Here is a 241153-nt window from a genome sequence, read left to right on the forward strand (position 1 = left end):
CTCCTCCCCTACTTGATTCCTATGTATGATGTACAGTGAAACAACGTGTCTTCAGCCATCAAATAAAAAAGGAACAGTTTATTTACTTCAGTTGTAGCTATTCTTTTATGCTATAAAATAATTTCTGGAACACTCCTGAGCAAATTACATCACTTCACACACAGTCATTTCATTGTACGTATGTGCTGCACAGGATATGCTAAGCCTCCCTCAGCTCTTCAACTCAATTGGGAGGCTGTTCTTACGAAAACCTGCCACCCCTGACAGCTTTTATGCTGTAAATCTCTGTAAAGGCATGATGGCTGGATTCTCATGAATAAGCCATGTGGAATAACCTTTTCCTTTTCCACTCCAATTTGTGCTGCATTCATAATTTTGTATGAAGTCTATTCCAGCTCGCCTCCTTCCATGTGAAATTAAAATAACAGGCTAGAAGCCACTGTCAAGGGAATTTTAAGTCCCAGAAATATAAAAGTTTTATAGTAGAGAGTACAGATTTTGAAGTAACATAGGTGGTTGTAAAAAAAGCAAATAAATAATGTTTTAACCCCCCTATATGTTGTACAAAACCAAATAAATAATGTTTTAACCCCCCTATATGTTTTTGTATGTATGGTTACGTTCAATACCAACGGACTGAATAGCTAGAAGAGTGCCATTAGACATCCCAAGTTGCCTTTTTTAGATAAACCCAGGTTTTAGAGGAAAACGTTCAATGTGGATATTTTCTTTCTCTTTACAAATTAAAGTATTTGTGGTTTTGACTTTACCTTCTCTGAAGTGCATTCTCTCTCACAGACAACAATGAAACCATCCTATGACGCTTCATTTCGCTATTAGTCATCCAAATTTTCAAATACAAACTTTGGCACACTTGTTTTAACCATTGATTTTTTTCCCTAGCCCTTCATTGTCTGTTTACATTTCTGTTCAAAATAAATAGTTGATTTGTATGTCGTGAGAATATAAAGAAATAACACCATCAATTGAGCTATGCATTTTGCAGGTAACATACAACACTGAAGGGAAAGGTACTGGTATACTACGTACTCTAAAAGGAATTATTGAAAAAAACAATAGCTAAGCCTTCCCCAAACCAAACTCCATGCTCTACCTGCATCTAAGAGCCACTTCTCTGACACCTGATGTGTTGACAGAAAATGCCGAAATAGAGATCACTTGGGAGAAAAATGTCTGATAAAGCTGCCTACTAAAATAAAGTACATTTGCAGAGATTTTGAGAACAAGTTAAATGGGATTAATTTTGATAATCTCTTAATGTCCCTTGCACAGCCCAGTATTTTACATGATAAAATATAAAAGAGGTTGAATCTTTCCAAGTAAGTCTTATCGACGAGTGTCTACTGCTCTCTGTTCAGTTCCACAGAAGCAGCACAGGGTGAGGTTTCAGGGAAAAGAGGGGGGAAGAAAATAGGCATGAAGAAATGTGCCATCCTTCCCCGAGACTCTGGGCAAAGCTTGAGACAGAACCGTTTCCCTGCACCTCCAGTTTGGCCAAACTCATAACTGACATCTCCTACGTTAATCCTACAAGAAGTCATCAGAGTAGATGATGTAAAGAATTTAATTCTTAAGAAACAAATCCAGGCAATTGCACACAAGGTGATTGTTCGCACATAAAGGTGTTTTCTAAAGTTTTAGAATCAGGTCAGTTTTTTTCTCATTTAGGGCACAGTTCTCAAAAGCACTCTTTACGTAGCGCGACAAATAAAGCGTTCATTAGGAATGACAAAGTGTAGTTTCACCAGCAAACTTTTATTTTGACTATAAAGGGTGTAAAACTGTTAAAAAGAAAAAAAAAGCCAATAACTGATAACAGAATGAAAATATTATTTTCCATATGCAATGCATAAACATAATGAATCAAAAGAAGCAAACTCCCCCAACATTTAAATACAAATGTGAAGTGCTTTAAAAAATATAGTCTGAAAAAAAATGCGTAAAATTCCACAATGGAAAGAAATTCATGTAGGAGAGAAAAACCAAACAGGAACTCTGACAATCAAGCAAATTCAACACGGAGGGTCAATTCAATGCGGAATCCATGTAAGCGGATAGCTTCAGATTGCGACAGGTCTGCTGCCTTCAAGCTGACTCTGAGTTTTAACCGAAAACGCAGAACTGAAGAGTAAATCCTCAGCCCCATTGTAAGTCAGTACAGCACACACTGGTTAATCGAAGTGTTTGCCAACTCCAAAGCTTGCGCAAGAGTGGAAAAAATTTTATCTAAAGTATGGTAGACCCTACACCGAAAAATTTTAGTAACAGTACATTCCAGTAAATAAAGATTTGGAAAGCAAAGACAGAATGATGAATTTTTAAAAGAAAGGCCCTTCAATCAGCTATGGTGACACTGACGAAAAGAGGGCTGGTTTAAATATTCAGAGAGCACAAAGCAAAGAGATTGAGAGGTTTCCCAAGCCCCTGGCAGCGGCTGCCCCTTCTAACCGGGTGCTGCTTGAGATCTTGGTGAAGCCCCGAGTAAATCTTGTCCTTGTCTCTTTCTGGTTCATCATCTTAAAACACTATGAGATTTTTTTTTTGAACTGAAGACTAGTGAAAATCACTTTTACCCACCAGGATCTCTGTCGCCACTCCTAATTCTAAAGGTTTAATTGCACTGTGATAAATATACATTTTAGCTCCTCAGTTACTTAAGTGTAGGCAGGGACCCAGAGAAAAAAATGTTTAGCAGCTGTCCTCAAAACGATAACCAATTCTTCACAATCCATTCTGGTCTTTCAAAATGCTGACTGCAAGGCTTTCCCTACTAGACTACCAGTAAGTACCAGTAGCACTGCTGCTGAATACTGTTACACATCTATAGTTTTTACACACAGAGACAGTTTATAGAGAAGTAAGTTTTCTGTCACAGCCATCACTGGGTCCAAGCGACTGAGTACAAACTGCTACCAAAAAACTCCTGTGAAGGTTTCACAAAGGCCAAAGTGTCTCTCACCAAAGGAGCTCAAGAACATGAGTTGGAGCTCCTAAACGAGGCAAGAAAGCAAGGCTGGGGAGGATGACTCTAGATTTTGCTTCCCTGAATACCCTAGCCGGGATCTGAGTTTACCCAGAGCCAAACATGGACCTACAACCAAAGCTGCTCTTCCTTCAAAAAAGGAAAGTGTCAACAGATGGTACTTTCAAGGTAACTTGAAGGACAGAGGGAACAAGAAACCGAGTCCCTTGGTTCCTCCTGGTAGAGCCCAGCAGTTGTGCTCCGTGTACAAACACATGCTGCGTCTCTGCGAGTGTTTTACAATTGCTGAGACCACTGGGTGCCATGTGTTTGCCTGACCTGCTCACCGCTGCATCCCTGTTTGCCCCTGTAGCCTCTGCTTCCTTTACATGCAAAACGCAGTCACGGCATCTCCCTGCTCACGGATCACAGGTAAAGAAGAAAAGTCTTTAACTGGTAGGGCACGTTAATCCCATCTGATCTGTTACAGTTTCAGTTTTATCCCCCTCGACTCAACCTTGTGCAATTTTACTGTTCCCGTTTGCTTGCTGTGTGAGCATTCCAAAGGACGAGTAAAAACCGCGGCAGCTTTAGACAGCGTATGAAGTAAGCTTGCTGAAGCCACTATAAATTTGAAGAAAGAAAATCAAGTCAGTGGTCAAAGTATTACCTAGCATCCTTTAAAACATTGTTGGTCTGGGAGTTCTCTTTTTCCCTCCTGGGAGAGTTAGGCAGCAAGAGAGCAAGGAAAATACCTAAACAGTTCAGTGAATCAGCTTCTTGAATAAAAGTGATTAGCTCATATTCAGACAGGAAAGTTATCTGCATCTGATTCAGAGACTGTATTAACTTCCACAAATTATAAGGCCAAGGTTTTTCACTTTTTCTTTCCCTCCAGTCTGTGGAGCCCTAAGTTTCACCAACCTGTAGGAAGCACAAGCCTGGCCCCGGTGTGGTCAAAAGCAACTCCCCCTCTGCCGAACTCAGCCAGCCCACGCTTGCAGCCCCGGTCCCTGGTGCTGCACGGGGCTCCCTGTGGTGGCTTTGTGCCTCTCCTCTCTCTCCTTGGCAGCTGCATCCTCCCTCTCGTGATTTGACACGGAAGGAAAGGTTGTCATTTCTGACAGAACCACATAGAGAAAGTATGTGAGACATTTTCAATTCCATCCAGAATCCTATTTCAGATGCAGATGGTCACATAAAAATGTAAAAAGCAATTTTCTATCCACTTCATACATTCCGATTGATCTGAACCTTAAATGTTGCAAACCAGAAATATAATGAAGGAAAGTAGCAACTAGTCGGCACGCACTGTGACGCGTTCAGTGACAGCTGCATATCATTCAGAAATGAAACAAAATAATAAAATAAGGTATGTCATTGAAAATCCTTCTAATGTATTGACTGGAGACAGAATATATTTACACTGAAACTTCGGTAAATAATTAAACGCATTCGTGTTTGTTGAAGACCAGACTTGGAGATAAAACTGCCAAAAGACACGTAGACTACATTCTTTTTAGCTACAAACTTATTTTGGTCTAGAATCTGTAATGTTTGTTAGCAATTAATATTTGAAAACCGCATTTCCTTAAGGTATCGTGAAGCTTGAGTTTTCCACTTAAACACCAACCAGGGCGAGGTCACGGTAAAACTTGTTCTCCACGGCCTACACCCACCTACGCGTATGGAGATGGACTTCAACATCCATCCAGCACAATCTCGTTGTAGTGGACACAACAGATTTCAAGGAAAATTTATATGATTCGGTACATCCAGAATCTAACAAACACACAATAAAAAAACCCAAACAAACCAACATTCGTTTGACTCCTGAGATACTTCTTGTGTCCTGACATGTCAAGTCAGAGCAGCGGTACTACTGAATTGGTAAAATGCGAGGTCAGGGGCTGGCTTTATGTAGTGTATTTGGAGAAACAAGTTTATAAAATGTTAGTTTAGCCCGTGGGGTTTTTACAAGACTTTATATAAACATTACAGAAAAAGAAGAACAAAATTGAGTGTGCACTGACAAGAAAAAATAGTGTTTCACCCTCGTGAAAAAAAAATGAAGCGCCAAAATGTTTTGTGCGATTATCCATTAATTTAAAAAATACACTTATTTAACAAAGCTGTGCATATCTAACACCTGTCATAATCCACACTCACAAACCATAAAGGGAGGATGGATAATACAATCAATCCTGTTTCCGTACCACAGTGCTCTTTTAGCATTGAAACCAAATCCAGTTGAAGACAAGAACATTGGTTTTTAAAACATTATTACGTAGGCTGCACTGCGACTTGATTGCAGGAAGTTTGCTGCTGTAGTTTTGTTTTTAACCTTAGCAGACTCCCTGCTCCCTTAGAGACAAACAGCATCACAGCTGACATGGATGATGCCTGAAAGCAGGATGTCCTGCTACTGCATGTTCTTCTAGAATGTGTATATATACAAAAGACAAATAAAATCTAAGCAAAAATAATTAATTACCCCCAAAAAATAATTACCCAAAAAAGGCAGTACTTCTGCAAATACCACCACGCAAAAATAAATGTATTTTAGGAAAAAAAGAAAAAGGTCAGGCTCAAGAACAAAACCAGAAGCAAAACCTCTTGCGCTGTGAGTCTTCGCGGCGCTGGGTCATTTCTCGCGCTGCTGAGCGAGTTCAGCCTGGGCCGGATCCTTTGTCCTGACAAGACGGCTTCAACCCCACCGTGTGGACAAAAGGAGAGATGCTGCGGCCTCGGAAAAGTGCTCCTCTTACCAAGTTTACTACTTTCCTTAGGCAAACTGAGTAGTTCTGTACATAGCTATTTGAAGAAAATCCCGACACTTTCTTACGTAGGTGATAAAGCATCTTGCCATAAAATATAACGGTCTGACCCTGACCTAGAACAAAGCTTGGAGAGCTTTTAAGAAAGGTTCAAAATGTTTTGTCAAAGATATTGCAGTTCAAAGGTCTGTTGAGCATAAGCATTCCCAAATTAGAAAAATATCTCGTACTAACTGGAAAAATAATCCTCCGTGTTTAGTTCCTTGCAAAGCTTTCTGCGGCACAGATGGCTCAAAAGAGACATGGAATTGATAAAGCAAATTGCAAGACAGATGAGCACCCCTCTGCCCTCCCTGGCCCCCTTCCCAAAAACTAAGACAACATCAGTCTGAAACCGTAAAGAAATTTCAGGGGCCAAACCTGAAAACCGTGCAGAACCATGTTTCCAGCTACATTCTGCTTTCGATTCTAAAAATACAGAAGCAGGAGCAAGCCAGTGTGAAGTAAAGTTAAGCTGGAATTAACTCTGCTCTACCCCAGTGAAGAACGCGGCATCTTAAAAAAGGTATCGAGTTTGCCCATATCAAAAAATACCCGTTTTCTCAAGAGAGAAAATTAAAGCGGGCTTTCAGGAAAATGAAAACTAATGCGACAAGGTAATTACCAAAGTCACTTGCAAATCAATTGAAAGTGTTCAAATTCATTTCAAAAAGACCTTTAAATTTGAGCCTATAAAAAGAAAAAGGCATCTGTAGGAAACCTAGATGAAAAAATAAAACTTCTTCAAATATAAAAAGTGTTCTGCTTTCCGATAAATTCAAGTAAATTAACATACAGCAATTGCATCCAGCAAACAACAGATGCTCGGTTTCAGCTACCTAAAAGCCCCAAAATATACAGACACCACAAACGCGGCGCAACAGTCTATGTACAGCCTTCCAGGACGGGGGCTGCCTGGAAACCTCGCAGTCACGCGGATATCCTTTACAAGACAGCACCCTTTTTGATATTATCACAGAAAACGAAGTTTAAAATTAACTTAGGAAGTAAAAAAATATTTAGATTTGTACATATATTGGAATTACTAGAGAAGTAAAAAGAAAGCGATGAAGAAACATTCATGCAAGGTAACCTGACCAGCAGTTCTGGACTGAACGGAGAACAGCACGTGGGGCCGGCTCCTCCGTTGGCATATACATACCGATGTATACGTCCGTGCGAGGTCCCGGGGGTGAGCGGCTGGGCTGGCAGAACCGCGTCCCGGCCAGCAGCCCGTGCCTCGGGACAAACACGCGCTCAGCGTCGCACCGCTGTGCCCGTTCCCAGCTTTCCCATAGCTATGGCGCTCTGAGCACCGGAGCTGGGAAGGCGGCCAACGCTGCGGAGCAGCCCAACATGCAACCACGGGCATGGCGAGGCTGGAACGAGAGTGGCGCGTTGTGAGCTAAGTGCAGGTGGGACCACTTGTTCCGACTGCGTCCTTGGCCCGGCAGGACGGCACCCACCACCCGTGGGACGCGCTGGCTGAGGGAAGCGGCACTTACGGCCTCCGAGGGAGGAGCGGAAAAGGAGAAGTGAGGACTGTGGTTCATCCGCGGGCTTTGACCCGTCTGTCCCCATGGTGAGGAGGGGCAGGCGAAGTGCCCTGACCCCCCCCGGGGGTCCCCGGCTGCGGGGTGCGTTATAGCTCCCAGATTCTCTGCAGGGGATGGTTTCCGGCTACACCACAGGTTTCTGTGCTGCGCTCTCCTCTTCCAGGTGTTTACTCTCAGCCTCTGTGTTTACTTCGACATCGCTCTTGTGCCAAGCACCTTCTTCCCGCAGAACGCCGGATGGACTGGCACACGCGGCGGCACTCCGGGGTTGCTCTCGGGGTGCACCTCCTCTCTTGGAGCGCGTGGCTACGGCTCGCCTGTGCTCCCCGGGCTAACCCTGCTACCTCTTGCTACGGTCCGGGTACAAGTGCCAGGAACTCCATTGAGAACAAATGCCAATGTGTTGTGTTTTGTTTTGTTTTGGTTTTTAAAGACTTCTACCATTCATTCCTCACTGTTTTTAAGGAAAAACCAGAAGTCAGCCAGATGAATGTCTCACAATAGCTTCTCTGGAGTCCAGCACTTCCAACTTGGGAATGCTTCCGTGGCGTCTCAGTACTGCTCCAGCACGGGGATCACCAAAACCGCTTCCCTCCCAGACGTGGGAGGGAACTACTGGCTTCCTAATGGTGGGGCAAGAGCCCTCACTGCTGCTTTTGTACTACAGATTTATTTTGAGGTTGGGGGTTACAGCTGTTCATGTTCTCCACTTTCTATTGCACTGTAGCAAATTCCTCAGGACTAATCTAGGATCATCTGTTTCCTAATGATCAGGAGTAAAACTCCAGCCAACTCTCTTCCCCTTCTTTTCACAATCAGCCTCTGTATGATTGATTTTCTCCATCTTTTCTTCTGCTCAACCGTTTGAGCTCTACAGGATTTACACACGGTTGTGTTTTGTTCTTTATTGGCAATGTCTGGTCCTGTAGGATTTGCCCAATGCCTGCAAACTGCATGCAGCTGTACTCTTTGTAGTAAACCTTTCCAAAGAGGCTTTTGTAATTTTTCTGAATTTCTCTTGAGCTCAATTTTTTGCAACCAGTTATTAGGACCTGTGAGTTTTGCATTCTGCTGTTTCCATGTTCTTCTCAAGTTTATTTTGTCACACCATTATGGCAGGAGGAAGAGGAAAACCATGCAATCCATAAGATTCGAGGCTTGCGAGGTTCCTTCTTTGACTGTATCTCTGTGTACCACCACCTCTGCTCTAAAGCAAGAGGTCGTCTTTGCTGTAAGCAGACATAACGGCCGAGTAGCTTGGTTACAGGCAGTGGTACCACACTTACTAAGTTCACATAAAGGTTAGAAGATGTGCCAGTTCTCAGCTAGGATCATCACCACCAGCCCCTAATGGTTTAATATCTGGAGTATACATAATCATGACTAAACAAACATAAAAGTCCTCTGCTGGGACAACATCCAGCCAGGAGAGATGCTTCTCAGGGCTACACCTGGCAAACTCCCAGTCAGTCTGAAGTTAAATGTTGGATGGGGTTAGGGAGATCATAACCACACCTTCGATTCCTTCTTCAACATCTAGGAAGTGACTGGAACGGTGGGCAGTGTTCGTGGTGCACGACACAGACTCGGTTCAGAAGGTGTGCTGGAGCCTCCTCGAGGGACGTGAAGGTTTAGTCTAAACAAAGTTCCCAGCGCTGCAGCTCAGGCCCTGCATTCACCATGAACAGCTACGCTTTAAAACTTCAGAACCCATCTTCTCCACTTCAACTTCACCACCAGCAAGAAAAATAAAGTCATCTTACATACTGAGGCATACATACTGTCTCAAGTTATAATAAAACATTTTTTGTTTAAAGAAAGAAGCTTATGAAAATTATTTGGGCCTATTTTCTCCTCTAAGCAAAATAAATATCAGAAACATAACACATGGAATGCACTCTGGAAAATATACGTCATCATTTCACAATTACGACACTGCAAATAACACAGAAAAAGGCTCAATTCTGTGCCTTATAAATTATCTGTATACCATACAGTGTCGAGGGGAAAAAAAAATGCACCAAGTATTTCAAAGATTAAATTAACTTATTGAGAGGAGTGAAAAGTGACTGTGAACCCAAGTGTCTACAGCAGAGGGCTTTTATTTCCCGCTGGTGCGTGACCGAGTCTGTGATATGTGGTAATCGCAGTCAGCCGGATTGCATCTTCCGTTGGGTCCAGGTGGCCCCTGCGGTCCAGGTGAGCCTGGCATTCCCGGTGGACCCGGCGGGCCAGTAGCTGGTAAAACAAAGCTAGAATTAGCGGAGTCCTTGCCAGAGTGCACGCGGTGCCCGCGCTTCATCACTGGCAGTCAGCTGCATGCCAGCTCATCCGTGAGAAGGCACGTGGGTCTGACCTCATGCCACCACCCGGCTCGGGAGGAAAGGCACAGGTGTAAAACTGGCGTGAAAACCAGGAGAAAGGCCTGTGAGTTCATAAACAACAACAGCAGAAATAAATCTGGAGATTTGTACCTGCAGGGCCGGGTGGTCCAGGGTTACCGGGCAGTCCAATTCCAGGCTCGCCTCTTTCCCCTTTCTGTCCTCTATAACCTACACAGAATAAAGATACGAAAATAAGAGCGTCTCTTATTACAAACAGTGATCTTCCATATAGCTTGTTGTCAGGAAGTTATCAAGACAAATGCAATTGGGAAAACACATGTCCACTTCTCTTTCTGAGACTGGTATTTTTTTTCTGAGACAGCTCTTACAAGTTCCTTCTGGAAAACATGAGCATTTCTAGTAGTAACCATTACATCCTCTCCCTGAGGACTCTATGTTCACTAGCTGGACCTCTCCCCAAGATTTTAAGTTACCTTCCTGAAGTTCCTCTGATAAAGAGCCAGATGCGTATTCTGCTCCAGTGTTACCTGGTCGATGAAGTGATGTAAAGCACCAGCCCAAAAGGCCATCTGGAGTCTGACCAGCCCTTCTCTGATAGCTCCCAAACTGAGTGAGACTTCGCCTTCTTGGCTCTACATAAATCTTTATGTCTACACGTTTTAGACTGTAAACTGGTAGTTGTATGCCTAGATATTCCTCTGCATGTGAGAAGACCCACTCCCTCTCCAGCATTACAGAGCTGCCCTCACGTGGAATGAGGCATCTTTAAGGCTTGTGCAGACTTCAGGTTCTAGCATGCCAGGTCAACTTTGACCCATGTGGCTGTATATTGTTAACAAGGTGTGATTAGTGATTGTACTTGGAATATCTGTGGCCATTTTCTTCACAGGCCGTAGCTTTGTATTTATCTAAATAGCTTCCATCTTCTCAGGTGCTGCAACTTAAGTACACCACCTACTTCTCTTTCCTTAACATGTTTGTAAAATGTTTTATTAGCCGGAAACACTCTGGCTGCTTTGGAGCAGAGGACTTGTGGCTATTGGTACAACATTTTGCTTAATATTTCAACTTGAGAATCCATCTACAAATGTACCTTTTCTGTTCACACCATGTAATTTAGGTAGGACAGGGGATGAAGGTGTTTTCAAAGGAACAAGAGTGACACCTGCCACAATCCCTTACTTGAAGGGATTATGAGGAAACCGTCTTCCCTCCCCAACACCTCAGACATTGGCATGTAAGGTGATAGATGTTGAAGATTAATTTGCCAATTTCTGGTCATGTTTGGAATGAAATTTGTTCTACTTCAGGGACCAGTATAATTCCAGTGTTGTGTACGCCATAAAATAAACGTCCTCTTGTGAAGAGCTGTAACTTAATTTGAATTAAAAGAGAAGAGTCTCGTCTGACGAGTCAGCATAGTGGTATCAATCCACCTGATGTCTCATGAGGATTAATGGCCACTGGCAGATGGACGGCAAAGGTTGTCTTGTCAGTGTACTGCAGTCTATGACAACTCTGGTACTTTACAGGAAAATCCAGAAGGAAACCTTCGTAAGTGCTGTGGGTACCAATTCAGGGCTGTTACGACAGGCACAACGCCGTAGGAACGGTACACAGAGTATTCAAGTTTTCTGTTACACACAAGCTCATTATGCACTTCGGTAAAAAGTCTATTATCTGTTGCAATCGTTCTAGGTTTCAAAACAGAGCATTAATTATTTTACTCTTCTCTCAGCACCCCCATAAGGAGATTACAGTGAGGCAAAAACATTAGAAAACGCATGCAGAGTGACATGCATAACATAACGAAAGGAAATGAACTGTTTAAAAGCTCACAGAGAAACAAACTTAATATTAATCATGCATTCTGGTCACTGAGTTGTGTTAAGCAGAATTGTACAAGGCATATAAGCATACAAGCTATAAAGACTCAGAAAAGGGAACATGCAGGTGTTTGTATCCAACTGTGAATCTTGATTTTGCTCTTTAATGACCATAGTATTATTTGCAACTACATCAAGTTGGTTGGCTCTGGAAAATCTTGTGTAACGCACAGTAGTTGCTACCGTTTGAGAAGCTTAATCACACAACCACAGAATCTACAACATTTCCTATTTATTATTTATCTCTCTATGTTTTTTAATTTACAATAGATACAGTACATTTCTCACTACAAACCCAGTTAATTGTAATTTTACAAAGTAGTGCTGCCACTAATAATTTGTTTTGCATTTCTTTAGTTATGGAGAAAAGAGAGAAATCACAGTTACAATATATCACATTTACAAGCTCCATGATAACCATTACCACAGGTGTCTGAGACATCATAGTTGAAAAGGGACTGAGACAGACTGAAAGATTCTGTAAACATCACTGGAATTAAAAACAATAAGGAAAAAAACCCCACAATAAGACAAAGAGCAGCCTGCCAATGCAAATATATGATCCAAGGTAGCGTAAACCATTTCTGGCTGTATCTGAATCCACATGCAGAGGTGTAGTTTGTACGCAGTGGCAGGTAAGTTCTGGTGACACTGAAGTTTAATATAAAAATTCCCAGGTATCTTTTCTAAAAACGAGGCTGTATTTAACAGGGTGCAAGTATAGTAGTAAACAGGTCTATATGTAAACAATCTGAACAACATAATGCGTAATTCTGGCAGAAAAATACTTGACTTTTAATGAGGTATCTTTTGCTCAGGAGTAGGGCTGTGTTTACATTGCTAGAGGATAATCTCACCTTCTCTCTGAGCTTAAAGTGACAAGCTCACACACGGTCAAAGGAAAATGTTACCATACACTTAAATCAGATTTCAATTTATTGTTTTTAACGTAAAGGCACATATAAGATGCTGTCTATTTTCCCTGTTACGATTACAATTCCAGTAAGAGGTACCTGCTTAATTCCAAAGGTGACTGCTTTAGCAAAGCCTTTCACTCAGGTTCCAGGAGTTTTGTTGTGATTTCTGCAACCCAAGAGTTGTGGTACGTAAACACATACGTGTGTTTACGTACCACGATGTGCGTAGTACAGTAAACACTTGGTAGCAGTATGTAGCAAGCACGTGTTCAAATGGATAAGCATTCTTCTCCTCATAGATGAGAGGTGATTGATAGCTAAAATAGAGCTCCTGGCTTGGCGTTCTGCACAGGCATCGTGGTCAGAAGCATCGCTACTGCAACACCCTCAGCTCTACTTGGAAATGACACAAGTCCATCTCTATGAACTCGGTAAAAATTTCTCTCATTTAAACAGCTCCAAACGGTTTTCCACCTCTGTCATGGAGACCCTCTGCCATGCACATGGATAATGCAGCACCTGAAACTAACATGTCAATATCCAGAGAAGTTGGCGATTCTTTAATACATACGTGAGGCAAACACATTACCACGACAGGGAACGATGAGACCGAAGTATCCTCTGTGATTTACTGCGCAAATACTCTGCGTTCTTAAAAACAAACAACTGCGAAGCAACAGGAAGGGTGCTAAGAGCAAGCCACCTCATCCAGTCTCCAGTGCGGATTCTGAATTCCTTCTGTGTGTTGCTACCTCTCAGCTGAGAGGGCTACAACTGAGTTTCAAATCAAAGTAAGACAGGTTCACTTCACCCTCCACAGCAAAGAACAGTTTACAGGAGGTGACGCTTGAAATCAGTGCAGCTATTTCAGAAGAGTGACTGTGTCTGGACAATATCCACTACAACAGGTTCCTGATGTCAGCCAAGGTTTCTACACGCTCCCACCATACAAATTAATAATTAAAATAAGAGACACAAATTTCACAATAGAGATTAGCAATAGAGATAAGGAACTTTCACTGGTCATCACATGGTATTTTTCTTTCCTGAGCTGTGATGTTTGATTCCTGGAGGCTACTATGAGTTGTGAGGATCTATAAAAAACTCGTGTTTCCTTAATTTGATAGGAACAGTGAAATTTAACTAAGATGAGATATTATTTTCTTTACTGAGAAAAAAACAATAGTCATATTAACATAAATGATCTCTGGATTGCATAATTATCCCAAGGTGCATTTGGTTTAATGGACCAAAACTCACTACTGTAGTTTTAAAAGTCCGATTAAGTCAGTGGAGTTAATTGATCTGGATCCTCTAACACATGACAAGCTGATTGACTGTTTGCAAATGGATGACATCACTATCGCTTGTCTATAAAGTCTTGAAATAAACTTGCTGTTTCTCTACGAGACATTAACATCCTTTAAAAGACACACAGAGGAAACAAGCTCCCCTGCTCCCCCTTAAGCAGATGCTGTACACTTCACTGGTTACACTGCCTCACAGTATCAGATTGCTGATGCACGTGCTGTAGGTTACTATTTGAAAATGAAGGAAAAAATACATATCTAAATCTTCCAATCGCTATTATATATATATATATATATTATTATATATAAGTCTGTTTAAATACCAATTGTATGTTTCATAATTTAAGATGCAATTATTTGTTTTTTTGTTTGCATGCTATATTTTTATTGAGACCATCCTATAAAATCAAAACTATTTGCACCTGAACTGCAGGGAACTACCTGAGTTACACTATGAACAATTTTTCTGAAGGCCAGCAGGTAACAATTCTGGACTTCATTAAGGAGTGACTGTATGTCCAAGAGTCCAGCAATTCCTTAAATACACTTTTTGAAGATCATGCCTACATTTCCAAAATCTATTATCTGTTTTTTCTGCTTTTGAGACTAACTCCTACCTATTGGTTTGCTGTGCAGGAAGAGGCTCTGGTGGAATCTGGCCAGCTCATACCAGGTCAGTTCCTGGTGGAACCAGCACCACACTCAAGGAGTATTGGAGGGACCCCTGAGAAGCTGCAAGTTCAGTTAAGCACCTCCTCAGACACACAGTGACATCTGCCCTTCCTGCTGGCTGCCTCCAGCAAGTTCTCTGCTCAGCATGCAGCATCACAGGCTCTGGAGGTGTTCGTAGAGGTCCTGTTAATTGTTCTCCAAAAGTATCTACTTCTTTTCACTGACTGTATAGGACAAGTGGTTGTTTCAATCTGCCAGCCCAGACGTGTATTACTGCACGCAGCAAAACCCTGGAATTGGCAATGTGGGCTACATCCAAGTGAGAAATACAATCAGGAATATCTGTCAGTCAATACCAAATGCGTATTACGACTTGGACGTATGTGCACACAGCATGCTACCTTGATGGTCTCAGCCACACGTGCACATAACTTGCTTCTCCAAGTCGTCTTGTCTGCTATGTCTTTTGTGGCTGAATGTAAACTGGAATATGGAAGGATCCTTCTCAGTCTGGTCAGAGATTTGACTTTCTGTTTACTGTTGGCACAGAACAATAACATGCACAGGCACAACTGGGAAAGGCACAAAGGGTATTTGTAAGTGTGCTTCTCTCACAGGACTCTCTCTTACTCAGAGTGTAAAAGGGAAGCAAGACAAATTTTTGTTTTTCTTTCCTTCAAGTGTAATTTCATATGTCTTTTGATGTATCAGAGAAGTAAATCCTTCTCACTTAGCTTACCTTTTACTAATCAAAAAAGAGTATTGATATTGAGCGTATCAGTAAAATAAATGGAAAGCCTGCGTACAAGGGGCACTACTTTTGCTTAAGCATAAGGCATGAAAAAGCAGCTTTTTTTTTTTTTTTCCAAGCATAGCTATCATCTTTACTCTTGATGCTCAGTGGCTGGAAATAAACCCTCGTACAACGTCCCACTTTCCAGAAGCATCTGAGACTATCCACCACACACATCATCATCGAACAATCTGGCACTGACATTGAAGTTGACTGTTTACAGTGATCTGAATGTTTAGGTAATGATGAACTCAGTGTTGTAAGATTCTAAGCCTTTTATTGTTTTCCTTGATCCTTTATTCTTGTTCTTCTCATTCTGAGCTCATCCCATTTTTCAAGCTTCTGTCAGGGGTTTGCGCTTATCAATGTTAGTAAGTCTTTATTCTTCTGATAGCTTTAGGATCCACACATCTTCAGTTTTGCTCTCATGTTCTTCATTCCAGTCTGACTTGCTCTGACTCCAGAGCAGTCCAAACTAACAAAAGATAATAAAGAACTACCTACAGATAAACTGCAAATTACATATTACCCACCCACAAAATATTATTCATCGATAAATTCTTTTTTCTTTCTATTCTGTTCTCCTCTTCCTTTCAATCTCAGAGGCTCTGTAGAGCACAGGTACAATGAGCCTGGATCATTTGAAGCTAATTTTGCAGTGAAAGACAGTTCAGTGAAACAAGAGTCCTATACTGCCCAAATCCATTGCAATGTACAAATTACTATTTGGGGTTTAGTGAAAAGCTGATTACTCCGAAACTGACTTGTGAAAATAGACTACTTCACTGTAAGAAGATTTCATGTGGTAATATTTCAGTTTTCACTGCTTCATAAAAAACAATATTTGCCTTCAGTTTTCCCTCCCCTGTGTTGTCTCAGGATCAGAGCTGAGAGCATTCAGACTCGGAGATCAAATTTTGTTTCTTAAATAAGATTGTCCTTCAATATGGAACAGGATCTAAATAGTTACACTAGAGTGTTGGCACAGTTTTTCTTCCTTGTTAAAGTATTTTGAAGAAAAAAACCCTGCTACAGTAGTCTAGATACCTGTCAGCTTTAGATATCTGTCAGTAATTAACTTTATCACTTAGTAGAATAAAATGCACTGATTAGGAGTTTTTAATCAGTAAAATCCACACATTTACTATGGGTTAATATTTAGATCTAGTCTGGAAAAACATAAGTACAGTTTTAAAAGTTAATCATTAGGAAGGTTGATAGGTAATCCTGGCTTATTTAATAATCATTAGCAAGTGTATAAAGATTTCAAGATACAATTCATGGGAACGTTTTTTTAAATTCCTACCTTGAATTCCACGTTCTCCTGGTGGCCCTGGCAGACCATCCTTTCCTGGTGGCCCTGGTAACCCATCTTTTCCTGGGGGCCCTGGTTTTCCGTGAGCTTGGGATGCAAGCATGGCAGCAGGCAGCTTCAGCTGGGATACAAACTGAGCCATCCTTTCTTCATTAACAAAGGACACAAGAAAATTGGGTTGAAAATATGCTAACAAAACATAGGAAAATCAATAATCCCAAAGCCCAGCTAAAGTAACTTTCTGGAAGTAAGATGCTTAATCCTTCTAAATGTCAAGGTATTAAATTCTCCTATAAGTACTGAGGCCTTCAGTTCCAACTCAGACTCATGTCTGAGTCTTTACCCTTCGAAATAATCTGACTACTCTCTTCTACTAATGTAATCCAATATTTCAAATGACTTCCGACTCCTGTTCATGGAAGCACTTAAAATACATGAACACAGAATAATCAGTACTTAACACTCCTGTGAAGGGCTACCTTATATGTTTGTAACTCATATTAAGTTGCAAAGTAGAGCTTAAATACCATGAATAGTTCTTGGAATGCGCTGAAATCCTGAAAACCGTTTTGAAAAAAAACCTGCAAGTGCTCAGCAAACATTATTAATTGCAGAGATTTCAGCATGAACTGTTCATGCTGGTGGAATAAAGTGCACTTGGTAACATTTCAGAGTGCCTTAGAGGTAGACAAAATAGATAACGAACTTCGAATCTGCCTCGTTTATATCGGATTAAAAAAATTAACTAAGCATTTCACAATTTAGCAGCTATTTACTGTGATGACGTTTTAAGATTTAAGAAAAAAAGTGGAGTAAAGAGAAGAGTGGGCATAAACAAAAAACAAGCAAGGTGACAGAAAATAGGCAAAGTGAAACAAAGCCAAAAATAGAAGATCTGTGGGAACACTAGTGAGCTGTAGAAAACAGAATAGCTATGAAGACAAAAACCAATATTCCCTGTAGGCAGGACACCTTTTAATACTTTCTTTTTATGAATAGACTAAATACTTGTCACCATTCCATCTGAATGGGAAAAGAAGGTAACTTCAGCAAACAAACTGCTCTTTAAATACATACTAGGTTGAACTCCGAAGAGGTAGCAGTCTGGGGAAAGGTGAAAATACACAAAATGATAGCCTTTTTATAAAGTGAAAAGCTGCTTGAACAGTTTAAAAAGTGTCAGGCTTTATATTATTTCTTTTATCCCTAAAAGATAAAAGGTTTTGTACCCACAAATATTAATTACAAAACAGCTAAGCACATTGCAGACATAAGAAATGCATTTTGCAATGGAAGAGAAGGTACTGTTAAGAGGTGATTGAGTAGAAGCTTGTTTCAGACACCTACCCGAGTCAGAGCTTTTCAACCCTGACTAAGAAAACGCTGGGGAAGAAAAATATTTCCTTTTCAGAGTAAGGACACACCTAAGAAAGCTTACATAGTACAAAGGTCTCGGCTGAATCTGGTACTTTCCTAAAACCGTGCCAGAAGTTGGTAGTCTGCAAGGGAGCTTTGGAGCTCAGCGAGGATTTTTGCTGAAAATGCACAGCAATTTAGACCTGCAGGACTGAGAGCTGTCAAGCCTTTCTCTCATTTAGATAGTCATCCACTAAGGGGCCAAAATAATCAGATATTTCTGTTGTCTCCACGTCAATAGATCTTCAATGTCACAAGGATATGTTGTAGATAGGTAGGTATGTATGTGCAATAATACATGATACATAAATGTACCTACAATGATACACACATATGTTTGCTATTATGATTTGGAGCAAACTACCTTTTAATACTAATCTTTTACATAAGAAAATACTCTGGTTAATAGACACTGTAATTTATAATAGTTTGAACATAATTATATGTTTAAGTAGCCTTAAACAGTCAACACAGCTACAGCAACAAGGCAGCTACTAAGTCCAATGTAAGTTAGATGACATGTAAAGAAATGTATATAAAGGCTGTAGGCATGTAAAACATTTAGAAAAGAATTTAAGATTTAGGTTTAGTTGTATAATACTTATTTTCTTACCTTCAAAAACCTTAAGAACCTCTTGTTTGATGTATTTTTTTATTTCTTCAAGTGAAACTGTATCAGCCTGATGAGGGGAAAAAAAAAGGTGATATGTATCAGAACAAACATACAGAGGGCACTTTATGATGCTACAAAAACAAAAAAAATGCTGAAATTAGCATTAAAAATGTAAATCTTCCACCAAAACTTCAATATTTTAATATATTTGTGCTATTTAATTAACTGCAAAGGCTACTTTATTGCAAATATATCGTAATATTATAAAGACCACTAATAAAATGAAGCAGAAGAGGTAGCCCCAACTGGCAAGACGATCAGCATGTTATGTGTATGGAAATTAATTTGCCTGAGACAGAAAGGACGTCCGGTGACACCGCTACGCTTTCCTTGCCTTTTGCATAGCGTTTGCCAACTTCTCACCCCTGGGTGAGACTGGGGTCTCTGGGACTAACTGCTTTGATGCACAGCCGACTAACTAACAATTCATCACAGGACGAATAACTTCACTGAAAAAGTTTTTTTTAGAGCTTTACCCTACCTGATCAAGAGTAAAAAGAACCCATAACATGGATGTGTGCCCGTGCGCACACGGGGACAAACCAAGGTGTCTACAACTGACAGACAGTATTTCATTGTCTTTTTTAAATGCTGATTTTCCTTTTATTGAGAATCGTTATTTGTCTGCCTCCTTTTTTTCTTTCTCAGTTGCAAAGACTTACACTTTAGTTGTTAAGCTTAAGAAAAACTTGAATATTAACAGTATTGAGAAGCCATATTGATTTGGTAGGAGCCAAGTCAATAATAAAATTATTTTTTTATAATAAATATACACAAATAAATAATTCAAGCTTATCCATAGCACGTGTTTTAAAAAAAATAAATTAAAAATAACTGCTTGATCACCTGGGTATATTTTTTCCGCTTCTTAACTGAACACTGAAATTATCTCAGAGGTACCTCAGTTTTTCTGATACTGCGGTATTGCTTGGTTGAATTTCCACTGCTCAGCACATGCTACTTTCACATCGTCTGAATTCACAAGCAATCAAGAAAACTTGTATTTTTTTACCGGAAACCCTGGGGGTCCTGGTGAACCCGGGGGACCCTGATGACCTGGTGAGCCTGGATAGCCTCTGTCTCCTGGTGGCCCGATAGGACCCACATCTCCCTTTTCTCCTGATGGGCCAGGTTTCCCTCTTTCACCTTGTGGACCTTTGTCCCCTGGAATACCCTGATCTCCCTGTGTGAAATAAAAGCAGAAAGAAAAACATTGCACACAGTGGAACAAACTAGGAAAAGTCATCCAAGAATGTGAAAGAGAAAATTCTTCCCTGTTCAGAAATAGATTTTGTGAGTCATGCAGAGAAGCTGATTTTACAGGCTGACCCTTGTCCCTGAAAACACAGCAAGTAACATTTTGTTTTCTTACACTTTTAATGTTGAAGTCAATGACACACACACAAAAAAAGCTTGACTCTGTAACCCACTTTTCAAGGACAGAACTTGGGCGCAGAAAGATTATAGCCCTTCCACAAGGATCTAGAAATGTCAAATACGACACAGGTAGAATTTAGATGCTCAGATTGCCCCAGGCACAAGGCATCACGCTTTTTTCTGTAACTTTCCCTAGAAGCCCAATATTTTATTTCTGCATGTAAATTTCAGTTAATCAAAGAAACAACAAATACACAAATCTGTTTATAACGAGTGAATTCCTTGCAAACAAAATATATTAAAGGTCAATGTTCTGGCCAGCAACAGCTTCCATCATGGCTGAGGTAGCATTTAAACTTATTTGTGAGGAACTAAAACTTTTAGAGTGACTTAATGTAGTAGCTATTAGTTCACTGAACTACAGCTGTGGAGCAGAGTGCCACAAGTCACACTTTCAGATTGTTAATGAACAGCTGGCAGTTCTTCAGGGTCACTGACTGCCCTTGCTGCATCATTTACAATAATGCTGGCCTCCACCATAGGCAGCAAACAGCACCAAGAACTGACTACATCATTACTAAATAAATCCACAATCTACATTTATGAGGAGTGAATGAATGGAATTAATTGCATTCTTAATCTATAGCAAGAATTGTATTCAGATCTGAAACATCATTCACTGATAAACCAATAAAAGTGTATTTATATTCTTAAGTCATATTCACATGACATGTGAAGACTGAAAAAGAAAGAAGGGAAGGTAAGGATGCAAGTAGGAGGTTGTATAACATTTTGTCACCTATCTGTCCTCCAATCTGTATGACTTCCAGTGAGTTAGAGCTTACTACTGACTATAAGCCTCTCTACAAAGACCACTGTAACTCACGATGTTTTATTGCATTAATTGAATCCATAACGATTCCTAATTGGAGTTTAAATTGCCCTTGGTAAGACTGCAGAGGCTCTGATCTCTGAAAGTCTTCTACAAGAATAAAAAACAAGTGTCAAAATCGGAGACCTCATCATCTCACACCTATAATTTTAACCTCTGTGCTGGGTTGACCTTGGCTGTCTGCCAGGTATCCACCCAGCCGCTCTCTCACTCCCCCTCCTCAACAAAGTAGAGGGAGAAAATGAGACAAAAAGCTTATGAGTCAAGATAAGGACAGGGAGATCACTCACCAATTACCATTCGGGGAAAACAGACTGAACTTGGGCAAGATTAATTTAATTTATTTTGAATTAACAACAGAGCAGGATAGCGAGACCTTCCCTTTGACCCAATCCCTTTCTTCCCAGGCTCAACTTCACTCCACACTCTCCCCCTGAGCAGTGCAGGGGGATAGAGAATGGGGGTTGCAGTCAGTCCTTAACACTTCATCTCTGCCACTCCTTCCTTCTCACATTCTTCTCCTGCTCCAGTGTGGGGGTCCTCCTATGGGACACAGTCCTTCATGAACTGCTCCAGTGTGGGTCCTTCCCATGGGCGTAGTTCTTCAGGAATGGATTTCTCCAGCATGGGTCCTACATAGAAAGCAATTCCTGCATGAAAACCTGTTCCCGTGTGGGCTTCTCTCCATGGGCTGCAGGTTGTCAGGAGCCTGCTCCAGTGCAGGATCTCCATGGGCTGCAGCTTCCTTTAGGGCACACCCATCTGCTCCAGCATAGGGTCCTTCACAAGCTGCAGGATGGACATCTGCTCCACTGGACTGCAGGGGGACAGCCTGCTTCACCATGATCTTGGCCACAGGCTGCAAAGGAACCTCTGCTCTGGCACCAGGATCACTTCCTCCCCTCCTTCTTCACTGACCTTGGTGACTGCATAGCTGTTTCTCTCACATTTTCTTACTCCCCTCTCCTACCTATGGCAGAGCATTTCTTTACCTTTTCTATCACACAGGCAGTATCAACGTCACTCATGGGCCCAGCTTTGGCCAGTGGCAGGTCCGTCTTGGAGTGGACTGGAACCATCTCTGTTTAACATGGGGGCAGCTCCTGGTGTCTTCTCACAGAGGCCACCCCTGCAGCCCCGCTGTCACCAAAACCTTACCACGGAAACCAAGTACAACCTGTCAGACTGCAGACAGGGAAGTCCGTGCGACATGGAAACATCTCAGTGTGAATACGTTTATTGTGTTTCTCTTAAAAGACTTATCCTGTGAATACTGCAGATGCCTGATTTCCCGTTCTAGTTTCTGGGCATTAATACCTTGGGCAAAACTCGAAAGATGGAGCATTTGATTGATTCCTACAAACACACAGCTAATTTAGCTATTCAGTAGGAAAAAGACAAGATATGATGCGATACCCAAAAGACACCTGCAACCTTTGTTTAAGACTCAAATTTTCAAGAGTTGATGGGAGCAGGAAAGGGAGCGTATGTGCACTGGGGGGACTGGGAGAGTAATGTTCTGATGGGAGCAGCATACCTTTTCAGATTTCCATAAATTTTAAGATTTATAGGAAAAAGTGTCTGTCCTGCATACAGCCATTGTATCAGGAAGTGTATTGCAACACTTCGAGAAATTCAGGGCAGAGGAAGAATTCTGACTGAGAAGCAGGACTTTTGTAGTCTGGAGGGAAGAGATTCTTTCCTGGCCTTAACAAAGTTTATGCGTCCAGTGTCCATCTGCTACTTCACTCATAGCAACCTGAAACATTGTAAAATTGAAGAACAACTCCTGTTCTACCACGTTATTGCAAAACTTGAAAGAGGTATATATAGCCTTTAATATCATTTTTAGTTTACTCACTTTTTTAGAGACTGGAGTCCAGTATAGGGAGCCACTGAACACATCATTTTGTCTGACAGTACTGTCAAAGGGAGACCACACACACATGCATGCACTCGCATATATAAAAAAAGCTGTCTAAAGATTACCATACTTACAAGAGGCCTTCATTAAAAATGTATTTAAAGCATAAATATACATATATAATTTCTCAGGTTTATAACCCTGCAGAATACGTATGGATAGCTACTATACTAGAAATAAAGAAAAAGGCAGGTTTCTCTAAAACCACGGTGCTTCGGCAGTGTGAAGCTGATCCTGGAATTGCTTTTCTTCTAAACAATCCCCATTTTACAGGCTGCCAATGTGTAGGAGGCAGATCAAATACTACAGTCACTTTTCAAACAAGCATTTTTTTAACTGCTTCCAGTGTTTTCTTTGTGTTTGGAAGAAGTATCTCGCAAAAATTCATAAAACTAGGTCACATCTTCTTCCAGATTCCTTTTTAAACTCTCCTTCACTGTGAATTGTACAAAAACCAGGGCAGGACATTGGCGTTTTGCAATCTCTGCCTACAGTGCTGATTTATTCAGTCCTCCTCCTTTCTAGTGTTCTCCCATCTCTTGCATTTAATCCTGTACTAAATTCTGTGCAGAATGAACTATTGTTTCGCCTGGTTTCTACATGCTCTAGTCCAGCTGGCTCCCGGTCTGTGATCGAGGTAGGCAGATAACAACAATTAATGAGCCAGCCACCAGTACTTTCATCTGTTGTAGAAATGACTTGAAAGGCATATTTCTGATTGGTATAAACCACATATTTGCAACTGGTTTGTCAGTCAGTTTATAAAGTAGTAGTAATAGTAGTGCTTAGTCACTCAAAGGATGTAGAAGATTATTTCAGCCCAGGTGACTTCTTCCTTCTTAGAACAGATTCTAAAGGATATACTAGTATTAGAAATGAAAAACTCAAGAGTTTTCTTCTGTCCTTCCAATTTTGAGGCTTCGCTTTTCTATAATTACAACAGCTGGTCTCAAACTGAAGGAATACACTGTACAGTAGAAATAATAATGGCTGCAAGAAAAGGTTGACTTTGTGTTATTTTCTGTAATCATTGCAATCTCTCTCACAGACGCAGGGCTGTTAAACCTGATCCGAAGGAAAAAAAAATAAAAATCAACTCCAACTCTCCCACTAATCTCGTATCTGAGATGCAGACTTCTGCTGTGTATTTCACTGTTATTTCTTAGGCAGATCTCCCCTTGTTATCAACAAATGTTTTATTTTCTTGCAGAATAGTAAGAACAACTGACAGCTTTCTGAAACTGAATTCAGACACTGCATTAGGCATCCTTAAAATCTTCCTGACATAAAAGGTTGAGAGAGATTTTGATTATCACTTGAGACAAAAATACTTCTGGAAATGGATTTATTTTTTTCAACATGTATAGATATATTTCTTTTACATACACACACATATATATATATTTTTTTTTTTTACTCTGTACAGAGAGAACTAGATCGTGACATGTTTGCCAGTGATTCCAGAAGTGAGAGCAGATTCAGGCATCTGTGATCTCTGCTGCATAGTCTGGCCAGTTGCAAACAGCTGGTAAGCTCTTTCAAGGATGTAGCTTTAGGTGGGGTCAGTGTGTTTCAAGGCCATGCACTTACAGGTCAAGCCTCTTCCTCTGGTTGTATGTGCACAGTACTATTTGCAGGGTATTCAAACAGGTTGTCACTGAGAAGGTCAAGGCTGAGCAATGTAATTGCTGTACAATATAACTGTACTACTCCTACTACTAGTAATAATAATGTAATAACTGTACACAGTAGGTGGTACAATAAGAAGGTTCTTATATTTTATTTGTGCCCTTAAAGGCAGGAACAGAACATTGCAAACTGCCAATTCCTGTGAGGGACAATTATTATAATAATGGTGAAAACCTCGTGTCTCCTCAGTGTCATAAAGCAGCATTTCCTTTTCCAGATTACACAGGGAGGTGCTTTTCTGATTCATCAAATAAATGTGGTATCAATTGTCTTAGAATATCAGGGCTTTAATAAAGTTATAACAGAAGCAGAGTATGTGCTAGGATTTTCTTTGCTCTAGCAAAATAAAGATCACCTCTCACCTCCCCTAATGATTCCTGTCCACCATGATCTTATTACCATGAAGAGAACTCTCTAAACATTTTGGTAAGCAGCAAGGTGTTGTATTGGTATTCCTCCTGCATAAGCGTAACAAGCTTGTTTTACATATTGTGACCTACAAAGCTCCCAGGGATGATGACAGGAAAAGCTTTATAGCTCTTGCAAAGTCTGACAGCATCACAATGAGATCAGATACTTTCTAATTTTCATCCTATTGATCAATTTACACTGTCCAGGACAACTGTGTTAGAAAGTCTATAAAATGTGTTTTTCCTCTAAACGCAGAAGTCAATTCAATTCTAACTCCTTATAGTGGTGTCTAGGACTAAACATCTTAGTTGTCTAAGAGATTGCTTGAAGTTCACAGAAAATTAATTTATTGGTTTTTGCCTGCAAAATACGTGCGAATGAGCTGCTTAGATGCTCAGTAAAAGGAAAAAAGTTACTAAAACAAGGGACTTACACGTTCTCCTTTGGGCCCTCTGTCTCCTGGTCTCCCCACAGCACCCTGAAAAATCGTTTTTGAAAAACGATAAACATATCACTTAAAAGTTTTGAGTAAATCCATCTCTTAGCAGAATTCAAAGCAACTGAGCTATGGTATCTGTGAAGAATAAAACACACTAGTATGCAAAAGTATGTGTTCTTACCGGAGGACCTGGCAATCCATCTTTTCCATTGATTCCCTACAAGAAAAACAAACATCTTTTAAATAATTATGGTTATGTATAAGCATTTTAAAAATATAAAGGGTAAAGCTCAAAGTTAAGTGCTGGTATCAGTACATATTCTGAAGCTGCGGAGGCAGCAGTTTGTGTGGTTAAGATACTGAAATATTTGCAAATAGTTTTGAAGCATGTGAAACGGAACTTGGGGCCATACTGAACTGCAAGCACATTACATCTGAGCTGAGAGCAGTACAAAAATATTAATAATTGAAAAATGTCTGTGGCATCAAGATTTGCATCAACTTTAACGAGCACGTAACTTTAAATGGGAATTCAAACAGGTGGAATATGGACCGGTACACGCATTTTTCCAGTCCCAGCTAGTCATTATACAGCTAGAGAGGAGATTTCTCTTATTCTAGATATTAGTCCTTATGCCCTATTAGCCCACTGCTATTACAGAGATTACACCCTAATAGTGAATGGCCAGATCCATTCCTTGGTCCTTAGGACCTGTGGCACAGCATGGCTTCAGCCTTCTGGGCTAAACATTTTTCCTTCCCAAAAGAGACTGGACTCATTCATGCCACCTACTGGAAACAGTCCCAGGCCCACGTTATCCCTCAAACAAACACGGCATTGTCTCGAGAGTGCTAGTCAGCATGGGCCAAAATAACGTCAGAGAGTACATTAGCAATCGCACAACACCAGGTACGTGCAAGATAAATGCTCTGGCACTGTTCAGCTGACTAGGAGATACGTGAACCTGCACATGCAGCAAACTCACTGCTATTTCGCTGAGTGGGAAAGAAGGACTTGCACGAGCAAAGACAGCAGGAATATTTCCTTCCCTTTCACACTGCAGAGTGAGGTTTCGCAGAGATTAGGCACCTTGGGCCAATTTGCCGCTGAAGTTATAGAAATTGTCTCTTCTTTCAAGACAGAAGCGTAATGTGCAGGTGTGCTGACAAACTGAAATGGTCTGCTGTCCCCAAAACACCAAGCCTAGGGGTAGATAATGAGTTCTGTGCTACCCTAGCTAAACCACTTCTGAAACATAAACTAGGTCATTTGAAATCAGCTCAGACAGTGCTGACTACGCTGCTGTCACGCTTTTATTAAATAAAGAGGTCAGATCAGACATATCCTGAGTGATCAGTAAATGCTTCAGCTGCAGTGTTGCATCACCTGTATACAGAAGAGTTATAAGTTTATTCATTCACGAAGCACAAGCTTCTCTATTTAAACTAAAACCAAGAAAGCATTTTGTCACCCCATCCTTTACAGACTGTGTTGAGTGTCGAGGTTAACATTCTCCTTCCGGAAAATATGAGAGGATCCTTTATGTTAACAGGATCCAAAGGACCCTCATAGACCTTTAAAGGTAACATCTCAGTAACATTAACTACTAAACCATCACAATACCAGGAATTCTTGACTGGATGGTTAACATTGAGTATTGCAGCTCTAGGTGTTTTTCAGATGCTACCTATCCTAAAGCAAAGCAGGATGTAATCTCATTTCTTTTGTAACTTCTGATAAACTAAGACGCACCCCTTTGTAATGAAAATATATATATTCAGTATAAAATTGCTTACTGGTTTTCCTTGTGGCCCTTCTGGCCCGGGGAAGCCTATATCTCCTATAGGTCCTCTTTCACCCTAAGAAAGAAGAAAACACACATATAAATCTGCATGTAAAATCTTGCATTCAGTATTTGAAATATTTGTGTATTATTGTAAGAGTTCAGAACCCAAACCTGTACTTACAGGTTCCCCTGGCATCCCTGGGGAACCGGGAGATCCTGGCTTCCCCTGCAAAAAGAGAACATTACAAATTCAAATTACTAGGAAGAAAAACATCAATTTCTATTAGGTCAAAAATAAGAGAGCATATAAATTAGAGTGAAATATTCATGTCACTGCTCAATGAACACTTTAAGAGAGAAAAAGAAATATTTTACCAGATTTTTTTAATATTTGTGCCATGTTAATCTGGCTCTTCTGTACAACATAACTCAATCATTTGGTCTTCTTTACCCTTTCTGAATATTGAGATAATGTTTTCATGGAACTTTCTTTTACAACATCATGATTTCCTTCTTGAGCACTTCTAGTCAGATCACAGTATATCACTGTACACACAAAGTCAAGATTTCTTTTTTCCCCGTCAGGTACTTCCTAGTCCTGATTTTTTTTAAAGTGGGTTTATTAATGACTCAACTTTTGCAATTTTTTTTCATGCTCTTTTTCAGCCACTTTTATTGTCATTTTACGTTCAGCCTGCTAGAATTCACACTCTTTTCTCATCTCATCATTTAGATGGTGATTTTAAATGTCTTTAGTTTTTTTTTTTTAATGGATGTCTTGCTTTTAACAACCTAATTGGTTCAGTCCCAGACAAGAATCTATAATCCTGAACCTATATTCCTTGGAAATATCCTTAGACCAGATCCTCAGTTGACTTGTACAAGCCAGGAATCTAACACATCATTGCCAGCGACAATTTCAAGACCAACAGGACTGAGGATTTGCGGTGAGGAAATAGGCACTGATGGCAATTCTTGCAGAATCTCAGTCCAAACTTCCCTGACAATCCCACTCAGCAAAAAGCCAAAGCTAAAATGAGATGTTTATATCCCCAAATGAGAAAAAAGGTTCACTATTCAATCTAGGGTATAATGCCAGCCAAGGAGGACAAACTCTCTTCCAGCAAGATACGTGAATCTATTTAAAAACTGTTCCTAGACTACTAAAAAATATTGTCTCTCATAAGTCTATTAATTTGTTGATTAAAACTGCTTAGCATAAAATGTTACAGCAACAAATTTATTTCAGTGGATTTTGTTAAGATTAAATGTAACCAACAGAACGCAACACCATCAGTGAAGAAGGGAACTCATTAAATAATTCATATCCAGCTAGAATAGAGAGCAACAGTAAGATCTGGAACATATCCGGTGGGAAACACACAGGGAACGAACAGTTGAGATCATCCTAACTGGCTACTGTGTTACTGATTCACAGTGTGAAATATATTTCAGAGCAACAAACTTTGAAACTCTTACATGGGCTATAAAACTCAGAGAAATACTTCTCTTTTTCCCTTAAATGTGCAATTTTACCTTGTTTTAGGAGAACATAACTAAATTAAGCTATTTAAGCTGATGTACTCTCTCGGAACTCACAGTAAAGAGACTAAATCAGTGGTTAATGGAAATGGGAGTGCATAGACACAGACTTCTCTTTATTTCATGAAACGCATATTTATAATTTAAAAACATCTCCTGAATGGATTGGTAGCTGCCCAAATTTAATAATAAATGTATTTGCATATAAATAACTCCATATTGCCTCCTGAAATATGGATAAACTTTTTCATTAAACTGTGAATGCAATCTAAAGAAAAGTTGTCTTCATTTCCTTTAGGAACACAAATGAATAATTATAATTTCAATTTATCATTAGTTACATTTACTTTCACCTACAACAAAGTTTCTGGATGACTTTCAGAAATGTCTCTGAACACCACATGCGAATAGCTGACAAAGCATTCCCCTAAGGCAAATGTTTGATTGACTCGATATGCAGATCCTCGTGGATTGCAATAACTAACATTCACAATTTTTCTTTGTGATAGAAAGATGCTCAGAAATTTGTGCATGCCCAGGAACACAAAAAATGTATTTATATTAAACTGAAGCAATGACAAGTATCTCATATGCTTTCTTAACTAAGCATATGCAGCTTCAAATTCCAGCTTTATCATGTATTCACACCATTCCTTCCTGTCATTTTAATAATAATAAGAGCCCTCGGTGGTATTAAAACTCTAATCTCTTTAGGAAAAACACATCATTTTCATACCTGCCTATGAAGCACTAGCCAAGCGCTGGCATTCCACAAACAGTGATCGACATTACAGCTCAGCACCTTGCTTGACCTGTTTTTTCAGCTTCTAACAAACTGAGTTTTCTTTAACGAATATACCTACCGGTGTCCCTGCTACTCCTGGTGTGCCAGCTGGTCCACGGTCACCCTGAAGAAAAGATAAATCTATACTTAAATGGTAACACTCAAACCAGAAGTTCTTTTATGGATTCCCAATAAAACCTGAGGAAGGATTATTCAGTGAACTGAAAATAAGGACAAAAGCCAGGCTCTGCTAAATGCTAATATTTAGCTCTGGCATTGACTCATTTTACAGACTTGACAAGTAACTTAAATCCTTTGTTTAGGTTCTCTTGTATAATGTCATAATTTCCACTCTATCCTTTGTAATCTGTTTGAGGCCTTCCTTGAAAAAGGGATGGAAAGTCCCAGACTTATCTGTAGTTTTCCAAATAATTATCATTTGTGGTCATGATAATGACCGAAATTCACATAGGGTAATTCACTATCATACCAACATCCCCATGTTTAAGATGTCCCTTTCGAAGAAGTTTTTGCCTTCCTGCTACCCAGTCATCCATTTGCTGTAAGTCAGCATGCTCGATTTGCCTATGCCATGGTCTTTTCAGGGTAAAGTTTCTCCCTTTATAGGGAGATTTGCCCTAACCCACTGCTGACATGTATCAGTCTGTAACACTAGAGTCTCCTAGTGTAATGTTGGCTAAAAACGTAGGAAAAAAAAATCAAGTTCCTAGTTTCTATAATCATGTCAGGAAAGCCCTGACACAGTTAAACTCATGCTAACAGGTGAGTATCTTTGTGAGACGAGTTTATGTTACCTGGGGCTGTTTCGCAAAAACTCTACCAGCATAGCTACAGCCATGTTCTGTTGTGCTGAAGAGCCTCAGGAGATGTTGGGATTTCTGGCTTCTGTTCTTATAGCTAATGCTGATTTGTCTCATTCTCATAATTTTGTTCAGGTAGGGCAACGATAATGCCAATAACTAGAAACACTTAACTCCATTACCCAAAGTGCAGACAGGTGACAAATCAAAGGTCTGACCTTGTGTCTGGAGGGGGAAGCTTGCTTATAGGCCCCAGCAGTTCAACCTCTCTTTCTCTGAAGGCTAAGAGAAGCCACTAATTGCAAGTTCACCCCTCAGCGAGGAACACAAAGTGCTCCTTGGGAACACTCGAGCACCGAGGATCTGCAGCGGGGCATATTGGCTGGAGCGCTGCACTCTGTCCCTATCGTTATTCTGCACCCAGAACTTGTAGCATGGTGTTCTCCTCATACACCAGCTACGACAGTGAAGCTAGAAATTCCCAATACTTCCCTTGAAGCTTTTTTTTTTATTTTGAGGATTATCCTGGTCCTTTTATCCATGTGATTCGCAGCATGGCTGCACAAACCACTATGTCAGCACAGCTGAGGGAAGGTGTATTTTACCCCGAGGACACAAAGTTCTTAAGCCAGTTCATGAAATCACCATGAAACTACAGGTAACATTGTCCGTGGAAGACGGCGTTCTGCTACATGGATGTACCCAATAGCTTTAAATTAAAAACCAGCATGCACTATAATTTTGGGAATGGCAGGCAGACTCTGGGATTCTGTTCATTTATTTGCAACCAGAAGGGTGGAATTTTTGTCCAAATTTCATTAAGAAAAGGGTATTTTTATTTGGGAAAGGGCTAAGCACTCAGCTTGTTTATACAATCTGCTCCATTGCTTATTCCCTTTATTTAATTCTTGTCCCCACTTTGTCTGTTAGACCTGTAATATCTCCCCGTGTTTGTTCATTTTGAAATCAGGCTAGTCCTTAACTGCTTTTAAATTGTAGTCTACCAGAGTAAGAATCATGTAATTTAAACATCTAGTGTAGAGACTTACCTTAGATCATGTCACTCCCCACTCTCTGCACAAGTAGGAGTAATGCATAGTGATACATAGAAACTTTTCATTTACATTGCTTTTTGATGAAAAATAAATGTCAGTAAACTATTTTTTGCCTAAACTAATTGAATAACATGTAATTCAAAAAAGCTGAATAAATATTCAATTTTGCAAAAAAATATTTTTTCTCCTTAAATTTAAAAGATATGGGCAAAATGAAAGCGTTTCCACTGACAGTAAATTTTCAGATTTTTTTAATTTCCCTGCTCAATTTTTTGTGCTTTGCCATATTTAGAAATGAATACCAAAATCTCGAAATTTTTAGCATTTCATTACAATCTTTTTTCTAAATTCATTTCAGCTTCCACAACTAGGAAGAGAAAGGTTGAAACATGCAGGATCAGCTGAGGGAAAGGATCATTTCCTAGCACTGGAAGGCAGATTTGAACTACAGCTCAGGATGTGCCATCATACAGGCAGCATGGAGTGCAAAAAAAGCACAACAGAACAAGGGGACTTGAATAAAGAGCAACAGTCCAAGCAGTGAGCTTTTCGTCTTGGCCCTCAGATGGAGCAGGCTGTAATACAACAGGAACTGCAGGAAATCAGTCTCTCCCTCTATTTCTACCCTTTCCTGTGTTTTTACACTCATCTGAAATAGTCTTTTTTTTGTAAGAGAGTCTGGCATGCACTAGGTCTAGACTAGTTCAGGTACAAACTTCTTTTCGGATCTGTAGCTATGCCCTAAATCCTAGAACGAGACAGAGAGACTGTGAGGCATAAGACGGTGTTCAATAGAGAGCAAGAACTAGTGGCCATACTTAGAAACATGTAATTATGTCACTATCAAGTAATATATATAGTATATACTATACATAATATACTATATAGCAGTATTACATCAACTTAAGAAAATGAAATACTATGAGACCTCCGACATTCAATTTTCCATTTGCGGAAAATGAAATTTTATGCTGGATGAGTATGCGCTTCAGATCCACAGTAAAGCAAAAAAAGGAAACACAGATAAATATGCAAATACAGAAACATTAACTTTCACCAAAAAAAATCAAACACGGTTTCAGAAAACATTTAACTGCAGATAGTTGCCAATAAGAAGCTGTGACTTCTTTTTAAGAGCCTACCTTTTCCCCTGGGAGTCCTTCCAGTCCTGGTAATCCCATTGGTCCTGGGTCTCCCTGTTTTGGTGTGGTTTTTTTTTTAATTAAAAAGGATTGCACAGATTAGAATTTCTGTACTCTACATGAGAAACATTTAACAGTAAGCAACAGCAGATGATTTAATTTGAGATTAGTAAAACAGCTAACTAGGTGAACAGATTTTGTATGCTCCGTTTTAACGATCTGCAAATTAAGTTTTTCCCAGAGGCACTGCATGAATATTTGGATTAACAGCTTTAATTTTGACGAAGACTGCAATCTAGAAGACTTCTATGAAGTGTTCCTGCAAGCCAAGGTCAGCTCTAAAGCAACTGCAGGCGTTGGAGCCCCGGAATATGAGCATACACTGTCAACCAGAGAACCAACCTCCGAGCAATTCTGTGCAACAATTCTGACGCGCCACTGTTTCAAAAGAGAGCTCTGTTCCCTAACAAAGCTTGCTCTGCAGCAAGGGACACACTGACTAGGTCCCTGCGTAGGTCTTTGAGTTTTGGAAAAAAATCAGAAAACACTGCTCCACTGGAGAAATCAGTTCAACATGTAGAGTGGGGAGACCCTTTCAATTCTTTTTGTTATTTTAAAGAAAATCAACAGATAATTTACTACAGAGATTTGAACTACAGTATGCCCTCTGGATTTTATGTCTCTGGCAGATCCCACTTTCCACATCTAAACTCCGTTTGGGAGATGGTGCTTCCTGAGTAGAAAGTGGATGCTGGTACAGAAAGACATAGTCAGCTCCTGGACATTATGGTGAAGAGACTACCCTCCTCCCCTCAAAAAAATAAAAAAGAGGCTTTGTGACTTTTTTTCTTTTAAATATATTAATCAACTGTTTTAGGAAACTATCTCACAACTGCATGTTTTGCTAAGTGCTAAGGGGTTCTATTTTGGGTTTCTTATTGTCCTTGATGAACACAGGTTCATAAATCAAAGTTTAGCTTTTCATGTAGCTGGCTCTCCTTTAACACTTGGCAACGAATCAAACATCATCCTGGGCCCTGCACAAGTTGGTTGCGTGGAGATTATGCATCTTCATGATAGATGAAATCCTATCCCAGTCCTCATAATAGATATAAGGAAGAAATTTTTTATGATGAGGGTGGTGAAACACTGGAACAGGTTCCCCAGAGAGGTGGTAGATGCCCCATCCCTGGAAACATTCAAGGTTGGACGGGGCTCTGAGCAACCTGATCTAGTTGAAGATGTCCCTGCTTATAGCAGGGAGGCTGGACTAGGTGACTTTTAAAGGTTCCTTCAAACCCAAACTATTCAATGGTTCTATGAAACCACTTTGGTCTTGGCTGGGTTATTCTCAGCTAGCTGCACTTAATTCTGCTGCTAGTTTTGTGTAGATACTGTGCCTGCACTGGTAGAAAAAAAAGATACAACTAAATGGAACTTGCATGCTGCTTTTATGAGTAGAGACATTTCTCAGTAGTCTCATACTGATACTGAAGAGTAAGACTCCATGATATGGACCAAGTCAGAAGACAAGAACCTTTCAACAGAAGACATTCATCATCACCTTCTAAACACTGTGGCCTGATGTATTCAGACAAGGCCAGTCTCTAGTGACATTTAAATAGTCTGTGTTGTGCTCTGACCTGGTTCTTTACAACCAGGCATTCGAGATGTTGGCCAAACTATCTCCTTATTTATTCTGCCAAAGACTAACAACTCAAAGACAGGACAGCGGCTGAAGAGGTTATGTGTCAGCTTCTTAGTGGTTGAATGAACTACTGAATGTGTTAAGGAACTGTGCTTCTCTGAAGTGGTAATTTGTTTCATTAGTAGGAGGCATAGCTGTTCTTTACTTTGCGTGCTGGAAGGGATGTTATTTTGCTTCAAAAATGATCTCTTCAATATTTTTCAGAGTCTCCTGATCTTTATCAAGTAGACAAATCACCAGCAGATCATGAGGAGCGCAGTCCAACTGGGCACAATTTTCTTCTCTAACTAGCTCAGCTTCTACTGCTTTTATCAGCAAATTCTCCTCATCAATTTTCATTAGCTGACACACGGTACTCATCTTGATTCAGTCATACTGTCTGAAGTTCGAAAGAGGTCTGCTGGACACAGTTCTACCACACTAACCACGAAGAAGCAGTATCTGATTTGCTGTCTTGCAGTGTTATACTGCTACAACTATCATTATGCAGTTATGTGATGTTCCTTAGACTTGAAAAAGAAGTACAAAAATGCAGTGAAATTTTAATTGCTGTGAAAGCACCTACCAATTTATAAAACAATATCATTTTGAAATGACAATTGATACTATCATACTTTTAGGCCAAAACGACCAGTACTCAAATTTTACTATTATCTTTTGGGTATTTTCACTGACATCCAGTCATCAAGATGCAATACCTGTAAGTTTCAACTTTGCCACCTTCAAGGCTAGGAACTGTAGCGACAAATTGCAAGCTAATGACGAATACAGTTTCTCTCTTATAAAGGCAAGATACATCATATTGGGAAAAAAGTATTCCCAGGCAGGATTTGTATCTACATTCTGCTAGGGGCTAGTCCTATGCTAGCCTATGCGACAGCTCAAGATTCTTCCACTAGTTGTCCTTTCTCTTCCCACAATTTTGGAAGAAAGATCACGTGAAAAGGACGTAACACGATGCTTAAAGGCAAAAATATCAAAAAGTTAAAAAGATCTGCTTTTGAATGTCAAACTGAATAGTTGAATGGTGTAAGTGCCTCCCATGATCATCGTCTTGCTCACTAGAAGCAATGAGATCATACTGTAACTACCCATCATGCCGTTTCCAATGAAAATACCAACTCGTAGTTGCTACTATCTGGCATGATGTAGCATATTGTCCTCTTTCCTTGATCAGTTTCAAATTTGTTGTTGAGAACAATCTCATAGCTCTTAAGGTATTTTCTACCTTTATTTCTTATAAGCCTGTTACAAGTGAGGGCTTTATCCCTTGCCGTACACATTCTCTATCCTTAAATATATACAGGGACAGCTCAGGAGACATGAATCCACAAGCAGTTAATACTATGCGCAATCATTCATTATATCACTTAAAACTGTTTACCAGAAATTGCAAAATTTGCAAGCCTGGCAATTAAAAATGCTTTTTTATATGTACTGATTCTGCAGGAGGCAAGCTACTGCTAAAGAATATTAATGGACTCTGCCACCCTTGTGACTAGGATCATGTGTTGAACTACTTGGGGAATTCTCTATCACCAAAAAATACATACATACCACTGTGCCAGGATCTCCTTTTGGACCCTGAAAAGAAATGAAGAAGCAGAAATGCATTTAAAAAAGAAAAGTTACACAGTAATATGATATTTTTTTGGATTACTGTATTAATACATTAAAATAAACACATTAGTAATCATTACTAAATTTATCAGCAATAAATACATTAGTAATGCATTTAGAATCAGTATTAAGCCCATCCCTCTCAGCTGATTAATTCAGTGTAAAATCTTAGTAATATCTGGTTTTTGTTTTGCTGTTCCAGAATACAGAGAAAGACAGCTCTCTGGTCTGGTGCGAGTCCATGACTACAAACAGCACATAATGTAAAGACAAAGTCCTCACTGATGGCTACAACCTTTTTACGTGGTTAGCAAAATGACAGTCATCTTAAAACAGTAGAAATTGCCCATGATGCTAACAAGGAGGACCTAAATAAGTGCACAGCATCTTTGGCTCCACAGAACCAAAGCAACAGTGTCCACCTGCAAGGAGGTGCACCTGCACTGTGTGATGTGGGAAGACACCAGCCCTGTATTACTGCCACAATATAATTCTTGGTTTTACACATTTTTGTGCACTGTAGCTACACGCAGTGAATCAGTGACAGAACTGAGATCAGAACTCAGGAGCTTCTCATTTCCAGTACCAAATTCAATCCATTACAAAACTATGCCATCACTAACTATAAACATTATATTACACATTTTAAGATATTAGGATACTTTCACCGAAGAGTCCCATACCAAATTATGTACCATTTTTGCAGCCTTTATTTGCTAGTGTGCAATACTTAAATCAAAAGAAACTACGTTCCAAAATGGGGCAAAAAGCTTGATAAACACATTAACATTTACTACATACCATTCATATCCTTATTTTTTCTATCTTTCACACATATAAACAAATTCCTTAACAAAAACTGCATGCAACTAACCAAGCCCTCTGTTACTATGATAATGAACTATTAGAAATTATGTTTCTGTTAATACTCACTGGAGGTCCTGGTGGACCCGGATAACTAGCAACACTCACACCTCCCTGTAAAAGCAAGTTTAAAAGTTGAGTTGGGCCAAAATTAGGTGTTGATTGGAAAAAAAAAATCAAAACATTAAAGAAAAATACCTGGAGCTTATATAAGCTGCTCATTCCATTTCTTTCATTGTAAGGCATACCCTTTAAAACATAAAAAATGAGTAATTACACAACTATGAATTATAAAGGCAGAACTCTTGCCCTGTTCAAGCCCTGTAGCTCAGCAAAGCTGTGGTATCATTTTTGTTCTGGATCAATTTTTCAAATATTCCAGCCATTTCAGTAAGAATATAAGATACATAGCAATGCAGCTTAGGAATTTTTTTGAATTACGAAGCCAGAAACCTGTAAATCTCAGTGTACGTTTTGATATTTATTATTATTCTCCAGAAATAATTTTGTGTTAGGTACTATGCCAGTTAATTTGGAGTCTAGTGAGCTCTACGGACTTTCCCTAGGTAGTCTGAGTTCGCTGATGTCAGGTACACCTAATCTGTCTAAATTAACCTTGGTGTCCAATGTTATTAGAGTAACTCATTTGACCAAGTTTCTAGGATGGCTTTAGTGACCTGAACTTACTCAGCGATGAATCACCAGAAAAAAGAGGAATACAGAAACCTTTTGCAAAAAGACACTGTTGTCATCCTGCACTATTAATATATATTAGATTGACAGTCAATTCTTTATATTACATTACATTTTACTCATAGGTATATTGTTCCTAATACAACACTCAAAATATAAACCAAAATGTCTCACCGGAGGCCCAGGTGGTCCAGGTTTCCCAGGAGAACCTTCACTACCCTAGTATAGCAAGAGATTCATGTAACTTATTTACTGTAACTGATGTCCAGGTCTATTCCATACCCAAGCAATGATGACCATAATCGTAATAAACAAGAGATACAGGCAATATGAGTAGGTAACATGAAGAATAAATTCTCCTGCCCAGCTCCTGCTTAAGCTTTAGGCAAGTTATTAATCATTACTTTATACTATTTTTCTTTTTTAATTTTGTTAGTTACTTGATGCTTTACGTAGTAACTTCCTTGTGGCAAAATGGTAGTGGTAATCTGAGTTGTGAAACACTTTATATATACTAGGAGGGAGAGAAAGTAAAAAAAAAAATTGTTAATATCAATTTTTAAGCAACTGGCTGATAAAAGATAGCATTTATTTTACGCTTTGTGCATTACTTTGCAAAAGTTGATCACTCACATGTAAATAAAGAAGAGCTACAGTTTTAGAAGTTCAGTTAGTTTAGAAATCAATTGAATAAAGATCGTATTTATTAAGAGATATAATGTATATATATTTTTGTTTTGTTTTTTTCCCCGTAAAATATTCATCTCTGGTTACCTGTATCTGTAGTCTGTTCTGCTATGTGCTTATATTAAAAAATGCAAGTTTCTTGAGTTTTCGAATGGTGGGGTCTCTGAATAGTACAGAGTTACAAAGGTTTCAACATCAAATTTCCCAAACAAGATATTTTCAAAATCTCATCATTATGATTCAGTTAAAAACACTGTATAATTTGGAACAAGTCTGCCAGAATTTTTCACTGACTTCATTAGATCTTATTAAACATATGGCAATGAGATATTTAGGCTACATATTTAAAATTAATAAGGTGGCAAAAGTCAAGATAAGTGCTCAACAGCAATAATTAGCCCATCAGAAATGTAGAAACATTTAATGACAATTATACTAGGATAATTTCCAAATGGCCCTGCTAATTGATAGAAGCTGTCAGCCTCCATAGAGTGATTTGGAGTACTTAATGGGGAGACAAAATACTGTACTTTGGAAAGCATATTATATCATCACTTCTCAAATGTTCCCCAGATGAAGGAATGAGAAGGAAATTACTCTGGCTATATTTTACTTTACTTCATCACTCTTCAGCCATCTGACTTTTGCTCTTTTTGATTGATGAGACACCAGTTATAGAGGAGTGGCTTTTCATTCCCACCTGTGTGTGAACTGTAAACAAGTAACTAACAAAGATTTGTGTTGTGCATTCAGTTACATAAAAAGGAAATAAGTGTGGTAAATTTTTGCTATTACGGTCTGCAAGGAGACAACTCTCAACCAATTTTTATACTGAAATAATTTCAGAGCTTTATAAAGTAACGTTTCCTTTCTTACTTATACCAGAGCCAAAGTTTTGTAGAGTATCTATTTGAAGAGTATTTAGTAGGATCACATACACTGATGTGGCAGCGCTATGCCTGGAAAACCCCAGGCTAAAGCTGAAAAAAACTTCAAAAAAGTGTATTCATATACAAAATGCAGAACTTCTCCTAGAAAGTATTTTGCAGCAAACTAAGTTTGCGTCTGCTGTATTTCACTGATCTGTGGTGCCCAAGAAATGAATTTGACCTCCTAGTTATAACGGATAATATCGAGTGTCTGATAAAAGAGCACATAAAACACTGATAAAAAGCAGTGCTATAACAGTATAAATTAAGTATAAAGGAAGCTTATATAGTTTTGTAGAATAACCTACTCAATAACTTTCAGTGTTTGTGAAGCACTTTTAAGGTACGCAATTACTTTTGACTAAAGTACTGGTAAAAGCATGAGAAGCAGAGTAAGTAGTAACTAGTCACACACTATTTCACTAAAGTATTTCCACTTTCCTAAATTTTATATAATATTTCATACTTAGAGAACATTCTCTGCAACTTATACATACCACAAGGACTACACTTCAAAATATAAATCCATATGTATGGCATTGTTTGGGGAAAGTACACGGGTGTGTAATGGGATTGCAAAGCCTTCACAGATTTTTACTAAGAATAAAAAGAAGGAATACCTTTTCGCCTTTTGATCCTGCTGGACCAGGATGTCCAGGTCTTCCTGTGACTCCCTGCACAACACAGTATTGGTTTATATTAGTCAAGAAACAATGATAACACATTATTTTTGCATTGCAGCTTAGTTTTTAAAATTTGTACTTTCTGAAGGTCGTTTAAACCTAATTATGCTTTTCCTCCAGGTTTAAATATTTCTCTTCTGTTTGATAAAACAGCTGTGTCCTTCTGATAAGCCCTTTGAAGGGCAAAACTTGTGTTTGCAGTTGCATTTTCACCTTGGCAGACCAAACACACTGACTTTAACTGGCACCTCTTGATACTGCTAAGAATCATGCTCTACTGCTAAAATGCCAATTTACATCTTCTACATTAAACTTCCAAAATGTGTTAAAATTTTTGAAAGAAGGAGAGCATTAGTACTGTCAGCAACCTAGGAATGCATTATGATCATACTAGGATAGGATCATCCAGTATGCAGAAAGTAAAATATAAAAAATTTCCAAGAGGAGTTTTCCCAGAAATACCAACATTTTTAGTGATATTTTTCAGTGACTTTAAATATTGTCAGCTTTTTCACATACTTTTTTTTTTATTGTGAAACCAAGTGAGTACTTGGTTTCAGCATTAAACTTTTTCAGAATGCCTAGCTGGAATGATTTTTAGATTTTTATTACTAACATTGTTACTGTAACTTGGCTACAAATGCATAATTAACAGCAAGTTTACACATCATAGGTCATAGAATCATAGAATGGGTAGGGTTGGAAGGGACCTTAAAGATCATCTAGTTTCAACCCCCCTGCCATGGGCAGGGAAATACTCCACTACACCAGCTTGCCCAAAGCCTCATCCAGCCTGGCCTTGAACACCTCCAGGGATGAGGCATCCACAACTTCTCTGGGCAACCTGTTCCAGTACCTCACCACCCTCAATGTAAAGAATTTCTTTCTTATATCTAACCTAAATCTTCCCTCTTTCAGTTTAAATCCATTGCCCCTTGTCCTATCACTACACACCCTTGTGAAAAGTCCCTCTCCAGCTTTCCTGTAGGCCCCCTTTAGGTACTGGAAAGCTGCTATAAGGTCATGTGATCTCACAGCATCTCTGGTAATTCTAAAACTCCAAACTCATTTAAGTTACATAAACTTTCAGCCCAATGACAGAATTTTCAGTAACATCAACTCATAAGGTAGTTTCTTTCATTAGAGCCACGGTGGGTAAAGATTTTATTATTACTCTCCTAAGAGGCAAAAGAGAAGACAAGAAGCTAAGAATATGAAGTTTTACTAGATAGTTGCAGCAACCTCTGCAGAGACAGATTTGATCACAGGTGATACCACATACTTACAGATGGTCCACTGGGTCCTGGTATACCAGGCAGTCCAGGAGCACCTTGAAGGCCCTGGAAAATAAAAGAGCATAAGTCTATTTCCTCTCTCACTTATACCTCAACAACTACTTATAGTCAGCTTATCCAGCAGTATTATAACTATATTAAAGCCCATTTTCATCTAAAAGGTTGGCCCTATTTTTAGGAATGAAAAAAAAAACCCACTATGCGGATAAGAGATTATCCTTGAACAGGGTTAGAGACAACTTCTTACTTGACTGATAAACAATGCTCATCCTTCAACCTTTTACACTGTTAGCTGATGTCCTTTATATCTCTTTTAGTTGTTCAGGTAAGAGCATAGATTAATTTTCTGTCACTAAAAGGACTTTTTGCTGGTGAGAAGACATCTACTAAGACTTGATACCTGATGCTATCTAAATGCAATGAAGCTTTCTGCCTGGTTTATAGATTTTGCTTTTTTGATAATGGAACATGACATTTTTCATAATATTTAATGACCTACTTTCCTGCTCTTATTCTACTCAGTTGCCTAGGAACCCATGGATTCTTGTATCCACTTATTAAATGCACAGGTGCGCAACTTACTACAGAGGATACAGGTAGGATTTGAGACAAGCCTGCACATTGCTGAAGTCTTTCTTTCCTCTTGCACACCAGGCTTAGGTGGGTGCAATTTTAGACATGTAAGAGCCATGCATGTATCTCTAAGCTAATCATTCTACTTTCATCTATAATCCATAAAGGGAAAGAGGTCCCTCCCAGCTGTGATTCATTTTATGTGCGCTGGGTGCCTGCACTCTGTCAAGAGGAATCACCTCAGAAAAGGTGTGTTTCTCATGTCAAATGTGGTGTTTAAGAAGGTGTTGCTAAGGGGTAATCTAGAAAACCAAAGAGGTCAGGAGCCCTGAAATAGGGGCTCTGAGGGATAGTCTGAGGGAAAAACTTCAGCCAGGAATAAATCAGGAAAGATGTAGGGATAGAGAGAACATTGATTTCCCTTTCTTGCTCCTGCACACAGAGGACATCGATCCAGCTCTGTAGCTTTTCAGAGTGGCAATCCAACTGCTAATGTGTTCTCTGCTCATTTTCAATTACTTTACTCTGACAGTAGTCACCTGGAAAATGACTATGAAGCCAAAGGAACATTCTTTGCAATTCTTACAACTGACATTAGAAAAACCCTCCCTTGAAAAAAGGAATGTTTTAAAAGGGAAGAAAATTAAGCTTCGACAAAGATTTAATGTTATTTGAAAGCACATGGAAATTAATGAGTGTATTTCAAAGAGCTTCAGGTAGGTGGGCTTCTCAATCTCTCTTCCATGCTAATCAAATCATAAAAATGAAAGTAAACGCATTCTTTTAAAATTCGTAAATTTGTAAAAAAAGTTACTTTTAAACTTTGTCAAATCTTTCATATGTGTTCCTGAAAATAATTCACTTGCATCTTCATAATGTAATCAAAAGCTGCTGCTAAACACTGAAAATATCAGAGCTAAGGCAGCTAATCAGCTGTCAAACAGTGAAGAAGCACCTGAATAGCAAACTTATTAACACAGCACAGCACCCTATTGAATCAATAAAATAATTTAAAATTAATTTACTCTAGAGTCCTTTAAAAAAACCTTAACTGCCAGTTATAATCGTGCCTTTCCCTTACTACTTCTTAATTGCCTCTAATATCTCACTTGATTCTCCGCAGTTAAATAGCATCTGAATTGTTGAATTGTTGAATTGTGAATTGTTCACAATTGTGAATTGTTTTGCTAATGCTTTAGACTGCTAGGGTTGGATTGCAGAGGTACCCTATAGAGCACACGAAGGATGTGTTATTTTCCCATTTATTTCTTAAGTAAAAGTCTGCTTGGCCTTCGCTTATGGATGCCCCATCAGTTTAAGGTATATGCTCTAAATCCAACCTCAGGAGGCACCTGCTTTTAAGAAGCAAAGACACAGTGAACTCTATAGATCATCTAAAACCAAGAGGAAGAATTATGCGTGATACTTTAGCCTGACGATTTGCTAAATTCTGGGGCAAAGCAGTGGTGGGAATATAGATCTAACTCTTCGTCTGCCTCTTTTTTTTTCCTCATATAACTGTTTACTTTTGGAAGCCAAGGATCTTGATGGATACATATTTACAGATTTTTTTTGAAAATTATTCTCATTCTACTACTGTTTGTAAATTCCTATTATATTATGGTCTTAGCGCCAAAGAAATGTAAAATGCTCATTCATAAAGAATTACAAACCCCCCAATCAATAAGCTCTAAATTCCTTTCATATTTTCCAGGTGCTTTCTCTTGTAGCCAGCACTCCTAAATTACAAGAGCATAGTACGTATTTTAGTGCCAGTTAAGTATTTTGGAATTTTGGAGAGTTCACCAAGTATTTTGTAACAGACTACTTCTTTAAACTCCTTCAGTTGGCTAAAGTCACTAGGAAATTCATTTATCTACTCAGATTAATTTGCTTAATAGCTTCTGCTTTGGTGAATTTTAATGTTTATTTTTTGATAGAGATTGCTCTTGAACGGTTAACTGCAAATATTTCAATTTAAAATGCAAGCTATAGCAGCTATTTTGGATTCGGCACCACAGGTCACATGGCTTTTTTGCCTTCTCCATAATGACATAAAATAATGCTAAGAATGCAGTATATGATGCAAATACTGTAAATATTTTAAATTCAGTCTCTTCAAACATTTTCCAGTTTCCACTTAATAGTAATTGCTGCTATGACCCTTCCCATCAGAGCATTTGCCTAATGGAATGTTTTTGAAAGTGAATTCTAAAGAGGAACAAACACAATGAAAGCATTTATGTTAAAAATCATGAAGCATTTTCTGAAAGTATTTGGCATTTGCCTATTTATTGCTCTATTCTATACTCTTAAAAATTAGCATTTAAATGTATGTGAGGCTTTAAAATATATAAACGAGCAAAAATCCTCAGACAAAAATCCAAATATTATTTATTTGAATAATAGCATTTAATCTTGTTGAAAACTCAGAATTGAGAGCTATTTATAGCAACACATGACTATCTCAGCAGTTTTAAAGACCTGAGTAACATTCTGTGCCTTTCACTCTCGGTCTAGATCTTTATTCAGGTTCAGATAAGAATGTAACTGCTACAGAAATGAAATAATTTTACCTCATCACCCTTCTCTCCAGCAAGCCCAGGAAATCCACGTTCACCTTTGCTTCCCTATGAAAACATAACATTTAAACAAATACTTTCTATTAGAGAACAATGAATTTCACACTCTGTAGGGCCTTTTATGACCTACATTTAATATATGCTAGCACAAAGCCCTAAAAAAAAAAAACAGAAAAAAAAGGCTCAGTACTACCTGAAAGCTTTAAAATGTGCCTCCAGTTGAGGTGAAAGGAAATGAATGTTTTTCACCTTGTAGGCAAACTTGCAAAAGGCCTGATGGAGACATCTTACAAATACCACAGAGCTTAAATGATTGTTCAAATGAAGAAAGTACACTTTCATGGAATTAGGCTCAACTATAGGAGGCATCAATATGCCAAATCATGTGGCATTTGATTCGATTACAGTGAAGAAGTTTGATGGAAGTCAGTGAAACTTCAAGTCCCAGTGAAAGACCTGCGTTACTCCCACGGGAACAGAGCGGTCCAGCTGTTGCACACTTGAGGGGGATACGGGAAGTTTCCTTTTTCACAACGGGATTCTTGCATGACTGACTCACTTAAAATAAGCCTATAGATGGCAATGCACTACTAGACAGGCAAATCTGAGCTAGCTTTAAAGGACACAAGACAGGGAAGAGCTATCCTGACTTGGGACTCAACTGGGGCTATTCGCCCACTTTCCTGAGAGAAAAGGCAAACTGACACAGGAAGAGGGCTGAACCGTAAAAATTGTTTGAAGCTTTAAGCTTCTCAGATGCTACAGAGATAGGGATCAGACAAAATAAGTGAAAACTGTCAGAGGTAAGAGTCTGGCCTTTTAACAAGCAACAAAGCAACATTAAGTACTCTCTTCAAAACTTACCTTTGGCCCTTCTCTACCAGGGATGCCTGGAGGACCTCTTATGCCAGGATCACCCTGAGGAACAGATACAAAGCAAAGTGATTAATAACCATTTTGTGGCACAGGCAGAAGGTCTAACCTATGCAGACCACTCATTCCTGCCTTTGAGACCATCCCTTCATTTTACCCCAAAGCCTTCTCTTCAGTCCCTTCTCTCATCTACACAAAACATTTCTTCAGATATTCTTCCTTGTTTCCTTACCATCTCTCACACATTCTATTCCATCCATACTAACAAATATTTAGCTTCTTTTTGAGAGGATTCAGAAATGCCTTCATTTTGGATAGTCCTAGACAAACCTGTGTTTATGTTTGAGCAGATCATCTTCCTTTTAAGGATTAAGTATAGATGGAGGCTACTTGTTACTCTCACCAGCTTCAAACAAAACTACAGTTTAAAGTTTAAAGTTACAGTTTAGAGTAAATGATTCCTGCTTTGTTGAAAGAAGCATTTTCCAGCTAAATTATAATCTTATAGAAGTGCTAACCACAAAACAGAGAGAAATGAAGAATGACGCACAAAGAATCAGAAAGAGAGTGAATTGACAAAGAGGTAGAAAGGCACGTAAAGGAGAAAGAAAACACAATTACAAACAGAAAGAATCAGGGAAAAGCCCAAAGACAGATCTAAAAGAAATAAAATTTGGGAATGAGAAAGTCAATAAACCTTAAGTACATGTATTAATAAAAGACAGTAGAATAGGATAATCTCTCTCCCCAGAAATGATGCGTGCTTTTCATTTAGAAATCATCCTGAGTATACTTTTCATTTTGGAATATGGCAGATCACTTCAAATTTTATTATTTTTCAAAATAATACCTTAGAAATTCTAGACTATTTTCCCCATTTGCTATACTACCAATATCATGGTATACTACCAATATCAAAGCTACAAAGTAAAGTAGAGGATGGGGTATACTTGTAGCAATTCATACTGTGGACTGGATGTACTGACCCAGCACTTGCTGGCTACTACCTCACATACTGTTCAAACGTTATTTTGCAAAATTCCTATAAAATACATCTCTTCAGTATTGTGTTTTTTTTAAAAAAAAAACCAACTCAACAAAAATATCAAAATTATTTTAGGCTAGCCAAGTAGGTCAGAATTGAACCTATAGAAACTTCCAAGTTCATATTTCGGTTGAAAAAGCATGGCTATAGTAAACAAAGATATTTATTCTCTGAAAGTTTTTACCTTCAGTATAGCACCCATGTCTCCCAGAAGTGGCAGTGCAATCTGAAATTAAAAAAAGCAGCTGCAGTTGATGTTTTACACAACACTATCGCTTCTACGGGTTCTCATTTGCTTCTAAAGTTTATATTGTTATACACGTAGCTGATTACATTATATATTGATTGAAGCTATTTTTTAATGAAAACTCAAAAGAAAAATCAGGGTTTCGAATATAGCTTTCAAGTATTAAATATTGCTGTCTATCCAACCTAACAATGTAACTCTGTTACAATTTCAATGAAGTTTCTTAAACCATGGCACCAGCATAACTGCAGGACATAGTGGATTTTGCTTTAAAGTAACAATAATAATAATAATAATAATAATAATAATAATAATAATAATAATAATAATAATAATATAAATTGTTTGTTTTGTAGCATCCTAGCAACCACTTGTCACTATTGGAAATTCTCACAGACTATTCTCACCTGATTATCTTCATCTTTTCTCCTTCTGCTTTCTCCTAGGCAGTTCACTGTACTGTGAACTGCACCATGAATTGTGGAGATGTCAAAGCTAACTTCAATAAACTAGCTTGCATACTGGAAATAATCCAGTTACTGCAACATAAACAACATATATAGTATTTTTTCCTGCCTTTAAACATTAAAAATTAGTGCAAAATGCTGTGATGCTAAATTGCTACCAGTACTAAAGCTAACCCATTTAAAGCTCAATCAATAGATTTACACTATATTGCAATATATCTCAGATTTCCAAGTGCTGCCATTAAAGTTATAGGTAAAGACTCTCTGTAAAAAAAAAATGAACTAGTTATCATCAGCTTCACTCACAAACTTCAGTTACCAACACTCATTTCTTCTTCTTGCAATTGGTAAAGCAAAAATAGCCCTGGGCATACTATGAAATCAGACACATTCAAAATTTGTTACGTTTTTGTTCAGTCTGTTTCAATCAGTTCCATCTTTAAGAAGAAAAATAAAATGTGAGCACTTTTGTAGCATATTCTAAAACCTGTCTGTCAGTAGCAATGGGTGTCAAACACCAGCTCAAGAGAAGCACTGCTGAACATCCTTAACTGTAAGTATAATCAGGAGTATAGCATTTACAGTATAGCCTCACCACCTTTGAAAGCACACTGAAAAGTTTTCCAGGGTGAGACACAGCCACCTAACACAACTGAAGGACACAGCTATGTAAGGTATGAAGTCCATCCTCTGCACAAAGGTAAACTGTACATAGACACTGTCACATGCTCTTAAAAACCTACAGCAAGCCATAAAAACAACCGCCACATCCCTACATGGCCTGACTCTTCATCCTTCTCCTTGTGATAGCATTTTACAGATAGACAGGCTATTATCATGTCACCTGTTGGTCTTTCTGCTGGACTACACAAGCGTGATTTCCTCAGTCTCTCCTCTTTTCTAATGTTCTTATTTTAGCTGCAGTATCATTTACGGCACAGGCCCCCCAAATCCTCAGTGTGAAATGGTCCTCACATCCTGGTGCAAGGGCACATCAGCTACGAGAGCAACTCTACTGCGTTTGTGCCACACAGTTCATCTGCTCTGTACCTACAGCAAGTCCAGCCTAACTGCACGCGTACTGTAGAGTCATAGCTGCGTATGCTGAACTCTAAATAAAGTGCATGATACATGCTGGGCTTTTGAAAATGTTAAAATTGCCTTAATTCTCTATATTTTCTGCAAAGAGTATTTCAAAACAGCAAAAGGCAATAATTATCCTGTTAGTAAGCTTTACCATTTAGACTTGTCTAACAGTGGCACCAGATTTTCTACTTACATGTAGTTTACAGTGCACTGTGCCTTCCAGACCTATTCTACTTATGGATTTTGGTTTTTTTTCTTATTAAGCACTTTATGCTCATCTGTCTGGAGTTTAATCTTGTTGACTTCAGATTATATCTGAATTTTAAGTTTTGATTACATCTTCAAAAAGCTAGCAATCTTTCCAGTCCAATTGCAGAGTTTATATCTACTTATTCTAATCAAATTAAATCACTAACAAGAACTGGGCATGGGAGAGACCCCTTTTTCCAAGTTTGGCAGTAATGTGCTGATAGACACTCATATCCACAGTTTTTGATAAGCTTTAACTACATGGCAATTACTTCAAGAGCATTTTTTGTGTGCTTATAAAAATATCATGAGGACAGTCTCAAAGTTTCACTGAAGACAAAATATATAACATGACTATTTCCCTGCCTTTCCCAAGAAAGATAATCTTCAAAAGCTGGAAATCTGATTTTTTCCATGACTTGTCTTAACAAAGTTATTCCATCTTGTGTTTCCCCTTTACCATTCATATCACTGGTACTTAGAATTAATTCTTTAAAAAAATATTTAATATCTTTCTTACAATCAAACTTTTTTCAGTTGACCAATTATACCCTGATTCCTCTTCTGTTCAGCTTTTATGAAGATACGTTTTCTGTTAGCATCTCTTCCTTTCTCAAAAGCCTCACCTTTCTCAAAGTACTCAAAGCTAATCATTCAGACACTATTTTGGTTCATTCTTTGGGTGAATTACACTAGACCTTCACATCGCATGTAAAACCTCTTCAACTCAATCTTTTTTCTATTAAATTAATTAAAATTCATTTTATGTCTTCTTTGAAATGCAATTTTTGTTTCAGTGGACAGTGAAAATCCACTGAACTATTCAATCTTTCTCTGCAGAGTCTATGATCTGATCTCCTTGATTATTAAATAATAGCCTTTCCAATAACTGTATTCACAATGCCTTCTTCTTGTTGTTCTTATATCCATTCCTAACTGAAGCTCATTTAATAGCTCAATCTTTCTGACTTGAGTTCTACCTTCATACTAAATGCCAGTGATAGACTTGCTTTTATATTTACACTGATTTTAGGCCTTTGAGGAGCTACTGATACGCGTCTCTTGAAGCACTGGATCAGTTCGCTACTGCAGGAACCAAGGAACCAACCCATCACAATCACCACCCTGAATCCTGACAATCAACAGCGCATACGTGCTAGCTAGTTCCCAGGCTCTTCTCTGAAGAAAGCTGACTGTTCTCTCTGAGATTAATCTTTATGTGATTGTGGAGCTAGTTCAACCCTTGAAAAATCCTTCCTGTTAATCCTCAGGTTTGCGTGTGCATTGCTGTGCATCTGTACCATTCAAATGTGTAATTGAAAGCATGATATATTTTACTGCCTAATGCATTCTTGCAGTGGCTTTGGAGCATTTCTGGTATCTTCACAGGCTACCAGCAGTCTGCAGACTGTTTTGGGAAACGCTGCCTTAGATTTGCATTGCTGGACACCTGGAGATGGACCTCAGCCATAAGACAAGAAGCAAGTTTCTGCATGAGAAGTTTGTATGGTGGCCAGGTATGTGAAGGATTGCTGGTTTAAGAGATGAACAGACTGAGATCACTGAGATACTCCATTCAAAGAAAAGGCCGAATTCATGCATTAGCAAGGAACAGAGATTTTGCTAAAAGACATAACACAGTTCAAATGTTGGGTTCTGTAATTTTTATTTCCTTTGTTTTGATATGTCTTAAACAAACACTACTATCACAGTACCTCACTGTTTTAAAAACTGCCTTTGACTAAAATCTCTTGGGAAATATCAAATCCTATTAAACCAATAGGATCACCGGTGAGTTTAACAATCTTTTTTTTTTTTTTAAGTTCTGGTTTTGGTTTGTTTCTTCCAACCATCCACATTATAGATGGAATTTTTGTTGATGGAATATGGAATACTTTCTAACAACTGCTCAGGGATTTCAGAAAGCTTCATTTGCTGTCATAAAAGCCTCTGTAAGCATCTGTGTCTAAAGAGAAATTTACACTTTGAAAGTTGTGAGGTAGTTGTTGGGACTCCAGACAGAAGCAGGAATAACAACTGATGTTTTGCCATTCTGGAAATTTTGCAGATACACACTCTCTGCTCTCCTGACTCTCGTGTAAAATACTCAATTATCTTTAAGGGTACAGTTTGGTCTGAGGCATGTGCAGGCTTTTTTGATCTTGCAGTGCTGCACTTCACAGAATCTGTAAAGCTATACAGCATTGTTAAATACAAATCATTCCTGTAATACCCAAGAGGAGACGATAACTCCTAAACCATGGTGAAGGATCAGTTTTATTTAGTGCTTCTGTCTTCAAAGTCAGTCACTTAACTTTTCATTAATGCTATAGGGGAATTTATAGCATTAGAGACTAACAATTCTCAGAATTTCATTAAAAATTAATGTCTTCTTTCTATGCCATAGCAAAATTATCTTCAGAATCCCCAAACGTTTTCTTCTATCTTTTAACAGGAATAATCAACGTATGCTCCTGAAAATTTCCATTATACAGACTGCTTCTGAGACTAAGGAACACTGTGCCAAGTTGGAACCTGGCAGAAGCTCTAGTATAGAAACTGTAACACCTGAAAACAGGGTATTTATCCTGTAACAGAAGTTTCATTTATACTGTAATATAAAAAAAAAAAAAAAACCAACAAAAGATATAATAGTAGAAAAATCAAATAAATTTAATCAAGTGGACTTCTAGATGTGGTGGTGCAACCCTCACTCCCACCTCAGGGCTGCTCAGTGCGATTCTCCACCTTTTTTCCGGACCACACGCCAACCTAGGATGAGTCGGGTGTGGATTGCAAAAGGCAGCGAACCAGAGTGTTAGGGCACCCCCTTACTGCACCAGGTCCCCACTTCCCCTATCACTTGACCTGGTACATCAGTATCTGGATAGCGGTCCAGAAAGGGTGATGCCAGAAATCCCAGAATCAGCAAGTTTGGGGTCTGCGCAACTGGTGGAAAACACCAGAATATTCCACCGTCAGAGCTGGGCCTAAATGGGAAAGTACTTGACAGAAGTCAATCATCTTGGAAACAGCGATTCCAAGTGAGACCCTCTGAGCTCTCCTGGACTGCAGATGGGCTGTGACCAGCATCTCCTCTGAGCTGGGATGCCTCTCAGGTACCAACTCCACGGATCATCTGCTGACAAAGCTGACGGAAGGGCGAGACGAAGTACCCTCCTCGAGTCTCAGTTATTGCTCACTGAGGAACGCTGATGGATTGTGAGCATTTCCTCTAAACTTGAGAGGGAAATTTTACCTACAGGCTTGCCTCTTCCATCCACCTCTCTACCTACCTACGTGTTTGAATATACACATTTGCCTTCACGAGTGTGGGTGCCTATATTTCAATGGATTCAAATATTTCTATCTGTCTGGGTGCTTTATGTTTTTTACATATGTACACACATATACATATAAATTTAGGATACCTTGTAGTCAGTTAGTGCAAATCTTGTCATTTTTGAATCTGTAATTAAGTCGCTGTTTTAATTATAAAGTATCTTACTGAACCGTCTTGCTAATCTTTAAATCGGTCAATCAAGCGCTACTAAAAATTTAACCTTTACCATTAACAAAACTTGAATTTCTGCTAAATCATAACCATGTTAAAACATTCCATCAGCAACACTAGGCTTGCTAGGTTATCTCATCTCCTTTACATTTAAAATATTTCCACCAAAGCAAATATACAAACTTTCTGTGTGTACGTACAGGATCACCTGGAGGGCCTGGTAGTCCTGGCTTTCCATCTCTTCCTGGAGTGCCCTAGAAACAAAAGAAAAATTTGATGGCCTCAAATCATTGACAAAGGACACATTACTTTTTGTTGCATATATAGAGAACTGTCACTTACATTAATACCGGGGGTACCTGGAGTTCCTGGCAATCCTGGGGGTCCCCTAGGGCCCTAAGAACAGGAGAGGTCATTTAGTATTTAAGATTATTTTCTATTTATTATTTATTAAAATGCATAAAACCAAATTAATGTTATTATATTAAAGAGAAAACATATCCTACCTGCACACCTGCTGATCCAGTTGGACCTATAGGACCCTGCAAGAAAACTCAAGAATAACTCAAGAATAAAAACTCAAGAAAAAATCACGAAAAACTAAAGAATAATCAGTAGTTACACTTTTTGAGATAAGGGGAATGAACTTCATCAAAAAATACTGAATGTGGGATATCAGTGCAGTTTGCATTGCAAGAAATACTTGCTCTATGGTTTGGTTTTAAATCCAAATATAATTTTGCCAAAATTAAAGAATTCAAGAATTTGCTGAGGTGTACTTTTAAGGGCAAGTAATGCCAAAGAATAATCATCTGTGGCGAAACTTGCTATTTAGCTAGGAGATTCATAAGAAAAGCTGATATTCAGTTGAATAAAAACAAGTTAGATGATTTAAACATAAATGGGTCATTTTTAAAATTCAGATTTGAAAATATTTTAACTGAATAAATTATTTTTAAGGATTATTATCTTAGATTAAGATCTTAATGTGAATCTCTAGGAACCTTTCTCAAACATTTTCTATCTGAGTGCTGTCGATAAACTGAAATGTATCAGCCAACTGTATTGGTCTGGATTGAAGAGAGATTGCCCTATTCACCACAGTAAGGCTCCTGTAATAACATGTACCATCTACATGATCAACACCATCAATTTTTTACTGAGCACTCTGAAGACACTGCAGATGGATTACTTTAAAAGCAATAGAAAGAAAGAAAACAGGGAAACAAGCTGAATAACTGAAACAGTTATTGCTATACACCAGCTATTTAGTATGAATGCTCTAGATACACTGCATCAACTTGCTTCACGTTTGAATTTTAAACTGCACAGAAATGCATGAGAAAAGTTGTCCAAAATCAGAACTTGACTATTTTCTGGCATAGTATCTGGCACTGCAAGGTTCTCATTTATAAGGAGTAGACCTAAGCTTGTAATTAGCAGTCATCACAAATGCAAAAGCTAGGAGCTGATGTGAAGCCTTCCACGTCTCTTCCATGTGTCTTTGCCTTTTCCAGTACTAGCATGGATTTCAAAATGCCATCATCTACAATGTCAAGTATGCCACTTCTCTTGTACCAGTACTCAGGCTGGATTTTGCTGACAACTGCAAACAACTATTGCTTAGAGACAGATAGAGTCTGACCATGTCTCAACACCATTACTAGGAAGTACATCTGTAAAGTAGTCATTGATTGACTCTTTCAGTTCTCCAAGGCTTCCATTTCTCACTTGGAGCTAGATCTTTGTGGGCCTGGATAAAGGGAAAAGACGCTGAGTCGGGAGTCAAATCAGAAGGGAATTCATGGCATGGCTTTTTACTATTCTTTGTTTACTTGTTGCAGTTTCACAGTGATGCACAGTAAGAAGCCCAGATTTTGGGCATTGGTATACTTACTGGTGATCCTTGGATGCCTATTCCAGGAGGCCCCATCTCCCCAGGTGCTCCTTGTACACCAGGTAGTCCTCTTTCTCCCTGAGAAGGGTATAAGGCTTTCGGTCACAACATGCCTGAAAATGTAAACTAGTCTACCTGCCTGTTTTTTTAGAAACAGAATATTATTTTTTTATACCTTTGGTCCCCGTGGACCTGGGTTTCCAGGAATACCAGTAGGACCCTAAAAACCAAACAAACAAACAAAAAAAAAGGAAAAAAAAAAACAAATTAAGTTTTGAAATTAAAGCGATTAAGTGAATTTCATTGTCAAAATTAATCAGTCTTTATAAATAAAGTATGAGAGCCTTACATATGTCTTCCTTTTTAACAGCACCATCACTAGGATTATGTGAGAGCCTTGCATTAACAATACAGATTTCTAGACTATATTTTAATGCAGTTACAATATCACTGTAACATATATCTGAACTTTGAAATTACATCTGAAAAAATACTTTTTCTCTTTTCTTTCATTGCACAATTAGGGTTCTTTAACAGTTTTCCCTACAAGAAATAAAGTCATAAAAGGCTTTTCAGATTATGGATTTACCGGTGTTCCAGGCAGACTTGGTCCAGGAGGCCCCACATCACCTTTTGGACCTGGATGTCCAGGTGGTCCCATAATCCCACCAGGGTCCCCCTACAAGATAAATTTGAATCACTAACTGAAATGTGAGAATTTTCTCTTATTTGTCACGTAGCTTACAGTATACCTGTATATCCTCTTTACTCCCCTTCTCTACGTTCAACATATATACACATACCATTTTTAACTCTTGCTGATGTAGCTGAATGCTAACTAAGGAATTCCTACACAGCAAAATACAATGCCATAAAGAGATCCCAACCTTGGCTTACATCTGAGACAGTACAGCTGCCAAGATGAGTATGTCTGACTGTGACGAGGGATTTTACACATTAGTCTGGTTTGGACACTATACTGAAAAGGCTGTTCTGTGGTCAGGACCTGAACTGACATTTCTGCACTACAGAGATTTAATGTACGAGCCCAATACAACCTCCTTGAATTATCGCTTAAATTATTAATGTAAAGAGCAATTGGGTTGCCAAATTGGCCTGCAGCATCTCTGAGGAGAAGACAGGGCGTTGTTGCATGTACGTTTTAAACTCAATTCATAAAGCAGCCACACAGATGCACTACAGAAAGACAGAAGGTTACATTGAGGGTGGTGAGGTACTGGAACAGGTTGCCCAGAGAAGTTGTGGATGCCCCATCCCTGGAGGTGTTCAAGGCCAGGCTGGATGAGGCTTTGGGCAACCTGGTGTAGTGGAGGATTTCCCTGCCCGTGGCAGGGGGGTTGGAACTAGATGATCTTTGAGGTCCCTTCCAACCCAAACCATTCTATGATTCTATGATTCTATAAGGTTACTTCAGAGGTAACAGTCTAATATGCTCTTAAACATACTTAAAACATACCTTGTCTCCTTTAACGCCTGGGTTTCCTGGTACCCCATGCTCTCCTGGTAAGCCCTGGAATTAATAAAATGTAATGGTTCATTTTTATAGCTATTCCTTTAAAGATTATCTAAAATTACAGATGCAAATGAGTTTACACTGGATTATTTACTGTGCATCAGTATTGACCCAAAACGTTAAAGAGTACAAGTTAATGAATGTTTCTTTAATCAAATATACGAATCTTTTTTTTTTAAGCTGAAATATAATAATCATGATTATTTTCTGGACCCTATTAGGGCACAATAGCAGAGACTGACGCCTTTATTTCTTCAATTTCAATATAATTCCAAGTCTTGAAAATCAATCATTTTTTCAAGGAAAGCGGTAGCAGGTACAAACTTGAGTTTTAAATGTCTCATCTTTTTTGCCTTTGAAGGGCTGTGCGATCTCCTACACAAGTTTATTATTCAAATTCATATCTTAAAAGGTCTCAATGAATTCCTACTGCTTCACATTACTTAATCCAACAAATTCTTTAAAATGTTTTATGTATTTAATGGTCAGTCAAATATATTCAGCAAAATAAATATATTCCATCCTTTCTTTTGTCTGAATCTTCTCATCTTTCATACTTTGATTTTAGCTTCAGTATTTTCCCTTGTCCTTTTAATGAAGGATTTATTATAAATGCAGAGAAATGGAATAGAATAAAATCCAAATAGAAGCTATTTAAATAAGAGGGAAGGTTAAACTGTGTTCTTTTACTACGCTGTAACAAGCACAGAAAACTTTTTCCATAACTCTTCAATGCTATTCGACCAACTATTGCATCAATCATTTTACTAAGAAAATCAGTAATTTCCACACTAAATAACAAAATTGTTACTTGATCAAAGATCCAGCAGAATAGCAGTTTCAAGAGCGGCAATTATGAACTCAAGTGGGATGATGACAACACAAGCAAAACAGAAATGCAGTATTTTGTTATCTTTCACAATAAGATTGGGGATCTATAAATAAATAGAAGCACAGCAGAAAAGGCTTACAAACTATTGTTATAGCAGACAGGTAAATTAGACACAATTGAAAAAATGTGCGCCTCAACTGAGTAGGAAGGTGAAGTATAAAGAAATGGTCAATAAGTAACACAGTAAAAAATGACTACATGCAGATTTGAATACTATTTTTTTTCCCCTGCCAGGAGCTGAAGATGCTGTACTCCAGCTGACACTTTGCTCATATCCCTATGACTTTTAACAGATCAACAGTAAAAAGTCTGCCAGCTGGGTACCACTCAGAACTGTATTTTAATATTAATAAAGTATATGACTTGAAAGTCTGTTCAAATTAAGAGTTGTCTCAGAGTGAGCATGTAAAGGTCTAAGATAAAATGCAGCAACATCGGCTCCTAGACACTTCTGTTTGCAGAAATAAGATAAAACCCAAAACCAACCCGCAGCACCAAGATCAAAATCCCAGTTCTTTTCAGGTGAATGGCTGAAGTGCTAGGCTAAAGCCAAGCTCTCCATTGTCTGCTTTTCTCGGTCCACTTCTTGGATCTAACCACTCACACCTCCAAAACAGTACTTAAAAACTATTTTACGGTTTATGGAGGAAGGGAGGGAAGAGAACCAGGGAGAGGGAGTAGGTGTCACTTGTTAGGTTATGTGACACCATAACTCTTGTGGACCGAAACCTAATTCTGGTTTACACAGGGTATTAGCATATATAGTTGCCTGCACATCTAACAAGGGATCGTGCCATAATTTGGAAGGGAGACAGGCAGCCAGCTCCTCCAAATAGGCATTCTGCTGTATTAGGGAGTAAAGTCAAACGCCCAGGGAACTTTCAAGCTTAGTATAATGGTGTCTAATAGTTTAAGATGTTTCCTAGAGTAGTCAGACTGGATTGAAGCTTCATCTGTGTTCTTCCTGCCCGGCAGCACAAGGGTTACAGGTGTGTTGGATTTCTGGGGAGGCCCCCACCAGTTTGAAGGATCACGACCAGGACCAGCCAGCAGATCCATCAGTCTGTTGCCCAGCAGCATAATGGATACAGACATCCTAAAACCCTCGTGAAGGAGGCTCCCATCACCTTGACAAACCCCAACCAGTTGGCAGACCTGAATGTGGGGCACCCAAAAGCGTAATAATTACAGGCACATTAAAACTCTGCTGAGACCCCTCACTGCCTTCACAATCCCAATCCACCAGTTTCACACTCACTGGCATAAAGGTTACAGGCACACTGTATCTCTGGTGAAGTGTTCTGTCCTCCCCACTCCTCCTGTAGGGCCTCCCTCAACAGGCCATGATCTTGAGGTTCAATCAACCATCTGTATCCTGCTTCTGACACCATCTGACAGTCTATAGTGGATCTGGATATTGGGGTTTAAGAACCACTGAGATAAGAGCTTTTACCCTTCTTGATTATTTCACACTCTCACTTGTTTCCTTGTTAGCGTTATGTTCACTGGGTCCTGACTTCCCTTTCCAGAAGGGAGAGTGTTGCTTGATCAGGATGGCTGGGCAGCAAGTTGTCTTGGTTTGTGTTTTGCAGCTGCCCACAGTCACCAGTCTCGGGTGTTAGTGGTTAAGGTCCCTTGCGACTGTTTCCATGCATCTCCCTGATCTCCATGATCTTCCTCTACTTCCAGGACCTTTCCTCCTGCCAAGGTCTTTCCCTTCTTCCTTGAGACAACACCTCTTTCCTTTCAGGAATCCTTCTATTTTGGCACCACTTCTTACAAGGGCAAGTAGTGAAAGGAAAAAAGGTAATGGCTTTAAACTGAAAGAGGGTAGGTTTAGATTAGATGTAACGAAGAAATTCTTCACTATGAGGGTGCTGAGGCACTAGAACAGATTGCCCAGAGAAGCTGTGGATGCTCCATCCCTGGAAGTGTACAAGGCCAGGTTGGATGGCTTTGAGCAAGCTGGACTAGTGGAAGGTGTCCCTGCCCATAGCAGGGGAGTTGGAACTAGATGATCTTTGATGTCCCTTCCAACCCTAACCATTCTATGATTCTACGAATCTTGTGAGTACCCTCAACCCTTGGTTCTTGCCATCTAAATAGTGAAAGTGCACAAGCACAACAGGTGATCAGCCTCCAAATCGGTGAGTCTGTCTCACATCTCTTTGTTAACTGGAGACTCCAGGATGTGCCACTTTCATTTAGGCCAGGTGCTATCAAAATTTAAAAGTTGCCCTTACTGTTGCATCTAACAAGTAGCAGGCTTCTGCTTGAGAGTTCAACAGTTCAGGTTTTAACGTTCTTGCATGGACACACAAACACACACATAAATATCATCTGCCATTTGTCAGTGTTCACAAATTAAGCTATTTTCCACCTACCGCAGCCATATAATGGCTTTAGGTACTTTTGACTGTCAGTAAACCATTGCACAATTAAATTGAAGTATTAACCAAAAATCATAAGAATAATCTCTCATTCCACTTTCTGCAGAAGTATTTTAGTAATTTGATCTATTGAACAGTAATTAAAAAACAGGTTTTCTATTGAATTCTTTCCAACTAATACTTCTACACTGGCTAAAGATTTTATTATTGTTCCTAGTTTTGACAGAACTCCGCCTTGCTTTGAATGAGTTTTACTCATAAATCTGACCTAAACGCTAAGATAATAAACCTAATTGTTTATTCTGTTCACCTTATTAATCTTTACCCCTTTTACAGGAAGGAAAACAATTCAGAATAATACAAAACCATAGATGGAAATAGGGAAGGCCATATGTTTAAATCCTTGGTGTACTCTTACTTTCCTTGTTTCTTCTCATTTTGCTCTACGCACACTGTCCTTTCCATCTCACAACTTATCATTATTAAAACTTTCCTAGAGATTCTTTCAATTTTCACCTACTCTTGTGAGATAAGAGTGATTTCTGCAGAGCTAATTATCTGTACAAATTAGTATTATCATTCTTCCTTACTTATGCAGATGGTAACACAAGGACAAAAAGAACATAAGCGAACAGCAGAATTCTATCCTGAGGCATTCCATACTTCTGTGCTCCTATGGCCCATCGCTATAGTACCACCCACAAAAGGAGCACCTATGACAACTGTGGTACTGCTTCAGTGGCTAACTGTTCACAGTCAACACTTCTACAGCTTGGTGAAATTGTACAATACTTACAACTTCTCCTGGCAGTCCCCTGGGTCCGACAGGTCCTGGAGGTCCTTGCAGTCCCTGTGAAATGATAATGTACATGCTTGAGGTAAAAGACAATATACCTGTTGTAATTCAGTGTAAAGCATTCCTATACATAAATAAATTTAAAATATCTGGCATTAAGAATTATGTTCTACATGGAGTAAGAAGGACAAAGTTTGCTTACTCTCCCTTAATCTAACATTTAGTCCAATAAATCTTTGTGACTAATACATACAAAATACAAAGCATCTATACAAAGCAAATACAAGTAAATACAAAGTCATTGCCTATAGAGAAAGGCAAAGTGAAAAGGGTAAACCAAGATTTCCTTCTTCAACATACAGATCTAGAAGTGATTTGTGCACTACATGGTAAGTGCTCCTTCAATTTTTGGAATAGATCTCATCAGGAGGAGTCCAGAGCACTGAAAGAAGATGAGATTGCCATGTACAGATAAAAGGATGACTTGGTGCAAACCCTAACGATCCTTTGGATCTCCATGAACCTCTTCTGAAAGGTATACAGAGTGAAGGTGACCTAGATTTCCATTGCACTGACAACAATTACTTCAGCAGCTCCTACCAAGGAAGGACATTAGCCTCTAAAGAGCAGTCTAAGGAGTCAGGGCGGAGAATAATTTTTAAGATCACAGTTTCGTGGACCCTACAGCGGCATCTGTCCCCCCTAGGACTTCTTTTGATGATCTAAGGAACCTGGGTACTATCATATCCAACATGAATAGTGTTGAGTAGAGGTTTCATTTTCACAATTTGCAATTATACTTTTATTTGACACAATTCAAAGCATCATGACAGATCCTCAAGAACAAATGATGCTTCAGTTACTTTCTGCAAAGGAAGGTAATGACTACCTTAACATTACCTGCAGTCTCATAGATTCAAACATAGGAACAGCCAATGTACTGGCAGTGGTTACTCCTTGCCTCATTGATGGATAAAGAGAGTACACCCAGTTATTGGTGGATTTGTAGTCACAAAATGGGTGCTCATATCCTGGAGTAACCAAATAATATTTATGCTTTGCATTAATATTCCTTGCTGAGTGATGCTGAGATCAACAAGGATTTTATGAACTAAAATAGCCATGATCCATGCACAAACTTTTCGTATGATTTATTTGCATTTTCTGTCCTTTCATACAAGCTAAACAGTTGATGGCATTCAGAGTCATCTTACATAACAGCATACAATGTAATGGCTGTTAATACCACAAAAGTACCTTTCACATACCTTTGATCCTGGATTTCCAACGAGACCAGGAGGTCCAGGGTCTCCTGTTTCACCCTAATGATATTATTTGAGAAAAAAAAATCCAACATTACCATTACATTTCCCAATACCATCTATGTACATCATCAATGTATATTGTGCGTACGAGCCAAAAAATACCTTATTTCCTTTTGATCCCTCCCTTCCAGTTTCTCCCTGAAAACAGCAGGTACAACAATAAGAAGTTAATAACTAAGATATATTAAAAGTTTAATTTGCTACCTTAAAATACTTTAGTATAGCTTGCAAACATAACAAATACTGAGAAAGCATTAAAGAATTTCTGATGCTTTGCGGAAACTCTGAAAGGCATTTCTCTTTCAAACTAGTTCTGTTTGCAGGTTTTCCTAGTGTTTCAAAGAAAAATTGTTTGAAAATATCACATTTGCTTAAGAGCTCTTCCAGTCTAAAGCCTATTCTTCACCACTGAATCATTACTGGTGACATAGCATTCATCTCCAAACCTACACATTATTACAGTATGTCTTTTTTTTTGTTATTTTAATATGTTAATCACAAATATCTGAGCAACCTTCAGTTGTGAATTAAACATAACTAGTTTTTGTCAAATGTCACAAGAGAGGACAACAGTTAATTATAAACAAGCAATACATGCAAACAGACTCTTAAAGAGTGTTCTGAAAATATCCCTCAAAATAACAAAAAACTATGCACACATAAGAAAACTGCCAGATGTTAAATGTCACACTGGAAACCAGTAAAACAATTAAAATAATACAGTTCAGCCCACATGTAATTTTGTGAAACAACTGAAAGACCGAAGAACCTTCAGGGAAGAAAAAAAAAGTATGTACTTTACACGCAGTTCATGGGCTGTACCAACTACAGAAATGGTGAATAGGGCATCTCTGTTTTTTATTAATAACCCGTGTGAACTTGGTGCACATGTAAGAAGGAGACAATAAACATCATATCCTACATAATTACTGAATCTAATGAAAGTGTAAAAAGACAAGAATTACAGCATGAATACTATAGGAAAATTATATCAAATATAAATTATTCACATCGCCGGCTCAAAACATAACTGTACTTACTGGATCTCCCTTGTCCCCTTTTTCAGAAGGCTCTCCCTATGGAAACGTAGAAAAGAAGTTAACATAAATTTATTTCAAATGGTAAGTAGCACACATGTCAGGTTTTGGTGAAGAACCCTTGAGAGTGGTTTTTCTTTTCCCTAACCATATAGGTTAAGCAAATATATGGACTACAAAACATTACTTGAGGAATGACGTTGATTTAATAAGACCAGAGAGAACAGAATTCGACCATACATGATCCTCTCAAGCAGGAGAACAAGGGAGGGTCAGGAAAAGACAGTGACAATGCGCTTAAGCAGTGTACAAATCCGACAACTTCTCAAACACGAGTGCCTTATAACACAGAAAATCACAAATCTGTCATATCGACAAAGTAAAAAAATTCTGCTGTATGAAAATTGTTTATGCACAAGAATATGACCCAGGAAACCAGCTGGAAGACTAACAGCTGAATAGCAAAATTCATGTTTTTAAGTGGATGAGGAACTGGGTCCATCATGCATTCCTAGAAAACATAATATACACTTACTACTCAGTAACATCCCTTCCTCTCAGATCTTTCTGGAAAAATTTAAGCTTAAACTAAAAGATATTAAATTAGGAAGTTTATTATAAATTTTAATAATTTAAAGACTCCTGCTTTTTCATATTCAAGATCACATTTGTAACTTGAAAAAGTATGAAAGACGTCTAATTTGTGAGGCAATCATTGGTCACAGACTTATATAAATATAATTTTAAATGGCATTCAGTAAAGTCTGAATGAATTTTTAAATTAAGGAGTTTGTGAGCTGTTGGAACAGTGAAATTTACTTGCATACGTAAATACTCTCTCAAGAAGAGATCTGAGTAAATTACTAAGGACATTTAGATACTGACAGCTTTTCCTATGCCTCAAATATATTTTTTTTGATTCTGAGCATATTTTCCAAGATTGATTCATAATCAATATCTTCAGTCACCTTCTAGTATCACAACTAAGCACAGAAGGAATTAATTTACCTTTTCTCCTTTTGCACCGGTCATTCCCAATTCTCCTTTTTGACCCTTTTAACAAAATAAATTCTATTTAAAACCTCTTATATTCTAACAAATGCAAATAAACACTAAACACCTTCTCTCCTATAACTGTGCTTTGTTCTGTGTAAGACACAACAACCTTAACTTTTATGCAACAGAAATTTGAGATTTAATCATCTCCAAATTAACTGAAATCAGTTTTCTTTAGAAGATCTGCAGCTTCTCAATAAAAAAAACCCCTGTTGTTAATCCTGTGACATATCCAGAGCATTTGCCTCTTTTCTTCCAAGCTTAATAGGCATCCAATTGTCAAAAATCCATTCCGCTGTTTAAACAAGACAGATGCTTATAAACAATATACTGTCACATGTTGTGAATTCCGAATCTGATCTCCACATAACTATCATAGGCTGCCTGTAAGTATTTTCGGTACAGTAAGTCCCTTAGTTACAGAGAACCTGCTTTAAATATTCATGATTTACTATTAAAAGTATTTTCTGAATTTTTACTTCTTTTTTGTTTTCCCCCTAACTGGCAGGCCATCTCATTTGACTTCTCCTTAGACAGTGTTATAGAAACCATACACAATTCTTCCCTCATTTTCCCTTTCTGGCTATCATAGATTAGAGAAGAAGGGCTCACATGCTGCACCTGCAGGATGGCATGATGAGTTGGATATTGGACTACACAGATCAACGTCATATCTCAGATCTATTCCTTCAAAGACCATTGTGATAAATCAAATAAAAGATATTGTGTTAAGGGTGGCAGAGATAAGTTAGAAAGGAGCTTTGAAATTTCTTCAAATTTCATCCAAAATGCTTACAATGTCTCCTTTCTGGCCTTTAGGTCCAGGGGTTCCAAGTAATCCTAGTAGTCTTGTATCATTCTGGGAAGAAACATCACCACAAAGATCAAAGAACAGAACATGTCACTGTTTATTTACAATAACAATTTATTTACCATAATAATTTAATGCAATTTACTGGTATGTAAAATCAGAAGTCCTAATTTACTACTAGAAAGGGATACTAAATGCCTATGCAATACATCTAAGTAATGTATTGCAGCAACACATCCTTTGTCACGCATTCGTACTCCAGTCAGATGAGCAGAAGATGAACAAAAGCATGAAGGGAAATGTCTGTTTTGAATATTGCTATGCAAATCTGTGATTTTTTTTTTCTTAACTCAAGGCGAAGAACATATTTTTATCCTCATTATTACAGTACATTTCTAAAGTATGTCAGAAAAGAACAATAAAAATCACTTCAATGATAAAAACACAAGCTTTTTACTTTTGAGCAGCATTAAATGCAAATAGAACTAATTTAAGTCTATTACAGTAGTGAGAGAGAAGGAGAGGGAATGAATATGATCAACAGGCTCCTCACATTGCTCCTCACAGAAAAAAGACGGATTTAAGGACCAGGGGTTCAGGTAGTATACTTGCTCAGGTATTATTGCATTGCATCTATTTACTCTTCCAGACAAGGTAAAGGCACAATAAAATACAAAGCAAATGGTTTCCTCTGCACAAAGCCAGGCTCAGTCTACCTAAGGGGAACATGTTTTCTTTTAATGACAATGGAAAACGCAACAAAACCAATGACCCTGAAAAATGAGCTCCAGTCTGGACCCAAGGAGTCCAAGTCCTTGAACATCTGCCACTGGGCTGAATGAAAACCCTGAGCAAGCCAACTCCAGTTTCCCTATCTCTAAAACGGGAAAAACATCATGATATTAACGATAATTTTTTATTCAAAAGTGCCATTTACACTCTTTTAATGTTTTCATAAATTGATAACTGAATATAACCTGAATAAAACTCATAATTATTTTATAAATGTTAATGTCCTCAAGGATCTTCTTCAGCGTTTACTGTTGGTAACACTAAAAAATTATCTAATTACCAAAATCAACTCCACAGCAAGAGGCAGATACCCAAAGAAAGGAACCTGAATATTTTCAAGAAGTAGTTGACTACCACATGATTGAGAACAATTTAGGTGTCCGTTGTGAGTATACTGTAAGTTATGATTTATTCTGAGTTACGTATTTCTTTTGCATACATGGAGAAAAAAAGAATATTAGAGCAAATAAACCATTTTTATGCTCTTCGCATATTTATTGGTCATTTGCTTTTTACAACAGAATGTAAGTAAAATATGTCAAAGAAAAAATCTTAGAAAAGTAATAATGAATTATTCAAGGATGAGCTATAATTATTATGAACTATAATGATTTTGAAACATTTCCTGAGCAGATTGTGATGTAGCTTCAACTGCTATGTGTCGTGGCTTCATTTTTATTTTTACGTGTTGGAGAACATTTTAGATTAAACTGATCTGTGTGCCCTTTTTAGAAGCAGGTTTGACTGAAGTGACCTTTTGCGTATGTGCGGAAAACTGGTAAGTAGAAAAGACGGCAAGTAGAGGCCGTGAAAGCCCAGGCAAAGGATGATAACAGAGTGCATAAACACAAATCACGAGGTATCATTTACCAATCACTGAAGGAATGTAACCTACAGAGCAGGGCAGAACCAGTTTCCTGGCATAGCGAGGAGAACAAAATGCATGTATCGAACGCACGCAAAGCATCTCATTTACGCTGAAAGCGCAAAAGACATAACAAGAAGGAATGTAAAAATAGCCACACGCCTTGCAAGAACAGGCACAAACGAAGAACAACGAGGGAAGAAATGCTCCAGTGCTGTCTCCCATCTGATTAAGGACCAATGCTCTACTTATCCTCAGCAGGTTCTCCTCACCTTCATTAAAGAAAGACGGCTGATCGTGGTTTGCCATTCAGCCCAATTTGCTGCTGCAATCAGCAATTGCATTTATAGTGCTCTCTTTCACTGTATACATGGATCGAGTAACTGATGTTTTTAAAGACTTGCACTCCAGCATCCTTACACAATAAAGTGATTGATACTGAGCCAGAAAAAGCTTGGTTGCAACCAATGATATAAATACATTGTGTAATTAGATACTTATCGATACCATACAGAAATCAGAAGAATTGCAAATAATCTGCTAAAAAACAAACTATAGGAAAAAAAAAGACATTATTAATTATGATGGGTCTTAAGATCTCTCTCACTGATCCCCTACATTTCTTGGTAGCAGTTTCTCGTGATTCCTAGAAACACCAGTGCAAAGAAGCCATACTAATATCCTCAGAAAAAAAAGATATTAAAATCTCTACAGCAATGAAAATGTGGTCACAAGTTAAACACTTTAAAAAAATCAAACTGAAAGAAGACCTTGTGAGATCCTTAAGAACATGCATTTCATTGTTGGAAAATGATAAGACCGTTTCCTATGGTGTAAGGAATCTCAAAAATCTCAGAATATCACTGAAATATCATCCTACAAATGCAAATACAAGGCACACTACAAATTATATACTGGAATGTTAAAGATTGTGTGGTAACTCCAAGATGCACTGAACAAAATCAGCACTCATCATGCTATGGAATAATGTGGGGATAAAAGGAGAGTTACTGATGTCTAAATGAATAATCAACAGCAAAGCAGACAAGCTATCCTTGTCTTTGATGACATCTTTGATGTCTTTGTCTTGTCCTTGATGGGAATATACTATTCCCATCACAAAATGTATAGAAACTAATACGTTTGCTGTAGCAGTTGGAGACTTAAGTTGACTCTAGGAAGATGTGAACATGTAGTTACACAAAGTTTGCATATTTAGAACCTGCTACTTGAATCAGAAAGCCATCTCCTCTCTCATCTAAAACCAAACAGCATTTCCTTGTTGAACAGTTAATTGCTCATGACAGAGTCATTAAAATCTTTAAACTAGACAGCTGAAGGAAGAAAAAAGTTGGTAAGCTGTACAGGATTTAAAAGATGATTAATTTCTAGACACAGAGCAGCTGGTCTACGTTTTTCCAGAACATTGTTAATTAGGAAATATAAGACACCTTAGAACTCTTAGAGCCTTACGATGATAAGAAATGTGATTTTTGGAGACAGATGCTTGCCAGTTCCTGAAGATCACCATTGTTTGTATTTTCCTCCTGCATAATTAAGGGACCATCAAGGTAAAAGAGAATAGTCCAGAGACAGGGAATGAGATACAGTAAGCATGGTACTGACAGAGGAAACAGCGCCGGTATCAGTGAAAGCTGTCTTTGGCAGGAAAAAGAAACTGGCAAGAAAACGAAAGGTATAAAACTAAAATATAGAAAACTTCAAAGCATACATATAAAATGGCAGATCAAAACCAGAAACTAAGCCGCCAGGTATGAAAATGCCCGTCCAGGACAGTATATAAAACTATGCTGAATTCCTAATTCATATGCTACAGTGATACACTAATTTGGAATGGATTTAATATTAAAAATGTCAGAGAAATCACTTCAGTGATAAAAGCAACTGGAAAGATATGTTTGACATGAATTTCACTCCAGAATCTCTACTCAAAAAGAGAATTTATACTCAACTGTGTATGTTACGTAAGAAAAATATCCTGAATTCGCCTGTTGTTTATAGTCATGCATTTCAATATTACAAGAGGTTTGACCTGCATGACTTAAGGCATGAACCACAGAGTAACCTTTGTATTAAGCAATACTTCTGTAATAGAGCTTCATCAGTTTTTGAATGAAATACAATTTCTATTCACATCAGTTACGTACTCACACTGGCATCAATTAAGAAAACTTGTGTGACCTTGGAATCACAATGCCTTACAATGGCAGATACTAACACCACTTAAATGACTTGAAATATCTGTGGTAAGAATTTAAAAGCTCTGTCACATGGAATGTTGTCCTATGCAATTCTGCTTTTTTTTCTAAGAAGTTTTTGTAGCTGCAGGAGATTCTATGATTGAGATAATACTTTTATCAGTCTGAAAAACATACATAAGGACAGTTCTCACGGATTGCTAGTAGATCTTTTAAATTTATGCCTCCTTGTCTTTCTATTCTAAGGATCATGACAGAGTAGGTCAAGAGAGAAGAAATGTCAAGTATAGTTTAGAGCAATATGGTTTAGAAATGAGGAGCTGATGTTTTATGCTAAATGCCAGGTGGTCGACCCACCTCCTTTTTGAATTATACCAGGCAAAAATACTTGAGAAAAGATGGATGGGAGGTAAGACACATGGCAGCACGATAGACGACACAGTTGGTACATGACTGGAGTATGGACTGAACCTATACAGGGATGTATCTACCTTATTAGCCATAAACACACACACACACAGAGACTATATCAAATCTCCATACCTCATTATAAGGCTTGTTCCATGAATCCAGAATTCCTTTTAGTCCAGAAGGACCCTATATGGAAAAACATACATCAGAATGCCATTTTAATTTAACTAATGTTTTGTTTACATACCTGTATTCAAAGAACAGTGGTCATGTAAAAGGGTTTAGATTTTTATTTGATTATACAGTAATTTTTTTTCTGTAATTTCATTACATCTTTTTTCACGCACAGAGGAGAAGCAGAGTCAGTTTGTAAATCCCTGAGCTTTGGAAACTGGCAACTTCTTTTGGAGTGAATTGGTCTGTTAGAGAACACAGAAGTGACATCCATATCAATTTTAATACTAAACCCTTCTGGTATGAGCAGCATCTTTGTTCTGCAGCATTTTAAAGCTCTTTCCACCAACTCGCAGCACAAGTTTTGATGTAGAAGTATTTCCTAGTGAGAGTAAAGAGCTAGATTTTTAACTTAGAGTACAGAAAGTGAAATTGAGGAATGCCAGAATTCTCCAAAAGACTAACTTCCTAGCTTTATTAGCATTGCAAGCTTATACTTATACACACCTCTTTCACAAAGAATTTCAATAAGGAGAAGGAACTTCCTACTCAGATGCAGGCTTAGGATGGATAGATTAAAACCATGTGCTTGGAAACTTAAAATATTTTAAGATATACTCTGCCAGAAACTAGGCCCTCAATGAGATTTTTAAGTTTTGTAAATCAAGGTAGAATACAAAAAGTTGAGTAAAGACCTTATGAACTAAAACTTGGGTAAATCTACAAATTAGCACAGTATCTCTCTTTAAGCTGAAATTTTTGTCCTGCAATATGAACTACAGCCATTCATGATGGCTCTAAGAAATGTCTGACTACATTAATAAGATAATAATATACTCAGTCAAGCCACCTGGTCTGAATGACTTGCATTTAACAGAGACAGGGCACAAATGCAATGCTTCTCCTCAGGGGCTTTTTATAATCACAGATAATTTACTGTCCGCAGCTTTTGTGTCAGTGGGGAAAATGTAGTTGACATATATGCACCCTAAAGACTGCCTTAGGAAACTGAATTCTCTTTAGCTTTGAAAAGGGTCATTCCTCAAGAAAATGGAGGTTGTTTATCAATCAAGAGATGCTATGTCAGAGATTAGTCAGAGTTTTTATCGCACGTTTTAGTTTTGTATTAGACCTTTGTTAATTGTTTTTTCTGCACTGTCATTATATGTTCATCACACGACAGAAATATTCTGGTGTCATCCATCATAACAAGAAAACCGCTTTCTACACTTTCAGAATAAGAATCTATTGAAAATTTCTCCCATTTTCATGTTAAGGGACCTGTAAAATTATTACAGGAAGTCAGGGATCGAAATAATTTTTACCCAAGAAGCAAACTGGTCAAGACGAAAATACTATTGTTTTCAACTGGTTAAGACTTTTGTAACAAGAACTGCTGTCAAATCCATAGCAGTACAGCAGTAAGACTCCAAAGTATTTCTAGAAAATTGAAAAAACCTTCTAAACACTGATTTCAGCTAGAGATCCAAGGAAAATACTGAAATGCTCTGTATTCTGAGTCAATATAAGCTAAATAAGCAGTTACTGTACTTTTCTAAGCAGGACCTCAACTGTTTACTAATTCAGAGTTGCTGCTGTATAAACCATCAGGCAATTCAGCGAAAAAGACGATGAGAGGAGCAGCAATGATTTTGTCACAGGTGGCATTCCTTGCATCTGATAATTTCACATATGTAGGTGCTGCTTGTGAACTGAACGTGACAGACAATCCTTGGTATCTGATACCTTTGCATCAAGTTACCAGTTGTAAGGATCACTAGGACATAGTAAATGGATTTGTGGAAGCAGTGCAGTTCAACTTCTAGAAAATAACAGCTCTCATGAGTAAGGGAACTCTGACTAGGACTGATACTGTCAGGTCAACTGATACTGTTACAAAGCAGAAACCCAGAAGCATTTCTGTTTTCAGAAGAGCGCCATTCTCACAGTGGTATAGATTAGCATTGGTTTACAAATAGACAGCTTTATGAAAAGAATTTTAGTCTTCACAGATATTACAATTGTCAAACGAGTTTAATGCATTTTTGGGTGGATGACTAGTAATAAGAAGGAAAATCACTGCACAGGAGGCATGCTCCTGTCCCATCACCAGAAGATGGTAAGAACATGGAGCCTCACAGCAGTGACTCATGAAGACTGAAGGCGGCTTTCTTTCACTAATGCAACCATTCTGCATAACTTCTCTTAGTACCTTTGGAGAGGGGCAGGAGAGTCTGTAGACAATTTCAAACAAGAGACTTGTGACTCGTTCTCCTCCAGAAGGCTTACTCTTCAGGAATTTCACTTTTTTCAACATGTACAATTCCTACATCTCTAACTGGGACTAACAAGTCACAAGGGGGCTTCCTAAGTCCCAGTGGAAGGCTACACTGATGAACGATTACTAAAGCTTGAGGAATTACCAGAATGTACCTGCATAAGAAGTAGGCACCAGTTTGGTTGATACAGATTATGCGCTAGCTACTTTGAGGATGCACATCCTGAGGCTGGATCACTTGGCTCCTATGTAATCACATTTTGAAGTGTTCTGAAAAAGCATTTAAATGAGGTAGGTCATGATTTGCATTCTGACAGCAAAGCCTTCTCGGGCAAGATGCATCTGTTCTGTAGGAGTGCACAGAATGGGAAACACACAAAGTTTTCCCACATGCAAAGATCATTCTGCAAAACCCTGATGGCTTGCCTTACCAGGAAGGTACTTCCCTTGAGGTACTGAACTTCATAAAGATGAGAAAAAGAACTATGATTTTGATGAACCAAACAGACTGCTACTTTCCTGGGGAAAAAAATGTTAATCCGATGGAAACTAACTAATAAAATAGAGTTCCCATGGAGTCTGAAGGTATATAAAACTAGGAAGATGGTAAAGCCAAATTAAAGTCAAATAGGCAAAAGTTATTAAAACTGAAGGGTAAGTCAGTAAAACCTGGCAGAAGATTATTGCAGCACACCAGAATAAGACAGGTGTGTCCTGAGACATCATTGCTAATTATGAAATATGATCCTAGTATTTACTGTGATTACATTGTTACAGAAAGATAGTGGTACTTAAATGTTAGCAGAAATTAGGAAGATTTGGAAGCCATAAGAAACATCACAGGTGCCTTACTCTCTTTCTTCCCCTAAAACATTGGCAGAGATAGAAGGCTATACATTTTCCATTCATTGTATTTCAGAATGAATTGTCACTTGAAATTTATGTTGAAAAATTAGATAAATATAGTCATGATGTTTTGACTGAGATGCTCACTCAACTCTGATTTCTAAAGTTAATGGCAGAATATTACTTTGATATCCATGTTAAAGACAGCAATCCAGAATTGGGACTGAACTGTGATGACACTGTCTACTTATTAGATGTCTCAGCTTCAACACTGTAACCCTGCAATGTCAATCCTTGAATCAAGAATCCTTGCAGGATTCTGTAATCCTGCAGCAGTCAAAGACAAGAATTTATTATCCCTTCTCGTTTGCCACCATGTTGTCTCTTATATTGTTTTTCCACAAACAAAACTGCTGCAACCACACAGCCCAGAAAGGATTGAATGCTGTATCTGCCACAAACCCCCACCCTTAGATATTGTTTGTACATCAAAAAAAACATTTTTTGACAAAATAGTAAGCCTTTGTACATGACATGGTTTTGAAAGCCAAACAAATAACCTCAAAAAATCCCAGAACCATCATGACTATGCAGCTGAGGGGAAATTACAGCATGTGTGTTGAATTCTTGACTACGCCACAGCCTTGCGTTACCAGAGGTAAACCATCTGTTCCAGACTTTCCATTTTCAAAAATTGACATAAATGTATAATATTATCTTTCCATCATTCTTTCTAAAATAAATTAATAAACCAAGTGTATAACAACAGAAAATACTTTTATTCAAGGGTGTCTTCCTAAACTCTAGTCTGTTTCTTCCCTTCCATGCTTTTTCTCTCCAGTAACATAGCTGCATAATACACTCTGAAGTCTCTCCAGACCAAAAAAAAGAACCAGTAGCATTGGTTTGCAAGTGGAGAAGCAATGAAATTAACAGGAATTGAAGAATTATTGTACAGGCAATTTCTAGCTTTTGAATGAGAATTTTGCACATCTGCCACTTTGGATGCTTTTCAGACTTGCTGCTTTCCAAATACCAGTAAAAAGCTCACTTGAGTGGGATTTCCTTTTTCTTTTTTAATATCAAGTTGTGTAATTGAGACAACTGAAGCACACGGAGAGTACAGTTGTATGAATAAGAAAAGAACTGAAAATGTGTCTTGATTGTTTTCAAAAATTACAAACAGGTTTCAGATGTTATTTCTATAGACAAGGCAGGAATAGAAACACAGGTGCTTAAAAGGAAATAGCTTCAAATTGTGAAATTACTGGGGTTTATAATATATTTTCCTCCCTTAACTTTTATAGTTTGCCTGCATTTCTGTAAAGATGAGACTGCTAAAGAAGCCTACCCAATCTCACAGTCCATGCAGTAAAAACTGTAACAAGTAAATTGCACGGGTTGCATCTCAAGAACAGGCCATTTTGGAGAACACAGCACTGCAACTGACTCAGCGTAATCACTTTATCTGTCTATTTCAGATCTAGGCCTGCCCATTAGAGTAAATACTGGTTTTTTTTGATTACTATAATGTAAAACCACTAAACTGGTCATTGCAGATGTGTGATATTGCATAACTATTCCAAAGAGCAAATGGAAAGAATGAGGAAGGCATGACGCCTGCCACAATAGAATGTATTAAATAAATTACATTTTTATATGGATTTAAAAAACTTAAATGCATAGAAAGGACACAATATGACCAACCCTTGCCAGCCGTTCCCATCCTGCCACGTAATATTTCCAATATTGTTCTAAAAAGCAGCTGAAAGCCCAGGAATACTGGCAATTTTCACCTATCATTGCTTTAATTTTCTGTTTATTGTAATTAACTGATAACATTCATTCACTTTCAAAATACTGGTAGAGGAATGACAGTATTTCCTGAGGCAGAGGAAATGAGATTTCCAAGGCAAAACTGCTGGCTACTTAAGATAACTCGTTTGGTGGCACTGACATACATACTGAGTAACAAGAGACTAAAAGTGTATGGAATTAATGAAGAAATTCAAGTAACCTGTGAACTTCTCCACTGCCTCACATGCAATGCAAACGAACATGAAGCTCTCTTTTCATTTGAGACTTCAAGGAGTAACACAAAGCTAATCTTTCAAGCAAGAATAGTTGTGAAGATAAAAGATATGAATTTCAGCCCCTTGCGAAGATAAATGATGACTGAAAGATAAACTTCAAGGCTATAGCAATTGTGAAATGAATCTATTCTGGCTGCAAACAATAACTTGGGACATGTTGGTAGAAAACAGCAGGTTTAACAGGATGAATAATTGTGATTGCGGTTCACTAACCCGTGATTTAGCAGACCCAAAGTTTACCTCCCTGCTCTGCCACAGACAGCTGCTTGGACAAGATGGCACTTGGCCAAATTAGGTAGTCCTCCTGTTTCCTACCTTTAAAATATAGTGCTGATAGCAATTGCTTTCTGCCAAATAGCAACACTGGGCAGAGGTCATATTCAGACTCACCTTAAAGAATGCTGTAATACTGGTGGAAGTCTGTAGCACAACTCTAGCTTGGTGGTTTTTATTTTAAAAACAATCTGATGTGCCACTAAAATGGGAACTACTGAGAAATGGAATTCCTCCAGTCATAACAGTTCCAGTAGAGACAGAGAAAATTGGGACAAAAAAGATAAAGTTGACCCTTAATGGAGAAACCAACACTTTTTTTTTGTCCTTAGCCTACTTGTAAATAGAAAAATCCAGCTGCTGATTCGTGTAAAAGTAAAAAAAAAACAAAAACACAACACCACCCCCCTCCCACCCCCAACCCGAAAACCTCCGGCAAATGACCCTAATAGGTAAACCAGTGCCAGACATGATGCTACTATTTTCTAAGCAGGACAAACAGAAAAATAAATGACCTTCTCTTAGAACTCTAAACAAAAACAGGCAGGTAGCAGTTCTGCAGTCAGATCAAAATGCTGTACTTACAACCTCATGGCATCCTACCGTGATAGTATTATTTTGTTTCATAAAATCGCATTTCAGTTTCAGTGAAGAGTCATGCTGAGCAGGATAACAGCATTTGAAAGAGACAGTATCTCTTTTAGAAGACTTTAGAAGAAAATTCATTTGAAGGGTACAGAGATTTTGATTTCACAATCCTAATATTCAGAACACTTCTGAGAATGAAATGAATAGCGTATTTAACAGAAGCTTTAAACTCGCCTTTAAAAGGTAGGAAAGGCTCAAAAAGCACTAGAGGGAGCTGCTGTTCTACTTAACCCATTTGGATTCCTTGTTTGTAGCATAAATTGTTATCTGCTGGAGAGAGACAAGTGTGAGCTCACATCTCAGCTCTCCAGTATTGCAACAACAGAACAGTACCCAAAAACCACGACAATAAGGATGCAAACCACGAATTCTTAACTAGAAGGAAATAACAGAACACTTTTAAAGTCTATAATACTTAATAAACCTTAAAAAAATACTCAAAGGAAGATCATCATCTGGGTAGGCTTACAGAAATGTTTTTAATAACCCATTAATAAAAATCCTCATTGCCTCCTTGCTTTTTTTACAGGCACAGGACTTGCTCTAAGGGAAAAAAGACACAAAAGAAAGGATATGTGGAATAAATTGCATAGAGTGTCCCATGTTAACTGAGTAGTTTCATCATCACTTGCCAATAGATCTAAATTTCTGACACTGATACATGTTTTTAGCTAAAGATGTGCAGATGATGTTTAAAAACTAGAAACTCACTACAAACATCAATTTTACTGAAAAAAAAAATGCCCAGAAATTAGGTTGGGAATAAAAAAAAAAAAGATGAGGTATTGAGAGAGGGTTAGAAAAGTCAGATTAAAGGCAGATAAGAATATCAAGAAAATCTTAAATGTTGCCATGTGACAAGTAGGTAAAAATTTATTATTTTAATTAATTAAAACTCACACTGCTTAGTACTATCAAATTTATAGCCCTATTGACTGTTCAGAAAGTGGTCTCGTAATCCATCCCTGCACACACTTTTTTTAGGACAGTTCTTTATACCAAATCCCCTGAGCATTGTATCCTGCTCACCAACTTCTTCCTCACGGAGGCAGAATTCTCCTTCTCACAGTTTGGTTTTTTTTTTTTTGTTATTCCTGAACACCTGGCTATTCTCCTAATATCTAAATTAAGCACTTAACATCGTGGCATAAACTGACACATAAAGTAGGTAAATTTACTAATTTCAGACAATCATTGTGTACTGTAGCTACCCTAACAATTAATGACTGAATCTTCTTTTCTCAAACGCAAATTTTGTATTCTTCCAAAACATCAACCAAACACTCAACTTACTTTTTCTGGAGAGTCTAATTTTTACATGTTCAGTCAACCTGTTAAGCATTTTGTACTCTGTACATGCCAAACTTATGACAGCAACCACCCTGCAGGTGTGATAGTTCAACTGCACTTTGGAAAGGCCAAAGTAAAGGCTGAAAATATACCCATGTTCATGAGGAAGCTGCCACTACTTACTAGTAGAAGAGGAGAGGTAACTGGAAGCACAAAATAGGAAAATTTAATATGGTTTGAGCCTTGAAAAAGAGAGGAGGAATGATGGATCATGTTAAAATCTTTTTGGTACGTACAAGCTGTAGCACTTTAAACATGGGGATACTGCCAATGCACATTAGCAGGCATTACTGCTTTCAGAGTATGCTTTTTCTCATGGGTTATATTCAGTTTGGAAGAGGAACACAAGATACTGAGGTAGCTGTATCCAAAATAAGGAGACCGCGCCAAGATAGCTGTACCAGAAAAAAACACTTTTGACCAATATTTAGACCATGACTGCTTGAGGAATGGTTGCCTGATATGCAGTGCTAGGCTACAGTACCCCTATAGAGCTCCTCATACGGATGCTGCCGTGCTGACAAAGTTGAGCTTTCCGTTTGCTCTAAGAAAATCTGAAATAGGTCTCAGTAACAAAAGTGCAATTTAGCTTCCACTCAAGACTTCTGGTATGTCTGTCAAGGATCATAAATCTTCACAAGCCTGACCTGCCAGCAAATCTATGATGGCAGAAATCTGTAATGGAGAAACAGCTTTTCACTGGCTCACAAAAAGCTAAGTAGATTAGGTCTAACATTGACCTCTGCTATGGTTTGCTTTTTTTTTTCTTTTAAAGGTTATTTTTGTCATTTGTATTAAGAAAGATTCTGCATCACTCCTTTCCTCTGTCCAGACTTCCACACTTTGCAGTACCATCTAAGCATTAGGAAGCCCAAACCATAAATAAGCAAGCCTTCCATATGACTATATGTAGGGGAGAAGAGGGAGAGGAAGGGATTTTTAACTAGTTTTATGCAAGATGAATAAACTCCATCATCAACTCCTCTTTCCGAACACATTTTGCAAGGAAAAAAGGGAAAAAATATTTATAAAATTTATGTGGTTTTGTTTTTAGATGTGTGTAAATGACATCTATTCCATTTTAGCCATTGTATTTCATGCAGCAGTGCATTATTATCTTCTCTACAAATAAGATGAGCTTTCCCTTGCAGTGAGGTTGAAGCATATGAATCAAATGTTCTGATGTATAAACTACTAGCCTTTAACTATTTCAGGTAAGCAGAAAAAGGAATTATGAAATCCTTGTTTGATATTAACAATGAAAAGCAGCAGAAGTTTACTTAATCCACAAACAGCTGTTCTGTATTTGTGCACAACAGCATTTTTACAATACAATATATGGGGAATTTTACAAATATGACCAAGTCTTCCTTTACCAAAGGAAGGCTGCGTTCATTCTAGACTAATATACATCCATGCCTGACTTCAAATTTGAAATCATGTATCTCTCAAAAAAAAACAAAGAAAAAAAAAAGAAAATCCCAAACCTCTTAGATCTGAGCTAAACCCTTTAGTTCTTCATATTACAAATCCCTTCACAGAGTCATGTATTTCTTAATCTTTTTAATTCTTCAGTAAACTCATTTGAACTACAGCTGAGTGCTCATTCCAGTGCTGAGTATAATCCTCCCCACCATTCAGACAGTTGGCACATGCTTCACACAGTCCTTCATCTTTCAAATTACCCCTCTGAGACAGAAATTATCCCATCTTCCACAGAGCATCACACATTTTGCAAAGTGAATGAATGCACAGCATTCACGTTTAGCATACATGGCCGGTCTTTCTTTGAAACGCCAGACAATTTCTGCTTCCTCCACCGAAGTTTGCACCTTGTTCATTTCCTCCTGTGTAATCCCTCGTATTTGTGGACCCAGACCTTTCATCTTTGCTGTAGCAATAGTAGCTGTTTGATACAGCAAAGTACACGCAGATCAATTATCTTCAACTGTAATTATGATCAGGTAACCTGCTACAAAATGCTAACAGAGCTCCAGGATAGAGTGAAAATTTCCCATCTCCCTCGCTAGTTACTCACAGGAGGTCCTGGTGGCCCTGGTTTTCCTGGGAGGCCCGGTTTGCCTCGTCTTCCCTGGAAACAAAAAAGAACAGAGATGTATAAAAGTTACAGCTAGTGACTGATCTGAAGTAAGAATTTTGTTTAAGAAAATATTTATCACCTTGCTTATTAGGAAAAAACTCAAAAACTATTCAAAATGAATACTCTGTATCAGTCACTGCACCACTATCTAATTCGAGTACTTTTAGGATTGTTTTTAATAATTATGACAAACTATATTTGCATCACTGCAACATTTACTGTCACATTTTAAAGCTGTGTCTCAAATGTGAGTGCACATTGATAGGGCTATAAACAGAGCATCTTGATGAGGTGTAAAATATATTTTATCTGAATATATCGGAGCTTGGGATGTTAAACAGTGATGCAGTAGTCACCCTGACTTGCACAGTAAGTACACAGGTGCAATATAACCCAAGTAACAAACACCCATACCATTCTTCTCCAGGATGTGATAACAAGCAGAAAAAACAGAGATTTATTTGCTGAAACTATTCACCTTCCTTGCGCAATTACTAACATCTGTGTATATAATGCACATGCAAAATCATTTGCATTAAAACTTAAGGCCCATAAAAGTCTATTTACGTTAACGGGAGACTTTCCACTCAGATTCTAAAAAACACGCACATGTAACTACTATAATTTTTTAGTACAGAGCTCAATTGAACAACTGCTGTTTTCACACGTGCTTTTTTTTTTTTTTAGGAAGGTGAACATAAAAATGGAAGTAATTTTACAGTAATTTACATCTTTATTGCCAAGCTGAAATCTGATACACATTTTTTAGAAACAACAGCTGAGAACAACTAATGTCTAGGTGCGATGGGGAAAAAAAAAAGTATTATATCCATTAAGACTAAATTTTTCCCTTGCATATGGCAAATATAAATTAACAAAAAGCATTAGGGGGATGTCTGGGTTAAAACATGGCTTAAGAAGTTAAAAAATGAAAATGCTTGCTGACAGTTCACAGGTAACACACAGGGATATTTCTGTAAGCTATGGTCCCGTTTCCAAGCCTGCCTCTGTGTTACATTAAATGATGATCTCACACAAACCACAGAAGTAATCTAAGGAACAGTGAGTGAAATCTCAGCTTCACTCTCTGCAGGTGAGAGCCCTGATCCGTAAGAGACCACTCACTCTTTGCCTCTCATTAATCTTGAGCTATGGTGAGGGAAAACAAGATGATGACAGTAAGGGTGGAAAGTCTCCCTTCCTCACGCTCTGTAGCTCTTGCAAGGGTAACCTCTTGCCTAGATGCCAGGGACCCTCCTGAGAAGCAGGAGGTAGGGATTTGGAGCCCTTCAAGTTGAAGTAAGAATTGAACAAGGATTGTGGGGACGTGTTTTATCCACCGGGCTGCGCCATGTAACATGTACGCTGTCACCACCGTTTTATGAAGGTCCCAGTCAGTCAGTGTGTTTTAAGGGCAGCATGAAAAAAAAAAACAAACCACCTCAGCATACTTGGAGTGCCAAATTCCTGAGTCTTAACTAGCTGAGACATATGTTATGTGCTGAGCTGTTTAATCCCGCCAGTACTCGCACATGCAGGGCTGTAACTGGGGCAGCTCAGGGTGAATCTTTAGAACCAAAATACAGTACTAGGTGCCTATATCGGGCACAAGGCTGTACTGCCCCTTACCACCCACTCCCAGCATGTCCTCAACCCACAAAAAAGGTGGAGTTGTTTTTAACTGTGATCAGTTCATTGATTCAGTTCACTGGGCAACCGAGTAGCTTGCCTGGCCTGACAGAGGCACATCAGTGGAAAAGGCACACAGGCAGAAGAAAAGAGCAGCTGTTGTTAGCTAGATGTAGACTTTTGTACTGATCTCTACTTCAGAAATACAGAAAGAAACTAGTATTTCCTGACTTTTATGGAAAACAGTACACTTTCCTTGGAAAGTATGAAAAAACATACTGAGAGGTAATGATGTAAGTAATAAATATAAATTGCTTCATACTTTTAAAATAGTCCCTCTGAGTTATAATGATCTATACCGTTGACTTCTTGAAGCACCTTCCTTTTCCTGTTTGGATTTAAAGTATCCTGAGGATGACACTTAAAATCACAGCAGTCTAAACAAAGTATCAAGGAAGTGTCGGGGGAAGAAGGCAGGGCTTTGACTGGCAGACACAACTGTGAATGAGGTGTTAATTACACAGGAAAACATGGAATATGTTGGGAAGGCAATTTTATCTTTATTTACAACATGAGCTACAATGTGATTTATGACATACTGCAAAGTCAAAACTTGACAAACTTTCTGAAAAATCAGTTATTAAAAAAAAAAAATAATTGGGGGTAGCTATTTTTCACTATCATTTTTTAATTCCCAGAACACTTACCAAGTGAAAAACAGAAGAACCACTTGTCCTACCTTTTATCCAATCATTATATTATTAGTCATTATACTATGTGCCATGTGTACAAAAAACCTGTAGAACAATCACACAGACCGTATGAAGCATCGGCTTTTTCTAGAGGAATAAAAGTCATTTTTCTTCCTAAAAGTACCCTTCTAAACAGTCTGATATTTTAACACAGAAATTTATAAAAGGCTACTACCTTTCAGCAATGCCTTTCAGACAGAGATTTAAACATTCAGGATACACACAGCTCTACCTACTTTGCCAGCACTCCTGCTTCTCTACGACTTCCAACCATCAATATGGAAAAAAAAAAAAATAGTATATTAAGAGTGTGAGTGAAGTAGTTTATGTTTTTGTTTAGGATAATTTAAAAAATTAGACGAATGCTTTTGATGAGCCCATTATGGCCTTGCCTAGAGCATACCATGAACCAGACTGTGACTAAATATTTACAGTTTGATTCTGAGTCTTCCTTCTGGCAAGAAAGAAGAAATGAAAAACATCTTGGTGCCCTCTCTGGTTTGTAGAGTGGGCTCAGCAGAGAGCCACAGTTCCCATCTCCCGCTCAGAAGTGGGTCTTGGCAGCCCCTTGAGAGCTGTACTCGTTGCCATACCGCTGTGCATCGGGCAGGCGGCTGGCACAGGAAGCCCATTACCTTTATTTAGTTGAGTTCACTGAGCAAATATTGAGGTTATAAAACCACTCAGAATATCAATAAATGCTCCAGGCATCACACAGTTCCTTTAGCTAAACAAAAAATGCAATACCACCCACATTAACTTAAAAAAGGTAAGCGGTATCAACAAGTTACCTAATGCAGCTCAGAATAATATCTAAAGAAAAGAAAATCAAAACAGTTGCTGGTTATTTCCTTTGTGCTGCATGTATTTTTGTTGGCAATCAGCGTGATAAGAAGTTGTCTAAATGTTACTGATACTGTAACCTGTCCCCTTGACTCATGAAACGCCTGCCCTCAACTAATTTGGACAGTTGGCTACTTTCCTCTTTTCCATAGGACAAACTTTATCTACAATACACACACAAATCATTCAAATAACTGCTTGGTCAGGGGCAAAAAGAGATAAAATATTAAAAATAAAATAAATAAGAAATTATATGCTTCAGCAAACCCCAGATGAGTGTCTAGCTGAAGTACGCGGTCAACCGCACTCTTTATCCCTCTCTTCCTTTGCCTTTTCTGTTAATCAAAATGACTTGACAAACTTTGCCTTACACTAAATGGAAAACTGTTTGGAAGAGAGGAACTGCGCATCCTTCCATAAGCTTGTGCTCTGATTCCGGCTGCCACCCCTGGGCACTGCTTCAGGTCCGACACACAACACAAGAATTCAAAATCTATATTGTAACCCCCTGCTGTACTATGCCGCATCCAACTATTCACATCTCTCAAACTACAGAAGAATAAGATCACTAATCGTACTGCCTAAAAATAAGCTGTGGATTACTTTAGGATAAAATCGAGCAGAGTTATGTAGGAACGCTGACATGATTTACGAAATGGAGTTAAGAATTTAAAGAACCCACACTTCAGTACAAAGGGAGAAGTTCTTAGAATAAGCCTATGTGAATTTTCAAGGGAAACTGCTAATTAGCAGCTCCTGAAAGACATTATCACATTTCAAAACAGGAACTAGTTCTAGTGAAAGTAGGAAGCCAGGCTTTAAAGTATTAAGTACTGTAGTTATGCAAGATTAATGAAGCTTATGTAACCCGTCTGCCAAGCTAAACTAAGATTCTCTTGAATAAACCTCAAAACCAGACTGACAAAGGGACAGATACACCCGAAGCAGGAGGCAGGTGGAAAGTCGAGACCCCTGTCTCAGACTGTCCAACCCACAGACACCTTGTCAGACCCCTCGGCACCTAAACACAGTGAGCTGAGTTTGTGTGGTGGGGTTTGGGTAGCAGGGGAGGAGAGGCTGCAGAGACGGCCTCTGTAAGGAGATGCGAGAAGCTTCCCGCGCTTCAAAACTGGCCAGACTTGGTCTCTGGGCAAGTCAGACCCCCGTCCCCTTGTGCCAGGGCCGAGACACTCAGCTCCTCTGCAAATGCCCTATTTAAGACGGGGACGAAGGAGCCCAAATCAGACAGGACTTGCAGTGAACAGAGGGAGCAGGTGAGGGGCTGTCCCCCCGGCCTCCTGGGCAGGTGGCTGCCTGCACTGGGTCACCACCACTCGACGGGAGATGGCCGCAGTGCTGCAGCTTGGAGAGCTCTGAAGTACCCCTCTCCCAGGGCACCCACTGGGCAGAGTTCATCCTGCCGGCACTGCCAAGGTTCGTCATGTTGGTTGGGCCCAGCACAGCTGCAGCAGAGACCTGAGAGAAACGGCCATGCAGACACCAGGTCAGTGAAGATGGATGGGAGGAGCTGTGCCAGAGCTGGGATTCCCCTGCAGCCCGTGGTGAGACGGCAGCGGCCCCCCTGCAGCCCATGAGAGACACGGTGGAGCAGAGATGCCTGTGCCTAAAAGAATTCATAGAGGATTGCCTCCATGGGAAGGACCCTCACATTCTGGAGAATGACACTGAAGCAGAGATGCATCTGCAGTTCAACGTATCTGCACACCGGAGCAGGTGGCTGAAGCCTAAGCAGCCGTGACTCCATGGGAAAAGCCCGCGCTGTAGCAATCTGATGGGTAAGGATTGTATCCTGCTGGAAGGACTCATGTTGGAGAAGACTGTGGACTACTTTTCCAGTGAAGAGGGACTGCACATTGGAGCAGGGGAAGAGTGTATGGAGTCTTCCCCTTGAAGAGGAAGTAGTGGCAGAAACAGCATATGATGAACTGACCTGCAACCCCCATTCCCCATCACCCTGCATCACTGGAGGGGAGGAGGTAGAGCTGGGAAGAAGAAAGAAGTGGGAGAAGTTTTTAAGATCTAGCTTTGTTTCTGGTTATGCTCTCTGAAGTAACTGGTAACAAATTAAATTGATTTTTCCCCAAGTCAAGTCTATTTTACCTGGGGCCGTTGCTGGTGGGTGCTCCCTCTCTGTTCTTATCTTGACCCTCAGACCTTTTGTTACATTTTCTCCTTTCCACCTCACCAAGGGGAGGAGTGAGTCAGCAACTTCATGGTAGCTCAGCTGCTGGATGGGCTAAAACACGACATTCAGCCATGTAAGTGGAGCTCTGGGCAGTTAAATGACTGTTTCTTCAGATGCCCAAAGTTGCCACCAAGCAGCCAGGCAAGTCCCAGTACCTACGCAAATTCAGAGTACAGAAAAGAAGCTTTCCTTCGCCTCAGTCCTCTAAGTTGATACGTCTAGCCCATATAAACATCCCACTTGTCCCTTTCTGTCTGTAGTCACAACCTGGTGCTCCTGGCAGCTCACCTGGAGCTTGCAGAGCTCCAGACAACACTAACTCAGGGGAAACCCGGGCCAGCCCAAAGCTGGTGACAGTCCTCTGCTCCACGGTTTACCAGAAAAAGCTTGTCAGACTGACATTTCAGGGGAATGAAGGCAGACGTCACATGGCAGTATCAGTAAGAAAGTCAATTCAAGAGCTAAATGGAAATGGAAGATAAGAATTCATCGCACGGATCAGCACAATCGCCCACCCAACCCTATATGCTTTTTCCAACTGTAACACGGAGTTAAGAGGAAGCTGTAGTTGCACAACAGTGTGCACCTACTGATTGGCTGAGGGACAGGAGAAGGTTCTCCAGGATCCCAATGAATTACCTGACAGCTGACAGACTGAAAATTACAAATCTACAACAAATGCACAGTCCGAATACAGTCATTATTTTCCATCATGCATTTAGCCAAAAATTTGGTTGTATTTAAAGAGGGCTTTGATATTTAACGACCTGACTCTGCACAACTGCTGTTAACAGTTTTGTCATTACCTTTGGTAGCACCACAATTGCACAAGTTTTTCTTTTAATCTTTAGAAATCTTATGATTTGGCTATTTTATTTCCTAAATTGGAAATCTACGTTGCAGTCAATGAAACCTTCTTAACTTCACTAATACAGCATTAGGACTTGGATGTACAATGCCTTCTTCAATCCTATTAACCTTGGCCTTGAGAATGTATTATGGTAACCAGTATATTACAATTTAACCTCTGTATTAAATGTTAAACCTGAATAAACCCACAGGCAATAAGGCCAGAAGGCAAGAAATTCAGCCATTTGCAGAAAATAAGTGGAAGTTGGCCCCTCATATCCCACTAAAGCCTTTCATAGAAACAGGACTCACAGAAGAATCGAGCACGCAGACCCTAATCCCCTGTTTTGGAAGAGAAGTCACTAGGGAAGCTCCTCGCTAATGTAGCAGCATTCCTGCACTGAACCTTGGCTTTCTAATTTTAGGAATGATTTCAAATAAACTTTAGTTTCTTCATTTGTATATTAATAAAACTCTAAAAGAGATCACCTAGCCAGACTATGTAATATTATTCAAATGCATTTAACAAACATCAAAACCAGTCCTTAAACAGGCATAGCAGTGCCAAGAAGTGAAATGCCACAACCTATTTTGCGAACAAATCCCTACACAAAATCCATCACAATTTTTCAAGTGTATCCACAAAAGTGCACTTTAATTCAAAATCACTTGTAGAAAAATTTTTCAACTTCTTTTAGATATTTTATAATGAACATCTTAATTTTTAGTTATGAGAAATTTCCTATTCTTTCATATTGCTATAGTTTTTGCTAAGAGACATTAAAAGAAATCTTGATAATAGAGTATTTGAAAGGGCACCTGAAAATTCTAAATAAGATCTTAAAAGTGAAATAATTTCTGCTATTCCATTACAAGTTAGATTTTAATTTCTTCAATGGAAAATAATAAAGAAATTAAAAAATGATAGATGTATTTTCTAATTGAGAAATCTATCTTCAACACTCAAAATTACAACCTTTTCAATCCCATTTTTAAATGCCAAAGTGGGGAAAAAAATTTTTTTTTAAATCTGTATCCTACCTTACTGTTTATTTACTTTGCTTTTAAGGTAGAGACATTCTGGTAGAAAAACTGAAATTATCTCCCTCTTTCACATTAACCATTTTTAGACTATTAAACACGCGAGTGAAAGAACGTAAGGCACTCCAACTCAAAGATAAAATCAGACTGGAGATCTGCGTACTTAAAAACAACTCACATCAAAGTCAGGAAGGACTGAGAAGATTAAAAGAGATTCCAAAACTCCAGAGCTGTAGCTGGGAAAAATATTGTTTGCACTGTGCCAGGAGCCTGACCTACTACGCACTAATTATCATTGCTCTGTAAAGCTTGTTTTACAATTGGTTGAGTACAACATTTACTCACTGAACTAGAAAGCAAATTATGTCAAAGAAATATTTAAGTTCTATAAACCAGATAAATGCAATCCGAATTTAAATTAATTTTGATGTCACTCTAAACAATTATGTCAAGAAAACCTAACAGCTCTCCACCCATTTATTTACGTAGGAAGATTTTCCACCATGCCATAATGATTTATATGTGCTTGATTAGAAATTGTAATCTCAGAGAGTAAATTGGTTATTAACGTAAGGCAACTATTGCCGTTTCACAAGGTCTCTCCAAACACGTGGGGTGAGACCCCACCTCGAATACTGCGTCCAGTTCTTGTGTCCCCACCATAAGAAAGACATAGATTTGATGGAGCGTGTTCAGAGGAGGGCCACAAAGATGATCCGGGGCTGGAGCACCTCTGCTACGAGGACAGGTTGTGGGAGCTGGGATTGTTCAGCCTTGAAAAGAGAAGACTTCGGGGGGACCTAATAGCTGCCTTCCAATACCTGAAGGGAACTTACAGGAAGGCTGGGGAGGGACTTTTTACAAGAGTGTCCACTGATAGGACAAGGGGAAATGGGTTTAAGTTGAAGGAGAACAGATTTAGATTAGATTTTAGGAAGAAATTCTTCAGTACGAAGGTGGTAAGACTTTGGAATAAATTGCCCAGAGAAGTTGTGGATGCCCCCTCCCTGGAGGTGTTCAAGGCCAGGTTGGACGGAGCCTTGAGTAGCCTGATCTAGTTGAGAGGTGTCCCTGCCCATGACAGGGAGGTTGGATTAGATGATCTCTGAGGTCCCTTCCAGCCTATGCCATTCTACGATTCTATGTAATTTCAGTGAAACCAATGCTGATACACTAGATAGAACAACCCAAAGGACTCATAGCTTTATCAGGTGCTTAATTTATTACTAAGATAATGTTGAAATAACCTCCTCTTAAGTGAAGTATTTGGCATTATAAACACAACAGCTGGAAATAAGGAAGTTTTTTTCAAAAATATTTACTTCAAGACACCTGCAACTTCCCAAGGAATACAGAGTCAAGAATACAGCTGTGGTATCATAGAAAGACTTGTAACTGTTTGAACTGAATTCATCAGTGGAACCAGCCAAACCATCACAGAGGAGAATCAGTTTGTTTAAATACATACGAAACATTTCCAAAAATCCTGTTAATCCATAAAAATGAAGTTGTTGGCAGCTACGTTGAGAATAAGCTAGAGCAAGTTAAATAAAAATCATAGAATTGTCTGGGTTGGAAGGGATCTCTTGAGATCATCTAGTACAATGCCCCTCCTGAAGCAGAATTAATTGTGCAGGACTGTGTCTACTTGACTTTTGAGTATGTCCACAGATGGAGACTCCACAACCTCTCTGGGCAACCTGTATCAGTATTTGACCACCCTCACAAAAAAAAAGTGTTTCCTTGTGTTCAGATGGAATTTCCTGGTTTTTAATTTGTATTCATTGCCTCTTGTCCTGTCACTGGCTACTACTGAGGGGAATCTGACTCCATCATCTTCATTCCCTCACATCATGTATTTATACACACCGATAAGATGCCCCCTGAACCTTCTCTTCTCCAGGCTGAAAAGCCCCAGCTCTCTCAGCTTCTCCTCTTATGAAGAATGCTCCAGTTCCTTTAATATGTTTTGCGGCCCTGTGCTAGACCCACCTCAGTAAGTCTAGTCTTCCTTGAGGTGGTCTCACCAGTGCTGAGCAAAGGGGAAGGATATCTCCCCGACCTGCTGGCAATGCTCTTTGAAATGCAGCCCAGGATATTGTTGGCCTTTTTTTGCCACAAGGGTGCATTGCTGACTCCTGGTCTGCTTGTTGTCCAGGAGGTTCTTCTCCCACAAACGTTCTTCCCAGACAGTTTGCTTACAGAGTATACTGATACCTGGGATTACTCTTCCCTAGATGCAGGATTTTGCATTTCCCCTTGTTGAACTTCATGTGATTCCTCTTGCCTCAGTTCTGTGCTATATTCTGCCCCATGGTCCAGGTCGTTAATGAAGATGCTGGACAGGACTGGCTCCAGTATTGAGCCCTGGGATACACCACTAATGACTCGTCTCCAACTGGACTTCATGCCACTGGTCACAACCCTCTGGATCCAGTTGTTCAGCTGGTTTTCAATCCACCTCACTGTCCACTTATATAACCTGTACTTTGTCAGCTTGTCTATGAAGTCGACAAGATGAAGTTATGGGAGATAGTGTCAAAGGCTTTGCTAAAGTTGAGGTCAAAAACATCCACTGCTCACCTCTCATCCACCAAGCTAGTCATCTCATTGTAGAAGGCAATGCAGTTGGTCAAGCATGATTTCCCCTTCATAAATCCATGTCGACTATCCCAATCACTTTCTTGTCCTTCATGTACTTGGAAATGGTTTCCAGGAGGACATCCTCTATCACATTCTCATGGCTTGAGGTGAGGCTCATTGGTCTGTAGCTCACTGGATTCTCCTTCTTGAAGATGGAAATGATATTTGCTCTCTTCCAGTCTTCGGGAACATCTCCCAGTTACCATGACCATTCAAGGACAGGCCTTGCAATGACATCAGCCAGCTCCCTCTGCATTTGTGGATAAAACCTACCAGGTCCCATGGACATACAAAGTTGTGTCCTCCATTTGAAGCTACCCGAGTGCAAGAGTCCGACAGCAAACAGTTGCTTCAGCAGCACCTGGGTCCTGTGCCTTGTGACCATCATCTTTAAGGATGTGTATGCTGGACAGAGGAAGTTTGCTGGCCTCTTCTGTGTGCCGTTCTGCACGAACTGCTGTGCAAACTGCTGCACATCTACCGACTGTTTCTGTTATTGCTGTACAAACCGCTACATTGCCTGGCTGTTATACAGTCCTCTTCCTGGCATGGACTAAAAGGGTGTTTGACCCTCTCTAATCAGAGGTCAGCTTGAGCAAAGGCTGCAGGAACCCATTGATCAAGGACAGCTGATGGAGCTCACCAGAAGCTGCTACAGCTACCCTTACCTCAGCCACACCTAGCAGCAGCAGGCACTCTTATTTTCCTCAGAGGTTTCCCAGAAGTGCCCAAATCCCAGAAAAAGTGCCCAGAAGCTCAAGAAGATATCAAGAAGATCTCAAAGAAGTGGAAACTGCTGCACAAACTGACTGTGTATGTCAGTAGCATGTTGGGCCTGGCTCTTCCACCGGCCAACTGAGAATGAAAAATGACCATTTCCAGATTTCACAGTATAGCTGTCTAACAAAGGTGCTTTGGCAATTTGCATTGAGAGAATTTTTGGCATTCACTAAAATAGAATATTAAAAACTAAATAATTTTGAGAAAAAAATAGTATTTATAAAAAAATTCATCAAGTTCAAGGGAAATCTCTGCTACAAAGATATCCAATGGAAATTAACCATTCATTTCCAAAACCTTTGGAATTATATTTTTTAAATATAAATTTCACCTCACTTCATTTAACGTAGTAGGGAGTCTGGAAAACTCCATGCAGTCTGTAATCAGGAGAATTTTTTAAGAAAGTACAGCAACATGACAAAATTATTTGAAGACTTTAGAAAATTCTCTACATGGGGAGCTGAAGGACCTTAGTTGAATTTTCTCAAAAATAAAGTGAATGGTGATTTGATGATAGAGAAAAAACTTTAAATATCTCTTTAATGTAAAGCAGACTTTATAAAATAACAGTTGTTGGAAGCTTAAGCTACATGCCCAAGTGTAAAATAAAATGCACATTTTGAAATGTGGGATTGACAAGAAACACTGGAACACAGAAATCAAGGAGACTCTTGAAGTCACTGTTGTTGATGTCTCTCAGGTGCAAACTATGAAAGATATACCTTACTAAATTCAGGCATATTGAGAAAAATAACAAAGTCTTGCATAACACAGGAAGCCAGAAAGATGGTGCAGTTGTCCACTGTGGTTTAAATTCCATGCAATGCTAGGTTAGCACCCTGTCTTTCTATTTTTTGTTGGTCAGTAATATTGGACCAGGGACTTTTCTGAGTAACATCTAACTGCCTTCTCAAGCTCCTAATGTCATTCTGAGCACTGTTGTAATAGTATCAAGTTGCCGCAGCAGTAACATGCTGCTCTGGATGCCTGAAGCCAACAAGAGCTTGGACATTGAAAAATTACATACGAATGTAATGCTCACAGTATGGTCAAATGTTTCTCATTCAGGAATGAGGAAAGTGAGTGAGCAGCTGTTTCTACTGGCCTGCTTCTCCTAGTGACCAGAACTGAAAACAAAGACTTTAAAGATAACAAAATTAAAAAATTATACAAAGTCAATAGTGGTAGAGCAAGGAGAAATACTGGCTTGTAAGAAAAGCAAAGGTTTGAGGACTCCTTGCACCCACAGGAAAACACAACGCTGGCTAACGTACGTGAAAGGAAGTGGGTACCAAGGCAACAAGAGAAACATAAGGGCAGTACAAGCTCATACAAAATTTAACTGAGTCCACTCAAGACATTGTCACAACATAGACGACTTTTAAATGAGTATGGTATGTGTCTCAGGTTGGTTGAAGAATCAGAAATAAGTTCACTGTGTGGCCTCTGGATATGGCCAGATTATCATGTAGCTACTATTTTTTCTGCCTCAATCATTACTTTTCTCTTCTAAGTAACACCCTAAATAAGGATGCACCATGTATGATGGATCATTGAATATCTTTTTTTTTAGTAGAGCTACAGTAAATGCTAAGTAGTTTCTTTAGTGTAGATACTACTACAGTGCAGTTGGTAGTATCTAGTATCTACTACACTAGTAGTATCAGAAAGCCTAGTAGTAAACAGAAAGCCAATTGCTTCCCTTTAGCTCACAACTATGTTCCTCCTTTTTCATTGCTGTGCAAAGAAAACAATTTAAGTCTGAAGATCGTTATTTGTCCTACGTCATTGCTCATGAAAGTTGCCCTCGTCTGCATAAGCCAGCTATACGCAGAATGAGAAGACATAACAAAGGAGATGAGAGGAAAAGGTGTCACAATAAGTGGAGAAAGAACAGGAACTAACGAACTTACTCTTATGAAGATAACCAATACACTTACTAGATGCTAGACTATTAATTTGTTTATTCAGAAAATAAATACTTATGCATTTTGCTACTACAGCAGTATGAAAGAATTAATATGCGTAAGAATCCAGTTTTTATTTATCATCACACTAGTTCTTCTCCATGACTGCACTACTTCCAATTTTTAGTCAGTTTGGAGTTTTCTCTTAAGCAAAGCCAAAAAACAGAGCATGCATCCTGATAGAGGATCCTTTAATGCTGTATAGATTTAGTCAAAGAGCTTTCTGGGCTTCACCTCTCTCACTCTGAATCATCTCCCTACAGTACATTGCTGTAAACATATCACATTAGTGTACGTTGTTTTCTGCAGACTCTTTTGTCCTTTGGGATATCTGGGAAGCATCCAGGGAGACCAACTCGGACAGAAGACATTTCACACACTTCTGTCATCAATTTCCATGGCTGATTTATTTGTGTAATCATCATCACGTAAATGTGTGAGAACCTAAACTGCTCTTTAACATGTGAGCAAGATCATATCCCAGCATGATCATACAGTAGCAATACATTAGAACATCAAGCCACAAAAAGTGACATATTTAGGATTTTAATAATCACATGTTAGTTCAAATGATACCACATAACTCTACCTATAGAGTATCTACTGGACAAAAGCTGTTAACGCTTTAATTCAAATAATGTATTGATCCCCCTCTGCTCTTGAAATAAATAACCTGCAGTCATCATCTAATTCAGTGATGTTGTAAATTTGTGCTTGTAAGCCAATATCACACATATGTCAACAAGTATTTTAAAGTTGGCATAACTTTGACCTCAAAATCTACAATTCGGTTAATCTTCATGTTTATTATATTTAATTATACTTATTCTATTTCCATAATAATTGTTATATGTATATTTACTATGTAATTTTTCATGCAGATTATTCCTGTGAGATGAAAGAAATACTACTACTCCGACTTATTCCTTTATATAGGGGTATATTTGTCCTAGTTCCCCCTATAGTGAATGCAGGAGATAGGTCCCCACCATGGGACAGGGTCTCACCTTTGGTATTTCTTAGTAGTTCTAATATTAAACTCTGATCTTGGATGATATAGTGAAATCCCACTTAAAACACTGTGAAAATTAAAATGCATGGCTTGGGCCAGTTCAAAGAGGGAAGAAATCCATGGCATTTTTTCTTCCCTTTCTGTCTCATTTTGCACTGTCGCTTACCTACACCAATAGCTCTAACACGAGCCTTTTACATGCTTCTTTGAGTTTTTGACAATATCACCATTAACACTAATAATTTTCCTCAGTTCCTTATATATTGCTTTAATGTGTGTTGTGAGGTCTCTAACTTACACACTTAATGATTCTCCTCGCAACTCCTTATTAATCTAATCCTAATTTTAAAATTTACAAATGCTCCTGAGGTAAATGGGAATTAAAACTTTGAATAAAAGAAGTACAACGCAAATGGAAAGTTTAAAATGAGCACAATGTCACATTTAGGTCTGAACAATTTGTTGAAGAAAAATTATCAGTTAGTTACACACTCAATACTGTGCTTTAATCTTCAAAAGACAGCCCACAACAAAACCAATAGCTTCATATAATGTGAAAGATTTTGAGGATCTGATGCAAGTAGAACAGAGGAACATGACATCTATAATTAAATAAAAAGGAATATTTAATAGCCATTAGACATGCCCTGTCCTGTTTGGCATTAACCAGAGCAGAGATCTTGTTACAAACAGTATGTTATTGTGTAATTAAATGTATTGGAAATGCAAACGCACATGGGAGTTGAATTAAGATTGCAAACCATGTTGTTAATGCTTGGGCAGTGGTGGCCAGCAGAAGGAGTATTGTTGTGAGCATCTCACTGGTACAAAGATAAAGACAGATGTTGAGGCTCTATAGTCTGCTGTTCCCATTGTTTGGCTGAAGGCAACTGTGTGCGTGGCCAAGATTATAAAACAGTCAGTGCTCCTGTTTTTATAGATATCGGAGTGAGACAGCAGTTCCATTTTATGTGTGTATAGGAAATGTCCATGACGAATGTACCAACCCCCTAATTCCCACCGCGAAATGAAAAAAAAAAATAGTTTCTCCAAATTAATTTATGCATCTGTTAACTCTGAATCTTTGCCTCAAAAAATTAACAAGTTCAAAGAGTGATGTGTGTCTAAAACACAGCTATATTTATAACTGTTCCTAACGAACTAACAAACTGTGTATTTCTGCAGATTTAATACTTCACAGAAAAAAACCCCTAAAATATGCTAAAACTAGATATCCATAGCTTTTCAGTGTCCTGGACGTCTAACTGCATAACAGTAAGAGTCACAGTAATTATAAAATCCTTAATAGCATGTTAATATACTATTAAATATGCTTTAACAGCATATCCACCGCATAACTTTTGATTCTCCCTTACTACATTTTTTCTGAACGAGTTTTCAATCCTTACTGTGAAACTTAAATAACCCCAGCTTTCAAATTTTCATGTTCAACTTAAGTGAAATTTAGTACTATTTTTATAACTTAAAAACCAATATAAAACATAGCTTTGGGATCTACATGCCATTACTCATTTTGTTCAACAACTGGTCTTCTGTTATTATTATTACTATTACTGGAGTTAGTAAACTGGCCTTTAATAATTCACTGTAGTTGACTTAAGATCAATGATGAGTAATACTAAATTTTTCCACTTCAGGTAATTCAACTGAGATACTAAATATCAAGATGACTAAAGAAACCAAGAATTATTGAGAGATCCAAATTCAAAACAAAAAACTGGGCACAATTTAATTCATAAAAATATAGAAATGTTTGAGTCTGAGTATTTTCCCAAACTTTTAGGAGCAGACTAGACTATAAACTCTCAAAACTGAATTGTTTCTTGAGATACCACAATCATATATATTTGTTATCTGTTCTACTGAACTACCAAATTCAATAAGCCAGGGAAAACAAAAACATAACATAGAGAAACCAGTTAGTCAATTACTTCATTATATTAAAATTCTGAATAATAAAGGTTTATTTCATATCCTGAGCACAATCATTTCCTCCTCCCACCCCCTTAGGGTATCTCTCTTCTTTGTATATGTATGTTAGGCTTTGACACTTGCATAATGGCATCTACAACAAAACTTAGGCCACTAGTACTGGTTTCTGTTAATATTTTAGATACTGATCCTAAATTCATATTTTTATATATCCTAGCTGTAGTAAGGTATGGCCTGCAATAAAATGAAAACTTATGAGCAACTTTAATATTCTTTCACCTAAAATTACTGCAGAAACATGTTGCACAAATGACAATATCTGCATCTGTGCTGCCAGTCATTAAAACACTTTAGATGGTTGAAATTGTTAAATCTCCTTCAACCGAAGAGAAACCTCAAATGTCAAAGCTCAGTTTGTTGTCAGCATGCTTCATACTCAGCTGCTACCTTTCCATTTTTTATTGGTGCTTAGAAAGAAGTCACACATCAAGGTCAGTTAGCACACTCACCAGTTGTTCACCAAGTTTACTCACCCTTTGACCTTCTTTGCCAGGTGGACCTTGGGGACCCTCCAGCCCTGGCAAACCCTGAAAATACAAACATTAAACAAATATAACATTCAGTTTATTTTCATCCTCTACTATTGTATACACGTAAGACTAAGCCAAAAAGTCAGATGTCAAGACAAAGCATTTATTTCTAGTAATAAAAATAGGTTACTCATAATGACCTCTTTCAAGATAATATTATATTCAGGCGTGAGAAAAAATGCAAACAATTGTTACTAATCACATTCCTTCATATAAAGGGTGAATCATTTGGAAAAGAAGAGGTAAGTCATCACTACTTAAGCAGAGTTATATTTAACTACAGTTTTATATGAGAAGTGATTTATCTTATTAAGGTGCCACAAGAAAAAAGCTGTATTAAATGAATGACAACTCACTCTACAACTCAAATTCAAATATAGGCACTGAAGGGGGAGGGCAAGGGAAGGGAGGGGAGGGAAAGGGGACTAAATATAGCAGAAGGCCTTACGCTCACTGTATTGTAAGAACCAGCCCTGTGCAGTTTCCTCTGTGTGCCTGGCTCAGCTTTTCAAAACCCTCCAGAGCTTCTTTCACCCTCTCCCCTGACCAGGCACAGGAGCGTTGGGTGTTTTGAATATACTCTCGACTTCTGAGCCTTCCTTCTGAACTTAGTGCAAGGATCTGCCTTTGCAGTCGCAGACAGACTTGCAGACGCTTTGGGGCTTTAATTTTATATCTGATTAATGTACGACATAATCATAAAGCCTTCAAATAACAACTCCGTACTTAGAACAGTGCTCCACCCCCCCACTCCCCCTTTACTTTATGAATCACCTTGGATCACAATTTATAAAAAAAAATTGCTTTGAGGAAGCTATCCAGTTTTGATTACATCAACAAGAAATACGAAATGAGTTTCAATGTAATCAGAAAAGCATGTATAATTTAAAAAAAATAAAATGTAATATTGCATACTTACAGGACATCACAAAATTAAAGAACTTGTGTTTCGTTTATTGAAGAGTTTAAAATATTAAATTCTTCACCACTTAAATTACTCAGACTCAGATATTGCTTCAGTTTGAGCTACATCTTTGGTCAAATTCTGAACTCCTTATTTAGAATCAATTAAACATATTTATTGTCCCAATAAGGGTAAACTGAGGCCTCCCTAAGAATCACGTTTTTAAAAACTGCCGAGATTTCCAGAAATGAATTTTAAAAGTTCATTTATGATCTCTAATTCCCAAGACAAAGTTGAGAAAGTAAGTGGGCACACCAAAGCTGCTAGCTCATAGATCTTCAAGTGATGTTTTAAGCTGATTAGAACAAAGTCTGACTTCAATTTAAATAAAAGTTACCAATTCTAGATTTTTTCTATTCCTATCATTTCTCTACTTTCAAACACTGAAGCTAGAAGAGTACTTCAGACATTATTTCACTGTAGGGTATTTCTCCTTTCACTTCAGTTTGCAACATAAACAAGGTAAGGTTTAGGAGCTTTTACAAAACTGATGCGCACCATTTCCATCTTTCCCAAAAAGTTTATGGAACTAGATTATGCATGACAATGTTGTGTCCAACAAATACATCACAGGAAGTTAATCACAGAGCGCAGTCATGTAGCTTATACATGCACAAACCCATAAAGCAGCACGCGAATGTGACCTCTGTAAATTTTCTCTACTTTTTCCTCAAACTTGGAAAAAATCCTGTGTGTCTGACTGTTAGCAATATTCTACCTTTGTAGACAAATCCTGGGAATTCAGGAAGAGGTGGAGTTTTGTTTTGTTAATATGTCATTTCTAGTGACAACATTATGCAGGGCAATGAGAAGAAAACCTGTAACGTCTGTTTTATGGAGGAGGAAATACTTAGCCTCACATATCTGTACAATAAGGCTCCAAGGGGACACGAATTACACAAGAATGTAACTGCACAATAATGATAATTAATAGCCAACATTTTTGTCCAAGACCTACTTTTATTCTTTTTCTTCTCTCTACAATATTATTGTCAAGAAAAAGGAACCAGATAAGGAGGTTTATCTTCGAGGAAAGGGAGGAGAGCAGCTTACAATTGGTAACCAGGCAGGGAGGACTACCCTGTACAAGGAGCCACATCCTGACATTGAAACTGAGGTAAAAGTTCACACCAACTTCAGTGGGATCTTCGGTTTAAAAAGTGATAGGACAATATGGGCCGTGTTAACTAACACAGCTGTAAAATTGTAATAACTTGGCAACGGCAATGACTTAGCAATGCTATCCCTGTTCAGCACTCACTGAAGGACATCCTGGAAAAACAACTGAAGAAGAAACCTGCAGGAAGAACGAAAAAGGAAACTTCTCAACAGTGAAATCTCTCTAAAGGGACGAATAAAACACCCTCTGTTGAACTCTTTTAAAATTTGGCAATGAACATAACAGTTTAGCTCAGAAAAGAAGCATGTATTTGTAGGAAGGCAGACCAAAGTATTTACTTAGATCTTATTCCAATTTACCTTCTGGAGATCTCCCTTTGGAGATCAAAGGTCAGATTCTCCACTCGGTCAAATCACGGAAGGCACAGTGGGTAGACAAACCCTACCAAAGGAGCCCACCACTGCGGACAGAAAGGGACAGAATATACAGAAAGGGATAGAATATAGACTAAGTACACAGATGTGGCCTCACAGGATATGCCGTTGATTGGGTTGAAAACATTTATGTCAGAAGACAATCTATTTTATATGTGCCATTTCCCGAGGTAAACAACATCCAAAGCAATTAAAATGATTCACTGTGTGCCACCCTGACAGTCTTGCACCGGCAAGAGGATGGGTATGGCGATGAGCAAAAGGAGGTGCAGGAATAGCACAAGGCAAAGTGGGATATAAGAATAGCCTATTCCTGCAGCATCAGACTGGCAGGAAAATATAATGCATCCTTAGAGGTGGCCTAATATGCATGAGATTTTCCTGACTCTTCCAGGCCATCTTTGAGGTTGGAAGGTGGTACTCTTCTACCTACTTCATGGAAAAGAGAACTAAACCAACATATGAAGTCACTAAGGCTTGTACTCGTCACAGACCAGGCAAGTGCCTTGGAGTTAAGTGCCTGAAGGAGCTTGAGGAACATGAAGTTAAGTGCCTGAAGGAGCTTGAGGAACATGAAGTTGAAATGTCTCAAACGTTACCATGTAGCTTGGGGGAAAAAAGGCAGTAAGCTGGAGATGGGCTCAGATGCATCTGAAACTTAGAAAATCTATTACTATGAGTGAGGAAGGCTACAAAAAGCGATAAAACATGATGCATAGGCAGGAACAAGTGCGTTGTACAAAATCATAAAGTCACAAGTGGAAACTTTGTGAATTCCTTTATAAAAAGTAAACCACAAAGGGAAGTATTGACAAGAGGAAAGACATTAGTTGTGAAGCTAGATAAAGAAAAAGCAAGCATGCTATGAAGCGCAAAAGCTCACACATATTTAAACAAAATAACATCAACACTTAGACTTAGTGAATGGAATACAGGAAAAATTACAGGTTTAAAAAATGCTATTGTAGAATAAGCAAGCTTTTAAAAGAACTTGCATCTCATTGAAAATACCTGTAGGAATTAACATTTTAATACTTAACAGTTAATATCTTTTGCAAGTATCAGAAAAGAAAAGCTAATAAGAATTATTAAACTTGAGATGGTAGAAGAAAAACGTGTTTGGAAGTGATAGAAAAATCAGCTAACAGTTCAGCCAGTTAAGCTGTTTTAAATTTCATAAACTATCAATTTAAGTGTATTAGTTGGCATGTAGCTATCAGAAGCCACTTATTACAGATGGGCTACAATCCTGTCGTATGATCATGTGGGTACAAAACCATGTTAAAACGCCTGATGCATCACGACAAGCATCGCAGAGACACAGAGGAGACCTTGTTGATAAATTAATAGCTTAAAGTAACTGCTTAAGAGCACACTCTGAATAAAAAGTAAAACATTTAATGTGACGTCTTAGTGAAATAAAACAAAACCAAACCAAACCAAAACCAAACCAAAAAAATGCCAGCTGAAGTGAGAAAGTGAAGTTACTTAAAGTTATTATCTGTATTACTTCCTCTGGAAGCAGCCAAAAGTGTATTTAACAAACATTAGACAAGTAAGTATATTTTTAGTATTCTGAAAATTCTAGCAAAACCTAGTTGATAGTTTTTGAAGCAGAAGGCCAGACGGCTGCCTTATGCACTCATAGGTAGTGTTGCTGAAATAAACTCTGAGCACAGCTATGGCTATCACTCAGCTGGCTTGAATTGGTAATTACCTAATTAAGGTTTAGGCCCTGCTTACAAAAGGCGAGCCATTTCCTCCTGGCTGTAGGAGATGCAATGGCATCCTTGGTAGCCACAGCCTGGGCTGGTGAGCAACACACGGCAACCTTTCCTTCTCAACATAAGATAGATAAGAGAAATGCTAACCATAATAAGGCAGATCCAATTAAGTCACAAAACCTATTTCATTACAGACCCACATGGAAACCCACAGAGCCTGTAGATACATCTTACTGTTATAAAATTTCACTAAAATGGGAAAAATGGCACAGGAAAATCACAGATTCTTATTGTATTGCTGTTTTAGTGAGGGAAATTAGACTACCACTTATTTCAAATACCTGCATCTTTGGGCATTTCCAAACATGACTGTCCTGGTTTCAGCTGGGATGGAGTTAGTTTTCCTCTTAGTTGCTAGAACAGTGCCGTGTTTTGGATTTAGTATGGGATTTGGCAGGAGAAGAATGTTGATAACATACTGATGTTTTTAGTTGTTGCTAAGAAATCAAGGACTTTTCAACTTTTCACGCTTTGCTAGTGTTCAGGTGCACAAGAAGCTGGGAGGGAACATAGCTGGAGCAACTGACCCAAATTGGCCAAAGGGATATTCCATACCATATGACATCATGCTCAGCGTATAAAGCTGGGAAAGAAGGAAGAAGGGAGGGACGTTTGGAGTGATGGTGTTTGTCTTCCCATGTCACCGTTACGTGTGATGGAGCCCTCCTTTCTTGGAGGTGGCTGAACACCTGCCTGCTGATGAGAAGTAGTGAATGAATTCCTTGTTTTGCTTTACCTATTAAACTGTCTTTATCTCGACCTATGAGTTATCTCACTTCTCTTCTTACAGTTCTCTCCCCCATCCCACTGGGGGGAGAGAGTGAGTGGCTGTGTGGGGCTTAGTTGCTGGCTGGGGTTAAAACCACAACAATGATCAGGCCTCATTCACATCCTTACTGAAGTAAGCTGAGATGGCAAGTTGAAAGATTTGGACCTCGTGTTTGGCCTGTTATTGCTACTGCAGTAATCATACTGTTTTGCTTGGGAGCACAAAGTGGAAAATGCCACGATTTTGCTTTCCAAATTGCTGCCAACCCACTTACTTCTGTGGGAAAGGAGACAGCATTTAGCAGAAGTATTTCAATCTGCCAGAAAATATGATCAGCTACATTTTCATGATAATTTATTACTGAAGCAAACAGAAAATATGTTCCTCACTGATCTCATTATGCTTTGGGTTTGGTCATTTCTGTAGCTCTCTCTGGTAACATAACTTGAAATCTACTTTGCTTCAGCAGCAATCATTTCAAAGGGAAATTGGAAGAGTAATTTCACAGAAGTTCACACCTTATGAACCTAGTACTTTTAATAGACATGAGTTTATTTTCTTAGCAAAAAAAGTATCACTTAAAATCCCAAGGAGTAATTTGAAATTATTCTTCACACTGATGTCTACTGCATATGGGACTATTCTCAAATCATTCTTCTAATGAAGGACATATAAATCATGTTCATGCCAATTTAGCAGACTGCAAATTTTTTAAAAAACAAATTTTCTGTAAGGCTAAGACATCAGTCTTCACTTGTGCCTTCAGTATCAATATTACCACATAAAGAAGATAAAAAACAGACTGAAACTGCTAAAACATCTTCTTTCACTAAAAGAGTAATCTTAATAGTATCTGCTTCCATATTTAAAAAGCATTTTTTAAAGAAGAGAATATTTGCAAGTTATACTGTGAGTTAAAGACCACTATACCTGATGCAAAACAACTGAACAGTTCAGTATTTTCAGTGAATTAATACATCTCCACTAAAAATCTCAGGTAGATTAGTTCAGATTTTTCTTAGAGGGATGTATATGAAAAGAAGAGACTTAGAATGAAAATAGACTTTTTTGTCCATACTTTCTTAACTAGAATTGCTCTCCTTTAGTTCATATCATTACATGAAAAGAAAAAGAGGAATGTTGAGATGCTTACTAATGGGGGTGTGTGTCCCCTCCTCAGGTAATACAAGTTATTCAGATGACTTATTTTTTCAGTGTGAGACAAGAAAGGAATCGTCTGCAGGAATCAAGATAAGCAAAATCCGGCACACGATTTTTCAGGAAGAATCATCTGAAATCCTGCTGCCCATTACAACAGCAAGAATGCAGGATGCTGTATGCCTCTTCTTCGGAGTGCCCTATAAATGCCAAATAATTACACTATGACTGAAGTACTGCAATGAAATTCATAGGCAACATTGCCCAAAGTGAGCTGCAATTTTAGCTTTCCACGAATAACTGCTGAAGCTCCAAGGGGAGAGCTGCGTAATGTGTTGCTGATGTTTGTTTACGGAGGGGAGAGCCAAAAGGGACGGCGCAGCTTGCCCGGGCCTGAATCCGCGGTTTCCTCCCGCCGCCGCCTCCACGCCGCACTTGTGCGCCAGCTTCCTTCGGCTCGATTTAACCACACCTAGGAGCCAACATTCCAACTATCTGTTTAGTAAGCAAGTCTTGGGGACTTCTGTCTGTGACCAGCTTAAGGCTCAGCTTCTGCATAAACACTTGGTGCCATCTGGATGACTATTTTATAACTCCTGTAAGGGATAGGTTCGCAGGAACGTACGGACGGACACTCGTTTTCCTCAGGAACTAAAAGCAGCATATCGAGTGTCAGGAGGAATAGTTATCATATATTTGACAAGAGATGGCTGCACTACCTTCCCTCACCTGTCACTCTTCTGACACGGCATGCACAGGCTTAAGCTGGGGATACCAGAGGGGGCGAGCTGCAGAGCCAGCTGTGTCCCTGCAGAAAACAGTCCCCAGCTTCTGCCACTAAATTCCACATTTTGACAAAACCATAAGACAGACCAGTAAAATCTCTCTCGCCTATTCTCTGAAGGGTCCTCAGCTACAGTACAATTCATCAGGGAACTTAAACTTTTAAAGACTAAACATATCCCTGCATAAAATAGGCATAATTAGGGAGAAAAGTTCAAAATATATTCCCAGCATGCATTATAAGACACTTGAAAAGTACTAAAGAAAAGAGACATCTTCCAGAGCAATTCAGAAAGTTAACATACCACAGAAACTACAGACATCATAATGAAAGGATGAGAATCAATCACAACTTTGGACTACTCCCATAAAACTACCACCATAACTGAGGAGACAAAATAAATACATATATATTGACTTGTGTAGTGTTAATTGACCCCATGGAAACATATAAAAACTTTAAATCTTTACTAAAAGTGCTTAGACATGCACATATATGCCAAAGTTAGTGATCCGAGCCGCTAAAATGTATTTGCAAGAATATTGCAAGAATCAAACAAATATACTTAGAACTACTGAAATTACTAATTTCAATAGAATTCCATGTAGAGCTTATAATTTTTTCTTTTTTTTCAGCTTAGTGTATTTTTCACTATGATACTATTTCTTTTTTCCCTTTAATTCATTGTGCAGAATGATGAAATTGTATTAAAAAGACTTTCTGTGCCTGCTTTAAAGAAACGTGCAGAAACACATGGGCTGCAATTCTAATCCTAACTATGAACTGCAAAAACACATAGTCAGGCATGCACTTAATTTCTTTCTGAATTCTCTGATATTGCTGCAACTGAGAAGTTTTGTTAGGTGTGCATTCTCCAGGATTTTGGCAGAGATTTTCTGTTAATGGACATCAAACAGGAGTATTGAGAGCTTTATGGTTTTTTTTTCCAGGATCTTTTTGCTGTAGCTCTTCGCTGAGATTTTTCTGTAGATCACCAATGGATAACTCTCCTTGGACCAAAGGACCAGCCATCTGGGAATGACAGCAGTGAAGCAGCCTCAGCCTTTTGCCACCTTCACACTCCCCGTGCTGAGTACAGGACCGTGGCACAGGCCTGCATGGTGGGAGAACACTCTGGGTCTGCACGACACCGCTGATGCTCTAGTTTATACTGAGACCAGCCTATATGGTAGATATTCTCCAGTTTAATACACTGCTGTATGATTTCTACGGCAACATATAGGAACGGAAAAGCTGCACAGGGCAGCAGAGCTTCGTAATGCCATAATAACCTGTCTCTATGCAATTGCACCGTGGCAGAAGGTCGATGACCCATGCCCAGCCTTCCAGTTTGTGCAAAACCAAGTCCCTTTAATATTCCCTCCCTGTCCAAATGAATTTTGGATTTAGCTCTAACAGTGTCTCATTACTTTCACTCCTCTTCCTTCTCCACCCCCTAGAATAATAATTCGTTTTGCATTTTGACAAAAAGAAATAAATCACTTTCACATTAGGAAAAACTAAAAATTATTTTAAGTAGAGGATAAATTTATGACATTATGCATGAGTCCCAAATGAATGGAACATTTTGAAACTCTTTTAACAGGGTTCATAAGTGAAACACTGATGTCACATTTTGGCTGTAACAGCATGGTTACAGAATGGTCCTGACACAGTAAGTTCTCATTCAGTGACACATGAACCTTGATATTATCTGACCTACTACTTACTCTCAGCAAGATACGACATCTTCCTTTCATGATTATATATTGTAAGAGTCACGGCCACACAGAAGTCATACAAACAAAACAACTCTGAAGACTGGATTTTCCCTGAGCCACCACCATTCACATCATTCATCTTCTTTTAGTCTTTGCCAACAGAAACGCATGACTGTTTACAGTGGCGGAGAGAGAAAGACTTCCTGCTGGGCCATATATTCCTGCAGTGTTGTAATCTGTCTTCAAGCTGCTAAACCAATCCGCACTCACTCTTGCCTCTCCTCTCAGTTAGCAGCTACACAAAAAAGCGTTTTGGTATGTCAGTTAGTAACATCCCTCTGAAGACTCTTGTCTGTTTCCCTAAAATTTAAATGTTTCCTTTTAAAAAGTGTGAAGACGACCATCAGTAGATGTGCCAACGCAGAGACATCTTGCTACGCATGAATCAACTGAACTGAAGCATTTGCACAGCATTTTATAATCAAATAAATGTAACGCTTTGACAGTCTATTTTATCAAAGCGAATCCTTTAAGGTACAGAAGGAGTAAGTTCAGTCAATTCGAAAGCAGCTTCTGATTTTTGATATCATACTACTAACTTCTGAGCATAACTCTTAGGAAAGCTAAGCGTCCACAACTGCAACTGAAGACAATGAATGCATTCAAAATAGGCCAGGTGCTGCTGTCAGAACAGATGTAGTCATTTTTCCATTATTTACACAAGAAATGCTCAAAAGGTCCACTCTACAGTCCTATAGCACACAAAAAAGAGGCAACCTTAATTCTTTTTCCTGTGTGTTATCTTCGGAAGTATCCTATTTCTATTTCAGCGACCCCTTTAAGGCCTGTAAGAATCTATTTGAAGCAAGATCTACTCCAGTCCATCTACTGCAGTAACAACCCTAGAATCAAAGTTGTTTAATAAAAATATGTCACTGTTAACTCTTCCAAGTAGTTATTTCTAGCAAGTTATTTTCCACCATTACCTTTGTTACATTTCGTCTTCCTTTCCAGTCTGTTTGTTATGCATATCTGGTCATTATGTAGCATAAAAAGATTGTATAGATGTCAAGACCACGACACATAACTCTGCAAGTGTTTGAAAGGACAAACTCTAAGCAATTTTTTATTCTGTGGGTGGGGAAAGAACTTTTCAATCTCCTTTTCTGGAGAGAGAATGCTTCATACTGAAGCATATGTTATTCTCAAATATTATTAGACATGTCCAAGCACTGAAATTTAAATGGACGATAATTAAGCCAATACTGAAATTATCTTAATTATTTTTATTATTGGCAGCAGCATTATTGTGTAATGCAAGGAACCAGAAGCATATGACATGTTTCAGAAAAGACAATGGTCTATGCCTTTGTGGTACCAACAAATGGAGTGAGCGCAGGCATGTGAGTGTGATTGACAGAGAACTTCAAGTTGGACTGGCTGTCAAGTAGGTGAAATGATCTGGGGAGTGTGTGTGTGTATGTATATATGTGGTTTTTTGTGTGGTTGTCCATGAGTGAGCAGGTCTGTACCAGTAATGAGTGGGGCTGTGAGCCTCAAGGGGTTAAACATCCAGATGTCAGTAACTGGAGAGACGCAGGGAATCTACTGGTTAGGCTGTGTGTCAGCTCAGCTACTAGAGAGATGCACATTTTATATATGAATACACTTCCCAGTACCAGATCATCATCATGATCAGACAGAGAGGGTAACAGGACGAGGCCGTTGGTGCTGTTTGCGTTTGTGGAGCGCTGAGTTCGTCCATCTGTGTTGAGCTGTGTGGCCAGATCTGTCTATACGTGTTGTATGTGTGTTTGCGTGCCTATTGGAAATGCATACTCAGCCCCACTACCAGTCAGACCCGAGGGCAAAGAGCTGTGGCAGCCTCACATCTATCTGGCTGCTGGATGTGTCCCCACATCCTTAACTTTCTGAAAACAGCATCCTGTGTGCCAAATTTGAACATATGCATGCTATATATATATATACACACACACACGCAAAATACTGTGTCCTACATATGGCATTACACTCCTAACTAAGTACTGAATAAAATAACCTGACAACAGAATACTTAGAATATCTTAAAAAGCATTAATTAGTTTTGCAAGCTTTTACTGGAAAACATTTGTCACTAAAAATAACAGGAGAATTCTTTCACTTTAACCAGCCTATACTATCCACACAGAGAATAAAAAAATACATATGTATATACTTGTTAGTATATCCTGGGAAACAAGATACTTGAAATATGCTTGTTTTCGTTATATTTATAAAATTCCTTTTTCTCTGCTTCACAATTTATACAGAAAATATAGAGGCATTCTATAGAGAGGGACTTGACTATTAAATTTAATAATGAAAGTATTTACATTGCAAATAAGCTAAAAACTGCAACATTTCTTGGTGATTTCCCTTCATCTGTTCTTGTTTTACGTGTACTTACGTTCAAGGCAGTTGGTCCTGGAGGTCCTGCATCTCCCTAGTTAAAACAAGAGAGTAAATAAAACAGCAATCTCTTTAGTTATACATTTTCAACCTCTAGGCATTTTAGAGGATACGCACTGCTGCGGAACTAAATTGAGTACAATCATCACAAATGCCCTAATTATGAAAATATATGAGTAAAGCAATATTCTTTTTCAGTAATAGCGTAGATGTACACAGTTCACCATAGGTTAAATGGAAAAAAAATGGCAGGCCTCTGCATAAATGAATCACAGCTCTAAAAAAAGCAATCCTTCAAAACACATTTGCATATGTTAAATTACGAGCTGCAGCTTACGTGAACAAGGTGGCCACTAAAATCGGTGCGGCAGCTCACAAATGTAAAGACGTCTGACTGTGTAAAATGTTCACAGGATCAGGTCGCTGAGGGACGCACCGTGCTGTGAGACCTTCCAGTTCACTCCACGGGAGCAAATCAGAACACCCAGAGAGCAATTCAGAACACCGAATTTAGGCTCCTGCTCTGAATTCCTTTCAAAATTTGTTGTGATAAAGAATACTTGTCTTCCATATTTAGAGTTACTCTGTATTCACATTCTTCAACCCTTAAGCTACACAGAAGGCAGCAGCGGGTGTTCGTCACACGTAGTTAAGGCGACGTATTCAATATCGAATATCATGCACGTTCACATACATATACAACTTTACAGACAAAAAAGTACCTTTTCTCCTTTAGGACCAGCCACACCAGGACTACCAGGGTCACCTTTTAGTCCCTTGGCAAAGAAGAAAAATGCACATTTATTGTCATCTGTGGAAAGCGTTGGACAAAATAATGTGGTGCTGTGAATTAGTATATACTCACCAACTGAGCTTTAAAATATTATCACATTATTAGTACTACTATCTCATAATTCTTTATTTCCATTATTCTGTGAACAGAGAAATATCTATTGGAGACTGCATGTGTCTTCAACACATAATTAAACATACATAGCCAAACTACTTGATTGTGCCCCATTACGGCAAGTAGTGTGTAGAAATGCAAAGCTCCTTTGCAGTCCCAGTAGGTCTGTGTTTTGCATGGCCAATAAAGATAAAATAGAATACTAGAGGAAGTACTAGTACATTGACTTTAACATCTGCTAAAACTGGCAAAGAGGCAGGGGCGGACAGAGAGTTGTGGATCCTATGTTTCAAGTAGCAATGCTGAGCTGGTGAGCAGCAGCAGGGCAGAGCTCAGAGCTGCTGCTCATCCTCTGACTCTCCAAACGTCATCAGAATTTGAAAAGGCAATTAGAGAAATAACTGAGTCTTTCATATCTTCCTCCTTAGTTCTGCCTTCAGCTGAAGAAACAGATAATGCTACCTAGTCTTACACATAACATATGCAGCAATTTCACCATTGTAGAATCATAGAACGGTTTAGGTTGGAAGGAACTTTTAAAGATCATCTAGTCCAAACCCACTGCAATGAGCAGGGACATCTTCAACTAGATCAGGTTGCTCAGAGCCCCGTCCAATCTGACCTTGAATGTTTCCAGGGATGGGGCATCTACCACCTCTCTGGGCAACCTGTTTCAGTGTTTCACCATCCTCATTGTAAAAAACATCCTCCTTTTATGTAGTCTGAATCTACCCTCTACAATATCTACAATACAGTTCTTCCACTAACAAGTCTCACAAGAAGCACCCCAAGAAAAGTCCCTAGCACCCAGCACATAATCTTTGTCATCTTCTCCTTACTGCAAAACACATGGAAAAGTGAAAGGCTTTGAAATATGCCCAGTAAATTCACGCCCTTCTGCAGTTACAAGAATTAAGAAAGAACTTAATTCTGATGCTGGACCAACCTACCAGGAACTCCTTTTTATTTAAGCCAAGAGATTTGTCTTGTGCCTTCCCTCCGATCACTGCTTTAGAAGCATGTGACAGGAGAGCATGTACATTTTAAGTCAGAGACAGCTCTACAGGTTCAAAGATTTTATGTCGAAACCAAATAGCAATAATGTAGGCAACACCGCACCGAATCATAATGAGATATTCCACAAGTAGGCTACCATCGTTATTATTGTGGAGGTTAAATAGGTCGAGGACAGAAGAGATTCACCTACATCTGAATTAGAGTTTACTAACTTCAGTTCTTCCCAGCCTGCTTTTTGCCCTTGTATACTCTTTTCCTCAGTTTGCAATAACTGGAAAGATAGAGACAACTGGCATGAAAATGATAAGCAACATCTGTGCCTTGGTGGGTACAGAAAGATTAAATCAGTGAGTGTTCTAAATACTGCATATTTGTGCAACTTCACTTCCTGCTAAAATTACATTAATTCACCATCTGGAAGGAACAGCATTTAGAACTATATGAGCATTTAAGTACCCACTTTGGATTAAATTTGTGGTTGTTGTAAATACCCCTGATTTAGCTTTGATTTGTCCTTTATTAAGCTTGCCAAATATGTAATAGTTAAATCAGAAGTAGTTTTTCTGTTTGAACTTAAAAAATGTAATAGGCAGATGGATTCAAACACCAAGCCAAAAAATTGCTTTCTTTTTACAGTCTGCATATTTATGACATAGTTTTAATATTGCCTCCATTTACTACATTTTACTTTTCACCTCCTCCTGAAAGACTGCATAAAACACGACCTCTCCGTTTTCTAAAAAGCCATTTTAGGGATTTTTCAGGTATACAAACGGTATGGATCTGGTTCAAAATCAATATTAGCGGATTAGCAGTGGAACAACAGGTTTGAGTTTAACAATTAGCTATTAGGCTGTATATTTACAGAAGAGAAAAGATAAAAATAAGAAAAACCTGCAACTCACAGACGATGATGTATCTGTGGGTGTCTCTACTGAATAGAAACGACAACTGCAGATGAAAGATAGTGAACTCAAGCCATGCAGTAGTCAAACTACCAACCTCATTTTTTTCCTAATTGGTGTGTTTAAAGCTTTTAGCAGTGTTCCAGCAGTGCACCTCAGTGAGGTATGCAGCTTGACAGCTACTGCAGAGATGATGACCACAGAGGTCAACCTCACATAAAAAGGACAAGGCAAAACTACATACTTGACAAGCCTTGTAGTGTGGGAAGTAGGATTTCTGAGTAACCAGGAAAGTTTTTATAATGTATTTATTTTAAAATACTTGAATTAGTTTTTCTTTGCAGTTTATAACCCCAAGAAAGAAAAATATTATCAGAAAAAAATGCTTAAAAGCTTATCCCATTATAAGTACTTCTTGTACACATTATATATCTTAAAAAAAAATTATCTTAATAAGTTCCAGACATAGTGAATGCTTGCAAAAACATATTTGATAATGCACCATGTCTATTCTTCCTTACAGTCACCCTTTTAAAGCTGCTGAGAGGTTTAGCTGCTGCTAATTGTCTCTGAAATGACATGAGTAAGAATTCCTGTGCTAAGTCAAATCTGTAGCCTCTGGTACAGGACAGTACAGTATCCTGTCTCTGGCAGAGAACAGAACAGGATGCTTAAGTTAAATGGATGTGGTTATATAAACAGATACAATTTGGATTATTTTAGATTAAGTTTTAAATTAGAAAAGCCCATTTTCTGCAATAGTTTAGGAGAACGAGGTCAGCTTTGAAAACAACAAACTAATTTCTATTGATCTAAGAAGTCTGTTATCAGATTTGCCAGGAATTAAGAACTGAATAAAAATTCCAGCAGCTTTCATAACAGAGGGTAAATGAATTACTGAATTCTATCCCAATCTAATTCTTGCTTTTTGGGAGCAATATAATAACACATTTGTGAGTTCATGAACAGTCTTCAGCTGGTACTTTTTCTCCTCTGTGAGGACTACAGCTTGGTCTTCTTACAGGTCAGAATAAACTGAGTATGGTTCCTCTGTGGATGCCAAAATGTAAAGTAAGTGCGAAGACAGACACACAGAAGGCCAACTCAAGGTTAACAAGATAACAACATGAGAAAGGGCAGAAAGGAGAAATGTTATATATATATATATATATATAACAAGGCAGGCATTACTGTAACACAATTGCTGAGGAAGGGAGAAATTACTGGAACAAGTACATCACAAATACCAATAAGGGTGTAAAGTCAGCAAAATTGGGGCCAATAGGGAAAAGATTAAACTAGAGGCAGGCTTTGCTTGGAAGGGGATGTTGATGGTATTTCTTCTGGCGGAAGGAATTTAAAGGAGACGTTAACATATTGGTTGACACTATCTTTGACAAATATTTAACCAGGCTTTTATCTGATATTTGCTGGAGTCTTAGCTGGCCTACAAAATGAAGTGGATTAGGAGAAGAAAACAATGAAAGAACAGTAACTGTGGTTTTAAAATCTAAAAAGAACCTAGGTTTCACAAATTCTTCAAAGGATGGGATTTTATTAACAGTGTCCCAACATTGGTAGCATAAAAGGTGACAATTTTTCTATTTGAAGTTTCCTTTTAAACCAGTGACAATCTCATACAATATTTGCTGTGCTCTGGAGTTCCACGACAAAGAATAACTCACTTTACTTAGTGATGTGATAAATATGTTCCTTACCAAGTCTGAGAACATTTTATACATTCAAAAGAATCATAGAATGGTTTGGGTTGGAAGGGACCTCAAAGATCATCTAGTTCCAACCCCCCTGCCATGGGCAGAGAAAACCCTCCACTACACCAGGTTGCCCAAAGCCTCATCCAACCTGGCCTTCAACACTTCCAGGGATGGGGCATCTACAACTTCTCTGGGCAACCTGTTCCAGTGCCTCACCACCCTCAGAGGGAAAAGTTTCTTCCTTATATTCAATCTAAATCTCCCCTCTTTCAGTTTAAAGCCATTGCCCCTTGTCTTATCACTACAGTCCCTCTCCAGCTTTCCTGTAGGCCCCCTTTAAGTCCCGGAAGGCTGCAATAAGATCACCCCGGAGCCTTCTCTTCTCCAGGCTGAACAGCTCCAACTCTCTCAGCCTCTTTTCATAGGAGATGTGCCCCAGTCCTCGGATCATCTTCGTGGCCCTCCTCTGGACTCGCTCCAGCAGCTCCATGTCCTTCTTATGAATATAAGAATATAATACTGCTGAATGCAGTATTCCAGGTGGGGTCTCACAAGAGCAGAGTAGAGGGGCAGAATCACCTCCCTCAACCTGCTGGCCATGCTTCTTTGGATGCAGCCCAGGATATGGTTGGCTTTCTGGGCTGCAACCACACATTGCCGGCTCCTGTTGAGCTTCTCATCCACCAGCACTCCCAAGTCCTTTTCCTCAGGGCTGCTCTCAATCCATTCTCCGCCCAGCCTGTACTTGTGCTTGGGATTGCCCCGAACCACGTGCAGGACCTTGCACTTGGCCTTGTTGAACTTCATGAGGTTCTCACAGGCCCACCTCTCCAGCCTGTCAAGGTCCCTCTGGATGGCATCCCTTCCCTCCAGCGTGTCCACAACACCACACAGTTTGGTGTCATCTGCAATCTTGCTGAGGGTGCACTCAATCCCACTGTCCATGTCACCAACAAAGATGTTAAATAGCACTGGCCCCAGTACTGACCCCTGAGGAACACCACTCGTCACAGGCCTCCACTTGGACATTGAACCGTTGACCACAACTATTTGAGTGTGACCATCCAGTCAATTCCTTATCCACTGAGTGGTCCACCCGTCAAATCCATGTCTCTCCAGTTTAGAGACAAGGATGTCGTGTTGGACAGAAGTGCCAGGTATAACCAGAACTAGAAGGCTAAACACCACCCATGGTTTCAGTCATTTGGATAAGATAAGAACAGTCAAAGATTTTGCAAGAAAAGGGAACCGAACAACATTCTCCCCTAAGCCAATTCTTTTGGGTCAACTTGATGATCTGCAAACTGGTACTACTACCACCATTAGCAAAATCGACAGAAGACAAAGAGAACAGAGGATTCATAGCTTGCTGCCTGTGCTGGGAAATCAGATCCCATATGCCTGTAGTGTCTGAGGAACTACGCTAACGAAGGAGTCCTAGCCTGTGGGGGGATCATCTAACCTGCCCATCAAACAATAGCAACACTTGTACCAAGTGCGTACCTTTTGTGAGTATTCCCATATAACCTACGGGCATTATATAAGAAGGGAAAAGTGGGTAGGTGCTCACACAGATTGACGAAAAGCATCCTGTAATTTAACGGAGTCTGCTTCTGTAAATTAGATTTTCTTGCAGACTCATCTGTTGCTTTTAATCTTGACACTGTGATGTTCGGCTGGGTTTGAAAGCCACACAAGGGATTTGTACGGGTTTACTGAGCAGACACCTCTCCAGCTGAGAATGACTATCTGGCAATCCCCATGATAAAAACTCTGCAGCCCAAACAGGGGGATTTGAATGATAGGTCAGGGAGGTTTGAGGAAGACTTTCAGCTGTAGACTGACAATAAGCTGGTCTGGGAGCAAATGCAGAAGCCTCAGGAAATCTAGGGTAAGGAGAGGAAGCTTATTGGTAAGTTCTTACAGAGCTGTCAGAGTTTCTAAGGCTTAAGCTGCCTGGCAGCAGACAACTGGACTGAAGGTTTTGAAGAGGGACCAAAGGCATCAAGAGCCAGGATCCTGTTTAAGATCTCCTTGAAGACAAACTACTAAGATGAAGAGACAGATATCAGCCACAATTCTAACACTACTGGTGAGGTTTGTGGACAGGACCCACGGTCTTTTCTCAACTGCCATCAGTTACTTACTTATCCACAGCTGAGTAAAATCTGAGAAGTGCATTAACCTCTGACCCTGAGACAAAATGTTTACCATATATTTGACATGAATTTGATCGGAGAAGTCTGAAAAAGTCTATGAAAATAACTGAATTGTTAGCTTCGCATGAAATCATATGAAAACTCTTCCTAAAGAATTCAGGAACGTCAGGAAAATTGTTAAGTGTTGTCTCTAAGTAAAACATGCTTTTTGTGTCCTAATGCTTTACTTGACAAATTTGGACTTAACATGCTCTAGCAAGTTCAACAAGGCCTGAGAAAACTGTATTATACTCTGAAAAAAAACATGCTGAGAGAGAGCAGCAGCCTGTGCTTATACATCATCACAGAAAAGGGATGAAACAGATAAAAAGTACCAGTAGCGGACAACAGGTGCTCTTCCCAATGAAAAACCAGAAAGATCAGCAGGACTCCAACCAGAGGACTCCAGCAGCTCCTGCAGCAGCCAAGTGTTGCCCACTAGAAATGTACTTTTTTGTGCAGCATACACTACACTGCATGCATGTGGCAATGAAAAATACTGTAAGACTGGCATAATCTTTTCGGGAGAATAGGTTTTCCACCCTAAAAGGGAACTGTTTGTAAAAACATTATTATTTACAATTCCCTGGTCTGTTAATCTGGTTCAATCTCACATCAGGCTAAAATCTCCTAGAACAACACACATCATCTAAAGTACTGGAAATACAGTAAATGATCCAACACAGTAACCAACAACATGCAACCAAATTACTATAGATCAAATGAACAATCTCTATCAAGTAATAAAACTTGGAAACATTCTAACGAGTAAGACAATAGAACTACATTTTCTCCATAAAACAGTCTTAAAATTGAAATGAAAACAACAGCTTCAGAGTCAGCTGTACATTAAGCTGTATATGTTGGGATAACTTTTTTAATTTAGAAAAGTATATTCCAGCCTCCAAAGAACATACTAGTTTTCAATTTATGTCTCATATACTTCTAGATCTTGCCATTGCTCTTTTCTCATTATAGTCATTCAAAAACTTCAAATTGCTACACTACTAGAATTTACTGGATTGTGAGCAATGCCTATCTCCTTCTACTTTTGTTCCTAATAAAATCCCAAACTCTAGATATAATTAAATATCATTACCAACTTCATACTCTCCTAGCAGTAGGATTCTTCCCTTCCTATCCAAATATTTCCTTACAATGCTAATGTTAAGAAAGTTCAAGACTAGAGGCCATGAGAGTGTGAAGGTAAATGACTGTTACTATCATATCAAGACAAAAGATCCCTTTAAAAATGTTCATACTTCTGTTCATCTTTTCCCACAAGCATCAAAATAAAAAGGTCTGACATATTTTCTGATTTCCATTGAAAACCTGGGATTTTTTCATTGCTCACTGTACTTTAGAGGCCCATCTTCTATGTAAAGAGACCCATCAGGTATGTAAAGAGTAACAATATCTTATGTAGAAAAGTTTTTAAAAAGTCACTTAGGGTATCACCTTTCCCAGCAGGACAAAAAAACCCCAACAATTAGTGAATCACTTTGTTTAATGCTGTAGAGATTATACACTAGATTTTAATTTCAGAGTTGTTTTGTTTTTTTTTTTTGGTTTTTTTTATTGCAATTTACAAGAAAGATTCTATTCTTCCCCTAGCTATGCATGACACAGGCTGATAGATACAATAAAACTTTCTGTTTTCACTTGTTTTTGCTGAAGGATTTCATTTAAGTCAGCAAAACATTAATTGGTAGCATCCCATGGTATTCATTTCCTACCTGCATCACTGATCAAGAAAATGACATGACTCCAAAAAGAGTCTAAAAGTTTCAACGACAAAGATTTTCTTTCTATTTCAGTTCAACTGACAAGCATATGAATATAATATAGATCTTATTCCATAGATAGTTTCATGGATATTTGTATTGCAAATTTATCCATATTCCATATGGGACATGAGTGTGATGGAGAAGAAACTGTGTTTATGGGGATTTGTTTCAGACAGTGTCTCTATGCAGCTCCATTTATTACAGTGATACAAATGATAGCATTATTGATGTCAAGGGGCTAAAAAGTCTCAAGGGATAAAACAGGGATACTACTGTTCCGATTGTACAGGCAAATACCTGTGTACAGATGTAATGTAAACACACACCACAGGAGGACTACGTTAGTAATATAAAGTTATTTGCAACTACTCCTTAAGAAGCTAAAAACAATGGCAACCACATTGCTAGTATTTATAGTAAACATTCATGTTGTCAGATGGATTTTGAAAAATGTCCCAGGCTGAGACACGGCATTGTAGATCTTGGCTCAGATTCCTGGAGTGATAAACTGGGAGATGTGCACAGCAGTTAAATATACTCACAGTTCCTGCATCCAAACCTGGTTCTCAATGAGATTAACTGACCCAGCTAGCACAATCAGTGAGGGATGAGAGAATTAAACTTTTTAGGTATCTCATCATCATTTTAGAAAGCCTAGTCTGCAAATCAGGCCTGGCTTCCCCTCTATCATGCTACTTCATTCTAGCTAGAACTTTTTGTACAGCTAAGAAAACGCAAGCAGTAACAGCAAGCAAAACTGTTCTGTGACACTTACTTTCCTGATTTTGATTAAAATAAATTCAAACATGTTTCTACCATTTGTGCAAGATAAAATGTTCAGTCATCCTTTTCAAGTTCTTCACTTGCAAGTACAGAAACCCTCACTCCCTCAGGCAGAGACAACAGCTGTCAGCAGCTGGTACCGCTAGCTTTAAGTGTTTTCAGGTTTTCTTTACACAGCACTGCAGATTATACCCATGTAAGCAGAGTAACTTGATTATTTCAGAAATATCAGATGTTACACTTCTGCACGTGGAATGAGTTTGAGAGACACTGACAGCAAACAACAGTCAATGATACACAGTCCTTTAAATTTAAACTTAATGACTGGCATCTCCATGCACAGCAAAAATTGAACCCAAAGCATTTTATATAAGTGGTGTTAAAAAGGAATTATGTGTGGATTCAAACAATGTAATGTTATATTGCCTTGTGCAATTTTACTTCCAAAATGTTTGAATGACAGTTCCCATGATGATAAGCTACTATTTCTTGACACGTTAGAACAGTTCAGTAAATATTGAAAAATAGAAAGGTTCGCCTGGACGCGTTCTTGTGTGATCTGATCTAGGTGGTCCTGCTCGGGCAGGAGGAATGGACTAGATGATCCTTTGAGGTCCCTTCCAATCCCTAACATTCTGTGATTCTGTGATTCTGTGATACTTTACACTTTCACAGTGTCACTATGTCAAATATGTTCTAAAGTTCACCAGATACTTGGTATACCTTACTCTTCCTAAAAGGTTTATGGAACTAGATCCCATGTAGTAAAGGAGATCGTGTAAGACCAACAGAGAAATGTCCACAGAGCTATGGAAAGAAACACAGATGTGTTTTTCCATGCTGTCATCATATATGTATGCCTGACAGAAGGATATGGTTCACCTTTACAGACAGGCAGGCTACAAGAGAATACCTCTTCGAATACCTAAACGTAGATTCAGCTCAGTACATCGCATATGTTTTCATATGGAGGACATCCGCTATTAGTCAAAAATAGCCTGATTTATCTAGCATTGAATTATAATAACCTAAGATAGGAAAAATATTTTACGGTTACAGTGTGCGTAGAAAGCCAGATGACATAAAAAGTGTCATAATTATGTAGTTTGGTTTACTGCATTTTCAGCAGACCCAGCCAGACTGTCATCGCATTTCTGTGTCAAATGCTGACCCTTTTACTCTTTTGGTAAAGTTGCTTAAAAAAATCTTTGCTGAGTGTTTTTTTCCAAATCCTGTATCTGGATTCCAGTCCTAATGCCAGTCACTCCCCACAGAATTTAGACAGTTACATTCATATCCCTCTGTGAGAGGCTCTCTGCCTTCAACTGTGATGCTTTGCAACTGGAGAGCCAACAATACCCTGCCATAAAACCTAAATGCAGGAATGCAGGCTGACCCTCAGCTAGGTCAAGGAGGAGACAAGAGGTGAAGAGGGGGATAAAGAAAACTGCTAGCTTGATTTTTTTTTTTTTTTCAGAAAAATCTTACTGTTCAAATTTTCTGCCCTCTCATCTTGGTTTAATATATACAAAAATAAATTTAAATTTAAAAATAGATTAGGCAAAAGTAAAGTTTATTACTGGGTGTGTCTACAGTGTTAGCTTAGGTTCAAGCTTGAATGTGAACTCAATGACCAGGGTTATCTAGTACTTTTAGATGCAGATTCATGCTCTACCTTAAATATGGACCAGACAAACTAATTAAGTAGGCAGTGAAAACTGGCAGAGGCAAAAAAAAATGAAATTTTAACTCTGATTTTCCATCACATGAGCCATATGGCACAGTGAGTGACCCATAGCTCTCACCAAGGAACGGCTAACAGGCTGTGTATTTTCCTTTTCAGAAACCAAGGCTCCAGGCCTAGCTTTATCTTGCCTCCAGAAATGCCCTCTTTTCCAGCAGATTATCCACCCAGGAATGACTTTCGTCTATACTGGTTCCTTTAATCGCCACGCTTGTTTCAGTTTATCTCATGAGCCCTCAGCAGAAATATGGAACCTACCATGTCGTTACCCACAGCTCTCCTGTCCAACCTGAAGCTCTAATAACTCATATCTCACTTGAATGCATTCCTTTTTCTTGCCCCATTATCTTGTGGATGTTAACTCTCCAGGCATACATGTTTTCAAAATCCATCATTCTCCTTACATAAATGCTGAATTTAATTGCTTAATCACCCCCCAAAAGTTTGTAACTTGACTGTTTCATTATCATTCAGTTTACCTCTCTTCCATGAATGCCTTCTGGTCCTGGTTCTCCTTTATCTCCTTTTTCACCCTAAAAGAATTCATATTTATTTTATTATATATACAAGACAAATACTAACCCATGACACTTTTTAACAAGAAAAATATGTTAAGATTCTGGTCTGTTCTACATGAAGTGCTATATATACATTGCTGGCTGCACAAGGAAAATTATTTCTTACAGTCCAACTGAAATTCTTTCCAAATAAACGCCTGTGAAAACGTCTAGTGCTCTGAGAGCTATAGCTCTCTGTACTTAACAGTGCCACTGAACATCCATAAAGGCTCACCACAGAAAAATATTCTTGGTTCTCACAGTGCTCTGAGGACATGACAGTGAAACAGAAATTTACACTGGGCAACAGTTCCCCTTTTGAAAATCTTAACATTGACATTAAATTAGTTGCTTTCATTCTGAGATTGTTTTTAAATAAACAATTCTTCTTTTAAACATCTGATAACAGAACTGTCCTCAATATTATCATTTGTCTTTGACTCATACTGGTATATGGTTCATTGATTGCATTTGAAAAATGGAAACAATTTTTGTTCTGAAAATTTTCTCACAAGTATGAATATGAACAACATTATGAATCAAAAGAATAAAATGGTGGGAAGGATCCTTCAGAATGGACTATACAGGCTGGTTCTTGTGTTTGCTCATGAAACACTGACTACAAAACACAATATTCTTTGTAGGATACATGAAAGGATTCCGTTCTGTGTTATCTCTAACTACCATGCTATTCTAGTTAACATGTTTCATCAAAGAGAATAAAATATACCTGCTTAAGAAGCATAATTTAAGGGAGAATGTCTTCCAGAACCAACAAGTCTAAGCTGCTCTATAATTGCATCTCTGTCACTAGACTGAATTTTGTCAAATCATAAAAGTAACATAACTCTGATAAAAGCACAAGGACTGACTTTACTAAAGCCCAAGCTCTTCGTATCAACCAAAGAAAGGGAACAGCCCTGCACTGAATTTCAATTATCTCCAGGGGACTACATTTGTCTGAACAGAACCTATTCATTATGTCAGCATCATCTTCATAATTCTGTTAGGTAAATGGTATTGAACTGAGATCATTCAGCTAACTCCATTTGTGACACAGCCCTGTTTCAGAACTATTCCTCCAGTGGCGATGACAGAGGGCATTTCATCTAATAATTGGTTTTGCAAAATGAGTTTGCATGAGCCTTCTCAAACAACTGAAGCCTACTAACAAATTAGCAACAGCAAACTGCGAATTTAATAATTTCATGCATAGGATGGCTTTGCTAGTTCATTGCTTCCATTTTAATACATCTTGTTGATAACAAACCTAACGGTAGGCATTAGCCTGAAGCATATTAAGCTTCAAATCTATGCATTTATTGTAAAAGTTCAAATGACATGAAACAGTTATAGGGATTTAACACTGGATATTTTAGTATATTTAATATATAAAGTTGTCTTCATTCTATGGATTAAGGCATTGGTTGAGATAGTAATTTTCTTTCAGTGACAGTTTAAAAAAATAACATTTGAAGTCCCAAATTTATTATTCTTCTTTAAATACCTCACTTAAAACTTTCAGAACAAATTGCAAAAATTTTATTTTTCATCACTGTGACACACTGGACACCTTAATACTGCTTTTAGGATCTTTCAACTAGTATCAGTTACACTGGTACAACCTTGCAACAGCTACGAAGGTATAGTTTGACATGATATCTCCTTATCAGAATACATTTCTAGAAGATTTAAAAATCATTACAATTTATGGAGCTATTTTTTCTTCTATGATTTGTCTATCTGCTTTCATACTTCAAGAGAAAATAATATAAACACGTGCAGATTTGCTTCAGAAGTAGTAGTATCTTGTGAATTCCTTGACGTATAGGTGGAAACCTAAGGTAAAAGTATCTTGTCATAATTCATTATGCAATATCTACATTTACATAAAAACCTAAACAGAGAGCTTAAAACAAAAGATGACCCTCTCCTCACTCTTGCTTATCATTTGCCTTGATGTTAGATGAGCAGCATAAGTCAGAGACCATGCCTTCTTCTTGTATAGCAGGCAAATGGTTAACTTTAAAATGCCAGTGGGCAGTTCTAGACACATACAAGCGTGATTGGTGAATACAGGGAAGAAAGAAAAACTCCCTTACAATTTACAAGACATTTGGACTTAAAATGTTTGTCGGTTTCTTAGACTAAACGATGAAAAGCATCCCTTATTAATGAGCCTGAACCTCTGCAGAGTCCCGAGACCATGGGCTTTCTGCCAGGTATGTGATTTTACTATGAACCTACTCTGATTTTTTAACGGAGTAAATGATTTGTCCTCGCCAAGCCTGTCGTACGGAACGTCCATGTCCTCTGTGAAGCCAGAATTCAAATCAGAGGTCCAACTTTTACAATTTATTCTCATGAGAACTGAGCCAAGTCATGCTCATTTCTGCCTTTATGGAGCACACTATACTGCATAATTAACAGCTTCAAATCTAGCCAATTCAATCGCTGAAGTCACTCTGCAGTGTAGCGGAGGCTGCTAATAATCAACATCGTGGCTTACCTCATAGATTAACAAAAAAGAGAGAAAAATGTGTTAATGCTATTTTATAGCTAATGTTCCTGCCTGCTTATACTATATTCAGACGAGACAATTAAAGACTATTTATTGCAAAAACAAGATGACAAAACTCTGGAAGCGCCATGCCTTGTTTATTAGTTAACTAAAACTAATCCAATATAACACTGAATTATTTGTATTTCTTTGGGTGCATTCTGCTTTCAATTACCCCAATGGAACAAGCTGATGGGGTTGCTCCAACATAAGCGCTGGGAGGGATTCAGTCTGCTGTGTGTTAATAGCGGACACACTGAACTCAGTGGTAACATTCTTGAATTAGAGCCAGGGGCTCAGGCATAGCCTCTGCAAGACTGGAGTACCAGCCTTCAACTCACTTGTCGACTTCAAGGCTGCCTCGTTTTCCTTGCATACTATTTCCTCCTTATTATAATGGCAGAGTAATGCCTTTGGAAATAAAATACATTCATATTCATATCTAAAAGTTTACCTAAAAAGGGAAAGTTTCTTTCGCAGTGCTGCCCTGTTAATAATACTAATCAGGAATTCCTGATATCCTTTGTTCCAAGCATTTTCAAGTACCATTGTTAACAATAGCTGAAAGGCTCTTCAAAGTACACAAGTTATACAGTATCACTAACTCAGTACAGATATCTTAGAATTTTCAACCTCTGAAACTCTGTGACTTCACCCTACATATCTTTTAAGATAGTTACGGCTTAGTTGGTTTGGGTTTTTTTTTGTAATATTCTCTCGCATTTTGCTGCAGCTGTATCTCAGTAGAATGCTCTCTGTGAATTTTCTTTTCTTGCGACCATTTCTCCATAGCTTCTTATAAACTGAACCCAGCTTAGAGTAAGGTTTATCGATTTTTCGTAAATAAGTTATGAATTTAAAAAATCAGCATCTTCAGTTAAAAAAAAATCCCTGTGGCTCTTTCTATCTGGAGAGCTGGAGTTACAAAGGGCTCCATCCCGATAACCTTCTTACTGACTCACCTGTAACCTTTCTGCAGAAAGTGGGATAGTACACTTCAAGAAAGTGGCAATACTCAGGTTGAAGCACCTCAAGACTGCTGAAACACTACACCATTTAAAAGGAGTGGAAATGAAGGCAGACTAATGAACTTTTCTCAGTTCAGACTGGGAAAAACTATACAAGGAAATGAAAGAGTGAAACAAGAAGCTGCTTTCCAAACAGGCTGTAATCCTGTACTGCATAAGACCACTACCTAAGTAGAGTCAGAAAGAGATAGTATAAAACACTGCAGAAATACACTTCTAATTCTAGTAAACCAAAATCAACAGCGATGACCTGGAAGGATGTAAGATGAAGCTTGTGTCTTCCCAAACCCACCTACTTAGGCAAGAAAGCAGGCAATCACAAAGCTTCATAGGCATCAGCAATTCAGAGAGCACAGAAGACACACTTATCAAGGAACCGTGACCAAAAAACTTTTGATTCCCAATTGTGCCATCACTGTCTTGTGAAAGAGCCCCAAATAACAGGTGTCACTGCCTGATCAAGCTGGATAACATGTCAGGAGAAAGATCTTTCCTTCCTGCTTCGCTTATACAGACTGAGCAATACTGAAGACGTTCATACCAGCTAATTACCGCTTAGTGTCACACATCACATTTCTAAGCAAGCTCTAAGCATTTCTAAGCCAGAGAGGCTATATAAAGGAAAACTACCACAATTGAATCCAAAATCTTAGGCACAGAATGATCTGAAGCCGGGCCAATCCGCAGCTCCAAAATTGCACTGATGAATTGCCTCTTCCTGTCAGCAGGAATGAGGCAGCCATCCATTTTTATTTGTTGTAGAAAAACCTTAAAATGCAAAATGACTTCAATCAATCAGATCAGTGATCAAAAAAAAAAAAACCCAAGTCTAATAAATGTTACAGTGTAGTGCTCTCCAAATGGAGAAATCAAACACACAAATAACAAGTAAAGAATAATCCCCGTAGCACTACTGCAGAAAAGGATCTGGGGATTATTGTGGATCACATAGCGAGCAGGAGTCTGTAAGACAAAGCTATTTTTAAAAGGCTAATCTCTGTTCTCCGTTTGCCAAATGCAAATTGAAAAAACCCAATTATTCTGGTTTACTTGCCACTAATGAGAACAGTGAAAAACAGCATCTAGTTCAAGGCATCGTATTTTTCATGGAACTTTGTCAACTTTTAGGTATCTGCTCTCCTCCGAAATAGAGTGATAGAAAGTTTGAAAAAAAAATTAGGACAAAAGAGTGAATATAGGACATGCTGATGAATCTCAAATATGGGAAAGAATGCTAGAAAGGGGACAATAAGTTTTCCATAGTAATAATACAAACAATGGGCTTAATTTGTAGCCAAAAGGATTCAGGGAGGGAACTGAGGTTAAAAAGGCAGAGAAGTACTGTAATAATCTGTCTATGAATAGAGTGACATTGCCTTAACTGTAGATTTTGCTTGAGAGTGCTCTAGACAGACCTGATGACACCTCATTGTATGTGTGTCTCTATGGGGGTGAGGTAGATAGAACCTTGTACAGTCTTCCAGGGTAACATTTCCTCTAGGTTGCTCCTTGGTTCTGCTATGATTGCTCTCTCTTGAAAACGTGACAAAGTCATATGCTAAAAGAGTTTTAGATTTTCTTAGGATGATGTCCTTGCTGAGTAATGATTACAGTGCAGAAGGCACATGTCTTAAGGAGTCAAAATTCTCTCATTTAATAAATAAATTCTCTTTTTTCCTGAAGGTATTGAAAGACAAACATTAATTCAAATGCCAGCAATATAGAGGATAACAATATGACCGAGCTGTTTGCACTGTCACCATGATATTATCATAGAATCATAGAATGGTTTGGGTTGGAAGGGATCTCAAAGATCATCTAGTTCCAACCCCCCTGCCAGGGGCAGGGGAACCCTCCACTACACCAGGTTGCCCAAACCCTCATCCAATCTGGCTTTGAACACCTCCAAGGATGGGGTATCTACAACTTCTCTGGGCAAATTATCACCAAGTACAACTATCTCTGGGCATATTATCACCAAGTACAGTGATTGAATAGTATCAGTTCAGAGATGAAGAACAGAAAAATTGAAATCAAATCATATAACACAGATGAAACAGCAGTGCACAGATAAACATATTCCGAAGAGTCAGCAACCTCTTAGATTGAAGGACTGTATCCACATTCGATCAAGTCATGTAGTTTAGGCGTACTTTTACACTCTTCACGAGAGTTAAACTCTCACACTGTAACATTCACAAACACCAATTTATAAAATAGTTTACCAATTCCATGGCAGCCTGGCAGGCAATAAAGTATCCTCAGTTATTGCCTTACTGCAATCTTCTCTTACATAACCTACATAACTATGATATACTTGAGAACTAAGCCTTCAGAAAACTCAAATTCTATTCTTTCACATCTAGAAAATGCCACAGCAAGGTCACCAGCAACAGCTTATTGAAAACATAAGTGAACAATCCTTTGGTCTCTTAATGTGCTCCTTACAGATCTCTGAATCTCACCGTGGTCCTTATCTTTAATGTAATCGTATCTTGTGGAAATCTAAAAGACTGTCTAACGTTTCCTGATGCCAACCAGAGCTAGTAGTTAAGATTATTAATGACATATTAAAAGGCATTAAACAATACTGTGATAAGTAGAAAAAATAATCTATGTAGAATAGTACATAACATACATTTTAATCTAAGAGACTTCTTAGGGTAAAATAAACATAAAGAAACAACTTTGTCCTTTTGGGTGACAGATGTTAGCCAGCACAAGAAGCGAAAATACTAAGATTCTGGATGAGTCCTGCTTGCTACAATTTATACAAGACTAACCATAACCTAATATTTTGCTTTGTTATGCAATAATAAATGCCCCAAACAAATGTACTCAGGGTTAAGATGCTCATACTGGCTTTGGTTTTTTTGCCACGTGAAATTTAGATGTTGCAAACTTTGCTCTGTATGCTATCCTGCTGCAGCTCATCCTATCATCACCATTTCATTTTTTTTTTTTTCTTCAAACATTTCAATGTTAAGGGGAAAATCAAACAAAATCAACACTCAAAACACCTCTCTTTTTGGTAATTATTTGATCATATATTCCCAGACTTAACTTGAAAGAAAAATTCTTAACCCAAGTTTTATTCATAAAAATAAGAAAAATAATATAACCTAAAGCATGACTAATTTGAAAGCAGAGTTTTAGTCTGCTAGATAATATGTATTCTCAATGTCCAATCAAATACACTAATACTTTCTCCAAAGATAGTACGACCAGTCAGGTAAAATATGTTTACAAGGAAAAGTCATTAAGCTTTTTCATGGTGATCTTCATTTGCAAATGCTACTTGGTATTTACGTGCAGAGGTTTTAGTGGATGTAAACAGCTTTCTAAAAATAACTCAAAGCTTCCAAACAAAATCGGTACAATATTTATTTCAAGAATTTGCATCTACAGAAAGAAATTACGGAATATATTTTAAAGACTCTAAAAACCCCAGCATGAATAGTAATGGATATTCTATTCTTTACTCACTCCATCTGGCTGAGTTCTACAACACATTCTATACAGAGAATATTGCTTCAGTTTAAAAATTGCTGTATTGTACATCATTTATTGTGCTATAACTTTCCTCATAATCCAAAAGCAAAAGGCTTTCCAAACTTTAAACGTTTAGAAACTCATGAATTCAGTCAGACAACTCATACATGCAACTTTCCACGAAAAAGCTATACAGAGTACATTCGTGGTTCAGTTTTCCTCTCCTTCTACAGTGTCTCTGGCTAATCTCATCCACAAGTACAAAATCAACAATCATTTCTATGGGTCATCATTTACACTTCTACTCCAGATTTGCCTCCTGTCCAAGGAAACGTCTTAATTTTACAGTACCTTCTTGTTGATATCTAACCATTTGAATTTGTTTTAAATGTTTCTTTCAACATTTTTTTCCTTGAGAAAGCTTCCTCTTTTGTCCCTGAAAAAACACTGATTCTATCAGTCACTAAGAACTGGAATAATCCTGAAATGAGTCTCTCAGATACAGATCACATCCAGACCACAGACATAACCTTTTTCAGCTATCTACAAAGCTACCACTTTCACCCAGATTCGGTCACGCTATTTTCACAAATGCTCCCTCATCCTGCTCTTACCTACCCATTAGGAACACCATCACTAAAACTCTGTTCATCATTTATCTTCTCTTTTGCTGGTTCTCATGCACACATACTTATATATCGGGAAACCTAAGTACTAAACTCGGTGCACAACTTGGCATTGCAAAGCTTACACAAAATCATACCATTTATCCCCATTCAATAACCTCTCCCTTCAGCCCACTACTTCTCCGGTGTGATGAGCACAAAATTATGGAACAGGTGAAGCATCATCTTTCATATTATTTATTTTTAACTAACCAATCAAGTCATTTGGTAGGTATCCATCTTCTGTCTTAAATCTTATATTTTAATTATACTATCTTTGGGATGAGATAAATGATCTGCTCTGTCTTTGTACTGTGCCTAACAAAAGGGAATCATAGTAAATGTTTTGACTTGCAAAAATATTCAAGCTTTTACAGAATTTTGCTCTTGCATCACTCAAGAACAAAACTAATAGTTGTATTTGGCTCCAAGTTTCAAGTGCCAAACTCCACAATAATTTTCAAATTAATTATCTTGCGTACCTATCAATAGATTAAAACCTAGAAGGAAAAGAGCAGCCTCATTTGATGAGCACATTATTTTTTCCCCTTTTGTAAGTAAATACTACAAACGGATTTGACTTTCAGCCACAATTGTTTAAAATTCTATCTGTCTTTTAGTGGTGAGTTTTCTGCTTATACTGGCTTAGCGTTAACACTAGTGTTAAATAAAGATTTTTCCGTAGGAGGAATAAAGTAGTTTATTTTCAAGGCTGGTCTCCTAAGGCAACCTAAAGCCTATCTGTTCTTGTCAGCAGTTGACAAATAGTATTGCTTTCACAGAACGCAGTATTTTTTAGACACTCATGCTTTCGTGGTTTTGGCAGGCTATTGCTATTGTTATCTAGACTCTAAAAGATGTTCTGCAGATGGTTAAAGCAATGTCAAGTGTTTGCAAAAGGTGATGGACTGCTACGTCTTTTCTGCAAAGGCTGCACCTCCAGCTTTATTTCTGTCACATGACAACAGAAATAACAGAATTTTCTGGAGCTGTGACTATTAACGGTGTTCCTCAGGCCCACAGAGACAGCAGTATCGGTTACCTCTATTTTCCTAGACTAGAGTAAGTCGTTTATTAAGGTCACAGAAATGCAGACTTTAGACCAGGAAACTGTGGTTTCCATAAAGCTCTCATGGACCCTGGTAAAATCTAAAGGTGTGACGTGTTCAGTCTTCTGATGGTATTTATCTGCGGAGGAGGCCGTGTTCAAAATAAGCACACCTTGTCCAGCTAGACTTCACTATGGCCAGTTCAAAACACAGCTAGAAAAGTAGGAAATGGCTGCCTTCTGCATAGAACTTAGTAATTATAGATTTAATGCAGGAAGTTTTCTCTCTTTTTGAGAGGATCAAAATCCACTGCTCCCACTTCCCTGGCAACTGTCCATATCCTATCAGCCCATAGGATACTGTGTATAAAAACAATTGTCATATTTCTGTTCTAGCTGGACCACTGTGCAGTGAAATATGAAAAATCAATGGGTCTAGAAAACACAGATGAAAAACAGTCTGCAGTTCACTGAAGGGAAGGAAGCATCTATAGAAAGGATATCCTGGGAAATTTGAGCTGTATCTACTGGCTGGCTATTGACAACAGAAGTAAGATGAAGTTAACACCAGCCTTTTATGTACCTAATAGGTACATAAAAGTCATAAAAGGCTACAGAGCAAAACTTTATCTGTGCACATTATATATTTGCCTCACCATATGAGGAAGATAACAATATGCTCCCTGTAGAAATCTAAGACAACTCAGTCTCCACTTACCGTCACAGGAACTCTGAACTTCTGTCGTAAATTAGCTGCTCTTCTAAGCTAGATTCTTTGGTTTCTTAAACTAAAATTCAAGAATACACAAAGATGGCAAATGAGTGTATTGTACAAAGTATCAGCATAAAGCTGCTGATTGGGTTGGCTACATTAGGCATACTTCTGTACAATTTACCATTCTTTGACTTTTGTGCAGATCAAGCCTTAATACCCTTGACTTGTGGGCCCGCTACGTCACATCTTCTTTAAAGTATTTTCTAGATATGTAACAGTGCAGCATAACAGAAGAGGATCTACAGACCAAATGATGAAGAGTACTAGATGTTCACACTATATGTTATTTTGTTGGAGCTATTCCAAACCTACCTTGGAGTAACTTTAGTCTGTTTTCACAAATTCAAGAGCCAGTTGCAATTGCAGCACCTTAGGCTTGTTTCTGGAGTACATCTTTCAGTTTAGCTACATCCAAAAGGAATCGTACTGTTCTTCTCCAGCCCAAAAAGTCATCTATACAGGACTGCAGACCCTTCTGGTCATTACAATAGGCTAATTCCTCTGGTATACTTTGGTTGCTGAAGAAAAGCCAGACAGCAGTCTGGAGAAACAGAATCTGCTGGGATATAACCCAGTAAACAGAGGCTTTTTTTGGTCAAAACAGTCTCCTGATTTGTTTACTTTACTAGGCATCACACAAACAGTCACAATAACAGCACACTGGGACACCAGGGATAGGAAGAAGCAGCTGGAAATGAGGAGACGAGAGAGGAAGACTGTTTTTATCATTGACAGTATTACCTTAACAAAACATCAGCTACCAAGTGGAGGAAAAAAAAGTGCTTTGGAGACTTAAATACACTTAAACACCTATGTTGCTGACTTTTCAGTAGTAACATCCACATCTGTCTTTGCAGGTTGTGGAAGGCTTCCCCCACTCACACATCAAGTTTTATTTTTGGTATATTAATGAACAAAGGTTCTGTCATCTTCTGTTCTGCAGTGACCAGTGTGAGTAGCCATTTTGTGTTTTGTCTTTCATCACTGTTCATGAATTCTGACCCTAATTGCAAACAACTTTCATTCAAAATTGCATGAGCCCATTTAAGGACATATTGACTGAAACATCTGCAGATTTGCTTCCTTGCATTCATGTCTATTTTAGAAATATCATATAAAATAATGTTTAAAACGGTCTCACAATACAAGGCTAAACTACATGAACTACAAGGCTGCATAAACATATATGTAATTTATGCTAAATGATGTTTCCTAATGTTGCAGCATCAATACTGTTTCACTAGATTATCCTATTGCCTCTTCTCATTAGATACCTGTCAGTGCTCTCTTTTTCATGAAGAGTAACTCTCTGCAACAGTGCATACAACATAATCTCATTGATAGTAGCAGCTGCAGGGTACTGATGGCCTCCTTCCTGTGGAGCCCTGCCAGCTCAGCCTTACAGCGTATCTCTGCTCAGCAACTCCTAAGAACTGCCTCTCATTTGAAAGAAAGGAGACTCACATGTTAGGAGCTCTACTCACTTCGTTATGTTAAAGTAATACACTGCACCTGCCAGTAAGGATTCAGTTGTGCTTACTCTCTGTTGCTGTAATGCCTTCTTCCTCCAGAGCCTCCTTTCTGGCTTAAAGTTCTTTAAAAGAAAGCTTTCCTTTGGTAACTGCACTGCAGTTAACCAAAAGAATTAAATTAAAAGTGATTCAATGTAGAAATCTATTACTTGGCATGTTACACTAAAGATTTTTGTGCTTGTATTGTATTTCCTAGAAGAGGATGACTTATTCTAGTACACACAAATATGTACGTAAGCATACAAGCATATTAGTGTAAATGTGCACTTTCAACCAAAAATTGAGGAAACATACTCAAAGTTAAACCTATCACCAGATACGGGATCAAGAAAAATTATTCCCCCTAGACGACAGTTAGAAAATACTGGGAATTACAACCATATGAAACTACTTTAATTTTGAGTCCTGGCAAACTGTAAGACCAGACCAATGGCACTACCTGAAGTTATTCAGAACCCATGAGAACTGCGAGGAGCTGAAGAACTCATGTTATGGTACACTGTACCACCAATGCTTCTCATAGCATTTCTAGTTAAAGGCAATTCTTTCCTCAAAGATATTACGCAAAGGCATTAGTGAAATGTAAACAGCTTTTGGGAAAGTAAAATAGGAAAGAGAATGGACAAAGAAGCATATGGGTGGGTGTCTGCACAGCAGGAAAGGTAAGTTAGGAGCCAGAAAAAAGGGCTGGGAAAAGGCACAGATAATCAAGAACAAGTAACAAAAAAGCAACCAGAGAAAAAAAATATCCAGAAACAGTGATAAGAAAACAAGTTTGAACAAAAATGACTGGATGTTGAACTTCAGTCAGACCTATTTCTCTGAGACTACATTGTGGGAACACTCATATGATGGGCTATTTCCAAGCCTCTCACTAATCCAATCGAGGTCACATTTAGTTTGCAAATTAATTCTATTCTGGCATTTCTTATCTTTTGTCTCAGCAATCCTCTTTTTAAAATTGAGTCTGTTCAGATTAATAAATTGCAAACAACAAAAATGATCTGTCATAATGAATCATACAGCTTTTCACCAAAGATCATCTGTGGAATCAGAAGACAGAATATTTAATTCACATCAGCATGCTTTATCACTTGAGCTAGAAGACTAGGTAGCTGTAGCAGAGGATGATCCCTCTCTTCTGGTGAATCAAAAGCACAGGCTGAGCATGGGACACCTTCCATTCATCACAGAATACAAACAATTCACTAGGCAAGCTGATGAAAAGTGAGGAAACCAGAAATTCTGTGTTCAACTTTCGACTCTGAAAAGGTGTAAGATTTACAACTTAGGTAGACATCCAGACCACATACCTTCCAGAAGGCAGCACAGTCACATGGAAGAGCTAGGACACACTATAAATCTTGGTCTTATTCCCACATTAGTACTGATGTACCCCACTGGCTTCTGAATTACTCTCAGTCTCTTCCATCTCTCTCAGAAATACACATACATACACCACCCATTCTTCTTGTTTTCCCCTAGTAGCCCACTCAAGGTCCATGCCCATCTCTGCCCTCTCTCCTGTGCACAGGTGCCCTGACCCAAGCCCCAGGATTCACCTCACTGGTACTACACAACCCTCAGAACTGTTAAATGGAAACTGGGACTCAAGATGTCTATGCAGAGAGAGGATGACGTTGTGGTCTCTACCACTGCCAGCAGATATTCCTTTGCTCCTCCAGAATATCTTCTCAGATGCTAAACATGCAGCACTCCTTACAGATAAAAAATGTTACATTAATTTTAAATTAATTACCATTTATCAAAACTACCATTCAAAAGATTTACAGCTATAGCTGTTTCCAAACTTGTACACATTTTCTAAGCATCCGTAGCTGTAATGGTACCCAGTTACCGATCTCTGGATATGTCTTCACAGAAAACTCCAAGGTGGCACAGAAGTAACCATTACTGGAAGCAGTACATCCAAATGACTTGGCACTCTGCTCATGCTATTCAATCTTACATCTGAACAGAGTGCCTACTAATGAAGCTGCAATGCTTCCGATACCCCAGATAGCTCATTCAGAACAGGCTTGGCTGTTTCTGCAGAGCACTGCATGTAGTTTCCTTCCCAGAGCTCCACATCTGGGCCTACTATGAAATAGGCTTCCTAAGCTGTGGAGCAATAGGAATTCAACCATCTTTGTGGACTGAAGTAAACAGTACTCAACATGTGCAAACTTCTATTTTAAGACCCTAAGATCACACTAAATCTTGGTGGGGAGAAGTCAGACTTAAAAAGATACCTTTCCAGTGACAAGCAAACATGCACCTGTCAAATATTATATTTCTAATCCAAGGCAGAAAGAGCTTGAGAGTTCACACCAGCATTTAGGTATTGGCAATGTCAGTTCTCTTCTCCACTAATCTTGTTCTCAGCAAGACATGAATTGTTTATACTCAAACCTCAAAGTAAACCATTTTTAGGTACATGACCAAATCTGGTGATGATACCAAATTATTCAGGACAAACCAGATGAAGATGACCTGTGACAAACTCAATACGGGCATGATGAGATGAAATGACATAGCACAAGAAGGACAAATGATGTTTGGTGTAGGTGTATTTAAAATGATGAAGATGGTAAAATCCTTATGTTCCATACGTAGCCAGAACGTTTGTGAATGCAAACATAGCTTGAGAAACAGAATGATTGGCGATGGTCAGTTCAAAAGGACAAAGAGTGAGATCTTGAGGCCACACTCAAACCTAAAGAGAGGGTGAAAAAGGAAGTTCCATATGGGGAGCTATTAGGAAGGCACAGACAACAAAACAAAGAATTTCACTGTGATACTACATACACTGAAGTTCTTGCCTCTACCATCTTTAAACACTGCAAAAGAACTCAGAAACATCCAAAGGCAGTTAGTAAGGATGATCACATACAAAACAGTTTTCATATTAGGAAACACCAAGTAAGCTGGTATTCATAGAATGGCATAGGCTGGAAGGGACCTTAGAGATCATCTAATCCAACCTCCCTGTCATGGGCAGGGACGCCTCTCAACTAGATCAGGCTACTCAAGGCTCCGTTCAACCTGACCTTGAACACCTCCAGGGAGGGGGCATCCACAACTTCTCTGGGCAATCTATTCCAAAGTCTTACCACCCTTGTACTGAATATTCTTCAATTTGGAAGAGACATCTCAGGAACGCATGATAGATGCTTATTGATTCTTGATTGATACTGAAAAGGAGAACACGAATCTCCCAACAGAAATAGTAGGAGACACCAAATTAAATTAAGAGGAAGCAGGTTCCAAATAAACAAAAGGAAGTGGTTCTTCAAACACAAAGATAAACGACATAATTCCTCACCACAGGATACTGCAGATGCTTAAAGTTTACACGAATTCAAGGGAAAATTGAATTGAAATGGGAATGCACTCACTAACGGGAGAGAAGTCCATCGAAGGCTACTAAATTCACTGAAAACACATCTGGCTGAGATTGCAGTCCCAAACAATTGGAGGCTAGAAGAGTACATAGGGAGAAGCACTGTACTTGCTTACTTTGTCCTTATGCTTCTCCCTGGGCACCACTTCTGGCTATCATTAGAAGCAGGATGCTGAGCCTGATGAACCTTTAATCTGACCAAATGGGTACGTGTAAGTAAATTAAACAGTGATACAGCTTGGGACCTGGAACTTGGTCATCTATATCATTAAATTGATAGACCCCTGCTGTGAAGGTCTCTTGCAGACAATTCAGTGAGTCTAATTAGCATTTCCCCATATAATTCCCAGGCACAGTTCAAAATTTAGCATAGGCTAGGGACTATTCCCAACGGACAGTTTTGATTAAGCCTGTTTCAATGGGCAAGAGAATTAAACATTAAGAAGGTGGCCAGATCATGCCAAATACCACAGAACTACAGGATAAGCCCTGGTAATGTTTACCTTACTAGGATAAATGCCAGCGTGACTGCATTTGTTACAGGTAGAGACTTCCTGTAGAATTAACAATATGCTTTTCCTTTTCCTCTAGAGTATCTGTGTACAGATCTCTCTTTGTTATCATATATGATCTGCTTTGTAATTAAAAAAAAAAAAATGTCAAATAAAACCACTTGTATGCCTACTCATTGAGATGACTATCTTGTAAACATTTAACCTCATACGACTTCATGAAAAAGATTCTGAAACACTACCCACAATATCAGAACAGACAATAGTACAAGCAAAGCAAAGAAAAACATTCCACTCCAACCACAAAGTTTAAAAGGCGCAAAGGGTGACTAAATAGTTACAAGATGAGAAAGAGAAAACTCTAATACCTCCCTATATAGCATCAGGAGAAAAAAGTATGAAAAAATTCAGTTCACATTTACATCCAGCTGGTAAAGCACCTCGTCTTGACTGCATGGAACAGGACATAAAGTACCTCCAGAAAATCTTCCCCCAGCCCCAATAAGTCATCTGTATTGATGGTTAGCAAAGGTAGGGGAGCCACATTTTCAGCACAGTGGCACTGACTCCATCACCATCCAAACAAAGCAGGGAATTGGACCCTTAGTCTATAATGCAAAATGCATGTTCTACCATTACTCAAAAAAACATTCAGACTAACAGGTCTGTATACGCAGTGGCTACAGTTACATCAAGATTTGCAGCTTAATGAATTTACTCTTCTAATCTTTTGTTCAGACTGAAGCATTTCAAGTAGAATCTACAGCTGACAAACAGAAGCACTGTACTAATACACAGGAGGGTTACTAGCTGCTTCTGGGACTTTTTACAGGGGCATGTAGTGATAAGACAAGGGACAATGGCTTTAAACTGAAAGAGGGGAGATATTGATCAGATATAAGGAAGAAATTTTTCACACTGAGGGTAGTGAGGCACTGGAACAGGTTGCCCAGAGAAGCTGTGGATGCCCCATCCCTGGAGGTGTTCAAGGCCAAGGTGGATGAGGCTTTGACAAAACTGGTCTAGTGGAAGGTGTCCCTGCCCATGGCAGGGGGCTTGGAACTAGATGATCTTTGAGGTCCCTTCCAACTCTAATCATTCTATGATTCTCTTAATTGTAATTTTTCAGTATTTTTAATTACAGACCTTTGAGGGTCTATAGACTGTCTTCTATCGATGAGTAATAGCTACTATTTTTCAAGGAGACTGGAAGCTTCCCCAGTACTTGACCTGTCTTATGTGGACCAGTTTCACCACAGATTTATGGTACAGACATCAAAACATTAGAAGGACTAAATAATGACTAACTTGAACCAGCATCTTAGAAAGGAAAGGTGATTCCTTCTTCATTTATTTATGCTTATTTAGGAAAAGCACATTGAAGACTGTGAAATAAAAGACTACACCTGGGGACACGCTGGAAGTTTATAGCTTTGCATGTTCTGAATGGATGGAAGACAGACAGAGCAGTATTTTATTAGGTGTGATAGGATGAAGTAGAAAATGTTGAACCTCCAGGAAATCTTCTTGACACTAAGATCTATTAGGAATTTTCTTCTAAAGGAAATAGAGGAAGCCCTATTTCCTGGGATAATTCAAATTGTACTTCACAAAATAGTAAATATATACAAAGAACATCCTGCGTTTAGAAGAAAATGAAGCAGATGACAATTTTTTCTACATTTAGGCTGGACAAGCCCCAGACTCCTTCTCCCTTCTCACATGTATACACAGAGAAAAGCACAATCAAAACATAGAAAAAGTAAAGATGAAAGCACGGAACTTTGGAAGTAATGAATGACTATCATTATGGTTTTACTCTCAAAGCTTCCCTTAGTCAAACACATGTAACTTTTTTAATCTACATCATTTTACTGAGAAATAGCAATCAAAGAATTCTACATATCACAGCACACATACTGCTACATAGCTCTGCTCCAATGACATCCAGTTTTAAAATCCTCTATTACAAGTGTGAGATGGGAGGGAAATATGCTCTATAAAGGGAAGAAACCAGTCAAGCAAAACTGCAATTGAAGAGTCCCTTCTCCAGCACACAGCCACCCTTCTACTCTATCACTCACAACTTCTGAGATCCTGTGATTTGGTCTATGTAGCAGCATACCTTATTTGCCTCTCTGAGTTAAAACAGAAACAGAGATTTTATACTAGTATTTTGAAGCAGCTAAGCAAGGCAAGGAACTTAGGTTGCTCAGCTCTCTGAAATCACTATTATCACTATTAGTGACAATCCAGTCATGTTTGCTCAGTTATAATTAACAGGTAAACATGTTGGATTTCTATCACCACTATTTCAACTAAAATATATATTTGCCACACACATACTGTCGAATTATAATGAAGTTTATATGGTGTTCAGGTTCCATGTGTCCCACAAAACTGAATTCTCAGTGTCTAGCTCAGTTACAGAAAGAACTGTATCTGTGAAGCACACTACAGCAAACACGTATTCTAACCAAGAAGGTAGACAAGATGAGAGAAAAATGAGGGACCCAGTTAAAGAGTACTAGCTGGAGTGACCAAAGGAAGAAAGAGTCAGGAGATAAAATAGAATTAATTAAAGATTTAGCATAGGAAAAAGGCATCTTAGAGGTTATTTGTCTTATTAACTAACAGGCTTTGGGCCAGTTCCAACTCCCAAGTGATGCACATACTTCAAGTATCAAAATAGATAATAACAAATAAGATTTCAACTTCTGTAGGTTTCAAGATCTCAGACCTAGCTAAGAGTTCATTTCTTGGTTAAGCTCATAACAGCTGCCAAGCTCAAAACATTGTATGAAAACTCATCTGAACCAAAGCACTTAAACATCTTGCCTCAGCAAAGTAAAAAGCTACAAATTACAGTATAGAAGATGACTGCTTGAGAGGCAAGGGTTAACTGAGATACAAAAAAAAATTTATAATTAGGTATTGAGATTTCCAAAATTATTTTTTTCTTTTTTTTTAAACTGCTAGTGACAACATATAACTAGGTAACTTATCTCCTCCCTGACAGCTGCATTTAAGCAACTCAAACCATCCCTGGAGGTGTTCAAGGCCAGGTTGGATGAGGCTTTGGGAAACCTGGTATAGTGGAGGGTTTCCCTGCCCATGGCAGGGGGCTTGGAACGAGATGATCTTTGAGGTCCCTTCCAACCCAAACCATTCTATGATTTTATGATACCAACTGGTGTTTGAGCTAAGACTCTGCCCTTTGTTTTTGTTTGGAGGATTTTGGTTTTCTCCACTTAGAGTAAACTGACAGTCATTAAATGATGCACCAAATTTTGTGACATAGCTTTAAGCATACATTTTAAGAAAACCTGGTGCTTCTAACTTTCTTGTTAGAATGGAGGTCCATTTTGTAGACCTTTCTGTTATCAGTGTTTCCCCTGGCTTTAAAGTCTGTTATTTTGGGTGTTCTGTGCTTTTTTGTTCCAATTTGGAGGCTTGTGACATGTTCGAAGCAGGAACATATGTAACTTCACTGCACTGCAATTTCTATATGGCTCAAGTTCTCGGTGCATTATAAAGCAACTCTCTGCACGTAATTCTCTGTATCTATTCCATATTTTATTCCTTTTTTACCATTTTTTATTTATATTATTTCCTAGAGGCATCAAAACCAGGTTCAGAGATCTCTGCTTGTTAGAACTCTGTCCCAGAAACTCTGTCTACAAGCTGATTGGAAAGACAGGTTTTATTTTACGTGTCACTGGTTTCAGAGCCTGGCTCTCCTTCATACTCTGAATTGTCAAAGACTGAGATTGATTTTATTTTTTAAAAAATAATTACTGGAAGAAAGCAGTCAAAAAAAAAAAAAGCACAAACCAGAGAAAATAGCAATACAGAGAAGGCTGTAAAAATGAAAAAAAAAGATTCACCTTGTAAATAAAACTGTATTTAGAAGATGCAGGGACAGAACTTCAACTATGGGAACTGCCACAGCTCAGGTGAATAGAGCTGTGATCAGACAACTCAACAGCTTCTTGGCAATTTTCATGCTAATTAATTTTAAGAATTCCCTTTTCTTCGTATTTAACAAATTTTGACCATGCCTTAATATTTCATTTATATTGAACAATTTATTTTGTAACTACTTGTACTGGAAAATAAAATAAAAAAAATAAACTGTTTCGTATGGTTTCAGCAAACCTAAGCTAAAAACATCCCAGAGAATGCATGCACACCCATCATCCAAGGAACATGGACAATGCTACCCAAACAAGCGTTCCATGAGAGCTTCTATGAGGAAGATGGCATCAGTTGACAGGTGACAGGACATTTAAGGAAGGGCACTGGTCACCTCTAGATGTGATGCTACAAAACAAGTGTGCGTGAATGTATATATACATCATAAAAAAATTGCCTATAACACATTCTGGTGAACAATATTAGTCCATACGGTAAATTAAATGTACATTCACATCCCATCCCCACCAATATTTGGGAAAAAATCCCAATAACTCCAAACCATTATCATTTTATATCGTTCTCCTCTTTTACAAGGATTTATAACGTGAACATGTGCCAAATTAAATATATGTTCATTATACATAAAACTATAGGATAATTGAGGCTGCACGTGACCTCAGGAGGTCTCTTGTCCAACCTCCTACTCAAAGCAGGGTTCAGCTGTGAGGTAAGGACAGGTTGCTCAGGGCTGGTCTTGAAAACCTCAATGAGAAGAGGCTGCACAACCACTTTGGGCAACCTGTTCCAGAGCTTTACTGTGCTATCAGAGAAAAGTATTAACTGGGTATTAAAAACAAACACGGATATATGTTGAAAAATAAACTGTCCTGCTGTTCTCTGTGCTTATCCAATTAGAAATCTGTGTGATACCTTGCACAATTTTGATGCTATTAACAGAAAATGGTGAAGTCATTTAAGATAATCTGATCTCCTATATTTTCATGAAGCAAGCCTTTCTTTGGTTTATCCCCTGTTCTGTAACCAGGATAAAAAGTGCAGACCACTGGAAGAGGAAATGACTTCTATAATGAAAAATAGTTTTAAAATTAGAACCCCTTTCCTAATGGCTACCCAGCATCTTCCTTGCTGCACTTTCAGCCCACTGCTTTGCATGCACTACAGACTCAGCAATATACCATTCCCTTCCTATTTGCAGCAGTGTTATGTATTTGAAGACTGTTTACACGGCTGGCTCTACACTAAGCAATCCTCATTCAGGCCATCCTTCCTCAAAGGTTACATGTTCCTGAGCACCATTCTCAGTGCTCTCCTTTCAAAATCGTTTAAGTTGAAGTCTTACCAATACCAAAATAGCACAGGACTATTTAATTAGTGTTGCAGATGATATTCCACTTTAAAACACCTTAGTAAGAGTCTTTCATTTGCAGCTGACTTAATTTACTTGTATTCAGCTTCTGATCCAAATAATCCTTAGATTTTAATTTCTGAGTAGATACTATTTGATTTGGTTTTTCACAACTCAGATTTTTTTCTCCCCTACAGGTAGTTTGTTGCACTTGTTCCTTATGTGTTGGATCCTAATTTTTTCAAGCTTCATCTCTGATTTGCCAAGAACATTCTGGATTTTAAAGCTTTCTTCCAGTTATTGTCAGTCCCTCCTGTCTTCCTATCATCATGAAGTGTAATATTCATACTTTCTATGCCATATCGTAAAATTACAATTCTGAACAGTATTAGAATGAGGACACATCCACATGATATAGTCTGTCTATCTGGCAGCAAACCAATTAAAACTGCTCTCAGCATATACTTTTCCAGCCATGCTATAGAAGGATAGACCAATGTTTTTGTTGCAGCTGTAAGACTATCATATAAGACAATGTCATTATTTAAGTATCACAAAGAAAACAGAATACAAAGGATAATTAAAAATATTTACAGTAAGAGTATATTTCCCATGGGGGGAACACTTGCAGCATAACATCTGCACACAGAGTCTGTAGCTTCGCTTACCACTACTGGCTTCTGTAAGAGAGAAACAAGTTCTACCAAGATCAAAAAAAAGGAGGAAGGTGGAACAAGACTTCTGGATTCCTCAAGGAGAGCCAAGCGTGGCAAAGAAACCTTTAAACAGCCTAAAAAAATTCCCTCAATAGTTTAAATTATAGATGCCTCCTGTATCTTTAATGTTCATACGACCTCTCACTTTTGCCTCAGTTGCCCACATCTCCCTGATGTCCCCAGAGATTGCTCTGCCAAAGCAGAACGTACTACAACGAAAGCCGAAGTCAGCTGGATTGATTTGGTGAACTGAGAGATGTAAGGCTGAGTTGGTTTCAAGTATTCAATCCTATGAAATGATATGGTCACCAAATAAAAAATATAGGATGGCTCATTTTATATGTACTTCTGCAGAGAGATTGGAATGGCAAATATTCCATGTTTAGGCAGCTGTGTCCCACTCTAGGTGATACACAAAACGGAGTGTCCAAACGCTACCTTGTTCCTTAATACGCAAGACGCAGAGTTTTTTACATTAGGAAAAAGCAAGTTTTAAGTTGCACACAAATTAGTAAAATTATTTTATTTTGTGATGCTGTGTTAAAATGCAAAAGTGTTGATACATTTTTAATTCTGGAGTTCAGTAACTGGTAACTCAACACTGTTTTTCTTCAATAATTATTTGAATTAAGTCTAAATTGAGTTAAAGTCCAGGTTGAGACCCGCTGCTCATAATCTTTTAACATACTCTTTCCTCACAAACCACAACGTGTAGCTTCTGATGAGACTGTCCCAAATTATTTTTGAGTAATTACTGGTAAATAAAGATCCTTTCACTTGTGTATTTCCTTTTATTTGAAGGATAGTTGAATACATTGTTAATAGTTACACTGGAAATACTTTTAAATGGGATCTTCTAATTAACTTCTGAATTTACAAGACAAAAAGAAAATAAAAATTGTCTAAATGTGCTGACTCAGCTTCCACATAAGAAAAAATGTGACTACCAGTGGTTGGGTCATTTTATCTCTGCCTTATAACACGGAAAATCAAGCAAAGAGAGTGGCAGCGACAGCTGGAATCACGTGCCTATGTCCAAACACAATTTATTCATAAAACTCGAGGAAAGCACAGCACAGCTGCAGAGCAATTATGGAAAAAAAAAATCCACAAGCCCTTCAGAACTGATGAATAACGATGCCACCAAGGAAATAAGATCTGGCAGTGCAGTTAGAAATATTCAAGCTTAACAAGTGCTTTTTTTTAGAGGCTGAATCTTCACATTGTAAAAGTTAGTTGTTACGGATGCTGGTTTTTAATTCTGATACTTCTTCCTTCCTGGTTACTAGAATACTTCCTCTTAAAGAAACCTCCACAATTTTAAATCTGCTTAAATCCTGTTAATCCACAACGTGCTTTATTTAAAATATGAACAACGGAAAGCTCGCTGACACTTCTGAAGAGGTATGGTGAGTGAATATACCTATGTCTAAAGCAGCCTAACTCACAAAAATACTGCACTTTCTTCATTCACTCTGAGTCAGATGTGTGAAGGTGACAAAACTGACGTCAACTACTCCGTAGGTACGCAGAAGTATATAAATGAAAATCAATCTTTCTAAATCAGTGGTCAGTTATGCTGTAGCAAATGCTGAATTTTGTTTTTGCATTAAAAAAAAATTTAGTAGTTACAATCAACACAATAAGTGTAATGTATAAAGGCAGTAATTAAGCACTATAAGTACCTACACATCATCTCATCGTACATTTCATACTGTATTTCTATGATAACTAGTAAATGTTTATTTATAAGATAGCAGTAAACACTACTGGAGTCCAGTGGTTAAGGTTCTGTTACACTTAATTATTAAACCTTTTCTTACGGAAAAAGAAGCGTTTCTAAAAGAAGCACTGATGACACTGATTAACATGCATAAAAACCTCCTTGTTCTTATCCATCTCAGGAATCATTTACATAGCAAAACCACCAGAATTTTATTAATGAAAGAGTTAAGGAAGACCTTCAGAACAAAGCTCTACTTGGTTGACCATATATTGATTTGTTAAACTGAAAAAGTAAATAACATTTATACAGAATAATTTACCTTTTCGCCTTCTTGGCCTTTACTACCCGCAAAGCCACGTTCACCCTGGAACACAAAACAGTAATATAAAAATCTCAAACATAAACATTCTTCAAATTATTGCATTCTTTAAAATGGTTTTATTGCGCTGATTTGTTATTATGAGATTAAAACAGAAAAAAATAATTTGGATACTGATTATCTCTTATTCAAAAAGGTGTGAAACCTCTACAAAAAATGACATGGCCTTCCACAGTTTAGTCAATTAACAGTAGTCAATCATTTTTCTATTCTTTTAAATATGACCAGTCATCTGTGAAGGCCTCCAAAACCCAGAACAATTGAGAAAAATATACAGATACAATTTACTGAAACAAAACTCATTCCTTTCCCTTTGAAAACATCCAATTACCCAAGTAAAAAAACCCCACAACTAACAAATAGAAGAGGTGAGTTTTGAAGTATTAATTCAAGCTGAGTTTATTTCAGCAGATTGAATTCATTATTTGATGATCTTACAATAAAAAGACCTGTTATAATGCTCTTCCAGCTCCAATTTGATAACTTTTAGCTCAGAAAAAGATCTTAATGTACAATCTTACTATGTTAATATCTTTGTCAAATAGTCTGAATCTGGCTATATTATAACAAGAGTAACACCTGCTTTAGATCTTTATTAATGTATTGTGAGACATACAGCCAAAATTACATACTCGCAGGACAAAAACTACCTAATAAAAAAACCCCAAACATTATCTTTCTCCATCAAATCCTCTGGCAGGATATGGTTTGCATGTCTTTGCCAGTCTCTAGAACTCAGTCTCACCGTCTCAGTACAATGCACATGATTTTTACAGATCTGAAGATGAAAAAACTGGAAAATTTCCGAAGCAAAGCATTTGGCGTTTTCTAAATTACTTTCAAAAAATTAGAACGAGCAATGTCAAAACATTCTTTCACCCTTCGGAGAGTGTAATTTCCTTACATAGAAGTCTAAGGTTTCAGTGAGGTTAACTAGACCAGCAGGCTACAACTTGTGAAATTTCTAGCAGCATTTTGTCAAAACTTTGAACTGATACAGCATCACGTACTATACATCAGGGAATTAATTTCAAAGCTTTGGAGATGTGCAGATGTATAGATTATCACATAGTTCCGGATTTTTCATCAGCTACCTACAGTGGCTGCTTTTTTGCTTGTTTCTTTTGGCTGAGGGCGGCTTATGCAATCAACAGCCTAAGGGTCAATTTTAGAAGCATGCCGAAGACAAAGCATGCAAACCAGGATCTACTGAAATAACCTTCCACATGTCCTCACCTAAAAATCAGTGTTTAATTATTGAAATAATTTGTGAATGTATGCTACATCTGTTCTACTTGTTTCCCCTTCTCACAAAAGGTTGGACCAGATGATCTTTCAAGGTCCCTTCCAACCTGGGTTGTTCTACAATTTCCATTCTTCTCCAACTGTTGGACATGTAATACAGTTTATTCGCTTTTGACAAATTCCTAGAAGTGTTTTCTTCATCTAGCTTTCCCTTTTGTGAGACTGCATATCCTGTTTTTACTCAATTCTCCATTCATTATATAAAAATTATTCTGAGATTCAGCGAAAATTTCTCTGGTTGTAGCCTGTGTCCATTGCCTCTTGTCGTTTCACTGTATACCTCTGACAGGAGTCTGGCTCTGGTTTCTCTGCACCCTCCCAGTACTCACAGACAGCAATGAGTCTGCACATCACCCCCCACCCTCCCCCTTTCCAAATCATCTCATCTTAAGGCTGAACAAGCCCAGGTCCCTCAGCCTCCCCTTGCACACCACGGGCTCCAAGCCCCTGGCCGTCATGGTGGGCCTCTACTGGGCTCGCCCCAATGAGCTGCTCTTTATCTTCTGGGGAGCTCCAAACTGGACACAGGACTCCAGATGTAGTCTCATAAGCACCAACCACTCCTCCTCTTGTGCTGGCCATACTCTTGCTAAGGGAGACCAAGATGCAGTTGGCCTTCACTGCAAGGGCACCCAGCAGGACCTCCTCCAACTCCTTTTCTGTAGAGCTGCTTTCTAGCAATTTGGCACCTAGCCTGTACTGTTGCATGAGGCTAATCCTTCCCAGCGGCAGGACCTCATGTTTGCTTTTGCTTCACTTCACAAGTTCTGCATTAGCTCATTTCTCCGGCATGTTGAGATTCCACTGAATATCATTCTTGCTCTATCTTCCAGCGTACTGACTACTTCCCCATATTTGATAACATCCATGAACTTGCTGAGAATTTCATCACTCAGGTTATTAGTAAGACGCTAAATAATACTCACCCCAGGATCACCCTATGAGGGATGACACTAGTTACTAGGTAGCAGCTGGACTGCATGGCAGGCAGTTATTCCACCTTTGAGCCCAACAATCCAATCAATCTTCCACTCCCCTTACTGTCCATTTATCTAGTCCATATCTCACAGATTTGTCTACACTGGTATCACTGGAGACTGTGCCAAAAGCCTGGCTGAAGTCAAGGTATACAGCATCTACCATTCTCCCCCAGTTCACATAGACAGTCATCTTATCAGAGTAGGCAATCAGGTTGGTCAGGCACGGTTTGTCCTCAGTGAAGGCATACTGGATGTTCCCAGTCACCTTCTAGTCCTTCATGTGTTTAGAAATGCCTTCCAGGATTTGCTATACAATTTTTCCAGGGATAGAGGTGTGGCTGACTGGCCTGCAGTTCCCTGGATCTTTCTTGAATACGAATGTGATGTTTGCTGTTTTCAGTCATCGCAGACCTCCCCTAGTCATCATGATCTTTTGATAATGACAGAGGGCAGCCTTGCAGGGACATCAGCCAGCTCCCTCAGCACCCCTAGATGCATACCGTTTGGTATCCTGCAAATGTCCAAGTAGCTTAAGTGCTCCTTAATAGTCTCTTCCCCTCCAGTGGGCAATGGTTCATTCTAACACACTCTGCTCAAGGCTTAAGTAACCTGGGAGGCCTGAGGGAAAACTTTATTAGTGAAAACCAAGGCAAAAAAGGCATCAGGTACTCTCAGCCTTTTCCATGTCCCATGGGTCAACATTTTCTTCAGCCTTATTTTTGCTGTGGATTCAGTTAACAGAAGCCCTTCACACCCCTCATTAGTTTCAATTCTGGATGACGTTTTGGTTTCCTAACTCCATCACGTGCTCTGGCAATATTTATATATTTCTAATGGGTAGCTCACCCTGTTTCCACTGTTTACTTTCTTTTTGTGTCTGAGCTCAGTCAGGGGCTCTTTGTTCATCCATGCTGACCTTCTGCCATACTCGTTCAACTCCCTGCACATCAGCATGGACTGTTCTTGAGATTTCGGGAAGCTGTCCTTGAAGATCAACCAGCTAGGCTCCTTAGGCCTGCAGGATGGTCTTGATCACCCTTTGGTCTCTTTGCCAGACTCAGCAAACTTAGCTTCTTGAAACTCTCCTCAAAGGTCTTGTTTTCTAGGTCCCTGAACATACACTAGCTCCCTGCTAGACCCCTTCTGGTTTCTCCACACCTCTTGAAGAAGTGAGGGTAGAAGACCCTCCAAACATGACACAGCATACCAGATGCAGTAGCTCCAAGCAAAGGGAGGAAAATACCTTCCCATGATCCGCCAGCTGTAGTTTTACTAATGTAGTCCAATACACGGTTCACTTTATTCCCAATAGGAGAACACTGTCAGCTCATAATTTAGTCTCATGTCTACCTCTATGTCCTTTTCAGCAGTGCTGCTGCTCAACTGGTCAGTTCTCACCCTGTACCAATGTACAGGGTGATTAACTAATTCCTTCTTTTTCAGAAATACAGTCTAAGTGTCCAGATTTTTTTTGCATATATTTGAAATGAAAAAAATTATTTCCAGTTAGAGAAAATAAGAAATACAGTAACAGAAAGCATAGAGAAATAAGTTTAGGTAAATTTCACTTAAAAGCATTAAAAATATAACAATATTAGCCACTGGTAGCTACTTCAAAGAATCTGAATGCTGCAGAAATAAAAAAAATGAAAGTTGCAAAATAACACATTTATGACTGACTTAAATTCTCCTTTCTGTGGCAGAATTCTCATATTAAGTTAGGCAAAACATTTCACACAAGCTTTTTCATGGACAATCACCGATTACTCGTCTTGATGTGATCACTGCAGGATCACTGATCAGGTTTTCAGTGTTTTAAATGTGCCTGCAGTACAAGTCAATGGCTTTGAACGCGTAATTGATAGATAGGGGTAAGCACGCTGCAGAACTCAATGCTGGCTACCTCATCTGCAGAAAATAAGTTCCTTCCTTCCCTTCATGCTATATTACAGGAAGTATCTGCCCTAAAGATACACGAGTCAGTCCTTTGCATCAAAGTCACGCTGCAGAACATTTTCTTGAAATTTCAAGATGAACGAAATAATGGGTTATTTTATGTAGTCCCTTAATTTGTGGAAGCAGCAGAACTATTTCTCCTACAATTTCCTAAACGGAATTAGCTGGACAGATGCATGCAACATTAAGATTTCATTCCAAATACTTACAGTTAAACACAGCTGCAATCAACAGAAAACAAAATCTGACCATGAAAAGAGTCAGGCAGCTTTAACAAATATTACCAGCAAGGTCTAGAATATAGAGTTCTCTTTTTTGCAAGTTCTGGGCTTTCTACATTATTCCACCTCCGGAAAGAAGCAAAAGAGTAAAATGGAAGAGTGCAAGAAGCAGCAGCGTCCCTCATCTCATTTTGCTGAGATCGCAAGACTCTCAGATTCCAAATTTTTGAATCTGCTGTCTTGTGGCTGGAAAGACCTGCACAGCTCTGAGACTTGGACGGCTGCTGTTAATGCAAAATAATACCGACAGGTAGGTTGTGCCACCGCACCACATGCTCTCTCTCTTCTGAAAGAGAAGCTGATAGTAAAAGTTCTTCTGTCACATTATACCACTCAGAAACTGGATATGGAGTTCAAATACAATTTCTGTAGATACTGGTTAGCTGGCAAAAAGAATGTCGAGAGTGAAAATGCATAAAATGAGACTTTTTTTTTTTTTTTGAGGGTTTTTTGGTGTTTTTGTTTTACCTTGGAACCAGTAAGACCCAGTATGCCAGGAGCACCTACTAAGCCAGCTTCCCCCTGAAACAAAATGTATATAACCATCATTTTACAGACCTAATGTATCACTGAACTAAATTAGGAGAAAAAGATACGTGGACATGTATTGCTTGTCACTCCTTTTCTACACAACAGTTGAATTGATTTATAGGGTTGTTTATGTCTGTTGACTTGTATTTGGTTAAAACACATTTCATTTTCAAAATATTAGGCAATTAACAATTACAGGTCATCTAATTATGTAGCAGATACAACTGTAGATTGCTTCAGACAACTGGACAACAAAAGAGATTAGAGTTTGGATCACAGGAAAATCTTTCCTAAGTTTTATTTCAGTCCCTGATTCCAAAAAAAAAAATACTTCGAAAGACACTTGCATACTACTCAAGTACCTAAAATCCCGACAAGGCTGCCACAGCTTCCACTCTCTCCTTAATACCTATTAGGTGCTTGAGCCCAGAGGGATCTACGCTTAAACCGTTAGGTCCCACAGGGAGTTGTGCATGTAAAGCTGACTGCTGGTTTCTAGGCTCCGCTCCAAGGGCAGTTTCAGATCTTGCTCCCATCTCTACAGGAGTGCCCAACCTACTCAGCAAGAGGAAACGCAAATCCTGATCCTGTGCAACCAGGCAGGCAAAAATATGTTTCTCCTGCTTCGTAAGCGAATGTTCTGTATATGTTGTTAAATCACTGCTTCTGCTACCCCATGTTTTAAAAAAGTGAAGTCAGTCAGCTGCACAGTTGACTATTAGTCACCCCCTGCCTCCTGAATGACTTTCTCCTTGCACTGCCCATGAAAATTAAGAATCTGATTTGGGTTTGCAAATTCCATTCAAGAAACCAGATGCTTAAAAGTTATGCTCAGCAACTGACCGTAAGTACAAACAAGCACTTTGTTAATCAAAAATGCTTTTAAAAGGTAACTATCCAAGCTGAGTAGCATGGTAAACTTCATCTTTGATATCTGAATAAGGACTAGTTGAGCAAAATAAAACAAAAAACTAAATCAATAGCTCTGAGTTGAAAGCTACAGTCAATTCAGTTCTGCATATAAGATAGGGCTTTCCAAAGAAAAGGTATAGCTAAAAACCTAGTAACATCTCATTTAGAATTAAAACATAAAATATTGCAGCAGTTTCCTTTGCCATTTCTTCTTAGCAAAGTGCGTTAAACAATTACAGACCTAGTGAGAACCAAGCTCTGCCACTCAAAGCTAAGAACCACCCTCCATTTACAGATTCATGAAATATGCCACCGCGAAGTACAGTAATTTTGGTCTCAATAAATCTAAAGTTACTGAGCTAAGTTCTGTTAGAAGAATTCATCCATGCTCATATGACTTCAAGTGGGAGCTTAGAACATTTATTAAAGGAATCTAAAATCAAATGCTTTCTCCATTCTATTCATGGGTCTTAATTCCTTGACAGAAGTTTGCCCCAGTAACTTGCACACCATTCAATCCAGTTTTCTAGCAAAGCCAGAATTCAGCAACAAAAGAAAGTTTTGGAAGTTCACTTGTTTGATTCCAAGCCAAGCAGAAGACAAATGCCTCAGACACAAAAAAAGAACAGAGACAAAGAAAAAACTCCAATCTCTCTTAACAGAAAGAGCCAACAAAAGAACAATTACTCATCAAAATGATACAAGTAATTAAGCAAATAAATACAAATCACTCACAATACATAACAATTAAAATATAGCTTAAAATAGCTTGTTAAAATGGTATTTTTCTAACTCCACTTATGGTACAGTTTCCAACATCTTCCTTTCAGTTCCCCTCTGTAAAAATAGATGCTAGAGTGCTAGGGAAAAATTCTAATTAATCATTACAAATCATCTTCAGTCCTTCGTTCTCTCCAGATTTACAGCGTGAATTCAGAAAAATTCTTCATAGTCTAATAGTTACCAGATAATAATTCTTCATCTTCCCTGCCTGGATCACTGTAAACTTGAAAAACAATCACATTCAGTGTTTTTTTGTGGAGACAAGCCATAGATGTTTTGCCTTGCACTGTTTAATCAGTGTTCTACAAATGATTATCCCTTCAACACAACGACGCAAAAATAACCTCCTACATCAATACTGACTCCTACTAAATCTAAAATGATTGAAGTTGTGGCTGCTTTAACTATTTTGGAAATGTGCAGTGTATTTATAAACATGGTTCTTAAAGTATTTATCATTTATTGATTTTGCAGTTTGTAATTGTACTGCAACACTCTATAAAATTAGAGATTCAGGTTATACCTAGAAGTTTTCAAAGACAGAACAAGATGTTTCATATCTTGTACGTAGCAACTTTCTTAAAATGCATTTACATCAGTTTTTATACCTCGACTTTCACATTTAGCTATTTTTTCCCCCTAATGAGAGACTTTCACACTAAAAAAAAACCAAAAAAGGGAGTTCATCTTAACATACAAGTATGTGAACTTTATTAAGTGCATTGGTTACTTGTACTACCAAACAATATGGTGCCAAAAATGAATTAGGCACCATACTATCTTTTTTTTTTTTTTTTTTTAAAAAAAAAGAGTTGAGAGAAACTTGTATCAATCACTCGGAATGCATTTTGCTATTTGGAGCATTTTAGGCATTAGCATGATTTATAATAGCAAACATGCTGGAACTTCGTGAGATTTTCTTCAAGGCTGGGAAAAAGAAACAATTACTGTAAAACGCTTTAACCATTTTTCAGATATGATTCTGCAAAACTTAAAAACCAAACTCAAAACCACCAAGAAACAGAAAGAGTCAGATGCTTCTCCATGCTCAATATGAAAACCAAACATTTTTCCCTTTATTTTTAAATTTACTGGGGCACTGCCAGGAGCTTGATTTACAGAATAGGCTTGGTACTCCAGGGTTACTAGCGAGGAAACTCATCTTAATAGAAGTAAAATCAGCACGGTCAAACACTACTTACTGTTTTGATAATTCATGGATATGTGCCTTCCATTACCCTGAGTATGCCAGACCCTTGGAATAATCTAATAGCCCGGTGTTTTAAAATGAGGACAACTATTTTTAGCATCGCAGAAACGGAGCGGAATGTTCAACAACGTACTGTCAGAGGGCTCAAGCAGCATCCTCCCGTGTGGAGCACGTACCAAGCCAGTCCAGAGCCACCAGCGAGGGCAGAGCTTTGCCTTTAACGAATAAAAATCCCACACCAATTACACTTCATTATATGACACCTCCTTTAGCCTACTATTTCCTTGTTTCTTTAAACAGGCTCCTGTTAATGGTTAGGATCACCTGACAGAATATTAATTACATAAAAATATATTCAGCTGATAGTTACTAAGATTTGCCCCATGAGTCTCCTGGATTAGTCATGTCAGGAAGTTTCTGCTAAATATTATGACATTTTGGTTTCACTGCATCTACTGATCCTTTTCTTCCCACTTGGTTACTGCTGAACTACCAGTACTATCCTGGATGCAAACTTGACCCATGTGATCCATCATAAGATCCTTCCTTAAAATAACTGGATGAAGAACGGCTTGTGACGTGTAAATAGTTTGTTTCCTTCACTCTGTCCTGCTTCCACAGCAGCCCCAGCAGAGCAGGTACTCTGCGATTTGGCCCAGGGAGTGAGCACTAGTCAGGGGATCTTGGGTCCTTGGGTCCTAGTGATCAGGGCTCCTGTGGCTTTCTTATGTAGCTGCCCAAGAGAAAGGCAAATGATAATAGCCTACTGCTCTCATTTGCACCTCATAACATAATCTGAGTGCAGGAGGCATCAATTTTCGTCATTCCAAATCCTTCCTGATACCAATCTTTTGGGCAAGTCTGACTTGCCTATCCATTCAGGCAACTAGACATCAATACACTCCAAATTAAATAACACTTGAAAATTCAGGTTTCGGTGCTTTGCCAGCAAACTAATGAAACAGCAGCCAGAGGCAGCTTCAGAGAACATGGCCACAGGGCTCCTTACTCCAGACTGCACTCTCTTTTGTTGGCACTGTTTCCTCTTTCACAAATTACCATGTCTTAAAAAGCACACAACTTGCACCATTTCTATATTCAAATACATAAAGCACACAAACAAATAAAGTGCGTAAGTTAAAAAGGTTGTTTCTGTATTTCGCTCTCACAAATTATTTTCACACAACATGAGAAGTCAGAGAAGTCGTTCTGTAAAACCTGAGATGAAAGGATCACTCCACTTACTTTCATACATAACTACAGGCCAGCATATTGCGCTTTTTTTTTTCTTCCAAAAATTGATAATGAATTGACTGAAGCCTTTATGATAGATGTCAAGGAGTGGTGTTTATACCATCACAAGAAGTACGAGCAGAAGCAGACCCTCTGCTGTCAGTAGGCGTTCTTTCTGTGTTTGGCAAATACAAGTGGTATTCACCGCTATCACATGTCCTTAAAGAAGTGACAACTGCTGCCTTCTCGACCTTCTTCATCAAGAAGTGACTCCTCAATCCAGAAGGCACATCTCCAGTCATCACTCTTAAATGCCACTGATTTCAAACAGGACAGACCTGGGCTGCAAGTAACTAAACAGCAAGTAGAGGAGAAAAATGAAGGCAGAACATATTATCAGCACATAACCAGGACCTTGGGTAGATTGCGTTTAGTTCCTCAGTTGTGAGGGGAAACTCATTAGCCTCTGTGGAGCCCTCAGGGGCTGTAAGGATGGAGCTTTACAAGCAAGAGGAAAGTGCTAGGCAATGTGGAAGAGCAGTGGAACAGGACAGCTTTTCCTCATTTTGTCTCACTGTGTCCTAGAGCCTGAAGGGCATTCACAATTTTTATCTCTACTAAATCAAATGACTCGACTAACAGCTTTTTTTAATGGCCCACCACCCAGTTACATTCCTTAGGTAAGAAGCACACTATACTTTACTACATAGAAGTGGATAATGTTAATTTATTTCTTTTTATATTTTTACTTAAAAATGCAGTGAAGACACGAATTGAACATGGGCTTGAAAACAACCTGGTTCACTTGACCTACACCACCATACACAGAGCATAAAGCAAATGCAAATGAAAACCACGAGAACACTTCCTGTAGAGTACTGCGAATAGGCAAATAGGCTTCTGGCTGCAAAAAGGTTCTCAAAGATTCATAATGTCTCATGGATGAACAGTTTAGAAAACCAACTCTAGCCAGTTGGATAGTTCTATGATCTGAAGCAACACAGTAGAAGAAAAATCTGAAGTAATCTTATACTCATGGACAACTGATAGATTTTTTTTAACTATGTTTTTTCCCTTACAGTAGATATGTCAAAAGAAAAATTGCCTGACTTACACATCATCTATTGATTTACTGTTAACCCAGGTACAACGTGGCATTAAAGCAAATCTAAATCCTATTAGAGTTTCAACAGAACTGGCAATTAATCTAATTTGCCTTGCTAAAATAATATTTAAAATGCAATAATGTTAAATATAAGTTAAAAAGCATTATCCAACAATAATGAATTGTCAAGGTCTTTTCAAAATAATAAAATATATTATAACGATAATATTCATCATGATAATTGGTTAATAAATTCACCAAGTTTATATTAGGAAGGTAAACAGCATTGGTCAACCTCTTAGATGTCAGAGGCTAATCTTTACCATAGGAATTACCACCACCATCATCATCATCATCCGCATCCATAATCTGAACATTCAGGAGGCAGATTCTCAGCTGGTACAAATGTCAGTTTATATTAACAAAGATCTGTCCCTCAGACCACTAAACATTATTAAGTCTAATGTCTAACCACACAGATATGAAATGCAAAAGAGCAGAAGCAAAACCAAGGATTTAAGGCAAACCAAAAATAAATAGACCCCATATAGAATGGAATTTATAAACTAGGAACTAACTCAGATGAGTACTTTTTCTGAAATATCATATTGCTGGTTTGCTTGTGTAGCTGCAAACCTCCTACCAAGTCCTGATAAATAAAGCACTTCAAGATACAGTTTCCGTGTCTCCATTTACACTTGGAAGTTTAAGACTTTCCCAAGAAATATATCTCCTCACTTCAAAAACAATGTCTTTTGACATTTGATATATTTTGGAGACAGGCTAGTATTTAGATGAAGAGGATATACTGACCAGGTATCTAGGACTCCAACAGACAGTTCCCCACCTGTGAATCTGAGGTCAGTGGATCTACTGTCAGCACAGGAACCGTAGGAACTGCTCCCTAAAGGTAAGTCTCCAGGTGTTCCCCATTGCTATCAATTCTGAGCAGCTTTGTGGGGAACAGCAACATCTCAGCCTAGTAGGGTTGTAACTTCTCCTTTCAGGCCCTTTTCTTAACCTCTTTGAGGCTTATTAGCCTACTCCATATCCCACATCTGAGATGCCTGACAGAAAGAAGTTAGTCCACTATCTGAGGCATACAGGCTCTCTGCATGAGTTTTTAATCATCACTAAAACCCAATGTTTATTTATATAATCAACACTACTCTGACAGCCATTTCTCCAGCTGCATTCCTTTCTCATTCTTCCGAGGTTCAGCGCAAGTAGTGCCAGTACACTATATTCTACAGGGTGGTATTTCTCCTGGCTATTTCACAACACTGGCATTATAACCCTGTCACTGTAAAGAGCCATGAATTCTTGTTTACAGTTCCTGAAGTCCCACCTTCTTCCACCTCATGGAATTGATACCAGAAAAGAAAAATGCTCACACTGAAGTATGAAGAAATGGGGCAGGTGGGAGAAGACAAACTGGCCATAATCACTGTTACATTATACATCCTACTGGCTAAGGCTCTGAGAGCTCACATTAATCAAAGATGATTTGTAAGACCATCCTGATACTCTACTATTTTCACTCTTGGTTTTGCCAGCAGAGTTGCTATCATGGCACTGACTAACAAATGCCACAAAGATCATAATTTCTTCCACTCACAGTTATTAAAACAAAACAAAAAAACCCAAAGTGTAATTAAACAGGCCTGTCTCCAATTACACAGCATGCTGTTATGTAGCTTACAACAAAACCAATAAGGAATAGCATTGTACACTATTTATTCTCATCTGTTTAGTAGTTTCCCACCTTTGCTCTTCCCTCGCAGCCTTGGGTGCATCTCTATCAATAGTATATGCTCCCCTGCACAAGGAATGTCTTTTACTCCAGGCTTGTGCTACACTGTACAAGGAAGTCCCAAGACCTTCTCACATTAAGGAAACACACATAAACAGAGTGTAAAAGCTATACCCCAGAAGTCTGGCGTTCTCCTTCCATGCATACTCTTTAACAGAATTTTCATTCTAGATGTGGATAGCTAAATAAACATCTTTTGAGATCTTATTGTCAATAGCTATGAATAAATTGTTGTGCATCTTCCACATGTAAAGATAACAGGTTACAACTTAAAGTCAACTATGGATTAATTTCTCCTATTTAGTGTCTTTCTTATTACAAACTAAAATGACGTTATCTTCATTTGTAAGCGAGTATCAGAAGAACTGCCATTCAGAACAAAAAGAGAACATAGTGAAAGGGGTGTTAATTCTGAAGAAAAAGCATCAGCTGATTAGCTTCTCAGTATCTGGAAAAAAAAAATTAAAAAAATCTGGCTTGTGTGAGGTACTTGTTAAATACAAATCAAACACCTGTCAACCAGCTGGGCCGCGTGTGTCACTGCTGAGCCATCTGCAGAAACACACTGCGTGCCAGTTGCTTTACTCAGTGTGGCCTGGGAACAAGAATCCATTAGACAGAAAGTCAACAGTGGAATTAGCAGCACTTTTTCTTTTAGTGCCCTTCCACTTACTTGTTTGACTTCTTGTGTTTCTATTTTTGGGAGCCTCACGCCAGAGCAACAGTGCTGACTGCTGATTAGACAAGACTTGGCCCAGCCTCAGCATGTCACGTTGATTTAACTGATTCAGACTTGAAACATGCAGTATGAATCTTAGGTGTTGATAAACACTGGCTAGCAGTGGGAACTAAAAAAAAAACAAACCCACAAAACACCATTATGTTTTGCAATACCTATGAATGATTTTAATATATGAATAAAAAGCAGTTCTCACGTCCCACAACTCAGTATCTATGAACTAAAAAAAGCAATTTACATGGAATTTGGAATATAAAACCTATGTCGGAATTTTTAAGGTTTTTTGGAGGAAGAAGTATATCCATTGACATTAAAGATGCACATCTGAGCTGGATTTATTTAAATAATTATATAACTAATACAACTCACCCACCAAAAAACAGATGAAGGAGATTTAATAGTTAATAGGTCAAAAGTCACAACAGACAACAATATTATCTATAACCTCCATACAATTTGTACTATGTATAAATTTTCTACTGCATGAAGCTAACAATTTTTTTCTAAATCTCATGTACTGCTTGTAATAGAAGTTGTTAGCCACAGAGAAAATACTGTTATATATAAATTAAATGAAATACAGTAACATAAGTTATGCATAATTATCGTAATATAGATCAATGATTCATCAGATCCAAAATCTAGTATTTGGTGAAGTCCAATATCTAATTACTCAAAAGAAGACAAACAAAAGTAACCAAAAGATGTCAGACAAGCTGTGCAGTGCTGCAGTACAGTGAGAAAGTTCCTTCTTCCCCAATTACTCCATCTCCTGCAACACGCTGCTGCCAACTTTTACAACACCAGTCTTGCAACGATGGGTATTTTTCTTAAAGCCCCACTTCCTGATGAGATGTGAAAAGCTCAGAATATTAGTTTCAAAACCTACAGTCTCTAGCCCTCACAAATGAAAGAGAAAAAATAAAAGGAAAAAAAAAAAAAAATCTGTGTGCCACAGAAACCTCACAGAAAGAGCCCAATAAATGTAATTGACGAACAATTGAAGAAGAATCCACCAGCCTCCCCCCGCCCTTTCGAAGTTCGAAAGGTCCCGACTGAGGCTTTCAAACACAGCTAATGATCCCCGAGCCAGGCAGGCTCACAGCTCGAGTATTCATGAATCTCTGATTAAGGAACAAAGAGCTGCATTTAATGACTGCATTATTTAACGACCGCATTATGTTTTACTTCCACGTTACATAACGCGCTGAACAAAAGCTCGTCCTGCGTGGCAGCGTGCCACCCTCAGATCTGCTCCCAGCAGCCCAGACCCCTATGAAACGGAGGGTGACCTCTGGTTTCTTTGGCCACACCTCACGTCACAACAGCGGCCGGGGCACGCTGAGCCCCTGTGACTGGCCACAGTTCCGCTGGTTGTCACCGTTTTGTGGGAATACCAGAGGGTACACAAACCCTCCCACCCCCACTCCTATCTCACCAGGGCCACTCGCCTGAAAGAGCCCGTGGCTCTGATGCTGAGCAATCCAAGCATTAGGGTCTGGCTCCCAAAACACATCTGCACTTTTGTTTTACTGAGATGTACTAATCTGATTTAGAGGGAAACCACAAGAGGACAGAAGACAATGCCACGACTTTCCTCAAATGGGTTAGCTGACAGACTGAAGCATAATTTTGTTTTTTTCCTCAGAAAGCAACAATTCTTTAATTAAAAATGAAGTCTTTGCTCACCAAAAGCACACCACCCACAGTGGTCACTAGCACCGTTCCCTCCAGAATGGAAATAACACCCAGGCGCTGTCACTGCACGCAAGGTAATTTGATTCCACGGAGCTTTCTATCAAGAACCAAACTGAACTGCTGTCGTTTAGCTTTAGGAATTGAAAAACCAGGGAGCTCAACAGTTCCTGGAGTTGTGAACTGCAAAAATCACCTAATAAGGCAAAAATAAGTCAGCACAGCAGACAGCTCTCTGGAATCAAATTTATGATCAAAGGCTATTCAAAACACTTCCTTGTAACGCTAAGGAGAGAGCAAGAGCAAGCAAGCAAGCACTATACATGCTGAAGGAATGAAACAAGTTTCAGGAAACATCATGGTCTAAACTGTATTTGCCCAGAAAGATTTTTAGAAAGCGTATCTATGCATCAGAAAGCTATCGAGAGCTACTGTTTTCATACTCGACCGTCTCTTGAAATCAGATGTGTGTCAATTATACACAAAGAATACACTGAAAACACAAAACGAATACAAAACTTGTACCAATTCTGTTGCTGTAATAGATTGTGTCCAACTGCCTGATTTCCAATAGCCAGCAATTCTCAAACTCAAAGTTTTAAACTTAGTGGTAGTAAAGTTTCCAATTGAAAAAATCACTGTCTTTTTTAAGGCTACTTGTTTGGTTTTTTTACTTGTTTACCCATAAAAACTTGATTTTTAAAAATTTGCACTGCATTTCCTATTAAAATACTGTTTCGGCTTTACATTCTTACAGCTCACAATTCTCCTATTTTTAAAAACTTTCTGATGTCAAGTACTTTTTCCTGTATTAGTGATTATACGCTTTTTATTTCTGTCGGAGACTCCAGAGTAAAGCAGTACAAGGATTTTTCAAAAGCTGCACAACTTGCACAATTTATGTCCACACCTGATCTAAAAATATTAAAATATAAGTATTACCAATGAAAAGAGCTCAGAAATCGGATGGCACTAAAAGAAAGACAGACAAACTGAGTAAGATGGCTTTAAGCAGTACCTATCCAGTGCTTCACGTGCATTTTTGGAAGCTTTCTCAAGATGCTGATGAGCTACTTCGGAAACATCCTGACCTCTGTCAAGGATCTGTACAGCACATGAAACGTGGAAGGCACTGTGTCCAGAGATCTTTCAAGACAGCTGCAAGGAAAAGACTGCATTACCGTAAGCTCAACACCAATGTCTCCTCAGATTTGTACATTTGCATGAGTGATTGATGATCCAAGAGCATATGCTGCACTGGCATAGTAGTCCACAGATCCATGGCTCTTTTGCAAAGTCAAATATGCCTTGGAAAATTCTAGATAGAGTTTCCGTGGTGTAGCTGGAGCAATGGGGAAAGCAGGTCAATGGCCAAGGATCTTCATGATGACACGATTTGAATTGGATGTACATTTAACAAGTTTCCGGTTGTGGATTTTATGACATAGCTGGCCCTGAAGACCTGACCCTGGAGTAACTCAGTATGGAGATGGGTATTAAAAGCATCTCTGAAAGTAATTTGAAGTCACATGCTATATTAGCATGTTATTTATATTTTTTTTTCCAAAATTTTAATGCAGATATATTTAAATCAAGTTGGAAAACAAAGCACTGGACGTTTCTAAGCCATGTTTTATACTGAGATTCTGAATTCAATTTCTTCTTAAGAAAAAATGATGTTATAATGCAACAGTTTTCAAACTCATTTTCTCAGGTACCACTAAGGGAAAGAGGAGCTCTTCCCACCAGGCAAGGCAAAGGAGGCTGTTCAGGGAGTGTTAACATGCTGGTTTGATGCAGCACACATACCCACAAATGGTATCTATATCATGTTTTCGGAACGTACAAACCGTTTCCTTAACTGTTACAAATATAAAAAGAACTCTATTACAAAAGGGTAATTCAAATCTAGCAAGAATAAAATCAGTGTTAGGTTTCAGAGTCAGTTAAAACTGAAGACAGCACACTGATAACAGGACTTGAGAAAACTGAAGTTACAGATAACCATCTCATACATTTAAATGAGACAGACATCACCACAAACAGCATTCTACGGTCTAGTCCTGTTATCTTCCAGCTCACAAAACATGTGAGTTGACCTACACTTTGTTGGGCCAATGTCACAAATAGGTGCAAGTGAACAAAAGAAGAAACAACCCTTTTACAGATACCTAGGCACGGTTTCATGTAAACCCAATCTCATTTTCATGACTCTTGAAGTACAAATAGCACTGGTACAGTTGGTAGAGCTCTTGAAAAGTACACTCAGTTTTTTTCTCTAGTCTGACTTTGAATATAAATCTAAGTTGTGTAGCGATAAACATTGTTTTTATTCACACAAGCATTTTTTCTCCTTTCAGTCTGTCTAAACTGTTTATTTTATTAATACACTGTGGGAGCACCCAAACAGTGCAGTAGCAAATGCACAGCATACTGAATATTTCACTGCTTCTTCAGGCTTACTGTGCAAAACCAGCTATTTTAAAAGGCTAACTCAATAGATGTAATATTTTAGGATGTCTGTTCATAATCTAGACTGCAAAAAATTAGTGCAAAATACTCAAATGTAAAGTTAAGCCATTTGAAAGTCAAGTATTAAAAGTTAATGGTGTCACCAGTACTTCATAAAATGTAGTTTAAGAAACTTAGATGCATCATCTCCACTGTTATGAATTGTATATCATGAACTGGAGGTTTGGATAAAGGGAAACAGAGAAAAACAGTTTAGTTTGGTAAGTCTTCTGAATTTTCTGAATTTCATTTCTGGCTACATCAGTTTTATTTCTCAGAATGTAGTGGCTGAGGAAGAAGAAAAAGTATTTTCATAAGAGAAAAAAATAGATAAATATGGAATGGACAAGAACAGAGCCAACTACTCACCTTCATTAGCTTGTCTTTTGAGCCTTGCTGCCATTAGCATGTTCTCCGAAGCTTAAGAGCTTTTTTGGCTAGCAGGACCCATAACACACATAAGCCATAATTCCCTAAGAGGCTTCGTACTTTGTATCAAACCACATGCCACAGCAGCAACCTATCTCTTAGAATCAGGAACTCTCTCGCTATACTTTTCAAGTACACAGAGATCATCCACCCCCTAAAATGTGATATGCCAAAACAGTTGTGAGGTTCATCTTGACTGTCAAGGCATCACAGACCAGCAAAAAAGAAAAACCAAAACCCCAAACAGGACTACATCACTTAGCATCCAGGACATAAATAAACCTCTAGTTTGGAGCTTAATTGTCATGGCATTATAGACCCAGAAGCAAAGAGAAGGAAAGGATTTGAGTTATTCAGCTGAATGACGCAAGAAGCGCGGGAAACGCAAAAATCTCAACTATACAGAGGCAAATCAAATCCAGCTTGTTTGAGCTTACAAAAAGCTCAGGAAAGGAAAGGGATAGAACAAACATGTTGTAAATGAGACCAAAAAGATCTGGTGGCTTTTTTTGGTTTGTTTTCCCCTCCTCAAAAAGAGTTAAAGAACACATTGTAAAGGCTGGAGTACTTGATCTTCTAGCAGCAGTTCAAAGTGAACATCTCCTTAAGTTGTCAGACTATTTGGAAGGCCTGCCTAGAGTATACTACAAAAGGAGGATCCAACACATGATATGCTTTGTGCAAAGTTAATTGTCTCCTGGGCTGGAAGAGCGGAGAGACTAACCCTGTTCTCTCACGATACAAAATGCATAGCAGTGAACTTCACCATCCTTATCCGTATCAATCCCCCAGTAGGTTCTACAAAAAAGAACATGCACACATGCAGCCTGTATGGAAGTAATAAGACACGATGACTTCACTAAAGGAGAAGCCTGTGGGCCTCACCAACAGGAGAGTCCTCTCACCATTTCAGTGTGACAGGAACACTAGGAAAATAATCAAACATTTTTAATAGGAATACTTTCCAGCAGTGTATCAACCTTGATTAGATTACACCAGTGGTATGACCCTGCACACAGCAATGGTGTGTGAAGACCACCCCTCATGGCACAGTGACCAGTTCTTGTTGTCACAAAGAGGTTGGTCTAACTGCTAGATCAGGGTTCCTTAACTTGTGGAGTCTGATTTGCAGCACAGGCGACTGTCATCCTACACCTTAGAGCACTCGAGTCACCTCAAACCTCTGCGTCAGGGACAGATATAATTTCTCAGGCCGTACACTTGCGAATCACCTAAAAGTAGGCTAACACAGTCCTTCCCTTGACATGTGTTTCTTCTGTCCTCACAAACTTTGCCGAACGCCTCCAGGAGGCCAAGGGATAAGGTCTCACACACATCGTGGTTCTGCTTTACCACAACATTCCAGTTCTCTTGTATCATTATTTGACAGACACCTTGAAGAGGTGTCCCAGAAGGCTGAGCTACAAATCAGTCCTGATTGCAGGAAGGGGATCATGGTAATGTATTCCATCTCTTCTGGTAGTTTACAAATGAAGTGAGTTTCTTTCCAAGGGAAGACTACCACTCTCTTGGTTTTTAGAACTATAAACTAACACCACAGAACTCTCATCTGATACTGTTAAGAATTTTTTCTGTTGCACAATCTATTTTCACACTCTAGGTCCCTGAAAGTCAAGGCCACAAGTGAAGCCTTACAGACTTCTCACCATTTACATGTATCTTGAAAATTAAGTATACAACCATGGAGCATTTTCCTGGGAGATTCTCCTGGTAAGATTCTCTCAAGAAATAAACTATATTGGACAACATTATTCTAATTTTAGTTTTTCACTACAATGTCAAGTACATTTGAGCTAAGCAATTCTACAGAAACAGGTCTTCTAATAGCCAAGTTGATCTCATTCTAAGGTAAACTTCTAAAATAGGTCAAATGAATAGATATTGTTGCTTACTCATATCAACATGAGTAAGGTCTGCCACGCATTTTTTCTCTGAACCTTTCCCCAGGGAAAGAAGTATGAACAATGGAGTATTGCAGTGGACAGTTTTTGGCTTTATCAGAAAGAGCCTCTCTGCTCTCTGGAGCCTCAAACTGCATTTACATGAAAAATAGTTATATTGTCTCTTTTTTCTTTTTCCTATTTCTAACTAGTAACTCAGGGGTCACATCTGTACAAAGCTCAGAAAAACACAGTGCAGAAAAACAAAAATAGCTGTACCAGTCAAACAAATATAACACCTCCAACAAAAGATGTGTATGGAAAGGTTTAAGAAGATAAACAAACAGCAGCAGCTCCTGAGAATGTTTTCCCAGAACTGCAGTCTGCACCTCAACTTCCTGAAATGTAGGAGACGCCTTGGTACATAACAGCGCTTAGACTATTTTTATTTCTTTACTTCATTCAGTTGTCTTTGAATCTATATAGATTTTTAGCATCCAGAATATCTCAGAAAAAGACTCACGAAAATAAGAGACATGTACAAATTCCCATAGCTCTTGATGCATCGACTGAGAGACAGAACATGTTAACACCATTCACAACACAAGGAAAATAAACTGATTCTACCTCCAGAACGGAGCTTGTCATTCCACACAGCACTGTACTACTCTGCATAGACATGACAACTCCAGCACGCAGAAGCTGGGTGGCTGGATCTCAGTTTCTTCATCTAGCTATGCATGTACAAAATATTTTGTTTGCTGTTGTTTTTTTTTTTTCTTAAACAGCTTTTGGTTTTGACAGTTTCAGATTCCACAGTAGCTCATTTTTAATTTGCAACAATGGTGTGGCTTTTATGTATTCTGAATTAAGAGTTATAATGTTCAGGAAAAGTACATTGCTCAATAATAACTGTGATCTGACTGTTGAGCCTTATGTAAACTAACAGGAGCTTTGGGATTTGGCCTGACAGTGAATCTGCAAGGCGCTAAGCAAAAAAACTCCAAACAGTATTAACCATGGAAACTGTAGTAATAACTTGTACTGGAAAAGCAATGTAGCCTGGTAATTTTAAATAAAGATAATATCAGAGAGGGAGCTACAGAAAGAGCCAAGGGAAAACACAGTTACATTCTAGATCAATCTCATTCAGTCTACAACATTTTACAGTAACTCTTTCCATTAATTCACAGCTGGGAACACAGTAAGGTAGAAACTGTCTAGCTGAATCAAATCAAAGATTATTCTAGTCAAGTATATGACTACAACTGTGGCAACAGCAGATGCCTACAGAAAAGTATAACAATAGGGCAACCGTAAAGACTCCTCCAGTGGTGTTTCGAGACTTCAGCATCTTGGAGCTCCAGAACTTTCAGACAAGCAGCAGTGTCTGTTTGACACACTCCATGGATTTTTATTCCATCAACTTTCTAATAAATTTTCAGACCGTTTAAATCCTGTGGCAAGAGTGTTCAAATTGTAATCATGTAATAGGAAGAATGAGCCCTTTCTATCCTTTTTGAACTTTCTATCAGATAGGTTTGATGCTCTACTTCGCGCACTGAAAAGGAGAGTAAAATAAATAAATAAATCCCTATTAATCTTCTCTGTTCCACTCATGATTGTATACAGCACAGAGCAGGACATACTCCCTCCCAGTTGTGCCTTTTTCAAATTGAAGTCCACACTGTCAGCCCTTAACTGGAAGATGCCCAATGCTCTTAATCACTCCTGACACTTCCTCTGAAACTTTTCCAGTACTACTAGATCCACTAGATGCGGGAGCCGGAAACGTATACGTAATTCAAGATGTAGCACAATATGGTTTCATTAACAATAGTAGCACTAAGATGCTTTTGCTTTGTTCCCTGTTCTCTTCCTAGTCATTCCTAAATTCCATTTGTTTATTCAACTAGTACTTAAGAGTAAGTGTATGTTTTCATTGACCTGTAATTCCAAGATCACTTACCTGAACAGTAATAGCTACTTTAGGGTCCATGAAATCATAGAATGGTTTGGGTTGGAAGGGACCTCAAAGATCATCTAGTTCCAACCCCCCTGCTATGGGCAGGGAAACCCTCCACTACACCAGGTTGCTCAACACCTCATCCAACTTGGCCTTGAACACTTCCAGGGATGGGGCATCTACAACTTCTCTGGGCAACCTGTTCCAGTGCGTCACCACCCTCTGAGTGAAAAATTTCTTCCTTATATCTAATCTAAATCTACCCTCAACATAACATTTGCTTTGTTTTTCCTCTTCATCTGCATGACTTTACTAATTTCTCTAAATTTTACATGCCACTTTATGATTCAGTCCCTCAACATTGCAAAGTCCTTTGAACACTTTTGTAGCCTGCTCTCCATCTTCTACCACAAATAACTTAGCATCATCAGCAAATATTGTTATTTTAACTCCTCTCTTTTGTTATATATCTACCTCCCATTTTTAACAAAACAAAATTTGAGACAGAAACAGTAAGTAAAGTAAAAGTTTCATAATTCTATATCCTGTTACTTACACATTTTAAATGTGACAGTTGAAGTGAAACTCTACTTCTTTCAGTACTTAGAAAGCTGGATAATTACAAAATAAACCAAACCCTCTGCCACGACTAAAATGTTACATACATGTGAGAGCAACATGTCAACCAATAAAGCACAATATTGAAATTCTGAGCCTCTCACAGCAACAGCTGCCTTTAAAAGCCGTACTTGTTTATGGCACTGAAAGAACAGAAACTTGAAGTACACAATGAAAAAGAACCTAAACTGACAGAATTGAGGGTTGAGGACTGAAATAGTGATGCGAAAGATACCACTGGGGAAAAAAAAAAAACAAACCACAAAACAAACAAACAGTGAAATGCACATCTATCTGGAGAGTTTAATTCATTTATTTATTAACTGGCTTCCACGCATACACTGAAAATCTGCTATTTCTTTCAACTGTTACTATGGAAGAGAAAAAAAACAAGAGGCTAAATGATTAGAAGCTCCAGCGACACGCTGTTTCCTCAACATTATGAGGGCTGTGTTCTAGACTGAAGGTATTGGATTTTAGACTGGTGAACTTTCTCTAATGCAGGTAACTAGCTCTGAATGCAATAAACATGTACAACTGCCTTCATTTGCACACTAACGTTCTGAAATAAAGTTAAACATCCTCTGGTAAATCAGGTAGGCTGACACACCTTCTTGGCCATGACTATTCCCAAATCTTTGCTTATAGGTCAGTGGTATTTACCTCAAAGCTCTACTAAGCGGCCTGCTGAGAGCATAAGAGCTCTTTTCTAGGTTTGCAGACCACAAACTGCACACTGGAACAAGTGGCTTCGAAAAAAAAAACAACCCAAACAAGCACAACAGCAGAGAATTCTACTGGTCTGAGTGGCTTTTCCAGCGTGCTACAAAAACATGGCAGTGCGGCTAAGAGAAGTTCATTTTCTAACAGAAGTGTTGTATGCTCCCCTTTCTGTACATAATTACAGACAAGCCACTGACATAATGAACACTTCTCGTGAGTCAAATTAAATTATCAATATATGTGAACGTACCTTTTCACCAGGAAGACCAGCAACACCCTCTTGTCCTTTCGCACCCATTTCACCCTACAAAACAAATTGTTCAGTTAGAAGTTCTAAAGACTTCTGAGGTTAACAAGAACTCAGGTCATATCTGATTCAACAGAAAAAGCATCTTCTACCCTGTTTTTGCCTTGCTTAGTAATGTAACTACTGTGGAGGAGGATGCCTTAAACGTAACACTAAAATCAGACAAAATAAATACATTTTAGAACACCTATAACATCAGTTAAGACCCTCATCTGAAACACTTCCACATGCATGTTTCCATAAAAAGCAGGTCTGCTGATTTTAAGAGAATTAACTGCAACAGCAGAGGGAAGCCAAGCGGGTCCTTTTCACAGGCTGTGTGTGTTCCACGCTGAAAAAAGCTCAACATGTACTACAAGTATCTTTGGTTTAAAAGTCATGTGTCCACAATATTTTTAAAAGACACTTTTAAACTCAGTTCCTTTCTCCATCCCTAAGCCATAAGCAATCTATAAGAAAATTTTAGTTTTAAGAGACAAATGACTGACTGATCAAGAGCGGTATGGAAGATCTCAGCAGCTGCAAATTGGACCAAGAGTCTTAAAAATAATTGAAGAAAACATCAAACACATAAATTTTGCTTAATAATGTCAAGTATAAGGGTTACAAAGTCTTAAAAAAAAAATGAGTGGACACTAGAGGAATATAATGAAAGCACTGAAACCATATTACAGTCTTCATATAAAACCAAAACAAAACATTAGGTTTGTCTACTTGTACCAAGAAGAGAACACTAACAAACAGAAATATCACAGTCCTTCTTGGAGTAAACCATTTTTTTTGAAGAAAATGTCACTGGTTTGAAAAGAATTAACTATTAAATTGTTTTTCAAGAGAAAGGGTTGCACAAGGAAGCAGAAGAGCCACATTTACATAAATAATTGGTTTCTAAAATAGGTTGTAAACCTAAGTTTTGAGCCTAAATCTAAAATTGCAAACCCAAAAGCCACTGCTGAGGAATTAGTGACCAAGAGTTCTAAACTCACAAAGTGCATAACTTTTTAAATAGCAGGATCTTGGAAACTCATAATTCTGATATTCAGCACATCCAGAAACTTCTCAGCATTAGGCGAAGTTCATCAGATTAGTCAATAAACCACTCTGCAGTAACAAATGCCAGTTCCTCATGATCTGTCCAAATGGGAAACACACACAGTACTGCAGTGACTTCTTTTTCTTCTGTTACATATAGGACAGGAGATGCTTAACTCAACAGGGTAGCTCAAAGGTTTTGTCTAGGCTACAGAATGTACACGTTCTGTGCCCTCTGTAGCCTACGAGTGCTTCCAGCCTGTATCCCAGCTTGCCTGGACTGCTGATGCCTGCCAGCACACTGTTGGTCATGGGATCTAAAATCGTTTCAAAGTTCACAAGAGGAACAGTAGGAACCGCACATGTGAACTGCATCCCAGCAGCTTGATCTCCCTCCTGAGAGCAAGGAGACCAGGTTCCTATCCTGAGCATCGTTCCAATGTTTCATGTGATACTGTCCCTGTGTCAGGTGCACGACCATTTCTTAAATTACAATCTAAGTCTCTCCATCAGCTTTAAACTGATTTTAATTAATGCAGTTATGGTACAGAACTCCTTTGTTTACAACACGTGAGCCAAGCAAACCAATCAAAATGAGCAACTCCTGGGTGCAGAGCACCATTCCAGCCGTAAGTTTAAATCGCTGCTCAGAAGCAGCAATGTTCTGGAGGAGTGTATGAGCCATCTCCTACGTTCTTTCTATTCAAATATTGGCATGGTCCTGTTAGCTATGTTTCAAAAGCAGACCAAAATCCTGCGTGTGTGAATAGCATGAATCCATTGCCACTATGCGAGAGAAAGCAGCAGGCTGGCCCTTGGTTACCTTATCTAATCACCACAGAATGACTCTCTTATCTACGCACACTCTGTTCCCTTATGCCACTTGCCAGTATTTTAATAGACCAGAACGACATTGTTACATTCAGGAGTGTATTTTTATATACTGTACAGTCTAAAATTACACTGTCTTCTACATGCCAGGAAGCCTTTAGCATGTATGACACAGTAGCCAGTTAACCGAGGTATGTTTACACTTCTGTTCCACTAACCACAGACAGACTCCCCACCTTGAAGATGTCTACTGCAAATCATATCATGAAGTTATGCTTCATGATTTGTAATTGTGATTTTATTAACCACAGTCTGAAAGATTCTAGCTTTTCATGCTTTTATTCAATGAGTTTAGAGATCAGATATTATATATTGTACAACCCGTAGTAGTATTCACATGGGTAGTATGACAGAATAAAAAGGGAAAAACAATTTGCAAATGCATTTTTAAAAGGGGTTTTGCCAACTTTTTTGTCATAATGATATTTTCCTTTGCTTCTGCAGAACTCAAAGTCCTTTACAAAACTGAACACACATCCTCTTCTCTTTCTTACACAGTAGATGCCAAAAGTATATAATGAGATGAAGACAGACCATCAGGCCTGTATCTGCCCCATCTCTTTCACACGTTTACAAGAGTATTCTAATTCCCAACACACACTGCAATTGAGCTTTTTAAGTTTATGGAACTAAATTAATAAGAATGAGAATAAAGAATCGCATTTGCTTAGAACTACCAAAGCCAACAGAAATATATGCTGCCAGAAGAACAGTTTTGTAAGCTGGTGAACACTAGTAGAACAATGCTGGCATTTATAAGTTATGAGGTACACTCAGTGTAACAACATTTAAAGGTAGTACTGTGAGCTTTAAGTCTACTGTTAGGATTTTCTGCTAAGGATATCAGTGAAAATCCTTTTCTACTGAGCACAAGATACTTACTGAATAAAATATTTAAGTCATAGCACATTTTTCAGAAGGAGATGTCTTGCAAGCAATAGGATGGCTACTATATTTTTGACAATGTTTATTTTGGTAAAGACATAATCAGACAGGGTGAAAATTCACCAGGATGAAATTTTTTTCGGAAAAAAAAAAGCTTTTGCAACCTTCTGTAAAGCCAAGTGTCCTGGTTTCAGCTGAGACAGAATTAATTCTTCTTTTTAGCTCTGCCTCAGCTGAAACCGGGACACCAAGCCAAAATAAATTCTTAAAAAGAGACTGCAGACAGCAAACATGCTTCTTTTGAATGATACCAATCAGCCTTCTATCTGAAGTGGAAACAATTTTGCACATCTGAGACCACGTGCAGTATTACACTTGTAATCTTTTTTTTACATTAATGATTCAGAGAGTTCCAAAAGCACTTGACCTTTACCTCTTTGCACCACTTAGCCTTTATTCGATGCACTTGTAGAAGTAGAAATTATATGCTAGTAGCAAACATGAAATACAGTGCTTTGATTCCTCCACCACATATTACTATTGAAAAATCTTGTACAGCAAGGATAACCTAAAACCAAATGTGGTGATAGAATGACAAAGCAGTAATTATTGAATTTAACAAATTACAGTTCTTTCTCATATAAAACTAAAAAACTTTCTTTTAAGAAAGTATTTTAAACACATTATTTTGTCAAATTGCAAATTTATTTAAAATATTTACATATGGAGTGTGATTAACTTGACACATTAATCTAGAAAACAAAGCCTACAAGAAATATTGAGAGGAGGAAAATATTCTCAGCAGGCTTCTGTACTAACCAGGTACAGTGATGCTTTTAATACCAAAATAAAAGCAAGTGCTCTTAATAAATAGAAAAAATGACATTAACGTGGCCTAGAGCATGCATGGCTAGAGTATGACAACATTGCTCTTGTCTACAATGGGGACTTACTAGTTCAGCTAAAATGAGTAACCTACATCAATTTTCAAAACAATCCTTAACAAAATCAATTTCGGTTTTGTAAGATTTCAGGAAGTAAATTAGCTTTCTTAGTTTTCACCTCTGCATAATTATGTGTGCCACTAGCATCAGAAACATCCAGGTGAGAAAGACGTGTATTATTATCAAGAATGAAATAGCAGCACACTGCATTGAGCTGCTCTCAGCAGGCAGGGCACTGCCAGGGTTTCCAAAAGGGATAAAGTGGAAGGTGAAACAGATAACGTAGAAAACGCACCCTCCATATTAGATCTGTCATCTGTATGACTAATGTCAGAGGCAGCCCCTGTAAGAAATTACGTAAGCTAAAATTTAAAACTTAGATGTACAGACAGGTAAACAGTTCTTATGATTATAAAATGGTGACAGAAGTATTTAGACCTTTGAAAAAGAAACCCAACTGATGAGGAACTGTTAGCTGATGAATACAATAAACTCAAATGCGGAGAATTTGCCAAGAGTGAGAAAGAAAACTCATCCTAAAGGTATCACCACTCCAGGGTGTCCTTGGCATTGGGGGAGAAGCAAGGAGTATATAGCTTGGAAAGTATCATCCCTGTTATTGCCAGTAGAAGCCCTCAGGCTGACAAAGTGCAGGAGATCAGCTGTGGCCCGAGCTGAGTGTTGCTGGTTTAACCCCTGTGCTGGGGTCAGTGGCTGCCTCCTCCGCTGCTCCAGTTTCAGCTCTGGGGTGGCCCCACTGGAGAGGGGGTGACATCCCCAAACCTCTGAGCACCTCAGAGTGCTGAGGACTCTGACACCCTCTCCATTCCCTCTTGAGGAAACACACAAACTGCCATCCTTAGGACTGAGATGAATACTAGATGGTGAATATGGTAAAATAGAAAAGATGCATATATTTTAGATGTTTTTTTTAAGAAAAACAATTATTACTAATGATGTTTTTCCTTATTAATTTGATAATTTGGACTATCAGGTGGTTAAAACATTAAGTCAGACTACCAATAAATTCTTAGCTCCACAGGTGTGGAGCCTTTTGCCCATTGTAAGATTTTAGTTTACCAAGTACATTGGCAATTCCTGACTTTGTCATCACCGACAGCCAGCCGTATTTTGCCCCAAATTTTTTCTTTTTCATGCGTTCCAGATTCTAGGTCCCTATCAATAACCTCTGCAACAAAAAACGGACCAGAAAGCAACCACTCTCAAGGCTGCATAACATAGTAGATACACTTTAGGGGGAATCAGGTGGACCTGGGTTATAGGAGGAATGAGAGACAAGAAAGAAAGACTAACAAGGAAAATAGCCAGAAACAGCAGTCAAACACCTCATTTGTTCTCCATGAGTTCTTTTTTCTTGTCATTCCATTACAAATATTTTCCTAGTGCAACAATATATTGCATAAATCTATCTCTACCAACCCTAAAATAGTCTTTTGTCTTTTTCCATAAATAAAATTTAAATTAATGAAGCTTACTTGAACGGCAGTAAGTTTCTCCATGGTGTGCACCAATAGATGCTTTAATGTTTGAAAGCACTCTGCCTCTGGCTTTTTGCTCCTTGCTGCACTTATAGCATTAACCAATGACCTACTAACATAGCTTGGCATGGTTTAATATTATATCAAAATATATAATTCTCTTTGGATTTAAACTTAAAATCTTCATGAGCACTAAGTTTGCTTAAAAGAAATAAAAATTAAAAATACAATTACTTTTTCAGCTTCTTTGATAGAGAAAATTATTTGTTTATTCAATATATATGTAATCATTCAATTACTGTGATCCATATTCTGTCCTTCTGAAGAATCTCTACATCTCGAGGACAAAACAGGACCTTCATATCGTGAAGGCATTTGCCAACAATGAATATATTTGTCAGAGTCTGAGTAGCTATATACCACGCTGAAGTAGCAGAAATTGCTTCCAACACGCCAAATTTCTCACTCAGCTCAGCAGAAGAGGAAACCTAGCTCTCCAGAACAGTATCTTCAGACCACTTGAAGCTTGTGAAATATACTGTGCTAAGAATCAAGCTCTGTGAGAGTAACACAGTGTATTATTCAAGGATAACATATGTTGGACACCTGACTGCTGCTGCCTCTCAACTTTCATCCAATGGGAAAAAGCTATCAGGCAGTCCACAAAGTGTGTTTCAAGGGTAGAGATCAGTAAGCCATAAAGTTGCTCCTGGTGACTTTTTGAGTCTTAATTATTGAGACACTAAAGAACAGGAGGTTGTCCCTTCCTGCAGATAGCTGCAAAAGCTCATCTCCCAGCAAATAAAACCCTGCAGAGCAAACATGCATGGATACAAGCTTGCACAGGAAACAAAAAGTACAGAGACTACAGCCCCTGAGGCAGTTTTTGCTACACAGTAAGGGGTGTATGGTACCAAATGGAACAGTCTGGTTATTCAGGAAGGGAGATGGTCTTGAAATTGAGCAGCTTCTTCACCCCCAAAGCACCAGAGATAATACTTCTATTGTTGAGTGAAGAACTGTCCTCATAATGTCCTCACAAAGGCATAATGGAAGGCAGGCATACAAATAGGAAGGCCATTCACACAAATGGAATAACTTTGATCAGTGATGCTCCTGTACATTCAGATGGACAGCTTGCCAGAGATGCATCAGTATCTGCATGGATGCCCGTTCCAGTGAAAATATGGCACTTAAGTCATGTGGGCCCACAATATACTTTGGCTCAGACCCATTCAGAGGTACTAAGACGAGCCAAGAGTATAGGACTGCCAAGAGTACTGCCAAGTGTAACAGGAATGAAGTGGAAACAGGCTAATAACTAAATTCAAAATGCCTAAAAAGGGTTATCAGGTATCATGCTTTGTACTGGTGACAGCTTAGATTTTCCTGAACAGGCAAAACAGAATCTGATCTTAGGGAACAACTATGTGTCCTGGTTTTGACTGGGACAGAGTTAGTTCTTCTTTTTAGCAGCTAGAAGAGCTCTGTGTTTTGGATTCAGTGTGGGATTTGAGAAGAATGTTGATAGCACACTGATGTTTATAGTTGGCACTGAGACCTCAAGGACTTTTCAGCTTCCCCTGTTTTTTCCAGCATGCAGGAGCACAACAGGCTGGGGGGGAGCACAGCCAGGACAAAGGGCCCGCAACTCCCTCTATGATTTGAACTTAGACTTAGGATTGAGGGCTAAATTGGCCAATGGAGTATTCCATATCATGCAACATCATGTCCCATATATAGATGAGGGTTGACTGGGAATAAGGGCTCTTGCTCTTCTGAGGGCTCTCACTCACAGAGTGCTCTCTCGCTCGTTCTCTTTTGTTTTCAGGCCTCTCACTTGTCTGAGATTGCGATGCCAGGATTTTTCTGTTTCAGGATCATTTTCTGGGACGGGACAGGCATCGGTTGACGGGTGGTGAGCAATTACACTGGGCTTCACTTGTTTGTATATATCATTATACATATATATTTTCATATATTATTATTATTATTAAATTGTTCTTATCTCAACCCACAAATCTTCTTCCCTTTTCCCCTTTAATTCTCTTCCCCATTCCGCTGGAGTGGGGGAAGGTGAGCGAGCAGCTGCGTGACGCTTAGTTGCCAGCTTGGCTAAAACACAACACTATATTAGACTGAAAAGAAAGGCAATTTTGGGGGGTCTTGAATATAGCTTAATATCAATTTTTATATGTAGAGACTTTCTTGTCAATCCCACAGCAACAAAAAGACACGTAAATTCACTCATACACTTAACTACAGTGGATGGGAAACTGGAATGAAACAACATAAAATAAAAGGATAAGGAATGTTGTGCTCAACAAGAGATCATATCAATGGATACAGAAATTTCCTAGGAAAGAAGCTAAAAAATTAACATTAACTTGTTTTTACCTGGATGGTACCATGGCAAGGACATTAAATATAGCTGGCTGGATGCTAACAATAATATGATTTGGAAGCAAAAGAAAACAATAAAATGAGGAGCTGAGCACAAGCAAAGTGGGAAACATAGGCTGAAATATCATCAGACTTATAGAAATCCTGGTTTTTTGTAAATGGCCAGCAGTCATCAAGAAGCTGCCTATGTCATGTATAACATATTACAAAACATTCAACCACAGTCTGTTACTCTCCTTTACTTAATTTGGCAATACATCATGCATCCTGCATGTCTGGAATGGTTTGAGGTCTTGCTGCCTCTCCACCTCTAATTATTGATAAAACAAGGCCATCATTGAGAGCAAGTGTTACTGAAAACTTGCATAAATGCAGAGGCAAAGAAAAAAATGGTACTAAAGCCTCAAAGAACGTGGCATTCAACTCCATCATGACAGGCACTATTCAAGGCAGTATTTGTTTGCTCAAAGCTCAACAGTGAGACTATCCTTTTAACTACAGCATTAATGTGCCCTTCACCCATCCCCAAACAAAAACAACAAAAAAAGCCACCACAAAGCTAGGAAGTAGCAAGTACTGGTCAATTATAAGGAAGGTTCAAATCAAGCAGCTTTCTAGCTGTTTGCTGTATCACCTCTGACTTTAACCTGCTGATTCACTGAATTTTGTGAATCAACATTCACAAATGTCAATCTACTATCATTAGGCTAAGCTGCTGGATGCACATAATCCTGCTCAGGCTCTAAATATTCAGTGAAGTATCAGAGTGGCTGGTGATAAACAGATCAAATTTAGACATATAGGTAGTAGGTCACTAGAAAAAAAAAACAATCTATTTGTATAAATCTTGACATTTCTATTTCCTGAATCTCAAGCTTAAGAATTTTCAGTTTTACATCTAAATCAAAAATTCTGTACTTTGTAATTACCAACAGAGAGACAAATATCAGAGACAGCCTCATGCAATTTGCTATCAGTGATGCACAAAAGCTGAAAGGGCTCATTGACTGCTGGATGTTTTTTTAATCAATGCGATGAGGGTTTCTTTGTAAAAAGAACAGGTGACTAGAACTGCAGGTGACCACAGGCACCCACATGCTTTATTTAGAGATACTGTGCTTAGCATGGTAAATACTGCTAATTGGCTGTGAGACTGAATGGTAAAAAATTAGACTTCTGAAGTCTCCTTTCTCATCTTAGTAGCAGTAATAGTCTAAATGATGATGTAAGGAGCGGAAGAGCAATTTCCCACCTAAATGCTAGAAAACTCCCTGTGTTGGTAACATAGGCTAACCCTAGCATAGACAATTGTTCTATATACTCAGACCTAGGATCGGTAAAAACTCAAAATTACATTTGGAAACTGCCAGCAATCCCTTTAGGTTCAGCTGAGCTATAGAAATTAACATGCTTGAACTTTTTTCCACCTAGGAAAAAGACACAGCTAGTATCAAAAGTGAAATAAATATATGTCAGAGGGGAGGAGCTGGGGGGGATGCGGAAGACACTATCAAGGAATTTACTTAATTTCAACCAATTGTGAATAAACCTTCTTAGAACTGGACTCATTTCAGTCAGGTACTGCAGTCCTAGGAACAGTGCTGGTTCCTCCCATCAAATTTAGGGAATGGAGCATGAAGGGAAAACATCTGATACACTGACTTTCATTACATCAAGAAACTTCCAAGCTAAGTAACACAGCAATGTCATGGTAAGCATTACAGGATAAGTCCAAGGAAAGAAGCTTGGTCCTAGGACTGGTCCGTCCTAGGGGCTTGCCAATATCTTGCCCTCTCTCTTCACAATTCAGAAAGTTTCAGGTAAGAGCAATGTCAAAGAATATACAGTGCTGAGGTCATACGAGTGAATTCATACCCTCCTGCTGATGACTGCAAGGATGAATCCACCACACAGGATTCTGTCCATCAGCAGTGACCTACACACACGATATGGTAAAATCCTTGTCACGGCCAACATACATGACTTCTCTTTTTTTGGAGAAGGGGAACAGGCAATAGGACATGCTGACAGGGTTGGGTAGGCATGGGCTTCCCAGGCAGGTAAACTGTGTCCCATGGAGTTGATGGGGGGACCTCAAAGCAAGACAGCTGTAGGCTGCCTGGCAGGAAGACCATGCGCGGAACCTGAGATTGACTGATAAAGGATTTAAACTGTGTATAGAGAGATTCCTTTACGGAATAACAGAATCCATGAAGTATCTAAGAAAGATAAGCCAAAGACAGAGATCTGAAAGAGAGAATTCAATTGATATTTTACCTTTTCACCTTTATCTCCTTTCTGGCCTGGCAAACCAGCTACTCCTGGTAATCCTGCTTCTCCCTGATTTTAAAAGAAATCAAAAATCAACAAAGCAGCACATCCAAAATATGTATTTGGTTTAGTTTTCTTGTCTTTATCACAAAAGCCTAACAAAGTAAATGACTCAGAATAAATACAGCGCAACACCTAGGAGAAAGATTTTTTAAAAAGCATTATGTAGAAAATAATTTATTCTTAAGTAAAAACTTTTACACTAAATATAATGTCTAAATATAATTCTAATTTTACCATGGATCTTTTATTTTGGTGTGTATCCAAACAATAAAACCTTACACACCTCTGCAACTCTAACTTGAAATTAACTAAATCTAAACCATACTGTTTCTTACCTGGGAAATACAATCAATGTAAGTACATAACAACACTACAAACTTTTAAGATATTTTTCATGCATACAAAAAAGAACCTAACAACATTTTTCTGTTTTAATAACTAGCAGGATTAAACAGCATGATGCACTAAAAAGTAATACAAAACCCTCATACTTTATTTGGAAAGCAGTGGCATCTCTCTCTAGATTCTTGCTGCATTCCTGGAAGCGCGTATATTTTGCTGGCATGAACAGTTGCTGGTGATGAAGTCGTAGCAAGCAACCTCTCCTCACGTGGACACTGAAATAAAAAGATTTTCTGATTTTTGGTCCACTTTGATTAACAGATAAATACCATACAAACACTACTTTTAAGTTACTTTCTGTTTTAATACTCCTGGAAACACCATATTGCAGAGAAGTCACAATTGCCTAAGGAAGCAACAAGCTGCAGTAAAATTAAGTCTATACATTGTGATACTTCTGTACTAAAAATTAATGCCACTTAAAACTGATCTGACTGTCCCACTTGTTTCTTCCAAAAGAGCCCAGACAGAGGAATGAGATCTCCCAAAATTGGAAGTAGTGAAGCAGAAAATCCCCATGGGAAAAACAGGAGGGTATTTCTCAGTCTCATCCTGTCCTCCATCCCCTGCCCTGAAATGCAAATGTCAGAGTGCGTGTGGTGGAAAAATCTGTCTTTTTTTTTGTAATGAAATACTTTGGGCATGCACAGGTTGGAGACAAACAAAAAGCCCTGAAGTCAGTATTCACCTGTCCGTAACTCGTGCGAGCTGAGCCAACCTGAAGATATACTACAGGACAAGTCAACAGAACCTGATAAATTTCAGAAGCTCTCACTAAGACGTAATGAGGTCTCCTGCAAGCCTTCTGTCAAAGAAATTCCCACAGGATTTACAGCTTAGTGTAGAAATTTGTATCCAAGGATAAATTCCTTTTCTTAAATTACTGAAAACATAGCCCTTATTGGTAAGGAAGTCATGAAAAAATACATCAGAAAATGTAATGCTGGTTTCAATATGAAAGTCATTAAGAAGCAGCCAATTTTTTACATCTTGAACATAAGGCATACAAAGGAAACTGATGGTGCTTTCAGCCATATCGCTGAATGATGTTTAAAAATGCTATTAATAAAGCATATCCTTGATCTTTTTGTGTTCACATACAATTAAGGTTTGTTTTGGTTTTACTTTTTTGCTAGTGTGTCGTAACTCCTAAATAAATTGTATTTCCATGCACAAAGTGGAACCTACAGAAAAAAATCAATTCATTTCACTTATCCATGAGTTCACACATTCAAGAGAAGGCCTGAACCATTATCAAGAATATATTTTGAAATAGATTTGAACAATAAATTATTATTTACATTTAAAAATTCCCTTTATAAATTAGATCCAACCTCTCCCACACACCTATCTGTTGTCAGTTCCCACAAAGTCTTCTGCTCCTCTGTTCTTGTGCAGTTTTATCCCGCCATTCCAGGTAATCTTTTCTCCCATCTCTTTGTAGATGGATCAATCAGTCCTGCATGCTCCCGAGTGTTTTTGCTAACTGCAAGCTGGGCAGTGATGGTACTGCCTGCTATCTCAGAGGAGACTGCTCTTACAGACTATTCCCAACTGGCAGACCAATATTTTAACATATTTTCTTTCTCAGGATTTTTGTTTATTTATGTTTTTATTTATTTATTCTCCAAATGGGCTTGACTCAGAAAAACAATCACATCTGCAACTTCTAGCATTTCTATGGGTCTAGTTCTTCCAGACACTTCCACTGTCATGCAGACTCTTTCATGGGCTTTGTTTATCATCTGTAATGCTTCACTAAATGCAACTGTTATCAAAATGGCCTCTGTTATTTGAAGCCATCCTCAAGTCATTGCAGTGATTTGCTTCCTACTCTCTGAGACCTGTTCAGTTACTAATTAGATATTAATTAATGTTAAAAAATGCATTTTAAAAGCACTAGCAGCACCTAGTGCCTTTTACTGAAGTTCCACTGTGTCATTTAGTTAGGCAGCAAGACAAAATGTACTGTGACATTTTATAGGCTGCCCAGGGAGGTGTTTGAGTCCCCATCCCTGGATGTGTTTAAGAAAAGGGTGGATGAACTGCTTAGGGATATGGTTTAATGGCGGATTAGGGATGGTTGGACTGGATGATCTCTAAGGTCTTTTCCAACCTAGAAATTCTATGAAATTCTATGTGACTCCAGATACAGGATTCATTTTAGGAGGTAATTATCACTTCTACAGAAATTTCTTTACAATTTTTTAGTAAAAAAAAAAATGAAGCAATTTCTTTTGTATTAACATATGCATTTTAACAAATAACTTACCAAGTCTGCAGATATTTCACAACACGTATCTTCTGTTGCAAGTTTTGGATTACAATAAACTGTTATGCGGTGAAGTTCGATCTATTAAGAAATACAAAAGAGACTAATATAAGATGCAAAAAATAATGTGTTACAGTATGCATTTTCTTGTCTTGGCATAATAAACTTTCTCCCTGAAACACTGCATATTTCTGAAATCCTGGAAAAAGAGACAAATCCAAAACAATTACACAGCTCTTTACTTAAGGAACAAATTATGCAGTCTATTACTTTGATGTAAATCACATTTTAGATTTAATTTACCTTCATGTAAGTTGCATCCCTCTGTACTGCTCTTGCTATACTACACAGGCATTTCAGCCCTCTAGACATGCTTTGTAAACCTTCTTTTCAGGAATGTAATTTTCTCCTGCAGCGAACTGGAGTAAAGATTTGATAAGCTCTATCTCACATACATCTTCTGTCACTTTGGACAGATCTTTGCCTGGACCTTGCCACTAAATCACCTGAAAAGCAAAAATCACAAATTCTGTACATAAAGCTTCTGTTTCAGAGATTTTGGGTGGACTGATGAGATGAACAGCATCTAATTTTAACTAGCTAATATTGCCCTTGTATGTCTCTTTCTGCACGTGTTTTGTGTCTTCTTATTCTCTCCCTCGCACTTGGTACTGAGAAGAGCGACTGCTGGTACAGGATCCATTCTGCTGCCTTCATCAGCTTTATGCCCATAATGTTTTCCTGCACATGTGGAAATCTCAGTTGACCACTTCAGAATTATCCAGTCCGTGCCATGTAACCAACACAAGATAAAAAGAACCTGTTCCTTCTGCTGCGTGCTAATTGGAAATGAGGAGAATGTATATACATTTAAAATAAAGTTGAGCTCAGTCTTAGAAAATAAAATGAAACATAAGCTTGGCCCCATGAAATAAGAGCTCTGATTTCAGGCCAAAGTGTTTCACGCCTCACAAGACTGATTCCTCCCACAACACTAGCTTGCCATTACAACGTGCTATTTTCATCTGGAACTGCACAGTGTACTTAATAAAGCTGAAACTTTCAGATGGTCACTGTAAACACCAAGCCAGATGCTTTAAACCTGGTAACTGGATGTCAGTTTACTTAAAACAAACTAACATTTCCTGGAGCTTTCAAATGACTAGGTGTGAGGTCTCTGCGCGACGGAACAGAGGAGGAGCAACTCTGGGACAGAACACAGCCCAGAATATTACAGGGTTGCCTTGGGTAATTCTTGCACCAAAGGCTGCAGGAAACACACCTCCAGCCGCTTCCTAATCCCTCCCGCTTGGAGAAGGGAGCAACAACTATGAACAATGTCTGCCCCTATTTCTGCATAGCTAAATTACCCTGGAATGGGATACAATCTTGCTATAGAGGTAATCCTGAATTTTCTGTCTCCCCTTTATCACAGAGAAACAAACTGTAACAGATAACTGATACAAATTATAAATAAATCTCATAAAAATTCAAAGAAAAAGATTATCACTGGAAGTTATCTCTAAATATAATAATAATATGTCTACTGTAACTATGTGGATCTTACTCCAAAGCAAATACAGAAAAATAGACTCCTGAAACCACAGCCGTTTTTGTAGTTACTTTGGTAACAGAAGGTTTGCCTTTGCAGAGGCTACAGCGCTGAATATTGTTTAAAGAAAAAGACTTAAGGATTTCAAATTAAGAATACACACTCAAAATCAATATCCAGTTTTGAACCTTTTATCTACGTAATTCTTTACAATGGTGTTAGTAAAAGCGTGGCTAAAACACGATTTCAAGTTATCTGGTTCTCCTTTCACACTACTCACATCTACAGGCTTATCATCCGCAGCACGAGAAGCAATCAGAGTCCTTCCCTGCAAGTCAATGGTGAATCTTTCATCAGTCTGCTTTCTCTCAATTAAATTACAATCCAAATAGAGGGAAATTATCCTCGACTGCACGCTAATACCAAGCTTATGCCACTGCCGATCAAACAATGGATAAATTTCTTGACTCTTAAAAATGTAGTGCAGTATATTTCCCTGAGCAGATTTGGTCATATACTCCACAACCTTTTTTGTACCATCCAGAAGGACAGAGATCTGAAAGCAAAACAAAATAGAATAAGTGGTCATTTAAAAGTCAGAGTATAAGAATTAAACACATATATAAACTACATATAATAAAATTACTTTACATAGATTGGGCAAGAATTATGTCATGAAGCATTCTTCTATGCAACTTTGTAAACATATGTCAGCTATAAATCATAACACGCCTTCTTATCCTAGTTTGCAGTCTTAATTCAATATATTTTGTTAAATTTCTGTCATTCCTATGATAAATCACCAATTGTTTCAGAGAAGTTGTTGTAGTAGTCATTTTCTAGCTCAAATGGAATCCATTCCTTAACATTAGTAGCGAGACTTGTCAAAGCCTTAGGCCGCAAGCTGTGAACGTTCACCTAGACATGCTTTTGGCTGGGATAGAGTTAATTTTTCTCTTAGTAGCTGGTACAGTGCTGTGTTTTGGATTTAGTTTGAAAATAATGTTGATAACATGATGATGTTTTAGTTGTTGCTAAGTAGTGTTTATCATAAGTCTAGGACTTCGCAGTTTCCCATGCGAAGATAAGGAGGCTACAACTGTCAGCAGAAGCTACAACTCAGCAAGATAAGAACAGTTAATGGCCTGCCTGGAGGCAGAGAAAGAATTCAATAAGGTGCTTGAAGACCCCAGACCAGAAATCACCATTGGACCAAAAGGGCGTGTGAACAGTGTGTGAAAGGACCAAAAAGGGCGGGTGTATAAATTGTAAGGGTACAACTGTCCAGGGATTTCTGCGCCTGGGGTCCCTCTCTGGAGGCACCCAGCTAGAGCTGTTGGGTTTTTTTCTTGGCTATACCATCTGAATTTTTTTTTTTTTTTTTTTTTTTTTAAGATTTAATGCCTGAGACTTTGCTGCAGGAAACCAAATTCTAGCCTGAAGGAAGAGGAGAGCAAGAGCGTGTGTGAGCGAGCAGCCGCTCGCTGAGAAGAGACTCTGGCCCTAGCACTTAAAGTCTTGGGTGGCGTGTGTGCAATTCGTTGAATGGTGTGTGAATGCTCAGGCAGCAGTCTCTCCTCTGACACAGTCTGTCTATTCCAGATAAACTGTAGCTAAATCCAGTGGTGAAACATCCACTAAGTTCTACTGTACGGGGGGGGAAAAAAGGAAACTTAATGAAAAAAATAAATCAAAGACAACTCTAACCTCAGGTGTGTCATATTGATTTAAAACTTGCCATATATACCAACGCTCTTTCTTGGTATTTCGCCGTAGACGGAACGTAGCAACTAGAGAGTATTCTTCAGGAAGCCCATTTGGAAATACTTGCCTACAATAGTACAGAGGAAAAGAAGATTTCATGTTATTCTTATGCACACAAACACTGCTTAAAAGGAATTAATAGAAATAATACTCGGGGAAAACAAGGAGCCAAATGCTCGCTCACATTCATACAAATTCATGGACTTAAACAGTCAGAAGTGCCTCTTCTCAAAAGTACAATTCAGTCCACTTATAAGAATAAAAGGCTGAAGATTTTGCTAATTAATTTTTTGTTCTAACTTTTAAAAAATGTTTGATTACTATAAATATGAGTCTTAAAAGAACTGCTGCAAGTTGAATGCCACACATAAACATATTTTAAAATACTGCTTTTCCCAATATACTGCTTAGGATACTGGAACAAGTTTCCCAGAGGATTTGTGGAATTATCCTCATCCTTGGAGACTTTCAAAACACAGCTGGACAGGGCTCATAATAACCTGATCTAACTTTCAAGTTGGTCTTGCTTTGAGCAGGGGCTTTGATCCAGTGACCTCCATGGGCAACGACTTGGACATCTTGAGTATCAGAACAGCTGGACTTCAGCAGCCTTGAACAAAAATAAGGAATGAATTTCTGAATGAATGACTTTATGGTGTTTGATTTTGTTACTCCTTTCTTATCAAAGATATGTCAACATCTCTAAAAAAAAAGCCTGACTTGCTACCTGTATCATAGAATGCAGTACACTGAAAAGTTTGTATTTCAGAAAAAATTAAATTAGCCTGTAACTCAACTCTACAGACCTTGGTAATCATTAAATATATACTATTTCTGTACTAAACAAATTAGGACTGCGCAACCAACTTTTTCTTTTGAAATTTCTTCATTTCAAATTATTTCTTTTCTGAGACAGAGGTGAGATAAACGAAAACCACAAGTGCACACACTACACAACACATGAGTAGTGAAAGTGTTAATGTTGCTGTTTGCTGAAAACTGTCAGGATTGCCCAACTAACCAGGCTGCAAAAGGCATTCCCTGGATCACAGCAGAGGAAACCTGAGGGCCCCACGCAGCAGAAAAATTTCCTCTGTTTTATTTCCCACGATCATGTGAAGTAAACGGTTTAGTTCTAAAAAACTGCAAATGGCATTATAATTACACAGTAATGTGCTATAAAGGCTTTATTAAAAAAACTAGCCAAAACAAAACAAAGTGGGGAAAAAAGACAAGAGGAAAGCACCAGCTGGCAAGACAATAACCCCACAGACCCTCCTAGAAATCAGTGCACTTCACCTAACTTCGGACCTGAGTGAAAATGCTTTCTGTGTAGGGAAGCCTGTTCTAAAACCTGCCAAAGAGTTTCTTTACGGACTAACACCTACTTAAGTCCCTTATGTGGGAATCACACTTCTTTGGCTTATTTCCCACAGCTGATTCTTTTTTTAATCCCAGGACCAAATTGGCTGCTCTCCCACATTGTTACTGGACCCATACGCTCTGTTGTGCAGCTATAGATGTTTCAATGTCAAAAGGCAAGACAAAAGTGAATAGGCTTTACAGGACTTGGATCTAGATTTCATTCTACTCTGTATTTTAATTACAGCATAGAATCATAGAATCATAGATTGGTTTGGGTTGGAAGGGACCTCAAAGATCATCTAGTTCCAACCCCCCTGCCATGGGCAGGGAAATCCTCCACTACACCAGGTTGCCCAAAGCCTCATCCAACCTGGCCTTGAACACCTCCAGGGATGGGGCATCCACAACTTCTCTGGGCAAAGAATATGTTTATGATTTATAAGGAATATAACTTCATCAGGCATCAGTAATAATACACGAGTGTGTCTCTGCAGAACAGTAAACTATGTGGACATGGGATAAGCTCTGTGGTTTTCAGCACTCCAGGCAAGCTAAGGACATGGCATCTCAGGTTTACAGCTGTAACCTAGACAGGACATCTGGCTGTGGGAGCCTCTGATTAGGTCTCCAAAATCAATTAACTTTCCCAGTTAAGTTCCATATTGGGAGACACGGGGGAGTTTACATTAACAGACAAAGAGCAGACAACTGTGGAAGGGAGATATCAGAACTCTTCATCAAATGAAAGGAGGGGAAACCATGATTGGTATGATAAGTCTGTAAAACAAACGGAAGTAGTTTCTGAACAGAGTAGGTATTCTAGTAAATATGGAGCAATTTTTTCTTTTTTTTTTCCTGCAACATCACTGCTTTTTACTGTAAGCCTCCCTGACACGTTAAGAGCTGTTTAAATGAATGAAAGTATTAGTCTTTGAACATTTTAAGTGTTTCTTTCAGAGTTTTCTCAAAAAAATTCAGTTGTGTGTGAGTGCACATCATAAAAAAAAAATATCTTCCTCAAGATAATTATCAAACCCATGTTTATAATTATCAAACACTGTTCCTGTTTATCAAACCACTTGGGAAACAGGACAAGAGTTAAGGTATGGACCAGCATTATGAAATAGGACAGGAGTTCACTCTAGCTTCTCTTACCTTTGAGCTGACAGAGAAAACTGTATTGGGTGAAACGAGAAAAGCAGACCAAGTCAAATTAATTCCTATGGGCACCACACTGATTTCAGTGAAGTCAACTAAAGAGGTAAGATTTAAGTAGAATTGGATCAAGGATAAATTCAGTTAGATTCACAAAATAATTTAGGAAGGAAGGTATCTCTGAAGGCCAATGGATCTAACCCCTTGCTCAAAGCACGGCCAACCTGAAAATTTTATCAAATGACTGTAAGTTCTGTCCAGCTGACCTTTGAAAGCCTCCAAGAACGGTGATTATTCCACAACCCTGTGAGAAAGCACTTTCAGTGTTTGGCCAACAAACAGCATAAATTTGATATACAACTACTGTATAACCAAGGCATAACTTAACAGAAGCAATGTCTTTATTCTGAGAAGAGTTCTCATTGTGTAACTATATGAACACTCCTGGGTGACTAAAAAGTCATTAACAGATCACAGAAGTATGAAGTATGCACTTAACACTCAACCCCTTCCAGACAGACAGTGAATGCTAAAAGGAAAAAAATGAAGGGATAAAACACTCAGAAAACCAGCATACTGTCTGCTACTATACACATTTCCCATATGCTCTTGCACCCTGAATGGCTTCAAGTGAACATAAAAGAATAAAAAACATGTATCTAGCATTGAAGTGACTTAGGTATGGACAACCAGTAAGATACTATGCCAAAAATTAAGTAATATTACTACCGTGGTATCTTCTACTCCATAAAGTTCTTTAAAACTCCTCAGAAATAGGTAAAGTATTAGTTTTAAACAATCAATATATAGTGACACTTGATGGAGGAAAAAAAAAAGGCTAAACAGAAATGTGAACATAAAACCTCATATTGGAACATGAGAAAAGCCAAAACAAAATTTTTACACAAATTGAATTTGAAATTCAAAAGTTGTTTGAACATTCAATATACTGTTTCGTCTGGTCTTATCTACTAACATTTAAAAACTAATGAGAAAACTAATGAGAAGTCATGTGCAGGGTGAAAACAGTGATGAAGTGGCATTAAATGTTAATGAAAAACACAAAAGCAAGTTGTTTCACATGTCCACAGCTCAACAAGTACTTCCTCACAGAATATTTACCCTTTCCGTACGGCACAGGGAAAGAACAATAGGAAAATCAGAGAGAACAAGGATGAAGGAAACCTGTACCAAGCTCACCTCAAAGCCTACAGACGTAAAGGACAAACACGGAGAACATAAACTTAGAGTAGTGCATCATGGTGTCTAAGACAAAAGCAGTAAGAGAAAAGACAGGTTTTAAGAAAGCCCTAACATAACAGAAATATAGGTAGGAAGTAACAGGTGTGCAAATTCACCTATAAAGACATCAAGAAAGAACTTGCAAGTTAAAACAGACAGGCAAATGAGGGTATATTTGACACTGGATCTCTGACACAGGGGATGCTCTTTTTTTTTTTTTTTTTGACAAAAGTATCTGAACCAAAATACATAATCCGACTTGAGAGCAAAGATACGAATTTGAGATTTTCCTCTCCCAGGAAATATCCTTAACGGTGGGGTAACAGTCAAGTTCTCCCATTCCTGTTGAGCTTCCTTAGGTTAGGACAATCCAAAGCAGATATCCTTCCTGGATGACTACTCTAACCTTTAAGGCTATTTAAATGTCCTCTCTCCCTCTTCTACACTGAAAGTGCTCATGACTGCTGTGGTTTGTGTTGAATTCAATGCTGTCCAATCTTATGATGTGCAATTTAAGCACAGTCAACAGCTTTGGCATCTCTGGGGACATAGGCAGAGTTCAGGCACCTCTATACACATCTTTGAGTCACAATGAAACTTGGGTGGGAGTTACATGCCTGGCTGCTTTAGCCATGGTGCTTCTGAGCTTCCCTGGAACTTATGCCCAGACGCCGGAGGAAATGTGTTGTCCAAAATTATTCATTTGAGGTGCCACCAGGGGTTAGGTGGTGCTTGAGAGTAAGCAATTTGAATCATTCTCTGAGACTCAGGCACCTAAAGTCTGACTAAATTATATTTTAGGTGGAATTTAGACAGTTTGATTTTCTCCCTCTGTCCATATTGTCAGTAGTATACAATAAAAAACGAAAGTTGATGAATGGAGCACTGTGTTCTCAACGCGAAGCACACCCTTGGTGGAAACTGCTGAAAACAATACCAGGAATTGAGGCACATGAACTGAATGCACAGGCTTGAATTTACAGCACCCTAGCCTGCTGGATTGAGGAGCACTGTAAATTACAGAGGCCCCAGCTGGCAGATTGAAGAGACCAAAGATAACATGCAGGACAATCCCTAACAATACAAGGTTTTAGATTGTACATATTATATGTTACAAATCCAGACATTCGAGTATGTCTTAATGTGCCACAGGTTGAAGCATCAGGCAGATGTGTCCAGAATGTCAATAAATATACACTGATATTCCTGCAACAACTGTGTGCCACTCGATCAAAACATGTATACTCAAGAGTTGCAAAGGCTTTTGTTGCATTTTTCTCTTTTTTACTGGATTAATGTAGCCATATTTTCTCCTAAAAACAAGTCCTGTGGCCCCAGCACAACACAGACTGTACATTATGCGGTTACTACAAGAGCAGTTACAGGGATTTCCCATGAATTTTATACCTGTTTTTGTACATACCTTCCACTGTTTGTAATGATGAAGTATTGACTGATTTTTGGCAAAATATTTGCCAAGTCATTTGTTTCCTCAAAAGTTCTGAAAATTTCTGAAATGCAGATACCAGCTGGTTCTCCTAGTGCTACCATGCTAAAATAATTATGAATGAATTAACTGTGTATTCACTGTGCTATAAACAGCTTTAGTTCTATCTTTGTAAAGCAGCATTGAGTTACCCATATCAAATTTAGTAAGGCAATCCTTTATTTACCTTTTGTTTTTATTTTTAAAAAATCACTAATGGAAAAGCAGCATCTATTTTTAAATCTTATGAACTCTAATTGTTCCATATCGAATGAGAATATACTACAGTGCATGATAAACTTCCGTATTTACAAGTATCAATGAAGCCTCCAGCTTGCTGAATATCTTCCAAGAAGAGAAAGATGAGCCAACTTACATTTCCTGAGAGTGAAGTGAGAGATGTTTAGAGTTTATGGCAAGACATATCTTTTCCAGCTGACATATACCATTACCTGGTATATGTCACTTGTAATATGACAATGTTACAATAATTTTGTGACCAGAGCTCAAGAAGTTAGTTTAAACAACTTTCCTGTGGTGGGTAATGATTTATTTAGGACTATGTTGGCAGAGACACTGAAATCTTAACCTTTTCGTGTTTGCTAAGGGATTTAAACTGAGATCCATTATGAATAAAAAAGTAAAGCTCAGGTGACCAAATACAAAAAAATCTACATGTTATTCTCAATATTTCTACATCAAATTACTAAATTTTTGAGACTTAGCTTTTGCCTACCTTGACTGGTACAATGGGAGAAGGGAAAGTAACTAACTAGAACAATATACCAATCTCTGTCTAAAAAGGCTATTTTACATTCTTTTCAAATAAAAGTTAAGAACAGCTGTTTGTTACCCAGAATAAGAAATTATTTCCTTCCCATCCGTCTTTCTCAAATCACATTAAGATGCACTATACAGTTTCATGTTACATTAGGCCTCAAGTTGTTTTCATATGACACATTATATGATGCAACTCAAGGGAAACTATTCAGACAGCTTAAGAGTTATTAATTACTTAGGGAGAGCTCAACCCACTCAGAAAATGTACCACTGAAAGCAAAGCTGCAAATTATTTTAACATTGAGGAAAGGGATTTGCCTGATATTTCATATACTTCAGCATGCCTCTGCTTTCCTTTACTGAAGAAGTACAGATTAGCTGTTACTTTTAATATACAGGTGGTTTATAAATATTTTTTTGTGAAAGTCCATGTTATTGCTATTAAAATTTTAAAGAGCATTTAAAAAAAGATTGGTTTGAAAGAGAAACAGAAATACCAAAACAGTTATGTCTGCTCAGAGTACTTTTCCCCAACTGTTTCCAGCAGTATTTCATATCCTTATTTATAGGAATTATTGGTGAACTCCTGGCCCTAATGAAGTCAAAGGCCAGTCTTCCATTGATTTTAAAGAGGTCAGGCTAACAAAACCACATGTGCTTTTAAGTTTGGCCAATTTCTGTGTGTTTTAACTTTTCTGGAAAAAAAAAAAAAAAGAAATCCGTCAGCAGCAATGAGAACAGACTTAAAAGTAGTAACATACAATAACGCACATTGGGAATGTAACAATTTTTCTTTTCGTTTTCCTAAGTAGAATTCTGCATCCTGATCAAGTTTTGAGAAAACTGAGGTCAATATTTAAGCTTTTTGAGTCTTATCTTGTGGAAGACAACTTTCAGCGCTTCTGATACAATTACACACTTGCCTTGCTCAACTTGGTTTATGAATCAATTAGGTCTCAGAGCAACCAGGGAACTTTCCTTGTACCTGGAAAATAAAAAATAACCCTAGCAAAGACCAAAAGCTATCAAAAGCAAAAATGTGTGATTTGGCCACAGTGTCATTCACTCTTCCACTCCCCTTTTTAATAATGAAGATATTTTAAAATGTCAAAAGATGACAAAATGGGTTCAGAAATTACCAAGAGTATCACATTATAAAATACCATATTCAAACAGCATCTTTCCCCTTCCAAAATATCACATCTTACCCTGAATGTTGTACAGTAAGTTAAACTGCTCTCATCAATAGTGAGCATCTTTACACACAGAGGCACAGAGGGTGACAAAGAATGGCAGGCATAGCACCAGTGAACACTGAAGGAAGACGAGTCAGGGAAGGGGAGAAAGCCAGAGCCTGACTACAAGCTAGCTAAAATTTTACTTAAATATCATACTCTAAAGAATCTTCCCACATCTGCACTGGTATAGACTCAAGAAAACAATGCAACAGAGTGAATTCAGACAATGGATATACTACAGTAAATTGCCTTTTTATGTACAAAGCAAGTAAAGGAAATGTATAGAGTACTAGGAAGACTGGGGTGGCTTTTGCAGTATACAGGCATTGAGATGTTCCTCCAGACACTTTTCAGCTCAACGTCCAATGCATGGTTACCTGTGATTCAAAAAGACTGAAGTCAATCTATATGAGTCACCCAGGCCTTACACTAAGCACAGGTCTTGCATTCAGATTGTTTCTTTTCCTTAGGAGATGAACAGAGAACAAGCAAACGTACTGCTCTCGGTGTCCAAGAGATGGAGAACACAGATGAGAAAAATGTGGAACTCTAGCTTTTTTCACAAAGGGGAAAAACATTTCCTCTGCATTTGCTTTCTCCTAATCATGCAATTGCATGACACTTTCTGGTGTCCCTCTGCCTCATGTTCCTCGAACCAGATTGGTTTTCCATGTGTTGGCATCACTTACTGAGAAACATGCAAAGACTTTCTAACATTGGTGGCAGAAAGTGACCAAAACCAGTCTTTGTTGCCCAAGTCTGTTTTTCAACCTGATTCTTCTCATATATATATTTTCAGCAGCTGTGGCAGTCAGGTAATACCTCTGTAGCAGATACTGATATATCAGTAATTGATGCATTCAGTTCCATCTGCCCCTCCTCACACGGATGTTACAATAAGAAGTTGCATTCAGTCTGCTGGTTTTAGCCTTGTGTGACTACAGAGATGTTTCTCATAGCAAGTGCCACTTCACTGAGCATTTCTCCACATTCCACGGATGCTAAATCTGCTCGTGTATCAAAATTAAAAAGCATCAGTTAGGAAGAGCTCCTCCCATTACTAGCATCCATCTCCCTATCATAGCTACACTGAAAACATAAAAGAAAACCATCTCTTTTGAATTCTCATCATCTCCTGTCAGGAATCATGCTCTTACTGGAGGTACACCTCATTCTCCTTCCCCTTCCATAGCTAATGTAAAACATTACACACATGTGTATCCCTCCCCACCCCTCATTTTTCTAACAGGTTTCTACTCCCATGATTCACCATAGGGAATGAAACCTCCCTGCACTCATGCAAACATAGTCTTACTGCCCAGCTTGAATGTCCCAGAATCTTCAGTTCTTTCCTTACTCAGAACCACACTAGTAAATTGATTGCCTTTATGAGGAAACTACTCAGTGAGGTCTGACACATTTCCAACAAGTAATCCACGAACACTGAACAAAACTTTCTCTTTGGAGATTAGTGGAAGAATCCAGAGAAGTGTAATGATCTGTTCATTTCTTCAGTGGGTTTGTAGTTGTCTCCTAAGATACAGTCTTTCTTCAAAATTGAAAGCTAAGATATGGTAAAAGAATGTCAGAGATTTAAGTTTTCTTTGTCATTAAAGAATTGTATCAAGCTTTTCAGCACTTTTACATAATCTCTCAAGGTCATTTTGCTGTGCTAAGTGTCCTAAAATCCAATTGTGGAACTCTTTTTCTTTCAAGTGTAGCAACCATCAAGAGAAGAGGATGTGAACTTAAATGCTTTTAAAGGAACTTTATATACTACTTTTAACATCTACTTGTGTCTTTATTTAGATGTTTTATGAGCAGCTCTATAACTCAGGTGGTCCTTCCAGTTTGCTCACAGAAATGGAAAACAGACAACAGAGCTAGTTATTAGAGCAGTCTATTATTTGGCAGTCCCTGAAGTCAATGAGACATTAAATTCTTATGCTAAATATGATTAAATTGTTTGTAGATCTCAGTGGTTGCTGTTGTCTGAAAAACCCAAGAAAATGCAGACTACAATAGAGGATTTGTATATTGCAGGCCACGATCATTTCAGTCTGGAGACAGATAATGCACTTCAATACTTTGGAAAGGAGGAAGAAAATCAGGAATGATGTTTCTTTCTTCCTTGGCCTATATGTCCATATAATCTTTTCTAGAGGAGGAAGAAATGTAAGCAACCTCTCTGCTTGGAGGTTTTAACAGCCAATTTACCAACACTGTACAGATATTTGTACAGGTATCTAGCAACACTAGCTGATTCCAGAAACAGAATGGTTTTTTCGTCTGGCACACAGGAGGGCTAGTCAGCTCCAGCAGGGCTGCATGCTGAGAGACTCGTGCCCTCCTACTTCTCACGCTGGTCTTGTGAGAGCTACCTTGCGTGTTTCTGCAGGACTCCGTGCTACCCAACTGTTGTGGTTTAACCCCACCCGGCAACTAAGCCCCACCAGCTGCTTGCTCAGTCCCCCCAGTGGGATGGGGGAGAGAATCAGAAAAGTAAAAGTGAGAAAACTCATGGGTTGAGATAAAGACAGTTTAATAGGTAAAGCAAAAGCCGCGCACGCAAGCAAAGCAAAACAAGGAATTCATCCACTGCTTCCCATTGGCAGGCAGGTGTTCAGCCATCTCCAGGAAAGCAGGGCTCCATCCCACATAACAGTGGCTTGGAAAGACAAACGCCATCACTTCGAACATCTCCGCATTCCTCCTCCTTCCCCCAGCTTGATGTTGCTGAACATGACAGCATATGATACGGAATATCTCTTTGGTCAATTTGGGCCAGCTGTCTCCCCTCCAACTTCTTGTGCACCCCCAGCCTACTCGCTGATGGGGTGGGGTGAGAAGCAGAAAAGGCCTTGGCTCTGTGTAAGCACTGCTCAGCAGTAACAAAAACATCCCTTTGTTACCAGCACTGTTTTCAGCACAAATCCAAAACATAGCCCCATACCAGCTACTGTGAAGAAAAGTAACTCTATTCTAGTCAAAATCAGCCCACCAACCTAAACATGCTGTTTCCTTAGAACCCTCCATTTCTTCCTATTTAGTCTCTCCCCATCCCCATCTCAAACTTTTGGTAACTTTTTAAAATGAATCAATGGAACAAGGCCTAGCAAAGCCAACTGTTGGTTAAACTTGGAACAGGCTCTCCCCACTTCCTTCCCTGGTTCGTTCCACCAGGTCAGAGACAACCCTGGCTGACGGTACAAGGCAAACTATCTCGCAGGCCAGCATCCCTTTTACGAAAACGCTGAGTGCTCACAGAGACCATAATGTCATGGCTGGTAGTGGAAAGGGAGAGGCAGAATGACTGCTGGATGGAGTGCAGCTGAACCAAACTAAGGGATGCTTTTTTCCTAGCCTCCTCAAATAATTGCTTGGGTAACTAGCCTCCCTCTCTTCAGTATGCAGGACTGCCTACAAATAAATTCATTCCAGGCTAAAGTCACTAGCAGGCCATAATAAGAAGTGCTTGAGAAAAAAGGCACAGGCAACACTGAAGGTACTACAGCCTACGACACTGTTACAGATGGATATATCCACCCATCTTGGTTCCAGCTGATCTCCCAAAAAAAAAGAATATGTAAGAGGTGAAGATTAAGTTACCAGCAGAAGAGATCGGAGTAGGAAAGAAGGTTAATGATACCAGATACCAGGGTCTGACCTGAAATAAGTAGCTCTGTCAGCTGCAAGAGTGAAGCTACGGAGAGAGAACATGCTCTTGCTTTAACACCCCCTACACACAGCACGACTAGCTTATGACTATTTAAGCCTTGTGTTCTGCTTACAGTTTGAAGGATAACTAGATAAATAATGTGCTCTTTTACAGTTTGTAAAAACTGTTAACACTCACGGATTCTAAGTGAATTAACACAGAAAATAAAATATCAAAAAATTCATTGGCATCCCATACGAAGACTTAATAGCATTTTCAGAAATGAGAAATTACCACTTTTCTGAAGTCTCAGGACTTAGAAATGAGTTGTCTAATTAAAATCAAGTTAAAAAAAAAGTACATACACCTTAGCCTGCATCTCTCACTTTCTATAATGATGAGATTTTTGGTAAGTTACAGATTAAATGGGGTTAAAATATATCAAGCTAAAAAGTATCAACATTGCATTTCTATCTGCTGAGTCATAACTATGTTTAACAAGACAGGCCCATGACCTGTGACTTGCTAACCCTGTTACTATCAGACCCAGCTGGGAAATGGCCAGGTATTCCTTTTAAAGGGATAGGAGAGAAACCAAAAAAAGCTTGTAGATAGAGTCTTGCATAAGGCCCAAAACAGAGGTGTTTAAGGGAGGCTTAACACTTACCTACTTACTTAACTACTTACCAATCAGTGGTAGCTTGGGTAAGTTAATAAAAGTTTTGTTTGGATTTTTGCTAAGCCTCACGTTGGAAGAACCCACCAAACCAACCTAAAAGAACCAGGAGCCCTTCTCAGGCTGAGTTAACAGGCCAGATGCCTTATATCCTAACAAGGAAGCTTGATATGCTGGGAATTTACAAACTTTTCTCAAAACAGTAAAGACTCCACAGTACAAAAACTTTGCATTAAAATAATGCACGCTTATCCATTAACTGTAACTTAACTTGAAGTCGAACCATCTATGTAACATCTATGTGCAAGTAACAACTAGAATGAATAATGATCTTATTTTTCAATATTAAGGCTGAGACTGAAACCTTTACTGCTGACAAAAATTCTAAGAACATCATACTACCTACTACAAATATAAGGCTAGTAGATGAAGCATGGAAGTGCTAGGACAGTAAAGAAAATATCACTAATATCACTAGCATTTTGCATTGTACAAAACTAAGTAACATTTAAGCACGCAATGAGACGCAAGAAACATTTTGGGAGGTTTTAAAAAGGAAATACTTTGTTCCCTCACGGTCCAATGACAAAACCAGCACTGCTGAATTCAGTCTTACCCTATAAATTACTCAGCTGAGAACGGAATTAAGTACTCAATATTATGGAATCTGTATTCTTAAGGAAGAAAACCCATTAACAGCATGGTCAAGAATAGAATCTCAGAATGGCTGAGGTTGGAAGGGACCTCTGGAGGTCACCTGGTCCAACCACCCCCCTGCTCAGGCAGGGGCAGCTAGAGCCAGTTAGACAGGAGTACACATTTACTTCCGTATCAGAACAAAACAAATCCAACACAAGCTCTTTAAAGAGATGATGATTGAGATATGATAGAGAGATACGATTCTATGACATTTAATTGCAATAACAAAAGTTGGGATGCCATAAAAAAGGTAATCTTAGGCATAATACAGATTCGTATTAGTAGAGCTAAGTGGTCCTTACAGAGAGCAATGAAGCAAGGCTGTGTTACAACTCTTCAGTCTTTCAAGGACTCCAACCAGGTAATGAGTCATGACTTTCCCTTTCCATGAAATCATATCAGCTATCTTGAATCACAAAGTGTTTTTTTAGTGCTCCTAACACTTTCACAACAAACCAATCTTAAGCTTATGTAATTTCCTGGTAGCATAGTGTATCTGCCTCCACACACTAAACAGTAATACAATCATTTATCACTTCCTAAATTAAGTCCTGTAGAAAGGAAAGTAACTTACAAAAAAAAAAAATCATTTCAGTCTATGCTCTTTTTTGAGTAAACACAGAAGTCTGACAGCATTTCTTTCATCTAACCTTTTCAGACCATCAAGTCATCATATACAGTTTCATTACCGAACTACTGCTACAACTCATCTTCTATGTTTGATTCTATTGTTGTCCATTTTCTTCCATTGTCTCTGTCCATATGATTATTCTTACAAGTTACTGTCTTTATCATATATGGTCCACAGTTCATATAGGAACGAAACATCCTATGTTACACATTCTCAATTCTCAGCGACTTAATTTCACAGGAGATATTTAAAAAAAAAAAACCAAACTACTGCACTAGATACGCCTCTCCCAAAACACTGTTTCCAGATAACACCTTTACCTAAAAAATGAGTGAACATTACCTACTAATCCTGTACAAGTCAGATGCTAAATGTCAATCCTGAGCAACAGCAATAATTTCATGCTGCAATTCTATGCGCTGTACTTCAAAGTCAGCACATCCAGTACGGAAGGTCCTGAGTGCAAGAATTGGACTGGAAGTGCACATCTTTCCCCTAAGTCTTGGCAAACAGTTCCCACTATTGTATGCATTCCTGGTGAATACTGTTATCTTTTTTGTTTAGTTTCATAGATTAATATGACCTGGCAGTCATCTAGCATTCTGAACAGCTCAACTAAAGACAGATCCAGTAAGATAAAAAATAAAGTGCGTGGAGTCTCAGCACCTTAATGCTGCTATCTGTGGGACTACCTCTCAGGAGTGGTCCAAAGCAAACCTCACGTTAGCAATGGGATATGCATTCAACAGTATTTGAGTAATCAACACTGCTCACCGTAGATTATGAGCATACACTTTTCTCACTAAACTCTCAGCAGAGTTCACAAAGAAAATTGAGTAAAAGGGATAAACTGAAGACTTCAACATTAACACTGCTATTACGGGTACAGCATAAGCAGCAGCTTAATCCCTAAAATAAGAGATTCATGCATTTTCATATGACAATTAAAAGACTAATGCCATATTAGGCACTACCAACGAGGCCTGTATTGTCATGCTTAATCCCCGAGTATTTTTAGGATTTATTTTTTGAACAGAATTCTGAGATTCTGCAACTAGTCACATTGACTAAATCCAAAAATAACATGATCTCTTGCACATGGTTCTGTTAATACACTCATATCTGTACATCAGGACTTAGTTTCCATAGATTACAGACTGTTCTTCATGTTGAAGTGCATTAAATCATTCCAAGCTTTGAAATGAGTTTGTGACATGACAAATACTTACTTGAGACAAGGCTGCAATCGGCAAACTCTGTACGCTTATGAGTGAAATCAAGTTCATAACCAGACCTCCAAGTGAGTAATCCAGGGCATAGACTGTACTGTTCATGTGAAATTAAAGCATTTTTTAAAATTTGGCAATTTATCTCCATAAATATAAAATGTTTCATGGAATGATGATAAAAACTGCAAAGAGCTAACTACAGAGAAATGCTAGAGGCCAAAAATCTTTCACAACCAACTGAAAAAAAATGAAAATCAGTGTAATGAAAAAAGCACCAGGCAGTTTCACTCTGAGAGCACCCATCAACTATTTTTAGAAAGAAAACCTAAAAACTCAAACCCCGCAAGGTGCGGGGAAGGAACAATATTTCTATAACATGTTTAAACAACAAAGCCCCAAGGTTACACACAGATATATCAGTGCAAAAATCTTTTTTGTGGGTACAACTTTAGTTAAAGAGAAGGAATGTCTGACAGCATAGATAATGTAAACTACATTTCACAAAGTGTTAAACCACGAAAGCCAGGGGGTGGGGTGGGGGAGTGTGGAACAAAATCAAATCTGATTTATTACAGTGATTTTTTTCCAGTCTGCTGATAAATGACTTCTGAAGCACGACACCACTGCTTCAGCTGGAGAAATTATACGCGCTTCACAAAGATGATTGAATCCTCTCAGTCCAATCAGCAAAACTGATAAACGATTTCTCAATCTCTAATTTTATACTACAACATATGGGGGCTACAGTCTATCTTCAGCTGCATGCATTATATTCAGTACATTTCACTGAATTCTGACTGGTTGCATATAGCATTGCTGTATATACCCATATTTACTCTGGATTTCTAAAAAACTTCAACTATATTAATTTTGCAACCGTAGTTTTTTTCTAAGACTATTCTGACTAGTGTTCTTATCAAGCACAGGATTTCTGCAGACTTATATCTGCATCCTCCCTATTGATTTATGGTATTATCTCTTTCTCACTTTTGGTGGACTTTTTTCTTCAAAAAAGATGGCCAAGAAAAACCAAGACAACATTACAAAGATTTTAAAAGTCAGCATGTTTGGCAGTGAGTAAGAGACATGCAAGCTCTTGTGAAAGTTCCCCACAGTCCAGCATCACTTCACACTCTCTTCAGCTAACATCCTGGCAAACTGAAAACCCAATAGCAGAATCTGTGTCCCATGTTTCGAACAAGGGCCATAGGGAAGCATCTAGGTAAATCGCTTGTGCTGAATTTAGAAATCTAATAACACAATAACTTTGTCTAGCAACTGCAATATCTATGACAGTATGTATTTTAAGTTTTTCTATCTTATCCAATATGAAAACTGAAAAATAGTTTTGGCATCCATATCAGATGAAAATAAAAAGGAATTCTGTGCAGGAGTATATAGCAAAAGTGAAATTGCTTAGATACTGCATATGCCTTTGTTTTAATCAGAACAACAAAATTGTTCTCCACAGGGCAGGTTCAACCATTAAACTGAAGGTGCAATTCCAGGGTTTGCTGAAGTTAACAGCAGGCTGCCCCCAGCCCCTGCAGCACCGTCTTGCTCCTTCCCCACTCTGATTGCTGGAGCTCACACAGCCATGGGGATTAGCCACCAGCCCCGCTGACCAGAGAGGCTGATGCTGATGTGACCAGATGAGGTTGAGAGCTGGAGAGAAGTGCTGTGAAGGTGAAGCCCTAATTTTATTTTCTTCCAAATAATAGTCTTAGCTGGACAGATCTGTCCTTTAAAACAAAGGCAGCAGGAAAAAATAACACTAATCTGAAATTAAATACATGTTTTTCAAATTAAGGAAAGCTTTTTAAACAAGGAAAGTAAACTGCTTTTACAATTTGTTCATCCGGTGCTTCTGTGATTTCCTCATTGCCTGCCTTAAGTTTCATCCTGAACCAAGAGGCACTTGGGGAAACCACGACGCACTTGGGGGAACCACACAAACACTGCTGGTCTCCTCCACACTCTCATTGTGGACCGGTGCCCCTTATAGTACACATCTCCCCAAAGCTCCTTCCCTTTATCTGCAAGTGCTTTACAGCAAGAACAACATTGCTGGGGAAAAAAGGAAAAGAAACAGTCTGCTTCATCCAACTTTGTCTTACCAATTCAACTGGTATGACGCTGCCATGCTAAGTCGTCTTCTACTGTTGGGGGAACACACAACAGATCAAAGAATTCAGATTTGCTACAGTCAGTGGCGTAATTAAAATAGTTTTTCTGCTCTTTGTTCCCTAACAGTCTGCTTTCAATGTAAGTACTATACATGTTTATATATGCTCTCCCTCTCTGCCACCTCTGTCCCATTGCTGTTGCTTTCTCAATTCATTCTGCATAGTAAATTGCATGTTAAATTATAAGATGATTCAAGCCAAATATAGCAATTAAAATCTATTAATGCTTGAATTTCAAATTTTATAGAAAGATCTTGGCATATCTATTGTAAATTGTCAGGTAAAAACAAGCCCAAATATGCAGATAAAGACATTCACATGGGTTCATTCTTTAAAAGAAGCATTGTCCTATCATTTCTCATGGTAAGAGGCACCAGTTTTCTCCTTAGTTATTTACATGGTAGGTACAGCTCCAATTTGTTCTTTCAACAGTAATCCCTGTATTATCCTTTTTAACTTACAAAATGCATAAGTTTTCAAGTTTCTGGAAATAAATACAAAGTATCCAATTTCAGTACCTTTCAACTAGAATCAGAAAAAGAATGATTGAATCACTGCAGCTTCTGATCCACTACTTCGAACGACCTGAAGAAAGTATCAGGATTTGCACTAAATTCAGGCTCCCACATTCAGGAAGCAAATTCCAGAGACAAGGCCCTTTTCTTGAAAATACCCTGCAACCAAAATACCAGACATTTCAGTCTTCGCATTGTTGGCACCAACAGCTCACATGACCTCAAATAAATACACGATACAGGAAAGGAGAGATGGTTTCTTACATAACTATCTAATATTTTAATAGACCAAAGGCTATCAGGACTTTGTGTAAGCACAGATCAAAGCTTGTAAACGGAACTGTAACTGCTGCCACCAAACAGGGGTGCCACCTTATTGCCTTTTCCAGTAGATGTTTAAACCTATTGTTTTAAAAACTTCTGATTAAATCTTTTGGAAACCAGTGAGTTTCACATCTATCAATTCTAAACTGTATTTAAGAAAGAGGTATATGACTTCTTAATATATATCTCAATAATACTTTTCAAGAAGACTGCTGAGCCTGGCTCTGCGGCCCAAAATACACGCCACGTGCAAAGCTCATCAGACATCATGCCCATGTGGACATTCACTGACAGCTGAAGTCACATGCGAGGCTCTCGCATGTGACTCTTATTGGGTGAAGAAAGAAGTCTCAGCGGTTACAACCAGAGAACATACAGCAAAGAAAATGGTTGCAAAGCCACCCAGAGACAGGTGCCTTTGGGGAGCAAAGTGCTAGCTATGAAAAGGCTGAGCACAGAAACTGCTTCGCTTGATGCCAGCTGTGCTCTAGGAAATGCAATTCCCTATGCATTTTTTTTTGCGATCAAAAAGGTTAGCATTAAAAACAAAGAAAAAAAACCCATAAATATTCTTTTGTCATTGATTTCTGTTCTTAGCAGAAAGAATCCTCAAGCCTGGAATATACTGACAGAAGTGGGAACAGTATTTCTGCATCCAGTAACTAGACATCACAAGGAGGTGAAACGCTTTCTCTGAAACGCGGCGCAAGCCAGAGACACAGCTCTTCTGGCGGCAGTGACAATATTGGTGATGGAGCTCAGTAGTCCAGATACCATCAAAATCCAAGCTCTTCTGCAGCATCTTACACTAAAAGCAGAAGAATTCCTAAAAAAAGTCATGAGAGTAATCCCAGTTGCTGTAACTCTAAGATCATTTAACAGCCAGCTATGATAATCTCTTCAGTAAATTAATATGGTTTGTCAAGCCAAATAAACTACAAAGAAAGTCATGACTGTGCCATTAAGATTTGGTAATGGTAAACAGCCATTTCAAAAACATTGTGAAACTGAGCTGAAATCAACTACCTCCTTTATTGGCACTTTCAGAGGAAAAGAAAAATGGCCTACGGACATCCCAGAAAAGTGAGAATGACGAACAACAGACATCTGAAGCATCTTTAGAGAAGGACAGTGGAATTATTTCAGCTTACTCCAAGGCAACTAAAGAACAAAGATTAGCCTAAAAGGCCTGATATCCAGAAGTTCTGAATACTGCTGGCAGATCTAAAGGAGTTGCTATCAGCACAGAGCCCTGTGCTGCTTTTGTCAGCAAGCTCTACGCCAAACTGGAATACACTGCATAGGCAGTACATGCTAAACTAGACAATAAAACGTGACTCCATTGTGCATTTATTGAAATAAAATTAAAATATTATACAATTAGTATTACTATGACTACATAATTAGATAGCATGCATAATGGTATTTTATCTGTGAATTTCTTTAGGATTCAAAGGCTCAGTTACACCACTTTACCCAGGAATAACTTCTATTAATGTCCATGTAAGAATTGCAATGAGTAACTCACCGTATTTTAATTTTAAAATCATTCCTTAATCCTGAAAATATTATTGGAATTAAATTAATATTTAACAGGCATTTACATGGAGCATAAGAAAAGCTATCCGTCTCCTATCACAAGACAAAATACGTACAAAACTCCCTCACAAAAAGAGATAAAGGTAAGAGTTATAACTCAAATCCAACGTAAAGAGACATAATCAATTTCCCAAGCTGACACCGCATTGTAAATTATTTACAACATATAAATAGGTGTAACACTACTCCAGGTCCATTGAAAAAAACCAAAATGGCATCACACACGAAAAATGGCACAGCATAGCTTTCTATTACCCACACTACGACTGAATGAATGAAATGCAAGAGGAGATGTGCCAAGTCACTTGATACTTGCTAGTCAGCTTAATCAGATACTCTCAGTTTCCTGCAGGATGGATAACAAACACTGTTCTGCTGCCTACTGCACGCCACGTCTGCTAGCATATTTTCTGAGGTAGAACGATCCTAAAAACCTCTGTGCATCTAGTAACGCAAGGGGTCTGGAACCTCATCATCTGACATAATGTAAGAGAAGGCGATTTAAATAAAAATCATATATTATAAGATATTGTACATGGATAACCGAGATAGATAACTGGCATCATAACCTTATAATTTACTTTGAGTTCCTGACTACCCTTCATTGTAACTCTACCATATCAAAACCCGACTTTGTGCTCCTGACTGCTCTCTGCTCTTATTTTCAAAAACCGACTTGGAAGTTCAGAAGACGATCAAAAATACTTTAAACAAATAATTTTTTTAAATCTTGTCTGAAGTGTTATCTCAACAACAGAAAGCTACTATATATTCAACATATTGAATAAAACCCCCTAAATTCTGTTCTTAATTATGACATGCATTTCTCTGTGAAGAAAGGTTGAAAAAGCACGAGCAAGGCTATTGCCATGAAGAACTAGGATTTAATGGAAATTCTGCAATGCTTGAATGTTATTGAAAATACTTTTAGTCCTTTCTTTGTTCAGGGAGATACATGTAAGAGGTACTATTTACTTCCACAGCAAGCCGACAGAAAAGCTTTGTCTTGTACCTTATTAATATCAATGACAAGATATTAATTTTCAGGCTAACATTAGCACGGTTACGCATTTTACTAATAATCTTCTCAGTTGCTTCACCCAGCTAAAGTTTTCATCCATTTGACACGCATATTTTTAGAGGAAACTGGAAAGATTTTCTCTTTAGTTTTTCTTTAATGAGGATAAGCAGAAGAAAACAACAGGGAGGGAGAGAAACAGGAGAAGCAGGAAACCATTAAAGCCAAACAACTCGCCTTCCAGGTTTAATCTTTACTGAAATTCTTTATCCCCTGCCCAAGTTACAGTGAAAATGAAGAAAAACTAGCCATTTTTGTCTCAAAGAGTCATCCTCCCTCTGAAAAGCTGAACAGATAAAATATAGAAAAAAAAACCTGTTAGATTTCTCTCCCACCTCATAAAGAAAGTAAAAAAAAAAAAAAAAAAAAAGAGTATTCTGTCTTTCTAGAGTATTTTCCTTGCAGCTGCTAAGAGTTAAGGATTTGCTAAGCCACAGCTATCAGCCATGATGTGAATTCCCCGCTTTCACTGCCTTCACTAATAAACCATTTTCAAAAGAAGAAAATAAAGCACAGACATTAGTATTCAGGTCTACTAATAAAAGCTAAGAAAACCTCAACATCACCTTTCAGATTCCTTCCAAAACCACCAAATTCTTAGAAATTAATTGGTTCGAATGGTGAATTTTCCCTCAAAGTAATAAGAGTTTTAAATAATTCACCCTTTTCCAATTTCTAGCTCTTCTCACTCTATTTTTCCTATTGATTTTCTTACAGTTTCAGAATAAAATAAGTCACCTAGCAATATGTGTTTCACTGCACATAAAGCACTACTTAGCTTCTTATTCCTAAATGAAAATTGCCCTACAATTTTTGTTATTGTCTTGATTTTCTACTCTTCTATAGTCTCACGCTTCCCTCAAATTCCCATCCACTGAAAAAAAAAAATCTGTAAAAATCTGAGAAATTAATAATTAATTTTTAAAAAAAGTTTTCTTACTGACAAACTTTCAAAATATTTTTAGTAAAGAAATGTATGGCTTGTATCTAATTTTATCTGTTCCTCTTCTAAAGACAATCTTGGTAATACTGAGAAGGCTCTAATAAAAATAGAGTGCTCTCTGTGTCAAGTCATTTTATCAAGCAATTTTTCCTTCACTAGCAAATGTTCAAGGTATTTAAAAAAAAAAAGCAATTACTTTAAGTTTGCAGAATTACATAAGCTTAAAAATTTAGCATGTACAGTATTAATACCTCTCAAAAACTTACAATCTATTTAGTAATCTAGAATATGTAGGTCCTATTTCTTTAATCCTTCCCCTCTCCCAAAGATCATTTTGTTTTGCATCTGGGTGCCTCCAGTTTCTCTCCTGTCTCTCTCCCCTGGCCTCACACTACCCACAGCCCCTCTTCCGTCTGCCCAGGATCCAAGCAAAGGTGAAGTCCGAGGGCTGGGTGTTTTTTTCCTAGGGAAGCTGGAGCCAGACCTCTTGCAACAAAGAATACCCAACCTGAAGGCATGGGAATACAGTTGCTTCCCTCATCATCACAGGAACATGCCGTACAGAAATCACAGTCCCATGACTCGGAGCACTTCTCAACGAAGAAGTTCTGAGATGATCCTCTCTCTCTCCACTGAGCATGGGGAACCTGAAACTACATTCCTAACTGCTTCTTGCCATTTCCTTGTCCCCATGCAAACTTAAATCCATCCAATCCCATTGTGCCTTCCTCTCTTTCACCTTCCTTTTTATTTTTCATGTAGTGTCAGTCTTTCAACTCACCCTGTGTCAGAATAATACGCTGCCTAGTTTCACCTCTACACCAAGTACCCACCATTCTGTTGCTGCTCAAAAGCAAGATGTGAATTCCACTGGGGGGAAAAAAAAAACCCAACACACACATGAAAATATAGCATTTAAGGAAATGGCGACTCTCTCTCTCTCTCTCTTTAATCCTGTCAGCAGTAATAAGAGAGAGAATAGCCAGTTTTACGGAGGGAAGATTACTATAACACTTCTTCACATACCCTGAAATTTCTTTGTTTTATAAATATTTGTGTACAAACAGTAGGGTTTTCAGTATTAGAATAACCATTTGAGAAAAAGATATTTGCAATTAACTCTCTACCTGGATACTTCCAGATTCCAGAAGAAAAACACACATGAATTAGAATGGTCTCCAAAGAAAAAATTTACAGATGAAAAATCCTAAAAACAGACATACTTGTCTTTCTGTGGCCTCCTTTGGATACACTGCTCAGTGTCTCAGTTCATTAGTAGAATTTAGTCTGATCCCTGTCTTTTAAAGACTTTGGATGAAAGTAATATCATACTTACTTTGTGTCTCTGACAAGAGGTGCGCTTCCCAGTTTAAAACAGATTTTTTCCCCTCCACAAGATGTTTGCCTCAAAGAAAAGCTTTCTGCCAGATCAAACCCTGTGAAATGCAATATAATTATTTAGTTTATTTAATGGAATTTAAAAAAATGGAGACAAATACTGACTTTTAGCATGCTTGGTGACTTTTTACAGTACAGACTGACAAGCTATTTTGAAAACCAGTACTTTAAGTCAGAGAAACTTCCAATATTCATTTTATCAACAGAGAAACTATCAGAGCAAAATCCACTCAGTAGCTGACTTTGCAACCTGAGAAATGCATTCGTTATTTCCTTTTATCATCTGAACTGATAAGAACAAAGGATGTTTGGGAAAAACAATGGAAATGAGTGCAGCTGCAGAACTTGAACCAACACTTTCTAAGAACAACATGTTCTGATTTTAACCCCACCTTCCCAAACACAACAGCAGCTTTCAGAGCACAGGGGTGGCATTCTGTACTGTCCTTTCAGTTTTAAAGCCATCTTCAGTCGGACTATGATTACACCCATTACTAGCCAACTAATTTAGATCTCCATATTAACACAGTCATTTACCTGAAACACCAAGACTGTCTCTATTGATTTGTTTGAGATGATGGACAACTGTTTTCAATAAAGGACACATGGCACCTTCAAGAGAATACAGTTTAGTATCTATCATCAAATTCCATCAAATAAAAATGAATCAGAACAAACTATTCTGTGACAGTGGTAGTTATATTAACAGGAATGTTTCTTTTTGTTTCTTTAGGGTACAAAAACTAGCAATAAAATTAAATTACAAAATCTAAATAAGAGCAATGACATTTCAGATTTCATACTACACTTCTAATATAAGCAGATACGAATTTCATCACATTTTAATTCAGCTGTTTATGATTAAAGCTCACATGAACAATATAACCAGAAGAAAATCACTAAATTATTACCAAGCTCTTTCCATCTACAATAGTCTATAAAGCAATAACATCTGTTTTAAGTATTTTTTGTATTTCTGGTGATTTGATTAGGAAATCTTTTCCGCCTATTAATGAACATGAAACAATAACGCATAAATGCTTGATTATCATGACAATGATCTATTGTTCAGTGCACAATAATTTCAAAATGCGGATTAACGAGGATATAATCATATCATATAACAAACAATGTAAGCAATACTTATATTTTGAAAAAAAAATGGTTGAAAATCCAGCAGCTTTACAGGGTATTAAGTCTGGACCAAAGCATTTAGGTAAACGAGCAGAATGTTCTAAAATCTGAAACACGGTAAATTCTAAGGTTAAATCTAATTGAACACTTAGATCAAACACTGTATTCTTAATATGCAGTATCTTTCTTGCATAAAGTCCCTTCTCTTTTTTTGTTATATATATATACACACAGGAATACACACTTTAAAGAAGCAAATAACAGAGAAACGTCACTTTAGTGCACAGGTTAGAAACACGGCTTGCTCTTTAACAGACTTTGCAAACAGGCCCACTACATCTTAACAAAACTATCATATGGAAGATGACAAGCAGGATTTGGCCCACACACTTATCAAGCACAGAGCTCCATGTTGAGCTGACACAACTAAAAAGATGGCCAAGGTAAATCTGAAGCTGCTGAACAACAAAGGTCAAGGGGCTTCCTGAAGCGTCAGTTCGATGAAAAAAGTGAGGAAGGTCCTACTATTAACCTGGAAATCATCTATATTTAAAGATTTCCAAAAGCATCCAGACAGAAAGTTGGCATTCAAAACAGTTATATTTGTAATCTTCGAGCATGTGAAATTTGTCATTCGTTCTATAGTAATGTAAAAAGGATATCATCCTTCAAAAGTCTTAAATTCTATTAGATGTGTTACAGTATTTGATCTGGATTAAGAATGGCTAATTGGAAACAACCAGGAAAAGAGAAACTAAATTACATAATACAGACATAAAGATGCCTCCTGACAACATGGTTAATGAAAACTATGTCAAATGTTAAAAGAATAGACCAAGTGGAAGACATTTTTTCATAAGATTCATCAAGTTCCATGTCTTTTACATCTAAATTGCAATCTACAATTACAAGTAACATCAATTGTAAATTGATTCATTTCTAAGGAACTGAGAGAATGTGTTCTTTATTTCCTTCATATATATACATAAATATGTGCATATACATGCATTTACCTATACAGATCAAGTTTCATGACAAACGAAATGAAACATATGCATTAAAACCAACAGCAATTCACACTGTAAATTTCCCTTTCCCCAGGAAAGGCGCAAGAGTTGTTAAGAAAATTGATGTTGAAATCTCTGAAACCAAAATGAAATCTTTCATCATTTTTATTTTGCAGGGAGTGATACGTAGTGTGAAAAGCATTCACTGGAATTACATACTAACATAGCAATTTCAATATACCATTTGATACGCAGACACATGTTATGGGACAGAAACAGGCTCACCTTAGATACCCTTTATTCTACAAACCTCAGCCTACAATCCCTCATACAGATTATTAAACTACAGACTTTTATCCACAGCCACTCTAGAACAACGAATGTGGTTATGGCAGATTCACACAGGTACAGCTACAAGAAATATGTTGGCGTAAAGGAAGCCTGTTATGGCTGAAGCTGCAATAGCTTGTCACACATACACTGAAAAAACGTTTTTCTTAAACCTGTGTGTTTTCTAACAAACGGTTTTTTACTATATATCTAAAGTTCATGGGGCAACTTCCCTTTTTGGTTAAATGACTTTATAGTACTTACAATAAGAGCAGCCAGATGAGACTTATTGCCGATTGTATCTTGAACTGCTGTAGTAAGCTCTAGCGAACCTGGGACACAACTGTGCTTTTTTTTTTTTTTTCCCCAGCATTAACTTACACAAGGGCTGAGCGGTGAAAGACTAGGGAGTTTTAGCTTATTCCGCCAGCCACTTTCTTCCAAGTCCAAATAAAGACTCAAGCCTTAATTTCTGTGTTATCCAGATGATAGCAACGATTCCCCACATGCCACAGACTGGACTGTGAACCTATTTTTATCATTAGCGTAACAGTCACAGCATAGACAGGCCATGCAAGTGTTACTCATTTGGTTGTATTCCATATCCCCAGAAGAACTGAAAGGGTTACTACGAATCTTCTTCTATCTCATGCTGCTAATGCCCTCCTTTAGCCCAATGTTATTCTTTTTACCAGAGAACTAAGGCAAAACTCTAAAACATTAAACCCGAAACCTCTCCATACCAAGACTGACAACTTTCATTGCTACAGATTGATGAAAATTCTTTCTACAGTTACAGTTTGTAGAGTCAAAAAGTTAGCCTCTTCCCAGATTTTTAGTACTGCTGGCAGATCTTTAAATTTCCTTTGGCCTGAGACAAAGCAGACAGTTTACCCATTCAGCTCATGGGCAGCTGAATTAGATCTACAGGAAGATATTCAGGAAGGAAAAAGACCAAGACAAACCCTTACTGCTAATCCAGGCATGGAAACCATGCACCTACCTATCTATTATAACACATTACTATAAAACTAATGAAGCAGTAAAAAGAACAAGCTTCCATTTATACACTATGTTGCACTGCATGTGATAAAACTTTTGTCTGTCTGGATTGAAGTCCCCAACTCACATTGAAATGGTGATATCAAAGCTGAAGTTAACATTCCTGTAAATTAATGAGATCACCTATTCATAGGACAAATTACACATCTTAATCTTTAGAAATCAGTGAGCCTATGTAGGAGTTTATTATTATAAAATCAACCTAATGATTTTGAAAACATGTATTTATTATGGGGATCAAATAGGCATATCACAGATCACTGATCTCTCTCTCCAGTAAGATGCTAGTAAGAAATTTTTGTTTTGTAATAGCATTATGCAAAGTAATGGTATTGCATCTACACTTATCTGCTGCAACATGCAATGGCGTGTTCTAAATTCCTGGAATGACCAGGACACCTGTTGAAGCACACTGCAGCTTCCATCTAGGCCCCATGCCCAGTTTTCCTTTCCGTGCAAACGAGGACAGAGGAGACTCTGGTGCATGCTTCAGTCTCACTCTTACAGACATCTCTTGTGTGCACTTCCTGACTGGGAACTGTAGCTTCCCATAGGCACTTTTGGCTCCTCCAGATCAAGTGTAACCTGTAACGGCCAGATTCAGTTTACAAGTACCTATCTGCTACTTTATAATTAAACTTTATGTTCAGGCGAAATTTTCAGCTGCCATCTAACACCACCGACGTGCACATCGTAAGGGCACTGAAGTTCCCATCAGTAAGCACGACCGGCCAAATGAACGGGGCCAAACAGCAAAGCCCCACCTAACATATGCCCACATCCTATGTCAGACTCAAGCTTCAGGCAGAAACCTGTATCAGCTAGGATTTGTCTCTTGCTCTTACTGGATCTGGCTTCACAAATATATAGGCATAGGGAACCTCTTCAGAGTGTGCAACATACGTGCAAGCGTCAGCAATGACATCCAACGAGTCCACTCAAAGGTATTCGTACTGAAGGTAAGCAAATCCAGCTGGCCTGCTTTCAAACAAGGTCAAGAATTTAGATTTCCTACATACCTGTAGCATCATGTATAGAGGTACCAGAAAATCAGATGTGATTTTTTTTGTTTTCCTTTTTCACTCTGTAAGCCACACCATATTACGCTACAATATACGTGTTAACTAAGACAAGGGTGGGAAGAATCATAGAATGGCATAGGCTGGAAGGGACCTCAGAGATCATCTAATCCAACGCCTCTCAACTAGACCAGGCTACTCAAGGCTCCATCCAACCTGGCCTTGAACACCTCCAGGGAGCGGGCATCCACAACTTCTCTGGGCAATTTATTCCAAAGTCTTACCACCCTAGTACTGAAGAATTTCTTCCTAAGATCTAATCTAAATCTGTTCTCCTTCAATTTAAACCCATTTCCCCTTTTCCTAGCAGTGGACACTCTTGTAAAATGTCCCTCCACAGCCTTCCTGTAAGTTCCCTTCAGGTATTGGAAGGCAGCTATTAGGTCCCCCCAAAGTCTTCTCTTTTCAAGGCTCAACAATCCCAGCTCCCGCAACCCGTCCTCATAGCAGAGGGGCTCCAGTCCCTGGATCATCTTTGTGGCCCTCCTCTGAACACGCTCCAACAAATCTATGTCTCTCTTATGGTGGGGACACCAGAACTGGACACAGTATTCGAGGTGGGGTCTCACACGAGCAGAGTAGAGGGGGAGAATCACCTCTCTTGACCTGCTGACCATGCTTCTCTTGATACATCCCAGGATGTGGTTGGCCTTCTGGGCCGCATGAGTGCGCTGCCGGTTCATGTTGAGCTTCTCATCTATAAACACCCCCAAATCCTTCTCTTCAGGGCTACTCTCAACCCACTCTGTGCCCAGTTTGTATTTGTGCCTAGGATTGGCCTGACCCAGGTGAAGGACCTTGCATTTTGACTTGTTGAAGCTCATGCAGTTTGCACTGGCCCAATTCTCAAGCCTATCAAGGTCCCTCTGTATGGCATCTTTTCCCTCAAGTGAGTCCACGGCACCACACAACTTGGTGTCATCAGCAGACTTACTGAGGGTGCACTCAATGCCATCATCCATGTCACTGACAAAGATGTTGAACAGCACTGAACCCAGAACAGACCCCTGAGGAACATTGCTTGACGCTGGTCTCCATGTAGACATCACACTATTGACCACAGCTTTCTGAGTGCGACCATCCAGCCAGTTCTTTATCCACCGAGTGGTCCATCTGTCAAATCCATGTCTCACCATTTTAGAGACAAGGATGTCATGTGGGACAGTGTCAAACGTCTTGCACAAGTCCAGGAAAATGACATCCGTTGCTTTACCCACGTCAACCAGCACTGTAGCTTTGTCATAGAAGGCTACTAAATTAGTCAGGCACAACTTGCCCCTAGTGAAGCCATGTTGGCTGTCACCAACCACTTGGTTATTTTTTATGTGCCTTAGTACAGCTACCAGGAGAATCTGTTCCATGATTTTACTTGGCACAGAGGTAAGGCTGACTGGTCTGTAGTTTCCTGGGTTGTCCTTGGTCCCCTTTTTAAAGATGGGTTACGTTTGCTCTTTTCCAATCTGTAGGAACCTCACCAGACTGCCAGGACCTCTCAAATATGATGGCTAGTGGCCTAGCAACTTCAGCCGCCAGTTCCTTCAGGACCCGTGGATGTATCTCATCAGGTCCCATGGACTTGTGCACCTTCAGGTTCTCTAGGTGTTCCCGGACCTGATCTACTCCTACCCTGGGTGGTTCTTCACTCTCCCAGACCCAGCCAGCATCCTCTGTGATTTGGGTGGTGTGGTTCGAGTGGTTGCCAGTGAAGACTGAGGCAAAAAAGTTGTTGAAAATTTCAGCCTTCTCCATGTCCCCAGCAACCAGGTCACCTGTATCTTTCCTGAGAGGCCCCACGTTCTCTCTCGTTTTTCTTTTTTCTCTCACATGCCTATAAAATCCTTTTCTGTTATTTCTAATATCACTGGCCAAATTTGACTCTGTCAAAGAAGAATGAAGGAGACTGAATCTACAACTTTGTTTACATGGGAGAGAAGTCAACTCCGAGTCCGGCGACCATTTAGACAGTTATGCAAATAACATAACAGCTTTGACAGGTGGGACTGAAAAAGCCATACCAATGGAGGTCAAGTATTAGGATGCTCACTCTAGATCCTGGAGAACTGGATTATCCCATGAGGAAGAGTAGGTAGTGAAAAACAGGACTTCATATCCCAGGTGAATATCGTGGCTGTAGGAGTTGATGCTTTTTCCCTTCTCTACCTGTCCATAAAAAAAAATGGGCTGATCTAGTTTACAGTCTTCACCCTGGGAGAATGTGTGCAGCTGAGAAAGTTCCCCTTTGTAGTCTGGGGTCTCTCTTATGTAGTATTTGCTCACTAGCAGAAGTGTCTTTCCACCGTGTGAAAGCTTCACAAACTGCATTATTATAGACACCTAAACCACTTTATTCACTGCCCAAGATGACTTAGTATTTAACTACAAAGTAAGGAATCCAAAGGTGGCAGGGTCACTTAAACACTGCAATGCTAACAATAGTTGGTGGATCCAACCTTAAATATTCAGAATGAAATATCAAGAATATATGTTGTTCATGAGAGTTACTGGAGAGTCATTATCTTGATTTTCAGAAGAATCTAGCCATACTAAAACATGAAAACTAAAAAGCTGAACGGATTTGCATACTTGAAACCACTCACTGTATTTGGGTTAATGTGCCTATCTAAAATTATGATCTAGAGCCAATACTTTTCACAACACATTCCACGTCAAAGGCAATGGAAATTCACCAAGCCTGACAGTCCCCAGGCTTTGTTTATACTACATTTTTCATGGGTTAGCAAGTGACTTTGAAAAACAGTAATTGTTAAAGAAATTTGAAAAAGCAGCAATGATCTGGGAATGAGACAAAATATTAATATTCTTAATATGAAGCATTCAGGAATAATCAAATTAGAACTTCATGTGTCATTATAGAAAGAACTCACGTCCCTGCTCCAAAACCAAATGTTCCCAACAACAACAAAAAAATACAAGTTGACAACATGAAGAAAATATTCTTGAAGTCAGATCAAAAATATGATTGTGGAGAACTCCTGAACTGTCTCCCTCAGATTTGCTGTATTCTGTCATTAGAAGTGAGTGCTTCCTTCTGATGAACGACTAGCACATCAAAACTTCTGGACAAGTGAGAACTGAAAGAAATCCTTGATGTGAATCTAATGGTTACTGGCACATGTTCAGAGAGTAAGAAGGACTGATCTGAGAAAAATCCAGCATACTCTGTCACTCCCTGACATTTTTTTCCAATATTGGTGTTTATTTATTTATTACAATATTGACCCAATGAATAAGTCTCAAAGTATATTTGGAACGCCAGCTCACAAAGCTCTCCCCTACACATGCACACAAGTTAATCCTCTCTTTTGCAGAAGAGATTTCCTTCCCCTAACACACTTCTTGCCCCTGCCCTGCTTCAAATTAACTTTAATTTACACTTTTCCCTGCATTTCAAGACCATCCCTTTAGAGTCAACTGCATTAGGTGAGAAATTTCAGGATGTAAATGCAATAATCCAAGAGCCTATCTAAATGAGCTTTGCTGGAAAAGCTTTCATATTAGCACAGTGGGAAATAAATGCTATGCATATGTTGTTGTTGAAGGAAGAAAACCAAAAGGATTGCCTAAGCAGATCCTGAAGGACAGATGCTGATCAAAACAGAACTGGTACATGGGAGAGAACAAAGGTCCAAGAAAGAGCCAGTTAATGAAAGAGAGGAGAGAAAAAAAAGGAAAAAAAAAAAGGAGCAGGTTAGATATTTCTCTCTCCTTGAAGTGAATACATTTCCAATTTTTAATAGATTCATCTGCATCCAAATTATCAAACTATAACAAGACAACCTCGCAACAGAGTAGTCTGCTCAGCTGAACAGGGCAGATGAACAAAACACTACCAGACACACCTGTACAACATTCCGCTGCACTGTCGCAGGGTCTGTTCTTTCTCAGCTGCTGCTTTCCAGTCTATAATTCGTATTTCTTTTTTTGGGAGGTAACCATCCCTTCAGTTTCTACAAGAGTCTCTTTCCTGTTATCAACTTGAGGCTTCACTCTGAGCCTATTCCCTGTTGTCGGCAGAGCTGCTCAATCTGGCAGCTATCTACTTGTTATTCCTCACCATCTGCCCTGTATCACCTCAAACTGCAGAAGCCTCTCTCAATTGCACACCACCAGTTACTCTCAGGAGAGGTTCAATGTCTCCTCTTCTTCTCAGCGGTTCAATTTTACCCATATTTGATCCATTTGTGGCAATCATGTTAAGGAAAACTGCAACTTCCCTGCTGGCTGCCTAGCCACAAACTTCTAAGAGAACATAATGTACAATTCACATACCCTGAACTGCTGATATACTGTGTATCTGTCACATCTTCTATGACTGGTCAGCCTTTTACTGAGATATCTCTTCATTACCAAAAAAAAAAAAAAAAAAAGAATACAAAAAGAAAAGAGACAATGCTTGCCGGCATTTTGTTATAAAATTTTGCAAGTTTACATTTATTCATTTTTATTATTAGGGAATCTTCTGCACTCACACCCTTTAGCACTTGTAAAACTTTCCTTCTACAATCCACCAGCTAGCAACGACAGAGAAGACAATCTGCTTCTGTCACGCAGCTGAAGAGAATGATTGTACAGCTAGGATGTAGGCTCATGCACTCACAGGGGTTAAGAATAATTAATCGGTAGAGCACTTAGGCTTGCTCTCCTAAAAATATAAGGCAAAAACATCTTTGACTTAAATTCAGACTCTTCACAATGCATTATTCTTACCTTAGAGCCCACTCACTATACTTATTATTTATTAAATATTACTATTTATTGTTTCCACGAGTAGTAAAAGGATTATTGTCTTAGTCATTGACTTTTTAAATTTCTTGGGCCTGAGTTTCAAATGTCTTGTGGCAATTCAAAGTTGTATATATATAGCTTCTGTTATCTTTCATCAGGTTTCTGGAAAAACAGCATTACTAAAAATAAGTTTAATTTTTTAAAGAAATTAATGAAAAAGAACTCTTTTTATTTCTATTTAAATAGCAACAAACATGTTCTCCTTACTAATAATACTAGGAAAATCCTAGAAAGTCAAGGTACATGCTGAGGCTGAGCAATTCTAGAAAACTGACAATTTCTTATCCTACGAGCACATGATGTGCCTTTAAGACAGAATTTACCGCACTCTGGAAAGCCAATGTAGAGTTTAATTGAGAGAGCTAGATAACATATGCACAGTAAGAGAGAGAAGAAAACAGAGAAATATGAGAAAATTTGCAGAAGACAGGTAACGGCTTTTATTTCAAATGACACCACTATATTCCTTTCCTCTGTCATCTTAGGCAAAAGGTTTTGTCTAACTCTACATCTGTGAAATGCATGACCTGATCTGGGGATTAAGTTTATGTGAGGTTAACATGAGCATTAGGTTTTTAGGTTGATGTGATCACTGATCTGCTCTAATAAAGCTACATGATTTTGTTCATAAAAGTTTTGCAAGCTCTGATCTAGAATCTTGTTTTGTACAGTAAGTTGAAAAAGTACAAAACAAAACTCCTAGGAACTGCAACTTCTTCCAAACATGAATCTTCCAAGCACAGGAAACAGAAAGGCTGCTTTGGAACTGCTTCAAACTTGGACTTTTTAAAGAAGAGATTAAAAACCAAAAATCTTGCATCATTTTATCTTCTCGTACTGCTTATTTTCCATGTACTATCATTATTTGTGCAAATTTGTTCAGTACAGAGATTTATACCTTTGCTCTGTGATGGGTAAGAAAAATGGAAGTACCTGTCTGGTCACTGACAGCCACAGAAGTAGAAACAGGAAGGAGAAGAAAGACTGCCATACAAAGCCAAACCATGCAGGATCCAGTGTACTTCATCTCCCCCTGGACACATGTGAACAATCAGCTACAAATCTGAAACAGAAATTAACCATATTCAGAAAACTACATCAGAAAACTACAAGAATTTCTTAACTGTGAAGAAAAGAGGAAGTCACTAGTCACACGCAAAGTGTATCATTTATCTGTTTTAAGGAGCTACAAAGACAGACGTTCATAAATTTAGAAATAAAATACAAATATACTCCTTTGCTTCTTTATTAAACTGAGAATTAACACCTTAGAAATATTAACTCAGAGATATTAGTTGTAAAGGCATTAAATTTTCATTTCATTAGCAATGACTAATTTCATTTTATTTTTCTCCCAGGTTTTCAGTTTTAAATATACAAGCTAAACTGTTTGGTGTCACAACACTGCCAGTGACTGCTGAAGTAATCTTCAAAATGAAGAAGGACAACATAGAATTATTCTAGTTTAAGTGCAAAAGAACCCAAAATACAGTATTTCTCTGCATTGCAAAAATATACAAGTGCCTAGAGCTGTCTATATTGAGTTTACGGTTTAAATGTCACAAAAATACAGTCTAACTTCAACAACGTATCTTTTGTCCTCTAAAGACAGTTATCAGCTTTTCTTCTAAGCTGACTGCAACGTATCTCTACATGTGAATTTAACGAAACACAGAAAACGACGAATATTTTTCTAATCGCATTTTCTGCAAGAAAAACAAATCACATACCTAACATACAATTTTTACAAGTAACTTTTGCAAGGCGCTTTATTCATCATCAGAGCTATTCTATCAGTCGCATGTACTGACAGCAACTACACCGTCATTAACTTTTCCAGCTTCCCCAACGGCAGCGAAGCGAATACATGTTCAAACAACATTATCATTTAATTTCCTGCACCTGCTTTACAAGCAGGCATCAGTAATTCACTGGAGCTGCCACCCCAGAGGTCTCATTTTCTGAAGGGCTCTTGCCAAATCGGTCATTAATGCCGCCACCGCACCTCCCGGCTCCGGTCCTCTCCCACCGGCTGCGTCGGGCGGCTCCGCTCCCTCCACAACCGGCTCCTACGGGGCGGGAGCGACCCGAGCCCTCGGCAGCTCAGACGGTAACACGGCGCTACTGGGAGTTTCATTTCTCTTGGATCGAGTTGGGTTTGCCGGAGGGAGGGTCTGTAACAACAGGCGGTAAGGCAAGCGGGTGGCTCGGGCGGCGGGGCTGGGCGGGGAGCAGCGAGGCGCCGGCCCGGGCAGCGGGCAGCGCCTCCGCCCCGCCGCCGGAGCCCCGCTCTCCCGCGGCTCGGCGCCTCGCCCCCAGACACCCGCTGCCGGGCTCCTCCCCGCCGCCCCGAGCCCCGGGCCGGGCCGCCCCGTCTCTCCGGAACCTGCCCTGCCCGCGGCGCCGGGAGCGCTTGGCCCCCGGCGAGTGGATCCAGGGAGCAGGCGCCCGCCGCCGCTTCCTCCGCAGCCCCGGGGCGGAGCGGGGCCAGGAGCCCGCTCGGGCCGGCGGCGCCGGGGAGCGGGGCCGAGCAGCCGCCGCGGCCGCGGGAGCCCTCTGCCGCCGGGCCGCCGCGGCGGGGCCGGCCCGGGAGCGGGGGCAGCGCCGCCGGCCGCGGCGGCACCTGCACGGGGCGAACAGGTGAGGAGGGGGCCGCAGGGAGAAGGGAGCGGGGCGGGCTGCGGGGCAGCGCTGGCGCCAGCCTGCCGGGGACGCGCGCCTCCGGCTCGACATCCCCCGGGATCGGCCCCGGCCCCAGAGCTGCTGAACCGCGCGGGTTCCCCCACCCTGGGGAGCATTTGCTGCGCTTCTCACCCCTGCCGCTGCTCCCAAGTAGGTTTCGGCTCACGGGATGGAGGCCACGCCACGCGCATGCTAATTAGAACGATACACGCTAATAGATAGGGTTTTAAATGTAAATCTATGCATACGATTAATAAGCATGTTCAGCGTCCTGGCAATTTGCAACAGTTTAATCGCTTGTGTAAATTACTGCAGATTTAGTAGGGCTGTTTTCATTAGCGTATCTTAGCATATACCTATAGTTACCCACAAACATACACAATATACACAACCGTGAGCAGAATCCTGTAGCATGGACTGATTACAGTACATTAAAAGCACACTGTGTACATTATGTTTGTATGGGACATAGTTAGTATTGGCAAAGTCAATGATAAACTTGGCAATTTTGGAAAAAAAAAAAAGACAAACCAAAAAAAAACCAAACCCAAAACCACCACAAAACAAGCCAGGAACATTGTAGCGTGTGTGTGCATGTGAGATGTTTAGACAATTGGCTACAAATAATGAGTTTCTTACCTTTAATTTTTATTTTAGTATGTTCCCCAGAAGCACTGAAAATGCCTGTCCAGAGCTGCTGTAGTGCCGTGGAGTTGCTGGAGTGAGTCTCCAAAGAGTGGTAGAGGGGGATGCAGCTCTGTCCTTATTAGTCTCACACAGTGTGACCCTCCCACTCAGCAAGCACTGAATACTCTGCAGGAAAGGACAAACAGCCACCCAGACACAGATTTGACATAATCATATTTATATATCCCAAGTCCAGTAACAATGTAACAAATGTGGGATTTTTTCCTCCTTCCTTCTACCCCTTCCTCAAAAAAACCCCACCCTTAAAACAATTCCATAAATTAAACTGCCAGAGCATGAACGCATGCATGAAAGAGTATCTGGTTTCTAGTTGTAAAGGACCAATTATGTACATTAGCACACTGGCAGAAACTAGCTTTTATCACTTAAGTGTAAGCACGCATCATTAATTTTATATACTTTATCATACATTTAAGAATCAGCCACCCAAGTAACCAAGAGAGCGCACCTATTTATGGCGCTGATGCTGCAAAGCACAGCAGATTCAGTCATCTGCCTGTTTGTTTTGCCTTTTAAAAATCTGTCGTTTGCAAACCTGAATGTTCTTGCGCTGTAGTATCATCGGTCTGCGATGAAATGGAGAGACTGAGCACTGCCACTGGCTCTCGTCTGAATGTGTAAAACTGCACTTTTCTCAGTTTCTCCAAGTGTGCCTGTGGCACTTTTCCCGTATTGCACTTTAAAGATGTAAACCAGATAGAAGGATGGAGAAAAGTAAAACGACTAGAAATAGATACACAGAAGAGAGAGAGAGTAGGGCTTTAATTAAACATATCTCATTTATGTATATCAAGACATATTTTATCTTTTTCTAGTAGAATCATTCTGACAGGGGAAAAGAAAGGAAGGTGGTGACTACTATGTGAAAATTTATTAGTTTAACATCAATTTAGCCCAACTGGTCTTCGGGTCAGAGAATTAACAGGGTTAGCTTTTTGCTTTCCCCTCCCCCTCCCAACACATTTTGAAAAGTGTTTCCTCATTTCAACCCAGATAACTAGCCCGGATAACCAACAAATCACATGGAAAGATATGATCATCTTTCTGGTTTAAATTTCAAAACAGTTGTTGTTCTTCCCAACTTAGAATCACGAGAGAAAGATGAAATTGCAGCTTACATACCTGCCTGCTAAGGCTGTTTTATTCTACGGCTTCGCCGCAGCCTTGCGGTGTAACTTTAGGCAGGTCACACTTGTCGCTTGCTCATTCTGTAAATTATGGAAAGTAAAGCTGCCTTACCTCGCGGGGCGCAAGAGCCCAGTCCTGCAGCTGACAAGTCATCGCAGCGCTCCCTTCCCCTTCTGACTGCTCACTTGATAAAGGCTTCAGTGTTGAGCCCTAGTTCAGCGTTTCAAGCAGAGTTGTGAGATCCTCAGTTGAAAGACCCTTTGTAAAAAGCTCTGCTTCTAGTGAAAAGCATTGTCTTTTTTTTTTTTTTTTTATTTGGAAAGAACTGCATTTCTCACTGCTCTTTCAAGCTACAGAATTACTAATTTCTTTTTGGTTTGCTTCATTTTACGTGCCCTAAATATCTGGATTCAGCGGTGTTACATGAATATACACAGTCCTATTAATTTATATGAATATAAATTCTGAATTATCTAAACATTTTCATTGCATAACACTTTGCACGTACAATCAGTTCATCCTTTAAAGAAATATTTCTGTCCCTCAAAGTTTCAGTATTGCTCTAAAGTCCAGATCCAAACTGGGTATTCATTTCCTATGAACCAATAATGAAACATAACCCTTAAACCAAGGATGTTGTTCCACTTGCTGAGATAGCGACACTCCAAATAGAAAATTGAAAATACCTTATTTGGATCATGTCAACTTTGAAACACTCCACATCCATATGAAAGTAGAATTAGAAACTACTAAACCTTCCCTGGCTAACACATACGCTTCCTGTACTCTGGCCCAGATCTTCAACTAAACAGGATTGTGCCAGTTCACATAAATCAAAGGAATTACACCAATTTATACTAGTCGAGGACCTCAACATTAGGGACTGCCATCGTGCATATTTATGGACAACACTGTTCACATTAACGAATAGAGTCTTGAATGTCTAGTGCCATGAAAATCTGGAACAGGGAACTGTTCATAGTCTTCTGTCATGAGCCAAAAAAACAGCTTCTCTCTCTGCCTCCTGCAATGTAAGAACCAAAGCCACAACTGGAAAAACGTCCCTGTTACCATAAACAGCTTAGAAATCCCACCCTTGTTCACCTGCAAACAGCAACTGGTGCACTCCAGAGAAAACATTGTCTGTACATCATCTCATCTCCTCTGTATCCAGAAGTACTGGAAAAACTGATGATACAAGCTGAAGAACCTGCAGCGAATGGATGATATCCCACGTTGTCTTTGCAGTAAAACAGTTTTCCAGCTATCTCAAGAGTTTAACTAAAGCACTTAACTTGCACACAGAAGACAAGATTAGACCCGGATCCAGGCAACAGCCAAGGCAAATAAATCAAGAAGCAGAAAAGAGAGAATTTAAGTTTGAAACCATACTTAGCACAGACGTGCAGAGCACGTTCCATCTCCTGCGCCAAGGGTGAACTGCTCCACCACACAGCTTTTACTACAAACCGCAGCTGCAGGCAAGATGCAGGGGAAAAAGGTGAGAGATTGGGAGGCAAACGGACAGACATACTTTTTGTAGAAAATTTTTCTTTATTGCTGACACTCACTTTCAACCTTTGTTTCTTTTTCAGCACCATTAGATATCCAAACCAGCCAGGCAGCATAATTCACTGTTGCCTGTGTGGTGCTAACAGATCTGTCTCCATCTCATTAGACCCACATTTTTAACTCGTGTTGCTTATGACAACGCGTATGCAGGAATGAAGCTGTAAACTTTGACAAAACTCTGTAAAAGCAGCAGTATTCTACTTGAAAACATTTTTTTTAAAAGGACATTAATTTGAAACGCCCCTTAACCCGCTGTTTCTCACTGAACGTAGAGCTTAGTATTTGTGTTCCGTTGTATAAGCCCTTTTGTGGGATTGCTCCTTGCCAGATGATCCTTTCTGCCCTCTACAAGATTTGCCTGTCATGACAACTGCATTCCACTGAAGCAATTAAAATATAAATGCTTTTAAATACATCAGACTGAACTGGAATGACCTTAGACAAAATAGGTGGAATCCCAGCCTTGGGGAAGTTAATGGAAATTTTAACATTGATGGAAATGGGGCAAAAAACGTCACTCAAATGAGGGAACTCTGGCAAAACTTACATCAAAAAAGAATTATTTATATGCATGTGCAAACAGACTAAGCACTCCTAGGCAGCAAAGCCAACAGAAAAGCTGGATGTCACTTTATTTCTTCCATAGGAGAGGAAAAGTGGAAAAAAACCCAACTGCTACTTCTTTTCCTGAATACTGAGGCAAACTCAGATCTTCAGTAAAGAGGCCAAAATAACTGTCAAAAAGATGCAGAGAGAATACTTACCACTATACTTTTGTGGTATTGGTTGTCTTGGCTCAGACGTTTTTTTCCACCCTTTGACATTTTATACCATGTCTTAAAATAACCAAATAATAATAAATATAATGGTACAGCAAGAAAAAAAAATGTCTGTACTTTATCTCCGATTCCAATCCCACTGATAACCCCAATCTCAAAAAAATAATGTGGAGTTGTATCATTCATAATGTTTAGTGCTATCTGGTCCTAACATGTTTCATATTTAATAATGAGATTTTAATCCAAAATATATACATTTCAAAGTAAATAAAGCAATGTCTTGATATATTGCTTATATTCACCAGTTGCAAACATGTCAACAACTATATCATGATTTGTAAAGCATTCATCACCATTCCAGAAAAATACATTTCTGTGCATATATTGCTCTTTAAAGTGTTAGTACAAAAACGCAGTTAAGTTATTCAAACCTGAAATAGTGCTGGATTTGTAGAATTCAGTAAAACATCAGTCCAATCCAGGCTTCCAGAAACAATGCTAAGAATAATAATGTCAAAATGTGTATGTCCTTAATCTATTAAAAGGCATTACTTTGTCTTCCTATGCATAGATGAATGCATGTATACACTTTGTAGACTACATATGTATAGACTTTGTAGACTATGAATACAACAGCTTGCCACATGTTCTATTGTTTCACGAATCACACAGAAAAATGCACAATGAAGAAAAAATTCTGAACATTTACCATTGTCTTTTCTTTCTCTTCTTTCTTTCATATGGAATCTGTCCTACCTGTAATGCAGGAAATAGGCACTTTTTGGTGGCTTTCATATTGTACAAGAGAAAAGTACATGGTCAAACATGTACGTGTACATGATTGGGGATGAGAAGAGCTGAAAGATGATTTTCCAAACCAAGTCAAAGCCCATCATCTGGCTTGTTTTAGACTGACGTACCCATATGTCTTTAAAATCATTACACGTAATGAAAAGATGAAACCCAGGTTTTGGGCAGCTGTGCTGGGAATTAGTGTTTGCCCAGTACTTCTGCATGAATATGCTAAAATCCCACATGCAGTCTGAAAACATCTACAAAGCAGTGAAATATGTTAATTTAAAATTTATATAAGGCAAATATTAGAAAAAGGAAGGTGAAGAGCAAAGGAAAGGTATCAGCAAAGTTGAAGATCCTACAAATAGACTAGGCTGTGTAAGCCCTTCAGGGTTAAAGGGCAATTTTGTTTTAGATCAAAAGGCTGAATATTCTATGCTTGTTTTTTTTTAAACTTCAGGAAGATAAAGCATAGATAGGACAAGAAACGTCAGTTAAAATTCCATTTTAAACTGTAACAAATATGTCTAAAAATTTACAAGTCTCAGTGTTAGCCAGTGTCTCCTACTGTTGTGTCCTTTCCATCCAGCTAATTTGCCCAAATTTTATTTAAAAACAGAATACTACAATGATAAATAAAGGACTTTCAGGTGCAGCTACAAATAGTTTCAAATTTTCAGAAAGTAACTTCTATAAATTTGCCTATGCAAGACTAACTGATACATGCAACCATCAGTTTTATCAACTCAGTAGCTACAATAATGTTAATACATCCAGGATTCCGAGTTCATGCAGAGCTATTTACCATTATGTTATTTTAATGCTCAATTTCAATAGTGTCAAGCAACGTAAAAATGAAAAAATAAAGTTACAAGTATTTTATTCATATTTATTGCTGAATAAATAGGCACAATAATACGGGAATTCAAATTAAGTGTGTATTTAATCTGTATCTCTGCGTCCACATACTTTATTTGCCTTTCATCTAGAAGAAAATATTCTCAAGATTTAACCAACGTGATACTCCTAAGTCAGTAATTCTACAAATTTTTGTAGGCTTAATGTCTGCCTAGAGCTATCTAGTCACAATCTCAGACGTAAAAGAACTCTGAATTCAATAGCATCTAGAGGCTGCAGCTAGAAGTGAGACAGAAGTACACACAAAATCTAGCTGGTACATGCCTTCTAAAACAGCCTACTGACCTATACGTATTGCAAGTCAACATCCTACGTCACCCTGTGTATATATGCATTTTTGGGAGCTGAGGAATTTGTGCATTAATAGAAAATGACAGTTGAAAGGAAGAATCTATCAGATTGTGTCTGCCTGACTATTTGTATCTTCATGCACTCCAATTCAAATTTTCCTGTTTACTAGGAATGCAAAAATCAAGCAAGAGCTCCTAGAAAGGCCAGCATTTAAATAAATGCAAGGTTCTTAAAACAAATATAGCTGTGTAGTGTATCAAGCGTAACATTTGCATCAATCTCTAAATTGTTTATTTTTGGCACATAAAAGGTGGCTTGGACACGATGGATGAATTTAATTTTGGAGCAAGGCCAAGCAATTTAGCATGAACGTGCCATTTTGATGAAGCTTGGAGTAGCTAGGAACCACTCTGGTTTCTTCCCTTTCCTGATAAGTGGAATCCAGTTATATCCTGTTGGTTATTTTAACTGAGTACTTAATCTTGCCAATTAGTCATTGACTAATTGTGCTGGAACCAATTATCAGTGCTGGAACCAACTATGTTCTAACAACGTAAAGTGGCATCCTGCAACTATTTAGTGAGGCTGTATTTTCATATGCAAAATTATTCAAAAGCATTGACAGTTCATGTCTAAATCAGCAGATATAATCTATAATTATTAGAGCAGTAGTATCTGACATAGATACATAGTAAAAAATGTACTTAAAGCTTATGGTAGGAAGATGACCTTAAGCCAAAAATACAAATTTTACTGAAGGTAACTACATTGCTGGGATGTTGCTAGGCTGTATTCAGAGAATACAAACTTAGGTCCTGCTGGTGCATGGGCAGGAAGACGCTTTTTATGAAGACACAAAATTTTGTGTAATAAAATAGCGTTCATCCAAATGTTTTCAGTATGACTAATTAGCACTTGATGTGCCTTCAAAACTATTCGGGGAAAAAGTAACTTTAGTTCATGTATTAAAACTACAAGGCCAGATTCTTTAAAAAACAAGAAAAAAACTCACAAACAGTGAGTTTTAGGACCGATTTGCTCAGACATTCATCAGCAACACTGAGCTTGTCTCTCCTATTGCAATATTGTTCCATTTCCCAGAACATACAATAAAGATTATTTCTTTAAGGAACTGTTCATATAATACAGATATTTTTCCTGATCTTTAGAGAACTTTACTTCAATAGAAGATTTGACTCCTGGAGAAGAAAATTAGTAAAAAGGCTTAAACTGCAGGATTTAAAAAAAAAAAAAAAAAAAAAGAAGATTACCCTAACCATAGAATGCCTGTAAGTAGAAGAATACATAACAGAAAACAAGAGCTTGCATCAGGCACACATTGGTCTTCACACAGGGTTTATCTTCCTGACAGAAGTATTTCTTGCAATCAGGACCTAGGTTTGAATGCCAAATTAGACCGGTGTAGTTCCAAACGATGAAGCTGGCAGGCCTTCTTCAGAGTCCTCCCTAGTGCTGAGCTTACTACATAAATCAGTGGGATATCTGAGTGTATCCCACAGCTGCCTGTGGTACAGCATGGCAAACTGCTGGAGGAATGTTCCCAGTGCACTGAGGGAGGAGTTGTCTACATCCAAGCACAATTCTGCAATTACAGGGAGACTACACATACTCGCCTCATTTGGCGTGTTTCTGCAGTGTGAAGACCACAGATTTAATAAACTAAACGCAATTTAAACGTGAGTTTAAATCCAGTTTTAAGCTGTAGCAGTGAATTTAGGCCAAAGGAATCATGGAACTGAGTTGTGTCCCTGTCTGCAGATGTAATCAAATGGCAAGTGTGGTGAAACCTGAATGCAAGTCATGTTATGTGAGACACCTGAGATGTCTAAACTAAGAGTGTAATTTCCCTTGGGAAAACCAGATTTGAGATTAACTGTTCTCTGCAAGTGCCTCTCTTCCTTGATTTTAGAGTGACAGCTTTCCTAACTTTAACCTGACAGCTAAGTTTCTGAACTAAATCTGTGCTTGTTAAAAGTATTACAGAATCTGTGGAAATCCAACAAGTTTGCTTAAGTTTGTTTAGTAGCACCAATAAAGTTTTTAGATACCTACACTACTACAACACATTTTTATGTAAATTGTTCACAAAGTAAATTGGACTGGCTTAAACCAATGTGAGTCTGAATTTTTAATTAAATGAGTCAAATGCTACATGCAGAGAACTTAAATGAATACTCCACAAGCATTGCCTGTAGCAGACATGATTCAATAAGAATTTTCAGTTACATCCATGTAAACTCCATCCATTTACATTCAGAGCAGCTATTCTCAACAGTTTTATTAACACTCACTTACCCTGGTGTCGGGGTTTAGGCCGATCCAGCAACTAAACTCCACACAGCCGCTCTCTCACTCCTTCTCCAGTAAAGTGGAGAGGAGAAAAACATAATAAAAGAACTGAGGGTCAAGACAAGAATAGAGGGAGCACCCACCAGCCATGGTCCCAGGCAAAACAGACTCGGCTTTCTTAAAGCAGAACAATTTATTGACGGTTACTTAAAAGGACAAAGGGAAACAAAACCAGTTACTTGAGACGATAAAAAGAAACAAAGCCAGATCTTAAAACCGACACCTTCCCCCTCCTCCCCTCTTTGCTTTTCTTCCCGGCTCTACCTCCTCCCCCCAGCGGCACAGAGGGACAGGGAATGGGGGAGTGCAGGTCAGTTCATCCCATGCTGTTACTGCCTCTCCTTTCTCAAAGGAGGAGGAGTCCTTGCACCCTTTTCCCTTGCTCCAGTGGATCCTCTACTCACGAGGAAAATCCACAAACTTCTCCAGCATGAGTCCAGCCCACAGGAAGCAATCCTTCCCCATAGGATTGCTCCGGTGCGGGCTTTACCACAGTCTCGGATTCTTAGGGAGTTGCTGCCACTCGCTCCCGCGTGGGTCGTCACACGGACTCCAGATGCCTCTCTACCTTGTCATGCATCCCATGCTTCACGACCGTCCTCAGGCCCAGGCATCTCCTCTCCATGGGCTGCAAGTGGGTCTCTACTCCACCGAGGCCGTCCTGGCTGCAGGGGGGCCGCCTGCCATCTCGCCACTGGTTGCAGGGGAAACTCAGCTCTGGCACACCTCCTCCCGCTCCATCCTCACTGACCTGGTGTCTGTGTGGCCGTTTCTCTCAGGTCCCAGTCCTCTCCGGATGAACTCGGCCCAGCAGGCACCCCGGGAGCAGGCCGCTCCCCGAGTTCCCCAAGCGGCTCCGCCGCCGCCATCCTCAGCGGGTGGTGCTGGCCCGGCACGGGCAGCCACCCGGCTGGGAGCCAGGGAGGGGGGGCAGTGCCCTCCTCCCCTTTCTCCTCCTGGGCAAAGCACACCTTTCCAGTTCCTTTGTCCGGACGTAAATAGGGCAATTCACAGAGGTGCCGATTGGCTCAAACCCCAAGGGGGATGGGAGTCCGATCTGGTGGCCAGCTCCTGCCACCAGAACTGCCCCCGCCCCCGTCAAACCATCACACCTGGTCTAGAGTAAAGGTGTATATATCCTTTTTAGATATAATCTAACTGTATAATCTAAGAGATAATACAATATTAGGTAATATTTTCAATAGATGTCTTCCACTCCTGTGATTTTACCAGAATATTAAAAATAAATTTTAATATTTATAGAAGAGAGTTCTCCAATTATATTCTAGATGGTCTCAGGAAGTACATACAGTTGTAACTGCTCAGATCTTCACCTTCCTATGTTTTCCTTCATGTCATAAGTGGCTTTAGAAGTTTTAAATATTTCTCAGTCTATGCCATTGCCATTACACTGAGTTCAAACACACTGTCCCACCAAACTCCACAAACCTTTGCCTTGCCTGCATGGTGACAGTTTGTCTATAGACTGGAGAGGCAAGGCAAGGAAACACAGACAAGGAAAAGGAGCAGGAGAGAGGAAATGGGAGGCCCATCACTGCTCACCTATGTGAGCTAAAATATCTAAAAACATCAATGTAGTGATTTATTTCTAATCTGTCTTTGAACTGTTTATCCGTATGACAGTCAGGAGCTGAAGCAGTAAGGTAAAATGAAAGAAGTAGAAGCTAAAATTAAGATACTAGGGTATCTTTTGATGTAGGGTAGCTGAATGGATTGGGCTGGATTCCTTTTCATTTCTTTGTTAAAGAATCACAACCTAAGAGATTAAGATTCACTTAATCTCTTCAGGCATGGATTATCATGCAAGGCAGTTCTTTTTTAGATGTTATCAATTTTAGAGTCCTGTAAATTTTTCTGCTTAACAATAAATTGAGATAACAGTGAAATCTAATTATACAGTTCATTCCACATGTGTAAGTGGGCATGGACATTAAACAAAGACTATATATCAGAGTGAATTAAGAATTTGATCTTAATTTTCTGATGTAGCCAAAGGGTATGCTTTTGATGCCTAAGAAATACATAATCAAGCCAGAATTCCCCCTCCTCCTCCATATTTCAGCAGTATTTATCTTCTTTTCTCTGAAGTTAAAATATTTATTAAAATGTCTTCATAACTTTAGAGACAGTTGAGAAGTGTCTTTAACAATGATTTACTGAAAACCTATCAACATTAAGAACACCACCACAACGCAGGAAAAAATTAAAGAAATGCACTTCACTATCAAAATAACACAATGAGAAAACCCCTGAAAACAACTTGATCAACTTAATTTCTAATTAAGTAACACAGAAAACAAAAAGAAATCACTATGGTTAACTTACAAACTGAAACATTTTTAAACATCTTCAATAATCCTTATCTAGAAATGAATTTTTGTCATTCCTTTTCTTACTGTTTCTCCCGAAATAAACTTTCTCATACAGGACTGATACCAGTTCCAATTACGACCTTGCCCTCTGCTTTCAGATTTGCTTTCTTAGCACAGGGTTGTTCTCTCCCCTGTTGGCCTGTAGGAGACCACTACTACATAACTCCACTCTAGGCTCCCACTGGAAAGAATGAATGAAGGAAAACTAGAAAGTTAGTGCAAGTAAAACATTTCTGTCTCTCTTCAGATCACAGGAAGTGTCAGTAAGTTATTTTATTTAGAGTGAAATTTTGGCTTTGCTGAAGTCAGTGTCTGCTTTGCTGTAAACTTCAGCTGGGCCAGAATTTCACAGCTGGTTTGTGTGACCTCTCTTCAGTTGCTGTTGCTGTGAGCTCGGAGTATCAGAGACTTCAATCAAGGCAGGATTTCACTCTAAACAGAAAGTATTAGCCACGCTTCCTGTCATCCTCAAGGAGAAGACAATTAAGAAATAAATATACCAGAATGACAGTGTGATAGTATTTGCCAGAAAGGCTTTTGTGGATCCTAGGTTGTGCTGTATTTAGTGGTAACAGCGTAACTTGAACAATAACAAAGACAACAAAACTTTGTGACCCAGCAACTGGAAAAAATATTATTTAGATTGGGATTAGATGAGATTTCGCTAGCTTCTCGTCTGGATTACATTTGAGTCCATAATGGTATCCTGCAGTTAATACAGTATATATATATTTTTTTAGTATGGTTGAAGTTATTCCCTCTGTTTTGCTTTCTCATTCCTTTCTAGACCTCCTTGTGTGTAGATTCCTTATTTTCCTCTCCTGCAGCGTTGCTGGAGTTCCTGATCTGGGACGTCCAGACAGACTGGTGATCTAGTCAACTACCTACAGATTAAATGACAGCTTCTTCCACTGTAACAGAAAGATAGCTAAATAACACAAAAACCCCAAAACAAATTAACAAGAGGAAATCCTTGTCCTTTTTTTCAGCACGTTTTGAATGAAGCTTTGTTGTTGCCACTGTGTTGTCAAGACCATGATCTCTGCACCTGACTGCATGTCGACCAAGTTCTTGAAGTGCAGATACCTGCAAGTTACTCTGGAATTTACCAAATTAAAAGATTTCTCATACCTAAAACTAGACTTTGTAGAAGCTTTAACAAAGTTACTCTTTACATAGAAGTAGCTCAGCTCTATAAAGAAAGAAGCTCAGGTGAAATCGTTTAAATAAAAAGGTTTGAAGACATTATCTACTCACTGTCCACTGTATCTTTGCAGCAAAAGTCCTTCCATATCATTCTTCTGAAAATCTTGCAGCTTTCAGTTGCTACTTATGTTTCAGAGTCCATCAGGTCTCTCAAAGTTTCTTTTCCTAACTGTCATCACCAAGACTTGGGCTAGGATCTTATCTTTACTGCAAGAAGCCTTCCTTGACTATAGCTTCATGCTTCTCACTTGTTTCTCCCTATTCCATCCTGATACCGTTAAAGCTTCTCATAGAACAGCTGAGGTTGGAAGGGAGCTCTGGACATCATCTGGTCTGACTCCTCTGCTAAAACAGGGCGACCTAGAGCCAGTTGCACAAGACCGTGTCCAGAGGAGACACTTCCCATCTAGGCACACTAAACTATTTCCAGAGAAGATTCTGTTCTCCCTCAAGGGGCAGAGCAGAGGGTCTTGTCTTGGCAGCTTCGTTTCTTCCTGATGTCATAATGTTTTTCTCAATTTACCTAGCTTCAGGCTTCAGCCTTTGGATTACGATGTGCCTTTTATCTGTTAAACATCCTTATGGTATCAGAAGTCTTATTTCTGTGTAGAAACTTAGGCTATCCTCAACTCTTCTCCTGAATAACAAAGACGGATCGAGGAGCTTTTGTTTTGTTTAATCTGGTTTTCACTACAAAGCAGTGTGGTTTTGTGGTGGTTTGTTTGTTTGTTTTGAGGTTTTTTTCTGGAACCATTCCTGCTCACTGACATCGATTAGAAAGCAGACTGCTTGGATGGTAGATGCTAACATAATGGCGTAGTTATTCCATCAATACCATATAAAGTAGTAACACAGCTGCATTACTGCTACTCAGTATTTCTGTTAAGCCCCATCTTTTTTTAAGCTATCGCAGCGTGCATGAAGCGATCATTACCTCCCAGAGAGTTACAGCTTTCCAAAATGCTCTATATGGCTCAGTAAGCTTAGCCATGCAGTATTTGCTCCTGCAAGTGTAACCTTACCTTTGATTTCACTGTATCACCTTTTTCCTGGGCAATCTAAATCACCCTACAAAAATGGACATACAATTACGTCCCACTCCATCATTTTTATGTCAATAGCAAGATATTCACAATGTTTTCTAGCCGAGAAAAGCAAAGCCCTGTGCTCATTTTCAAGATGTTTATCTAGAGGTAATATGAAAATTTTGCAACAAGCCAGCTGAGCGATCTGAAAATTTTAAAGGAACATTCTAAGTACATGTAAGAACATTATTATTTTGAAAATTGGAAAGCTGGAACAGTAGGACTGAAACAAGTTTTGAAGTTGCTTAGCAATGCCTCACCTACTTTGTAACCGCTTATATTTCAAAAACTACTTGATCAGTCATTAGTATCATTCAGACCTGCTCTTTCTCATACAAGAAGGTGTACCAAGGCCATGCTTGCAGACCTGCTTTACATACAGAAACAGTCCGATTCTACTGGCAGTCACATGGCGGCCCTCAAAACCAGTACAGATGTATCTACAGAGCCTCTGTTGTCAAGAGAAACTAGCTAGTAACAATAAAAAATTAATGCTTTAGATTTATTTAAAAGTCTACCCTATGGATGTCAGGTGCGGTTAAAGAAAATGCTCATATTTTCAACACTTCGGGGTAGCGTGTTATTTGTTTGAATGATGCCAAAAGTCAGCAAAACTAAAACCCAAATGGAATAAATCCCATCTAATATCATCCGCAACAGCTAAGGCTTCAAAGGTTACCAGCGTAAAACTGCACCTAAGCAAAGATGATGGTGAATGTAATAACAATCATAACATAAATGATCATACATTGGAAAATGTTTTTTTTAAAAAACGAAAGAAAATATCACACACAAGTATGCTATCAAAAGTGCATAAAACTAAAACTAAACTGATTTCTGAAAGATTAGCAAGTGTAAGTTGATGCTGCAGAAAACAAGGTAAAAACATACATACCTGCTAGATGACCAGTAATATTATTCAGAATCCACCCAGCAGAGACTATGCCCAAATACGATAAAGTTGAACTGACACATAATGTAACAAACAAACTGAAAATAAACAACTGATGACACCAGGTTAAGGAAGGGAGCAACTTAAGCAACATCTACAACAGAATTACTTCACCAGTCTAAGAGTACTGGCACAGTATGCTACCAAGATAGTGTAGCTGCAGCAAGTCAAGTCCTGAAAGCCTCCAGGGAGGGAGGCTACAACCTCTCCAGGCAACCTGCTCCCCTGCACCACCTTCTCATGGTGAAGAGGTTTCTCCTCACTTCCAGTCAGAATCTCTCTCATTTCCACTTGTGCCTACTACCATCCTCCTGTCACATACTTCTGAACAGCTCAGCTTCATCTTTCTTGAGGACCTCCTCCTACGTGTTGGAAGGCTGCTATTAGGTGTCATGAGACTTCTCTTCTCTATGCTGATCAACAACCAGTTCCATGCCATAAAATACCCTCCTGTAACAACAAGTATACTGACACGGAAAGCAATTCTTTGCACACTGTGTTTGCTGTACATTTTTTATGTAACCAACATGGAACGAACAATAATTTGCCTATCAAGTCACCTGGGTACTTATTTTTGACTCCTCTTCATACCAGGTTCCCACCAAAGTTTTTCCTTCTCCCCGTGAATGAAAATATGCTTTGTGAAATGTCTTGATGTCCTTTACCTCTACAAACAGGTATGACCTGTGCACCTGATTCTTTTGTGCGTTGCCTCTTTCCACCGGTTAAAACTTCGGCGACATTGAGTGTGTTACAACAGTTACCTTAGAGCAAAATTTCTCATGGTCCTTTTTTCTTCGGCGACTGTAAGAAAATAATAACATAGTGAAGAAACAGGATTGGAAAGTTTATTTTTAATACAAAAGCAAATATACACACAAAAGAAATATCAGTACATAATTGTTTAAGTGAATACCTGTGCCTTGCATCATTTTACACAAAATCCGCACGTTTCTATTACTGCATATTGAAAATTAGTATCTGTATCACTTTTGAGTAAGTATTAGAAAGGATCTCAAGATTTAATCATCCAAACCAGTAGAACTTGGTTTGCATTTGCTTATTAGATAAAACATTAAATTACTAGCATGTATCTAATGTATCAGTGTGTTGAAGACCTTGTGTGGTAAGAAGCAAAAACCCAATTTCACTACTAATTTTTTAATCAAATTGAAACACAATGTAAAATATATGAAATAACAAAAGAAGATAAATGAGAACTACACTAATACAAATGCGTACTAACTGTACTGTCTATAAAAGGGAGATATAAATAAGATGTAGAAAAAAAATTTCAGAAATCATCACTTTCATGGCCATTAACTGGTGGCATGACATTAAACCAAAAATTAGTAGTGACAGGTATTTTAAGACGTGAATGAAGGCTCTGTGGACTCGCTTATGAAGGATATTCCATATTTTAATAGGCTATGTCAAAAAGGGGGACAGATTCTGGCAAATAAACTGAGCACTTCAACCACAAAATACAACAGTAGCTGGAATAAAGGAATGAGAACAGACACTGAGGTCTCTCAGTACATAAAAGAGAGAGGCAGGATTGTACAAACTTGTACTAGCTTGTCTGTCATGCAACAAATAAGATACCAACAGAGACTGGAAGATGAAGGTGAAAAGATCAACGTGACCAGATTTAATATGATTTTCCATCTCTTTCTGAATTATAGAGTTAAACACTGAGTTCAGAATGGAAACGCTGCAGTTGCAAATATGGGAAAGAATGTTTTATAAGTTAGTCATATAATAATAGAAAAAGATTCCTTATGGAACATATAATGGTGAAGAAATAGCAAAATTTAGGTATGCTCTAGTTGTGCATATCTACAGAAATGAAAACTTTTATGATGGCACTTATAGGCTTCAATGCGTTGGAAAGCAATGGTGCCATCCATAGTGACAGAGCTTGACAGAAAGATTAAGATTTGGAACAACCGATTTTAGTTTTGGAAAACTGGATTTAGTTTAAAAATCGATGTAAAAATCACTCATATATTACAAATCAACTCCTGAAGTTCTTGCTGTGCTAAAACTCCTGTGGAAGTGAGACATTTTTCAAAGTAAAGACTTGAAGATTTGGCTTCTACTGAGATCTCTGACAAACCTCCTATGGACTGTATCAGGCATGGAAACGATTTTGAAGGACAGAACAGGAGCCCTCTGGTGTGTGACAGGGGAAAATGCCCTCGAAATGCCAATCACCAAGAAAGATGACTTTCGCCACTTAAAACTGCATTTTTACATCTAAGATTGCAGTGTTTTGTAATTATTAATTAATTAAAACCTATTTATTTGAATCACTTATTACAAAACGGTGAGTTTCCACATCACTTTTCCTCTGTAATTACCCTCTGTGCTTTTCCCCCCACACTACTCTAATGATTATTCAGCTGCAATCCAAAGAGAAAAGAGTTCACCCACAGAAAATAAATGAAGCCGGAAGAATACGTTAAAGTAAATCATTGTCAACAACAGAGGAGAAAAAGTCTTACTATATCATATATCCATCTCTGCTGTTTCTATTACCAGGGCCAGGGAACATTAAACCTTAGTAGCAGCTTGGAGCCTTAGCATTCCTTTGGGTCTTGTAAAGTAAACTTTATACACACCAAAACTTTCAATACTGAATGAAGAGTCTGAGGCTGCTCCTCACTGTGTTCAGACACAAGCCTGGCTCTGCACGGTTTACATATACTCAAGTGGCTTTGACTGCATATGTTTAAAAAACTTTTGTCTCAGGATACAGGCAGAGAGATCAATATTTGGTTGTATGCATATTCACTGACAACCAACCAAGCGATACATGATCCACACAGTTAAAAGATCATGCATTTAAGGAAGGACAGTAGCAGAAAGTAAAATAATTTGTTCTTCTGTGAAGTCAAAACTACAGGTGTAACTGCTGCTACGCCACTACTGATCAAAAAGGCCTAAATGATCAAACTTCAAAGTCAGCAGCCGTAATCTCATGCCATTCCTCCTCTCTGTGACATTGCCATGTGTTACTGCCCTACTATTCAGTTCCTGTTGCAATTGCTGAGAATAACTATTTCCTTTGCATTCTCTCCAAAATGTTACCTTCCATCTAATTACAGTCGCCATGTGAGAGGCATTACTCACTGACTTGTTCAGGTAGGAAATTACTTTTGGGACCTTTCTTGTCCAACTTCTGCTCAAAGGAGGGTCACAACGAATCCAGACCAGATTGCTCAAGGTTTTATCACCCAAGTCTTGTAAACCTCCAAGAATGGAGATTACAAAACCTATCTGGGCTATCTGCTCCACTGCTTAATTATCCTTTCACTTTTCTTTTCTTCCATATATTTTCAGATCCTCCTATTTCAATTTACGTCTGTCGTCTCTCCTCCTACCATGCACCACTGACTCTATCATCTAGAAAACCTCCCTGACAGCCTGCTGTTAGGGCCCCCAAAGCCATCTCTTCCCCAGGCTGAACATGCCCTACTCCCTCACCTCTCCTCACAAAGCAAGTACTCCAGACCCAACCATTCTGGTGACCCTCCCTTGAACTTGCTCCAGTTTATCACTGTATTTCTTGAACTGAGGAAATTAGATTCATCAACTCTTTCTTTTCACGTGGAATAAGCCTACCTTTTTTCTCATTTTGAAACAAAAGGGAACTTCTATGCTCCTGGGTATGTGTTGGTTAGAGATGAGGCTCAACTGTTCACTGTAATATAAAATCATCTCTCCTGTGCTGCTAGACAGCCCTTATCCTTCAGGATTCTTTATGCAGTCCATATGCTAGGTTTAAATAATGTAAACAGCTTTGAATCAGTCTTCTGAGCCAGAAGAAATTCACCTTTCTCATGAAGATTACCCTCCAACTGTATTGAACGATCAAAAACCTAGCCTTTGTTGACATCCTAAGAAGAGCTATACTGAGCTGGACTAACTGAAAGATAGAAATTGGAACAACTGAAAGACTGTGCAGCTTCCTATATCGGCTTTTCAGTGCCAACAGCAAACACTTCAGAAAACAGGGAAAGCTGCAGAAGCTTCCCTTGCAAATCCTGCCCGTTTCTGGCACTCCCCTGCTTAGGGACCTTCTAAACTGGAGGTTGCTTCTCTATCAGAGTGCTTAATACTGCTTGACAGACCTCTCATCCTTGAATTTCTCTATTAATTTTTCATGTCTGCATACTCTTGGTATTCAGACCACCCTACGGTAAGGTTATCTATTTTTTAAATTGTATGAAGCAGTCCCTTTCTAAGTCTGCTGCTTGTTAATCTATTTTGTGCCCAATTTTCTTGATCCAAGCACGACTAATTGTTCTCTATTCACTGTTTCTTGTGCCAGTCAGAACTTCTAAAATTCTGTCATTTCTCCTTCAGTAGCATCTTTGCCAAAAAGGCAATTCCAAATTATTCTATTTTTTCTGTGCACAGAAGCTATTCCTTACTTTTTTCATGCTCGCCCTCCTCTATACTATCTCAAATTCTGTATCTCTTTTTGACATAGACATCGGAACAGCTCACTTGTTCATAAAGTGTCATGACAATTTGGTTGTCTATCCCCTTCCTACTACTATCATTGCTTGCCTTTTTGCTGCCTCTGAAGATTAATTTTGTCAAAAGCTAAACTTACTGGCAGCTTTGCCATTGAATTCAGTGGGTCAGAATTTAATCTATTGTTTTGCTTACTCTCCATTTGGTTTCCTCAGTCCATCCTGGAAAAATCTCCAAACACGTTCCTTCCAAGTTTATGCCTTGGATGCAGTTCTCTCATATACAGAAGACTACAACTATCTCTAATAATTTAGGATAAATATGCAGAAAACAGTACTTCGGATGTTCTAATATGATCAAGCAGTAAGTTCGTTATTTGACTAGTGCCATGACAAAAATACGGAAATCCCTTTTTATTCTGACTGAAAACACCAGGCAGCAAGTTTCAGAGGAATACAGCAGTTCACACTCATTTTTGTTGTGGGAATGTTCACCCATTTCTGTTGTGGGACTTCACATTGTTTTCATTTTTATCAGCTCATACAGAACTGTAATTTACATACAGAATAGCTTTTAATTATGAAAAAAATATAAAACATTTTAGAAATACATTGACCTTGAAGGCTCCTAATCATTTTTATAGCCCTCATTAAAGAAAATGTTCCTGACCTACACTATCTCCTTGAGAAATTAATCACCTCTTCTGCCCTCAGACTCCTTTTTTAAAATTCTGGTTTTGTTGAAGTAAACAAAGTGAGGAACAGAACAGAAAAGAACCTCCATAAAGTTTATTATCATAGAGTCATAGAACCGTTTAAGGTTGGAAGAGACCTTGAGATCACTGCCATTAACCTAACACTGCCAAGTCCACCACTAAACCGTGTCCCTAAGCACCACATCTACACGTGCCTTTCAAATACCTCCAGGGATGGCGACTCAATCACTTCCATGGGCAGCCTGTTCCAACGCTTGGTAACCCTTTTGGTGAAGAAATGTTTCCTAATATCCAATCTAAATCTCCCCTGGCACAACTTGAGGCCATTTCCTCTTGTCCTAGTGCTTGTTACTTGGGAGAAGAGATCAACACCCACCTCACTACAGCCTACTTTCAGGTAGTTGTAGAAAGTGATAAGGTGTCCCTTGAGCCTTCTTTCCTCCAGGCTAAACAACCGCAGATCCCTCAACTGCTCCTGTAAGACTTGTGCTCTAGACCCTTCACCAGCTTCGTTGCCCTTCTTTGGACACGCTCCAGCACCTCAGTGTCTTTCTTCATAGAATGGTTTGGGTTAGAAAGGACCTTAGAGATCATCTAGTTCCAAACTCCCTGCCATAAGCAGGGACATCTTCCACTAGAGCCGGTTGCTCAAAGCCTCATCCAAACTTGAACATCTCCAGGGACGCAGCAACCACAGCTTCTCTGGGCAACCTGTTCCAGAGTTTCACCACCCTCAGGGTAAAACATTTCTTCCTTACATCTAAATCTACCCTCTTTCAGTTTAAAGCCATTACCCCTTGTCCTATTACTACACGCCCTTGTAAAAAGTCCCTCTCCAGCTTTCCTGTAGGCTCCCTTTAAGTACTGGAAGGCTGCTAGAAGATCTCCCTGGAGCCTTCTTTTCTCCAGGCTGAACAGCCTCAACTCTCTCAGCCTGTCTTCATAGAAGAGGTGTTCCAGCCCTCGGATCATCTTCATGGCCCTCCTCTGGACTTGCTCCAGCAGCTCCATGTCCTTCTTGTGCTGGGGACTCCAGAGCTGAACGCAGTATTCCAGGTGGGGTCTCACGAGAGCAGAGTAGAGGGGCAGAATCACCTCCCTTGACCTGCTGGCCACGCTTCTTTGGATGCAGCCCAGGATACAGTTGGCTTTCTGGGCTGCCAGCACATGTTGCCGGCTCATGTTGAGCTTCTCATCAACCAGCACTCCCAAGTCCTTTTCCTCAGGGTTGCTCTCAATCCATTCTCCGCCCAGCCTGTGCTTGTGCTTGGGATTGCCCCGACCCATGTGCAGGACCTTGCACTTGGCCTTGTTGAACTTCATGAGGTTCTCACAGGCCCACCTCTCCAGCCTGTCAAGGTCCCTCTGGATGGCATCCCTTCCCTCCAGCGTGTCCACAACACCACATAACTTGGTGTCATCTGCAAACTTGCTGAGGGTGCACTCGATCCCACTGTCCATGTCTCCAACAAAGATGTTAAATAGCACTGGTCCCAGTACTGACCCCTGAGGAACACCACTCGTCACAGGCCTCCACGTGGACATTGAACTGTTGACCACAACTCTTTGAGTGTGACCATCCAGCCAATTCCTTATCCACCAAGTGGTCCATCCATCAAAACCAGGAACCTCCTGGATTGCCTATGCCCTGCTGTGTTGTGTCTCCAACAGATATCGGGACAGTTGAAGTCCCCCATGAAGACCAGGGCTTGTGAACATGAGGCTGCTCCTATCTGTCTACAGAAGGCCTCATCCACTCAGTCTTTGTTCTTGACCCATAAGCTCTCAGTTAGCTCCTCATCCATCCCCAGGTGGAGCTCCATGCACTCCAGCTGGTCTTTGACATAGAGAGCAACACCTCCTCCTCTTCTTCCCTGCCTGTCCTTCCTAAGGAGCCTATATCCTTCCATTCTGACACTCCAGTCATAGGTTTCATCCTACCACGTCTCTGTGATGCCAATAAGATCATAGCCCTGCAGGCGCGCACACATCTCTATCTCCTCTTGTTTATTCCCCACGCTATGTGCGTTTGCATAGAGGCATTTAAGTTAGGACCCAGGTGAAGCTGACTCACTGGCTGGAGTGGCCAGAATTCCTTTCTGCTGCTCTTCAGGTGCCCTCAGCTTGTCTTGATCAAGCTTGATGTTATCACCTTCCTCCTTCAAATCTGCTATCTGATGTGCAAAGACCCTCATTCCCCTTTGAGAAAGCTGAATCCCTCTCTAGAACCTTCCCACCCTCAAGCAGATCAACACTCCTGCCCAACTTGGTGTTGTCTGCAAACTACCAATGCAGTTATTATACAAACTTATTAGGCAGTTCTTAGTAATGTATTAAAAGAACAACCACTCTGAATTATTCCATAGATTAATTCTAAATTTCTAACTCAACTATTTATTTTTATTTAGCATGTTGCAACCTTTTAAAAGATGATCTCTGTTCCAAATTAAAAAAAAACAAAAACAAAACCAACAAAAACCCCTTTTCCCCTATTTCGATACTACCACAACAATAAAAGACACACATATCTTAATGCACAGATTAGCTATTCCTCTCCACCTTGTGACAGTTCTATGCTTTCATAAAGAGGTTACTAGTCCCAAAACCATGCCAGGTTTTTCATTGCATGTTAGAAATTCCCATGTTCTAGGGCCTGGGCTTTGCCTAGGACACTGATCCATTTTAACTGCATTAATTATTATGTATATCAATTATTCAATTTGATTTATGTATATCAATTATACAATTTGATTTATATAAATTATTTTGTGGAATTTATTATAAAAAATATCACTAAGAATGACATGATAAAGAGACACAAAAAGTGATTTGACAAACTGATGGCACAGAAGGCCTATCTTTAGCCTCCAAAATGATGATTCAACCTTTGACTTGGATTCCCTGAAAAAGAAGCTTGCCAGTGCTGATGGGTATACTGTGAAGAGCACCACTGTACGCTTACTCTTCATATATGCTTTACCTAAATTCCACTAAATACTGAGAGAACCTTTTCCCCAATCCAATGAGACCACTTGTTTTTCCTCAGTGTGACATCATTACTTCTTTTGAAAACTGTTCTTTTCCCTACACTTACGCAAAATATGAACTGAGCTGACTTAAACCAAGTTAAGGTCAAGCTGGAATTTTCATAAGGTTCATAAAACTACACCTTGTCCCTATGTTTCATGTAAATGTTGAGCCACTGATACAACTGTACAAACTACTGAGATTGAATAAGGGTTAAAAGGAAAACGAGGTTTCTCTCAGTGAAAAGGAATGATAGACTGCACTAAAGGCAAGCACTCCAAAGAGATCAACAAGATGGAGAAGCTTGAAACAAGGTAACATTTAGGATAAGGAAACAATACAAAGAGCAAAGACATAAAGGACACATCATGATATCATGATGTTTTCTATTAACCTAGCAATAAATGTCCGAGTAAATTTTGTGAATGCCTCCTAAAATATTTAATTATCATGCAGACTGATGGATTCCAATTTTGTTCTTTCTTTTTTTTTTATGGCTATACACGATACAGAGGAAAAGTCTTATTCATAGAATGAAAATCAACTCTTAATAGTGTTTCAGAAGAAAACCAAAGCTGTGCTGCTGGTTAAATAAGGCTATGTAAGCACTCAAGTACAGCGATGGAAGGAAAGATGCCTGCATAGACATAATACAATATGACAAACCAAACTCAGAAACCTAGTTTGCTCTGCAGGAACAGCAAACCAACTACAGCATTAAAAGGAACAGAAGAGATTCCAAGAAGTTACAACGAATTTTCTTCACACAAGTTTAAAAAACAAACAAACAAAAAAATAGTTACTATTGGCAATGGTTAATTGCACGTACTTGCACGGTACCAGGTCCAGTGCGTTCTGTGCCACAGGGCTTACAGGTTTTACTGGTTTCTAAGCCACATAACACAAAGAACAATTACACCTCCCAGCGCAAGACCATGACATGTTCTGTCAAATAACTGCTAAACCCAATTTCACTGCCTTCTCTTTCTATTTTTTTTTTCCTCATGTTAGAAAAGTAGAGTTAATCAGAGAATTTTGAAATAGAGCATTGCCATTAGCCCACATGTTTTCAGCCTCCTTGAAACTTGTGGGATTATCAAGCGGTGACAAGAGCAGCTCAGTCAAGTGAGAAGGCACACCTGCTCCCTTTTGGTATGTACACTATCTAGTTCAAGTATGACACTAATCCCTTGTCCTGGTCAAAATGAAGACTGTATCTTGTTTCATATACTTTAATTTCTACAATATCACTCCTCTTCTTTCTCTGTCTTTTTACCACATGAATAATTTATTAATAACAAACTCGTGGAAGTTACTTTTAAGTAGCATCTGAGACATTTTTCATAGTTTGCACTTACTTTTCACTATTATAATGGTTCTTTTTAGATAAATATTTTCTTCTACCAACAATATAAATTTTAAATTTTTTTTAAAAATTCCTTTTCTTTATAGCAGAAAATTTTTGCAGTTGTTTTTTTTGTCACTGTGAAACTGTCTTTCCTGGGAAAGTGAGGATGGTATTTATGGAAGGCCATTGATACAATTCTTTAATTTTCCACACTACGACTACTACAGCCACAACACAAGTCAGCTTTTTTTTGAGGAATAGGGTAACAGCATTGTCTTCAGACTCACTCATTCTATTTTCATTCACAAGTCGTCTCAATGATCCGTAAAAATCCCTAATTGTTTTTAGTTTTAGTATGTGCAATGAGAATATTTAAAAAGTCAGTTAATTGTTAGCTTGCAGTTATCAACCCTAGCTACAGACATGTCCAACAAAACCTTTTCAGAGATCATTTCACTTTTTGCACAGGCCCACTTTCTGTACCATTCTGCCCCTGTGACCCCATACGCGATGCCCTACACAAGTACATCTGCTCACTGCCACTCGAAGTGCACTCACTGATCTTGCTGCACATCATGGCATCTTGATGACAAGCTTTTACTCGCAACAGCAAAGAAGCGTGAAAGAGGACAAGACATCTTGGAGCCTATCCATCCTCCAAGCTCCATCCTTGGAGCAGGAAAAGAGGCACATCCACTACTGGAGTGTAGGGGAGAACAACACCGCAGGGATAACTACTAGGCTCATCTTATAAGCCATGCTAGCTTAACCTGGCTGTTGGAAACACACCTCTGGTGAACACCACTGCAGCCAAGACTAGATCTACTGATCACAAGAATCCCATGCACTCATGTGGCACCGCACTATCTTTCCGCTGGGAGGTGATCAGTAACTTTGGTATGTTCCAGTAACTTCACTGGCTGGCCCATGCCACAATCCCCTACCTTCTCTCACGCACAAACACTCTGCAAAAAGTACATCTGTTCTTCTGGCCTCCTCCTATTTGTGTGGAGTGGAGATGTTTCTTCTGCACTGGTGACCAATTGCCTCATCTCTTATTTCTTGACCTATGGTCTCTCACTAACTAGTCTTAATAACCAATGTGTCTTATGGAGTTTTGTTCTGCAGTTGCTCATTTTCACCCCATGACATGACAGCACAAAATTGAGTAAAGTGCAGGTAGACTTGGGGCACTACAAACAGTAGCTCTTCTAGAAGCTGTCTACTGTGACTGTGAAAGGCAAACATAGCCCTGGTATGCCAAGAAATGTCTAACCAACGTATCCTCAAGCATGGTCCTGTAATAGACATGGTGAATACTCAGAAATCTGACCTCAAATTTATCCGTGAGCACCCTCTTACAGGCAGAGCTGTGTGAATACAGCCATGAAAAGCATTAGTCTTCAGTTCGCCAAGGATACTAAACAAGGGATGAAATTTCTGCCACCAAAAGATGTCACAAAAGTCAACACATCAACTGAACACCATTTTTAAGACTGAAGTTTATAGGACTTACATTGGCACAAAGCACAGAAGAAAGGCCACTATCTGAATAATTTTTAAAATACTAACTTTTCTATTAAGTACATTTTTGCATCTACTTGACACCTGCAGTGTCTCTCACCCAACAATTAAAAAAATTGAAGTTGATCCTCTGAATTCTGTTTGTAGATCGTTCTTCAGATAAAGATCTGTTGATTTTATTAGAATAAGGGATGAAATGCTTTGAATTTATAAACTCCGCATTTTAGAGAAGAAAGAAAAAACATTGAGATAGCCAGTAGTAACATGGTATTGACCTCCATTTTTCTTACACTGTACATAAAACCATTACTTCCATTCTGGCAAAAACTGAAGTTCTTCCTTTAAACTATGAATTACAATAATCATTTTATACACAAGGACATGAAAAATTTTTCACTGAAACCTTGACAAACTTGCCTGTTACCCAATTAAGGCTAGGTTAGCAACCACATTTACTGAATAGGAATGGATCTGACACAGCAATGCTAATTTCTTCAAAATTACCATTTACTGCAAAAATACAGGAAGATTTTAAGAAAACACTCAAAGACTGTCTTTTTCTATTAGTGGGAAATAGATCATTTTGGTTTTTGATTTGTGGGGTTTTTTTTTTCACTTACTGTTTGTTAAACTACATAAACTATTAACTGTTTCGAATGGGAAAGATTTTTTTTGATCATGCTGAAGTTACTTTTATGGCTTATTTACTAAAACAAGTTAAATATTTATGTAACCATTTCACTCAAAACAAAAAGATTTGTAGTAGGTATAACTATACTTTTTTTTATATAGCAGCCTTAATTTTTAACTAGTTACAGGTCTCTGAAGTTTAGTATTTCAATATTTTATTGATAAAGGTATGCAGTGCTGTACAAAACATAAAATCTTTATATACTCCAAGGGCAAATTACTTCGCTTCCCACTTGGGAATAGTTTATTTTTAATGCTGTTCTTTAAGTCTTTAATTCTTCATGGGTTCTAGGGCAATTTTGAATTATAACATATATATTTAATAGCAATGACATCCAGGGAAATATCTTCTGTGGTGGAGATAATACATACACATTAATAGTAATATATATTAATAAAAAAAAAAAACAACCGTAAGAAGGCATAGACAATATAGTTACCTGCTTACTGACCTATAACTACAGTCATATAGTATCTGCTGCTCTTCTCATCAGACTATGAGCCCACCTGGATTGCCATGAACTCTCCTCCACTTGGCTCACGAGCACCACAGCCACTGCACAGCCACCTGCCTGTGCCCTCACACCAAAACAAAACCCAGCACAAGCATCTGCCCCTCCAGGACAAACCTTCCAACCACCACCGCTTTTCCACCAGCAGGCCCTTTTTTCCAATGCCATAAGCTCACCTAAAAACTGCACTCATGACCAACCATCCAAGCAGCTTGTGAATTACCACTGTACTCTGCTTCCACCTTCACTGCCCTCACAGTAAGTTAACACAGGGTACAGGTACTTGCCTCTGCAAGCAACATTTCCCTCCACGAGCCAGCACACTCCCCGCAGGTTTATAAGCTCTCCAGAACCCTCCTCAACTCTGCTATCACTTGGTTCATGAATGCTGCCACATGCCAGTGCCCTCCACACTGCCCTGACAACAGAGAGGTACAGCTTGTATCCACTGCTCTGAGAGGGAGCTTCCAATTCTCCTGTCCTCCCAAACGCAGGTCCCTCTTGCAAAGCTGCAAGCCCACCTGAACTCCTGCCGCTCCCAACCACCCCACGCACAGCTTGTGAGTGCCATCGTAACACTTCCACAGTAAACTGTAGCCCAGCAAAGATGTCAGCTGCTTCATAGCAAAGCTGTTCCACCACACACACCACCAGATACCTTCTCCAGAGAAGCACTCGCACCAAATTAAAGACTAAGACAGGCATCAGCACCTCTAAGGTGAGCCCCTCTCACTCGCCCTGCCACCAAATCCACACAATCACAGCTACGAGTCCCCTGAGCACCACCCACCCCACACTGGTTCCCACCCCAAGGCCGCTCGCACAGCTGAGGCAAGGCCTCTGGCGAGCCCACGATCCCGCCACGTCCCCTTCTGGCGGGCTCTGCACCTCCCGTGGCACCCACCGCTTAACTCACAGGCACCTCACGCCACTGGAAGGCCTTCCAGAAGCGGGGGATGCTCCAGGACGAGACCTCCGGCCACCCTCGACCGCACAAGCCTGCCCACAACACGCTCCTCTTACCTCGCCCTTCGCTCCTCAGCGCCGTCGCAACAGAGCCGAGCCCGGGGCAAAGGCGTCGGGGTGCGGGCTCCCCCCGCCCGCCCGCCCGACCGGCCGCCCGACCGGCCGGCCGGCCGGCCCTCGCGCCAGCCCCCTGAGGCCGCCACCCGCGCTCACCTCACCGACACCGCCCGCACGGCCCTCGCGCTCGCGGGACGAAGGCTTCCCGCTCTTGCCGCCACGGGCTCGGCGCTCCCGCCCCCGCGGCCCCGCCCCCCCCCCGGGGCCCCGCCCCCCCCGCGCTCGTGCACAGCGCCGCCGTCACGCGCTGCCCACCCCCCGGCGAAAGGCTCGCCACGTGCGCGCCTGCCAGGCGCCTGTGGGAAGCTGTACGTGAGGCGGAGGGATGTTCCAGGCACTTCTACGGAGAAAAGCAACAACGGAAAACTTGAAAGTGCCTGATCCCTTTTAGCGCATCTTTTTATCTTTCTCCAAAACCCCTTTTTCCTCCCCCGCTGCCCGCTAAGCAGGAGCCCCCTCGGACCGAGCGTTGCTCTGCCTCTGCGTCCCGGCCCCGGGAGGGGAAGGACAGACAACCCCCCCGCGGGAGCAGGGGGTGAGGACGCCCGGCCGAACTGGCAGCGGCCCCTCGTCGCGGCTGACGCTCCGTCCCCGCCACCCAGCGCAGAGCGGGGGGATCCCCTCCGGCGCGCCCTGATTTCCCCCGTTCCTGGTCCTCGACTGCCG

At 38.9% G+C, this 241153-nt stretch overlaps 1 protein-coding gene across 1 annotated transcript; it reads right to left on the reverse strand.

Moving 5' to 3' along the window:
* Positions 1 to 9456: 9456 nt before the first annotated feature.
* On the reverse strand, positions 9457 to 201413 carry COL19A1 (collagen type XIX alpha 1 chain). Its single transcript, XM_086625286.1, has 47 exons — positions 201344 to 201413; positions 200745 to 200844; positions 178548 to 178671; positions 177121 to 177396; positions 175289 to 175369; positions 173106 to 173231; positions 172558 to 172620; positions 144619 to 144672; positions 139569 to 139613; positions 116431 to 116484; positions 105618 to 105671; positions 104894 to 104929; positions 93657 to 93710; positions 77386 to 77439; positions 67818 to 67871; positions 63384 to 63446; positions 62540 to 62584; positions 61535 to 61570; positions 60438 to 60491; positions 59170 to 59223; positions 55035 to 55088; positions 54147 to 54236; positions 53733 to 53777; positions 53558 to 53635; positions 52167 to 52202; positions 52003 to 52056; positions 51861 to 51914; positions 46282 to 46323; positions 45044 to 45097; positions 44174 to 44227; positions 41016 to 41069; positions 39667 to 39720; positions 37605 to 37649; positions 36936 to 36986; positions 36807 to 36851; positions 35811 to 35837; positions 32546 to 32599; positions 29607 to 29651; positions 27383 to 27427; positions 27212 to 27274; positions 25596 to 25631; positions 25409 to 25453; positions 19695 to 19865; positions 18623 to 18689; positions 16585 to 16740; positions 9830 to 9907; positions 9457 to 9593 (listed from the first exon to the last, which is right to left on the reverse strand). The coding sequence occupies exons 1-47, from the start codon at positions 201411 to 201413 to the stop codon at positions 9457 to 9459; spliced, it is 3231 nt and encodes a 1076-aa protein (XP_086481412.1).
* Positions 201414 to 241153: the final 39740 nt, after the last annotated feature.

The sequence above is a fragment of the Tauraco erythrolophus genome, chromosome 2 (assembly GCF_009769465.1).
Source record: "Tauraco erythrolophus isolate bTauEry1 chromosome 2, bTauEry1.pri, whole genome shotgun sequence".
NCBI lineage: Eukaryota > Metazoa > Chordata > Aves > Musophagiformes > Musophagidae > Tauraco > Tauraco erythrolophus.

Coding starts and splice junctions, on each gene's coding strand:
- COL19A1 (XM_086625286.1), bottom strand. CDS start 201,413: ATGTGTCCTTTATTGAAAACAGTTGTCCATCATCTCAAACAAATCAAT. Junction 175,370..177,120: donor CGGATGATAAGCCTGTAGAT/GTGAGTAGTGTG, acceptor ATTTCTTAATAG/ATCGAACTTCACCGCATAAC. Junction 60,492..61,534: donor AAGGGGACAAGGGAGATCCA/GTAAGTACAGTT, acceptor TAATATCATTAG/GGTGAAACAGGAGACCCTGG.